Below are 259,442 nucleotides of genomic sequence, written 5' to 3' on the forward strand. Positions count from 1 at the left end.
ATCGGTGACTGCACTCAAAATTTTCGAAAATACATGGATTGAGTTCTGAAAATATCGATATCCATTCATTTAACTTTCTTTCGGCTAATAAATGCTATACTACGTTCACTTCTAGAAAATAACATATTTTACCCAACGAAAAGTTGAAGATTACAATGTCCCATACGATCCGTTGAAAAATATTTTTCCGCTTCGAAAAAGTTGGTGAAATTTCTCTGTTTCAAAGCGATTACGCCGCTTTTTTTCTGATTCGAAAACCAAACGTATAAAGCTGTGTAACTTGCCAGTATTTAGCTTCTCCGAAGTACCATCTGAAAGCAAAAGTGTGCGTGAAAGCTAAAGTCATTCTGTACTTATGTTGGGATAGTAGCGGTAGCACTCAGCAGCATACTTGGTTTGTTGCTGCTGCGCCTTTGCACTTATGCTTCTACGAGCGCGCTCTCATTTCTCTATCGTTCGTGCTCACTCTATTTTGTTTCTTGTTCTGTGTGAACAGTGACTGCCTGGTGGATGATCGATGGTTAGATTCTCTCGGCAGCTCACAACCACTGCCGTCGAGACGAGCCGAATCGTGCCCGAGAGGTTCTACGTTGCGATTGCCTATGTTTTACGTCCAGTCCGCCTTGAACCTCCGAAGGGACGATATCGTGTTCGTCGGTTAGTGCGCGTGTGTGTTATTCTCTTTGAGGAAGTACATCAGTTATTTCGTTTAGGGTGGAAGAAAACAGTCTGGTTTGGCTCACCGGAATTGCGATCAATGAAGTGAAGGAAAGAAAAAAACAAAACGCAAGAGTTGTGTTCTATTCCATGTGCTTATTTATGTGTAGAATAAAGTAACGCTCTCTGTGTGTCTTCTCTAGTGCTCAGGAAGACTGATTAGAAGATAGAATATCGATAGTAATTAAATCCGCGCCCTCTTCCTAAGCTAGTTAGAGCTAACAGAAAGGGGGGATAGGTCCGATGTGTGTACACACAACTTGAATCAAACACCACTGTGTGGGGGTGATTGTGGTGTCGGGGGCCAAAGCTTCCTACGATAGAAATTTTCACTTCAAGAGAAGTGCGTGTGTATGTGTGTGTTTTTATGTTGCTGCCCTCGTCTGCAGCATATCAGCCTCTCTATGGCTATTATATAAGCGAGAAAGAAGAGCATAAGTAGGGTTGTTCCGAAGGGGTTTGGGTAGGAGCAGAACGGGCGCGGGGTGTTCCCCGAGGGAAAACATCATCGACGGTGCGCGCGAGAGCTAGCTTGGAAGAAGACAGTGTGCGTGCGGCGTGCGCGGTGTGGCAGGCCTGTCTGTGAAGCAATCCACAGAGAGGGTACGTAGGACGCGAAGGGCGCCATTGCCAACCAGTGCCCGTGGTTTCGGGTGTATTGGTGTGCGGGATATCGGTACTGCTTTTGCTTCCCATTGACAAGGGGCCCGCGTGTGTCCCGCTGTGCGCCCGTGTGATCCGTGTACCAGGAAGCATACGTGTGCGCGCGCGTCCATCCGCGTGCTTGTGTACGTGTGCAACGGAGCCAGCCAGGAGAGGAGTCCAGGAAAAGAAGAAGCGACCCCGAGAAGGAAGAAAATTTCATGCTGGTTCAGGCGAGCATTAAAAATATGTTTTTCCATCGCGGTAAAATTTCGGGTCTTTCGGGCAGATTCTGACGGTTTCTGGGCAGATTCTGAAGCGTTTGCTCTGCGATTTACACTTCCGGCGGGTCCGGTTCGATATTCAACGGAAGTGAGCCGCGTGTGTAGAATGTGCGATTTGGTGGAAAGTGCCATTTCCAGAATGTAGAAAAGTGAAAAGGGTAGCTCACACAGGCAGCCACTAGGATTACCGAGAAAATTACAAATTCTGTGCGTGAAAACTGAATTTATCAACATTCTGGGTGTGTGTGTTCCCTGCCATCGAGAACCGAATAAGTTATATTTATATCCCCACCGACGTTTGTCATCTATGGATTATCTCCGGAAGCTGTAGAAGAACGGAAGTCTCGCATCGATCTCATCCAACCGAAGGTAATTATCCTGTCTGTGTCACCATTTGTTCTGTGCAAAGCACAACGAAGTAAATCAAACCAAGATCTGTGGAATGTGAACGGGCCGCGGGTCGCTATCGAAAGGGAGGAAGGCTGAGTTCTTGGAAACTAACATAAAATGTCGAACATGCGGACATTTTCTCCTGTGGTTAGTATGCTGCTGAGCATCAACATCATCGTCATCATCGCCATCGGCACCATCATCATTCCGTAGAGCCAAAGTCCCGTCCGACGACGGTGCAAAAGCAAAACATCCATCGGTCGCGGAAGAACCCCACAGAGCGACTGCTCACCACGGGAGTGAACGGGACAGAGAAAGAGTCGAATGGTCGAAAGAACGACCAACGAAGAAACCAACAGCACTAACAACAATAACAACAACAACAACCATCTTCCTCTAACACAGAAAATAATATGCTCCGTAGGACCAACCTATCCGTACCTGAATACGGCAACGACGACGGATGGTTTCAGGTTCGTTCGGTTGCTGCTGTTGCCTCTGATGATAATGATGATGATGATGATGATAGCGATGGTGGTGGTGGTGGTTCGCGAGTATATCTACCTTTCTTTGGCAAAAAAAACGAGCTAAACCAAACTGAGCTGCAGGTTTTGTCTGTCGCGAGCCTCTTCGAAACGGTAAAAGTTTTGGCTGGTGGCAGAAGGGTTTTCGACCATTTTTGAAATGTGCTAATTTATATATTTATCATATAACATCACTCAGTTCGGGATGGTAGAAGCCAATTGTAGCCAAGGGAAACAATTTTCTCGGATAGAAGGTCTATCCACTTAGTTGATTAATAGGACAAGAGTCCGGTGGCAGGTGCGATCAACCAATTGTGAGCCGGAAATGTCTCCTTTCGTAATTAAATCTTTTCTTTATAGAATTAGATATGGTTTGTGAAACAACAGAACTACGGAAAATTTGCAATAGTGAGTTCAATAATGAAGGCTCCGAATCTACTTGGTTTAAAATGCTTTGATCATGGAATTTTCCGAAGGTATACAATTTAGTCCCGAGATAGTAAATCTAATCAAACAAATTAAATTGAATAGATTGTACAATGAAGGATGATTTGTCAATCAATCAATTTCAGTAAGATAAGTCAAAATATCTGCGAATAATATTTGATTTCATTATTATAAATAATTGAATCATTAGGAATTCGTTCGAAAATTAAAAGCTTTAGAAAACCGTTTGCAGACTTTTCGATATGTCTAGATCTCTCAGTTTATGACGTTCTGAAACATTGACTAGACCGTGTCAGTTTCGACGGAGTCGTAAAACTGAACGGCATTTTCAAAATTTATCGCATCAATAGTACTTTTTCCGTCTGCTGTAGCTAATACACCATAAATTCATTAGTAAAAAACAACAGCAAAAGCTTAAGGTTTGAGTGATAATTAAGTACTCTATTGGTTGGAACTGTTGAGTAATCAAAATTTTGACGTAGGACTACTGTTTGCTTTCCCCTCCCCACCTTGTAGACAAACGTAGGTTTTTGCTTTAGCCAGTACTGTTTTTAATGACATTGAAAATTGAAATGATCTTAAACAGCACCTCCCATCAGCAATAAACTAATAGGTCCTTTTCTAGGCATCCAAATTTTCCAAAGAACTATTTTCAAAAATATATTTCATATCAATACACCCGGGTTGGCGGTACCAAAAGTCATCTCATTAGTAGAGTCTTCACGCTACTTTTCGAGTAACTCGATTTACATTCTATGAATTGTGATGAATTGTGACGCCAAAATTCGAAACCGTCGCCCCAATATTCTTCCTATTATTTGAGTCATTGCAATGGGTTTTACTTTAACTAATGATTTCAACATATGATGAGATGGATGGTGGATCTGCAGTACCGTACCGTTACCCAATGTGTGGAACACAAATTAAACTGCTGCCCAAATATTCGTAGCAAAATTTCAAAAACTGTAATTCTGACAATAGCTTTCTAGTCCTACGTGAACAGTTGTAATTGTAAATTCAATCCTCAACAGTTCATTTTTTCTGTTGGGGATTATAACTAATAGTTCATTTGAATTTTTATAACATAGATAAAAATTTCAGTTTCCTGAGAAAAGAGAAAAAATTACATGTATACGTAATATAAAAATGTTTCGAAGAATTTTTAGATTAGAATATAATAATAGCTTTAAAATTTCATGCACAGTAGATGAACTCCAATTATTTTTTATTCTGGAGCAGGGAAAGCCAGCTGGTTCCCTAAGTCCAATTTTTCTATAATAACTGATGTTAATTGGATAGCAACCTAAGAAACAATTACAAATGATAACATTACATGATATTCCAACACCTTCCGAGTGACCATTTCTGTACATGATAGCAAAGGATTCGTTTTATATATGTTATTAATGCTAGCATTGTGAATCCGAATAAAAGACCAATCTGTTGAAATTTCTTTAATTTATTGAATTATCCAATTGCTCCTGAAAAAAACTCCGTGTCAGCTGTGGGATTAATGACATGAAACAGTTTGATACTTATCAGAATACTACTGTCCGTTGGCGACCAGAAAGCCGTCACTAAGAAATACTTTCTATAGGCACTTCAGTTAAGACCTGTCATTCCGGTACAAAAAGTGTTTTGTAAATAGCATCACCTTTACGCTTGTTTAACAGTTCATGTTGAATCGTAAGGTGGCATTAGTCGTTCAGCATAAACTGCTAATGCATTGATTATTCTAAGGTGACACATAAAAATAAGAACATTTTTATTTTTTCCAATAATATAATTTCGAACTTAAACTTAAAACCAACAATTGATATCAAGGCTATCAGCTTCTTCTATGATTAAAACCACTTGTAGTCTTTTGCAAAAATTTCAAATTGTTATAAAAAATAGTCATTTGAACGCTGGTAAACGATTCTACTTTGCTCCTCGAAGTAGTCGTTTTCGGTTGAATTGCGCCATTTGAACTAGGTAAACATGTTTGAATTTTCTTCTTCAGCTTAATAATCATAAGTTTCAATCAGTATATAACGTAAAAAACAACAGATTGAAAAAACACAACGAGTGAAACAGCAGAACTGAAAGTTTGTGAGAATATTGCCGAAGAGACTGGACTCGAGTTCGATTTTTTTGTTATCTAGGAATATTGTTTTGACTATCAAACTTTTATGCATGTGAATCATATGCAAGAGAATCGAGCAGCTGTGCTCGGGCGCCATGCAGTTCAATTAATAGTTATATCAATCCCGTTAGAGAATAGTCCATCATCAGCCTTATTCAACCACTGCTTCTGTTACACTCTTATTTTGAGATATGCCTTTCTCATATAGCAAAGTTATTCAGTCAATGTAAAACCCGGTTTTTGAACCAAGGATCGAAGGGCCGAATATCATATACCATTCGATTCAGTTCGTCTAGTACGCAAAATGTCTGTGTGTATGTAACGTTTGTGTGTACTAACTTTTCTCATAGATGACTGAACCAATTTTCACAAACTTAAATTCAAATAAAAAGTCTTCTAGTTCCATTAAGAATTCCTGAATTTTAACCGGATCCGGCTTTCGGTTCCAGAGCTATGGGGTCAAGTGTGCCAAAAAATGGAATAAAATACTATTTTTTCTAGGAGATTTTTTTTTTTCATAAATACGTTTATTTCTTAAGGCAGTTTACATAAGTTTTTCTTCGCCGTAGCATCACTTTTACATAATATTCTTATCCTAATTTAATTCTAACATAGTCACAACGTTTTGCATTTATTAAAACATATTCTCTTATTACTTAAATATCATCTTAGGTAACTCGTCATTAATTATGAAATCTACTCGGAAATATTATTTGAACCAAACGATTAACTTCTATAAATTATAAAATAAGCTGTTATTTTCAGACATTTTGTTAATAATTTCATAAACTGTTTCGAGTTTGTTTGTATCATTACATTATTTTTATTCTAATTTAGCTATTGGTTGAACTCATGGACGCAGCTGGGATCAGAATTTTTTTTTTTTTTCTAGGAGATGGCTGAATCGATTTTCACAAGCTTAGATTTAAATGAAAGGTTTTAAAGTTCCATAGAAAATTCCTGAATTTTATTTTGTTTATCTTTCAAATTCCAAAATTACAGTGTGATGAGTGTAAAATTTTAGATTTCGATCAAACTTTGGTTCAAATAAAAGGTATTATGATCCCCTGAATTTCATTAGGAACCGACTTACGGTTCCAAAATTACAGTATGAATAGTGTTAAAAATTTATAACATTCTGTGAAGTGGTGATGAAGAACGCGGATCTTTTTTTCAAAACTGAACTCAAATCAATTACAATCGACCGGTTGTTCTAGTTGACGGCTAAAAGAACCGACTTTGGCTATATTGATTTCCCGGCTTCCGGTTCCGGAAGCATCGGAAATAGTGATCACAAACTCTGATGTGGAACTTCGCTCAGCGATGGTTTGATTTATTTTCACAAACTTATGCTAAAATTTCAAGCCATCGTTAAGAGCGAAAAATTCTTCTTAATTGGGCTCTAAACTATTTCAATTTGTAAGATATATTTGTTGCTGGTTATTCGAATCGTCTTTGGTTTGAGCGGCCTTTGAAAATGGAGTTTCGGAAGTACCGGAAATATTGATCAATAACTGCTGAAAGGATCTCACTCACTTTTCATCGGGACGGCTTATTCGATTTTCAAAAGCTTAGGCCCAAGTGAAAAGTTGTATTTCTTGAACTTTATTCGGATCCGACTGCCGGTTCCGGAATTACAGGGAATTTCGAATTCTTAGTTAAGCTAGTTTATACCTGAATAAAGCTATTTGTTTCTATTCAATGAACAGTTTTCTAGCACGTGCAATATGAGAAAGTTATAATAACTAGGTGGAATACAACGAATTTTAATACTCTCTTTCGCTGGCTTGTCTTTCATTTGTCAGTCCTTTTCCAATCGATTTTTCTCGTTGGGTTCTGATAAAAACTTAAAACAAGTTCAAGACGCGTCGTTATTTTAACAAAACTGAACAGAAACTTTAATGGATATATATTTTAGTGTTTTAATAGCTTGTTGCGAAGGTAACTAAAAACTGTTTAGGCTGACAATTTTTCGCTTAGTAAATACACTAATCACATAATACCAAGTGTTGGTTTTATGGTTTAGTTAAGAAAAAATATTTTTAAATTTTTTTAACAAGTGTTTTTATTTGATTCTGTTTTTTTCTGTTAGCTTTCTAATATTTAAAAAAAAACATTCAACTGTATTTTTCGGTTCATAGCTTTTTTTCTGTACAAAATAAATGGTTTGCCAAGACCCATGTAAAGTTCTATCTAAATCGGAGCATGCTTTATTTCGAGTCCTGTTTCCGCCACATTTTATACTTAATTTCAGCAATTGCTAGGCACTTACTATGCAATTGGTCGCTACATGATTTATCAATTTGCTTTATTCATGCAGATCGTAAGTTTTGCTGGAATTTTCTAATAAATGAAAAAAGCTCCCCAGCGCTAATGGGGATCAATAGAATACGCTAACTCTAATCAATAGAATACGATGCAAGCTCACCTGAGGCCTCTGGCAAAAAATTATGAGACAACGGGTGCGATAAGACAACAAATGCAAATCTCCCGAAAGGCAAGGCTGAAGAGACAACAGACGTGGGTCTGGACGTCCGACGACAATCCAAAATAATTGTAAATTATCATTATTAAAGCTATCTCGCGACCTTCCTTGGCAGCGTCTCTCGTGACGCGACCAGGTCGAAGCTGGCAATGGGGAGAAACCAGGAGCAAAGCAGCAGCAGCAGCAAAAAAAGGACAGACTGTTGTTGTAAATAAATAAATTTACTGCTGCCCCGGAGAAGTGGCGGTCGATGGGATGTTATTAATATTTATGACCTCGGCCTGCTGAAGACTAGTGGATGAAGCGGTAATAATTGTAATTATCGTACATTCGGAGCACATTTCACTTATATTTCACACAATTTTAATGGACTGTTGATGAAAAAGGGTTGGAGGGAATGTTTTTATCCTGTTTTTTTTACTCGACTAAATGCTCGATTATATAAATTAAGACGTAAAAAAAGAGTGATTATTCCCACCGTGTTTATTAGTTTCCAATTCAACAGGTGAAATGAAAGGTGTTAATGGAAATTTATGGAACCCGTTGATTTCTGACAGAGTTACCACATTTTTGAATTACGCTCTCGCACGGAGCATTTCTAGACAAACAAAATTCTCCCCGGTTTTGGCTTTGTGACAGCGCCCACCCCCTCTTTGACCGGACGCCGGAAAGGGAGGCGGAAACAAATGAGTGCAATTAAAAGCCAGAGATCAAACCCCCCTTTCTGCAAATCGAAACTGAAAGGAAAGTTAATTTCGGTCGAACAAAAACGCGGACCCGCCGAACGATATGAATCTAACATCTGTCTGCCTAAATATGCGCCGGCTGAAGAGGCAGCTTCATCAAATTGATCTTCTCGCACCCTCCCCCCCACACTATCGCCAGGAATCGCTGTTCACCCTCGGGAACGGAGAAAAGCTATAGATAGAAGAGAAAAAAATCAACCTCCTCGTAAAGCTGGACCAACAAATGTAGCACCTCAGGGAGCCAGCCTGCCAGTCGAACAGTGGAATAGCACAAAATCCCACATTTCAAGTTCAAACTCAGAACGAGTTAAAGTTTTGTCCGGTTCTAACCCATAGTGCGACCGTGTGGGAGTCGGCGGAAGTGAGCTGTGCTCGTTCTCGTTCTGCTGAATGAGGGGACATATCGACTGCCGACAAGCATCGAGAATCAACGACAACGGTCGTGACCCGGTGTTGAGGGTGGGTGCGAGGAATCCAAATCTAGATAAATAATAAGAGGGTATTAAATTACCACTTACAAACGAACACGGAGGCATGATTTGTAATAGATTTTCTTCTCCGATGGCTCAAACTGGTTTCCTGAAGACTTGGGGAGGATAATTAATTTTCGCCTACTTCCAAGTCTGGTCGCAGGGCACTTAAAGATTGACCGAAAAGGTTAGACTACAAGGCATATTCGAGCAGTGAGGGCCATTCGCTTATATTACAAAATCGATAAGACGTTACACGCTCGTGCACTAGTCGTACAACTATTTCAGACACTGGTTTAATTCAGTAGCCAGTTGATTGTCTGTGCGTACAGCAAACAATGTTCGCGCTGTAATTTTTTGGGCGAAAAAGAACTTCCAACTACTGTTATCAATCGAGATTCATGCTTAGCTCATGGACCAATTTTGTTTCCGGTAAAAATCTGTTTCGATCCTTGCGAAATCATCCTCTTTTATAAGACTATCGCAGATGATTCTCAATAAACAACATCACATACATTGATTTTAGTGAACATATTTCAAGTTTTGAACTTTCTACATGTGATTATATTAATCCGTACATCCGGAACCCGAATTTGCATTCATTTGTGAAACTTTCGAAATGACACCAAGCTCAGTATAAGGAGTGTATCGAAAAGTAGTTAGCAACATTGAATATTGAATAAAAAAGCGAAAAAAACATATTTTGACATCAGTTTTCGATATATTGTAGAAAAATTACATTTTTATGCATTTCACTGATTATATTGAAGAAAATTCTAGTTTCTGTGAAACGCTCGCACTTTGGACTGGACATTCTTCATTAAATTCTGCACAGTTACTTTTGTGACTTTCCTGGTAGCAGCTGTCCAGTTTTTTTAACTCCTGCATGTTTTGGCACACTGTATCTTCCTTCCGAAAGTGACGCTTGACAATTGCCCAATACCTTTCAATTGGCCGAAGATCCGGGCAGTTCGGTGGGTTGATATCCTTTTCCACGAATTGTACATTATTTTTTGACATCCACTGTAGAACGATGCTGGCGTAGTGGACTGAAGCCAAATCCAGCCAGAAGAGAGTAGGAGCCTTATGCTTTCTGTTCAGTGGCAGCATTCTCTTCTTCAAACATTCTTCCTCGTACACCTTGGCATTAATTGTGCCCTTCGTGAAGAAAATCGACGACCGCAAACCACAGGTACAAATTGCTTGCCAGACCAACACCTTCTGCCCAAACTTTTCCATCGCCACCGTGGTGTCAGCGTCGTCCAGGTCCTGGTACACCGATTTCGAGTAATATTGCGGTCCGAGCAGCGCTTGAGAGTCTTCCTTGGCGTAGGTTTCGTCGTCGATCAGGATGCATCCGTCTTTATTCTGTAGAATCCGGTTTTACAGTTTTCCCGCTTTTGTTTTGGCCTGAACTTGCTGTACCAGGGACTTTTTTCGGCACCTTCTGTTTCTTGTACGTTTTCAGGGAGTTCCGAACTTTGATCAGTTGAATCATCCCGATGCTGGTGTTGAACTGCTCGGCCAAATCCCGCGTCGATGCCGATGGGTTTTTCCTGAAGTACTCAACCACTTTTAAGTCCCGGCCGGACTGGCTGGGACCGGTTTTCCTACCGAATCGGGGCAAATCCTTCATTGAAAAGGTCTCACCGAACTTCTCGATAGTATTTTTGACACTGGTGTGGTGAACTTTCACCCGTTTTACAATTTCGTTGTACGTGACACCACTTTCTGAGCACCAAGTGTGCAGAATTTTCTTTCGCGTTTCCGGATCAATTCGACTCATCATTGAATCGATAAACCGTACCGAAACCAATCGATTGCGCAGCTGTTATTGACATGTAAACAAACATGTCACCGCAAAACACGCTGCAAAAAATTATGCCATTTCAGAGTAATAACTGTTTGAATGTTGCTAACTACTTATCGATACACTCCTTAGTGAAAAAAGACCAACTTTAAACCTGCAGTTTGATCACTAAAATTTATAAAATTATTATAATTTTTTTCAAAAATCTGAACTTCTGATCTGGCAGGCGATTTGTATTTGTCTTAGCTTATATTTAATGAATTGCAAAGCTACCAAATACTGCGGGTTTCTTGATTTTGTTTTTTTTTTTCAATAATTCGTCTGCGTACTGGTCTTTGATCCGGATAAGTGTCTGTTCATCTGCGCCTCATCGAATTCTGCACCCAAACTATCAATGTTGAATTTTTTTATACATTTACACTACTATATTTGTTCGATTAACCTCGGTCTTAACTTTTTAGATAATTAAACGAGTAAGAGTTAAAACAATATTGCTTTTGCTTTAAATTATAGGTATTTAGGGCGTAATAATCATCATACTTTTATAAAAACACTTTAAATACAGGTATTTTTTTTCGTTTCCTACTAAATATTCCTGCTTGGTCCTCATCGCATGTCCATTCTCTACACATAGCTTTCTTGTTCGATCTTTTTGAAACATCCACAGACGCACAAATTCATACACCGATCCGCGGAGCACGTCTGAGACGAAAAAGAGGCTGATGAACTTCCGATCGACCGCAACAGGTAGCACAAGGCAGTCTCCCCGCTCGAACCTCTAAAACCGGTCCTCGCGCAGCTTGTTGTCGCTTACTCTGGCTGTTATCAAGCAGCCTGGGGTGGGTTGCTAATGATGGTGATGATGATGATGATGAAGATGATGGGAAGGATGACGGTTCGTTTTTTTTTGTTTTCGGTAAAGACGGTTTGTGGTAAACCACGTAAATGTGTTTTTTTTTGTTGGAATTAAACTACTGCCGAACAGCTGGCAAACGGAGAAGGATCATGTTTTTATCTTTTCCGTACCTGCAATTATTTATATACAAAATTTGGGACATTATTAACAGTTGTTTAGTTCGTGCCTCGAAGGTTTTGCTAGTGGGGAAAAACAGAAGTCAGTTGTTGGACAATTTGTGGGTTCGACTAAAATGTTCCTAATAACTACCCTCAAACACTTGTACCTAAAATCGTTCGCTGTAGAGGACAATGACCTTCATTATGTCGCAGCTAACATCTATTTTCCTGAGTAATAATATTGGACTGATGTGACAGTATCTGTTTCCGAAATAGTAATAGAAACATAACCCAGAGAGATTTTTTTTAAACAAACTCAAATTTTACTTATTTGAGGGTTTCCTTGCTTCGTCGAAAAGTGATGATTAAAATACCTCTGATTCGTGGTAAGCTTTGACGAATTTCTGCTCAGTTATCCTGTTAAGCCTGGAAGTGAAGTATGATTAAATTACACACCAGTCTTGCTTCGAACTTCACAGCTCACTTTATTCCTCTTCCCACACCCTTCGCAAATGATTTGATTTTATTACTAATTACTTTGGCTTCGAATATGGAGGTTTTCTTCGTCGCTGGGGTTTTAGTCCTACCCCGGATTGCTAGTCACCGATAACCGTGGCAACCTAGCTAGCTTTGCGTAACCCTGCACCGCCCAGCAATGTTCACCATCAGCATAAAATATGCTATAGGAAAATTGAAGATTTTTCTTGAAGCTTGAAGAATTTAAAGATTCATGGAATTCAATTACCGTTTCCTTAATATTATTTCCAATTGAATCAGACTGAAGTTCCGTCGAACGGTGGGACTGGATAAGGATGCTATCGGGAAACCGAAGCGATTGTATCGAAGTTTCACAGAAAAAAAAACAACTCGCTATTAGTGCTACCGACAGTAGGTGTAATCTTTCCGATAAGTTTCTCCCACGAGACACAGGAGGCGCCCTTTTTGTCGTGGTCGTTCTAATGTTTGAACGATAACTGCGACTAGATTTCTCTTTCCAGTGAGTGTTTCTTATTTTTTTTGTAAATGCGTCATTCTTCTTCAACTCGTTGTTTTTTTTTGTCTTGGGTTCTCTTCGTCGAAGAAGTTTAACTTTGAGCTTCTCCTCTTTTTCTTTGCTTCTCTACTTTCTGGCTTCGATCCGTCTTCGAAGCGGGATTTCGTTTGAGTGCAAAATTAAAGTAACTAGCTGCAGGCTAAATCTGCACTGTGAATGTTCTTCAAAAAGCGAACAAAGGAAATGCATCATCAGTGCTTTCAGTTGGTGGTGTTTTTTTTTTGTGACGGGTGTTTGATTGAATTGGGTTCGACTAGAAATTGATTGAATCTCAGTTCGATGATTTATTACTGATTAGCAATCGTTCTCTTGAAACTTAAAGCATTATTCTCTTATTAATTTGAAGGCCGAAAGAGATGTTAAAAAGGAAATGAATCCGTTACCAGTTTTAAAGTTTTGTTATATCCAACGAATGTACCTCTCTATGGTAGATAACTTTAGCATAGAAACCCGTGTTTGCAAATTTTCCAGTATTCAAAATGACAGAAACAGTTCACAAAATAATGTTTGGTAGCTCCTTGTCGGGAGCTAAACATTACCTGTCAGCCACAAACAAATCCCCTTTGTTTTATCAGACAAATTCCTGACAAAGTCAATATCAGTTTCATTGTGAATGTTAAATTAAAATTTTATTTCTGCTACTCGGGCTAATTTTATGAGCCCACATATCGTTCTAAGCACAAATTGCTATGAAATATATTTCAGATGAAAAAAATAAACTTAAGGTTTGTTCGCGTTTCGAATAAAACAAATTTGCTGTTAGTTCAACCCAAGACGCCTTCTTTATTTTTAGGATTATGCATTATTAGTCATCTTAAGAATATTTACAATTACTTAAATGAGCTGCACGAAGAAACTATGAACTTTTGAGTTTATTTCAGCCATTAGGGGCTGTGCATACTTCTCTGTAACCGATTTGGCTGCTTTTGTCCAAGATTTTCAAAACATTTCTGTGGTTGCACCGTGTTGTTTATATTGAGAGAGTTCTCTCTTCATGAGAGCCCAATACCGCTCGATAGGTCGCAGTTAGCTGATTTCGCCTCTTTCGGTACAACATGGACTCCATTAGCTTTATATCATTCCAAAACATATTTGGCGTAGTGACAAGATGCCAAATCAACCATAATAGTGAGAAAGCGTGTTGGCTGCGTAGGAAGGTTAAAAATAGTTTCTTTCGATATTCTTCGTGGTGTATTTCATTGTGTATCGTTCTTGTAGTGATGAAGCTTCGGTTTGCTCGCTCACAGCAGCATATTGCCTATACCAAACCAAATATTTTTGGGAAACTTATCTTTGCGTTCTGAAATGCTTCTTTACGCCGTTCCGTTGCATGTCAGTATAAAAACAGACATTCCGGGAAGCTGCTAAAAGTCTTCCAGCAAGTAAGTTTCATCGTCACACAAAAAAAATCATCAAATATTCCGAGATCCGTTTTTGTACGGCTTCCAACCTTTCTAGCCATTGTCAAAAGTGTATCGAAATATTTAAGGACATTATGGACAGAGCTTAAAATTGTCACGCATTCTCTATGAATGAAACCATTCCAACAGTCTCATTTTCAATGTTTTACTGTCTCATTCGTAAATGACCGACACCAGAACAAACGAAGAGAGACGAAGCATTTCGTTTCTCATCGAAAAAATGAGAGAGCACAATTGCCAACGTCACTCTTTCCTCTGTGACAAGACGAAACCAAACTAACGTCTTCAGATAGCAACAGCAGAATTTCAATTCTCATTCTTTCATCGATGTATTGAAAATCTGTGACGGTTGGCTATAAAAACTGACTAAAATATGCCAAATCGAAGTAATTTAATCCCAGAACTTCTTTGGAAACCAAAACTACTACAAATTCGAGCAACAAAACCAACTTATTGTGAAACCTTTTTTTGTCGTTTTCAATTCTCACAGCTTTGGTTGAATATCCACACTGCAAACTAAGGGATTTTCACTGAAAACTGCAAATGACTGAAAGGGTAAATGAAAGAAAAAACACAATTTTGAAACTACTGTCCCGCTTATGTCATTGACTGAACATGGATTTCGTTCTCATAGTTTGCAAGCGAAGCTGAGAGTGACAGTGATTTCTTGTCATTTTCGTCTGTTTTTTCAGTCAATGAAAATGATTCTTATTAGCAATGCTTGCAGGAAAACTAAGCTTTATTTCAAATTTTCTCACTGACAGATTCAGATTTGTATTACAGCCGTACACAATTGCTTTTCGCACTTGCTCTTCTTTCGACGTCATCTTCGATCTAAAAGCTTGTAGTATCACTAAAAATTGGTTTTACACAATGAACAGACATACGTTCATCAGCCTGCGAAATATTTTTCGGGGCTGCCCAGATTTCGTCGCGAACAAGCCTTATTATGAAAAAAGAATTCCTCAGGGTCCTACGAAGGAATTAAAGGGTATAAATTTTAGGAAATTTTTTTTTGACTGGCAATCAGGATATGAGCATTTGTATATAAAACAGTTACAAGCACCATTTTTTTACATAGCACTGCGTCTTTCTTTTTTATATAGGGCTTGAAATTATTTATACGCATAGATTCGAGTAAAGAAAAGTGTTACATATTTTTAAGTAATCAGTTGGCGATTCACTCAATCAGTAGCGTCTCGTGACAAAATTTACAGATTGTGCATTAATTATGTTGTATGATATCAGATGTAAGTGCAAATTAAAGATTGAGATATTTCGTTTCATCGATACAATAAAAGAAAAAATTGAATTTCTGCACGTTAAGCAAATCTGTCAACAACTTCATCAATAAAACCGCTCCGACATTACAACTGAGACAGCAATTTGTTTTCAAATGCCATAAGCATAAGCCGCTGAAGACTCTTATGAAGGTGTGCATACAAGTTCTCAGAGCCAAATGTGACAGAGAGAACAGAAAATCTCAGAGCTGAGCAGAATAATTTCTTCTCTTCTTGGCTCTGTGCAGTAACTCATGTGTACGGAAAAGACACTAACACAACGACTTGATACTTGAAATTTTTAGTTGGATGTATGTGAGATGTGTGTAAATACACGCAAATTATGATGAATTGTGCATATTGTGATGTGAACAAAATGGCTCATTATTTTATATTTGGTACCATCCGACCTACTTTCATCGAATAAATAGAGAATCCAAAAAATAATTGAATTTGAACGGAGATGCAGTTCCTAATTCCTTCAATGTGACCGGTTGTGCAGTGCACGAGGTGCACATGAGGATGAGACGCCACTGTATTTAATAATAAATAATATCTAAATTTTCCCGTTTTTCAAGCCATTATCATACTTTTCCCTAACAGAGACGACAATTTCATATGCATAAGTTTGAATATCGCATTTATTTTGTGTGCTGCTCGCCTCGCAACTAGAGGCAATCGTTTTCATCGGAATTGAATTGAATTAAATAATTCTTGTCAGTCGACGATAATGTCATCGCCTTGTCATCGAGTGCTGGATCATCTTAATCAGCACGGCTCATCACCAACACCAACAAACTAAGCGGCACTTTTCAGGGCATTCAAAATTCACAAGTACACTGAGGTCTTTTTTTATGCGGTTTTTTATGCGAGTTTTCAGAGTTATGCGGTTTTTTTATGCGAAATTTCAAAGTTATGCAGTTTTTTATGCGAATTTTCAGAGTTATGCAGTTTTTTATGCAAAGTTTCAGAGTTATGCGTTTTTTTATATACGAAGTTTCAGAGTTATGCGGTTTTTTATGCGAATTTTCAGAGTTATGCGGTTTCCCTTCTGCGGTTTTTTTTTATGCGAAGTTTCAGAGTTGTGCGGTTTTTTTATGCGGATTTTCAGATATATGCGGTTTTTTTTATGTGGTACGTAAACTCGCATAAAAAAGACTTCAGTGTATTTGTTTTCAAAAGTATATCTCGTGTAGTTACAAATAAGTACACAGATAAAAATATTTTGTGAATTTACATCTATTTTCATGCACATATTTGAAGCAGGTAATTAAACATAAAATTACTTTACAATTCTGTACGTTTCAATATAATTCAATCGCAAAATAAGCATAATTTGAAAGATACAGTTATATTAATTGAAAATTCAATGCAATTCAATTTAGTTTTGTATCGATGAAGGTTTTCAATCAAAATTTCGATTCAACCCATGTCTATTCCATGTTACTATTGATTTACATCTCGTGTAAATTTCATTATTTCTTTCTGTGTATATCGGGAACACAAGAACTACTGTCTTACTATTTAAACATATTAACAAAGATTTTGAAAATAATTCTGTAGTCCTACGTTAACTGTTCGAATAACCCTATAGGGTTTTCCGTTGTCAATTTAAAAATGGGTAGATTTTTAAAAATTATTGGAATGTTTTTATAAATCGAGGCCAAGCAGACGGCGTGAAAAGCATCGACTTCTCATCACGCTATAGCTGCCCCGGAGAATCAACAGTGACAAAATATACCTTTTCACTCACTTCAAAGTTGTTGAGAATAAACATTTTGATTGTTTTTGTTTTGAATTATAATTGTTTCTGAAAGTGCAATACTGTTTTCGCATGTCGCTAGCACTATCTGATATTGGGCCAGGATCGAATGCAGGAATTAGATGGGTCCAATCTGATCGTTTCTCGACAAGTTCATTCTGCAAGTAATCCTTAGAGCACAAACCGTCGATAATCTCTATTACTGTGTATAAATGGCGGAGCGTCGGAATATCGACTATTGCACAGTTTTATTTTACGTCCTATTTAAGGAAAATATGTGGAAAATTATCTCGGCACTGGAAAGGTTAGCTTTTGAAATATAAAAAACTGACTTTGCATTTTGCATTTTTTCGACCAAATCTGGTTAATTCGATCACAAGTCTTTGCTCTCCAATTAATGCCACCGTGTAATTTTTTTTTGTTTTTTTTTTCTACTTACAGGTATGTGTAACCAGTGAAACTATCTAATCCCAATCAGAAAATGAAGTATGTTGAAAACTAACGTTCAAGACGTTAGAACAGATATTGAGTTTCGGGGCAATTATCGAAATCGTGGCAAACTATTTCGTTCGCTAAGTGGTTCATTATGACTCAATATGAACTGCTATAGCACGTTTAGTATTAATGAAAACTTCGAATAGTATCATTTTGAGCTATGGAGTGTCAAGTGGCAACGCGATAATGAAACTATGGTAAGTTTGTAACAGAGAGCACTTTCTAAAATAAGTTTTCATACAAGTTCGTTCTCGTTGATAGTTAACGTAACATGTTTTCTAACAAGTATCAAAAACAGATACAGTATGGATAATTTTTTCTTGGATCTACTGATCGGGACTCGCTAAATCTCAAATGTCTTTGCAGGGTGAACGATTGAGAAAAATATACATTGAGATCAGTGTTGGTGATTGCCGATAATTTTTCAGAAGCTGCTCGACATTTCTCTATGTTGTATACAACGTTTTCAATCCGGTAGAAGATGCTAGAAGAATTCGTGACTCTCAATGCATGCATGAGAGAGTTTTTCTACATTTCTTCGCTTCACTTCATACTCTGAGTATTTCACGCCCCTTAAAAAAATTACAGTTTGGTAATGATCGGTGCTGTGCGGAATTTACCAAGAGAGAATCGCAAGTTGACAATTATCGCTGAAAATCGAATCGATGATTCGACTTGATGATTCTCATACTAAGTTGCAATATTTCAAAATCCTTGTGTGGAACATTCACATACATTTGCATAGACGCAACTTTTACAAAGGTTATATGCACATAGTTAGAATAAAAGCCTGTTCGTACTATACCGGGGCGACTGGGACGGGACCATCCGGGATTATCCGGGACGTTGATGACTGAGCTGCCGACGTGTGTATGTATTGGAATCCCGGATGCGGAATAAAATCCATTTGGTTGCCACCGATATTCCTCGCCGAGTTTTTTCCAGCGCCGACGGTGCGAAAGTCCTGGATGGTCCCGTCCCGATCGTCCCGGTATAGTGCGAACAGGCTTTAAGCGGTAATAGTAAAATGATTCTATCGCAATTATCAACTGTCCGTATAGAATCGGATCGCGAAACGAGAATAAGCGACCGTTCGTCGTTTCAGAGAGAATCTCCATAGCCGCGTGCTAACTCGTGATGATCAGATAGGTCATCGAGAGAAATTCTCTCTCGCGCTGGTGTCCATTCAATGTTAAATGAACCATGTCGGTTTTTTGTTGCTGAGGTGATATCCGTCTCTCTTTGATGGCACTGATTAAATCGTGTAAAGAGTTGGAAAGAAGCGATCTTTGGTGCGATAGAAGCCATCCTTGATTGAGATCGTGTATTGGTTGTGGATAATTACTCGTGGGTCTTACACCGAGTTAAGCTAAAATAAAATAACATCTTCCGAGCACAGTGTACATGTACGGTGCTCTGTTTCAATTTCGAAATGCGTTTTTTTGCATTTCCAAAGTAGCTCCAACGGTTGAGCTGTTTTCAGAAAATATAAACTGTATACATTTGGTTTTAAAATTTCAAAAATAAATTATGTATGGCGACTTTTGAGAACCCTTCGCCATGCATTATCAGAATCTATGTGGTTTATGATTGACCTCTATGCAATATTCAATATAATTTTATTTTTAATTTAAACAGCAAAATTGATAGGCTACTTGTACACATTAGGAATGTATTTTTCAAGTCCCTAATATTTCTGTATATTCCTATATATAAAAAGGAGGCATATTATTATTCATCCTGGAGTCGAACAAGTACTTTTCAATCGTGTCGATTTCGACCAACCTGGCTGTTCCGCTCATGCTTCCCTTTTTCCATCCTGCCTACATTTCTAGCTCACCGACCCACAGATTACTGAATGTTGCTAGATAATACCTACTGCAACCCAACAGTCATCATAAGATGATTCAATATGTACCTAATAAATACAAAATTTATTGCGACGGCAGCTGTTTTGCCCTGCTCGCCGACATCGGTCGGTCGGTCGCTCGGTCGTCGTAGTTTCATTCGTCCTTCCGCTCTGAAAAGTGTGAACTTCGGATAGCAAAGCACAGGCCGGCTGAGGTAAACCTGTTATTTCCATCTGCCGTCCATAGCTCAGAAATCCTCGCTCCGTTGAACGGGCTGCGCTGTTGAACGAGACAACACAGTAGCCGTTGTTGTCTGCGCTGGTGATGCTGTTGTTGTTATGGTTGTCAAGGAATGTTAACCAGTCGCCATGGATCGGACCCAAAAACCATACAGAAAGGTAACCCATAACAACCGACATCCCTGTGTGTTCGGTAGCAGCGCAGCCGTTTCAGACGTGACTAGAATACTGTACTACAGGTCGCTCTTTTTTCGGTTGCTTCCGTTCGTCTCATCCGGTCCTGCCGCGGTGCATTGCTTTCTATTTAGTTGTTTTCTGTTGATCCTGGAAATATAACATCACAACAGATGTAAGCATGTGTCACTTCTGGGTTAATTTTAGGTAGCCTTAAAAAGTTATTTTCAATTTATTCTATATCGCTTGCTTTGGCGTTTTTTCATACTAGAAATAAATATAAAATATAAACACATACTTCAACAGTATGTAATTTCGAATGCATTTTAAGGATGAATCGGTCAACCGGTTTAAAATTAATCAACCAAAATATCAACTTACAAGAAGTGATTATCATACACGGTGCATAAAAACAGACAACTGGAACAAGTTTAACCATGAAAGCTGGATTATGTAACTTGACATTGTGATTAATATTCAAATGGGTCATAACATTCTTCCTTAATTAAGGCCATCGTCCAAGTACCATGCGCGCGGGTGGTTTTAGGAAATTTTCGACGGAAATTCCGAAAAATTTGACAAAACCAAAAACATACAGACCTTTGAAATACTTTTATCTCTCTACAGGGTGAAAATGGCAGGAAAATTCGGAGGATTTTAAGAGTCTTATCAAAAATAGCGCTGAAAAAATGAGCTTTTTTTGTAATTTTTCACAATTATTTGAAAAAATAATTCGATGGAATGAAATTTTTTTTTAAAAAAAAACCTCATGCTGGCAACAAGGATCACATTCGAAAACATTTTTGGAAAACCTTTTCACGCTTTTCATGGAAAATCAACGAATTTCATATAACCGATTTCGTGGAAATTTTTGAAATTCGTGGATTTTCTATGAAAAGCGTGAAAAGGTTTTCCAAAAATGTGTCCGAATGTAATCTGTGTATCCATAATAAAGTTTATTTGAAAAAAAAAGTTTATGTCATCGCTTTATTTTTCCAGATAATTGTGAAAGATCACAAAAACACTCATTTTTCAGAGCTATTTTTGATAAGACTCGGAAAATCCTCCGAATTTTCCAGCCATTTTCACCCTGTAGATAGATAAATGTATTTCAAAGGTCTGTATGTTTTTGGTTTTGGCAAATTTTTCGAAATTTCCATCGAAAATTTCCTAAAACCACCCGCGCGCATGGTACTTGGACGATGGCCTTAAATGTTCAAGAAATATTCCAGTAGTATGAGTTTATATCAACGGACTTTAGTGTTTATTTTATTTTTAAATCAGTTCCAATGCCATATTTATATAATTGTTCGTTTTAACGGAATGACATTCAGCGGAAAGACATTCGGCAAAATTGCTAAAGTACTCTGACCCGAGCGAAATCGGTACTGTTTCTCAACCAGACACGCTTCCCAAAGCAAAGTCTTGGTATTACATTCCTTTCGTGGAATTTGGCTTTTCTGGTTCAACACACTTCGCAGCCGATTCTTAGCGTACAGAATCATTGCATGGCTAGTACTACGATCCTACTGACACTATGAATCCTTCCAGGTCGGGGCCCGAACATATGACAACTGGCTTGTAAGACCAGCGCCGTATGCATTGAACCGCCAACCCGGGTTGACACGCTTTTCTCACTCTGAATCAAAAAGACCTTTCATCGATGAAAAATGTTTTCAATCGATCGTGATTTTTATGCCCTTTTCATTCAGCTCAGGTGATTCTCCATATGGGTTGTGCTAAGCAGAAATTTTCCGCTCGCAGGGCGTAGTTTTGCTTCTTTTAAACGTCGCCTAGTGGTGTTGATGCTGACATGAATTCCCTTTCTTGCAAGTTTAATCTTAGCTTCACGCAGTAGGCGCAACGTAGAGTTATTCCCAAACATCTACTATATCATTATGTAGTATTGTGGTACGTCGATCTTGATTTTTCACGTTCTGGGAACTCATACACATATTTTCGGTATCTTTGTAACTTTTTCCTCCTTTTCAATGTTCACATGTCAATTACCAAACACTTAACAATGAGTTAAAGCATAAATCAAATAAACATAGATTTCCCACTGTACGATGACACTAACAGCACCTCTAGTGAGAAACGGCTGTACTTTTTTCCATTAGCTACTGTGATTGCGTTAAATGCGCAGGCAACTTTATGCATGCATTTTAGAAACATTTGCGCACCCATTCTCTACCAGACGGCGCTTTCCTGTGATCACCGATGCAATCGAATGATATAGTTTAGAGTCGAACAGTTTTTGAGCTTTTTAAAATGCATGCTTTGTGTGAAGTTGTTTCAAAGCTGTTTATTTTCTCACTACACCAATTTAATATGGGACGGTGGTCTTAGCTCGTCACTGTTGGCTGAGTCGTGACCCCTGAGTTTCTCAGAGATGGCGTGGGTGTTAGCTCTACAATTTTGTAGGAGAGCAGGTTGAGAGTCATGAACGTAATTTAACCTAAAAATTATCATAAGGGTTTCTGTTCTACAGCATCAGTTGAAATTAATTTTTAATGAATCGATTACTTTACTTGTTTCACAGAGACAAGAAGGTCAATATATGTTCGTAAAATGGAAATAATTGGAACATTACTCGTCGTAATACTAGCGAAGCAATGGTCGCCTGCATGGTCTGTAGAAATAGAATTATCCAATTCCACCAAATGAATGTAATGCCAAGACTTTGCTTTACTTGAGCACCGTAATGTGTTGTTTTTGTATATTTATATAAATGACAAAAATTCGAACTCTGTTCATGTTATGGAATACGTTCTAGTTATTTTATCATTGCTTTCCATGCTACGGTACTTTGAATAATTATCCAACCATTTTGATCAAAATTGCAGATATAATTACAGATCTATACATATAAACTTGCATAGATGAATACACACAGGGAGCGGGTCATATCGCCGAAAGCCATTTCGCCGAAAGTCGTTTCGCCGAATGCCATTTCGCCGAAAGTCGTTTCGCCGAATAGGTCATTACGCCGAAAGTCGTTTCGCCGAAAGGGTAATTTCGCCGAAAGGGTCATCTCGCCGAAAGGGTCATTTCGCCGTAAGGGTCATATCTCCTGCATGTTATGTCTCCTGTATAACTCCGCAGCCACATAACCGGAGCCAAGATGGCTCGGTGGCACAAAGTCGTCGGAAGCGGCGGCCTCTTGCATACAAACCTGTAACCGCCTCGTTTGCCCGGTCTACTCAAAGCTAGGTTTCTTTGCTTTAGTTAGGTCCGAACGAGCGGTGGCGAGGTCGGACAGCACATGAACCAAACGATGTGGCGTAGCCGCATTAGTATTTTTTCATTTTCACTTAATAAACGGAAAATACCACCTACATTTGCCTAGTAGATACACCTATGCAATTGCTTTGATGCTTACTAGCTAATAGTCAACAAGTTTTCTTGGGAACTACTTTCTGAGTTTCATGAATCAATCTTTATTCAAGAGTAGAACAATCAATCATTATTCAAGAAGTACAATGGTAGGTTAACAAAACGGGCGTTAACGCTATCATCTTTCGTTTGTCTTGAATTTAAATCAATTCTAATTACGATTTTAGGGCGATTTCGGGATTCGGCGAAATGACCCTTTCGGCGAAGTGACCCATTCGGCGAAATGTCATTCGGCGAAATAACCCTTTCGGCAAAATTACTTTCGGCGAAATGGCTTTCGGCGAAATGACCCTGATCCATACACACATACGTGCATCCATATACACTTGGATACATTCATGCATACCTATCTGTACAAATTCAAACACGCTTTTCCAGCACACAGCCACATCTACAGACATCCACATAAACCAACATAAAATATGCCAATCTAATTCGACCGATTCACGTAGTCAAACTTCTAACCGAAAATACCAAAACTTTCTTGGTCACCCGAGTCACATCGAGAGTCAATTTACAATTATGCAAGAGAGCACTTATGGAGTGAAATATAATGTGTACATCACTTCTAAGTTTACGTCTGCCTAGCGGTTTATGTTGAACCGTCAGGTAACGAAAGCAGTTCAACGCAAACTGCTACGCACTAATAAGTTAAAGACGACACGTAAAATCGAGCTAAAAATGATTACGTGCACCAAGCATAAACTCGGGGGTAAAAAATAACATTTTTTGCGTTTCTCTATAGAAGACCCATAGTTTTATATACCATTGGACTCAGTTCGACGAGATCGGAAAATGTGTGTGTTTGTGTGTGTGTGTGTGTGTGTGTGTGAGAGAGAGAGAGAGAGTGTGTGTGTGTGAGAGAGAGTGTGTGTGTGTGTGTGTGTGTGTGTTGTGTGTGTATGTGTGTGTATGTGTGTGTATGTGTGTGTACTTTTCGAATATATTTTAACGCGCTCAATTTTCTCAGAGATGGCTGAACCGATTTTTACAAACTTAGGCTCGTCTAAAAGCTACTGTCGGGCCATTGATCAAGTGCAAAGATCAAATGGCTGTGACTTGTTGTTCCAGAGATATGATTGTATAAGTGACGTACCCGACAAAATACGTTGATTTTTACCGCTTCGAAATCGGATCATATCTGAAAATATTTGAGATTACATTTAAAATTCTTAGGAAAACCACCACTGCTGAAAGACACAGAAGCATCTTTTTTCAATATTTGAAAAAAAAATAAAACATACATGAAGTGGCCCGTCCCATTCTTACGGACTTATCGCTTCCGATTTGTCTTATTTTTGTTTGCTCTTAAACAATCTACGGTAAGTGACAAGATTGATTTGACAAATCGGACGTAGATAACGACAACGGACGAATAAAATAAGCAAGCTTCCTTCCTGGATCGCCTGTCTGTCGGTGCACTTCACCGGTGTGTAGAGTGGCAGAGGGTGAGCTCTGAATTAATTATGATAAATGAAACATTACCAGGCCTTAGGACGTGTGGGAAGTGAGAAGGGTTGCCTTGCAGAGTCCCCACACCTGTTTCGAATAGATACGCATACGAGTTTGGGCTCAATAACAGAAAATGGATCCATAGATGTTTCAAGTTGTGTGTCGATCGGGATTGCCTTAATGGAAGTGCAAAGTGAAGGTAATTGTTTTGCTTCATGCATTTATTTATTTATACGTCAAGTTGTCGAAGACTTTATACATTACGAAAAAAAAACCTACTGTCGAATAGTGACATCAAACAAGGCTTGTACTTAACTCATTCGGTGTGTCAAATTAAATATTCTTTTACCGAGAAAAAGCCTTTGTTTGCAGTATCTTATTATAGCTTAGACCAACAATTTCAATCATTGAAACAAGTCAATTGCATTTTACAAGTTCCGGTTAAGGACCTCCAACGGTTGTTCCCCATCCCTTTCAAGTTCGGTTGACCCTTCCTCATATGTGTTCGTAGTTCATTGCAAGACCGATAAAAGAAGAGAAAAAGTATACAATCGTAAAGCTTTTTTCTCATTCCAGGTAACCATTACCGCTTCTTCAACGCGACTAATGGAACCGACACGGAAGAATGCTGACTTATTCATGTTCATATCCCGTCGGTGTGTTTGGTTTGGAGTCGGTGCAACTTTGCTAGCACAAGCTTCGGCCTCCGGGTACTTCGGAAGGGTCCGCGGTCGCTCGGTCGGTGTGACTGTCAAGCAATAGCAACTGGCCAACTCCCCCCGGCAGACCCTTGTGTTGTGGCACACACAATGCACACTCTCGCTCGAACTCGGATGTGTCAAACAAGAGCGGGGATGCGTTTATACGAATGCGAACGAGGATGAAGCTGCAATTATCGTTTGCATGCTAATAATTGTGTACACGTTCGAGCGAACGGTGGATCGGTGGATCGCCTTTCGTTCGCCTGTGCCGGAGGGATTGGTCGTCATTGGCCGTAGAAGGGATAATAGTAGTGATAGTCTTTTTTTTTGTCCGTTCAAAACTATTGGGAGCAATTTACTTGGAAATAACTATATTTTTGTCGTTCCCTAGTCCAATGCTCTTATGGTTTGCGGTTTTTTCAAATTGTAGATCGTTGATATCTCTGACATTGTTTAGAACTCTACTACTATCACTTGACTTTTGGTTTAGTATCCACTAAAGTGCCCTTTAAGTGATTGGGTTTGATATCTTCACTGGGTTCCGAATGATAAGCCTATGGACAGCTACTCTCAAATGGGAAATTCAGAGGAGAGTCAATTTATATTTCCTAGAATTGTTTGCAAGTTTGAACTTAATCAGACCACAACGAGATCACTCGTTTGGCATTTCGAATTCGATTCTGACTTTGGTATAGCAGTCGATCGCATTCGAGTCGGAAACTATGATACATTCCAATCTTATAACAGAACTTATAACAGACAATTAGTCGTTGGGTGCGGTTCGGATGAATATCATACTACAGTATTCATCTTAAAGTTGAGTTGATTTCGTTCGAGTTTACTTGTGGGCGAAGTAGCCTAGTTCGTCTGATACGAAATATATGTATCCCAGAAGCCTTCTCCTTCGGTGATAAGAAATAGAACACAAATATTGTCATTTGTCTTTTCAATACATCCTTTAATCAAAATACTTAAAATCTTCACATATTTCCTGTTATAACTATGAGTTGTTAACTATTAACTGTTAATTGAAATATTCCATTTAAGAAGCATAGGCATATTTTAACTCAGAGTGCGTGTTTGCAGTCGTATAGTTGTTTCCGTTGATCTGTAACGTAAATTACACATGTTTTGTAAGCAGTGAATGAAAAAGCAAAACATTTTATAATGCAAATAATGAAACCTTAATGTTTTATTATAATTGCGTAATATCTTGCTTTTATATTACCTTGATCAAAAAGCTACCGGAATTCAGTTAGATCAAAAATACAAGATTATTCATCAAAATCGATATTGTCCCTTCCAAATTACTCCCCATCGACCGCAACAAACTTATGCCTTCGCTTGATTCAATCCTGGAAACATTTTTCAAATTCAGTTTTCGGTATAACCATCCGAGCCATCTGCGATTTTTCCATAATCTCATTTCGGGTCGCGTTACACGGAGCGGTTTCTTGAGTCGACCGAATAGGAAAAAGTCGCAGGAAGCCAAATCAGGTGAACTCGGTGGTTGTTGAATGGTATTCGTCTCGTTTTTAGCCAATAGTTCACGGATCACGATGACATTGTGTGACTGTGCGTTATCGTGGTGCAAGATCCACAAATCTGGTCTTTTTCGGCGAATTGCTTTTCGCAAACGTCTCATAATGTCCAAATAATACTCCTTATAGTCATTTTGCGGTCTACGGTAATCCATTCTTTGATTTTGTTGATGTTTTCGTCGGTTTTCGATGTCGGTGGCATTCCGCTTCTCTCATCATCATTCATAGACTCACGGCCACTTCTGAAACTTTCGTGCCACTGATGAACGACTGTTTTCTTCAGAGTATCGTTGCCTAACATTTGCAATGTCACCACACCATTGAAACACTTTTTAACACAAGATTCAATGCAAATTCTATTCAATTTTGAAAATTGTACAAAACCAAGGACACGCACAATCGCAGATGTACTCAATACTTTTACAAATGTCAATTTGATATAATATTAATGACAGATGTGGCAACCTAAAAATAATCTAATGGGGTAATGAGAGCGCCACACGGTGAACTTTTTGATCAAGGTAGTACCTCGTCCAAGGCGGTCTATAGAATAAACCACTTACGGTCGGAACAAAAACAACAATACAGTATGTCAACAATAAGACGGTTTCGTGATGAGTGAATCAATCGAACAAAGATGTCGCCATCGCTGTTGACATTAAACGGATTCATTTCCCATGAACGGAAAGCTCTTTCTTCTTCCATTCCTTGAGCTCATGGAAAACGTAAGCTCCGCAACACTGGCACTTTCTTTACGTTTCGTCTTAGACTCGTCAATGCAGAGCAGTTTAGATTGAACTGCTTAATGCAAAACTCGGCAGTTGAACGGCCAAGCAGACGTAAAGTTAACGCTATTTGCGAAACACTTTTCTTAATTGCGCCGTAGCGCAGTGTCTAATCTGACGTCTTGACGTTTTGTCTTTCACATATAGAAAGGCTATGCAATCGCTGTGAAAACCGTTTTTACAACCGAGGGCCGAGTGTCATATACCATTCGACTCAATTCGTCGAGATCACAAAATGTATGTGTGTGTGTGTGTATGTATGTAACAGGTGATTTTTTAAGAGCTTGAGAACTTTTTTAAACAATAAAACGCATAAAATTTGCAAAATCTCATCGGTTCTTTATTTTAAACGTTAGATTGGTACATGACATTTACTTTTTGAAGATAATTTCATTTAAATGTTGACCGCGGCTGCGTCTTAGGTGGTCCATTCGGAAAGTCCAATTTTGGGCAACTTTTTCGAGCATTTCGGCCGGAATAGCCCGAATTTCTTCGGAAATGTTGTCTTCCAAAGCTGGATTAGTTACTGGCTTATTTCTGTAGACTTTAGACTTGACGTAGCCCCACAAAAAATAGTCTAAAGGCGTCAAATCGCATGATCTTGGTGGCCAACTTACCGGTCCATTTCTTGAGATGAATTGTTCTCCGAAGTTTTACCTCAAAATGGCCATAGAATCGCGAGCTGTGTGGCATGTAGCGCCATCTTGTTGAAACCACATGTCAACCAAGTTCAGTTCTTCCATTTTTGGCAACAAAAAGTTTGTTAGCATCGAACGATAGCGATCGCCATTCACTGTAACGTTGCGTCCAACAGCATCTTTGAAAAAATACGGTCCAATGATTCCACCAGCGTACAAACCACACCAAACAGTGCATTTTTCGGGATGCATGGGCAGTTCTTGAACGGCTTCTGGTTGCTCTTCACTCCAAATGCGGCAATTTTGCTTATTTACGTAGCCATTCAACCAGAAATGAGCCTCATCGCTGAACAAAATTTGTCGATAAAAAAGCGGACTTTCCGAATGGACCACCTAAGACGCAGCCGCGGTCAACATTTAAATGAAATTATCTTCAAAAAGTAAATGTCATGTACCAATCTAACGTTTAAAATAAAGAACCGATGAGATTTTGCAAATTTTATGCGTTTTATTGTTTAAAAAAGTTCTCAAGCTCTTAAAAAATCACCCTGTATGTATGTGTGTATGTGACAAATAATAGCACTCAATTTTCTCGGAGATGGCTGAACCGATTTTCACAAACTTAGATTCAAATGAAAGGTCTTAAGGTCCCATACAAAGTTGCTAAGTTTCATTTGGATCCGACTTCCGGTTACGGAATTACAGGGTGATATTCACAAAAAAAGGAAAAAAATCACATTCGTTTCTCAGAGATGACGAGACCGATTTTCACGAACTTAGATTCAAATGAAAGGTCTTATGGCCCCATACAAAGTTCATTCAGATCCGACTTCCGGTTCCGAAATAACAAGGAAATGTGTGTAAATTTATCAAAAAATGCGCACTCAATTTTCTCGGAACTTTCTTAACCAACTTTTATGAACTAAGAAGCAAACAAAAGATCTTGAAATTATTTAAAAAGTCCTCGAAAAAAATTAAAAAAAAAGTCCTCGAAAAAAATTTCATGAGTATTTTTTCACAAGCGATGGCGAAACGAGGTGCACATTTATATCAAACTTACTGCTAATTTCAATATTAAGGTGATTCTTTTATTCAATTTGTACCTACGGAGCAAACGCTTTTCTATAAAAGTACACTTATTGCCTTTCTCATATAGAAAGTTTATGCAATCTCTTGAAAAATTGACTAGTGAGAATTGGCCCAAAGGGCTAAGTGTTCTATATCATTCGACACAGTTCATCAAGCTGAGCCATGTATGTGTCTGTGCGTGTATGTATGTGAGTATGTGTCAAATAATATCACTCATAAAATAAAAAATCTCATAGTCTCAAAGCACAGTGGTTCGAATCGTCAAAAACGTGAACTTAATTCTTTAGCTGCTAAACCGTTGATCCAATATACATAGTTCCTTTGGAGAACTCATTCACAAAAATATACCTCGTGATGTGCAAAGCCTACTACGATAAAAGTTCATTTCAACAACTTTTTTCTCTTAAGAGATAGAGAAACGATGTCTTTTATAAAGTTTTAGGGCAAAAAAGTGCTCTATATTTTGTAGTCTCATTCACACAATTTAAAAAGGCCACGGTATGCACTTCGTATCTTAATATTACTTGATTTAAGCTTTCCAAAAAGTATATGTGCCTTTTTGTCTGCGACCCTGCATCCTATTAGTAGTTAAAATTAGTGTACATAAAAGTTTAAATGTTAAATAACTTTTCAGGGAAAAGGCCAAACCGTGCACAGTCTTCAACAAAAATGTGTAATTTTACGGTTTTAGTAATTGTCTCGCACATAGTAGACACTGAAAATAATTGCGAAAAAAGTTATGCACAAAAAATTGATTTTAAGTGGTTTCAAACGAAAATGCTTCATATATCAGAAACTATATGCGTTAGATCTTAAGCTTCTTCGGCAAAGTTTTTTCTCGTTAGAAGCTCTAAAACTTTGTAGAAGACATCGTTTCTCTATCTCTTAAGAGAAAAAAGTTGTTGAAATGATCTTTTATCGTAGTAGGCTTTGCACATTTTTTTATTGTGATCAAATGACGAGGTATATTTTTGTGAATGAGTTCTCCAAGGGAACTATGAATTGTGGATCAACGGTTTAGCAGCTAGAGAATTAAGTTCACGTTTTTGTCGATTCAAACCACTGTGCAAAGGTTGCTATTAAATTTCATCATACTTTCATATGGTAAAGTGTGTTTAAAATTGCACACCGTCATTTAGAGAGACGATTCAAAAAAGGGTAAAATTCTTCTAGATTTGGCTCAAAATTGATTCAATTTGTAGGCTATATTAGTTACTTACTAAACAAGCCGACTTCGGCTATACTGGTTCCAAGTAATGTAAATAGTGGTCAAAAACTCTAGGACGAGATTCACTCAATTTTCTCAGAGATAATTTGATCGATTCCCACAAACTTAGGCTCAAGTAAAAGTTCCTATCGTCTTATAGGTTGCTGTTTAATTTCATCCTGGTCCGACTTCTAGATCTATAGGGCGAAGTGTGTTCAATAATTTAGTGCGACGATGCAAAATAAAGTAAAATTCTAATTAACTTGACATAACTGTTTACAAATTGAAAAGGTTATGTTAGTTTATATCCAAAGGGAGATTCTTATTTTATTCAAGATAGAAAAAAAATTCTTGACAGAATCTTCCAGTGAAATTTTTCGAAATATAATTAATATGAGAAAGGCATCATTACACCATTAGGTGGATTAAGACAGGTTTTTTTTAAGTTTCTTTCGGCAAGTCATTTTAATGACTAAATTATAATTATTTGAACAAAAAGCTAAAATACACCGAAATCTCCATTTATAAACTAAACGAAGTTTTTTTTTGTTTCAATTATAGAGGTTTCAACCTTAATGTCATTCGCCTCTTCGGAACAGAAAAGCTTTCTGATCCTATGTGCGGGGTTGAGAATCGAACCAAGGTGGGCTGCGTGAAAGACATCGACTAACCCATCACGCTATACCCGACCCCCAAAACGGAGGTTCGTCAATGGAGTTATTTGGATTTTACTTCGTAAAAAAAAACTTACGAAGTGAATGTTTTAAAATCTAATTATATGGATATTTTCGGAATGGATTTGATTTGTAAAAACCGAAAAGCGATGTTTGGTGTCGTTCTAAAATCCAAGATGGCGACTTCCGATTTATTCACATCCCTTGAAAACTCTTATAATATGGGTATTTTCTGAACGGATTTGAAAATCAGAATGTCGGAAAGCTATGTTTGAGGTCGATCAGAAATTCAAGATAGACACTTCTGGTTTATTGCGATTCCTCAAAAACCCTTACAATATGAGTATTTTCGATGAGTTCAACAAAATCGGCTGTTTCTTTCAGAATAATAGAATTATATGTACATTAGAGACAGTTAATTAAAATGTTAATCTTTCTCTCTGTAAGATTCTCGAACTTTCCGTGGTATACCTGCCATTAGGCATCTGCAGATACACCCGCGGTGACGATTATCCATCTTTTCTTGAAATCATCGGTAGCATTTATTTGCTTCGTTGCGTATAGTCTTCGCTCAACGAGAGCCCTGGATAGTCTGGATAGTACGGTAGATTGGCTTTTTTGGCACATATTTGACCTCTAGTACCATATGCCATTCCAGAGCGGATTTCACATAGTAACATATCAGGCCAATACAGAGGCTTCTGATGAACGGCGGTAACCGCTTTTGCAGACATTATTGATAGTGCCGGTAGAAACGAAACTTCTAACCACAACAGCATATAGCCTGCCAAATAACTACTTTTTTTTGGAATTTGGACACCTTCAAACGCAAACGCTCGGCAACGGCGTTCCTCCACATTGCGGTGTGCCAAACCTGAAAGCTGTTTAACGTCTTCGAGCACATATGTTTCGTCCTCCTTTGTGGTACTAAATTTTTTTTTGACATTTTGCAGTGAAACGTTGCTTGTCATCACTGTTGGTTTATTTTTCCATTTTGCTTCACTTTTTATGCGTATGATTTTTACTTCAAAATTTTGCGTGCCACATTCCACACAGAAAGATTGCGATATATTTCAATAATGACTATCACCCTCTTGTCTATTTGTCGGAAGCATACTTTTCGATTTGCTCCACTTCCGAACCAAGGTCAAGCGCTGGTCAAATGATTTGCAAATACAGAACACGATACTTTTCGTCAGTTTTAGTTTCTCGGCAAGATCGCGTACCGATGAATTCGGGTTCTGCTGTCGTTCTTAAAAAGCGGATTCGCCCGATTCGACTCCATTTTACTAAATGTAACAAGAATGTTAATATGTTCTTATAAAGTGGAAAGCTACAATTGTCATATAAGTGAAATGTTTCAGCGATCTGTGAAATAATTCATAATCTACACTGAACGAAAAGTGTCCGACATTTAACGTGAACAGATTGTACTATGTTCACTATATTTCATTGTTTCTTGGTTCTGTCGTCTCGACCGTAAGCAGTTTTCGTTTTCGAGATGAATGAGTTGAAAAGCTACGAATTCTTTAGAACTAATCGAAAATGTATGCAACTTTGTTGATCTTGTTAGTTAATGTCCGAATATATTACAGAATCCGGAAGCAGTGATAAAAAAACATAAAAAATGGATCAAGCAATTTTTTTTTGTTAGCTTTAAAATGATTTTTGAGTAGCGCATTCATTTATTTCTACTATAAAAAGTAAACGAATATTTCAGAATGTATTCAACAGAATCGATGAAGCACGAATACTATTTCAGCAGCATGGCAGATGCAGATGCTGGTGGAATTAATCAATATCGTTATTCAAAGTAAGCCCAAAGCGATAATCGTTCGTCCTAACCGAACTGAACGTAACAGCTGGCGATTCCAAAAACATATGCTCTAAGAAAACATGGAAGGCAAAAGTGCCAAAGCCATCTATCAGTCACCGTTGTATCGCTTAAAGGCGGCTAAACACTTGACAGGAAGAAGTAAGCAAAAAAAAAACGCATGAAACAGATCGCCGCACGCAAAAATCGTACACTGAAATATGTTATGAATAATAAAACTGGCACGCGACCAAATTTATCATCGTCGACACCCGACCAGAGTCGTGCGTTGCCGTCGTCGCCACCACCACCGTCACCAAAGACGACGACTCATCGGGAAGATACGCCTTTTGCAATAAACAATAAAATGTGTAAACTGTCGCGGAATATATGCTGCGTGCACTTGACTTGACTCGGTGAAGCAAAAGAAGAGATATGGCGCACAATTATGTGTGCCCATTAACAAAAATTACCAATACGACTGTGTGACGAATTCATGTTGTTATTAAATGTCAATGATTGCGTCGATTGTTGTCAGTTTAAAACAGTTGCAATGCGCAGCACAAAGAAAAATTCTTCTGTTAACTAAAGCAACAAGCAAAATTCGTTGGCAGAACGTTTGTGAAAAAACATTTGCCCCAAAGCTAGAACCGTCAAACCTGCCATACGTATTGTTTACTGTCGTCTCATGACGACTGAAGGGGATTGTAGCAGGAGCAGTAGTTTCACAATTCGTGCGAGGATCATTGAGCCACCAGGCAGCAGTAAATATAATCCGAAACCGGTACAAAAACAGATGCCCAACGGCTGGACTGGCCGCCGATGGTTTGAAGCCGCCAAATTTATCGATTTCGGAAACGTGTTTCTGTCTGTCTTCGGATAAAAGTCACGACTGAGACAGAGAAAAGGTTCCCCTGATTAACGTCTCGCAATTAAATGGTTCGAACCGATATCACGCAGCAGGTATTGCGGTTGCCTCGGTTACACTGAACGCAGAGTTACGTCCATTTTTAAGTTGAATGTAATCCTATTTTAGTGTTGTATATAAAGATTGTTTTTGGATCATTCATTGATTTGAAGATCATCAAAATAGGCTAATTTTCAAGACTTCAACGGATTTGACTCGACACCACTAACATGGATGCGCAATTTCAGATCATTATTTTTGATTCAGTGCACTGAAATATTTTCTCGAACGTTCCTACGAACGCAGCTGCGTTGGGCACGCGAGGATAAAATTACTCGGCATGCGTAAAAAACGAGCGATAAATTGTTGAAAACTTGCACCCAAGAAAAACAGCAACAACAGCAAAACCACAACTGCTGATTAGTTCTTCCTCGTCGGCAAAATATGGCAGGATCAGGAAGGACACCGGTCTGCGGGATTCCGGTTCCCGTCGGCGCAAACGTTTTCGATCAGCTGTGCATGACGCGGTTGGATGGATCATTATGTGTCGTTGGGAAGGGCGCTCGCCGTGGCCTAATTGAAGTAATATTTTTCGATCGTTCATTGGCGGTTGATATGGATGACTAATGAAGGGGAGCCCACCGTTTTCGGTGCGATTGGCTGAAGCATGTTTGCCTTCTTTTTTTGATGGATCAACACAACACCTGTGCGGTTATTGCAGCTGCCGAATGATAAGTGATCATGGGCCCTAATTGGTGCCTTAATTAGATTAATGCAGCTCGAAATAAATGGTACCGCAAACAGCCGTCTGTGTTTGTGTCAAATGTTTTGATACAAAAAAAAATGTTTGTTTCGATAGGGTACAGAACAAAACGATTGATTTAATAATAAATGCTGAGTTGTTCGAAGTAAAAAAAGACAAAGTTATTAGCAAAAAAAAGAGAATGAGACATGTTTTCCAACTAATTGGACAAAATATTTATATGAAATCAAAAGAAATGTGAAAAATTGCTTTACGAAATGCATGTAAAAAACTAAAATTGATCGAAAATGATGGTGCTAAAAATAGTAAAACTAGAATTAGCCAAAACGTCAAGAATCAACCGAAAATAATTGAAATAGGTGACAACTAACAGATGAAGAAGAAATACTAGATCAAGCCATGTCTTTGTGGCATACATACAAAGCAAGCGTGGAACTTTGATTATCAACTCTAGTATGGTGGTCTTTACATTGAACAACATTGTTTCTAAAGCTGGATAAAATTTTCTTCAATTTAGATACTATCTTTCACAAGTTCCTATCTCATGCCTTCCTTTGAGTCCATAGAACGAACTGTTGGTGCACACAACGACGTAAACTAGACGCTATCGCATTCTGCGACAGTGTCTCACAGATCATTGAAAATCCATTAGGAACCATCTAAAATCCTTACTTTTAGAAAAACTATCAAATTTAAGACAAGTGTGTGTAACAAATAGGTCTTTTGAAACACTCATAGCAAGATCAGTTTTGCATTAAGACTTTACTCGAATAAATGCAATCGACCAAAATTATCACCAATTTCTTTATAAAGGATTTTTTTTATTCAGGTCTATTTACGTACAAGCTTTACGTGGCCGATTGAGCTGAGTTTTTAGCTAAAAATTTTTTGTATAGGATCTCGTTGTCACCCTTTTTCTAGAGGGAGAGGAGCTTCCATTTCCCTCCTGCGAGGATTGAGGGGCAGTTTGTTCATAGTTCGGCACGTCATCCATTGCCGTGGTATTGTTGTTGATTTCGTTGCTAGTTGCTGTAGAACATTGTTTGCAGTTGCTGGTTGGTTGAATGATAGGTTGTTAACTGCAGCTGGTGTACTTTGTTCTATAGGGGTTGTGTTGGATGGTTTCGTTGAAGGAGATACTTCACTGTTGTTGGTGATTGCCACAGGTGTACTGGGGTTGCTTGGGGTTGATGTGAAGGAAGCACCGTTGTCCTTTGGGCAATATTGACATGTGGTCATCTGATTGTCATAGGTAACAAGTGATTTGCACGGGATTCTTGTATCCTGACCGAAAGTCACATAAGAAGGTATAGGCCTCTTCAAGCGCATGCGTAACAAACGTACGCCATTTAGAATACCGGAGAAAAAGTTTTTCCACTTTTCTTTTTCGATAGAGAGAATTTCTCCGTATTGGGACATAGTTTTACGAATATAAGGATCGATGATGCTTGAGGGAAGATCATACACACGCACTTCTATAGCACTATCTTCCATATATACTGGAATGTTGGACCTAATGTTTTCGTGCTCCACAAAGTGTACATTATTATTGTCTTTTGCGAATTGAATTGCATCCAACTTTTTATAAAACTGGATGTAAACAACATTATTTGTCTTATTGCATTGAAGTAAATGCACACGTTTAATGTCAAGATGCATTTGCTCCTTAAGCAAATCTTCAAGTTCTCGTATCGAAGGTCGAATTTTGCACTGCCTGAAGTCAACAACAATTGTATTCTTTCGTGTCGGCGGTGGCTTTTGTTCGTTTGGTTCACTCATTTTCAAGGTCGTTCTATTATTCACTACACAATACTGTACGTGGTTTCTTTCGTCCCGAACGTAAGCGGTTTTGTTTTATCGACTGACTTGGATGAGATGTGAAAGCGAACTGATCACCAAAAATTCATTATAAGTCGGATATTGTAGAAACTCTCAGGGACAAGAAAAAATAAACACATATTAGCTATTTTTTTTACAAAATTTCCAGTATTTCCGGAGGCGGAATCCAGGGACCAGTATAACCGAAAACGATTCGTATGGCTATCAACTGACATTGTCACAATTTGGAATAGTTATGAGCCCAAGTTTGAATATTTTTGTAGTTTCAATTGTCTTTTTGTTCTATGACAGTTTGGAATTGTGCTCACCCTGTAATTAGTTTATGAAATACGGGTTTTTCGTCTTGGATAAAACGGAGTAAAGTCCATTTTCGGAATTCACTACTCATCACAAGTTCACTCATGGAAAAATACTTATGAAATGGATATTTTTGCACCAATCTCCCTATTTATTCGGTAGCGGATATACAGGTCCTGATTTAAAATCGGAAAAATCTTATAGGATCTTAAGACCTTCCATTTGAATCTATGATAGCGGAAATCGGTGAAGCCATCTACGAGAAAAGTGAGTTACATTATATTTAATTTTTAACGCATATCATCCTGTATCTCCAGAATCGGAGGTCGGATCTGATTAAAAATCGGGAATTTGAATCTAAGATGGGGAAATTATATATGGCACTCGGCTCTCGGATTAAAAGTTGGTTTTCGCAGTGGTAGTATAACATTTTTTTCATAACAGAGGCAACATGGTAAAAACCGTGCAAAAAATCGTTAAATACAGAATTTGATGTAAGAAATTCTGTTCTTCTAGAAATTATTGCTGTAATTAGTTTAATTATAAAAGTTATTTTTTAATTTGAAAATACGGCCATCTTTAGAATTCAAACGAATATTCGAATATTTTGTTACCAATGACGAGCCGTGCAGAAATCGAAACCTGGCAAAATGTCGTGAAAAAAAAGTGCTGCACACAGTCGTTTAAGTACTGTTCTAGTTTGCTTTCTACCATCGCTTTATGGTGTAGTGCTCAAAACCCTGACTATTGAGATAAGGCCGAAAAGTCGCTTTCACAAAAATATCCATATATCCATTAAAAGCGGATGGAATTCAACCAACTTTCGTTTGTTCAATAGATATTATCATGAGGTATAGAAGTTTTCAAAGATATTTTGTTTTCAAGAATAATTGTTATCGAAATCGACCCAGGCATATCTTTTTATTACTAACTTTTCGATGGTGGAGTCGTTGAACCAAGGAGATAGCCACTTCGGAGATAGCTGGGCCGATTTTAACAAGCTCCGGTTCATCCGAGAGATACTATTGAGTCGTGGATCATGTTCAAAAATCAAATTGGCTGTCACATTCGATCCGAGCATATAATGGTATAAGTGACGTAACCAACAAAACGCACTTTTTGTCTTGGCCCAATTATCTCGTACGTAACTGAGCTAATTTCATCAAACTTAGGGTTATTTGGAAACTACTACTGGTTCCTTAAACAGGATTGAAGTTCTAGTGTCTGTCACTTACGATTCCGGTAATATAATTATATAAGTGACGTAACCGACAAAACTCATTTCCGCTTAATTTTCTGGTATATGAACAAACCGATTTCCAGAATTTTAGTCTCGTGGGAGACTAATATTTGGTTATGGATCGAGTTTGAAGATAATATGGCTGACACTTGTAACTGTGTAATATCACACCACTAGGTGGATTCAGAAAAGATTGTTTATGTCTAACAGAGTGTAGACATTTAAAATCACATCGATCAGACCGATTTCAGATCATTCTTCTCTTATTAGTTATATCTTAGCTTTATACGACATGATGAACCTAATCGAAGTCAAATAGTACATTTTTTCAATCACTTTTAGAAGTGGCAGGTACTATTATTATAGTACTTGCATCTAACGAATCATCATGATCCAATACGAGAACGAATCGCGAAGCGAATTAGAACTTTTATACCATCCCGAATGAACGGCTCAATTGAAAACTAAAAATAGAAATTCAAATTAGTCGTATGAATAAAATGTAGCAGGCTCAAGTTACAGTAGTAAGTGCTACATGTTTGCCAAACTTTTTTACCGAAAATCAAGCTTATTTCGGCTCCTTTAACTTGGCCCATTCTGTCATTAACAATGTTGTCTTGGACGTTTCGGCGCATTCCGGTATATCTTCTCCAGGGTTACTAATAATAATAATAATAATATATAGTTCTTGAATAGCCAAAAGCAGCTGAAAATTACGTTCAACCCGGGTTGGCGGTTCAATGCATACGGTACTGGTCTTACAAGCTAGTTGTCATATGTTCGAGCCCCGACCTGAAAGGATTTATAGTGTCAGTAGGATCGTAGTACTAGCCATGTAATGATTCTGTACGCTAGGAATCGTCTGCGAAGTCTGTTGAAACACAAAAGCCAAATTCCACAAAAGGATTGTAAAGCCAAGACTTTGCTTTGCTTTGCTAGATAAAAATTGCTACTTACAATACTACAACGTATTCTAATCGTTCTCTTTCTCTCTATGTTTCAGGTGAACATCCTCCAACCAGAATATGAATATAATTCCACATTCATAAGGTTAGTGAAATCATGGCCAACCTCATAACGATAAAACGTCACAGCCAACCTGTTGGGCGTCTTTCAGTTGCCTCATTCACCATCCTTCCCAGCTGAATTTGATTCTCACAAAGCAATCAACTCAATTATGTATGTAGCACCTAAAGAACATGACACCACAAACCGACCCCTTTTGCTGTAACAAGAATCGCCCTAATTTCTATTCAAAAATACCCTTCCGCCCAACTGTTCCAGTAAACGTTCGAAAAAGTGTCTGCGGCCAACATCTTCTGCACTGACGAGGAGAATGACAACGACAACAAGGGCAACAACAAACTTCCAACTGTCAACAGTGCGTGAAACATTCTCACACGCTTGACTGCCTTGCAGAAAGAAATCTGCGAAGAGGCTGCAGAGACACCGTGTTTCCCTCGTTTTCTTCTAATTTCTTGAACTTCATTTATGGAATTAGGCCAGTGTGTAATTTTTAAAGGGACGACGCAAGTACTCACACGCAAACAATACGTGCACGCACATTGACGTACATATGTAGAAAAAGAAGCCAGGTCCTTGCCAGGGAAGGAAAATGCTTCCTCGGGTGAAGGATAGATAGCCGTTCGGTTCATCAGATTTAAAGTCCTACCCTCGGTCGGGTAGGCTAAAAAGTGAGTCCGTTAAATTTATCGCCCTTGAGCGAGCAATATTTTTTCGGTTACACTCACACTTATTCGGATGGCCAATTCTTAACGCCGGCTCGGGGTATCGATTCTATTCACCGGAGAAATGTTCGTGTGAGCGAAGAATGCGCGCCTTTTTCTCTTTTGACTACGCGATCCCGGGATTGAAATTTTGGTGATTCGTGCAGTGATGGTGTTAGTGTGATACTAATTCGCCCCTTTCGCTATTAGGTGCCTTCTGGAAGGGGGAGTTTGAAGCCCTTTAAATGTTTGTTCTAAAGTGTCGTTGTTTAATTTGAGTGTAAATATTTATTTTGCCGTTTGGTGTTAGTCAGTTCCATATTGAGGTAAAATTTGATTAAATTTTAGCCATTTGTACCATTTTTTTGGTTGCAGAATGATTCGTTTGTAATCTATCAAGTTATCAAGGTTTGCCTTGATCTATTCGTAAAGCTGAAAATGGAAATGGCTTTTTTTATGATCCAAATACATTAAAACAGGACAAAATTAGGTAATATGTTGTCAATGATTTTTTTGTACTCAGCTAAAATTTTCAAACGAAAATCGCTACAACCGCCAAATAAAATATCATGTCTTAGGGTCCACATCGATTCATTTATGTGTTTGACGTACGGTATTGAACGACTTCCGTTGTCTCAGAAGGCATTTTTTAAGAGACAAAACGCAAGATAAATAATAAATATAATGGGACTTATGCTTCTTCGGATCACACTGTAAAATGTAGGTTTCGATTGTTTTATGGTGGCCGAATGCAGTTACACAGGACAATGTCAAAAACATACAGAAAATTGTGTTGGTCAACCAGAATGTGAAACTGGGCGAGGTAGCAGATTTTGCAATGTGCACTCGTACATTTCGGAGGTGATAATATCTATGTAAAAAAATATCCTGCCGCGCATGCGGACGCCAGACCAGAAACACGAAGGTGAGCGCACTTCAGAAGCGAGTAAGGCCATGCTCGACGTTGGTCGTTGATTGGTCAATATTGATGAAACCAGGAAATGTACTTTATGGAGCTGGAATATGTGTGTGTGAGTTGAAAAAACTGTTTCCTTAGATTTTATAGACAATAATCTTTAAATGCGTTTCTCTCAAAAGCAAGTTTTTATAGTCCGTGCCCATCGGCATTTTAAAACAAACATTTAAAACTTTTTTAAATTACTTCATCAATTCTTTTCAAATTAATAGTCTTCCAGCATGAGGCATAAGCATAGAACGTGTAAGCACTTAACTATCTCATCTTTTGGCGACTAATTGTGGGTTGAATTCAGTGTTTCGAATATCTAAACTTTTTTGTTATTGATTCTTACTCGCATTTGGGTTAGTAACAAGATAGAATACTAAAACTAAAAGTTATAAGACGAACTTCGCGCTGTCTCGAACAAATATTGGTAGAACCCTCACATATTTCAATGAAACTTTCTGGATATGTTGACTTTGTCACAAAATGCCTCTTTGCATCCATTTTCATAGTCGAAAAATGACAAATCTTACAAAAATGTGTTGTACAAGTGATTTCTTTCAAAATCAGTCAAATTTTGAATAGAAATGCTGAATATATTCCAAATATTCTACACTGAAAAAAAAGATGTAAGAAATTTTAAGTCTATTTACATAAACACAGCATTTTCAGTTTTGATTACTGGTAGACGGATATAGTGAGATGGGTAAGTCGATGCCTTCCACACATCCCACCTGGGTTCGATTCCCAACTGCCGTACATAGGAACAAAAAGTTTTTCTGGCCCGAAGAGAGGCGAATGGCCTTAAGTTTAAAACCTGTATAATCGAAACAAATTTTTTTTTTTATACTGAGCCTTCTGAGATTTTACGTATGCATGCTGTGCAAATTATTATTAACAATGCAACGGAGTCCCGGTGGAAACGATTTCATTTTGGAGGGATCCTCAAATTCCTGCAAAGGCGTATGAACGATTGGTCCAAAGCAAAGTCCTGGCAAAATTTCCTGACCCTATGTGCGGAGGTGGGACAAGAAAGGCTGCATTAAAGGCAACGACTAACCCATCACGTTACATCCGTCCCCCAAAATTAAATTTGTTTTTCTAGTATCGGAACAAGCCGGATTATGATGGTGACAACGAAGTCAAAATAATGTTACGAATTCTCACCTTATCATACTATACTACAATAAGCTCCAACGTGACTTTTTGGTAGCCTAATTCTCACGATATGTTCGCATTGACAGTTTTTGCTTGCCAACTGGTCACCGCAATGAAATGTGGTAATGAAAAAGTAACACACTACAAAACAAAGCTATGTAAACATTTCATATCGATTGCCGTATTCGTTGTGATTCAAAAAAGAAAAACACATACAGTGTCGATTGAAAGTTTCCTTATATTTTCTTAGACGTGGACGTTTGCAAATGGCTGCCATTTGCATTCTGAATACATTTCGACTTATTGGTTTGCACTGCACGTTGAATTTTTGTGCAAAACAAGTAGCAGAAACTTTACGTCTGCTTAGCGGTTTATGCTGAACTGCTAGGTGGCATAGCAGTCTAACATAAACTGTTATGCACCGATGAGTCTAAGACGAAACGTAAACAAAATAAAAAAAAAATTGAAAATAATAATCATTCAATCATTCAAATTTTTCGAATTATTAAATTTATTTGAAAAAAAATGGAGAAAAAAGTTTGACCCTTTTCAAACGACAATCCAGATAAATTTTGGCAAACAACAAAGTATTCAAGGTGGCTTTTCGGGACAAAGGCTACATGTCCAAAAGAAATTCATTAAAATCGGGGAGAGAGTGTTGGCTAACCCGAATTAGATTCGGCGTGAAATTCTATAGAATATGGGACAATTATGCGTAGAGCGGCAGTCCTGTCACAAAATCAATCCAAATCTGCATAGTGGTAAAAATTCAAGTCAATTTTCAATCTGTTCAAACAATAAAAAATGGATGAAAATCAGATAAAAATATAAAAGAACCTCGATGCTGCAATTTGGTTAAAATACGCATGACACATGAGACATGAGTAGCAGATTTCGCCCTTTGTACGTACCCTTCCCCAAACCAGAACGTTATCCCTTTTGTGCGACCATTTTCCATCCACACACTTCAAAGTGAACGATTTTCGTGACAATAATTTCATAATTGCTACCGAGAACCGTGTGACAAGCGGGCAACCGGTTCTCCCATGTTCCACGGCACAGTTCAGATCGCGCACGCAAGAGTGACACGTCCGTAACAACTTATTAAAATCATCAAAGTAGTCGACACAGAATCCATATTTTGAACACGTGCTCTCGCTCCGCACGCTCGCAGCACGCGTTCCCATTTTAATCCTTTTCTGTTTTTTTTTTGCGTTCACTGAGTGGCTTCCGTCTCATCCTTGTTGACGTTTCCGCCAAAGCGGAATAGCGCTTTGCAATTAGGGTCAGTCTCTGCTGTACATTATGACAACGGACGAGATGCATCTATCGCTACTATGAGCGGCGGGAGGCGCGGGAAGCTCTTTTTACTTTAGATCTTCATCTCGTTCGAGTGCACATATGGCGAACTGGCATTGGACGGCTGGGTGGAAGGATCCCTTTAGGGGCTTCGGCGTCGAACCACACTTTTAAATTGGTTGCACTGGGAGTCTAACAACAAGGGTTCAAAGCTGTTTCCACGGATGGGATGAGCTGAGGCTCGGTGTGCCGGCAGCGAAGGACAAAGCATTTTCATAACAATCATTTACATAACGAAACGGATGAGATGGAAAGGGACTCGCGTGCAGTGGATGTTAGATAAAATCGCGGGAGCAACGTTTGTTTGCAACTTGGGAACCGGAGCTAGCTGCGTGCACCGCCGGAGGGCTCTGGGGAGAGGGAATAAAGGGCGAAATGATTTGCATATTAATGCAAATTTCCATCTCGGCGTGTGACTACTGTTTTTGTAAGAACACCACGACGCATAAATATGTTGTTCAGCAACAGAGCGTTTGGCGTTTGTTCGGTAGACTTAGACAGAAAACCGGCTCCGGAGAAGTGGACAATAAATTTCATTCGCGATGGGGTCGGATAACGTTAGACAGCGTATGCACTTTAACTGGCACAGATCAGGGTGGTCCACGATTGGATTGATACGGACAACTTTCAACTGAAGTCTGAGTCCCACCGGATTAACAACGTTGCGCTGTTTTCTGCCTGGTTTTACTAAAAGTTTGTAACATTTGTGCGTCTTTCAGTAACAAGGGAATCGCAGCAAATGTCTGTGTCTGTCCGGAATAGCCCTACGATGAAGTAGCGTTGCAGCAGAAACAATTTGAGGTTCTTTTCAGTGTAACCGCGGCAACAGAACAAAGTGGATTCGCAGAAGATTCAATGGCACACACAAAAAACTTATGATTTATGAGCTAAACAGTACAGTTAATTCTGGTAATGTTCACAGAAGTCTGCAGGGAGACAGCGTCAATTGAGCGCATTCATCCGGTTTTGTTTCGTATTATGATTATGAAAATCTCGAACGCCACTAACGTCCAGCAACAATAAAATCTTCAAGCATACGACAAAAAGTCGAATGGTTTATATGCCCGGGTTCACATCGTTCAGCGTCATATAGTTTATGCTAAATGTTCTTCAAACCAAATGGCGTGTAATTAATATTGCTTTTTGTAGTGTCTGTAACAATTGATACACAATGCAAAAAAAAATGTTCCGATATTTGTGAGCTACGATCTTTGAAAACAGAAACAGTCCTGGGATTAAGTTTTGGGTTTTTGTTATGACAAAAAGTCGTCATCAACTCACATATCAGAGAAATAAAATTAAAATAATGCTGCAGTTTGTCCGAGTTGACGGCTCAATGCATATGGCGCTGGTCTTACAAATAAGTTGTTGTGTGTTCGAGTGCCGACCTAGAACGACTTTTAGCTACAGCCATGCAATGGTTCCGTACGCTCAATATCAGCTTCGAAGTCTGCTGGAACAAAATGGTCAAATTTCACGAAAGGAATATGATACCAATACTATGCTTTGATTGAGTCCTACACTCTTAGAAAAAAATGAAATTTACGCTTCATGTAAATTCAAGCATGCCGGCGATGACACAATATAAATTTTGCGTCTGTATCGATGTAATCTTCAGCTAAATTAGCTGTGAAGTTAGTGATATGACTTATCTTTACATGCTTTGAATTGTGAATGTAAGTATATCGCGACGCTCCTTTCATGTGCATCGATTTAGATGTAAATTTATCTCTTTCGCTTAAATTTTTTTTATCAATATTGCAGAACAATTTCATTTGAAATCGAAGGCCGATTTCGTTTTGTTTTTTTTTAACTTGACCTGTGTTTCCTTCATAACCAAAAATAACTATTTTCATCATCAGTTTGCCATTGTAACTTTAGCGTTACTTTTGAGAAGGGCTGAAATTCCTTGAAAATTCCAAAATTTTATATCTCATAGACGGTTCGTTAGATAGATTTAGGACTGTATGAAGAAAGGATACACTGTACAAAAAATGTGTTTGTATTTTGTTCGGAGAATAGAACTTGAAAATCAATTGTCTTTAAACAGGTATCTAAATTTTTTTGGCGTGAATAGGACTTTCTTTACTTTGAGGTGTCTTTTAAAAATTTACCCTCTAAGAGAGTAATAAGTTTTTGATAGTTAATATCTCTTGTTGTATTTACCGTATGAACATAAACATAAAAGTAAAGCAAGTGTATCATTCCATTTGGTTCAGATCCAGAGCTCAATTCCAGTTCTAGTATCAAGAATTCAGTTCAGTGTTGAATCAATTGCGGGTCGTTCGCAGAGCCAGTTTCTCTTCAACGAATTCGTTTGCGTCATCCAGCTGCTGGTTGTTTGCATTGGAGCAAAATACATCGAAAAGTGGACAACGATGGGGAACATTATGCAAAATCAACCTTTATAATGGCTCCAAATGTTATCTGAAGAACTATAAAGATTACTGATTTGCAAATCGGAGATAAAAATCAAAATCAAGATCCAAATTCTGCATGTTTATGCTATTTTTGTGGCCGTGGGGATTTGTGGGAAATCTACAAACGAAAGCATGTAAAATGAAATCTCTTAACCAAAATTGGTTCAGTATGGAATCAATCGGCACTGTGAACAGTTCTGCTGAGGAACGTCCACTGAGTCAGTTTCGCTTCAAACAAGAGCAATTGCGTCATCCTACTGCTGGTCGTTTGCATTGGAGCAAAATACAACGAAAAGTTTACAACAATGGGGAACATTATGCATCATCATATGCAAATCAGAAATGAATATACTCAGTTTAGTGAAGTTTTACAGTCTGATAGATTCTAATTAGAAAATTTTCGCATTGTTGTCTCGGCTCTTTTTCAATTGGATTTTGTGCGCATTGGTTTGAATGCGTTTTGTTGACTTCAGAGTGTGCAAGTGGTGTCAGATATTATATTCGTATTCGAGTCATCCAGTTATGTCTCTAACTTTACCCACTCGTATTTTTTAGTATTTAGTCAAGACATAGCGAATTTGAATTAGCGATTACTGGAAATCTTTAACTTTCGGCCGTTTTAGAATATTGCTTGAATCTTGGTAACTGAGAAGCATTTTTTCTGAAAAAGTAGATCACTTCTATGCTTGTAGTGATTGTAAGAAATTGCATAAGTTATTGAATAGATGTATGGTAAGTATGGTGTAGCGCATAACTTGTACTACTTTTTACATAGTGGATCAAAAAGCAATATATGAAAAAAGAACAAAAAAAAACAAAAATTATGTTCAATCAATTGATTTTTAAGTTTTATTGTAGAACCTAATAAATACACAAATTTTTTACAGTGTATACCTTCTCCATATAGTCCCTACAGTTTCCAACAGAATAGCCGAAAATATTTAATCTTTCTAACAAACTGTTTATGAGATATAGCTTTAAGAAAAATTTCAACATTCTAACTGAAGATGCAAATCATCCTTTTTGATCGGAAAGAATATTTATGCAAAATTTGAGCCACATAAAAAAATAAGAAAAGTAATTTAAGAAAATTCGGTGAAACTTCTCTACAGTTGGTCATATTCAAAACAATAAATACGAACATGAAAATTAACGCAAAAGGTTTGCCCAGTGGCAAAACTCTACCATGCAATATGGGGTGTCATTTCACCGATAGTCGCCTTGCCGAAAGCCATTTCTCCGAAAAGGTCTTTCCGCAGAATCATGAAATTGTCATACCATTCTATGAAAATCTGTTAAAAGTAAAGAAAATGTTAGATGTTAGTGTTCAAGCCCGTTTTGTTAACCCAAAAATTGAAATGATTTGTAAACAAGACGACAGCCTGGAAGACCGAGTGTCATACGCCTTTCGACTCAGCTCGTTGTGTTCGCAAAATGTCTGTGTGTAGCAAAATATTCACTTACTTTTCTCGAAGATGGCTAAACCGATATTTACTGAACCAAGATTCGAGGCCATATGGTCCCGATAGAACGATATTGAATTTCATTCGGGTCCGACATCCGGTTTCAAGACTACAGGGTGATATGCTTCAACAAAATTGAAAAAAGTTTACCCCCTCAGAGATGATTAAATCGATTTTCACCATCTCAAGTTTTAAATGATTGGTCTTAATGTCGCATAGCCTGGTATTGAAATCATAGAAATCTGACTTCTGGTTTCAGAGTTACAGGGTTATAAGGGCATTAATATGAACTTCATTTTCTCAGAGCTGGTTGGATCGATTCTCACCAATTTAGATTCAAATGAAAGGTTATGTATTTCTATGGTGTTAAATTTCCAAAAAAAATTTGTTCGATTTTTCAGCGATGGATGAATCGAATTTTACAACATTTGTATTAAAGGTTTCATGATCTCATAGGCTTTGGTGTAATTTTATTCGTATCCGATTTCCGGTACAGATGTTACAGGGTGATGAGTTGAAAAAAAATCAAATCGTCATATAAAGTGACGATCCAAAACACGAGTTCAAGAGATGTCGATCCAAATCACGAGTTCAGGAGAGGTCTGGTTAGTTGATTTCGATTTCGACAATACCGGTTCGGGAATACTGGAAACAGTAGCCGAATACTTCAAAATAGAAATTATATCCAATTCTCAACTCTCAACTCTTTCGACGATATGACCCATTCGGCAGCATTGACGAAATGAAACGCACGGCAAAACACCTTTCGCCGAAATAACCCTTTCGGTAAAACAGCTTCCGGAGAAACGGCATTCAGCGAAATTACTCGTTTCCATCCTTATCACTATGTGGATCTGCTCTGTTGTTGAGCTACCTTTTCTATATGACAAAGATTCCAGAAATTTTATTTCTGATTGAGCTGCTTTGAAATATCTGGAATTTAGTGTAACATTAATTGCCCGAAACTCATTGAACAAGAAAAAATCAGTCAAATACACGACTTTTCAAGCTTCAACCCATCAGCTTAAAAAAAACAACTTCTTAGTCTGATTCGATGTCCGCTCGAAAATATTAACATCCGTCCACTTGCGTCGTTTTGCCGACGTATTTTGCGTTGTTTTCGTTGAACCAACAATTCTTGACGGAAGAGGCGTAAGCTATTTGTAACTGCATTGTGGCACTAAAACAGTAATTTTTGGGAAAATACTGACGGTACCGCCAGACAGCACGTGCTCATCTTTCCGGTCGGTTGTTTTGGTGTGCGTGTATGTGCGTGGGGGAAAGATGAAAGGGGTATGTCCCACGAAACATAATAATGACCACACGGCGTCGAATGTGTTTTGTTTATACCGTGTCGCCGCCACACAATGCAGGGCCAATTAAACCACTCAAATTTATTGCCTTTAATGAGTATAATAAGTGGCTAGGTTTTTGAATTAAGTTTTGTGGGAAAGGAGCACCGAATTAAATTTCCTATTATTGTTTTTTTTACTATCTTAATTCGTGACGTGACATAATACTTAGCTTACCTAGCAGCCATTTAATCAATAAATTTAATTGTTCTTTCAAACTTCCGGAATGTTCACTTACCGATAACTTGACATAGTTTTAGAAAAAATAAAATGGAACAATTTGAAATATCGATGCAAGGAGCGTTCAAAATCATTCAGACTGTTTCAAATAATAACTGACTTCGGCTGTACCTGTATTGTACTCTGGTTCCAGAAATAACGTAAATATTGATCCAGTTTTCTGAAACGGATCATGCGTCTATTTCTTATAAAAACAATTACGAGAAATTCACTAGTGTACCACTATTTATTTATATATTTATTTACATATTAGGAGCAGGAAAAAATTGGAGATGAAATTTTCTAAACTCTTTTCCCAGCAGACAGTTGTCTTATTTTTTTATACCAAAAGACTAACAATATCCAAATGGTATATAAAAAGCTGATGAAAAATTACAATATTAACTTGAAATATTGTTTCATCTGTTTACAAATTGACTGTAATTATATAACTTAATTGATATAGAATCCCGAAACAATAGTTGAGGAGTTGAGATAAAGTAAAAATATAAATAGTGCTTGATGACTTCCTTGAGGTACTCAACAGCTGACATCAAATGGAACTGTTATGTAATTTCTGTTTTCGACATCTCACTACCAGTAAAATATGAAGGCATCCCAGTCAGTGAAGTATCACTAAAACCAGGTATGTCATGATTAGAAACTGTTATTTGATAGTTTATTTTATCAAATGTCGCCTAGACGCGATTGTAGAGATCGTATGTTCAATATGTTATGATAAAAAATTAGACAAACCAGAATGTGTGTAAATCAGTCTAACTTCTAATTGAAAGATCAAATGAAGTTCGATTGGCTTTTCCTATATAATTTTGTTCCCTTTCCTCGCCGCAGACGCCCGTTCCTCTTGATTTGCATCTCGCAACTGTCTTTCGCAGCTTCCAGAGGTTTCGCTTAACGATGGCACAACTTTTTTCTGTTGGTTAGAGCTCTTTCGTGTTGCGAAGGATTTTGTTTTTTAGCAGCTCCTAAACATTTCTCGTGTCATATCACTCCATGCTATTTTTCCGTAATGGTAAGATGCTAAATCCAGTCAAAAAAGGACGGAAAATTATGTTGCTTAAGGAAAGACAATGAACGTTTTTCCAAGCACTACTATACACAAATTGCCTGGTTGTTGGTTCCGATTGCATTTTGCTTTCAAGCTACGATGTTTTTTAGGGAATTTTGAAACTTTGATGTTACCTTTCCTCTAACAGGGGCCATATGATATTCATGTTCAGTGAGCGTTACACAATTAGATTACAGACGTTAGACATTTTTGATGTAGAACGACTTGTTTTGCTTATCTTCACGATTTGGAGCCAGCACCATCCGGTAAGTCGGTCCGGATCACTGTTTCGCTCAATACACGGTTGTAGACAACGCTTCCAGCTTACTTGCGACATGGAAAACTTTAAGTCCGCTTGATCAGTCTGACTACTCTTTTTCGATGTTTTATCAGTCTCAGTTTTATCTTGTTTTGCAACCGATTCGTACGCGTACAGGAGAATTACATCGCTAGTGTTATCTACCCCACAGTTTTGCTTGTTTAGAAAAGATTCGCTGGAATATATTTGGGATTAACTACCTTATTTTGCCTACTACGCCTTAAATGTTTCATAACTGAATATAGATCTTAGAAAAATTAAACAGTTTCAAGCGATTAAACCATCAAAAGACAGTTGTTATGAATCCAGTTAATTTATTTGAAAGCAATCAAACTATTGGGCGAAATTGTAATTTTTCATCAGGATAACGCTCGGCAATAAGTTGTAGCATCAACATTAAGTGTTAAGAAAAAAGAATAAAGAATAACGAATGTGTCAATATAGTACTACAATAGCATGTTATTCGATTTATATTGAGTCAATCTAATCTTTAAATATATGATTGTATCTTGTTATCAGAGATGTCCATCTCCTCTGTGTGACGAAGAGCAAGCACTGACAACTTCAACGAGAGCTCTTCTCTTTCACACCATTTTTGTATAAAGTAAGCACGCATCATGAGTGCGTTTGTTTATTTCCTTTTACCTCTTCTACTGAATCGCACCAAAGTGCTAGAGCATTAGCTAATAAATTCTTTGAGGTGGATGCAGATACTTTCACAGAGGTGTACACGCCGGTGAGCACTCTGGTGTATGGTTTGCGTAGAAGAAGCGTGGGGAACGCAAAATCAGCAAAACAAAACAATTTATCGTTAAATTTTCAGTTTTCATTGCAAATTTTTCATAGCAAGACCAGATCTACTCTCTATTAATTGAAGTTCACAGAAGTGTTCGCTCACCATCACGCGCCAGTGATCACTTGGGTGTATTTAGGCGAGAGCACGTGAGAGTGATTCGTGCGAAGAGAATGTTATTCTCTCGCACCAGCTTCTTTCAACACAAGCACGCACTCAAAGTCTGTCTATCTGTACACTGAGAAGAAGTGCGCTTTCCTCTTTGTGTGGAGCGTGGCAAATGTATCCGCAGTGTATAATTGAAACCTACGCGCTGGTGTATCACTCTAGTGAAATGCCATCTCTGCTTGTTATCACGCATCAGTTTTGCTAAGAAAATCCATCGTCTGGTCAGATGCTTGTGATGGCCTTTACAAAAGTAGTACTGTAATCTAGCATTGCCTTTCCGTTTCTTACGAAGAAACTCGTCTAGCCAATCGAAAAGAAAACATGAGCTGATCACATTTATTCAATGAAAAAGTCGAAAAAAGTAGAAGGCCTATGGGATTGTTTGAAATATTTAGGTAGCAGTTTTGTGTTTTGTTCCATATAAACTTATCTGTATATATGCGGAATACACTTTCGAAAATAATTCTGTAATAATTTCGGATACCCTGAAAAGGATCATTTAGTTTGTCGAATGCGAAGAAACAACACTTTATTACAGCTACAGATATATTTCTTCCGCATTGAAGTTCTGGTTCCTGAGATACAATTTTTTGACTTTTAACAGCGATACAAAGCCAGAACAGCAATATGAACCTCTCCATCAATGCACGGGCAAAGTCAAATGTGAAATCGATCAAAGTGTACAGTTAATTTACATTCACATTTACAGGTTTACGTTTCTCTAATAGCATTGATCTCTGGCTCTTGACGGCCCTGACGGACTTCAGAACTGATTAGGTCGATTTTTTAAATAGAAATCAACGGACTTCGCCTAGATTTTCAGAACTTGCTGAACCAAAGTCATTATGACAAATACAGTTTCCTCACAGGTTGGCATTAAAACTTTTTTTAATCCGAGTTCCGATTCTGGAGTTCCAGATTGATAAATCCTGACGGTTAAAAATTGGAAAATGTATCAACAGTTGAAGGATACGTTTGACATAAATTTTGTGCTTTAAATCGAATATACCTAATTCAACTCAAAAGATTGTGATAGTACTTTTCAAGCATCATAAATTCGAAGAATATTATGAACACCTTTGTCCACTTCATATAGCAAGCATTCGCTGGTCATGTTTGTACACGTTTCCCGGAAACATTCGTTTACATTACGCGCATCCGGTGGAGCACCGGTTACATATGACTGCGACTTGCATCGACTCGATGCATGCTTCTTGCTTTCTTGTTGTACGATTTCGGGCCCCAGACCTCGGTCGATACGTTTATTTATACTACCGCACCTTAATCTAGCCCCACCCGCCCCATTCCAACCTTCTCAGCCATAAAACGACCATCAAAGTGCACCAAAATATTTAAATTGTACGATACAAATTAACATAACAACCGGCCACGGCGAAACACCCCCACATACACATTCGAAACAATCAAACGAGTTGTTTCCAACCATGTTACTTCGCTTCTCGGCTCTAGTTTTTTTTTTCTAGGTTAAGTCAATGTTTACACCCCGTTGCGGCTTGTTCCCATGAATGAATTGGACAACGTTTTTTTTCTTTCTCTCACTTCTCGCGTTTTCTATCTTTTCTCGATTGTTGCTAATTTTTTCGCGGTGGTGCTATTTGTGCAATTTTCCCCACCAAATTCGGCGCCCGGCTACTGCTTAGAAGGCGGTGTGCGTGTTGCGTGCAGTAGCAGCAAAACACGGAACTCGCTTGTTTGTTTATTTTGTGTAGCTTACTTTGATCGTACAATGGATGAATGGAGCAACGGAGGATCGTTTACAACCAGTACCGTTTCATCGTTTTGGTTGTCATCCAAAACACCACACACAATTGCTCCCGTTTGTTTTTGTTTGCCCCAAACAAAAGAATTCGGTTTGCGGTCGTTCAGTTCAGAACCTCTCGGTTCAAGGTCGGTTGATCACGACCGTAAACCGTTGGACTCATAAGCTGGTGATCGCATGTTTGAACCACGGAATTAAGAAGGATTATTAGTAATTGTTTTGGAAATTTTTTTAATGCAAATTATTTGTTTAAAATTATAGATTCAAGATTGGGTGTTCAGTCACAAGTGGTTACTTTTTAGCTTTATTATGTACATGGTTTGGTTGTACCAATAAAGTAACTTGTACAACTGTGTGATTTTTGTTCCGCAGTTCTGTGATTTTTATTGGTAAAACCGTAAACGTAATTGTAATCTGTAGCGGGAAAGAAATTTATAGATTAACTTATGGACTAATACAAACAGCGATTCGATTCAATTGAAGATGGAATCGATTTTTGTCAAAATTCGCTTATAACACTATGTGACATTACATCTATTAGTTCAATATTTTTGAGTCTGTGCCACTCATTTGTATGAAACCAGGAAGGACGATTCAGAATCATTTTCAGAATTTTATTTGGAATCATTTGAAGCGTTTTCTTCCTGATGGAACAGAATAGCAATATGTCCGAAACGGTACTGCATAAAGCATATTTGGACTGAATACATGTGTTTAAATTATTAAGATATTCTTAAGTCTTAAATTATCATACATTAAACCTAAATATTTCGCTTTGTTGTTGTCAATGTTTTTGCTGCTGTTGGTGAAATTTTCCATTTTGTTTGTTTTTTCCATTCTAAAATCACAGATATGTTTAAAGCTTCTTTGTAGGTGACTATATAGATCACTCGAAGATTTATACCTATGTTCAACAATTTGTTTCGTCTCAGAATAAAGATTTCTGATAACTAAGGGGTAGATTTAGAAGATCAGAGGTCGAAACATGATGCAGTTCTAATGAATGACTTTGCTATTTAACCTTTGTGTTAAACGCAGTCCAATGCTTTTTCTACGTCTAGAACAGTAAATTCAGTGCAGAAACCAGAAGATTTATTTGCTTTTATTATGTTTGTTGCTCTGACATGATAATGATGATGATGAATGCTGAAGACGAAAGCCAAATTTTTTCGGTAGAAAATAATAATAATAACTCTTTTACATTATTCCTACTACACCCAAACATTCGTTAACGTATTCTTTTTTATATTACTTCTTTTCACGTAACTATTTTTGCAAACTAAATCCCAAATAATATAAACTTTTTTTACGAACCTATCAATAAAAGATGTTTTTGCATAAAATGAAAACGAGGTCCGGGTAATTGATGTTCCATGAAAACAACTACTATATTGGTATTTCTGGAACGGGTTTAAAAAGTAAAGACTGTATCAGAAAGTATGGACGCAACCAAAAACCGCTGCCATTTCACAATGGTTCAGAATCTATCAATTTTTTATGGCTGCGTCCTGTTGTTCACACTCTTCTCTAACCACTTGTGCAGTTGTTTATTCGTTTTCATTTGTTTGTTTCGAAATGCGTGGACTTTCAGCAGAACAACGTCGAAAAATTGTGTACAAATGGTACACAGAACGCGGACTGTCACTGAGAAAGATAGCAAAAATGGAAGGAGTAAGTGAAAAAACCGTGCGAAATGCAATCAGGAAGTTCGGTAAGGATAACACTTTTGAAGATAAACCAAAAACGAGTCGAAAAAAAGTCCTGCTAACCCTCACTTGGATAAACGTATACTGATGGCGTTCGAGCAAAAGATAGATGTTTCAGTTCGGGATGTGGCCAAAAAAGTGGGCACTTCGAAGTCAAATGTTCTTCGTGCTAAAGAACGTTTGAATCTTCGAACCTATAAGCAGCAGAAACAACCAAAACGTAGTCCGAAACAAGAAGCATCGATCAGGCCGAGGGTTCGAAAGCTGTACAATACGATTCTTGCAGGAAATTTGAACTACATAATCATGGACGACGAACCCTACGTGAAACTCGATTACAAATCCTTGCCGGAACCACAATATTATACGGTGCGAGAAGGGCAAGTGTAAACCAGTCCGAGACATCGGTGAAAGTCGAAAAATTTGGTAAGAAAGCTATGGTTTGCCAAGCAATTTGTAGCTGCGGTAAGATTTCGAAACCCTTCATCACCAGCGAAATATACATCAAGGAATGTTTACAAAAACGACTTCTACCCATGATTCGAAGCCACAAGGATCCTGCTGTCTTCTGTCCAGATCTTGCTTCTTGCCATTACTCGAAATCAACGGTAGAATGGTATACTACCAAAAATTAACCTTTCGTCCCAAAAGACTAAATGAAATCCACCAAATTGCCCTTAACTCCGACTAATTGAGGAATTTTGGGCATTAACGAAGGCACATCTTAGGAAACATGCCTCGGCATTCGAAACCATTCAACAGTTCGAAAAAAAAGTGTCAAAACTTGTCGCCAAGAAGTCTGTACGGAATTCAATGAGGAACGTTCGCAAGAAGGTGCGCCAGCTAGTCTAAAATAGCTAAGTAGCAAATGTTGAGAATACTATTCTGTTGTTGTAGTTGTTGTAGTCTGTTATCAGTATAGAGAAAAAAATTTAAATATCTAACACTTGTGAATTATTTACAGCGAAATCAAAGTGCGTCCATGCTTTCTGGGACAGTCTTTAGATTCCGGAAAAAGATGTTTGAGGTCGAACTGAAATCTAGGATGGCGCCTTCTTTTGTATTCCTTCAAAACCCCCTACAATATTTAGATTTTCGGAACGGGTTTGAAGAGTAGATTCCGCAAAACTATTTTTGAAGTCGTTCATAAATACAAGATGGCGACTTCTGGTTTTTGGTATTCTTTGGAAATCCTTACAATATGGGTATTCTCTGAACGGAGCTGGTTAGAAAGAGTCGGGAAATTATGTTTGGGATAGTTTCGAAATCCAAGATGGCGACATCCGGTGTATGTATATTCATTAAAAACTCTTATAATTAGGATACTTTTGAATCAGATTTGAAGATTAGATGCAAGAAAATAATGTTTAAGGTTGTTCCAATTCAATAGGGCGATTTCCGGAAGTCCCCATATTGGATTTCGGATTGACTTCAAACATTGTTTTCCGGCTCTTACTCATCAAATCCATTCCGAAAATATCCATATGATTAGGTTTTAGAACATTTACTTCGCAAACTTTTTTTCCCGAACCAAATCCCAAATAACGTAAACTTTTTTTACGAACCTCCATTTAGTAAATGGAAGTTTCGGTGTAATATATATTTTTTTTCAAAAAGTGTTTTTCCATATCTTAGGAAAGTAGGGTAAAGCAAAACACCTGTTGAATGTTTTCACCAAAAGTCTCACTTGTCACAATCATTGTTCAAATTTGTATCATAACATTGTTTTTAAATTGCCACTCATCCAACTTGAAATACTTCGATTTTCTGTAAGAACAGCTACATTTGAAATAGCTGTTCTTACAAAAAATTATTTTACTTGCCTTTATGTTGCCAAAGTCAATGTCGTCAATAGAGCTTGCTTCAGATAGAGTTGGAACAGCCTGTAGTTCAGTTCTTTATTATTGACTTCAAGATCTTTTTTTATACAAATGTAGCGTTTCCTTCATAGTTTTAAGAAAAAATACGGATAAAACTATTCGTCACGGTTTCCAAGGAATTCTCGAATTTTTTTAGCTATCTTATTCCACCAAGTCGTCGTCTGATTGATGTCTTTGACAACCTTTCCCTTTGCCTTGAGTCTCCTCTTCATGATTGCCCAGTATTTCTCAATAGGGCGGAACTGGGGGAAGTTGGGTGGGTTAAGGTTTTTCGGAACTAACTGGACCCCTTTCTCTGCATACCATTCTTGAACGACTTTACTGTAATGACAGCTTGCCAAATCTGGCCAAAACATTACGGGATCCGTTTTTGGAGACACTCTTTTTGGTACAGTTCCGATGTCATTGTCTTATTTGTAACGGAAACTTTCGTTTTTATTGCCACAGCTGCAAATGCCCAGCCAAATCATAAATTTTCTTGCAAATTTATCGTCAAAAACAAATTTAAATTTGGCTGGAACATCCCCCCGAGCCGTTGCCAAGTAAAATTTTTGACCTGGAATTTGCCCGAAGTCAGCCTTGACATAGGTTTCATCGTTCATCAGAAGACACCCATCGAACTTGGTCAGCACCTGGTCATATAGTTTCCGAGCATGAATTTTGACCACTTTTATGGTTCGATTTGGCTGTTTGCTAGCTCGATACGACTTGATTCCATCCCGGAGTCGAGTTCTCCTCACGGTACTATGGGCAGCACCGAATTTTCTGGCCAAATCACGGTCCGACAGATTAGGATTCCTCTTAATCGTCTTCAAAATCTTACCACGCAGTTTCTGGTCGACAGTTTCACTCCGACGATTGGCTTAAGGCTTCCGAATCGTCGTCAATGTTTCTTTATACCGTTTGATAACGCGCCATACGGTATTTCTGGACAATTTCAGCTGTTTAGCTAGCCTAGATGCAGACCACAATGGATTTTCCAAATAACTGTGCACAATTTTTTCCCTTCTTTCGGCTTCCATGTTGATTGTTTACAAAGTACAGTCGATTTGCGGAATGTCAATAATCATACGTGAAGCTGACAAAATTACCGACACCAAATTACCAAGAACTTCCAAATCCGTCCACCAGGAGCGCCACAATATGAGCAAAAGTTTGTTCCAATTCTAAATGAACAAGCTTTAGAAGTGAATGACAAACCAAGTTTCGTTCGAGTCCCGGCCTGGAAGAATTTTTAGTATTCTTAGAATCGCAGCACTAGCGCTGCGAAATCTGTTGAAACAGAAGGATCCAATTCCACGAAAGGAATATAATACCAAGACTTTGCATTGATTCGTAGCGTACAGAATTCTTCCACAATAGGATTGTAGCGACACATTTCCAGTGACTGTGAATATGTTCGACTTTTAAGCTTTCCGTTATGAAATTTCCACGTTCCTTTAGGATCGATCGAAGAGAAGAATTTCTAGTATTAGTTGATAAATTTGAAGATCACAAACGTACTCTTCAGTATTTATCTGTGAAGTTTCATTTTTTTTTTGGGGAGTACAATCCAAAGGTTTATAAAATGGTGGAAAAAGTAGGGGAGACTAGGGCAACAAGGTAATTTTTTTTGCTTTTTTCGGGTACAAATTCGTATAATTATATTCATTATATTCATCAACACAAATAAATATAATTATATTCATTCTGTAGGGTATTCTCTTTTTTACGATTGTCAATAATTGTAAATTAGTCTTGAAATAAATTCCTAGTTTGAATAAGTCTTGAAAAAGACTGATTTTTAGATAGCCTTTGAAAAAATCGATTTTGTGGCAGCCTTGAAAAATACAATTTTATTAGAAAAATCATTCTTCGGATAGTTAGCAATGAAAAATAATGATTTACTATTTGTCATGAAAACTGCTGATTAGCTCAGAATATAATTCTTTAGATAAAAAAAAACCCTAAAAATTCGTATTAATTACTAATCTTCAAAAAGACTGTTAGTGTTTCCGGTAGTGTTGAAACAGACTGTTAAAATCGTTGCACTCCAGGTGACCAGAATTTTTTTCCGAAATCAACAGCTATGAATTTGATCTACGAAACGTAGTCCATAAGGACTAAATTCTTTGTTAATCATCAATTGATTGCATTAGTTTATTTCAGTATACAAATACTGCAAACAGCATAACTGGATCAGTAGTTCCAATCAGTTACGGTAAAACGTTCACCCTCTGTTTGGCTAGCAACAAAATCTCCCGCTCAAAGAAAGGGTCTAACAGTCCTAATCTTTTTCTCTCACACACACACACTCACACACACACACACACACATGCGCCCACCCAAGAGCTATAGTTCACGGTCCTTGGCACGGAGTTGTTCGAAATGATGAAATAATGAACTGTGGCCCATGTATAAGATGAGCGTTTCGGTACTAACCCCGTAAGCTGCTGCAGTTTCGTAAACTTTGCCCAACGTCAATCCCCAGTCGGATGTGGACTGCAAGAAATTTACAATATGCAAACAAGGACCTAATCTACCGGGAATTTGCACAAATGCATTCTCAACCCCTCCGAGTTTGCGTCCGGGATTATGAATGATGTTTCGTCTCCCCTGTCTGTTTATTCACCGAACGGAACATGGTTGGTCGGGCGAGTGAGGGAGGAATTTTAATAACACATTTCATCTGCAGATGCTAGGGATGCTGCCGCCACCGACTGTGCGTTTGTGTGCTGTCCAGTTCCATCCGGGCGTCATGCGGGGACGATAATGGGCACTTCTATTCAGCGACCATTAATTAGGAAGATGTCCGAGAGGGGCCGAATAATCCTAATGGATGTGTGTTGGACAGCTCGGTCCGATTCCCCGGTGACCAATATATCGTTAGTCTGTTGTTTGGTCTATCGGCTATTGCATTCATCAGTAAGTGAGTACAAATTGCGGACTAAAGCGGTCCTCGGATAAATTTTGCCTAATTCATCAGATACGCATTACGCACATGAGCTGGGCAATTTATGTACCGCATTCTAGGGATTTAATAAATTAGATTCTAAGTCTTTGCCCGGAGTGGCTTTTTTTTTGTTTCAATTATAGAGGCTTTAACATCTTCGGTCATTTGCCTCTTCGGACCAGAAAATCTTTCTGACCCTATGTGCGGGGGTTGGGAATCGAACCCAGGCGGGCTGCGTGAGGAGTGGCTTTGCTGGTTTGACAAAAAACGAAACAGAAACAAAATCATTTAATTGTAATTTTTCCATATTACTTTCTTTCTCTTATATTATCTTTTATATTATTCTTACCAAACATTGGATTTCTATATTTTTCTATATATTTTATGTCGAAATCGGTTAAACCATGATCGAGAGAATTGTACGGATATAGAAGATTCCTTTTTTTCGTTTCGACACCTATTTTGGCTTACAAACGAGTCTGAATTCACTGAACCATACGCATTGTCGGTTAAGTCACTTTTACGATTATTCTTTCCGAAACGAGCTTTTTCTACGTGATCTGTGATCACACCGCTACATTCAAACAAACCCACGGTTATCGAAATGGGTTGATACATTTCTGGCGAAATAGTACGTATTTTTGCCGCTAATTTAAAACCTTTTCTGGTCGTCGTATGATAATTAATAGAATCAATTACTTTCTTTCATCTACAGGGTGATTTTTTAAGAGCTTGAGAACTTTTTTAAACAATAAAACGCATAAAATTTGCAAAATCTCATCGGTTCTTTATTTTAAACGTTAGATTGGTACATGACATTTACTTTTTGAAGATAATTTCATTTAAATGTTGACCGCGGCTGCGTCTTAGGTGGTCCATTCGGAAAGTCCGCTTTTTTATCGACAAATTTTGTTCAGCGATGAGGCTCATTTCTGGTTGAATGGCTACGTAAATAAGCAAAATTGCCGCATTTGGAGTGAAGAGCAACCAGAAGCCGTTCAAGAACTGCCCATGCATCCCGAAAAATGCACTGTTTGGTGTGGTTTGTACGCTGGTGGAATCATTGGACCGTATTTTTTCAAAGATGCTGTTGGACGCAACGTTACAGTGAATGGCGATCGCTATCGTTCGATGCTAACAAACTTTTTGTTGCCAAAAATGGAAGAACTGAACTTGGTTGACATGTGGTTTCAACAAGATGGCGCTACATGCCACACAGCTCGCGATTCTATGGCCATTTTGAGGGAAAACTTCGGAGAACAATTCATCTCAAGAAATGGACCGGTAAGTTGGCCACCAAGATCATGCGATTTGACGCCTTTAGACTATTTTTTGTGGGGCTACGTCAAGTCTAAAGTCTACAGAAATAAGCCAGTAACTATTCCAGCTTTGGAAGACAACATTTCCGAAGAAATTCGGGCTATTCCGGCCGAAATGCTCGAAAAAGTTGCCCAAAATTGGACTTTCCGCGGTCAACATTTAAATGAAATTATCTTCAAAAAGTAAATGTCATGTACCAATCTAACGTTTAAAATAAAGAACCGATGAGATTTTGCAAATTTTATGCGTTTTATTGTTTAAAAAAGTTCTCAAGCTCTTAAAAAATCACCCTGTATAAACAAAAGCAAATAATTTCTTTGATCTACAATTTTTTCGAAGCTATCATTCAGTGAAAAACGACCTCCGGTTATTGTTCGATTGTCGCTCCTGCATAGAAGTTTCAACTAGTCTGCACTGGTTCAGATCTACCGTTAGGCTTTTAGATCTCGGCCTTTGCGTAATCCAACAGATGTTGTTTATATTGATTGTTCCCAATTGTCTTCTTGTTGTTTTTATAAATATTCGAAAATTATAAACTTCCACGGCAAGCGACTCATAGTAGTTAAAGCCGGGGCTAAATAGATAGACATAACATAATTATAAACTGGCCCAATAGCCTTTTCGTATCAGTTCTATTGCTTCCAAACTAAGTACCCAACGTATAGCAAATCTGGAGAAAATAAAAAAAAATCGCGAAAGTTCAAATTTGCGTTAAAGTTCCCTACTTGACACTTTTTTCAAGCCATAAACATGCTTTATCGAGGAATGTAAGGAAATCACATTCCTCATAACAACTAAATGTTTCATTAAGTTGTTCTGAGGAATGTGAGTGCACCGCACATGTACGCTGTGTACTATCAGTGAATTCACATATGAGTAATTAACTAATAGAGTTGATAAGAAACTGAACTGTTCAGCGGAACTATTTTCCATCTTATAATTAACTCAATTATATTTCCTCGGCGAATTAAGAAGAAGGATGCTTCGATCAGTATGCATAGCTGTCAATGTTAAGTACCATGTGGAGTAGAGAATGGGGTAGGGATACAGATATTTGAACCCGTAATCCGACCTGAACCCGTTCAGGTATAAAAAAAATGTTTCGGGTTCCGGAACGGACTTAATATTTTCAAACGGGTTCAAATAATGTGTTGTATATTTTTTTGTTAGGTTCGGGTTTAATAATTTACATACTCGATCATCTTTAATCTGGAAGCCAGCAGAAATTTAAAGACATAAGCGAAAACATACATTCAATCGATATTTAAATACCGTCTTCAACCTAGCTTGTATATTTTTTTAAGATTTGACTGTTATTGTGCTAGAATTTAAATTAAACGATAAGGTGTGGAAACTAGTTTCTACTTTTCATTTTACGTTTCGTCTTCGACTCATCAGTTTATGTTGAACTGTTGATGATACCTCACGGTTCAACATAACATAGACATTGCACTTCGGGGCAAACTAACGATTTGCAAAAAGTATTTACTACACATGTATTTATGTTGAATCGTGAGGTGTCATTAGCAGTTCACCATAAACTGCTAATGTACTGATGAGTTGAAGAAGAAACGAAATACCTTGAAATACCAAAATACCTAGACGACTATGTTTCCATCGTTTTACAAATAATGCAGCCAGCAAGTCTCGGACAAAAAAGCGCTCATAAGATGTTTTGGCAACTTTGCATTCCTACTGGCGCACAGTGGTCCAAAACTGGAAAAAGACGGTCAAAAGTCTGTGCTGACTTTCTCTGATTTTTGAGAGTTAACGTGTCTTCGAAGAAGTTTTACAAGATTATATCACGCTTCTTTTGAAAGTGACACCTTAATTTTTGTTAAGGGAGTAGTACCAAATTCGAATAAAATTTTTTTTTCACAAAAAATTTTTTTTTTTCTATCTCATTTTGAAGAAAAAAACATTTGAAGTATTTTTGCTGAAGATATAAATAATGAAAAAAAAAATTTTTTTGAGATATATTTTAAAAACAATTTTTTTTATTTATCTACGTCTTCCTCTATTACCTAAGTATCTACTACAAAGTGCGCGTAAACACGCGAAAACAAGCAAGCTCATGCTTCCACGCGCAACTTAAGCAAAATGTAGTAATTTTTGTTTTGTTTACTTTTTGACAATTAACAATATTAGAAAAAGTCTAAGTGGGAACTCGATGCAATTTTTAGGCCTTTTCAAAGTTAGTTTTAAATATTGAAAATCCAAAATCAATTATCAAAAGTTCAATACATATTAAAAAAATGGAAAAATGTTTTCCAAACAAAATATGAAAATATATTGTAAAAGTACAAACCTTTACGAAGAGATTTCATTTTTAAACGTGTAAATAAATTGAGTTATTGCAAAGCAACACGTTTTTTAAGACGATATGTTGATCGTGCGACCACAAACGAATTTCCAGACATGACAGTCACGATATTTTTTTGGCGCACATCTACGGTCCTCCGTGAAACTGGCACCAATGGTGATAAATTGGTTGCACTGCTGAGTTCCCATCATACATTCATAATGCAAATGTCAAACCGTGATAACCCTTTCGATTCGGTAGCTCATTTGTATATATTGAGATTTTATGACACACTTTGATTGAAATGATAACAATGCCATTAATCTCGCGCTCCACCAAGCGGTGAGTGCGGTCATTTCAGAAGGTACCGGGAACGAACCACATTTTTTTAAAATATTTATAAGCACGTACATGTCTTTATTATTTATCTTTGGTGCGACGCTCACCTCACTGCAAAACTGAGTTACAGAAATAGCAGACTCGTGACGCCCTCCGTTTCTTAACCATTCATGGTTTAAGCATGGCCATAGTGAAAATGAATCACACGAATAGTACTCAGGATATTCTCATTGGAAAATAAATTAGATTAGGAATATATTTTCCTATAAGAATTGTAAAAGTTTGCTGCATTAAGTTGCATATTTCGCTTCGGTACAAGGTTCCCTAGGTAAAAATAGGTAAAATGATGTATAACTTTTCCAGAAAAGAATAGACCTATGCATTACCTTCTACAAAATTATGGGATTTTATATTATCTACAACTATTCCAAACAAAGTAAGGATTAAAAAAAAACCTGAAACAAGTTATGATTAGAAAACTAGTTTTAAGGGAGTTGTCATAATTTAATAACAAAAACTAACTTTGAAAAGGCGTAAAAAAAAGTTCCATCGAGTTCCACTTAGATTTTTTTTATAGTATTGGGCATATCTTTTCCTATAAATTTTGTAAAAATCAACTGCATAAAGTTGCATATTTCGCTTCGGTGTAAGGTTTTATGATAGGTAAAAAAAAGGTAAAATGTTGTATAACTTTGCTAGGAAACAACAAAACCTATGCACTATCTTCAACAAAAATATGGGATTTTTTATTTTCTTCAATTATTCCAAAGAAAGTATGCATAAAAAAATTACTCGAAACAAGTTATAAATAAAAAACTGATTTTAAGGGGGTTTCCATAAAAACGCTTTGTATATCCGAAACGGTGCGACCTAGACTTTTGGTATATTTGACAAAGTAAATTATTTTCAATAGTTCTAAAACTTTGTAGAAGAAAAAAAATTCTATCTCTTCAGAAAAATAGTTATGGTTATATTTTTTGTCAAAGTAGGCCATGAACAATTAGGGATAGAATCAAATTACGCGGTATATATTTGTAAACAATTTCTTAAAAGCAACTATATGCAATAAAAGAACGGTTTGGCAGCTACTGATTTATGTCCACGTTTTTATTGATTCGAACCACTGTGTGGCGTAGAGAAATTCTCGAGCATAAATTTTTTACGATGAAGGGTGTCGTATGCTACGAAAGGGTTTCTAGTGTTCAAACTAACAAATGATAATTGTATCGAATTCTACTGTTTCGTTTGAAATGGATTTTAGAGGAAAATTATCAATATATGAAACCATAATTTTACATCATGACAACAAACGGCCACATGAGACAGTTCCAACCTAAAATTGTTTAAATAATATTGGTTGGAATATTCTGCCTCACCCGCTTTACTTTGCAGGCATACCATACCATAAAATCTTGTACATTGCTTTATTAAATGCAATCTCCTACGGTTTCTTGTGAGATTCTCCAAATTTAGGCAGATTTTTTATGCGAATATTGTTCATTCGTCTCATTTACATGCGGTGCGTATTTTCTGCATAATAAAAGTTCATCTGCACATCTGTTTTGGTAATTTTTTAGTTATGTACGATTTTGGAGAACGCGGTTTTTTTAGTGTGGATTTAGTTTTGTTTTATTTTGTAGCAAGGAAAACTCAGTGAAGCTGAAATCTCATAGTCTCTGCATCAGACATAAAACGTGCTCATCATTTCTCTTAATAAGCTACAATAATTTAACAAACATGTCTAAATATTAGTTCTTACTACACGTTTACAACTGTTTCACGCGAATTTTCAAAGCTATGCAAAGGTTTTCATGGGAATTTTCTCTGTTATGCGAATTTTCAAAGTAATGCGGATTTTTTCTGAAGCGAATTTTCAAACTAATGCGGTTTTCTTGTTTCTTTTTAAAAGTGCGCGAAACGTCGAGGTCTAGCGTCATTTTGAAAAAAAAATTAACCTGATTCTGACTTTCTAAAACATTAGACATCAAACAAATTTCGATTTCGAAAATATAAAAATTTTCGGTATCTAAAAAAATCCGAGGTAACACTACATGTTGTCATTTCGTGAATTTTTGAAACGTCTAGCAACAAATAACTTTTTGACTTCTTTTCGAATCTGTTCGTAAGTGAATTTTCGATGTTATGCTGGTTTCCGAAGTTATGTGTTATTTTATGCGATTATTTTATGCAGTACCCACCTAACCTTCGAATGCATATTTTGAGATCTATCATATTTCCTCGGAAACGGAAATTTTCTTTTCGAAAATTCAATCCCATCAGTGTGTGAGAGAAGTGAGATTGTTTGAATATTTTAATCGTTTATGACCCTCAATGCAACAGAATGTTATGATAATTTATCCATTACTTAACAGTTCGATAAACAGTAGGACAGTACGGGAATCAATTTACGTTGGGCAATAAAACTCTCCCACCCGCCAACTGTTGAGCGATTCATCGTTTCCTATCGGTGCGGTCCTCCTCTAAGTTCACAGTTCGGTTTGTAACACGAATCCTTTTCGAAGTACCATTGGACATTCAAGGCAGAACACATTACCGTAATTTATTAAGGAAGTTTTGTGCCTTCCTCATCCCGTGCAGTCACTGAATTGAAGTACTACTAGTCCAGAGCGGTGTCTGTTTTGCCGTCTCCCTTTCTCTTGTTCACGCATTCACGTCGGCACCCGATACCAGCCCAGGCGAAAGGAAGCCCAACAAGGTGCAATAAAACAAACTGCATATTAAAGTGAGGATAATAAAATTTGTAAGCGACTCTTTCGCCGGAATTGATAATGAGTTCCCGGCGGTATTCAGTCCCGTCTGCGGTGTGTTCGAGAGAATTCAGTTTATTGCGATGACTGCCGCGATAAGACTGCGGATTCCGCTATCGTCCTGAAGGGCTTGAGGGATTTGGTTGTGATTTGTCTTTAGTTTGCCGCAGAACGGTTTGGTTGAACCAGTTGGTGAGGTGAATTCCTAGAAGCAGAGTGCCTCTGCGAATTCGACGATGATAAATGAACAATGCTCGAGAAAATTATAGGAAATGGAATGGAAGAACAACGAAACTAATCTACAAATGATGAGAGGTTCGGAACTAATACAAAAATTGTACCCATTCATTTTTCATCCCTTCAAACTTCGGGCAACTTTTGACAGCCGGCGAAGCGTGATACGTTTCCCCTGCGGAAATTATCTGTGCCGCGTTTCCACACGAATTTCGATTGGAATCCTGTGAAAGTCCTAATGCTTCCCGCCCGTTTCCTGCTTCCATTTTTCATCTTCCGCCCGACAACCCTATTCCGAACGAACATTTTTTTCTGGCTTCTCCCTAAGGGAATAGAATAGTTAGAACAAGGGGAAGAGGGTGCGCTAAGAAATCAATTAAAAGTTCATCCATGGCCGACCAACCGCGATGATGCTACGATGGTGACGACTGAACCTGCCGCCGGCACGGTTCTCGCTTTGGATTTTTGTTCCAGCAACTGTCACCCGCGGCGACCCGACCCGGTAGCAGTTGGAAACTAAATCTCGTTTAATTAAATTTGTAGAATTCTCTCTCCCTCATTTCTGTTTGGCGATGCTGTCACGGCTGTTGGGATAGTTTTGCACTCCAAACTGATTATTGGTTGTATGCCATTAATGAAGATCACAATAATTGTGATATTCGTGTGGTTCCCTGCGGTGCTAGACAGAGGGAGTGTGCTCGTAATCGGTTTTATCCCGATAAGTAAAAGTTTATTTGATTGACAGTTCTAAGAATGAAAAGATTACGCTTGTCAAATGGATGACTTACCTATGGAGCGGTAAATTGTTGGAAAAATTAGGAAAAACTACCTAAACCGGTACAACCGAAGGTCGGCAAATTTATCCGGATTTAACGCACTGTCATTTAAAATCAACATTTCAATGAATATGTTAATCTGTTTGTTTTGCATAAGCATGAAGGGGAAAAGAGCTTACTATTTTACCCCCAAATTTAAACTAAGTGCATATACCCGTTTTTAAATTTGATTTTACATTTCGTCTTTGGCTCATGAGTGCGCAGCAGTTTATGTTGAATTGCTAGCGCAATCTGGCGGTTCAACCAAAACCGCTAGGCAAATGCAAAGTTAATGCTATTTGCAAAACACTTTTTCCTATTACACCGGAGTGTAATGTCTAAACCAGAGCTTAAAATTGTCACACATTCTCAATGAACGAGTCCAATCTAACGGCCTCATATTCGTTTTTTTCAGTCTCAATGTAGAGTATAAATGTTACCGTCCCTCGTTCTTCTATGCCAAGACGAAACCAAACTAACGTCTGAAGGGAGAATCAAAAGAATTTCAGTTCTCATCCTTTCATCGATATCATTCCCTCGGCGAAAGACCATATGATTTAAGTCGAAGTGAAATAAACTTACAATAATAATTTCATCGATATAATGAAAATCTGTGTTGGTTGGCTGTAAAAAATGACTACAATATGATAAATCGAAGTAACAACACCAAGAAATTCTTTGGAAACCGAAACTACTACTACGAGTACCAACAGGTAAAAGTCACTGTGCAACCTTTTTCTGTCATTTTCGATTCTCAAAGCTTCGGTGGAATATCGACACTGCTTACTAGTGGAATTGCACTGAAAACCGCACATGACTGGAAGGGCAAATGAAAGAAAGAACACAATTTTGAAACTACTGTTCCGCTTATGTCATTGACTGGATATGGATCTCGTTCTCATAATTTGCAAGCACAGCTGAGAGTGACATACATTTCTCGTCATTTTCGTACATTTTGAATCAATGAAAATAACGTGTCAGACGAAACAGATTTCGGCTTGCTAGCCGTACAGATTTCAAATCACCAAAATCTGTACGGCTAGCTAGCCAAATTGTGTTTCGTCCGAGACGTGAGTTCAGACATTACACTTCGGTGTAATGGAGAAGATTCTTTTTAAGTATTGCGTCTTTACACTCTACAGTCAATAAGGCAGGACTAACGAGCAGACGTTTCCACAGAACACAGGTGAATCTTTTCCTCAAATGCGAAGTTTCGTCTGCTTCTGATTATTGCTTGGAACTGCGCTTCAAGATGACGCATATGTATGAAATGGTTCTCTTTAAATATTGTGCCATTACACTCTACAGTCAATAAGGCGGGACTAACGAGAGCAGAAAGCCTTTAAAGAATCAGTTGAGTTATGCTGGATACAATTTTCAATTATCACAGTACCCATATTTCACTCCCAGTACGATTATCCCTGATGGGTCATAATGCAGCTACTCCTGCTAGCGATCAACGGTGTGAAACCGCTGGTCTTTTTTCGTCTAACATAATAATAAATGCATAAAGAATAAATTATAGAATTTAGATCATGGTTTTCCTCTTATACTTGTAAAAGTGAACAGAGGGACTGATATGTGTCTGGCTGAGCCGCCAAAGCCGTCGTCCGTCGTGTGCCAGAAAGACAAGCAAGCGTGGTGAGTTTTTCACCTTAATTATGATTATCTCGAGCTGCTGAAAATTTAATCATAAGTTGCTGATTATAATTCAGGTTGCTAAGATAAAGTACCATGTTGTTCTCGTTGGTAAAACTCGAGGTATACGCGATTAAATGGTGAATTTTGGAACTTTTTCTCCCCCATGATAAACTGTGAAAATGTGCCCCACAGTAAAGTAAGACGTATTTAGACGTCAAAACTAGAATTTCAAAAAGATTTACATTGGTAAAAATCACATACGCATTTTCGCTAACCAAATTTAAATCGATTATTGGATTTTCTTGAAGTAAAGAAAAACTACTAATAAGTTATGCAATGAGCCTTCCTTTTCACTTCACCCATCAAATTTTGTACTACCGATTTTCCCAGTTTTAATCTAACTTTGCGAAGTACCGCCTTCACAATTGCTCAAAAATTTGCATTTTGCTGAAGTTCCTCTGAATTTGATGGGTTCATATTTTTTCACACAAAATTTGCTCCGCTGGATTCGTAGTGGCAAGGTACTAAATTAGACCGGAATATAGTTGATCTTTTGTGTTTCCTCATGAATGACAAAACACGCATCTTAAGGCACTCTTGCTGTTAAATCGCACCCTTTATTGCTCCGGAAGCGATACAGGGAGCGCTTATTTCACCACGCTCGCAAACCGCCTGTAAGATTAAAAACTTTTTTTTTGCGAATTTTTGATAAATTCTTCTATCGAACATCGACTAAGATTTGGAAGTTGTTGGAAGTAGGCCTTGACATAATTCTCGTCATCCATCACGATGCAATACGATTTGGTAAGCAAATCCGTGTTAGGTTTCCGGGTACCGGTTGTTTTTTTTTGCATTCCGGTTAAATGACGTTCCGATTTAGCGATATTTTATTTTGCATTCCGCAGGTTGCAAAATAAAACATCACTTACATTTGCCAGTTTTTTGCACCTTGTAAACAATTAACCCAGCTCAATTCATAGATTTCTGCACAAAACTCGCTGTGACCTTGGTCTTTTCAGTGATATCTCGAGTTGACATGTTTCGACGATTCTTTAATTGTTTCACCACTTTCCTGGCAATTTTACTGTTCAATGGACCACTTTTGCGACCTCTTCCTTTCTTTATTCGGATACTTAGACGCTAAATGAAGGATTTCATCACATAAGACACAGTTGTATTTGCAATTTCTAGCTTTTTAGCGACCCATCAGTGGGATACGTGAGGATTTTGATTGTAAGTGAACATTTTTTTTACGTACAAATTCTTGTTTCGACGAAATAACTGGAATATGAACAGTTATGAAACTTGATTACAATACACCGTGAATAGTATTTACACAAATTGTACGGTTTAATACTCATACTGCTAGAGAATTACAGAAGATTTTCGGTGTGCCATTTTTATCGAACACACCCTGTGTCGGCGAAATTTGAAATTTGTAAGGGAGAGTGAATGGAAAGCTAAAGTCCCTAGCTAACAACTAATTAAGAAACTAATTAAATAACTTTCCGATTGATACTTTTCAATTTATGATACTATAAAAAAATCAAAAAAAAACTTTTGTGTTGATTCGCGCAATTAAAATTTGTTTTGAACGCAGCAAAAAGTACAAGCGTCTGTTTGCTTCGGTATTCGGCACAAATAGAACGTACTGCTATTACACACATGACGTTTGTCGAAATGAAGCTATCTGCTTTCTGTCAAAAACTACGGTGGGGTGCCGGTAACCGAACACTGCCGGCAATCGAACATCTTCCCCTACTTTTCAACATACACTTCTTACAATGCAAACAAATCCATCATCCATCAATTAGACCGGAAACGATTGTTTTTAATACTTTATGTTTTCTGACATTTGACTTGCGAAATTGCATTGGCTTATAGGGCTCGAAACGAACATATAGTCATTAAGGAGTTGGCCTATTTTGTTGCTGGGGTACAGAACCTTTTTATTAAATTGCGTCTTCAACTCTTCAGTGCATAACAATTCTGAGCTAGATGGCATAAAAGTTCAACATAAACTGTTATGCACTGATCAGTCGAAGACGAAACGTACAGACAAACATAAAAGAATAATAGCAATACAAATATGCAAACCAGAACGAAAATAAAAGTGCTAGTTATCAACCGAACCTTTCCACGTGACCAAACCAAGTACATTTCTAGCATAAAAACTATCATTTCGATGATGGCCTCGCTTCTTCAATGCAAAAGTTTGAATGGGTAAAATATATCAACCTACAAACTCATTCCTATCGGTCATAGTGGACTAATGAAGATTTACAACCCAAACAAAAAACTTGGAATCATGAGCTTTTACTATACCTTCATCATACCAAACAGCTTATCCCGCCCCGGCCCCATCGGTGAATCTTTCTGAATTAAGACGAACATTCATCGCAAGGGAAGAAGCAAATTTGCGTTATTAAATAATTTTTAATTATCTACAAAACGGATTCTTTCGAAGTGCGCTACCTGGACAAAGGCCAGCGGCATGAAGGAAGGCCGGGAAATGAAAAGATTCAACCACTCAGAAAATAAATGTTTCAAAACCTCCAGATACAAGCTAAAAAGGCTGAAAAAAATGAGCAAAAAAACGAGGTTTAATCTGTTTTTTTTGTTACCTCTTCCGGATATGTTCGCTTCCGGAAACTCAGAGTACAGTACAGACAGTGGTAAGCGAAAGTGAGTCTGTGCCGTGTTGCCGCCGGTGAAGACCGGAAGTGGTTGCTCTGTTCGCTGGAAGTTCTCAGGTAGAAATTCCTCAGTCATTACCCGGACGGTACTTAGAGTTTTGCGATGCTTTCGAGATGCCTCCGGAAACAGTTTTACACAATGTTCTACAATTAAAGTTGGGATTAGTCGTTTCTTGGTGGCTTCACTGATTCTGTATGTTGAACAAGAACTATTACATTTGTCATAAAACTCACCAACTGATCCACCAATAAAAACTTTATCGTTCCATTCCTCCATTGTTCATTGTTTTCTTCTCTTCATTTCTCATTGCAGGTACGCTTTCAAACAACCATGAAGATTGCTAACAAACAGAAGAAAAGGTACAATCCATCACTCGTCAGTGGCGGTGTTCATAGAATATTCTCTTCCCCTGCCTGACCCTTCTTCCAGTGCAAAAGGAATGTGCCATAAGAGCATAAATACACGAAAAGATCACAGGCAAACAAATAATCCTATTTAGGAACCATCATCATCCCAGGCGGTGTGATGGTCCGATGATACATACATTCCTACACTGCAAACAGACGGGTCCTTCACCATATGGACAGGTAGAAAGAGGACGGCAGTCTTCCTGGTTTGGGTTTATGGATTCGGTCTGTTCGTTCGTCCATACTTCCATACTATCAAATGAACCCGCATCTCTTGCACCAACACCGACCAGCAACCCAAATAGAGGAAGGTTCTCGAGAAATCAACATGCATACTCATATGTCTGGAATGTGAGGCTCCACACCGGGATTCCGTACCGGGTAGGAAAGAAAGGGTGACTGTGTCGAAGAACCACTAAATTTCTCCAGCTCTGAATCATCTTCCGCAACGGGCGACGTGGTCCGAATGGGATGAGTACTCCACATTGGAATCTTGCGTTATGAACAATTTAAGATCACGGGTTCAGGGTGGTTAACACCTTTACATCACCGAATAATTGTATTGATTGCCTTCGTTTTTTTTCCTAGTATGGTTCAGATGATCGATAATCAATCAGAAAGCATGCTTGATTTAAGCATAAACCATTATAGTGTTCAAATTGTTATTACTCAGACCTATCAACTTGAAATGTACACAAATAAAAGAAGTACAATATGCTTGAGACGAAATCACGGCACGCAGCTTTAACCCCGGCAGCCGGAACGTTCAATCACTTCTATTCAGCTTGATGGTGCTTACCGGTTTTTTTTTCGTTAAAACCAGCACGATTCCGAAGTTCTGAATGGAGGAAGAAAAAAAAATCAGCATATTGCAGTGTCAAGTGTTTGCAAGCGACAGACAATTTAGCAAGAGAATTTAGTTTAATAAACGTAGAATTTTAAGGGGGCGGTTCTATGCATAGGGCGTTGGTCTTACAAGCCAGTTGTCGTATGCTCGAGCCCCGACCTGGAAGGATTCTTAGTGTCAGTAGAATCGTAGTACTAGCCACGCAATGATTCTGTACGCTTTTCTTAATACTCCAAGCAATGTAATCTTACCAGAATTATAGGTTTGTATACAAAACACGACCATTTGTTCAAACTGTAGATTTACAAAACGTCAACCACAATGTACAATACGACCATGCTTTTTTCAATGGAAGTAAAATATTTTAAAATGTATGTAATACACTTTAGAGAGTTAAATGTTATCTCTAACTATTTTATTCTTCATAACTTGATAGGCATTTATTTTTCATAACTTGGTCTTAAAGTAAGTTTACAGGATTACTTTTTTCAAAATTTACGGACGTAAATACGTGACGTCTTACTTTACTATGGGGCGCCTTTTTAAAATTGACTAGGGTAGAACTTAATCGTGAATATCTTGAGTTTTTTTATAATTTTTTTATTCAGGCCAATTTGCGTACAAGCTTTACGTGGCCGATTGAGCCATGTTTTTATTAGAAAAAATAGTCTGTTTACCATTGGATCTCGTTGTCACCTTTTTTCTAGGGGGAGAGCAGTTTCCATTTTTATCTTGCGATGATTGAGGGGCACTTTGCTCGGGGCTCGTCTCGTCATCCATTGCCGCATCGGTGGTATCGCTGTTGGTTTCCGTTTTTTCTTCGTATCGCTGTTGGTTTCCGTTTTTTCTTCGTTTTTCTTGTCATTCGCAGTCTTGGGTTCGTTGTTAGTTGCTGTAGACGCGCCTTGTTGTGCATTAATTGCAGTTGCTGGTTGCTTTGATGGTGCTACAGAAGTACTGCACTCACTAGTTTCCGTTGTTGAGCGGTTGTCCTTGTTTTTGTTTGAAGATGTCCTTTTCGCAGTTTCAGTGCAAGGTTTGCCGTAGTGTACAGGTTGTTCACAAAACTGACATGTAACCAGTTGATTTTCATACGTAATCAGCGTTTTACACGGATGTATCCCGTCTTGATCACAAATGATGTGAGATGGAATTGTCTTACGTAGTTGCATACGTACCACTCGCACGCCATTTCGGATACCCGGAAAAAAATTCCGCCATACTTCCCTTCCGATGGAAAGAACTTCACCGTACTGCGACATAATTTCCCATGCACGCGTACTTCTATGGCATTGTCCACCAAGTACACAGGGATTTTATATTTAACATTATCATGCTCAACGCTGTGCACGCCGTTATTAACCGAAGCAAATGCAATTGAATCTCTTTCACGTTTGAACATAATGTACACACAGTTAGACGCCTTGTTGAATTGAATCTCACTTACATCATTAACGTTTAGATGCATTCGTTTCTTAAGCAAGATTTCAATTTCGGTTGCTGCTGGTCTAACTTTGCAGCGCTTGAAATCAATACAAAGTGAATTTGTCCTTGTAGGCCAAGTTTTAGGCTTTGTCAAATCGTATTTGCCCATTTCGTACACTCTATTGTTCACTACACTGTATTGTCTTTGTTTCTATCGTCTCGACCGTAAGCAATATTCGACTGTGTCGGATGAGATGCGAGCACGAACTGCCCCAATATCTCGAGTTGTACCATACGCAACAACATAAATTTTTTCTTCATGCAATCATCAATATGATCAGCAATTTATAATTGTATTTTCAGCAGTGTGAGAAAACAGCTACTTTCTTAAAAAATTAGGCTTTTTTAACTTTTGGGAACAACGAGGAAAACGCATCACGCTTGCTTGCTTTTCTCATACCAGTTTCGACGGTTTCGTGGTAGTCAAGTAATGCACATATCAATCCCGATGTCCAACTAGACGAGTATAAAAGATAAATTATAATCGAAGATCGACATTCTGATCCATTATGAACTTAATTTAAGGTTGAGAATTTAGTTTCAGGATTCAATTACAGAATCGAGTTCCAGAACATAGGTTTCAAATCTAAAGTAATACTCTGGAACTATTTCTGGATTCTGCAACTAGATTTTTGAAGCTGGATTATGGAACTGAAAGTAGTGAATTTCGAAATAAAATCCGGAATTTTAATTCAGGAATTCAACTTATGAGCTGAATTTATTTGCCCAATTCAGAATCAACAAGCTGGAATTAAATTTGGAGTTTGAATTCTGGAACTAAATTTTGAAACTGAATTCAGTAAATATTGCAAAATTCACATAATCAATCAACTAATACAAACGGTTATTGGTATTTATAAGCAGAGATGTTTATCTCCTCTGTGTGATGAAGAGCTAGCAAAATTTCTCCCCTCGCACTGACAACTTCAACGAGAGCTCTTCTCTTTCACATTTATACACCACTGTTGTGTAAGTGTGCACGCATCATGAGTGCGTTTGTTTATTTCCTTTTACCTCTTCCACTGAATCGCACCAAAGTGCTAGAGCATTAGCTAATAATTTCTCCGAGGTGGATGCAGATACTTTCACAGAGGTGTACACGCCGGTGAGCACTCTGCTGTATGGTTTTCGTAGATGAAGCGTGGACACGCAAAATCAGCAAAATAAAACAATTTATCGTAAAATTTTCGGTTTTCCTTGCAAATTTTTCATAGCAAGGCCAGATCTACTCTCTATTAATTGAAGTTCACAGAAGTATTCGCTCACCATCACGCGCCAGTGGTCACTTGGGTGTATTTGGACGAGAGCGCGTGTGAGCGATTCATGCGAAGAGAATGTGTTTCACTCGCGCCAGCTGCTTTAACCACAAGCACACACTCAAATACTGTCTATTCGACACTGAGAAGAAGTGCGCTTTCCTCTTTGTGCGGTGCTTCGTTTTTTTCATCCTCGGTGTGGCAAAAATCTGACTCTAGCGTGTATCACTCTGGTGAAATGCCATCTCTGTTTATAAGTGAGAAAGAAAAATGCCAGTTTTATTCCTGAACCCAGTTCTGTCTCTGACAATACCCACCCGTCTTTTGTATCAATTGTATTGTCGTTGCGAAAACACATTTATCATCTTGCTTGCTATCTACAAATGCTGAACAGAAAAGAAATCCACAGTTTAAAACCGAAAGATTGAATCTAGCCAATTGTGATTTTTTTCAACAGAGCTGAAGCGTGTTGTATTGTACAAGTTAAAGTCTTCTAGTTACAACGACTTAAAGAATGCGCATGCATGGCATACTTTCGCCTTTTTTGCCTTTCTCATACACGGAAAGACTGAAATCAGCATTTTGTGCGAATAAAATAGTTGATTTTCTGACTTTAGTTACTTATTTTTTGAGACAACTAAAAAAATCTTACTTTAGCTAATTCAAATTTTTTAATTCTAATTCCCTTAATAATAATAAAATATTTGTTAAAATGGCTATTTTTTTTTGTTGAATTCACCAATTAAACGTGCTGTCATTTCTTAGCTAAGGCACACTTCATTTCCATTCAACTAATTTTTTAGTTGAATTAGAGAAATAAAACGTTGTTTTCAACCAACATGAATATCTGCAATGTGCAGATATATGGCGCTATGTCACCGAGAAAATGGTAACACCGTAATGACTACTAGCCACTAGATGGCACACTACTACCGAAAAAAATTTCATCGCTGTTTTCTTCATTCGACTTCGCGAAATCGACTTTTTCACTGAAAACTTTGAGCACTCGGAAAACAAAAACCGAATACAAGTAGCACATCGGATTTCGTAGCCCGGAAGGTTGGAAGATAAAAAAACATCATTTGACATATACAATACAATACTGTTCCGCGTAAAAACGTTATTACGAACAATCGCTTCAAATGCGCACAAATTCTAAATAAATACACTTTCCACTAAGAGTTTACGTCATTTTTACAAATCGGTTTAGAAATTCATATATGGATATAGCGTCACACATGCGAAAAACATCTAAACAATTTGCAAGCAGTTTCAATAAGACTGTCCTTTTTAGCTTTTTAATTGATTGTTTTGCTTGAACACTTCTCATTAGTTTTTGGCTAATAAACTTGTTAATAAAAACCATATTATTTTTGTTTTCTTTGTGCTGCCCTTCAGTAATGATGGTGATAGATAAATAGATACAAATTTTCTAATTTTAATAACAAAATTAGTTGTCAATGAGAATTTCGCGTTGGATTGAAATATTGCTGGTTTGTCCAGGATATTCGCCAACTAAACACATTCTCTTAAAATAAGAGTTTTTTTCAGCAAAGATTATTCTCAATTTTAACTAATTTAATAGTTATTTTGGAAATTTTGTTGTTAAAATCAACTAATTGAAAAACAGTAATACGAATTAGGCGCAGAGCTAATTTCGGTCGTTCCGTGTATAGAAAAGTTATGAAATCACTATGAAAATCGACTTTGCAACCAAGGGCCGAGTATCATATACCATTCGAAGCAGTTCTTCGAGATCAGAAAATGTATGTGTGTATGTATGTATGTATGTATAAAATGCAATGTATAAACCGATTTCGGTAAATTTGAATTGAAATGAAAGATCTCGCAATTGCATTTTATTCGGATCCAACTTTCTCTTACTGTATAACGGGTTAAATATATTTAACAATAAAGTGAAAGTTTTTATAGTTACCTAACCTGCTTATGTCCAAATCCGATTTTCGCTTCCGGAGTATTGGGGGTGGCTCATCTATGAAAACAAATAGTAGTCAGTCTGGTAAATACGACGGGTGAGGTAGCAGCTCCCAGCTAAGTTTTTTGGTTATACCCTTTCTGATCCCACCAAACACAGGACATTGCCTCCTTGTCATGGTTATTTTGGATTAACCCATGTTTTTTTCCGTTCAGGATTCTCAAAATAAATCCATTTATCATCACCAGCAACCATTCGTTGAAAAACTGATTTTGTTCGTGCCATTGAAGCAAAATTTTATAAGGGTTTTAAGGTTTTCCATCATCAAGTGGCCTTTTCCAATGATCAAGTAAGCCGGGGTAAAATAAATGATATAAAAAAAAAAACAATGATCAAGTGGCAAACATATTCATCAACGTAGAAGAAAATAAATCAAATCGTTTCTTTTAATAACTAGCGAAACGATTTCAAATAGCTATTTGATATTTTCTTTCATCTAAAACAGAAAATCAAATCTGTTTGTGTTTTTTTTTGTTTCTGTCATTAGCTTCGCACATTTGGATGCAAACGTGTGATGACGTAACATCAGTATTAGTTTAATTCGCATAGTATTAGCTTAACTTGCACTGTGTGCAATTCTGCGGCCGGGCAATTTTCGTACATTCGCCAGACACCCAGACACGAGAGGATCCATTGGTAGAGTTGTTTTGTGCGCCATTCACAAATTTGCACACAGTTGACAATTATTTCTCACGACATTCTGCAGCAGAAGCTTCGCATTCAATGAAAATAGACTCAACTTTGGTTTACATCGGAGAAGTTCAACAATTCAGTCCTTTTAAGGGGAAATAAATCGATCCTCAAAAACCGTTTACGATATTTTCTTCAATTGAAATGAATTAGAGGAAACATGTCAAACTACGAATAAGTTACGTCAATTACGGTAATATCCCCGACATTTTCTTATATTATTTAGAACTACTTGTCTCTTACTACTCAAAATCTTAAATCTGCTGGTATATCCTTTTAAATGCATAGAACTGAACCGAAACGGCACCCTGTACTGAACTGTTTTGTTGTCCAAAGTACATTATAAGTGCGCTCATTCCTAATTTAAACGCAGTGTTTAAAAATTATCTTCTCACTATGCATGAACTATGAGAACCATACACGGAAGAAACACACATTGTTTTCATAAGTGGGAATAGAGAATTTGTCTCAGTAAAATTGTGTAGCTTTTGCTTGATACCGAACCAGCTTGCTCCGTAAGTGCTGTTAAACTTATCACTTGTTTCAAACAACGTCGTACTTAGTTTTGACGACATCGAACTGCAATCCGGATCAGTTTCGAACCTGATTCCCATATCGAGTTCGCTCACACCACCGCTGCTTATTGCGATTTAGTTCCAGGTTATTGATGTGTGTCGAGAAGATGATAAAATACGCTTTCGTCGGCGAAGGTGAAGTTTTCCAGAATGCATGACTTAGCCTGCTTGGTTTGAAGAACGCAAGAATATCATTTTTTTACATTTTTCTGCTTGATGACATACTTTATGACATACAGAGAAACAATGTTTGGTCAAAATATTGGTTCGTGAATGAGAAATCATACCAAAAGGACACTCAATAGACTCTACTTTCTTTTCTAATTTTAGTTTCATAATATTTTACAGGTAATAAATGAAAATTGAATCTATTTAAAGTCCAACGAACTTATATAAAACCCACGATAATGGAATATAAAACTTATCGTATAAAAGTCGTACAGAATCGCTAAAATATATATGATGTTCAATAATAGCCATTCATTATTCAGTGTCTGGAAATAAACCCGCACTTGATGTTCCTAAAGCCATAAAATACTCCTCTTCGCGGGACTTAATTGTCCGGTACCTGGCAACGGCACACATACGATGCTGTCTTCTTTAGTCTCCCCTAATCGAATAAGAAACCGTCAATCCACGGAACCGAAAACGTGCTGAGCAGAGTAAACAATCAGTTCTCATTCCAAGCATGTCGAATATTTACCCCAACGAATGCAGGAGCGGAAAAAAAATCAATTGTCTACTCATTACTTTTCTGTAACTATAAGCATTATACGGCGTTTTTTTTTCCTCTGGCAGCAAAAGTCTATTCCCGAGGTCTAACGGTTAACTGGGCGAACCCTCTCGAAGACCCCACGAACGCATTCCTCGTGTTTACGCGAGTCTGATAAATTTTGTAATGCTGCAGATGCGAACTGGTTTGTTGCTCTTGCTTGCTACTCAAGTTCTCTCCAGTTCAGTCAGAGTCAGGCGGAGAGAAAAAGAAAAAAAAAGCCTTTCTCTGAAGGAGGTCTAGTCTACGGCGAGGCTCTTTACGACCTCTTGATGGCTGCGGTAACACAAACTGCTCGTCGCCTTCAAGTTACTTGAAATCACATTATTACTCTAACCTAGCGATGGCACACTCATCATTTCTAACCGTATGTCGACCCTTACATGATCGACCATTTGTCCATATTTATACCTTATTAACATTTTACCATAGAGTAAGTAAAAATGATTAAAAGGAAAGGACCATATCATAATTTTTGTGAATTATATTCACCACGGTCTAAGTGCCCTTTGAAGAATTTTCCGATCAGAAAACAACAAAAGCACAAAAGCCAACGTCCGACTTTGTTCAGCAATGTCAACGAATAAATTATTCAAAAACGAGTGGAAAATACAGAAAGTATCAAAATGGCTCAATCAATATTTTGAATTCGTTAACGAATGGATTCTGCGATCGATCAAAACAAGTAATAGTCGGATGGTGCCAAATTAGGAACATAGGACGGATGAACTTACCTTCCACTACAATGCAAATAGTTACTTACCAAAGCCGCAATATGCGGACCAGCGCTGTTGTGGAGAGAAATTACGTATTGTTAGAGGTACCATATTATAACAATGTTCCGTTCAAGGGCCAAGTGTCTTATATTATTCGGCTCAGTTCGTCGAATCCACAAAATGCATGTGTGTGTATGTGTGTGTATGCAACAAAAATATGCACACGATTTTCTCAGAGATGGCTCTTTATATCCCATAGTCGGCTATGGAATTAATCTGGATCAAACTTCTGCTTCGAGAGTAACGAGGTAAAATGTGGAAAATAATTTTAAAAAAGTGCACTCGATTTTCTCGGAAACCGCTCAACCGATTTTCCCAAACATTAATTCAAATGAGATTTTTTGATCCCATAACCTGCTATTGAATGTAATTCGTAATCTTATAAAACCGTATCGAATTTTATCCGGATACGATTTTCTGTTTCAGAGTTACAGGTTAAAAAGCATAAAAATTTCAATTTTTTTCTAAATTTGGCTCACAACAAACCGGTTTCAGCTTTAATGCTTCCCAGTTCCGGAAGAAGTGGAAATAAAGAGTCGAGTTTCACAAACTTAGACTGAATTGGAAGGTCTCACGTTTTCATAGACTGCTATTGACCGCTGTTCGGATCCGACTACCGGTTCCGGAACAATACGGTGAAGCGTATTCAAAATTTCAATTGAATATAATTTTGAGAAAATCGATTAAACTATCTCTGAGGAATTGGAATGAGTTCCGTTTTGAAGTTTTTGTTCACTATTTTCGTTACTTCTGGTATTACCGATTGGTTTGGTCATTAACACTTCGAATCACTAATTGCAGAAATTCAAATAGATTATTATTTGTTTATGCTTTGCTTGTATAACGTTTTCTTCATTTATTAGTGATTCAATCAAAACAACAGGACACCAAACTCGAGTAAGAATCAGCCACATCAAAACCGAAAGCTTATCATGTAAAACTCAGTTTGATCCCTTGAATCCGTAATTGACTTGCTCTGAGACATTCGCACTGCATGTCCAGCCCATAGCTTTTTAGTTAGGTACTGATAACAGTGTATGTGCCTGAAGTTAAGAAATTCGAAACTTGTTTATTGGAATTTTTAATAATTGGATTCATGGGACTCTTGTTCGATGATGGTGAGAAATGTGGGGATTTCTGAACGAATCTTGAGGCGAAGAACAACTGGCCCTTCTCGGATGTCTTCAAGTTTATCCACTCACCAGCCACGATCATGAAAAGTCACTAGTGGTCATTGGTTCGATTGAACGACTCCCACACCGATCTTGAACGGAATCCAGTGGGCCAATGCACTGCTCTTTTATTTACGAATGCTCCGTACTTCCTCTAGTGTTCTCCTCATTCGAGCCGGGGGTAATAAAAAGTAAGAAAAATACCCTGAACACATTTTTCAATCTTAACCTAGATTAACGCTGTCACTGATGGTCGCACTCCACTGCGACGGTATTGTCCATGTGTGCGTGAATGTTTATGTGTGCGTTAATTTCAATGTAAATAAAAACAAAAAAAAATTCTCGTTTGCTTTCTGTTGTTCTGTCGTAATCCGATTCTTACCGTCGGAAAGTTAGGAGGTAAAGAGAAGTCGGCAACTGCAATAACAATAAAAATAGTATCAATCATTAGGAATTAAACCTGAACCGAACGGTGACAGCCGGTCGATGTGTTTGTGTGCTTGGTGTGTGTGTGTGTCATTATCGGACCAAGTGCACCACTGACACATTCGCCGTCGGTACAATGGTGCACATTATGTTTCTACGAACGAAGAAAAAAAACTGGTCTGGTGGAGGCAATTTATTTTCCAACAGTTTACGATCGGAGTCCTCGGTTGGAAAGACCAATGGACTGCATTTCAGACGATCATTTTTTTTTTATTTCATTCTTCTGTTTGTTTGCTTCTCCTCTATCGTGAGCAAGAAATACACAAAAAGCAAACTAACCTCCACAGAGACGACGGAGGTAGTCAACTTCTATATCTGTTCGGTATAGGCCAAAGGCTGGCAGAGTAAAAACCGTAAAAATAATTTTAAAGAATGACTTTTCAGAAAAAAAAACAGTGCAGCGCATACGCGAAGACCTGAATTCGAATACAGCTTCAGTGGAGTTCGATTCGATGAACACGGGAAGAAAAAGACAAAAACGGATTGAACCGAACGGTTTCGAAGAATGCTGAGTGGGGGTATGAAGATTTGAACGGTGTCTCTGTCATGGTCCCGATATTTCTGACACTAATGGAACGAACAACTGAGAGTAGGTGACAAATGCCCAGGCATGTTCGTTTCGAGCAACAAGAGATAATAAAGAACGATTAATCGTAATCTCGATGCTTTCGAACTGGTTCCTGACGGAAACACTGGAGATAAGGTTCAACAGCTGGATGCATGTTTGGTATCATTGTAAATTATAGCCAGCTTACCAGAGAGACTTTAAAAATTCTAAGAAGACCTGACCTCTTTCAAAAATTACTCTTCATCAGGAACAAACAGAATGAGTAGCAAAGCTAATGCTCAACTCGATTGATCACTGCTCTGTGAATGATTTTAGTCTCGGTCTTAAAATTCTTAAACAAACGGTTTTGTATAGTTCAATATATACGAAAATTATCGACGATGACGGCTCTGGGAGAGCAAAGAACTAGGAAGGTCCAATTTCTCGCATGAAATGGTGGAACGAATTGTTTTATGACCAGACACACCACTATCATGCTGCTTCTTTCTGACCGCGAGAAAATTAAATTGAGTTGTGAGGCTAGGAGATTTAATAACAACTTATTGACAAAATGAGTAATCAAGACATTAAAAAAATCTTTACTGAACGATTCGATTAGCGATGATTTATTTATGTAAAATACAATTAACTACCCTAGTATGAGAACACTATCGAATTACAGCAAATATACTTACCGACATACACTGCGGATTGAACACTTTTATTCTAAAATAGATTACCATGTCAACAGTGCTAATCTTGTTTTTTTCGAAAACCCTGGTAACACACGAAAACAAGTGTTCAATGAAGCAATGAAAGCTCTCGCAAACTAACTCTAGGAAAGGACCTCTAGGTTGCTACTAAAAAGCGAGCGTCGTTTAATTCGCATCGCATCAAAATGCTTCGCTTCGCAAATGGCGCTCACTCTAACAGCAACCTTACTTCGCCCTTCCCATCGCTCCTTAGCATTGTTTTACTTAGTAAATGGAGTCACAGAGGTACGAGTTTATGACCTTGCCCCAAACTCTTACAAACATTACATTTGCAAATGCATGTTTCAGAACGGGAAAACTTTCCGGATTAGAAGGTGCGGAAAATATGGTCACCCGATATCCGGACCGATTTTTACGAAGAAATCATTGGAGGCTAAATCCGGGCTTTATGGTGGATGGTCCATAAATCAGATGCTTTGGACGTAAAAAAAAACCCTTCATAAACCACCTAGTGGTGTGATAATGACTTTCTCTTACCAATTCAACAGTCTTATTTATACATTTATAAGATTCTATTCTTGGCCATATTGCGAGCTTATCGAATAACCTAATAGTAGTTTTAAATCAAGTCTAAGTCTTTCGTAATCTTCGAGTAATTTTAGTGTAACCCGTTTTGTAGATTACGTCACTTATAGCATCATATCTCCGGAAGCAACAGTGGCAACCATTTGATCTTCGAAATTGGTCAATGGCCAAAAGGTAGCTTTGAAACGAGCCCAAGGTTGTTAAAATCGGTTCAGCCAATTCTAGGCAAATTGAGCGGTAATAAATCAACGCGTTTTGTCGGTTACGTCACTTATACCATTATATCTCCGAAAACAGAAGTAACAACCGTTTGATTTTGATCAATGGTCAAAAAGTAGCTTCAAAACGAGCCTGAGTTTGTAAGAATCGGTTCTGCCATCTCTGAAAATTGAGTGGTAAAAAAAAACAATGCGTTTTGTCGGTTACATCACTTATAACATTATATCCAACCATAACAGTTCGGCTGAAAAGTTCGTATCGTTTAATAGAAACACACATTTTTTTGCCAAAATTCGTTTTTATTATTCAACATAACTGCCATCAGAGGCGATACAGCGATTATAGCGATCTTCCAACTTTTCGATACCATTTTTGTAGTACGATTTGTCCTTTGCCTCAAAATAGGCCTCTGTTTCAGATTACCTCTTCATTGCTTCTAAATTTTTTACCAGCGAGCATTCTCTTGAGGTCTGAGAACAGGAAAAAGTCACTGGGGGCCAAACTTGGAGAATACGGTGGATGAGGGAGCAATTCGAATCCCAATGTGTTCAATTTCAGCATGGTTTTTCGTTGTTGTTTTTGATCGATTGTGAGGTCACGCGGCACCCATTTTGCACAAAGCTTTTTCATATTCAAATAGTCGTGAATAATATGTCCAGAATCAGAACAAATTGGCTCAAATGGCACGTTCCCCTTTATATTTCGAGATTTGTGCCGATTGATTTCGCTGTAAATAATACACAAGTGTTAGATATTCAAATTTTATTCGATATACTGATAATATTAGACTACAACAACAGAATATTATTCTCAACATTTGCTACTTAGCCATTGTAGACTAGCTGGCGCACCTTCTTGCGAACGCTCCTCATTAAATTCCGTACAGACTTCTTGGCGACAAGTTTTGACACTTTCTTCCAATATTTTTCGAACTGTTGAATGGTTTCGGCTGTCGAGACATGTTTCCTAAGATGTGCCTTTGTTAATGCCCAAAATTCCTCAATTGGTCGAAGTTGTGGGCAATTTGGTGGATTCATGTCTTTTGGGACGAAAGTGACATTTTTGGTAGTATACCATTCTACCGTTGATTTCGAGTAGTGGCAAGAAGCAAGATCTGGCCAGAAGTCAACAGGATCCTTGTGGCTTCGAATCATGGGTAGAAGTCGTTTTTGTAAACATTTCTTGATGCATACTGTGCTGTTCATTGAAGCAGTGGTGATGAAGTGTTTCGAAATCTTACCACAGCTACAAATTGCTTGTCAGACCATAGCTTTCTTACCAAATTTTTCGACTTGCCCTTCTCGCACCGTTTAATATTTTGGTTCCGGCAAGGATTTGTAATCGAGTTTCACGTAGGTTTCGTCGTCCATGATTATGCAGTTCGAAACAAACTAATGAAAACGAATAAACAACTGCACAAGTGGTTAGAGAATAGTGTAAACAACAAGACGCAGCCATAAAAATAGACAGATTCTGAACCATTGCGAAATGGCAGCGGTTTTTGGTTGAGTCCATACTTTCTGGTACAGTCTTTAGGCTGATTTTTTGTTAAATGGTGGATGTATTTTTGCGCACACTTTCTTCAAATCGTTGTTACTCGGAAGCTGTAAATTGTACAAGAATAGAATTCAAAATAAAGTTGTAAGAATCGACTTGGTATTCTAAAAAAATTATACACAAACAAACCAGAATGCATTATTTTTAATTATAAAACTGATCGAAAGAATACAATAAAAAGGCAGGCGATTTGGAGAAAAACGACACAATTAATTCCTTTTAAAAAACCAATCTGATCTCTCTATGCGTGCAAGACAAACGGACTGAGGATGTTTGCATTCAAATTGGAGCAAGTTGCCGGTTAGCAGTTTCCGCTTTCGGAAATACCGGAAGTAGTGATCGAACATTACAAAATATTCTCATCGATCTTTCAGAGATGGCTGAACTGGCATTCTCAAGTTTAGATTGAGCAAACGCTCATATGATTCCATTCTTAAGATTCAATCCGGATGTCAATTCCGGGACAATACCGGAACCATACGCATTATTTTGTGCAAGTGTGAAGTCTCCACGTTTGAAAATAGTTACTCGTAATAGTAATTACTGATTCTAGCTGAAGATTCCTATTAGAATAAAATATGCAGTGTATTATTAAAATTACTAGTCCAGAAAACAAACTCGATCAAAATTACTGTGCGAATCAGCATTTCCGGAAACGTTTTCTTCTTAAACTACACTAAATAATTCAAAGTACTTGCTTTGCAAACAATCTGTGGCAAACGATGAAGCAACTTCATCGAACGTGCGATTCTGTTTAAACCAGAGAGGGGAGAAGTAGAACAATTACAGCCATAAATTTGCAAATTACCAAATAAGCAACGATAAACATCTCACCTATGATGATGGGAGGAGGGTCGACTCCGACAATGCTGTCAAGAGTCAAGGGAACTCGAAAGTTCGAGACGGAGGGAGTCAATGCGAAAAAGAAGAAGGAAACGAGCGAAAAATAAAGTCTAAGTTGTAATTGCATTGACAAATTACTTGTAAATGTGAGTGTTTTTCGTGCGAATTCTTGCTTCGACTTGATGTTCGTCGAGCGAAATGAAGTAAATTGATTGTTTTAGAGTTCTGAACAAGTTATACTGAAACCAATCGGTTGGTATGTAGATTGATTTCAAGTATTTCAGAGGAACACTTCTGTCGATTGCACGTCTTAGTCGTAGTCGTTGTTTTCGTCATCGTTTTGGCTAATTTGGAGACGTAAAAATAAACAAAACCAAACAAAATAAACATAAGGGGAGAGTTTCGGTATGCGGGAACTTGCAGGATTGTTAAAGTTGAAAATAATTTTCTCAAATATGGGCAGTTCCATGTTGTATGGATTGGGTTGTGTTTGCAATTTCCACTACAAAATACGACTGAAATATGTCATGAAGAGTGATCATGACGGCACAGACGAAATTTTCGATTCGCTGATTCGATATCGTTTTCAACCAGTTTGATGAGAAAATTGGATCACAAAAAAATATTCCACAAAATTTACCCATTCTACATAACTTCAAACTTTCAGGAAATCACATCATACATTTTATTTAAGTTTTGCCACGTATACCATTTTTCTACACATCTTTCTCCGATTTTACTTCCTTAGGATGTTCGTGAGGCGTCTGCTTCATGATGATCCAATACTTCTCAATTTACCTCAGTTCCGGTTCGGTCGGAGAATTAAAGACCTTTGGTACGAAATTGATCACATTAGGCTTGTACTTGAGACTAAATCCTACGTAATGGCACAAAACCCAATCCTAGGACCATTGTGTAGCCTTAGAAATAGAAGTAGATGCTTCAGGAGATTTTCCTTTATGTACATCTGCCCGTTGATCGTCCTGTTGAAGTGTTCAGTTTTCCACATGAGCAAATTGCTTGCCAAATCAGTTTTTTTGTAAACTTCGACTATTACTTTCTAATGTTGTCATGCATATGAAATTGACGATGAGCATTAAAAAATTGGAGTCCCAGAAATCTACTTTGAAGAACGTTTCGTCATCCAGAATGAGACAATGCGGTTTGTCAATATCTCAATGTAGGGATTTTGTGCACATGATAGTCCCACCGTATTCTGTTTTTCATATCCTTCCGGTACCTTTTGAACTTTGTTGTCCGACACGTTAATTCGAATCTTGCACGAAAGTTTTACTCAACAGCAGTTTTTTCGCTTCATCTCTTACAGAACTGTTTAGATTTGTTTTGAAAGCATGAATTACCGGCTTGTGATTTTTTTTCTCCATGCAATGATCCATTTTGACCACTTTTTTTTCGATCAGTATATCTTCATTGTACCGATTTAAAACACGAGATACCGTAGATTGTAAAATTCTAAGCTTCCTGCCGATTGCACGATGCGAGAGATCCGGATTTTCAAGTACGCAAACTTAGTTTACGCCGCAACTATTCTTCCGAATCCATCTTCGCTTCGATTGCAAAACTACTACTGTCACTTAATAGTGTAAACATTACACATTGAATTAGTTTCACCAGAAATTTAAACTGAAAATACACCCCATGCATGAAAAGTCACAGCCATTTAAAAGTGATGCAATTTGATTTCGTACACTCTTTAGTATAAAAATAATGCACTCTACTTTTTACTTGTTTAACGTATCCTAAGCTTCACGGCCTGACTTGGGTTTACATAATAAATGATTCCATGTGCTTCATTTACACATGCAAATAACTCTAAACGCGAACTCGAATAGAAGGCTAGCTCTATAGAATTTCGACCTATTTCGCATACGAAGCTAATCATGTTCCAAGGTCATCGTTCCATCGAACAACCCCGCCTTAATGCAATGTTTACATCAAATGGATAACATAGCTAATTACATTTGTTGATCTTACCAATACTCCAGTTTGCATCCAGTGTCTTCTTTCTTACCAATTGAATCCAAACCTGTATCCGACAAAACCAGCTGATTGTAATTTCGGGAATGTTAGTTAAATTATTTAGTTGAATAACTGATAATATAAATGAAACTGATATTTTTACTCGTATGACGTATTCTGTAGTGTTTTCAGATGTAGATTTTTCTAAAAATAGGGTAATAATAAGTAATACTTGTTGGATCTTCTATACCTACTACAAGGAATGTTTCAGATGGTTCATATGAACAAAAAAAATCAACTCGAACTAAATCCATTACATTCGCGATACATCGTTTTATATATATTTTTAAATATCAGGAATAGGTCGGCAAGTCGAACTACTTGACCTATTTGAAATAACTTTAATAAATTTCAAATATCGAAGTATTTAAAAAAAAACAAACCAATTCGCATCCTCTCACTCTTCATCTAACGCAAAAGGTGAAAATATCCAGTCGACTAGTTCTACGATCCTACTAACACTAAGAATCTTTCTAGACCGGGGCCCCAACATACGACAACTGGTTTGTAAGACCAGCGCCCTGTGCATTGAACCGTCAAACCAACCATGAAAGCAACTATCTATAAATTAACAGAACAAGTACCCAAGGTTATACGGCAAAATTCTTTGAGCGCAGCAAATATGCTTTCAAAACATGTTTAACGTTTGCAGTAAATATAAACATGCACTGCATTGACAAATTCGCCCAAGGCTCATGAGTTTGAATCATTAACTTACATTAAAAAAATTTCCTCTAATTATTTCCAGATAATTAACGCATATAAAGTATCTGTATGTTATTTGTTTAACACAATTGTTTCGAACTGCACAGGTCCGAATTGAGTCCACGGTTCTTAAAATTCAGTTTCTTAATTTTGATTACAGTTGAAAGGTTAATACCTTTCGGGTCGTACATCGAATCTCTCCAATCATATGCACAGCGTTGGGATTCGAACTCAGGTAGGCTGCTTGGAAGTACCGCTTCGCACTCCACGATTGAGAATCCCCGCAAATCGACTAACAGAGATCTAATTTCACTTATTTTGTCCTTCTCGAATGAGTTTATTTGATGTTTTCAACCGGAGCAGGGCCAGCGATTGACCTCCGCCAAGATGATTCAACCAAAACCGGCGGTTGGCATGGAAGGAAGACGAGTGCGATTTTCTAGTTTTAGGTCGGATATAATTGGATGGCCTCCCAGGGCGGCCCCGGGTGAAGAACCGTTTGATGAGGGTTTCGGCAATGTCGCATTGAATTAGTTTCAGCTTTTTTTTTTTGGTTTGATTATTTTTCTCCGTTTGGAACCGGTTGCAAAGTACACCACCGGCGGCGAAGACCTGTCAATCTCGTCGTGCTAAAAATCGCGGGTGATCTGAAATTCTTTTCCATCTCGACAGAAACACATCAATTAAAATCATGTTTCGTTTAATTGCTGGTTGCGGTAAGGTTTCTGCAGATGAACATCCAAATGAAAGGCAAAAAGTGGTTTACTGCATATAAATTTGTTTCCTTAATTGGTCGTCCTTTGTCTGGCGGAGGGCGAACCTGTTTTTTTGCAGTATGCACAGCAATGGTACGACGAGCTTTTAAATCAAGGATGACAAATTTGGATGTGAATTTATTTTTCAATGCCTTGCATTTTTCGAAGCAACCACACACGTTGGATTCTTAATGAATGTGACACATTCCCTACACACTTTCTGAGATTATACGGTGGCGTGGTAACTATGTACAAATGAGAAGGCTTTTAATGCGTTTGTAAATCCAATATGTGTGTGTTCACCCTATCAAAAAGCTGGCAGTAGATCACCGATGAAAATATCTCAATTTCTTGTAAGGAATATTCGAATGTTATCGTTTATCCAGTCAATTTCGTCTAAATGCAATGTTATCCTCAAAGGGGTCTCAAACATGGCGTAAGAATAGAAATTCCAGAGCAATTAGTGGAATTAGCTGGTTATTTCTTAGCTCTTCTCGCAACGATTGTGAAATTGGAAAAGCGCACTTTGTTTGTATGGTGCGCAACAAGTTTCTTGTTTAATATGTTTCACTGCAGTAATATTTGTTATGAGAAAGCCGGAAATATAACTGTTCAAATGAACATAGTGTACAGTCAGTTAATAAAACCGAGGTAGAACATAATCCTTACAGATTTTTGAGTCGAAATCGAACTTTGTTTATCTTATAATCAGCACTCATCCAAAAACAGACTGTGAAAAGACTGATGTATGAAAAAGCAGAAATAAAAATTTGTGAAAAACAACATTATTCGGAGATGTAACTCGAATCCGCAATTCATACTTTCTTTGTCTTGCTTTACTCGCAATACACGGTTGAAATAATGGGGTACTTAAAAGTAACACTTGTTCCCATATTCGACTTTAATTTGAGCTGTCCATAGATCAAGCTGTCAAAGACGTTACGAAGTATTACATGCGTTACACGTTTGTATGTTATAGGCGTTACGAAGCGTTACACGCGTTACATTTTTTTTATTTAAAGGCATTATAAAGCATTACATGCCATTATTTTTATATGTTATAGACGTTACATTTTTGTATGTTATAGGCGTTGCGAATTACGTTACGAAATGCGTGATTTTTGTATATGTTATAGGCGTTACATGCGTTACCTTTTTTTATATAACAGACGTTACGAAGCGTTACATGCGTTATTTTTTGTATGTTACAAACGCTACGAAGCGTTACACGCGTCACTTTTTTATATGTTATAGGCGCTAAATTTTCTCGGAGGTTTCGAAGATTTCAAACGCAAGAATCTGTTATTCGGATCGTTTTAAGCTTAATCCTACATTCCGATTCACTTTAGTTTAAAATAAATTAACTAACGTTCAGCGAGAATTAACAGACAAAAGAACACCATAATTATCAGTCAATGTTGATAGTTTTGTTATGTTTTTTGAACATAATTGAAACAATACACATAACCTAAAACACTCATGTTGAAAATTTGCTCGGAACATTGTTTAATGAGACTTTTTGAATGACAAGTTAAATACATTATCACACCACTAGATGGATTCAGAAGAGTTTTTTTTTCAAACGATTAAGAATATAAAAAAACGTTTTGTTACTAATGAATACGATAATAGAACAAAAAGATCTAATATTTCTACCCGAACATCATTGGAGAGCCACTTTTGAAAGTCATTTTGTTCATACCGAAGTAGAAGTAATACCGTACGGATTCGGAGCGAACTGTAACTTTTATACCCCTAATTAACAGTGTCTGAGTGTTTAGTAGAATATTTATGATCAAATAAAAAATTTTTACACCTTGTTAACAAAAGGCGCATGTGATCTATCGCTCAGCTTTTCCATATTGTCATTCCAGAGTAGTGATGGGCAAGGGATCAGGGTCATTTCGCCGAAAAGGTTATTTTACCGAATCCTGAAATCGTCTTAAAATCGTAATTAGAATTGGTTTAAAATAAAGACAAATGAAAGATGAAAGCGTTAACGCCCGTTTTGTTGACCTACAATTGAACTTCTTGAATAAAGATTGATTCATGAACCTCAGCACGGAATTCCCAAGAAAACTTGCTGACTATTAGCTAATACTAAGCATCAAAGCAATTGCATAGGTGTAGGCAAATGTATGTGGTATTTTCCGTTTATTAAGTGAAAGTGAAAATGAAAAAAATATCTAATGCGGCTACGCCACATCGTTTTGGTTTATGTCCTGTCCGACCTCGCTACCGCTCGTTCGGACCTAACTAAAGCAAGGAAACCTAGCTTTGAGTAGACCGGGCAAACGAGACGGTTACAGGTTTGTATGCAAGAGGCCGCCGCTTCCGACGGCGGGTCGGCGGCCGACTCAGCTTGGCTTCGGTTATGTGGCTGCGCCACATCAATTATACAGTAGACATAACATACAGGAGACATAGCCCTTTCGGCGAAATTACCCTTTCGGCGAGATGACCTATTTGGCGAAATGACCCGCTCCCATGGGCGAGCGCTCACAAGCCGTACATTTGATCCGACTCGTAGCAATGAGCGAACGAACCACGGCTCTTTAAAATTGAACCGCGACTCTCAAGGAGAGCCTTGGCTCTCAACATTAAAAAAATAGCTAAACTACGAGTCTGATCTAGTTGAGCTAGTGGTGGGCGAACGCTCATAGAACCGCGGCTCTCAAAATATTGGTCTTCTAACGACAGTTCGACAGGTTGCGTTGTTGTTCAAACGATGATGTTTTCTAATGAAGCTGTCAAAAATACATAGGAACATTTATTCTTCAGTGAATTTTGGCTCTCTTACTCACTCTCTCGAACCGCTTCTTCACATTGACGTTTATTGAGAAAGAGCCAATGAACCGCTCAATTAAGTCGACTCTTACGATAGAGCGTTCGGTGCAGAGTCGCTCGTTGATATGAGCCATATTGCCCATCACTATTCCAGAGTACAAGTCCCATTTTATCACGTTTAACGTCTCGGTACCTATTATTGGTATGTTATAACTTATCGTATGTATGTTGTGGGTGTTACAAAGCGTTACATGCGTTACTATTTATATATTATAAGCGTTACATACGTTACTTTTGTGTATGTTATAGGCGTTACGAAGCGTTACATGCGTTAAATTTTTATATATTATAGACGTTACGAAGCGTTACATGCGTTAAATTTTTGTATGTTATATGCGCTACGAAGCGTTACATGCGTTACTATTTATATATAATAAGTGTTATATACGTTACTTCTGTGTATGTTATAGGCGTTATGAAGCGTTACATGCGTTATATTTTTATATGTTATAGGTGTTACGAAGCGTTACATGCGTTATATTTTTGTATGTTATAGGCGTTACAAAGCGTTACATGTTTGATCACTGTTGTGAGAAAATGAAAAGACTCAACACGAAAATACTTTTGAATATTGTTTTCTTAGATCACAAACTTACATTCAAATACATTAATAGCAAGTCCAATCCCCTTCAGCATTAATAATGGCTTGACACCTTCGAGGCATACTTTGAGCGAGACTTTCTGGTGCGAGCACAAAAAACTGCCTTGAAGGGCGAAGCGGATTTCGGAAAAATGCTGAGATCGAACTGTAAACAATAGTCAGCTGATTTATTCTAGCATTGCATGAAGGACACTACTGCCCTCTGTGTTAAAAAAATCACACCATTCCACTTTACCGATCGCAAGTAATCGTGACCACGCTCTTATGTAACAGACTGTAATTGAAAATTTACATCTTTGAAAATTATAAAATAGTATGATTTGTCCGTCCGAATCGATGATTAAAAATATAATATAGGAGATAAAATAAGGAACGTTTTAATAAACAGAACACGTGTCTAATATTAGCTATTTCTGCATAAACGATTGAAGAGTAAAGATGCTGAGTAATAAAGCGAGATCTTTTCAAATTTATGAGAATGTCGAGATCATTGATGGTTAAAATAAACTTTAGCGGTCTCAAATGGCTTCCTTGTGTAACACCAGTTGACATTTTCTGTCAGCGGAATCAATGGACCACCATGTAGAAAACGAAGATGTGTCTCTCATCACAGTTTATGTGCATCTTAGAACGACAACGCGTAGTTCGCTTCAAAATACTGTCTCTTCTCTGATCAGATGCTACACAAAAGAAAAACACTGGCTATCTCCATTCGAGTACCAACTACCATGTACTTAGATTTTTCCTGTTGGGGTGGTAGAAATTCTACCGTTTTCCCGTCAACGAACCCTCTTACACACAGAGCATTCAGTTCTCGGCCTGCCACGATTGTCAGCGTGATGTCTTTCCCTCTTCACGTTACTTCTCTTGCGACGTTTCTGTTTTATTTATTTTTTGTGCTCACCGTGCAAGTGACAGCTCCCCGGAGTGTAATCAACTGACAAGCTGAACCAGCACATTTCGCACAAAACAATAAGCGAAAAAAGTATTGCTTCGCAAGCATTCCCGTTCGGCGGAGGCAAAGCCGTAGCCGGCAGAAAAATATTAATAAACGGAGAATACAGCGAGGCGCAGAATTACATAAATATACAATATGTATTTGTATGCGCACACGACCTACGGTAACAATAAATTTCAATGTTCAAAAACACGACCAGCGACGACGACCAGGGCGACGACGGCGATGATAGCGACGACGCGAGGCGCGCGACACTCAACGTTGTCTTTCTTTCATGCTCGCACCACCACCCAGCCGGTTTACATGACTTACTCATTGTTTCAATCTCGCTGAGATTCGCTCGCAATTCACTGATTTTGTGTTTTTTTTTGCTTTTCCGCGTGCTGTCACAACAGATCACAGCAAGATTGTGATGGTGTAGTGGTAAAAATAGAGACCTTCTTCTACTGACCGAAGACGGATTCGGTATTCTTCCCTGGTGTGAGTACGTGCGAATACTACCGTCGATTGGCGTGTAGAGTACGCGAACGAATCGTAGGATTTAATTAGTATGTTTGATCAATTCGTTGTGGCGCGTGAATGGTCGCCAGCAAAAATAACTATTCTGTCGAGAAGTTTTCGACGACGTTGTGCCACTGTTTTGTTTGTTTGTTTTGTTGTGATTGCGCCAGTAGTCAAGTAGACGAATGTTTGGAGACAGCTTATTGTTTGGGGATGAACTTTACTAGGTTTTGTTCGCTAATACGACGGTGATTGCTTACTAGTAGTTTAATAACTTTTAGATATTTTACTGAAAATTACAAGTAGAACTTCTTTGTAAACTTACTAAACATTTGAAGTAAAAAATGCCTTCTCTGTTTCATTTCAGGTATGTAACTATTTCATTTCTCTTACGCTGAGCTGGGTATCTTTCCTCAATCCTAAACGTAAGTTTCATTTTGCGAGATATAAAAAATGCCGATTTTAGAACTGGATACAGCACGACTGACGCTGTATAAAAGGAATCACAGTATGTTAAGTTAAAGAAGTAATGGCTACCAGTTTAGGGCATTTTAATGAATCGCAATGATAATTGTGTTTTAAACGCTAATCAATTTGCTAACTACATTGCGACCTCTTATATTTAACACTTATGTTCGGCGCATTTGAACTATCAGATATCTCATACGTCGAGTAAGCACATTGGACTCGGGTGGCACTGTAATCGGAATCGTAATCTGAATAGATGCATCTTTAATTCTGCTATAGTAATACCATAGCAATGTATTCTATCACGTATAACTTTTAATTTCATCCTACCATCCGTTTGGAATGGAACCGGAAAATCTGGAAATCTGGAAATGACTGATCTCACTATAACCAAAGACATCATATTAACAAGATATCTAGCTCTCACATTTCCCGAACAAATCATTGGCAACATCCTTTCTTGCGAGCATGGCGCCCTCAGGTGAGTCCGCATTGAAACTCGTACATTGAAGTAGGAGAGAGGAATGTCAAATCCGTGTGCGCCAAATCAGCAGCACTACGCACCCATACAATTGACATGATATGTTGAATGTGATGCCGTGGGATGGCGTTGCTGAACTGAAAATTGATTTCGCTCCAAGCTGACAGGGTCTGCTATAACCTAGCTAACCAATGACCATCGATTGTGGTAGGCAACTTTACTTTGAGGAATGCAATAAAATGAAGCTCTTATCTATTGAAAATCAATCAGTAGTAATAATCTATGATTCGAAGACCGCATTCACCATATTCAGCAGACTTAGCTCCCAGTGACTGTTTTCTGTTCTCAAATTTAAAACAGCTGGAACAGATGCTGGAAAGAGACATGTCTTGAATGAAGAGGTCATCACTGAGATTTTTGGAGGTTAAGGAGAAATCGTGGTATACAAATGGTGTAGTATAATGTTAAGTCGCCATTAAAACAATCCTTTTCCTCTTCAGCGAGAATATATTGATGAATAAAATCGAAATTTGCAAATAAAAAGTTGTTTCTTTGTCAAACCAAGGGTTTTTGACCGACGTGCTAGATATCCTTGAGAGCGGCTAAGTCGGGTGTTTATGGGATTGATTGTGTAACTGAGTTGAATACGCCATACTTATCATTCTAATGATGATGCAATGAAATGAATAACATTAAAAACGGTATTTTAGACAAGCGATGATTATTCATGTGAAATTTTAGCATTAAACGCAAAAAATGGGTGGGTAGTAGGTTGGGACAAAATATTGAATTCAACTCCACCAAACTTTTTGTGTTCCTTTTGGGTCCCATAACCACCATGCAAAATTTTAGCTCAATCGGTGAAACTATATTTTCGCGCCCGAGGCTTACAGTTTGTTTTTAGTATGGAGAAATTCACTTTTTACAAAAAGGCGGGTGGGTAATGTCAGAGACATAACTGGATGTCGTGAATACGAAAACAACGGACATGTTCCTAAACACTTCCGAATATCAATTAGTTGATCTATTGTATGAATTATGCAAGCATTCCCCTTTTCCTCATTTTTCGCAAAAACAAAGAAGGCTTCACTAGATCTAAATTACTGTGAATTTCACACAGCAAAAAGTGCAAAAATCAAATCAAACAGTTCTAGATTTGCACTAAACTGAGGATATTTCTCTTCGATTTGCGAGCAAGAAATCCTAATAGTTCTTTAGAAAACTTTTAGAGCCATTAGAACTGCTGATTTGGTGTAATGCTCTCCACCGTTGCTTTTTCACCAATGCAAATGACGCAGTTGTGACGTAATCGCTCTTGTCGGAAGCGAAACTAGCTTTGCAAACTACACAAAATACATCTGCTCGCAGTGGCGATAGAATCCAAACTGATCCAATTTTTGTTGAGAGGCTTGTTTTTACCAGATTTCGTTTGTAGCTTTTTCACTAATCGGCGGTCCTAACGGCTATAAAAATAGTCGCATACAGAATTTTAATGTCGATTGTTTCATTTCGGATTTGCATAATTTATTGAAAGAAACTTATAATATGGTGTAGGGATTTGTTTCTAGCATTCAGAAGGACCAAATTGAGGAACTCACTGCAATATTCAACAATTTTCGGAACATTTTTCTCGAACGATTTGTTGTACAGCAGCAGATATTTTGTTTTCTTCCTCAGAACGCGTTCTGATTGGCTGGTGTTGACATGGGTCAAATGAGACAGGGTTTTTCAATAGTGTACTATTGAAATACTTCAACGCTTTTGCTATACACGTTTAAGTTGAAAAATTTCGATTCTATTGATAGTTAGATTAAATAAATCCTTTCACAGATCACTGAGCTATGAGCTTTAAAAATACGAGCAAGTCAAACGCGCCTTATGGATTATCCCCTTTGATACTCGTTTATACCAAACATTTCAGAAAAGTTTAATTTTGAATTATTTGAAATTATGTCACACAACTGAAAATTTTATCATAAAATTGTGATCATATTTCCGATGGGGTGTATGGGTGTAGCATTGTGTTGATTCGTTAGATACAACATAAGATATTCACTATCAAAAACTTATCACTCTCTCAGAGGGTAAATTTTGAAAAGGCACCCCATAGTAAAGTAAGTCGTATTCACGACAAAAAAAAATCGGCTAGAGGTCAACCAATGAACTCTAAAAATCAGCGCATGTGTCATTTTTGTAGGAAATTTAACGAGGAAGAAAAGCTGCGATGTGACAAACCATGCTCCAAATCTTACTGTAAAGACACAAGAAGTCATGTAAATTATGTTTTTGTTTACATAAAATAACATCGTCTGTATCTTCTAAATTATAAGAGATAGAGAATTATATATCTTCAGCAAAGTTATTGGATTGAGGTTTTTCTAAAATATTGTGAACGGTTCCAAAAACCTATTTCTTTAAATTAAAAAGTTAGACTTTTTTGTGTCTTCAACGTTAGGAACATGGCTTGTCATATTAAAAAAAAAACCTTCATGCTAAGTTGAGTAAATTTTGTGAAGACATCAAACAACTCAGATCAACCGTTATAGCATAATAAAAGAAATCGTTTTGTATCCGATCCGACATTTGGAGAAAAAGTTATTAAAGGAAAACCAACACAAAGTCCGAACAATGGCGCATTCCTTAATATATCTAGCACCACTGCTGCTAGTGGTGATAATATGAAAATTAAATTCCCTACAAAAACGACACATGCACTGATTTTTAGAGTTCATAGGTTGACCTCTAGCCGATTTTTTTTTGTAAAAGTGAATTTCTCCATACTAAATCCCATACAAACTTTAAACCTCGGGCGCGAAAATACAGTTTCACCGATCGAGCTAAAATTTTGCATTGTTCTTATGGGACTCAAAACTTTTTCCCATACAACCTTGTGGGCAGTGTTAGAGCACTGACTATTATCAGTAGAAGCTTTCAGTAACAGTAGGGACAAAATTAAATTACCAAAAATATATAATTATTCAAATTCTCGTACAAATTATGGAGAAGGAAATTAAAATAAGGATGAAGTACAATTTTCCTGCATGACAACGGTCGTCCTCATGTCGCCAAATCGTGGAAAAGTATTTAGAAACGTTCAAGTGGGATGTTTTCCCGCACCCGCCGTATTCTCCTGACATTGCTCCTTCTGATTACTAGTTGTTCCAATGGATGCAGCACGATCTGCCAGGTGATTGGTTTACTTCTTTCGCAGAAATCGAAAACTGGTTTCAAACTTAGAGAACCTCAAAAGACGAGAAATTTTTTCGAGATGGAATTCGAAAATTGCCTAAGAAATGGGAAAAAGAAGTAACTGGCGATGGACTATACTTTGATTTATCTTAAAATTCTTTCTATTTTAAAATAAATTTAGACCCCATCGCTTCCTCATCCACCGTATAGTTCAGATTTGGCCCCCAGTGACAACTGACTATCCGTTGAGACTCAAAAAAGTGCTCGCCGGTAAGAAATCCAACTCAAATGAAGAGGTAATTGCTGAATGTGAAGACTATTTTGAGACAAATGCTTCTACAAGCGCGACATCGAGAAGTTAGAGAAACATTAAAATGAATGTATTGCTTTTGAAGGAGATTACATTGATGAAAAAATCGATTATTGGCAGAAAAATGTGTTTGTCTTAGTAACTTGTTGAGTGATGTGTTACTATTGGAAATTGTCTGAATCTAAACAAATGTTCTGGCACTACTGTACATTGGAATGCGGGATACGTTAGATTCAGTGGTTATATCTAAGCTGATAAGTCACTGGTGCAACTGAAGATGGACTCGAAAATTTTTATATTCAACTAATAAACGTGCATTTTCCCGGATTTGAAAAAGCGGAAATTCGCTGTCCACAAAAAAAAATCTAGGATTATGACTGGATAAAGTGTCTAAAATTTAGAATGCATGAAACTAAATAAACTCAGCAAAATTCATTTTTTCAAAAATATAAATATTTCAAATGCGACACAAAAAGAGTTGAGGAAACTCGTATTTTTTTTGCAAAGCTGACATTTAATGGATTTTAATATTACCGGGAGAATTTCGATCCCCTGTAGATAGTTATTATAGTAACGTTCGTTTGTTTAGCATTCAAACAAAGTCTTGGTACCGCATTCCTTTCGTTGAATTTTGCCTTCTGTTTCAACAGACTTGGCAGTCGATGCTTAGCGTACAAAATTATTGCAGCTATAGGATTCTATTGACACTAAAAATCCTCTCTGGTCGAAACTTGACAAACACAGACACGAATTTAAGAAAGCACTTCTAAATCGGTCGAGTGTCACACTTTTTGAAAGATTCAATAATTTCCAGATTGATTCGGACTGAAAAACCCATTATTGTATAAAAGTTTTTCTTAATTTGTTCTACTACTACTGCTCTACTGTTTTTAACCTGCTTCAACTTCCAGCTAGTCCGATTCCCGCAAACGAGAGGCCACCGATTCGCACCATTTGTTTTACCACCTTTCTTGAACTACTTGGCAACTCACCAGAAAACAAAAACTGTCATTTCCTCCCCCATTTTCATCATCGTACAACTTCACAGAAGAGCACTTAAAAAGTCATAACCCCTACCACCACTACCGGGGATACCATCGGGCCCACTCCACTTTCCCCGAGGGAATCGTTTTGCTATCGGAAAACCGTGTACGGCACACCAACATCGTCCATGACGATAACAGGAAGATAGGGCTCTGTTTTCCGCTTCCGGTTTCGTGTCGCTCAACATACAACACAGCACGCGATAGTCCCGAAATCGGCCCGAATCAGTGTGCTGGTGTCATCACTGCATGAGCGTCCCGACGAGTACCATAGCCGTACGAGACAGGTTTGGAGGAAAGGGGGCCACGGGCAGTAGTCTGCTGTGCGCATGCGCTATCTTTTCCCGTTGGGGGGATCCTCTGCGTTTGTTTCCGGTTGCTTTGATGGTTGCCTCATCAGAATGGTGGCAGGCGGAAGGCTGATCCCATACCCGTATACCACCCGGTAAAGCTCGGGATGGGGTGAAAGTTCGATAAACTCGTGCTGAAATTGGATGAACGTGACAAAAGTCAAGCGAGATGCGGTGGTTGTGGATATAGGTGGTACGCGAATTAATGGAAACTTTCAACTGAGGAACTTTGCTACATTTCGAATCATGTAACAGAAATGTTCAGAGATTGATTAGTTCCAAATGCATGCATTTTTCGAATCAGTCGATGTATTTATCCATTAGGTTCGAATAAAAACACCAGAAATATAATTGAATGTCATACGTCATGATCAAAGAGCAATTTTAACCAAGTTCTCATCGTCCGGCGAAGCCTCCAGTACACCTATCTCTATTAGTTTCTGCACTACATCGTTCAGGTTGTCGTCATTGACTTGGCAGTACCGTTCTCCCCGCAACTCAGCTTGCATCAGATTCTGTAGGAATTCGCCGATTTGTTCGGTCCTACCGCTGAAGGCTTGTTCGACGGTAGCCTGCAGTTTTTCGTTGCACAGCTCTAGCGTTTTCACCAGTTCCCCCTGCAATTTCTTGTAGTCGTCGCCACTATCTTCCTCCATCAAATGCACTAGCTGACGAAGCGATTGTTCCGCTAGCAAGAGATCCTGTTCCACTGTCGGTTCCTCCGTCTCAGAGTCCTGTACCGTTGGATAAGGCACCGGTATCGTTTGTTCACTGTCGGTCATCTCTTTATCTTGCTCTGGGTGAAATTCGCGACTGTCCGACATCTTTGGTGACTGTTTTCCGTTCTGTAACCAAAGTTAATACCGTGCGAATGTCACGGTTGCTGGGATCGATTTGAATTTTCCGATTTTACTTGAAGCCAAATCTAATAAAGTTCAATCGACGACACGACCAGCCACTTCGAACAAAAATTAGAATTAAAAGTGTTCGTCAACGATTTACTACCAGTTACCGTAAATTGCGTGACCCCTTACTAATGATAAAAAATATCTTCTCGAGCAACACTGTTCTTTTTGCTACGAACTAGTTTTCAACGAATCATCAAAATAAATAAACATTTAATTCTTTTCATAAACATCTGCAATTATTACTTTCAAACTAAATAATTTCAAGTATTTTGTGTTACAAAATTTTTGTGCATCTTCAGATAAATATCTTTTGTTTTTCTCTCGGATCATATAAAACCAAGTTAGCAATCAACTAAATGACATCAGTCCCCAATAGCAATGATCTCATATGCAGAATTCATTGTCCCTAATCATGTCAAACCAGAAAAAAAAGAGATCCCTCCAAGTTCTTTTCATTGCGAATAATTTCGGAATCGATTGATCAGTGAATAATTCATCTTTCTCGAATGCCTAATTTTGCGGGTGTGGAGATTCATATTCAGGAGTCCGTTGAGTCGATAGGAAACTATGGCAGATATTGTGAAAAAGAAAAACTACATAAATTCGAAAAATATTAGTTCAATGCAAATTTGTATCAGTCTCCTAAGAATATTGTCTCATTGAATCACTTAATAAATTATCCGGACTACTCTTTCAAGTCAGGTTTGAGGCATAGATGCCATTACTTCTAACGCGATTCCTTTGAGTGGCGAAACATTCAAAATTTATGTATCGTGAGTGCTACTTAAGGTAACATTATTTTATTCGGGAACCATTAAGTTTTACGTGATTACGTCACAAACGAACTCGAAATGAATAGTTCATGTTTGACATGTATTAGTGGTATGTTTACATTTTATGTCAAATGATGTTCACTTTGCGAATTTTGTGAGGCTATGTATTGTTCGTATGAAACCTATTTGGAAAATTGTATTTGAAGATGAAGATGAATATTCATTCTAAAGTTTAACTAGTCTAACTATAATACATCTGGCAATGAACATGAGATGCTGCTATATATTCAAGAAAAACTACTAAGGCTACTAATAAATTCCTCCTACGACTCGTGACATCTGAATTGAGCGTTGTTTAAAGATTGGAATTTTTCCCAAATTATATGTGGTACCAGAATAGAAGGGTTTATTGCAGGGATCAAAATCAAGTATCGAAATAGCCCAAGTGGCATCTATAAAAGCAACGTCTTGGCATTACATTCCTTCTATGAAATTCGGCCGGAAATACCGAAAACAGTGGTCAGAAACTCAAAAATGATAACGAAGCTCATTCTCAGGGATAGATAAACCGGTTTTCGCAAGCTTAATACAAAATCGAAGATTTTAAAGTCCCATAGGTTACTAAGAAATTGTAGATGGATTCGACTTTTGGTTCCGGAATTATAGGGTGAAGAGTATTAATAAATTCAAGCCTTAGTTCGAACAAAGATAAGGAAATAATGTTTCCAAATAATCCATAGTTTAGTTTCTGGCCAGACAAACTTACTTGGCCATTGGAAATAGTTTTCAACTTACTGGTAATGAGAAAAACGCCATTGCACCATTGCGTGGATCAAATAGAATATATTAGACAAAAGCTTAGACTTAATAACCGAAGATAATCATCTATGCTGTTAAACAGAGAATATCGATGGAAACAACAATGGAATTGGATGACTAGTGGGATGATGAATTTGTTCGGGATTCGGGAGATTGGCCAAAAAAGTGGGCACTTCGAAGTCAAATGTTCTTCGTGCTAAATAACGTTTGAAACTTCGAACCTATAAGAAGCAGAAACAACCAAAACGTAGTCCGAAACAAGAAGCATCGATCAGGCCGAGGGTTTGAAAGCTGTACAATACGAGTCTTGCTGGAAATTTGAACTGCATAATCATGGACGACGAAACCTACGTGAAACTCGATTACAAATCCTTGCCGGGACCACAATATTATACGGTGCAAGAAGGGCAAGTGTTAAACCAGTCCGAAACATCGATTGAAGTCGAAAATTTTTTTAAGAAAGCTATGGTCTGGCAAGCAATTTGTAGCTGCGGTAAGATTTCGAAACCCTTCATCACCACTGCTTCAATGAACAGCGAAATATACATCAAGGAATGTTTACAAAAACGACTTCTACCCATGATTCGAAGCCACAAGGATCCTGTTGTCTTCCGGTCAGATCTTGCTTCTTGCCACCACTCGAAATCAACAGTAGAATGGTATACTACCAAAAATGTCACTTTCGTCCCAAAAGACATGAATCCACTAAATTGCCCACAACATCGACCAATTGAGGAATTTTGGGCATTAACGAAGGCACATCTTAGGAAACATGTCTCGGCAGCCGAGACCATTCAACAGTTCGAAAAAGATTGGAAAAAAGTGTCCAAACTTGTCGCCAAGAAGTCTGTACGGAATTTAATGAGAAACGTTCGCAAGAAGGTACGCCAGCTAGTCTACAATGGCTAAGTAGCAAATGTTGAGAATAATATTCTGTTGTTGTAGTCTAATATTATCAGTATATCGAATAAAATTTGAATTATTTACAGTGCAATCAAAGTGCGTCTATACTTTCTGGGACAGTCTTTAGAAAAAAAAATATACAATACAGTATAGTAAACAATAAGACTACCTCGTGGTGGACAAGCCTAAAGAACCAAAAGTACGGGTTGAACGGTCAAGGTCAATTGTTATTGACCTCAGAAAGAGCTGTATTATATTTTCGGTAAACGAAATCGATACCTTGTTACAGGAAAAATGTGCCTTGACATAAACATGGTATATAAGCTGCAATTGAGTAAATCGAAAAATGCAATGTACATACATTTTCTGAAGGAACACAAAGCGGAAGTGGTCGAATTCGCAGTGGAAAATAAAGTCAACGTTGAGCATAACGATGTCAAATATTACATACAATTTAATAAGGACAACACCATTTGATATTCGTGTGTATGACCTTTCCCCGAATTTAAATGATACCTATATTCCAAAACACATAGCAGTATTGAGAGGTTGTTTTCATTAAGAGAGAAGGTTTGTAGTGACTTTTTTCCGGCGTACGGAATGATATTCGTGCATTACGTATGCGTTTGAAGAGGTCGTTTTCTTCTGACTTGGTTATTGAAGGCAGAAGATATAAATTCAAATAGCTGATCACTAACGAGAATGAACTGATCGAACCTAAAGGCTATGGGTATCTGAAAGACCTAGCCAGAAATATTTCTTCGGGTGACTTCGTTTAAGCCTTTCAAATCAGTGTTCAACATAATCCATCTAGAAGTACTATTAAAATCTTGTATTTCATAATGTTGCCATTTTTTCGTTTTTTTAACTTCCTCGTTAAATGTCCTACAAATATAATACGTACGCCTATTTTTAAAGTGTATAGGTTGATTTCTATTCTTTAATGTGACAAAAGTGCAGCTAAGACCTATCATTTGCTCTTGGAAACTTGGGGGAATTCATTTGGAATAAATAAAAAAAATTTGTAGACAATTTGTGGTTCAAAAGGTTCAACAGTAGTTATTTTGAGCTCTAAAATAAAATGTACTCTGGAATACCTGTATTATTTGAAGACTGCCGAATGAGGATAGAGGTCAGACATAGAAAGTAACCATCACACTCGAAACCATTTAAGCAAAGTCTTGGCATTACATTCCTTTTGTGGAATTTGGCCTTTCTGTTTCAACAGACTTTGCAGCCGATTCTTAGTGTACAGAATCATTGCATGGCTAGTGCACTGAGGTCTTTTTTTATGCGGTCTTTTTTTATGCGGTTTTTTTTTACGCGACTTTTTTTATGCGAATTTTCAGAGTTATGCGGTTTTTTTTTATGCGAAGTTTCAGAGTTATGCGGTTTTTTTTTTGCGAATTTTCAGAGTTATGCGGTTTGCCCTTCTGCGGTCTTTTTTATGCGAAGTTTCAGAGTTATGCGGTTTTTTTTATGCGAATTTTCAGAGTTATGCGGTTTTTTTTATGCGAATTTTCAGAGTTATGCGGTTTTTTTATGCGGTACGTAAATTCGCATAAAAAAAGACTTCAGTGTACTATGGATCCTACTTACACTAAGAATCCTTACAGGTCGGGGCTCAAAACCATTTAACTATGTCTAAATGCATTGGGGTTCGTTCGAAAGTTTTGAAGTTGGATACCGCACGTCATCCTGTCATCCCACCTTTTTTGACACTCTTGTATTTAACCACATTGGACAATCTTCCACCGTAGACTTCATTGACACTCTCTCTAATTCTTCGTTCAACATAGTACTTTGAAGTGGGACGGAATTTGAACCTTTAAAAAACCATCTTAAAAGTATTCGTTAAGAAATTTTATCGAACTGTTTTGTTGATTATAATAGTAGGTTATTATTGTAAATTGTCAAAACAAAATTTCGGAATGCAATTTGGAGCGCATCCAATTTATCGGCTTTCCTCTCAATTATATAAATCAAACGATTAATATCCGTGTTGCATGATTCAACAGCCCACTTTTATCAAATATCAATTGTAATCACAATGCCGGAAATGTTGCTGCTGCGTACTTCACATATCCCACAAATTGGATGAAATAACGACGAATCACTTCAATATGAGACGTCGAAATTCAGGACTCCCAACTGGTAATTTCGAGGTTATTCGCTTATTCATTCATTCATTTTCGCATGTTTTCATTACCCCTCGCCACTGTCTACCTACCTTCTAGTTCCGAACAAGGACTATAGGGCAGCGGTCACTAGCAGACGGTGAGCCACAGACCCCCCCTTCAATCACAGACCCTGCCCTTTCGGGGGCCATGGCCGTGTTGGTCAAGGTGGCACACACGGCTCAGGTTACGATGGATTTCGCCGCTGCGTCACTGAAATTGAAGGCCAATGACCTGCACTGCACTGCTTTTGCCGAGCACCCACCAATACTCGCTCGTACGGTCAGCCAAACTTGCATGGCTTTTTTGTTCGCTCGCACCATCAGCACTCGGCTGTTGGTGTCGGACAGCAGCGGCAGTGTGTTTGTGTGATTTCAGATCTGGTCCGTTGTTTTTTTTATGGTGCCCCTCAGTGGATGCACTTTTTTGCGTTGTTTGTTTTTATTTTTATTTTTCGCGAATTCGTACGCTTCTCTGCAGCAGCGGCGGAGTGCTGCTGTTCTGTTTGTTTTGTTGTGTTCGTTTTTCGCCAGCCGTTTTTGTGTCATCGATGCTTTGCACTTCCTTCGTGTCTTCTTCGGTTGTTTTTTGCTACGTTTGTCTGGGTTCCTCTGCAAGGTCTTGGCTTCATTTTGCTATTTGCTTACCATGCGAGGCAACCAGGCGTGTTTTATTTATTACGACGCGTTGACGATTCATAGCAAAAAGTGAATTCGATTACAGATTATGTGGAGTAATAAATCTCATCAACGACATGTTTTGACGCTTTTAGCGGCTTCCGGGACGGCGAGATGTCACATGCTGTTTGAATCTATATCTGTTTTACAGTTGTTTTGTAAAGCTTATTCGTAAATAGTACCCCGTGCTCATCAAACAACCAGAAACAAGTTTAGACAACAATTTCAATTTTGAATATCTCATCCTGTAATGTCGAAAGCATTGCGTCCGACAATGATTCAGAACAGAGCTTTTAGTACGGAATCTGGCGTAAGTAGTAAGCTCACATGCCGTATTAAAACTTCCATACTAAAAAAAAAAACAAAATACTTCAGCGAAGAAACTCTTTGAAAATGTTCCAGGATAAATGTTGTCGGATCATAGGAAACTCTGAAAGAAGACCAAATACCACGACGACGAATCTAGACGAATCAGATTAATAGTAAAAAAAACCTTATACAAAACGAAAACAATTTCGCATTAGCTCGAATATGGACACAGACCATTGTTCGAGTGCACCTTGTCCCATATAATGGAACTGTTTTTTTATCGCTTGCTTTGTTTGAATGATGCGCCGTTGTCACTCATTCTCGGTTGCTAGTATGGGAAAGTGTTCGTCACCCACATTCAGGACTATAAAAGTAGAAGACACTATTTTTATTTTCATGGGTTGAATGAACCATTGCAAAAGCAAACAAATTCGAGTTTTGAAGCTATTTAAAATAATTGAGAATCCAGCTTTGTTTTTCTCATATAGAAAGACTATGAAATCACAGTGATAGCCAAGTTTCATATATCATTCGACTCAGTTCATCAGAGATTGCAAAACGATAACGGTTAACGATCTCATGAGTCCATATAATAACGAATTTCACCCGAATCTGAGTTCCAGTTCCGGAATTACGAGATGATATGAGCTGCAAACAGAAAAAAACCTCTCATGTTTCTCTGAAATGGAAGAATTTAGCACAACCAAAGATAAATAATAAAGACATGTACGTGCTTATAAATATTTTTAAAAAATGTGGTTCGTTCCCGGTACCTTCTGAAATGACCGCACTCACCGCTTGGTGGAGCGCGAGATTAATTGCATTGTTATCATTTCAACCAAAGTGTGCCATGAAATCTCAATATGTACAAATGAGCTACCGAATCGAAATGGTTCTCACGGTTTGACATTTGCATTATGAATGTATGATGGGAACTCAGCAGAGAAACCAATGTATCACCATTGGTGCCAGTTTCACGGAGGACCGTAGATGTGCGCCAAAAGAAGATCGTGACTGTCATGTCTGGAAATTCGTTTGTGGTACAACAAAATAAGTAACAGATCATTTCGTGCCTACGTCATTTTGACGTGAATACGTCTTACTCTACACACCAAAAAAATTTGAATTTTACAGGTGACTTAATCCCTCATACGATGTAATTTATAAAGACCTAATTTAATAAAGACTTAATGTTAGATGAGCTTGAATTTTACTGGTTTCACCTGCAACTTGCGTTCTGCTAGCAGGTGCGACTGTATGAATTCAAATGCAACTTCTACCAGCCAAGCAGATGCATGCTTCTGTGGCTCGGTCGATTAACAGATGTACTTGTGCTCCAATGATTCTCGGTTCAAGTCGCGCGACGGTTGCTCTCAGTATTCTTTTTATTTTATTTCAATGAATTTCATGTATGGAGTTTTAGACACAATATTAAATGTTCTTCCACGTAAATTTGTGTGAGCTGCGACGCTCCATTTATGTGCATCTAATAAGATGTAAAATCACAGGGTTTTTTTAGTGTGTACTATGGGGTGCCTTTTCAAAATAAGGGCTGTGGAAGAGTAACAATTTTTGATCTTGAATATCACTTGTTGCATTCGACGTTACAACATTAATTCTGGTCAATTGGTATTGGTCAGAAACGTGTTCGGCAATTTATGATAAATGTTTCAGTTTTATGGGATAGCAACAAACAACTCAATATTAAAGTTTCCTAAGGTTTTTTGAAGCATAAAAGAAAAAACTCGTATCGCGTGCTTGTTATTCTCCTCTGAATCGTAAATTCGGTTTCATAATCCAGGTGCAAAATCCAGTTGCAGAATTCCGTTCCACAATTCAGTTTCGGAATCCAGCTCCGAAATTCATGTCCAGAATTCAGTTCCAAAATTTAGTTTCCGAATCCAGGTCAATAGTTAATAATTTAAATCCGAAATTCGATCCCAGAATCATTCAGAAGTTTCAAATTTAGAATTCCGACTTAGAATTCCGGTTCAGAATCCAGCTCCAAAATTCAGTTCCAGAATCCAGTTGTAAACTTCAGTTACAAAATTGAGTCTCAGAATCCAGCTCAATAATTCTCTCCTAGAATCTAGAATCTGAATTCAGTTTCAGATTTCAGTTCTACAATTCCGTTTCTAAATCCAGCTCCAAAGTTCAGTGACAGAATCCAAGACCCGAATTCAGTTCCAGAATTCCAATTAATTCAAAACTAAATCCAAAAAATAAATCTCAAAATTCCCCGAGTTCCCCGATTCAGCTCCTGAATACACCTCCAAATTCCAGTAGTAGACCAGGTTCAGAATACAATTCCAGAATATCCAGAATTCAGCTGTAGAATTCAGTTCCTCAATCCATTTCCAAAACTCAGTTACAGAGACAGGGCCTAGGATTCAAACCCGGAACTCAGTCCCAGAATCCAGTTCCAAAATCAGTTTTTCGAAAGCTCCAGAATTCTAATTCAGAATTCTGGTTCAAAATCATGGTCCAAAATTCAGTTGCCGATCCTGAATTCAGATCTGATTTTTTATTTTGAAACTGGATTCTGGAACTGAATTGTGGATCTTGATTCTGGGATTTAACTTTTGAACCTAGTTTTAAATCGTGATTATGGAACTGAATTCTAGACAAGGATTTTGCAACTGGAAATTTGTTCTGAACTTGAGTTCTGGACATGATTTTGGAGTATCCGGAAACTTAGAAGAGGAATTTTCGATCTGGATTCATGGGTCTGAATTTTTGAATTCTAGACCTGGATTATGAAACTGGATTTTGAAACTGGTTTCAGGAACTGTATTCTGGATCTGGACTCTGGAGCTTTCGGGAACTTAGTTCTGGAAATGAATTGTTGAACTGCATTTTGAAATAGGATTTAGGAAATGAAATCAGGATCTAAATTCTGAAGCTGGATCTGATTACTAGAACTGAATTTTGAAATTTATTTCTGAAACTGAATTCAGGGCATGGCTTCTGAGACTGAACTTTGGAACCGGGATTCTGGTACTGTATTCTGGAACTGAACATCAACTTCAATAGTTCTGAAAAAAAAATAAACAAGAAAGTCTTACAATAATGCTTTCGACAACGGAAATCGTCGAAACATAGACGAAGACGTGATATGTGAACAGACTATTCATCAATCCTTGATTTTCGATGTGTAGAGCAAATAGAAAAAAAAACAATTGTTAATTTATTTGATCGGTTTTATCGTGCCCTACAAGCGTGTAAACCGGACATTGAAACAAAATCGTATGACCAATACACGAGCTCGAATGTTGTATAGATATGCTCTTGGTAGCTTCCCAGGCGAACGATTCTTATTACCACGACTCTAGCAGATGTCCCCAACAAATAAGCATTCGTTTATGTTGTAAAGTTCGATAGGAAATTTTTGATTTGGTAAGCGATTTGCAGCTGTGAATGAAAAAAAAATCAATTTTTCTTAACAATTATGTCTACGAACTCGTCATTATACAAGGAAATGCACCTGGAACACGAGTACTATCATTCATCAATGCACAAAGCAAAGCATTGTAAGATTTAAACGACTGCAACTCAGCTGCTTCCCTTCATCAGAGAAATCCCAATTAGAGTTTATTTCTTACGTCTGTATTAGCGTGCTTTTTTCAAAAATGTTCACAATCTCTATAATGTAGTTACAAAAACGCATTACTTGAATGCTTCAACAAGAACCTAAATACTGCACGATGATTTTTTTTCTAACCAGCAATGCTTCCATAGTAGCAATCGATTCGCTCACGTCACCCTCGCTGCCCACATTATTCAAGAAGGAAGCAGGACTTCCAGCACAAATCCACACACCCTTGAACCGGCCAGTCAAGAACGGAGTGGGTTGTTATTTTATTTTTTACTTTCTGCAAACTCATCCAAGCGCTGCGGAAATTAAAATGCAATTTGAAGAGTGCTGCTGATGCAGTCCGCATTATTTAACCGAACTCGGTCGGTCGAGGGCGACCGGATTGATGATGGTCTTGGACGCGGGAAAGATATGGCGAAATTCCAGTACCCCAACGTCAACCAACCGTCGGTGTGCCTGCATCTATGGCATGCGAGCATGAGGTGGTAATTTTTGTGCCTCCGCAGGTTGAATAAAGTGTGCACGATTTTGTGCTGTGATTGCAATTAATTTGCTCGGGTAAGAAAGGGAAAAAAAATGCAGCACAGCCGGATATTCGAGCGTGTGATTCGATTCCTGTAGCGCTCGCAGCACCAACTAGTGAACATGTCTCTCTGAGTGTGTGTGTGCGTGCTTCGAAAAGCTTTGGAATCGCGGTTAGAAGCATGCCTTCAAGGTAGTTCGGTGAGGATTGGTATGCAATTAGTTCGCCCAGTTGCTGAAGAACCTCTGGCAGAAGCAAAGATGACGTTCCAGTTTGTTGGTAGAATTATAATGATTTTGAAAACTAGTAAAAATGCAATCCTAATGAACAGAAGGATTCAAACATTGCTGGATTCGACCTAGAGCTGACATTTTTGCTAATCAAAATACAATACAATCGATTTAAAGTAGGTCAAAGTATGCCAACTAAACAAAATTAACTGCACAATATTGGTTTAGTGCTAACCTAAGCTCGAACCAGTTTTATTCGCTGCCGAAAATTATAAGGAGCATAGTGTCAAACATAAAGGCGTTGTTCGTAGTTTTTATCTTTCTAATAAAGAAAGTTGTGCTTATTTCTTCCGAAATAGTTAAACCGACTTTCAGAAGACTTCCGGTTCCGGAACTACATAATAAAATGCATCAAAAATTAAGGAAACATGCACTCAATTTCCTCAGAGATGGAAAAAAACTTAGTTTGAAAAAATATGTTTTAGTTTTATTCAGTTCCGAATTACGGTTGTAGAGTGATGAATGAAAAAATCAGGTCAGTAAGTTCTTTGTATTCACATGTCCTTGTTAAAAGATGACCACACAATTTCACGTTGGTTATACTGAGCCCATAGTTTCCGATTCCAAAAGCATCGGAAATAGTCGGTAGTCGATTTTATAGACTGATAAAACGATTTTTACAAACTTATTGTTGCATAGGTTCCAATTGAACTTAATACGGATCGGTTCCCAAAAATAGTAGCAATAATTTTCATCGATATTCGCTGACTCGTAACATTCGAGAAAAATTCACTCGACATTTTTTAGAACCGAAAAATTTGAATAATTTGGTTCTTTTTAGTACCAGAAAATTAATCATGAGAACCGTATTTCCGTCTATTGAAAAAAGACATTGTAAAATTCTACTCGTTTTATGATCGCTTGCGTTTTCGATCAGAAAACCATTTCAGAATTATATTAAAATATTCTTTTTGATATTCATTACAAAAGGACATATAATTAAGATATATAGTTTCCCAGTTCATGAATAATTTTATTTAAATTAAATCAGTATTTGATTTGTTAATGGTGGTATTCATTTACACTTATGATTGTGTTTTCAACATTATAGTGAAATTATAATTGTTTTTCTCATACTTGAAAAAATCGCATGAAACAAAATCAACGAAACACAATTTTAAACCAATTAAGAAACAATAAAAATATTTCACATAAAAATACTCTTGGATATAATCCGATTCAATCTATACAAATGTTTACTATAAAATTTATCCATAGTGAATTTATATCAAATTCAGATAAGTTTGGTGTAATTTATAATATTATAATCTGATACAATGTTGACATCTGATCGGATCAGCTTCACCTTTGTGGTTGTAATTGTGTAGTGACACAAATATTTATACAGATTCCTTTCAAACACTGACAAAATGCTGTAAATTTCCCCCAAAACTGATCCCAAGTAGCAATCTGCAACTAGTTCCGATACGACTAAGTGCAAACTATGCTGCAACAAGAGCACGAATATGTTTTTTGTGTTATAAATACGAAATAGTTATTTAGGTTTCAAATCACCACATCTTTTTGTCATATTGAATTAATTATAAATTATAAGCTATCGTTCCTTAATCCAAACATATCTTTAATAACGACTAAGCTTCTAGCTACTAGTTGAAAATAAGTTTATTTGACTACAATATTAGCAACCCGTAACTAGTTCTGATATCACTTGGCCCAACTATGTTGCAACAAGAGCACGAACATGTTTTTATGTTATACTGGTTAAAACAAGGTGACGACAGTGTTTCTTTATAACATAAACATTGAACTAGCTATCATTTGTAAGTTATCGTTACTTGATTCTAACATATCTTTAATCACAGCTATGGTTTTAGCTACTAGTTGAAAAAAGGTTGCGAACCCATTATAAATACGTAAGCGTATATGTAAATCGTTACAGTTAATTTATGTAGCAATAACTTAGATATTATAAGATTATAACATACAATTTCTGCATTGATTCAGATAGCTATCAGTAGGTTTTCCCAACGTAATGATAACGGAAATCCTAAACCTAAAAAACTTTTGTTGGCTTGAATATGGCGATCACACTATGGAGTCGCAAGAAGTGTATAAAACATAAATAAAACCAGGATATTACTTTTTTTCAAACTACTTTTTGACGAAAATGATGCAGCCTTTCAGTCCTTTAGTTAGTCCTTTTTGTTCTATGCATTCGAAGAAAACAATATAGGGATTAAACATCGATTGTGATATTACAATTTAAACAGATTTTGATTGAAGGCGCATAAAAAACAGTTTATTAAAATTATAGTTTTAAAATCGTTGTGAAATTTGTACCTTGTATCGAATTTGTAATTTCAAGTACTATACTGTCTTTTTATTGTTGATAGGAAAACATTATTGATTCATTCAATGTTTATAATTTCGATGGCAGCAAAGTTTCAACTAGTTTACTTGAAATAGGTTATTTTCAAGTTATGGAAAATAAGCTATTTCAGTATGGCATTACAACGTAACGACTACTTATTTTTAACCGACATGGAAACTAGTAGACACTGCGCTTTTTGAGTCATGCATGCAAGTGGTTAGATGTTAGTAACAATAACTCAAATTTCTGGTTGCAAACTAGTCACAAATAAGCTAGCATAACAAAAATTGTTAATTTGGATACTCTGGCTAGGAATTTAACTTCTATAAATAATCGAAATCCCTAAATAAAGAAATTCATTACTCTGCACATACACTAGTCTGCATGATTTCTATCATCTTAGACTCATTTGAGAGCTACTATAGGCTCAAATTTGAGCGACAATTGCCGGAAACTTCCTGCTTTGAAGATATAACCGTATAAGTGACGTAACTGACAAAACGCGTTGTTTTTTATATCCGCTTAATTTTCTCAGGTAAAGCTTAAGCCATTTCAACAATCTCAGGTTCGTTTGAAAGCTACTGTTTAATCATTGATCAATTTCGAAGGACGAATAAGAAAAACTTCATACTCGAGGCTAAAAAGGTATAAGTGACGTAACCGTTAAATCGCACATATTGAAATATCCGCCCAATTTAGTCCGAGATGACTGAACGGAGTTAACTATTTTAACGTGACCGACGATTCGCATATATATTTTCTATCTGCTTAATTTTGTCGGAGATAACAAAACCGATTTAGACAATCTTAAGCTCGTTGGATAGCTACTATTAGATTATCGATGAAGTTCGAAGATTCAATGGCAGATACTTTTGGTTCCGGAGATATAATGGTAAAAATGTCGTAACCGACAGATTATACTTATTTTTATACCCCATTATTTTTTCGTAGATGGCTAAACTGGTTTCATTAATCTTAGACTCGTTTGAGCGTTTTTGCTCAAGTTCTTTGACCAAATGGCGGATACTTTCGGCTCCGAAAGTAACGTGGTATAAGCGACGTAACCGACATTTCCCATATATTTTAAATTCGCTGATATTTTTCGAAAATTTAGAACTGATTTAGACAATCTGTGATATATACTGTAGAGTTTTACTATTCATTGCGTTAATTATCGAATGTTTTTTTGTTTGTTAGATTGGCTTTAATCTAAAAATAGACATTTTTCTTGGAAAAAATCTACTATTCCTACTATTTAAAGGAGCTGAAATATCAAACCTGATATGATGTATGTTTAATTTTGTACAGCACTGTGCAATTAGGATATGTTATTTAACTTCATGTATTATATACGACACCCTCCTAAAATAGAATTTTTCTTTCTTTTTTCAGGTATGGATCCCATAGGTCTCATAATTACCGAAGAATTGAGCTTTCACCGCATAGAAGCATTTTTGAACCCACACAGCACATGAACATCGTGTAATTATCGCATTACGCCTGGATACGAATACAAACGAGTTGAAAGTACAACCTCTAATCTTCATTTTACCTCACAATGATGTTAATGAGCTAGGTGCACGCTAGAATTGCAACTTAACTCTGTATTTCTTCGCAGTAGTAGTCATCGTCGTCGTCATGGACACTTAGCGGTCCAATATCTGCGCTTATCTCTCTTTCTGTTTGCTTCCTCCGGTTCCGCCGACCATCCATGGATTTTGATTTCCTACAAGGGTGCCCGTCATTAGTGCGGTTTCAAAGAAAAAGAGTTTTGATGACCAGCTTTTAGGCTGGGCGGTTGGCAGCACTGTCACACTTAGATGAAATTACACGAACTTAACCACCGAAGGGTTTCGTGTCCCTCTCTTGCGGTGTTCTGTGCTAACCAACGCCAAACTCACAACCGACCAACACAACAAACCGAGAAGTTTTCCGAGCGGAACCAAACCTGTCTTCCCACATTAGCGTGTAGTGGATGAAGTACGCATATAGATGATATTACCGGAAGCGAACGGGTGCGGGGTTGCGCACACTTGACCTCGAATTGGCAAGTATCTATAGCGGCAGCTGCACAGCGAGTGCATTGATAATCATGCTAGTGTGCTTCAAACCAGAAGAATCCGAGAGAGGAGGAGAAAAAGTTAGCAAACAGCAAAGCAGTGCATCGCATTCGATCGCCCATCGTTTTTTTTTGTTGTACAGTTCTATATTCTATCTAGTGTTTGCGGTAGGATCGAAATATCGACTGCCAGAGGTTGTCGTTGGTATCTATTTACGGATTGATAACGTCACGAAAAACGAGGTGCTTTGAGTCGTAACAAGTGCTCTGTTATTTCAGCGATTCGAGGTGTAATCAAGGCCAGCTGAGTTGTATCGAATGGAAACAGGTCCAGGTCGACGCGGTCTGGTTTGACTTTGCAAAACAGCCTTTGAAGAAATTAAGCCTTCAAATCTTCAAGAAACAATCCGGAGATCTCTATAGCAGTTAAGTCTTTATTTCCAGCATTTTGTCTTGGAAACATTCGCAAATTATGCCAAGATTTTAGGGGGGAGGGATTTTTAAATATTGTGAGAACTTTTGTAAGACGGTACATAGCTAAATATAAATAACGTAAGTTTGTTTTGGGTTACTAAAATCTAAATTTATTATTCAAATTGTACGCCTCTGTAGCTTACGCAATATTTTCAATGAATTTCCTTTTCAAAATTGTACCTTTCTTTCATTTATTTGTGATGTTTGCTGTAGTAACCACCTCAATTGGACTATCAGAACGTTCTCCTTCATCAGTGTCTATACGATCATAATTAAAATCAGTAAAACAATAACAAATTGTTATTTCTGATGCTTTTGAGACCGAATGACACATTCGAAGACATTGCTGAGCTTGAGCAGAATATTTTTATTAATCAATAATCAATGATAAAAAATAACACCCGAAATTGTTTGGAATCCTTTGTTTTGAGCTAGCTTCACTTAAATGGCTGTCACTTTTTACTGACTAAGCTAAATGTCTGAACCGGCTTCGGATAGTAACTGGGAAGCGATGTTTACCTTTACTTTCTGACATACCCGAGACTCGGTTGACTTGTATAGATGAGATGCCCACATTTCGAATCCTCCGGTAGAAGGTAAAAGTTTAGCTGTGAGAAGCCTTCTGCTTACTTAAATTACTCTCATTTTATCGCACTTTATCTTCACATCCTTGCTCTTCCAATTTTCAATTCTCTTACAATCTCTAGTTAGTTTGACATCGTTAATAAACCTTTTTCAAAACTTCGATCATTCAATAATAAGATTTACATACAAAGTAGACATACAGCATAAACACTCGTGAATCGAAGACGAAATGTTAAAATAAGAATAAAAATGTGTCTCTGAGAATCAAAATTGCCAATTACTACATCGGTTTTCCAATGCACGAACTCAAAAAGTTCCAGAAGTATCGGCTAGAAGAGTACAAAATGGAACTCAAATTAATTACTTGGAGTAGGTCGGATCGATTTTAACAAACTATTGAATTTTATCAAAGTCCGCCTTACGATTCCGGGTCGGTCAGTAATTCCCTTTTGATTTGCAATGCTAATTACTCTAATTACTGCTAAAAAAAGATGCTAATTACTGGGTGTCTGGTCTGGACTCTATGGTGGATGCGTCAAAATTTCCCTACACTACTCCCGGAGTTTATGACAAGTTCCTATGAACGTATGTGGCCTGGTGTTGTGCTGAAGCTCGACACCATTTCTGTTTGTCAATTCTGAATTTTTTTGTCAATCACTAGTTAGCTAGGACATGACTTGTTATGATAATACACTATATTTTGACTTATATTGATAACGTTCAAGCGTGCCTCAACTTACATTGATGTGTTTAACTTCAGGTCTTTTTTTTCAGTATAAATTCAGGCTCTATTAGTTGAATTAAAATGTGGAATTAAATGGTATAATAAACGTATTTTTCCACGTAGGATTCTTATTTTTTTATTTTAACTAGTTTTCTAAAAGCTTTCGAATAGTCCATTTTTTTCTAAAGATCAATTTCGATGTCAATTGACCTGAATCATTTCAGGCATTAAAATATTGTCTTTTTAATGAACAATGTTTACGTTTGTTACAGCGGGTAACGCATATTGCGACAATGGAGAGCAAGCAGAAGTTACACAATTACTGCAAACATCCATGTTCTACCTGCTTAAAAGTGCAGGTGGAAATTTTTGAGAATTTGAAAGAGCAGAATATACTTCGCGTGAGCTTTTTCACCGCTTGACAAACAGACAATTTTTGACAGCTGGAAGCACAAAACAAGTTCTGCACCAGCTTTCTTGCTGTTTAAAGTACGAATCAGACGATCCGTCACGATCCGCCACCATCCGTCACAGTCAACTTCCATCACCGTCTCCGTCGAAATTAGTTGAATACAATCTTTTTTTTATAAAAGATATTTCTTATTCAGGCCTATTTGCTTTTTGTGGCCGATTGAGCTGAGTTTGTTGCTAATTTTTTTTTGTATTGGATCTCGTTGTCACCCTTTTTCTAGGACGAGAGAAGCTTCCATTTCTCTCCTGCAAGGATTGAGGGGCAGTTTGTTCGTGGTTCGTCTCGTCATCCATTGCCGTGGTATTGTTGTTGATTTCGTTGCTAGTTGCTGTAGATGCGCCTTGTTGTGCAGTTTCTGGTTGGTTGGGTGGTAAGCTGTTAACTGCAGCTGGTGTACTTTGTTCTATAGGGGATACGTTGGATGGTTTCGTTGAAGGGGATACTTCACTGTTGTTGGTACTGGGGTTGCTTGGGGTTGGTGTGAAGGAAGCACCGTTGTCCTTTGGTGTGGTTGTCTCCTTGTCCAGTTTATCACATGGGTTACCGTAGTTAACAGCTTTTTGGCAATATTGACATGTGGCCATCTGAATGTCATAGATAACAAGTGATTTGCACGGGATTCTTGTATCCTGACCGAAAGTTACATAAGAAGGTATAGGCCGATTCAAGTGCATGCGTAACAAACGTACGCCATTTAGAATACCGGGGAAAAAGTTCTTCCACTTTTCTTTTTCGATAGAGAAAATCTCTCCGTATTGGGACATAGTTTTACGAATATAAGTATTCGTGTTCCACATAGTGCACATTGTTATTGTCTTTTGCGAATTGAATTGCATCCAACTCTTTATAAAACTGAATGTAAACAACAATATTTGTCTTATTGCATTGAAGTAAATGCACACATTTAATGTCAAGATGCATTTGCTCCTTAAGCAAACCTTTAAGTTCTCGTATCGAAGGTCGAATTTTGCACTGCCTGAAGTCAACAACATTTGTATTCTTTCGTGTCGGCGGTAGCTTTTGTTCATTTGGTTCACTCATTTTCGAGGTCGTTCTATTGTTCACTACACAATACTGTACTTGGTTTCTTTCGTCCCGAACGTAAGCGGTTTTGTTTTATCGACTGACTTGGATGAGATTTGAAAGCGAACTGGAATACAATCTTATGGAGACATTCACACACAACGTCACCATCACGGAACGTCTTGACGGCTTGCACGTGAGAACGTTTCGGTAAAAAATAGTATTAAACTAATTGTGACGGACGCTGACGTTCCAGTGACGGTGATCGAAGGAGACGTACGATCGTTTGTGACGGCAATCGTCTGAATCGTACTTAAAAGTACGAGTGAAAGTTGCCAAAGTATGATACAGAACAAGTTCCGCGGAACTTTCTCGCTGCATATAAGCTGACTAAAGTATTCTATAAATTGCTTAGAAGTTCGCTTGGTTGCGTCGCGCAATCTATCAAGTGTGGATAATTACTTAAAAAAGAGGTTTGGTTAGAATGCAATTAATGAACTTCGTAAGTTGCTTAAGCCAAATCAGTCACTTGTGTCCGAACTTTTGCTTAGTTAGGATTGCAAATGACTGAAAAATCAAGCTCCTGCGACAAAAAAATAACTAGGCGAAATATGCTAAATAAGTTTTATAAATATTTACTTTTATTTTTGACATTTTGGCAATTTGTTAACTATTGTAATTGTCATACAATCGGACAACGTTTTGAATGTTTACTAACTTTATTCGTCGCATGCATTTCTAGATTAGAGAGTGCAATGAAAACGCGTAAATTCTTTAGCTCCGTTTACGAAACATATTTTGCTATCTAGACCAGAGTTCAATTCTAATGCAATCAGATTTTTCAACTACGTTTAACCACACCCGGATAAAGTGACCACGGGATCGTGAGGTTTCTAATACTAGTCGAAAGCTTTTGGTATTCATCGTTAACAGTTAACTAACCCCACGATTGGGAGAGATTTTACCACGATAGCCGCCGATAGCGTGGAATGTGTTTAATCAAAGAACACAATGCGTTTTCCTCCAAAACCGGAAATGAACGGCAATTGCAGCGAAGGCAGTCTCACTAGACAACGACGACGTCCAATGAACAGACGGAAAATTAAATCATCGCCTGCTACATCGAAGGTCTCTGCCTGTGCTTGCCTGTCCGCCTGCCAGCCTGTCAACGTTTCGGCAAACAATGAAACACACAAATTCAAGGGATGACGACGCGGTAGTCGCGACGCTGACAATGATGACGGTGACGTGCTGCCTCGCAAGTGCATCGAACTCTCTCGCGACGGCGCGGCGAGTGAGCCGCCTGTGTTTGTGTTCGCCGACTATCACGAATCACGCTGAGAGCGAGACGTCTACTGCTTCCTTCGTTCGTGAAAATAATAAAAAATAAACATTACCCATAAAAGCAAACCCGTTCGTGTGATTGTGGTTGGCTTAAGCTCTCACCACTACGAGGGCCGTGCTGTTATGCTGAGTGCATCTAATACCGACTCCCCATCGTCCACGATCCTCGGTTCGATGGCAAAAATGTTCGGACCACATGCGCACGATCGTACTCTCCTCGGTTGTGGAAGAATGAAAAGTGGAAGATCGATTGCATTCAAAATGCTGCTGGTTGGCGTGTGCACGTATGCGTGAGCGCGTCTGTTTATTACCTTCAAATGTAGCCCATAAACATTCCATGACACAAAATTGAATTAAAAGTTGTTTATTGTGTTATTGCTTCTTATTCGCGAGTGCGTGGTTGCTGTTTTTATCGCGCTGCGCTCTGCTCACTCGGTCATAGATTATGACTGTGAAGCTACTGTAATAGGGTTGTCCTACGTAATTGCGTACTGACCGTTTCGAGTAAGATCAACTCTATCTTCTCCCGATCTCAAGCCTCACTCAACATTGCTCGGTGGGATGTTCCATTTCGGCACGGATCGAGATATTGATGTCCATCATGATAATAACGACGAGGCGAGACAACGAAGAGAAAGATCGGTGATGATGATGATGTGTGTTTACGCCAGTGCATACCCAAATAAATAAATAAACATCTTACTCCCGCTGGTTCCTGCGGTTACTGCTGCAACACTGCATTGGTCTCCTCTGATCAGGTCACATGGCATGGTGAAGAGGGGAATAAAGGAAAAAAAATACAACACAAAAAATACGGTCAATACGCGCTCGCTCATTCTGACGACTAGTAAAAACTCTATTGCACACTGATTCAATTCGGCACATATATAATATATAGGGTAACAGAGGTATTTTGGCCCGCTTAAGGATCGATTTTATTTTGGCCCACTTTGTAAAAATATCCACCAAATGTTTTAATATCTTTGAAAAATCCTTCCGCAATAGGTAATTTAATGTGATTAGCTTCAAACTGATGCAACATGGGTATAACATAAGATCGATTGAATCCATATAGTTTGTTAGGTGGGCCAAAATATATGAAGTGGCCAAAATACCTCTGTTACCCTATATTCTCTTTCGATTATAGAGGTTCTCCACTTCGAGGTCATTGGCATCTCGGACCAGAAAAACTTTCTGACTTCTGACCCTATGTGCGGGATTTGGAATCGAACCCAGGTTTTCTGCGTGAAAGGCGTCGACTTACCAACCATACATTCTTCTGTCTCTGGAGAAAACTACGTAAATTTGTCCTCCGGGCTACGACTTTTAGTTCACTGTGCATTGCGGTGCGGTTGGTCGCTTCGTGCGGTGACACATAAGCTGAGCTAACGAGAAGCACCGTACGATAGTAAAGTGGAAGATGCCAGAGTAGTAAAATGCATTTAGTGGTTAGTTGGTATCTGTCTCTCTCTCACACACACACTATCTACCTACCAACCTACGTTTGAAAGAGGAATTAGAAAAGAACAAACGCGACAAAAAAGCTTTTAGCCTCGACTTACTCTTGTGCACACACTTGAGCACATACCCGTTCACCTTCCGCATGCACTGCTGGTGGTGTTATGGCGAATGTACGAGTGAAGTAAATACATAAACAAACCGAAATGAAATGGGAATGAAACAACACAAAAAAAAAACAAATGAAATGAAAAATGGATATGCACAAAGGATCGTTTTACTGTTTTCAATGAACTTTAAAACGACCGCCGTGATGAGTCTTGGTTCCAGGGAGAAAATTCAGAAGTGTTATGGATAAATCCAAGTTGAACTACCTTTACATTCAACAATCACATTTCGAGCAATGTAAGTCAATCAGAAACTTCAACTTTGAAACTCGTATTTAACGATCCTATTATATATCGGTAAATATAGGCTGTTTTTTAATGGTTTAAATCAAGGAATTGTTAGTATGCAATTTTCTTCACTTTCCTTCGATTTCTACACGTTTAGAAAAAAATCGTGTTAATTTATGTCTTCTGAAACCAACATATTATATTCTTTTATTTTTCTATGTCCTTTTTGATATATCTTCAGGCATTTGCTTTAAATCGGCTGATTTTCGTGATTAACACAAATCAGTGTGTAATTTTATTATTTCCTGTAATAATAAATTCGTTAAACATCCAAAATTGCGAAACGGTCGCAGTTCCGCCTATTTGCCTTTCTCATATAGAAAGGTTATGCAATCACTGTGAAAACCGACTTTTTAACCGAGGCCCAGAGGGCCGGATGTCATATACCATTCGACTCAACTCAACGAACTGAGCAAATGTCTGTGTGTGTTTGCATGTGTGTCTGTATGTGTGTGTATGCATGTGTGTATGTAACAAAAATGTGCACTCGATTTTCTCGGAGATGGCTGGACCGATTTTCACAAACTTAGATTCAAATGAAAGGTCTCTTGGACCCATAAGGTACTACTGAGTTTTACTCGGACTTCCGGTTCAGGAGTAACGGGGTTAAATGTGCAAAAGAATGAAGAAAAAGTGCACTCGATTTTCTCAGACATCACTCAACTAAGATTTAAATTGAAGGCCTTGTAGTCGTATAGGTTGCTATTGAATTTCCGACTTCCGGTTCTGGAGTTATAGGGTAAAGAGTGTTAAATATTGTATACCGTCACTTAAACCGGCGAAACAAAAACCGCTGAAATTTTGCACTCGATTTTCTCGGAGATGACCGTACTGATTTTCACTAATCAAGATTCAATTTTATTCGGATCGAACTTTCGGTTTGGGAGTAACAAAGTAAAACGCCAAAAAATAAAAAGAAAGTACACTTGATTTTCTCAGAGACCGCTAAACCGATTCTCTCAACTTCTGTCGTTTTCTCTGGAGAAAACTGTAACTGATCCAGGGTAGTTTCAGTAAACAATCAAACAAAAACGGCTGAACCGATTTTCTATTTTCTAACTAAGCTTCAAGTGAAAATTAATATTTTCCCATAACTTGGTGTAGGATTTTGTCCGGATCCGGCTTCCGGTTCCAGAACTATAAGGTAAGGTCTGTATGAAATCATTTCGAGCCACGATGCAGAAAACGGAAAAATTCTTTCAAATTTGGCTCAAAACTACGGTTCAATTTCAAGATTTTGTTAGTTGCTGGCCAAACGACCTGACTTCAGCTACAATGGTTCCCAGTTCTCAGTTCCCGATTCCGAAAGTCAAAAATCAATTTTCACAAACTTAGACTCAAATGAAAGGTATCGTAAATCTTGACATCATTTCTACGGGACTCGTATCTTACATTTATTTACAGCCCAATGTTCTTCTGTTCAGTATGATATAAAGTATTTTACAGTGCCATTCTGAACGCTTTCTTTTGAATATGACTCCTAACGTTTCTTTATTATTTTTGTGAAAGGACAATTCATTTGTATTTCTTGAAAGAACCTGTTCAAATTCAATCAATTCGAATTGTTTTAGGCATTAAAAATAGTCGATGGAGACGATCGATGATAATTTTGAAACTTTCTTTTTATACGATTATTTTTACGTGCATTCCTTCATTCGGATTCTTAAAAGCACTAATCAAACACTCGTGAAGCCGCTAAAAATATTATCTGCACCACTTGTCGTTTGCTTCCCATTTTGTTTAGTATTGTTTTTGCATCTCTGTAGGATAAAATGTTTACATTTCACATTTACATCTACAAAAAATCACTTCTTATCGGACGACTTTGTAAGGCATCGTCTGTACATTTTTATCATTTCCACTATAATTAAATTCTGCTTTAAAATGCTGCAAGTCACTAAATCATTGCTCTGACACTTTTACCGACAGGGAAAACGAGAGCTTCCGTTTAATAAAATCGATGTTGTTTCCCAACCAGACACGCTTCACTTAAGCTCGAGCCCAAAAAGTTACTTCAGTAGTTAAGTTAAGGTTAAGGAACAGGTGAACTGGCGGATTATTAAATGAAAATGTATTCACGAAAGAAAAGTGCATACAAAATGAGTTCGAATAATATGTTCGTACTAAATGAAATAGGTAAACATAACTTTCTCTTTTTCGTGTAAAATAACTTCTACCTTGTTTTTACGTCTCATAGTCTTCAACTCATCAGTGCATAAGCAGTTTATGTTTAGCTACTAATGCTACCTCGCGAATCAATTAAACAAACTTTTTGTCCGTCAACTAACAGTACTCATTGAGGAGCTATGGTTGCTTATAGGAATCACGATTACTTTTAGTGTGGAGTCAGGGTCCCTAAATGTATATCTGGGATCTCATTGAATTATTGTTAAACTTAATGCAGTAGTGGAATGCCAGATATTCAAAAAGTACTTTAATTGTACTATACGAACTGTGAGGACGGACATAGTGTGATGGGTAAGACAATTGGCTTTCACGCACCCTACATAAGTACAATCTTCCAACTTTCGTTGAACGACCCAACTGATTAAAACTGAGATTAAGTAACACGATTCCTAACTTCACACACACACACAGAACCTTAGTTTTTAGCTAGCCTGAAAGGCGGATGACATGAAGGTTAAGAACGTCTCCAATGGAAAAAAAAAAAACCCGGAATGATAAGATATATATGAGTACACTGATTAAGGGCTAGAGTGTTTTCGTTTTATTTACATGTGGTAAATCTTGTGTCATGTTCACTAAGAATTCTTCGAGGTTTTGATGTCTTTAAAAATATCGAATGAAAAATGATAGACTTTATGTACGACAAAGAAATAGAATATGACAAACCACAACAAAGAAAACCTAGAAAAACATTGCCAATGAAATTGATTGCACAAAAACTAATCGCCACTAAGCGATAACCTTTCAACGTCGTGTTATTCGATAAAAACACAAACGAGGGTAAAAAATGAAGATTGACAGTTGCTGCTACCTACACCGAATTGGAAACTATTTTGTGACGCGTCCAGTCTGTTCTGTCAATTGTAAAAGCTTCAAGGTTCATAGACCTCTGCTGTCCACTGCAGTAGTCGGTACTTGTTGCACTTGCAGCACTTGCCTGGCACGGAATGTGAAGATAAATTTCCCACGAGTATAACAACTGCTCTGCCTTCGTAGCCTTGGTGACAGTCATGAGTGCGGGCTTTAATTATTGTCCAGCTCTATTTGCGAACCGTGCAGGAAACCCTGAACGAACCGCGTCATCCAATTGCGCTCGGGTGTATGTGCGTGTGTTTGTATTTGCGTACAAAGATGCCGCGGATAAATAACCGTATGGAAAAAAGACTCCTCAGGTGGCAGCGGGGTATCAGCAATCATTCTGCCCGAGCGGTAAAATATTATTGATGTTAATGGATTTCACTCTCGGTCTCGGTTGATGCGAAACTGAGATTGAACCGTGAAGCTGATGGTCGTAGTCGTACTGACGGCTCTGAACCAGCGAAATTTGCATAATAGGTTTTTGCGTTCACTGTCGGTTAGTGGCATGCATGAATCAGCCGTCGATCGGAGTTCCGTACCTACCGATACGTTCACTTAGATGCAGTCTACAAAGGAAACTTAATTTCTTGAACAGTCAAGCATTGAATGTAAGAATATTGTCTTCTTGACTGTTGTATTTCATCAAAACTGATGATAGTGCGGCTTTTCACAGAGCCAAGCAGATTTGTTTGGCCTCAGATCTTCATTGCAACATGACAGTAGGACAAGCGTACCGAAATACCGGCAATTCGTGACTGATTTTCTAAGTTTATGACAAGCTTTCCATTACAGTTTGTAATACCGCATATTTACTAGAAATTATTGTTGGTGTGTACCATCGTTTCCATATATGCTGAAATTTCTTCCTCATTAAATTTCCATTGTTACGTCACGGGTTTAGAGTACGAAATCGCGGATTTCAAACCGGGCTCAGAAGAACCGTGTGTCTGAGCTGAAATCGCGATTTTGGAGTCTGTGAAGTAGTAGCATTGTTCTGAAGGGAGACCTTGAGTAAATTCTAACTTCTCAGATATTGCAACTATGTAGATCTTCCCCACAATGTTTCATTTGGTCATTCGAAATATTAATCATTTATGATGGTCAGGGACCGAATCTTATGCAGCGAGAATTCAAGTTCGTTAAAGTCGGTAAACGAATATGTTCAATGATGTATAGTGGTCAGTAAATATACGATATACGTAATGAATCAGAATATATTGGCTAAAATGCACGTTCTCCTAATTATTTGTAACTTCGCACCTTTAGATGTGAGCACTCTGAAATCTCAATATTCCCAATATATTGGTAGGGTTGGTAGGGAACACCAAGGATGGCTTTTATCGTATCAAAGAACGCTCACTAGCAACTCTTCACACGATTGAATCAGTGCCATTAAAGAGAGACGGATATCATCGCAACAACAAAAACCGGGCATGGCTAATTTAACATAGAATAGACACCAGTTCGAGAGCGAATTTCTCTCGATGACATTTCTGAGAATCAAAGGTTAGGTATAAGTTGTGTCTATGAACATGTCTGTGAATGTTCCACACAAGGGTTTTGAAATATTGCAACCTAGTATGAGAATCATCAAGTTGAATCATCGATTCGATTTTCTGCGATAATTGTCAACTTGCGATTCTCTCTTGGGAAATTCCACACAGCAACGATCATTATCAGACTGTACATTTTTTTAAGGGCCGTGAAATACTCAGAGTATGAAGTGGAGCGAAGAAATGTAGAAAAATTCTCTCGCGATTCATACATTGAGAGACTCGAGTTCTTGTAGCATCTTCTACCGGATTGTGAATGTTGTATACAATATAGATAGCAATATAGCAGCTTCTGTCAAATTTTCGGCAATCACCAACACTGGGGAACACAATCATCTATCTTGAGACAGAGTTTTATCAAAATAAGAAATGTTTGACTGATTTTGAGAAAATCACTAGTACAACACTATTTTATTGGATTTTTCATTTCTTCACTATAACTATTTGAAAAAAATGGGTTAGAAGTGTTTGACACTTTTCACTTAGCAATTCGTATGATTGTCACATACGAACAGGGAGTCTTATAGAAGGGAATATAGATTTTACTATGTCATATATCTTTAGAGGGTCAACGATAGGATCGAAAATATATCAAATATTGCGCGTTGTTTATGTATGCTTGTCTGTAAATATCTAAAAACATACGAGTAGAATTAAAAATTTATAGACATCGACCATGGGAAATATAAATGTTAGACGCTCTGTTCAATCGAATTGTCGTCGGAGTTACTTAATCGCATAGCAGGATAATTAAAATGATAGAATAGTGCAGTTTTGCATGTTCGATTCCTGTCTCTGAAGATAACTTTTTCTTTTTTCGCAATCTCATCCTATCATCTAGCGATTCCCAATCTGTCTTTGGATGGGTATTGATTATAAGTTTAAGTAGGTAAATGAATAAAGACTGTACCAGAAAGTATGGACGCACTTTGATTTCGCTATAAATAATTCACAAGTGTTAGATATTCAAATTTTATTCGATATACTGATAATAGTAGACTACAACAACAGAATATTATTCTCAACATTTGCTACTTAGCATTGTAGAATAGCTGGCGCACCTTCTTGCGAACGTTCCTCATTAAATTCCGTACTGACTTCTTGGCGACAAGTTTTAAAACTTTTTTCCAATCTTTTTCGAACTGTTGAATGGTTTCGGCTGTCGAGACATGTTTCCTAAGATGTGCCTTCGTTTATGCCAAAAATTCAACAATTGGTCGAAGTTGCGGTCAATTCGGTGGATTCTTGTCTTTTGGGACGAAAGTGACATTTTTGGTAGTATACCATTCTACCGTTGATTTCGAGTAGTGGCAAGAAGCAAAATCTATCCAGAACACGACAGGATCCTTGTGGCTTCGAATCATGGGTAGAAGTCGTTTTTGTAAACATTCCTTGATGTATATTTCGCTGTTCATTGAATCAGTGGTGATGAAGGGTTTCGAAATCTTACCGCAGCTACAAATTGCTTGCCAGACCATAGCTTTCTTACCAAATTTTTCGACTTCAATCGATGTCTCGGACTGGTTTGACACTTGCCCTTCTCACAACGTATAATATTGTGGTCCCGGCAAGGATTTGTAGTTTCACGTAGGTTTCGTCGTCCATGATTATGCAGTTCAAATTTCCATCAAGAATCGTATTGTACAGCTTTCGAACCCTCGGCCTGATCGATGCTTCTTGTTTCGGACTACGTTTTGGTTGTTTCTGCTTCTTATAGGTTCGAAGATTCAAACGTTCTTTAGCACGAAGAACATTTGACTTCGATGTGCCACTTTTTTGGCCACATCCCGAAATGAAACCTCCTTCTTTTGCTCGAACGCCCTCAGTATACGTTTATCCAACTGAGAGTTAGCAGGACCTTTTTTTCGACCCGTTTTCGGTTTATCCTCAAAGGTGCTATCCTCACCGAACTACCTGATTGCATTTCGCACGGCTTTTTCACTTACTCCTTCCATTTTTGCTATCTTTCTCAGTGACAGTCCGCGTTCTGTGCACCATTTGTACACAATTTTCCGACGTTGTTCTGCTGAAAGTCCACGCATTTCGAAACAAACTAATGAAAACGAATAAACAACTGCATAAGTGGTTAGGAAAGAGTGTAAACAACAGGACGTAGCCATAAAAATTGACAGATTCTGAACCATTGCGAAATGGCAGCGGTTTTTGGTTGCGTCCATACTTTCCGGGACAGTCTTTATTTAAAGTAATAACTAATTAAATCATGAATCTTCAGGAGTCGTCGGTCACGCTGCGGCCCGGCAGAGTTTTTGCAAGTCCGGCAACCCGACAGCTTCTCCTAGGCCCGACACTGCCGGACAAATACCGTGCAGGTAGCACCCCTAATTATTCCTCGCACATCTCAGCCTAGTTAGCGTTGGGAAACCAGTGTAATGATGTTTCAATCTATTTCGACTGTTCCATTTTTTCGTTTGGACAGACTGTGCTAGCTGTCATTGCATAAAAAATGATGATGAAAATCTACCCAATTTTTCTTGATTCTAATCATAAGTGGAAATTGATGGCTAGGAATAGAATGACGAAGAAAAACGCAATAACATTATTCGGAATAAACTAATGATTCCGATTCTTAGGGTAGTATGACAGCTAAAAACCTAAACGTGATTCAGTTGAACTCGGAATGATTCTTCGAAATAATTTGATGCCATTCCTGGACTGTTTCTAGCCTACAAATCACCCAGTTTTATAGTATTTCCACTGAGACATCCAGCTTTATGTTGCAGTAATAAAATGTCCACGGAATTGGTTGAACATTTCGGTCTGCACACAAAAAAACACACACAAACACATTCAGACATTACCGGGCAAACCATTCACTGTTGTAGAACTGGTCGGGCGAATTCCGGTCGTGCTGTTGCATTCAGGTGTATCGTTATTTACGAGCCTCGAATAGTCATGCCAGGGCCTGCAGGCTGTAGCCTCGACCGACCGAAGGCACCGCAAATTCTGTCGCCTTTTGTGTTCCCATTCTACCCACCCGAATGTCGGCGATTGGCAAGTATCAGCAGTGGCGGCGACGGTAGTGGTTTGGGTGGTTCTATGCAAGTGGTATTAGTAATAGTAGTAGCAGTAGTTTTTGTTAGTGGTGGTGGTAGTGGACTGTTTTCAATCTCTGGCCGGATGTTATCGCTGCTGCTGCTGCACCACTTGGCTCGTATGCAGTCGGTTCGTTTCGTGTGCGTTGTCCATGCTGCCCATCATGAGGAGGAATGTATAAAAGATATAATAGTTTTTTAGTTAACATGGTTTCGGTCAGCCATCTAGCGATGGTCAGCGCGTGGATGGTTTGGAAAACGGAAGTTAATTGTACCACATGGTGCCTTACAAGTTCTCCGTCGACCGACTGATGAGAGTAGACACGCGTTTCCGACCGAGGTCACCACCCTTCTTCCGCTCACCAACGTCTGACCTTTAGCTACACACACTTCTGAAAAAGGGATCACCTCACGGAAGGTGGAAGGAGACACGGGTAAACAGCAGCCTACTCGGAACTGACAAGTTGAAGATCATCGCGCATGCGTGTTTTACAGTTGCACTTTATGTTCTACCACCGCTCGGTACGCATCAGGTTTATGTAAAGCATAAACATTCACATGCCTATCATCGTGGGGAAAAACCGGAACCGTGGGGGAGAGGGGTAACCCGATGGAAGGAGGCAACATTTGTTTGCTACAGCATTGTAGCGACGACGATGGGGAAACTTTTCACTTTTAGTCTCGATCTTGACGATGCAAAATATAACAGTTTGTTCAGAGGTGTGTCTGCGTTTAAAATATTCAATGCACCATGAACTAAACACAGCAACATGTGAATGTACAGCTTCACAGGGATCATACGATGGTAATTAGTTGGTGGGATACGATTGTGTAACGTTTTGCTGCCAGTAATTGGCCCATTGGTTAGGCTTTTACTCAAGCATGAAATAAGCACTGGCACGGAAATAATAAATATCAGTCAAACTGATGCGATGATGATACGAAAATTAACATAAAAGTTCATCACTAACAGCGACTTCCTCTGCAAACTAGCAAACCCATTCCATGCCACCTCCGTCCACATCAGCTATCAGATAACCGTTCGAGCGGAGCATGAGGGCCGAACCTTTGAATGTTACATGTAAAGTTGTGTGTTTGTGTGCTCGTTAGTCGTCTCACTCGTACCGATGCAAGTCTCGGCTCCGGCTATTGGCAGCATAGGTTCCACATTACGACAGACGAGGCCGGTACATAAAGTGGGCCACACAACACCAGGCACTACTTGTGGAGCTGTCGAATTACACGAAGCAGAAAGAGAGCGTGGTCTCGGAAACGGGGGAAAAAATATCTTATCATCGTGGCGACAGAAATAACTTTTATGATAATAGTAATATTTTCATTAACACATTCTCGTCGGAGTTCTCGCTATATCCACATAGGCGTTTGACACTTTCCGGTTCGAATTTGACTCAGTCAGGCATACTGTTCGGAGAAACCTTCACCCCAGTACTTTTATTATTATTTATACTATTTACATCAAGCGCAATCAGGTGATAAGCGCGTAATAACTGGATTATGTCATAGGAGTTTCCGCTTTCCATACGAGCTTTACCAATCGAAATGTAGTTTAATTGCACTGTAATCAACTTATTACTCATCAAGCTATAAAATCATAGTCGATCTAACGCGTCCTAGCTCAATTGTAATTCCAGTGAACTGATGAGATTGCATTTCCATTGGTTTTACCTCAGTAGTGCATTAATGATATATCCTCTAAGCACTATTAAATCTGAACCAGTTTATTCATCTGTTAGTCATATGCCTGATACTTTTCTCTGATTCTGCATAAAAATAAGCTATAGTTCGATTCTAAACTGCTGGTCAAAATCAATTTAAGACTTATCGAAGCAAGTTGGCATACCAGCAGCCGAATTCCGGTGGCATAAGAAATTGATCAAAATTTCCTTTGAAAATGAAAATTTTAAAATGTCTATCTTCACAAAACTGTTTTTTCTTCTAAGCGCATTCAGCAGCTGAGTTCCGGTCACAAAATTTCTCGTTAGGAAGAAATTTTTTGACACTTGAGAAGAAACAGCAAGAATAATTTTATCTTCTATGTTTTTGCGAATGAAATTCTGAAAAACAATTTCTTTAGTGATCAAATTCTGCAAAATTATTAAAAACGTATTACGTAGGAGCATTATTCTTGCAAAATTTTCTACAAAAAAATGATACAGCAGGCGAGAGAAAATTAGGCTGCTTCGCTACCGTAGATTTTTGCGGGATATTAGCAATCCGTACGATGTACCGGATGACAGCTACATTGAATGACTAAAGAAAATATATTATAGAGTTGCCCACTCGAAAAAATTTACATATTTCAGGGTTCTCAACAAGTAACAGTCAGGTAATTACTAAGTAATTACTGTAACGACAAGTATTTGTTGCGAGGATTTGAACGCATGTTTCTGTTTTGAGACCAAAATACGGTATTTTTTAATCAAACTTCATTTGTATTCGTATTTGATTTGGTATTTGTGAAAAGAAGAAAATCATAAAATATCTTTCTCTTTACAAAATTGTCTTTTCTGCTCGACGAATTCCGAACAATCGACGAGAAAGAAATGAAATAAGTTTCCAGCAAAGAGAAAATCTGGTTAAATGATTTTCCGCTGGGTTTCCCTTCTCTACATTCTCCTAAAGTTTGGATACTCGAACGTTAGCCGGGCAGCCGGATTTGGAGGCTATCATTTACGAATGAGGCGATAAAAAAAAACAAACATGAGACTTTTGGACTGAATTATTTAATTGAGAGTGCGTAATAATTTTGAAATCTGGTTTTGAGTAGATCGGATTCGCAATAGATTCCTAATTGCAATTCTCAAGGTTGATATCCGGTATTCTGAACGGTTTTTCTAATGTCCCTCAAAAATCGATGGTGGCGAAGCAGTTCAAATTTTTCTTGACGGCAATACCACATTTGCTTTTGCTGATAGAATTGCACAAATAATGTATCCATTGCTTCTATATAATAGCTATTTTATAGTTTAGCTGAATTTTATCACTATAACGACTGTTCTTCAGAATTTATTTCGCAAAAACGTTGAAGAGAATATTATTTTCTTTTTTCTTTTTCAATAGTCAAAAAATGTCTGCTTGTACTTTTTCATTCTCGAGTGTCAAAAAATTGAGAAAATAAGCGAAATCTCTTTTATTTTTTATTTAAAAGATATTTTTATTCAGGCCTATTTGCGTACAAGCTTTACGTGGCCGATTGAGCCGATTTTTTAAATATTTTTTTTTTGAGTTGGATCTCGTTGTCACCCTTTTTCTATGGGGAGAGAAGCTTCCATTTCCCTCCTGCGAGGATTGAGGGGCACTTCGTTCGTGGTTCGTCTCGTCATCCATTGTCGCATCGATGGTATTGTTGTCGATGTCCATCTTCTTTTCATTGCTAGTTGCTGTAGATGCACCTTGTTGTACATTGGTTGCAATTGCTGGTTGGTTGGAGGGTAAGTTGTTAACTGCAGCTGGTGTACTTTGTTCTATAGGGGATGATGATGGATTCGTTGAAGGGGATGCTTCATTGTTGTTGGTGGCTGTCATAGGTGTACTGGGGTTGCTTGGGGTTGGTGTGAAGGAAGCACCGTTGTCCTTTGGTGTAGTTGTCTCCTTGTCCAGTTTATCACATGGCTTACCGTACCGCTTTCTTTCCTTCGTTACCTAATTTGGCGGATTTACCTCCATCGGCAAAAAACCAACATCGTTGGTTTCATACCACTCCAGTTTCACGTGTCGGCATGATGCCAAATCTAACCAAAACATAGTGTCACCTTCTTCTTGGGATCGAAGCAGTGGCAACAGGCATTTCTGGAGGCATTTTCTTTATATATTTGGTCTTTGATGGTACTGATCGTTATGTAATGCTTCCTGAACTTACCGCATCCCCAGATCGCTTGCCACATCAAGTACTATTTGGTCAATTTGTCGACTTCCATAACACTTCGATAACCACTTGACAGGTTGTGAATAGCTGAAGCCATGCGTTTTCTAAAGTATATGGATAATTTTCTATTTATTAGTGCACAGTGCCTTATTTTGTCTGCTAAAAATCTACTGCTTTCTGGCTTTCCCTAACGGAGACGATACTTTTGAGGGAGTAAGACGCTTATCAGAAAAACATCGCTCTGATTGGTCATTCAGAGCAAAAACAAAACTGTGAAAGCACGCGAATCTACAAATATTAGCCATATTAACAGTTCGGCTGAAAAGTTCGTATCGTTTAATAGAAACACACATTTTTTTTGCCAAAATTCGTTTTTATTATTCAACATAATTGCCATCAGAGGCGATACAGCGATTATAGCGATCTTCCAACTTTTCGATACCATTTTTGTAGTAAGATTTGTCCTTTGCCTCAAAATAGGCCTCAGTTTCAGCGATTACCTCTTCATTGCTTCTAAATTTTTTACCAGCGAGCATTCTCTTGAGGTCTGAGAACAGGAAAAAGTCACTGGGGGCCAAATCTGGAGAATACGGTGGATGAAGGAGCAATTCGAAGCCCAATTCGTTCAATTTCAGCATGGTTTTCATCGACTTGTGACACGGTGCATTGTCTTGATGAAACAAAACTTTTTCTTTCTGCTGTTTTTTTGAAATTTCGTCCTTCAAACGCTCTAATAACGCTATATAATAGTCACTGATGATGGTTTTTCTCTTTTCAAGGTAGTCGATGAAAATTATACCATGCGAATCCCAAAATACAGACGCCATAACCTTACCGGCCGATTGTTGAGTCTTTCCATGCTTTGGGTTCGGTTCATCGCGTGCAGTCCACTCAGCTGACTGTCGATTGGACTTCGGAGTGAAGTGATGGAGCCATGTTTCGTCCATTGTTATATATCGACGAAAAAATCGGTTTTATTTCGATACAACAGCTCCAAACACTGCTCAGAATAATCAATTCGTTGTTGTTTTTGATCGATTGTGAGCTCACGCGGCACCCATTTTGCACAAAGCTTTCTCATATCCAAATATTCGTGAATAATATGTCCAACACGTTCCTTTGATATCTTCAGTGTGTCAGCTATCTCGATCAACTTCACTTTACGGTCATAGAAAATCATTTTGTGGATTTTTTTCACGTTTTCATCGGTAACAGCCTCTTTTGGACGTCCACTGCGTTCATCGTCTTCGGTGCTCATATGACCAGTACGAAATTTTGCAAACCACTTACGAATTGTTGCTTCGCCCGGTGCAGAGTCTGGATAACACTCATCAAGCCATTTTTTGGTATCGGCGGCACTTTTTTTCATCAAAAAGTAGTGTTTCATCAACACACGAAATTCCTTTTTTTCCATTTTTTTCACAATAACAAAAGTAGCTTCACTCAAAATGCAATATCTCACAAACTAATAATCAGACAGCTGTCAAATTTATACACGTATCTTTTGAAGGTTGGTACTAACTGAAAATGGTATGGATTTAATTCTAGTGGCACCCTCTCATAGAAACGATACGAACTTTTCAGCCGATCTGTTATTTCTAATGCAGAATGCTTCAGTATCACATTTTCCAGAGACTTCCAAGGTACTTCCAGAGCCGGTATTCAGGAACCAGCATAACCCGAACCGATTCGTATGGCCATATGACGAATAAATTGCAATATTTTTGAGTCCAACTTTAAAGCTTTTCGGGATTGTCATCTTCTATATCGGTTTGAATTTTAAAAATTCATCATCCTGTATTTCCAGAAATGGAAGTCAGAATTGGATAAAATTGAATTTATTTTAATTTGAACTTTTGTTTCTTAAATTCGATTTGGCTTTTTTTGAGAAAACAATTGAGCTTTGAGAAACGATTCGATACTGGAACCGATATTCGAAGTTCGGTGTAGCCGAAGTCAGACAAATTCACCTGAGTAGCTGTATAGTTTACATTTGTTTCAAAATGTTTGAAAATCAATGTAGACATCTTGGAGGAATCGTAGTGCGAATTAATTAAATTTATGGATGCCTTCCGAAACGAAAACTGAATATAAACAAAAATGAAATAAGTTTATTTGGTTATCGACTATCCAAATCTGCTAACCCGATAAACCTGATTAATTTGTGTTAAATAGACATTTTTATTTTTTATAGACATATTTATCCGATACCGGAAGTTGGATCTGACTGAAAAACAAGATGTTTTATGGAATCTTGAAACTTTTCATTTGAATCTTAGATGATTCTTAGATTTCATTTGAACACAGAAAACAGTTGAGTCATACCCGAAAAAAATTGAGTGAAATTATTTGTCACACACGCATTTGCTGATCTCGACGAATTGATTCGAATGTATATGGCTGTTATGTTCTTCCAGCATTTATTGCTGTAAGTAGTTTAAATCAATATAATTATGGAATTGCTTTCAACTCGAAGATTCGAATATCGCATATTCGAACGATTATGTTGCCAAAAACGAACCGTGCTAAAATCAGTCCGAGGCAAAATATCATGCTGTACACAGTTTTTTTTCGTACTTAGAAACAAATGTATGTAGCAGTATGAAAAAACATGTTTCACGTTGCTCCCAAGCATTTCTTTGCCAGACAGTGCTCAAAACTTTTACTGCTGGAATAGGGAAAAAAGTCGCTTACACAAAAATTTCGATATCTCCGTTAAAAATGGACGGATTTTAACAATCTATGGCTTGTGTGACAGATACTGTCAAAAAACTGAAAATTTTGACATAAAACTTCGTATAACTCAAAAAGTAAACATCCTATCTCAAAAACATTCTATAGCGTTCTGGGTGACGGGGAGACCTTTCATTTGCGACTAGTTTGATCAAAATCGGTCCAGCCATCTCTGAGATCTCGACCTCTTAGTTGACAACACACACACGGACATTTGCTCAGTTCGTCGAGCTTTCACTCAAACTGACACTCAAATTTTGACATCGATGATTTCGTGTAAACACAACTAAAATCATGAGTTATTTTAATGAGCTTGTAAGCATAGTATCCTACACATCTTTAAAATGAGGGATGTACGTCAAATTGAAGTTGAACAATTTTTGGTCGTAATAGCCTTTTTTGTATTCCGCTCATCTATACTGGTCAACAATAGACACTTGAAGTGGCGTAAGATAGGAACTCACCTTTTAGCATTTTATACCGCTGTGGTTTCACAGAACTATTATAGAAATAAATTCTTGGTTACGGCTACAAATTTCTTGGCTACTCTTGCTCATATTTTATATTCTAATGACGATTATAGGATGTTGATTAGGCCCTTTACACAATACATAAGTCTATAATATGAGTCGAACATCCCAAAATCAATACACATTCCCAAACAACACATAACAACAATCTTAGCTGTGATTACTTAACTCACCGCCCCGCGCTTTACGACCCCAACCAACCAACCAACCAACCAGAGCTTGAGGTCTGAAACATCAAAACGGAATGGGAGTACCTTCGTGCAAAAAAAAACATGAATCAAATTTATCGAATTGCATTCTTGTCTACTTACTTCGCCTGGATCCAGTTGCCGTACAGTGCTATTTGATGGCCGTCGAAACCTCGACCTACACAAAAGCACACAAACAGACAAGCAAATGTTGCACTCAAAGAAAAAGAGAAGTCCGGAGCCAAACTCACAGAACTGGCTCCCGTCGTCGATTTTTTTTTTGGTTTTGAAAGTGGAAAAACTACTTCCCTGTTGTAATCCGTGGCTCCCCTGAACGGCTCGACGGTGTCATCGAGGTTTTCGACGGAAAAACGCGGGGGTCTGCAGCAACAGCAGTAATTGTATGGAGATTCAATCACGACGGGGCCACACGACGACCCCATTGGCATCCAAATCAACCAACCGGAGCTGAGGAAGCTATGCAATGTGTTATTAAATCTTTTTTTGATGGTAGTTCTTTTTCATGTGAGTGTGTGTTTGCAGGTATTTATTTTGCCGGCGATGACATGAGCCGCATGATGCAACCAGACAATCTGCCAGCTAGTCAGACAGCACCACGAAAGTACCAGCAAAGCTTACATACGTTGTCGAACAGGAAAGTTCCGAAAAAGAGTGCAAGGACAAGGCTATTTGTGTGGTGATGCCACACAACAGCCGGTTGAACTGTATTTTTTATTTTGTTTATTCTGATTGAACAGTTCTTCGTTTGGATTCTAGTTTCTGGTATTTATGAAAGATTCTATTGTTTTTTTAATGAAGCTGACACAAAATAAAAAATTAAAATCGGATAATTTCTTGATTCGAAGATCTCGTTTATTCCCGTACAATTAAGAATTTGTGCAATCGTTCGGCGGACCAATTTTTCCTACTCTAGCATAAGCTCATCAAATAACTATGCCCAAAGCTCAATCGCTAAATATGTTTGCAAATATGCTAAACAAGTTTTGCTCACCAAAACCGAAAACTAACCAGACTCCTTTTCGTTTTCTCTTTTTTTTTCGACGCAGGTAAGAAGAAGGGCCAGCAACCGGTTTGAGCAACCCCGAAAATATTCTCTCCGCTTTCTGCGATGCGAGACTGAGGCTTTCGAAGTAACACACATTTGTTTTTTTTTCTGGAGCCCCGCGATCAATGACCGCCCACGGAATTGGCTTCATCATCGCATCGCAGGTATAGAAAGACGAGTGTGGAAGCAGGAAAAGAATCTCACTTGAAAAATCGACATCGACGCGATGTCGATCGAGTTGAGTTCTGTTCGAGATGTGAGTCAACGTTTCTGAAGAAGAACCAACTCGATCGTATAGAATGTGTTTGGAATGTGTGTTTTCATTGATTCAAGATTAAATTCGGTCCCGATCTTTTGAAGTTAACCGGCTTCCGACTCGACACTCTTCGAGTGCCGTTGGTTCTCCAACGAAAAAAGGGTCAAACACAAATCAAAAATGTTAACTAATTATGTTGTGACGGATCACGTTCAAAGTGAACGATCTTTGACTGTCCAGCGAAACCGAAATATGCTACAAAATACAGTAGCTCAAACTTCTCCGACAGCGGGAGCCAGGGGTTTGGAGGGATTACATTTATTAATTATAGTTTCCAAGCGTGATGTGGGTTGCCACCACGGAGTGAGCGGAAGTGTGGAATGAAGATTCCACGGAATGAAAAGAGTTGTAGGAGAATGTAAATGTTGGTTGGTTTCCCATTAGCATGATGTGGAACGGGGCCTGCACAGAACACGCCACAACAAAAAACCTGCACCCGCATTCGGAAGTGAAGGTAGGCGGCAGATTGGCACGCGGAGGGCTTCAGGAAAGAACCAATTAATGCTGGAGAACGTTTGTATAATGGGTAATTTGGCATCTAACTCGAGTTAATAGAGGAAAACTATTATGGTTGATGTCTATGGAAGTGCTACGGCGGGCAGGAGACGACCGACAGGCCGTCTTCCTCTTTCGGTGTAGACTGACTGATTGGTGGGGGGTTGACGACTCGCAGCTCCAGTGGCCTATGGGAAAAATTGCAGAATGTGGGCGGGAAATAGCAAAAAACTTTTACTTTCGTGTAGAGTATTGCCTGGTTTGAACAGAAATCCAGTAGCAGGTGACTGAAAAAATCGTCTGCTGGAAACATGTTTTTCAGCAATTATAATTGCATTATAAATGAACTTCAATAGTGGTTTTATAAAAAGGGGGGTTGGTAATGTCAGTGACACAACTGGATGACGTGAATACGAAAAAACTGATATGCTGAACACAAAAAAATAATGAAGTTTTCACGGCATGTGAATCAAAAGAAATATTAAATAGACATCAGTTGAATCGAAAACTTAATTGAAAACCATCATCGAAGTAAAACTAAATAGGAGTGCATTGATATTTCAACGAATAAGACTGTATTTTTGAATTAACGCTTAGTATCGCTTAGTATATTGAAAAAAAAACTGTTAATAATTTTATGTTCAATTTCCTACTCTAAATATGTGCATGGAAATTGATGTAAATTCACAAAATATTTTTATCTGGGTTCCGTCACACTTCTGAATATGAAAAATCGTTCTAATTAGTTGATTACTTGTGTGATTTGTACAAGCTTCCACTTCTTCGCTTCCAAAATTGTACCGGTGCCTCTAACACACAATTAAACAAGGCGGGGCACATGAATAAAATAATACTAGCCTCGAAACCCCACACTAGGTGTCCTAAGAAATGGCAATTTAGCACCTAGAAAAATTTCTTATACAAAATCAAACAAAATCTGACATTTCTAAAAGGGTGGGATAAAATTTAGATCCCAGCTCCAGTAAACTTTTTATGTACCATTAGGTCCCATGCTAAATGTTCGATCTGTGAAACACGAAGAAATCGAAACGACAGCTGACTATCGTTTACAATTCGATCTCAGCGTTTTTCCAAAATGAGTACCGCGTACACTTAGCGCTTCGAAGTAGTTTTTTTGTTCTCGCACCAAAAAGGTCCCAAAAAGACCCAAGCTACCATCGTCAATATGTTTCACCTCTTTGAAACGATTCACCCACTTACTAACACACTGTTTTGACTTTTGCACGTATTTTGACAGATGTATGTGCTCGCACCCGGAAGGTCCCAAAAAGACCCAAGGTGCCGTCGTCAACATTTTCACCTCTTTGAAACGATTCACCCACTTACTAACAAACTGTTTTGACTTTTGCACGTATTTTGACAGATGTATGTCTTCAGCAATATTTGAAATACATTTAAATCCAACAATTTTTTCGCAGACATAAACTCTCTATTTCGTATAGTCTAGAAGAAACAGTAACTGATCTTTATCCTGACATGAAGCAATAGTTCTCTTTTACTATTTTCAAAAATATAATTCTCTAACAAATAAACATACACTGAGGACTTCTTCACGCGGTTTTTTTACGCGGCTTTTTGTAGGCGGATACTCGAAGTTACGCGGATTTTGGAACTTTTACGCGGCTTTTAGGCGAATTTCTAAGGTTTTGCGATTTTTTTGTTTTGTTTTGGAAATACATGAAGCGTCAATATTTGGTGTTATCCAAGGGGAGAGTCGCTTAACACAAACTATATTGTGCCTCTAAAAAAATCACGTGATATACTGTGAGTCTAAGTGTGTCACGCTGTTCCCCATGAAACAGCTACTTGTCAAAACTGAGCCCTTTGTGTGCCCCAACTGTGCAACTGTATGAAAACGAAAGTGCCAATATTGATAAATGCACTGTGTTAATGTGTGATTGGCACATTGTGCTATGCGTCCTCCCCTTGGTGTTATCCCGTTTTATTAAGTCGATTTTGGGACAGTTGAAAATTTTCCATATTTAAAAACAAATTCAATTTCGGAAATTTCAGCCTCAAAGTCGATTTTTGTCGATCTGTTGTTAACCAGTTCTCGATGTTTCATGAATTTTAGAAAACATTTGGCAACAAGCAAAAATTCTATATGGTTTTGGTTTGTTTGGTACGTATCCCCTGTGTAAAAAAAAACTTCAGACAATACAATAAACTCATACTTATTGTATGACAATGGAAAAAAATTGTTTTTTTCGTGAATTTTTTAAACAATTAATCAATTGTCATGTTCAAAGCCTTTGAAAAATTGTGAAAAATTACTATAACACAATAAACATTGTAGAATCTAAATCTGTTGAAAATTTTGCGCACCAGTGTTGCAAAGCGAGCATTTCCCATGAGCTCATTTTACTCATGTGTTCTTTTACGAAGTCAGATCCAGCTTGCATTTGAGTAGAAGAATATATCAAAAATGGATCTTTGGGATCGATTATTTGTCCTAAAAAGTATCTCGCTGGATTCTGACAAACACAAGGCCCGGCCGCAGAAATGCACACGATGCTAATAAAATCAATGTTGACACTGATTCAATTCAAAGGCTTGCTTCAAATACTGCTTCAATACATGTTTACTGTCAATAAGGCTGGGCTAACGAAAGTAAAAAAAAACGGTTGCAGAACCGTTGTCACGTTAATAATATTTAAAATCGTTCCAATTTTTGATTCTTGTTTGTTGAGGGCCAAACGAACCGATTTTCGCTATACCGGTTTCACGTTTGAGGCTCCAGAAGTACCAAAAAAGGAGGTCAAAAACTGCAAAATGGAACTCGCATCGGAAAACTAAGATTAAAACGACACTATTTGAATGACGAGAGCAAGGCAATAATACACCATAAGTCGGATTAAGAAGCGGTTTATTGATTATGAAAAACTTGTTTTTGAGTCCATAACTGTAAACTTCTTTGCAGACCCATAATAATGAATCCATAACTGCAAACTTCTGCAGATCATTTTAATATTAGCTTGGATGTGATCCCTTGCTATGGTAACTGTCTGTAGTTATTTCATAAACTCCCAAAAGTGTACGAGAAAATTGGTCATACTGTTCGACAATTTGGCAACTAGCAAACCGCAAGTAGCTTCCGGCATGTTACGATCAAATAAAAGTCAAACAAAAAAGTAAGTAAATCGTCCAAATTTTTTTTAAGGAAAAATTAAACTATTCTTTTCCGTTCAACTCATTTCATAAAGCATTGACCTGCTTCCTGTACAAGAAGCAGTTTAAAATCTGTCTTGCTGTAGGTTTCAGGCAACCAAACTTTGTCAACATCTTCTAGTACAACTTACGTAGAATTTTACTTGTTTTATCGATCGTCACGATTCGGAATCACAACTCGGACGGACAAGTTAGAGTTCCGCTCGAAACAGCGGGTCACGCTGGGCGACGTTTTTTAAGCGGGCTTCTCCATTCGATTTTCCTCCGGTCCAATCTTTCTGTGTGTCAACAAGCGCTTCGCCAACTTGACGTGCGAGTTGTTTGGAGTTTTACAACGTACTACAAATTTCGTAGTATTGCTCATCTTGCGGCGATGCCATTTTTACAACTTTATAAGACTATTACATAATTACGTAGTCTAAAATCAACTGCAAATACCAATAAATGCTACTCCGTATTATCACACCGAAATTGGTTTCTATCAAGTGCAGTATTAATTCAAACGAACATCCTACAAATTCTTTGATTCCATTTAAGTTAGACATCCACTGTCTAGTAAAATGGTAGGAATTCAATTAAAAAAAAAGCAACTGGCTAGCAATTCGGTGGTCATACCGTTCAACCAGCTACACTATGCCGAAAGTTTTACCGCACTATTTAACATTTTACAAGAGAAACAGTGCCAATTAAAAATGGTTCTGTTCCTTGTTGTTGTAATTATTGTTTTTCTATTCTAAAAATACTATAGAAAACTTAAGTATATATTTCAATATAGCTCAAGAAAAACGTTGATTTCTCCCCAATCGACAAGCGCTTCTGGTAGATTAACTTTAAAGAACTTTTACTACATTTCTGCTTAAACCTAGCAGTTTTGATAGTAATTTTTTAGTTTGATACATTTTACTATTAAATATTATGTGAAAAATCTCTTTTTACTCCCATTTCGCTGGGGTTCACATCTACCCCAAAAAGCGTTCTAGTGTGAAATCAACAATCAATATGTTGCTACCGACGTTCATCTTAATCAAAAACATTCGGCTCGCTGAATTGTCACGTTTTAGTACTTTAGTGTCACGTCATCGAAAATGTAAAACCAAAGAACAAAATCGCTGTCTCAATTCGTTTTGAGTAAAAATGAGGAACTTTATTTTAGCGAGCAACCCAACAAAACGAATGATGCACAAAATGAAGAAGACAACAAACCACTCTCTTTTTGCCACTCACCCCGATACGTAAGTCAAGGAAAAAGTGCTGGCGAGAACATAAATAAGCACGTTTAGTGCTTTGCTCGTTTTACGACTAGTCCGAGCAATGTTGGTAGCACGGAGGAGATGAGGTTTCGGAAGAGTAAGAATCACCCTACCAACTCTACCCATACCCAGTAATCCCATAAATACTTCTCATGTAAAAAAAACTCTGAGAAATTCACACTATCCAAGTTTTCGTAAGACGTTGTACTAGTGTGAGTATGGGTATGTGAGAAAGAGAAATATCGCCACCAAGCAAAAAGAGCATGAGTGATTTGCGATAAAATGTGAGATTTCATTTGCATTCATTCAGCTGTGCACGCTTGTATTAGTGAAATGTGAACAACATTTCGCCAGTCGCGTCCCATACCACACAGTGAGAAAAAGATGGAATGGTATGCAAATCATATGACATGGGTGAGTAACTCACGGGTGCTACAGTGGATCTCACCAAAGCAAACAAACAACACCCGTTTTGTATGTCAAACCGAACACATGATTCGGAATCTTAGAGTGAGATCGAAACAGACGGTCGCGCTTTACGAATGGAATTTCGCGGCCAACGATTTTCGCTTTCTTCGTTGATTTCTACTTCGTGCTCGTGTTCCGCGAGTTCGGGTCAAGCTCGTGCTCATTCCAATGTCGTGCGAAGTCGGATGATACGGCACTGCTCTGTGGAGCTTTCAATTTGCGAGGGAGGCATTGCGCCAGTGTCAACGAGTGTCCGAGAGTCCGAACCAGTTATTTGCGATCGCGAGTATCGATTATTACCGACGTTAAGCCGATTTTAACCGATCGGCTGCTTCGGCTATGCTATTCAACTCCGACAGTGTATGCCTTCGTGCAATGGATTTTACTGATCGTGTGTTCATGCGCGTTAAAATTATATCAGCCCGGAATAAGAAACAGTATAGTTTTTATGTATTCAGCATATTAACGGTTCTTTTTCATCCAGAGGTAATTAATCGTTTTGCGACAAGAACAGACCTTGACAGTTTGCTCATAATTATCGGAATATCTGAAATGTGTTTTGGAGGCTCGCACTCGCGAGGCACAAACGAAAGCAAGAAATGTACAGAACAAACCAACGAATGAAAGCCGACTGGCGGTCATTGTACCTAAACAACCAAGGTCACGAAGAGCCGCCAGCGACTTCACCATTGCGTCGTCTCTTCCACCGGTTCTGCTTACCTTAGTGGATTGAGTCAGGTTGATATGACTTACTTCTTTCACCTTTGCATGTTTTTCCTGCATTTCTTCGTTCTACGTTTTTTCTTTGTGCCAATATTGTGTTGTTGTTGACATATTATCAATTTTATCTTTATGATGTTTAATTTTTTCTTAATATTTGGCGAGAAACGTTTAGCAATATACGGATAAAAAAATTAATATATTCATCTTGATGTCGACCGAAGTTGATTGATCGTCTGAATCGTGTTCAATGCATGCGTTTCCTGATGAAAACAAGCCAATCTCATTTGCAAGCGTGTATACAACGCGTTAACTTTTCAAAATCGTCCTCGCAATTTAGGTATTCACAAACAAACGGGGTTCAATTATTTTGCCTAGTCTTTGACTAATCAATGCCAAGTAGAACAACTATTGCCACCTAGCAGTTTAACTCGACCCGCTAGTCCAAGGTAAATTGATTTTTTTTTACTCGAATAAACACGTTATTCGACTTCGACTCAGCAGTGCATTAGAACTTTATCTTCAACTACCAACGCCATCTCGTGGTTCAACGTGAACCGCCAAACAGATGTGAAGTTGATGCTACATACAATGCATTTATTTTGCACCAAATTGTTTACTGACCTGCCACTACATTCTGGTCGTCCACAAACAGTAGTCACTTAGATGTTTGGTACCAATTGGAGAACAGTTGTGTGCTAAGTAATGACGAAATGTAAACCAAAATTAAAAACAATCGTGCACTTAGCACAAAAACGGTTGCCTAAGGGATCAAGAATCAGAACAAATTGGCTCAGATTGCACGTTTCCCTCATTATGTAGAGAAAAAAACTAAAAGGTATCAAGCTCCTGAATGATAAGTTATTCGATTGATTAAGGACATTTCTTTCGCTTTTTTAGTCTTCATCAGTCCAATCTGAGGAGTCCCATATATGGGTAACGAGTCACCAGACATCACATACTGCGATTCGGATGAAACATTGAACACGTCTTCTGAATAGCAAACCATTTGATTTGCGCGAACGAAAAAAGTGTTTAAGAAAAAATTGTAGAAAACCAAATAGGCACTCAAAAATTTTAATCTTTATGATTTGTCGGCCCATCAAATCATAACAGTGCATGTTGAACTGTTATACCACCCAGCAGTTAACATCGATTTGATTCGTGTCTTAAAGTTGAAAGAAGTTGAGGCAGTTATTGATGAAAAATACTCATTCAAATCCTAGATAATGATTCTACATATAATTATCAATAAATTTGCTCATAGCGACGTTTCGTCTAGGAAGCAGCTTTTCTCGAAATATTAGGGCATGGAATACAAAGAACTGCGGTTTTATTAAATGCGTCATCCAAACATACAAAAACAGTTATCCAAATTAAAATATGCAATTACTTATATTCAACAGTAATCGGTTAACAATTTAACAAAAATCTTATGAATAAGCAAATTTATTGCTCTTGAACTGAACTATTCTAGTTTTCAAATGTCTATTTTTTATCAAGATATTTAGTTCTTCTAATGCCTCTAATATTGTTTTAAATTCAATTTCTTCATTTTCAAAAAAGTCACTAATCAAATTAACATTAATTGTTGTATTTAATAACAAGTTTAAATAAAAAAATTGGAATATGTAAGAAGCGTGCAACTTTATGTTCAGTGTATGTTTTTAAAGTTTCCAATCAATTTTATACAACTTCAGTTTTCTAGTAACATCGACTTAAAGAAAAACGGCGTCATTCTAGAAGAAAAGTACGATGAAATTAATTGCTCTTGAACTATATTCTAGTATTATATCTACACAATTAAAAAAAAGGAAATTTACGCTTGACGTAAATTCAGGATCACAATATTACATCTAATAACATGTGTAAAAATTATTTTTGTATCTGTATCGATGTAAACTTCAGCTAAATTAACTGTGAAATTAATGATATCACTTATATTTACATAACTTGAATTTTAGATTTAAGTAAATTACGGCGCTCCTTTTATGTGCGGAAATTTACACGTTTTTTTTCTAAGTGTGTATTTTTCATCAAAAACCTCAAGTTTGGCAAATAATACACTGAAATTTTTTTAGCTGCAATTTCTTCAATTTTCAAAAGCCACTATTCTAATCAACCTAAGACTTTGATTTTTATAACTAGTTGAAAACATAAACATTGCAAATAGCAAAAAGAAGTTTTTACAATTTTCTTTCATCAGTTAATTTTTCAGAGTGCCCTTTTATTTTCCTGCTATTTTCTCGAGGATTTTTTTTGTAAAGTTAAAAATTTCCAAGTTACAAAAAAAATTGCAAAAAGGCATTCAAAAAATACAATCGCCTTGTTTTTCCGTTCTCATATTGAAAGGTTATGCAATCACTGTGAAAACCGACTTTTGAACCGAGGCCCGGAGGGCCGAGTGTCATATACTATTCGACTCAGTTAGTCGAGTACGCAAAATGTCTGTGTGTGTATGTGCATATGTGTGTATGTAACGTTTTTTTGCACAAACTTAGATTCAAATGAAAGGTCTTGTGGTCCCATACAAAATTCCTGAATATTATTTAGATCCGACTTCCGGTTCCCAAATTATGGTATAAAATCTGCAAAAAATTGTGAAAATTAGTGCACCAACTTTTTTGGGAGATGGCTGAAGCGATTTTCACAAACTTAAATTTAAATGAAAGCTCTTTAGGACCCATACTAATTATTTTGAAGAATACCACAGTATTATATATGATATTATGATTGATATGAGAAAGACATCATTACACCACTAGGTGGATTAAAACAGGGTTTTTAAGTTGGCCTTTAGTCGAATTAGTTACGTTACTTTTGGAAAACTAGAATTTCTGGGCAAAAAAATAGTGTGTTGATTAAACATTGTTACAAATATACTGTACAAGCAAACATATGACTTGACAAACATTATCCGGTATTTTGACTTTAAAAGTGGTCTAGAAAACACCGATGATTCATGATGATGGTCGTTCAAAAGAGACAGTAGTTCCGAAAATCGTTCCAAGTTCATCGTTATGGAAAATCGAAAAGTGAAGTTTCACGAGATAGCTGGCATTGTAAATATGTTTGCAAAGTAAGTGCCGCAATGTTTTTTTTTGTTTTTCATCGGGATAAATTCTATGAATTTAAACTCAAATTGCTACCGCATCTACCATATCCGCCATGTTGAGCTCCCAGTGACTATTATCTGTTCTCATATTTAACTGAACTGAACCGTTTTTTTAACAAAGAAGAAATTGTGAAATAAAAGTGGTGTAGAAATGTGGGAACACCGTTGGAACAATTGTATTATTATTTTTTCTCATTTTCCCCGGCTTTGTATTACTATTCAAGGGAATACATTGATAAATAAAATCATAATTTGAGAAAAAAGTGTTATTTTTTGCCCGACCGTATTTATTGCGCATCTACACAGAAGAATCTAAAACAATAGCGATCTTGAAATATGGGTAAATTTTTCATTTGTTTTATTGAAAAATTAACTATTTAAAAACTTCGTCTTTCTTTGAATTCTTCTTCATATCTCTCTGATTAGTTCTGTGTTTCATCGTTTCTAAAATATAAGTAACACAGTAAGAAAATATTTATATCTGAAATACATTTCAGATTGAAATAATTACTTAAATGAACTGAATTTTCGACATTTTTTATTCCACTTTATATTATAATCAACTTAGATTATCCTTCAGTATCCCATGGAACTAGCTGTTTCCATAAATCGCTGCACACGTACACTGTGGAAGGTCGGTCAGATTTTAGCTTGATTCCGCTCCTAGTGGCCCAGTGACAATCATATGCATGATTGATATAATCATTGATCAATATTCTTCTCCCTCACTCACCCAGTAAAGATAGTCGATACCGGACTAATAAAAATGATTTTAGTTTAGATTGGGCTATCTTGCTATCTCGAAAATATGAAAGACGCTAGTTGAAGTAGAGTTTTTCACTTTTGATACTATTATAAACTTTCACTCTTCATTTATATGTATTCTGAAACTAAACTACTACAACATTGAGAGCATCAATAGATAATGAATCATCGAACGAATATTCAAATTCAAAATAAAATGCAACAGTATTTGATGGCGGGTGCAATCGATGTGGAACGTTTTGCCAGACCGTTGCCCTACTGGAAAAAAATCAATAAAACTGTCTGGAACTGGGAGCTGCATGGAACCAGGTTACATACTATTGTTTTCCGTTGTTGCCTTCCTCCTCCGGGTGCTATGAGCCTGAATTGTTTTACTATGCGATTGCGGTGTCGTGACAAGCCCGATAAAACCACGGCATGGTTCAAACAAAACAACAACAAAAAACGGATAATCTTGTTACTTTAGAGCACGCAATCCGGTTATTGCTCTCTCTCTCTCCACCGGTGGGAATAGTTTGGCGGAATGTCACTGGACTCGCTGGCAGAGACGCAAATGTCTGCCCTCGGCAAAAATGCAGCACACGTTCACCGTCGCTATGTCAACATTTTTTAGATTTAGTGGACGCAGACATGCAGATGATGGTTACTGGTCACACCCAGCGTGACGAACATGTAAATTTTATAATTTTCTAAGATCCAACGAGGAATTGTCGAAATACAAAGATTTACGATGTAAAGTATTGTGTTTCCATCTATTCGGGGTAGAAAATTATTCTGAAGAAACAAAGTTGCATTATTTGCAGAAAAATTGTAGCAGCACCTACAACTGACTTTAACTTTCTCCCACTAAAAAGAAGTCAATCAAATTTTGCCAAGTTCCTCTTCGAAGTGTGTTGATCAGATTCTGTGAATTGTGTGGTTTATGGATTGCAATAAATGCTGTAAACAACAGAACAACATCGAAATATTTTTCACAAATGGTGCACGGATCTCAAACTGTCTGAGCATTCGAGCAGAAGTAGTAGGTTACGGGGTCAGATGTGATTATCAAAATTGTATCAAATTTTGATATTATAAATAACACAAAACATTTGTGAATTTGATATAAATTCAATATGGATAGTTGTTAAAATATCAAAATTTTGTATCAAACACTCCTATCGATTATGTCTAAGATTATTTTTATGTAGAATAGATTTGTTGTATTTTAATTGGTTTAAATTTGTGAATCGTCAATTGTATTCGATTTGCCTTTTGCTTTCGAGAAGAAAAAAATAATTATATTTACACCACAATGTCCAAAACTTAAAATTTTTTTATCATAATTTGATGTATAAATATATTCCACTATTTACAAATCAAATTCTAATACAATCTCAACAGAATTAAAGACTGTCCCAGAAAGTATGGACGCAATTTGCTTTCGCCTTAAATAATTCACAAGTGTTAGATATTCAAATTTTATTCGATATGCTGATAATATTAGACTACAACAACAGAATATTATTCTCAACATTTGCTACTTAGCCATTGTAAACTAGCTGGCGCACCTTCTTGCGAACGTTCCTCATTAAAATCCGTACAGACTTCTTGGCGACAAGTTTTGACACTTTTTTCCAATCTTTTTCGAAATGTTGAATGGTTTCGGCTGCCGAGACATGTTTCCTAAGAGGTGCCTTCGTTAATGCCCAAAATTTCTCAATTGGTCGAAGTTGTGGGCAATTTGGTGGATTCATGTCGTTTGGGACGAAAGTGACATTTTTGGTAGTATACCATTCTACCGTTGATTTCGAGTAGTGGCAATAAGCAAGATCTGACCAGAAGACAACAGGATTCTTGTGGCTTCGAATCATGGGTAGAAGTCGTTTTTGTAATCATTCCTTGATGTATATTTCGCTGTTCATTGAAGCAGTGGTGATGAAGGGTTTCGAAATCTTACCGCAGCTACAAATAGTTTCCTAGACCATAGCTTTCTTACCAAATTTTTCGACTTCAATCGATGCCTCGAACTGGTTTAACACTTGCCCTTCTCGCACCGTATAATATTGTGGTCCCGGCAAGGATTTGTAATCGAGTTTCACGTAGGTTTCGTCGTCCATGATTATGCAGTTCAAATTTCCAGCAAGAATCGTTTTGTACAGCTTTCAAACCCTCGGCCTGATTGATGCTTCTTGTTTCGGACTACGTTTTGGTTGTTTCTGCTTCTTATAGGTTCGAAGATTCAAACGTTCTTTAGCACGAAGAACATTTGACTTCGAAGTGCCCACTTTTTTAATCACATCCCGAACTGAAACCTCCTTCTTTTGCTCGAACGCCTTCAGTATACGTTTATCCAACTGAAGGTTAGCAGGACCTTTTTTCGACCCGTTTTCGGTTTATCCTCAAAGGTGTTATCCTCACCGAACTTCCTGATTGTATTTCGCACGGCTTTTTCACTCACTTCTTCCGTTTTTTGCTATCTTTCTCAGTGACAGTCCGGGTTCTGTGCACCATTTGTACACAATTTTTCGACGTTGTTCTACTGAAAGTCCACGCATTTCGAAACAATCTAATAAAAACGAATAAACAACTGCACAAGTGGTTAGATAAGAGTGTAAACAACAGGACGCAGATGACTGAACCGGTTTTCACAAACTTAGATTCAAATGATGTCTTGTGGTCCCATACAAAATTCCTGAATATTATTTGGATCCGACTTCCGGTTCCGGTAAAATGTGCAAAAATTGTGAAAATAAGTGCACCAACTTTTTTGAGAGATGGCTGAACCGATTTCCACAAACTAAGATTCAAATGAAAGCTCTTTAAGTCCCATACTTAATTCCTAAATTTCATTTGGTTCTGATTTCCGGTTCCGAAGTTATGGGGTAAAATGTGCAAAAAATGAAAATACGTGTTCTAACTTTTCTCATAGATTTCGCGACCGACTTTCACAAACTTAGATTCAAATGAAAGCTCTTTAGGTCCCATAGTAATTTCGTTCGGATCCGATTGTAAAGTCTGTTAAAAATTTTATACCATCATTGAAAACGGCAAAAACGTAAAAAAAATCTAAATTGACCTCAAATCTTCTTCAACTGATAGTTTTTGTCAGTAAACTGCCAAACAACTCGATTTAGGTTATTATTTCAAGAACTTAAGAAAATTGTTTTGAAGTATGCCACAGTATTATATATAATAGAATGATTGATATGAGAAAGGCATCATTACACCACTAGGTGGATTAAAACTGGTTTTTGGTATAAATATCAAAACGAGCTTTATTTTAATAATAATTCTAATATGGTTTTCTGATCGGGTACAGTAAGGGATGTGTTGAAGTAGGCAGCAAGTGTTGAGAATAACACGTCGGTCGATAAGTCCCTAGTCTGACAGACAGATGGTGTCGGTAATTAAAAAACCTTCTAGCGTTCTTCTGATGTCATCTGTAAAAATTGCATGACATTCGGTTTATTAAAATGTCGTATGTGATTAAAACACTGTTTTTTTAATGAAAAAATACTGTACAGGCCAAAAAAAGACTCGAGAACCATTATCCGGGCCCTGCTCCAAGCAAATTAACCATTACTGACTGGTATTCTGAATTGAAACGTGGTCGTGCAAATACTGATGATGCACCACGCTTTGGTCATCGAAATGACTGTTGTTTCCGAAATCTTCTCAAAAGTTTATTCCATCGTTATGGAAAATCGAGAAGAGAAGTTGCAGGAGATATCTGGTATCGTGAAGATATAAAAAAGAAGTGTATGAACATTTGTCATGGACACATGAGTATGGAAAAAATTTGTTGGCAAAATGGGCGCCACGTTTTCTTACATCATGCAGAACAACTTATCGGCTAAGTTCTACGAATTAAAAATTTGAATTACTACTGTATCTACCACGATTCTATAACATTTCCTCGAAAACCATTCTCCAGAACATAAAAAACCGAAGCTTTTTCCCCAGGTATTCATTTCCCAGAAAGTACTAATCTCCAGAAATACAAACTCTAGAAAGTAAGATAATCCAGAAAAAAGTTCTCAGAATGTACCAAAGTCCAGAAAACCATACATCCAAAGGCATTAGTCTATAGAATATTATTGGTATAGTACCGTTTGGCATAATAGTTATTTGACATAATAGATCAACATGCTGCTTAATAGAATTTGTTCTAATTTACTGTGATTTTGAAAGGTCTAATGCGGCTACGCCTCATCGTTTTTAATAACCTGCTGTCCGACCTCGCTGCCGCTCGTTAGGACTAAACTGAGAGACAGCCCCTAGCTTTGGGTTATCCGGGCAAACGCCCGCAACTAGACAGATGTGATTTCTGCGGGGGCGCCGTCTCGACCTGAATCATCTATGACGAACGGAATATTGTGTTAGCATTAAATAAGATGCTTATATAAAAGAATAGTGTGCTATTTACTACCCTTTATCACTAGAAGATTCAAAGTAAGACGATAAGTAAATTAAACAATGTATCCAAACAATCTATTGTTAGTACACGTACAATAGATCGAAGTAACGAAGGAAGGTTAGCTTGTTACTATACACTATATGCGAAAAAATACCCAAATGAAAGAAGCTATATTTGAATTTAAATGATTAACTAAATGATTTCATATCCGTTATATAATTTAATTATTTTTTATTAAACTCGTTATTCTTAGAACCCTCTTTTTCAGACTAACAAAGCTTGAAATAAACATAGTTGCCTTGGAAATTACAGTTAATGAGCATTCCCGAAACTTTATGAAAAATTATTTTTGTTGGACTGGTTCAATCTATTCAGGCGCGTACCTAGAAAAAAATTTCAGGGGGTGTTTTCATAATATAGAGGAGACCGGGGCAAAATCGGACACTTTTTAGACATTGTTTTGCTGTGCAGACTTTTGAAAATCTAGGTTTTCGCTGACTTTCGTCAAAATTTACAGACTTTTGAAATTGCCGCGACCTTTGTTTTTTGATCGCCAAGTCAGTTTAACGTATCATACTTTATGGAGAAATAAAGACAACCCTGTCTGAAGATATTTGAATTTTTTCCCTGGCATCTCTGGTTTTTACCCAAATCATCTCTACCGCGTCATCTCCAAGTGCGTTTACAAAGTCAATCTATGAACACAATACAAGTAGGTTTAGAATTTTCCCTACACAAAAATCTCAGAATTGCGGAAGCAAATGATGTCCTCATGGTATCAACCAAATCATATATATAATAGGGCTGAAAAGTCACCACTTGTGGCTGAACACCCAATTTAAATCTTAATAATTTAATTTTAACTCATATTCCAATAAATAGTTATTTTAAAAAAAAGTCAATCTATGAATCGAAATAATAGCAGGTTTATAAGATATTTAAGCTGTCCGGTCTAGCCCTAATAATTTCTTGATTTTTGTGGGGGAAGGGGAGGGTGTACTCGAATCCCAAAAAAAACGTGTATACGCTGGTAAAATATCTGTTCCTATGTTGTTTCTGCATTTTTTTTAATTTTTTTAGAGGAAACAGTTTCTAGGAGATGGCATTCTGGGGAATGGTACATTCTGTTGTGTGTCTTTCTACTAATTAGTACCTTCGTGAATATGGTTTTCTAGAGAACGGTACCTTCTGGGGAAAATACAACCTACCACATTATACAGTTTTAGCCCGGGCGACTATTTTCTTATTTAGGAGTTTTGGTACCGGTTAAGGAGTGTATCGAAAATAAGCTATCCACAAATTTTTCTTTCAAATTATGATAAAAAACGATATTTTATTTAAACTAAAAGTTGATACTTTATTGTTCGAAGTTAAACTTGAGCATAATGAAAACCGAATTTTTGAACTTTTGATCTTGATCGCTCTTCATCAAGTTCCGGACAAGTGTTGCATCGCATTTTTTGGACGCTTGAGCCCAAATTTATTTAACTCCTGCTTGTTCCCAGCTGCCTTACCAGTCTTCTTGAAGACCCTCTTCACGATTGCCCAGTCACGTTCGATGGGTCGAAGCTGAGAGCAATTTGGTGGAAGGATATTTTTCTCAACGAAATTTATACCCTTTTTCGCAAGCCAATTGAGAGTGGTTTTGGCATAGTGAGCCGACGCTAAATCCGGCCAAAACAGTGGAGGTGTACTATGCTTCTTATATAAAGGCAGCAATTTCTTCTGGAAACAATCAGATCGATAGATTTCTGCATTTATAGTTCCGGTAGTGTAAAAAATGGATGACTTCAAACCACAGGAACATATTGCTTGCCATACCAATACCTTTCGACCGAATTTCTCCACTTGAATCGACCTGTCCGCATCGCTCACATTCTCCCCAACGACGACAGTAAAGTATTATGTACCTGGAAGGGTTTTTGAGTTCTCCTTTACATAAGTCTCATCGCCCATCAAAACGCATGCATCCGGACCCTGCAAAAGACGCGAATACAATTTCCGGGCCCTTGTTGCTGCTTGCTTCTTCTGTTTTACACTTTGTTCCGAGATTTTCTGCTTCTTGCAGGTTTTCAGGTGATTTCACCTCTTCATACGCTTGATCATTCCGACACTCGTTCCTGCTTTTTCGGCCAAATCTCGTATCGTATTGACATTGATTTGTTCTTCATAATTAGAGATACCACTTTGGGTTGGAAAAATCGGGTTTTCTGGTTCTTCCTGGTAGCTTATGCAAAGAATAATGTTCTTCAAACTTATTAATGATGGTTTTAACACTGGCATGATGAATTCCAAACCGCTTCGCCAATTTTCGCATAGTAATACCCTTCTCACTTAGCCATGTGTCCAGAACCTTAATTTTCACTTCCTTTTCAATACGCTACATTTTGAAAACGCAGAATTTCAACCGCACAAACAAGTAAACAAACGAAAGCTGACAGCCAAACGCACAGCATGCTGTTATCTGAGCATAAAAAACCATCACAAATACATGCGTACAACACAAATGTATGTGGATAGCTTATATTCGATACACTCCTTATGTGCTAAGTGCAGATAACTATTTTAAATATCTACGTTTCGCTTCATCAGTGCGTCAGCAGTTTATGTTGATCTTCTAACGTTAACCAACGGTTCAACATAAACCGCTGAGCAGTGCTACTCATGCCCCCCAAATAACTATTTTGAAAGAATCATTTTTAAAATAATATCTTACAAAGACACACATAAGTATATATGAAACAAATAAGAAAAAACAGCTACCTTCACTTTTAAAACAAATGTTAGCTGTGATTTTGAACTTAGCTGTTGAGTTCTAAGTCAACTGTTTGAATAACCCCTTAGGGCTGTCTCTTGTAGTGTTTTTTATGTAAAGACATAAGTAGAGCCAAAAACTTGTGTTCGGCCTTCAATCGATAAGATTAATGCCAGAGCTAAGCCAAACGAGGATAAATTCACCGTAGTCAAAAATAAATATCGATTTAATCTACTATACTATGACTGCCAGCGACTAACAAAATAATTGTATCGATTCAGCTATCCTGCCCGGGTCATCAACCGGATGAATTAATCCGCAAAACCACTTCGACGACCTCCCGGACAAAAACAACCGACGTCATCCAAAATATTTCGCTCTGCGCTCAATTTAAATACCTGCCGGCATAGTTTATTGGCTTCATCCACCGCTTCATTGAAAAAATGTTTCTGTGGTCCCATTCGTCATCTATTCGGTCTATCCTTTCCGCTGGCTTCTCTTTCGTCACCCCGAACCGGGCTGATGTGAGTCCAATGCTCCTAAGACCTACTAATGGAACCACGGTCCGCTCACGTCGACTGGAAGAAATCTAGAATGTGGACGTTGGACATCGGGTATAGTTAGAGATGCGACCTCTGCAAAACCGTTTGGACCATGATTAGATCTCACCAACAACTGGAAACCGGTTTTAAAATGATACTTGCTCTTATGTTCTGCTCTGCTCCTCGGATGCCCCCACCAAATCGAGGGAAAGCAGGTGGTGAGCAGGTAAATCGTTCGTTAGTCGTTCTTCACTTTGTGCCGTTTGTCGTCCAGAGGTAAGGAGGTATTTCCTTACCTTCGGCTGTATGATGCTAAAGTTTCGTTTTTGGATGCTGTGGTCCCCGTCTATGAGACTCCTTCTTCGAGCTTGTGCAGAGTTCACTATATAGTGGAAAGAAGTGGGTTATTACGTTATTAGTTTCTTTCGTTCGATTTGTGTTACTCGTTTGCATTTGATGGTAATGATGATGACGGTGATGATGATGATGACGATGACGACGATGATTTTAAAGTCCGTGAATTAATTGGTGATCTTAATGAAGCAACGAAGTAGTAGTTTCATCGTTTTTTTGATGTCACATTTTTTAACGTTTTTTTTTGCAACTAGTTTACATGCGTTGTACTCGCACTATCCAAGACTTCATATAAACATGGCGCATTTATTTGCATTTGTTGAGATATCCGTAACATACTCTCACTGGATAGACCTATCACCGAAACAGCGTATCAAGTTCCCATGGGTTTAGAATAGCTAACCCTCGTTAAACGGCCAAAACAGCATTCACCGACTGTTTTTCTTTCCTCTACAACTTTGAACTAATTTACGACTTTACACTCCCGAAGACATGAATGGTGTCCCACCGATTTACTACATCGCCTAGCACCTATTTTTGCACGCGCTTCCCAGGTTACCGGTCCGGTCCGGTCCACCGACCGTAAATCGCAATCTCGGATCTTAATCAACTCGGGTCGCGGTTTCAACTGGCACCGAATCTACCATCCGATGGGCTAGAAAACAAAGACTTTATTAGGATGCGAGAAATTCGACACCACGAAAGCGGTGAAATATATGGCAGAAAATTAGCATCGAAATTGCTCCACAAAAACTGCTGTCGTACGAGAGTTGGCATGAGATTCGTTCCCCCTGTCGGAAGAATGGGAGGTGTGTAGTCCTAAAAGAGGGGAAACAGATTACGCGTCGTGTTCAAATCAATTTATGTGGTGGAACGTTTCGGAAACTAAGGGGAGCCAATATACTGAAAAACTGTAGTAATATTCTAACTTCCAATCGAGAGGATGGTTTTTAGATCATTCAGTTAAGTACTCGGATGTTTGCCCACTGAAAACGTATTCCTTAAACTGCAAAGCAGCAAATCCTACCAGATCGAGGCTCGAGCATACGGCAATTGGCTTTGAGAAACCAGTACTTTAGACTCTGAACCACTGATCGATTGTGTATAAGTGTAAATATTAATTGCCCGCTCGAGTACTGTTTCTACTTTTTTATAAGTTCCTTTCTCCTTTATATAGTGGATAGTAGAATTGTTAAAATATTTCCATTGCCGGCAGCATTTTAGGATTCTAAAAATTACCAAATCTTCGTGTTCTAATCTCAGGCATAAAACGCCCTTTTCTTTTGTACTAACAGATTACCAATATCCAAATGGTACACGAAAGACTCATCACTTAATAACAATTTAAACTAAAAAATTTACTATGTTTGTGTGATGAATTTAATAGAGATGAAAGTCAAAGTCCTGGGATCAACGACACTTGCCAGATGCCTTGCCAAATCATTAACCTGAGAACAAACTGAAGTGGGTTTAAATCTCAAGGATCTCAAATGAATTCATAAGGGTTTAACATAAGGCAGTTTTTTAATTATTAAAAGAAAAATAGTTCCAGATCTACGATTAAAAACTGAAAAATCTGATCTTTCAATGCTTAACAAAATTTCCGAAGAATATCCGTCAAAACTTGGTATTCATAAGACCCTGTCAGCTTGGAGCGAAATCAATCTTCAGTTCAGCAACGCCATCGCACGGCATCACATTCAACATATCATGTCAATTGTACAGGTTCACAGTGCTGCTATTTTGGCGCGCACGAATTTGACATTTCTCACTCTTACTTCTATGTACGAGATTCGATGAGGACTCGCCTGAGAGCGCCATGCTCGCAAAAAAGGATGTTGCCAATGATTTGTTCGGGAAATGTGAGAGCTTGATATCTTGTTAATATGATGTCTTTGTATTCATGTAATATAACCCATTAGGGGCAGGTTTGAGGATATCAGAGGATTTTAAGTACAGCAGATAACTACTTGATATCAGTTCGCTTTCACATCTCATCCAAGTCAGTCGATAAAACAAAACCGCTTACGTTCGGGACGAAAGAAACCAAGTATTGTGTAGTGAACAATAGAACGACCTTGAAAAAGAGTGAACCAAACGAGCAAAAGCTACCGCCGGTACGAAAGAATACAATTATTGTTGACTTCAGGCAGTGCAAAATTCGACCTTCGATACGAGAACTTGAAGGTTTGCTTAAGGAGCAAATGCATCTTGACATTAAACGTGTGAATTTACTTGAATGCAATAAGACAAATACTGTTGTTTACATCCAGTTTTATAAAGAGTTGGATGCAATTCAATTCGCAAAAGACAATAATAATCTGCATTATGTGGAGCACGAGAACATTAAGTACAACATTCCAGTATATATGGAAGATAGTGCTATAGAAGTGCGGTTGCATGATCTTCCCTCAAGCGTCATCGATTCTTATATTCGTAAAACTATGTCCCAATACGGAGAAATTCTCTCTATCGAAAAAGAAAAGTGGAAGAACTTTTCCCCAGTATTCTAAATGGCGTACGTTTGTTACGCATGCGCTTGAAGAGGCCTATACCTGCTTATGTGACATTCGGTCTGGATACAAGAATACCGTGCAAATCACTTGTTACCTATGACAATCAGATGGCCACATGTCAATATTGCCAAAAAGCTGTTCACTACGGTAAGCCATGTGATAAACTGGACAAGAAGACAACCACACCAAAGGACAACGGTGCTTCCTTCACACCAACCCCAAGCAACCCCAGTACTCCTGTGACAGTCACCAACAACAGTGAAGTATCCCCTTCGACGAAACCATCCAACGTAACCCCTATAGAACAAAGTACACCAGATGCAGTTAACAGCTTACCATCCAACCAACCAGCAACTCCAAACAATGTACAACAAGGCGCATCTACAGCAACTAGCGACGAAAAGAAGACGGAAATCGACAACAATACTATCGATGCGGCAATGGATGACGAGACGAACCACGAACGAAGTGCCCCTCAATCTTCGCAGGAGGGAAATGGAAGCTGCTGTTCCCCTAGAAAAAGGGTGACAACGAGATCCAATACAAAAAAAAGTTTAGCTAAAAACTCAGTTCAATCGGCCACGTAAAGCTTGTACGCAAATAGGCCTGAATAAAAATATCTTTAAACAAATCTATTTGATATCAGTAAATCTGAAATCATTTCGGAAGACTTACGAAGAACTCTAGAAAGAACATTTTGAGAATCTAATTAAATATTAAAAGAACTAGCGGGGACGGGTATAGCGTGATGGGATAGTCGATGCCTTTCACGCAGCCCGCCTGGGTTCGATTCCCAACCCCGCACATAGGGTCAGAAAGATTTTCTGGTCCGAAGAGGCGAATGACCTAAAATGTTAAAGCCTCTAAAAAAAAAAAAAAACTAGCATGGTGACGGAAAATCTGTGAAATTCTCGAATAGTAATACAGAAACCTGCATACCATGCTTCATGTCTTCCCAAATCTCTGATTTGCAAACATCATTATTCATCGCTTAATAAAAAAAACATCTGTTCCGAGTCCATATTTTCGAGAAACATTGATATAGATAAAAAAACGCTCTCCTGAACAAACTTTTCCGAAAATACATTTTCCCAGAGAAACATTTTCAAACGCAGTTTTCCAATACGTACGAAGTTCTATATAATCCGCGACGTAAAGTGCTCTACTTGAGACAAACAAGTTGTTCCAATTGCATTTGAATAACTGCAGATGATAAAAACTGTAATTTGCTGAAAATTAAAAATTAAAATTTATAGAGATTTTGTATATTTACTCTTATATTTATTATTATTATTATTATTATTATTATTATTATTATTATTATTATAATTATTATTATTATTATTATTATTATTATTATTATTATTATTATTATTATTATTATTATTATTATTATTATTATTATTATTATTATTATTATTATTATTATTATTATTATTATTATTATTATGATTATTATTATTATTATTATTATTATTATTATTGAAATTAAAAATTCTTCGAGTGAATTCAAACTTCCTTCTGAGTACTTGGCTTTTTCATCCTAAACCTCAAATGGTTTCAGCACAATTCAAATTAATTTAGAATATTTCGGATGAATTTCAAAAATTTTGGTGTTCTCGGGAAACTAAAACTGATTTTAATACATTGAGAGTATTCCTTAAACTTAACATCAATAGTCATAAAGCAGTTCTCAGATATATCAGCGATTCGATTTCGTTATCATTAAAAATGTTAACCTGTCTTGGAACGACCGATGGGAAGAATATGAAATTAATAGGTCTGTGAACCCGTTCCATTGCCCACGTATTTCCGATGGCCTATTCCTATGCCTAATCTCAATGCTCATCATGACCGTGAGATTCAAATTTAACCATGCTAGGTTTCACGATAAACTATCATATCATCATCATTGCTTTAAAACTAATGAGTTGTTTATTGTTTTCTTTTTTCCAGTTGGTGCCGAAGCTCGAAGTAACTCGAACAGCAAAGCCTACTTGGATGCTGCTGGACGTCACTCACCATTGACGGTAATAATGAATCACATCCACCGGGCTATCTCAGGCTAGAAACAGTATCTAATGCAAAGGCTATCCTTTTGGCAACAATCCTAGAAGCAGTCCGGGCTGGAGTAACGTAAAATATCTAAGGAAAATATCCCTCTGCAGTGCGTTCCTACAACGAATGGCTTCCATCAGTGCAAAAATGGCACCACACACGCAGGCCGCCAATCTAACCATAAAACAGCAATACCAACCTCACCAGTGGCCATGGAGTAACAGCAATACTAGCAATAGCAACGGCATCAATTCCGCCACTAGCAATAACAACAATACACCTGCCGTCAATACTCAGTCGCTGCCACTGCCACCACCACAAGGCGGCGTGTCAGCTGTGACCTCAACGACGGTTGCTTCCGTCACGGTGACGCCGGTAAACAAATTGAAACGCTTGCAACCGGCTCAATCGGAAGCGATCAATGGCGGCACTATAACCAGAAGCAATAGCACCAACACCATTGCCACCGGTGCCAAGCGTATTCGTTCGACCAGTGTGGAAAAAGTTAACAAATCGGTCGGAACCAACACAACTGGTCTTAGCGGACCACCCGGATTAGTGGCTGTTGGATCCGGAATAGCCACAGCAACTTCTAGCACAACCACCAAAAAGCTAACTCAGATGGCAATCGTCGCAGCCAGCAACATTAACCATCATCATCATCAGCAGCAGCAGCAGCAGCAACCACAGATCTCAAACAATACGACCACGACGACCATCACGAAGAACACAAGAAATTTCACTGCCACCAGCGGGAATGCCGATCTGAGTAATTCAAACAAGATAACAGGTTACTTCAAGTCCCAAATGAAAACCACCAACACATTTAATAATCTAAAGAAAAATATTAAAACTATAGCGGGACGAGCCACGACACTGAAGACCACTGCCACTGCATCAGCAACCTCAACGTCGACGGCTACGGCGGAAGCCGAAGCGGAGATCACCACAACCACCGAACTGATGACAACGACTTCAACGGTCCTGCAGCAAAAAAGTATCATCAAAACGGCAACCCCTATCAAGGGCACCGGTGCCAGTCTGGAGAAGTATCTCAATTTGCTCCAACAGCAACAACTTGTGAAAAAGACCGATTTGGATGTGCGTTCAATGACTACATCCATTTCACCAACCAGCTCATTGAAAAAGGTAGAACGGAAAACAGCACGAATTGCGCCAACCGTATCGCTCACCCGCAAAGTAAGCCACTCGACTCAAGGCGGCCTAGCAGTAGGGCAACCTAAAAAACCGATCTCGATTGCTCCAAGAACGGCGGATCCAAAGTCAGGCTTAAATTACAATCAACAGATGATGGCCGCTAGTAGTAGTCAAAGTCAGCACGAACAGATGATGAAATCCCAACAGCCTACCGTTCTACTGACTGCCATCCGGATTCCTCAACAGCAGCAGTCGATACAAACCCAAACTTCGCAACCGCAGCCCAGTCAAACCCAACAGCAGACCCAGCAAAGCCAAGCTCAACAACAGTTCAAACAAGTCGTTCAGCAACAGTCTCCAATCAGCAGTCCTCCGCGAACACCAACCAAACTGGGGTCAACCATGTTCCAGTTTCATCCGCAGACGTCATCTGTAATGCCAAATTTGGTACAGATTCCTAATCTGGTCCCAACTCAAACGGTTTCCTCGGCTAACAAACTGAACGCTGCCTCGGTAGTGACCGCATCGTCGACCAACAGTAGTCCAAGTTCCACAAATCTGCTAATGAGTAACGCCAGCCATGGTCTAACTGCTACCCGCTTGAATAATGGCACTACGCAGCTGTTCATGAACGGAGCTGTCATCAAGCTTCATCAAATCCAGCAGCAACAACAGCAGCAGATAGCAGTATCTTCCGGTCAACAAATGCCAACATCTCAACAAAATCTGACCATGGAAGCAACCACTGTCAACATGAGTCTCAATGGACTACTTTCGAAACCACCCGCCCTCTCGACAGCACTGCCTCTAGCAGCACCTGGTAGCCTTAACCCAAATCAACAGCAGCAATCAGGCAAAACCTTTGCTCTTCATGCGCAGCCTTCTGCCCAGATGTTCCAACAGGCCAACACGGCTGCGGCTGCGGCATTCGCTCCTCAGCAACTTTTCATGACCCCAGCCGGTGGCATCCTCCTGAATGCGTCTGCTTTGCCAACTATGCTAACCTCAGGACTGACCGCCGCCAGTCTTCAGCAAGCTCTCACTCAGGCAGCTCAAGCCAACATACCGGCACTTCATCCACTTCAACCGAGTCAACCTCAGGCAACACAGTTACCAAACATCACTGCCATCATCCAACAACAGCAGCAGCAACAACAACAGCAACAACAATCCCAACAAACACAACCACAGCATAATTTCCACCAATTACTGGCCAATATCCCTCAAGCGGTTCTCCAGAACCTACAAGGCACTGCCAAGTTTGGCCAAGCCCCACAATTCGTTCCTTTCTCATCCCATTTATTCCTCAGCCCACAAACTCCCGCTCTTACCTCATCGGCCTCTCTCACTAGTCCGATTACGATCTCAACGTCAACGATGCCCTCCGGGTCCACAACGGTGACCCAGCCACTATCTCCACCCCCACTGGTAGCCACTGTGCCGACCTTCTGTACCACATCGAAACCAATCATGAATACTTTGAATAACCAAAAGATCATAATCGCTTCGGCCACGACGAACACGACTACGGCCAAACCACCAACAGCGATCAAACCGATTTCATCGACGGAACCACCCAAATTGGTCCCGGTACAGCTAAACAAACCATCGATTTCCATCACTCCTGTGCTTTCGACTACACCGAAACTGCTAGCCCCATCACCGCCCGTACCGAAGCTGGTTCTATCCGCATCGGTTGCAACCAAAGCAACGTCCACTATTTCTCTACCCAAGGAACTACCGAAACCAAATATATCCTTGTCGGAGCCACCTGCACTAGCCCCCGCCTCGATTCCTGGTCCACCAATAAAACTATCTCGACCGACGCCTGGCGCTTCCCCAAGAATCCTTGACAACAAATCTCCCCCGGCGTTGAACCCACTTTCGCTGGATTGTGGAAGTAGCAACGATAGTGGAATCGTCGCTAACTCTAGCGACACCGAAGACAAGTCACTCACCATCGATCTCTGCTCGCCCGGAACGCCTGACTTTTCACCAGAGAAAAAAGAAGAACAAGAACCTCGCAATCCATCGCCAACTTCCCCGCCCCCAGGCTCAGAATCGGAACAAGATTCAAAAGACGACGAGCCATCCGAATGTGACCAACCGCAGCACCCGTCGCACTCATCGCCGCCTCCACTACGTCTGCTTCCGCCAACAATCGACATCTATCAGTTTGACAGCAACTCGCTACCTCCTTGTCAGAAATCACCTAAGAGCCTCGTTCTGGAGCAGATCAAACTCAAACTACCGGAGAAACCCGACGATCAACCACAGGAATCTATGTCCTCCGATCAGGACTCTACCAGCCAAAGTCCCCTCGATGAGCAGCAATCATCTTCGGGCACTCCTTCGGAATCTCATCGCTCAACGACTCCGGCAGACCTGTCACCTCCGAGCATCGAAACGGATCACCTCAACATTCCCGCGGGAGCCGAGTGTGCGAAAAGCCCGATCCTTTCACAACCGAAGACCATTCGCTTCCCAGCTGTGAACGGAGTTCATCATAATTTCGGTCGCAAGGGTTTCCGCCGACTTTCGGACGGACGACTTTTCGGCCTATGCTATTGGAACAACTGTGACGCTCAGTTCGATACCAGCTCGAAGCTGCTCGATCATCTGCAGATCCAGCACGTGAACAGCCAGTCGGGACCATTTGCCTGTCTCTGGGATGGCTGTAAGGTGCATAACAAAGAATCCTGCAGCAGACGATGGCTAGAGCGGCACGTGCTGTCCCATGGCGGTTCCAAGCCGCATAAATGTATCGTCGCTGGGTGCGGTATGCGCTTCGGTTCGCAGGTTCGTATCGATATGGCACTGGAATTGAGGGGCAATCGTTCTAATGTTGTGTTTTGATTTTGCAGTTGGCACTGGAAAAGCACGTCAATAACCACTTCGTCAACACGGACAATGCAAGCTCCAGTAAGCGATCATCAGATCCACCCGTTCCAAAACTTCTCCGAAAGACCGGCAAGAAGCTACGCTACAGACGTCAACCCTGGTCAGGTTAGTGTAGGGGTGTAGAATTGGAATAATCGAATTATCAAACCAACTATGCTTTCTATTGTTGTTCTCACCAGCCCGCCGGTTTGATTTTTTCGACATTGGAGTGATGGAAGGGCTACAGCATAGACTGATCATGGCCGGCAGTGTGGCCAGCGCGCGCCGTGGTACAGTAACGTTCCGTGGACAAGCCGCAGGACGGCGAACGACCAGCACCGGAACTGAAGTCTTCGTTAAGTGGTACCCACGGGAAATGTAAGTAGATTCAGTATGTGTTGTTTGTTTGTTCCCTAACCACTTGGTTGGGGGTTGTGCGTTACGTTACGTTACGATATGCGGAAGGAGCTAGGTTGTGAAAATGTTCCATAAATGATATTAACTGTTTTGGTCAAGCATCGGCAAGAGGGTCCTACTGAAACGGAATTAGTTTCTCGAGCACTGCCATACAGGAATTGACACAAAACAAAGGCGGCATCCAATATTGCATCAGATCTATATCCAATTTGTTCAGTATGTACAAATTATTCTGAATCTGCTTCGAAACCTAGCATTTTCTGCTGTGTATTGAATACTGCGCAGTTGTTGATTGATTAGATTATGTTCGTTCCACGCAACGATATACATTGAGATAAAAATTCATGATCGGATATGAACGGAAGATTTATTTAAAAAAATGTTTTGTTCTGAAAATGGTGCCAACTGGTTAGGTTATCGGGAATACATCGTAATAACAGTCAACCAACAGCAGTCCTGAATGACACTAAATTTAAGAGTCGACCTAGAAGTTCTTACTGAAACAGTCAATAAATCAACAAGTTCGAGTAGTCTGTTTTATTAATAATTGAGATATTAATTTAAATTCGTTTTTGAAGAACTCAACGATTCTTATTTACAAAAATCATTAGCATATACTCGACAGCTTGTGATTTATTTTCCTTATTTTAATGTTTAAAGTTTCTGTCGTTTTTTTCGCACGAACTTTTCAAGCTATCTTATTACGTAGTGAGTTGGATAAATGTAGTAAAGAATTCAATACAAAGGTGAACAAAATAAATTATTGACTTGAATTATATCAAACGTTTATGTTTTGGACGCTGTTCTACAACTACCAGAACTTACGCTTCAAAATTTGCTTCCAGTCTACTCGGTGCACTTCCGACAAACTTTTTGAGTTGTTCTGGATCAATATGTCCATTGCAGCATGAATAGCATGAAGTGAAAAATATGTTGTTGGATTAGGTACAACAAGAGATTTTCACGATTGAGTTGTACCTAGTAAATAAACAGCCTTTTCTCAAGTCTTCTAGTTGTAGCATTTTGAATATGTATTTGTTCAATCATTATTGAATTACATGTATATTTTATAATTTTGCTGAGTTTTATACCCATTTTTTATCAGTTTATTTATTAATTTGTTAGTTTGTGCATTTTTGCTTGCTGTATATTCTTAGGTTTTTTGTCATTTAGCTGATTGACTCGTTTGTCCATTTCTACATATACCCGGAATTCATTAGTTGGAACCTCGCTGATTATACCTGTGACTAATTTTTCGCATATTTGTATATTTTAGGCACATATACATTTTCTTCCTGTTGAATCTTTTTTGTGATTTATTACTTTTGTTATTCTAATCAATTTATTTTGTTTCTTCATCTGTTTATTCGTCAACTTGTTTATTTCTATCATTTTGTATTTTGTATATCGACTCGTTTCTTTATATTGCCAAATTTTTATTATCTCTTTTCATTATAGAGGTTTCAACCTAGTGACTCGCCTCTAAGGTTATAAAAATTACTGAATCTGTATACGGTGTTGAAAATTAAACCTTGGTAGGTTGCGACTGGGTTAGCGGTTTAATGCACAGGGCAGTGGTCTTACAAGCCAGTTGTCGTATGTTCGAGCTCCGACCTGGAAGGATTCTTAGTGTCAGTACAATCGTAGTACTAGCCATGCAATAATTCTGAACGCTAAGAATCAGCTGCGAAGTCTGTTAAATAGAAAGGTCAAATTCCACAAAAGGAATGTAACGCCAAGACTTTGACTTTTTAGGTTGCATGAATAAAAAATCATAGATCAAATCCAGGCAGGGTGGTAGATCGAAAACTATGATCAACGGAAGATTGGAATCTATTGCATAAACAATTTTGAGTTTATCAGGTCGAACATAGTTTTTAATCTGTGTCGAAGCTTGTAATTTTAATGAAGAAATTGTCACCAAAACTTTGAAATTAATTCACTTGGCACCATCCGTTTTCTTGTAAAGTTACTAGAAGCTAAAATTTGCTCAAACATTTATATTCGTTTCGAATACGCTTGTGTAGCTTTTTCGATTGTTACACATGAAATTCTTGAAGTATTTCAGAGTCGTCATGCAATTTATTAATAATTTCAATAAAATTATTATCGATAGAAAAATCTCGAATTTGGATTTCAGCACAAATTAAATTATCTATCTTATTATCAATAAAGGTAACGAACGAGGAGAACAATGCTTTGAATTTTCATAATTCTATAAACTTTTGATGTCTGCAGAAACGAAAACAGCTCACATATTGTTTAATGTTCACTGTTTCTTGTACTGAAGATCACAGTTGTTGGACTCGATGTTGCATTAAGTTTTTTTTGTTCTCCAACTTGAGAATCACTCTGCTGATTCGCTTGCATAAAGAGTCCGGAATGATCATTTTACCTGCTAGGAGCATGTCCAGTAGATCGAAATTTTATTCTGAAGAACTATAATAGAACTAAAACTAAAATAAACCTATCCACAACAAATCGTTTCAGTGTTATTTATTTGAACAATTCTAATGTCAAATATAAAATTTGTATAGGCTGTTGGGGTTGTCAGTTTTGTTTGTTATAATTTTCAGATTCAAATTTTATAAATGTCATAAAATATACATCTATAGAACTAAAACATTGCTGAATATGTGCTTAGTTGCACTGCTCGAGTCAGGTTTGGGAATCGCTTACTTCAAATATATCACCATGGAAACAAAACACACGTAACCATGAATACATCCTCGTGTTATTTTCAGGACTGTTTTACTGGTTTATGTTTAGGAAGGTAGAATCAAAACCGATCGTTTAGAGGGATCAGCAATTTTAAATCAGCTTTACTTGTTCTAAAACAAAAGTCGCATGCTGTATTTTAATGTCAAAATCTTTGGAGTCTCGTTACAAATATTGGATTATTGTCTTCTGTTACCGGAAATTCCAAACAATGGCTTATCGTTAGTGCTAGTAATCAAGTTTCGCCCATGTGGTTGTTTCTTCAATTCCTTTTGTGGTTCAAATCTAATCCGAAACAACAAATATCCGTTTGCTTGTCACACGAAGTGAAGGATCTCAAAAAACGGTATATCCTTTGTATGTGAAACTTGACCACCCGGACTATAGCCTGAAGCATCTGTCATAACCATAATCTCTTTTTTCAGAATCAAACAAAAGCAAACTCAAATGTTAGTTGAAATCAACGATTGCTCTTACTATCTTGTATTATTACTTAACATTTCCTATCCCAAATAAATTTTACATTTTAAATTCGGAGACACATCAGCAATAAAGTTGCTCTAGTATCAAGGGGTTTTACACTTTCCGGCACGAGAAAATTGTGGGCCTTTTTCGATTAATCTGAAGAATGTGAAAATGATTTGGTTTCGAGAAATTACAATGCATCGAATTGTAGATTGTGGTCACCGCAAATGACTGCAAAAAAAAGTCTTTTTTCGGACAGGGGCCGTACAATCTACAATTTTCCACATGTTACGATAAAAAAATTCTACTAACACAACAAAACATGTACCACTAGATGCTTTGTAATTCATTGAAATGATATCATTTTCACGTTTCCTAGATTAATCGAAAAAAGCTCATAATTTTTTCCAGTCGAAAGGTATCTAATCCCTTGAAGCAATTCCAATGAGACACAAACTGATTTATATTTTCCAGTTCTTTACATTGTTGCAAATTTGTCTGGGTTAGGCAATAATCATTTTCTTTGAGAATGTCCCAACAAAAATCAATTCAGAAACAAATAACAATTGCAAATTCGCTAAAAATTTTGATATTTACTTTTACCGGTCTATCCAAAACTGAATTTAGTTTTCTTTGAGACATTCAACAATTGAACGTTGCCAAGATAGCAAAACACTTCTTCCATTCCATCTAATATTTGATTCGGAATTCGTAAAAATATCGAAGCAATAGAAGATGCACCTTGTGGCAGACATGTATGTACCTAAAATTGTATTGATAACCATAAATTTCTTAGACCGCTCAATTGAGGCAAATTAAGTAAAGACACCTTGAATGTCGAAAAAAGACAAATAAAAAACTTCCAATTTTCCTAGTTTGGAAAAACGATCATTCGCCGAAGACAAGTGGTAAGTATTCGGTATCGAAGCTTCGTTTCCTGATACTTCACAACCAATAACAAGTCTGATTTTTTTTTATAATCACTATCATCCGATAATGCTTTCTTATTTCTGTTATCGATGATATCATATTATTCTTTTCTAATTTTTCTAAATACATTAAAAACACTTTCCTAAATCGAAAAGTTCATCATATTATTTAATGGAAAATAAAAACCGAGCCTTAAATCATTACATTTCCCATGTTAATCGCTTTAGTTAAAAAAAATCTACAATACCAGCAGAAACCTTTCACAATTGAGGAAAACCCAAAGCTGGCTAATAGCATCACAACAAAGCTATAACGCCAGTTAGTTTTTGTTCATAGTCCAATGGACTCCACGTCTACTACACTACTGATAAAGTATAACGGTTTCCAACAGCTAATTTACAATCACGGCACCGTCATCACAAAATACCTAACCTCAATCCGAACAAAATAGTTTTGTTCTAATTCTAGATGGCCCCAAATGAAAGAACTCACTCTACGACCGGAGTTATGTAAGCAAAGTCTTGACATTACATTTCTTTTGTGGAATTTGGCCTTTCTGTTTCAACAGACTTCGAAACCGATTCATAGCGTGAAGAATCATTGCATGGCTAGTACTACGATTCTGCGTACAATTCGCAACTGTTCTTCTTGTTGCGTTTTGAGTTTCTCAATCGAATTATGTATTTTTAAAGAAAACGGAATTCCAATTATTGTTATTTACATTTTGGGATACTAGATTCTATTTTGAAGCTTTGAATTATTCCTCAATTCCAATGGAAAAGTTTTTTAAATACGGCATAGTGAAGTTTTGGAACGATTTTGATGTGGAACACATCTTTGTTTTTTATATAGGGGTGCAAATTAGAAATTCAATGCTAAATACAAGTAAAAATGTGGTCAGCTTTTGAATACTTACAACTAAATCAGTTTAGTTGCAATAAGTAATATTATTTCATCAATTGATTGAAAATATTTCTACGTATTGATTTGCTAGACAGCAAGACAAAAAAATGCCATAAAACAATTGAAGCTTTAATTGGTACACGCTTAAAAATAGTTACTCAAAAATGAGTAAGATCCCACTCATCTATAGAAAAAGTGAAACAACTCTAATTTAGAGTAACTCCTTAGTTACTCAAATTTGAGTTCTTCCACTGGAAACAATTTTTGGGTTAAATCTACTCATTTACTGAGTAATGCTTTATTTGCCCATGTGCCAAAAATATAGTAATTAGTTAAATTCTGAATGAAATTTAATTCCACATATACCAAATTGGCGTAAAATTGCTCCTTTTTTTAATTGTATTGTATTAAAATATTAAATAATTGACACGCAATACATAAAATAATCATACTGTGTTTATTTATTATTCCGTTTACAATTGATTTCTGGCTTCGAGATATCATATCAAGAGGCGATCGCTTGGAGTAGTGTGTCAATCGTAGCTTAACACACATGTCAGTACTGCTGAGACACCAATCAAACACTTGTTCCTTATAAATGATACACTTGAGCATATTTGTTTCCATTCTGAAGCACAGTACGGATATCTTCTGGACACAATAACTGCGTCGATGGCACAACCAAGAGGACAGTCCAAAAATTGTGGTTTTTGCAGACACAAAACCGTTTGTGTTAAGCGACTCACTCTTGAAATACGCGATCTCACTAACATAAAATAGAACCTGTTGCTACAAATGGTTATTACAACTTTTAGACTGATTTTGCGAATAGTAACATAAAAACGAGTTTTTGCGTTAAACTCAAATTTAGAGTAAGAGTTACTCATTATTATTGATAGTAACTACTCAATTTTTGAAGTTTCCATGTATCATTTGAAAATGAGTAACTAGTACTCAAACTCTGAGTAACTATTTCTAAGCGTGTATGCTTTGATCTTGTGTCATTTGAATTCGGATGAAACTCCCTGTTATGTCGTTTTCGCCTGAGAAATTTGCAACTATTTTTAGTGTCATTTAGATTAATTATATAAATTATAAGATGAACTCGAAATAAAAAGCTTACCGCTTCAACCGAAATCGCAGATTGATAGTAATTGGAGAGAAACTTAACGCTATAAAAATAACTGCGTACATACTAAACTTGAACACAAGCTTGGCGAAGAGAAGCTTAAATATCGAAATCCATATCGCAAGTATGTACAAAAATATAATTGCCTTCATTTGGGATGTTGAAGTAATTTCGTCAACTACAAAATATATACAAATCAAGACAAACAAAGTCTATATTCTGGGTTCGCGTGCTCGGTGTTGGCTCCTAATAAAGATCAATCTAAGCAGACTCTCGTGCAATTGTAAATTCAAAAGTGTGACGATTGATTGAACTGTTTTATTGTTGATCATTGGAAATTTCGGTCGTATTTCATTTGTATTCCCAATAACGCAAGCAAAATCAAAGGTAGCTAGGATTCGATCGAACCACATTCGATCGAAAAATCAATACGTCGTTATTCAGAATATGGGCGATTACTTTTGTTTTTCGCTCGAAATTTCAGGTGAGCAAATACCCACCTTTTAAAAATTCGAGTGGGTGTTACTACCCACCGTACTCACCTATTTGTTGTTATTATACGTGAAGTAGAAGAATTGTACAGGTTTGTAGTGTTAGTTAAAAAAAAAATAAGTGGAAAAAACTTTAGGAATTCTCCAGTACAACTAGTCCAACGGGGCTCCTCATATTAAAAATGGCTACACAGTGGACCTCTGTCTGCCGGGTTTGTTCAAAATCCTATTGGATCAAACCAAAGACATCGTATTAACAAGATATCCAGCTCTCACATTTTCCGAACAAATCATTGGCAACATCCTTTTTTGCGAGCATGGTGCTCTCAGGCGAGTTCGCATCGAATCTCGTACCTAGAAGTAGGGGATAGAAATGTCAAATTCGTGCGTGCCAAAATAGCAGTACAGCGCACCCATACAATTGACATGATATGTTGAATGTGCTACCATGCGATGGCGTTGCTGAACTTAAGATTGATTTCGCTCCAAGCTGACAGGATCTGATCAAACGCTACTGTTCAGTAGGGTACGATGAAATATGTCGCCATGACAAAGATATGAAAAAAAATAGATGGAAGGTTGAGCATGATTTGAGATTGAGAAGAACGTTTATTTGTAGATAAAAAGTATGTTCGTTGCTCGGTTCAATCGGGTCGCCCTCCAGAAATCTAGGTCGGCTGGCAAAAGGTTGTGTTTTCAGTCTTTGCATTTAAATAATTCCTACTCAATTTATGAACGGACCATTTGTAAAATTTTCAATGTTTTGCTCAGAAACAAAAAAAAATACTGATGATAAATAACGAAAAATGTTATTCTTGAGTGCGTGCAGAGCTAATACAGAACACGTGAGTAAAATTTTATCCAAATTGGAGCAATTCGATCTCGATTTTGTCACATTTTCCATTGTTCACTTATGAGATTGCTCAAATATTTACAGTGGTTTTGAAATGATCAGAAGAAAAGATAAACAAAGAGCAGCTGTCATTTGATTTTATTGACAAGTTTCCATAATGTATATTCAAGTTTCAGGTAAAAAAATTAAAACCAGTTTGAAAAACGAGCAATTGAAGCGAACGCAATCAACGTTCCGTTGATTTATTTAACATTCTCTTATTTATTTTGATGGTCTAATTTAATTTCGAAATTATATATATATATATATATATATATATATATATATATATATATATATATATATATATATATATTAGTATATTTTTTGAAATTTGGTATAAGATTTAAATTTTTCACCTAATCGGCTTTGTAGTTGACGTCTCGAATGAGATCGTGACGAATGGAGCACAAATATCGACCTGACAATAGCCTAAGGTCCTAACTGCAAAAAAGAACTTCTCTTTGCTTACTTTCTATTTCAATCATAACAGAGCCAGTTTAGAAATTTGAACTCCAGTCTCATTTCAATCGAAAAATTCGAATTCGGAATTCAAAAAGTACCAGAGACGATATATGAAAAAAAAAATTTCATGGTAACACCTGATTTTACAGTTGCATTTTCAATTTCAAATTGCATTTCTAAGAATTCAAGAACTCGAGAATTTTCGTGCTTCGAACGCCGAATGGCACCTCTTACCCATTTCTCATTCAAGTCAAATTTTGTGTAGAGACGTTTTTCGAGATATAAAATTATTGAAGCTTGTGGAGTTTATCATATACAGAATTCCGAAATTATGCTATGTTTTGTATGCCAATCTTCGAAGCTATGCGGGTTCATTTTTTTTTTTTTTTAAATAACTATTTATTGGAATATGAGTTAAAATTAAATTATTAAGATTTAAATTGGGTGTTCAGCCACAAGTGGTGACTTTTCAGCCCTGTTATATATATATGATTTGGTTATTACCATGAAGACATCATTTGCTTCCGCAATTCTGAGATTTTTGTGTAGGAAAAATTCTAAACCTACTTGTATTGTGTAATGGGGAAAAGGAACTTATATACTAACTAATACAGAGAGCGAATCGATTCAATTGAAGATTGCATCGATTTTTGTCGGAATTTGCTTATAATATTATGTGACATTACATCTAATGGTTCTATATTTGTGAGTCTGTGTAACTCATTTGTACTAAACCAGGGAGGACGCTTCAGAATCATTTTCAGAATTTTATTCTGAATCCTTTGAAGCGTTTTCTTCCTGGTGGAACAACAGCTTGACCAAATTGGTACCGCATAAAGCATGGCTGGTCTGAAAATTTGTTTATAAATTAACAATTTGTTTTTTAGACAGAGCTTAGAATTTCTGTTTATAAGAGGATATAAACATTTAATATATTTATTACACTTTGCCTGGATTCCTTCAATGTGATCCTTGAAAGTGAGTTTTTTGTCATACGTTAAACCTAAGTATTTAGCTTGATCAGACCATGTCAATTCCAAACCATTCAATTTGAGAATGTGATTATTGTATGGTTTAAGAAAAGAAGCTCTTGGCTTGTGAGGAAAGATAATTAATTGCGTTTTTGCTGCATTTGGTTTAATTTTCCATTTTGACAGATAATCACTGAAAATATTTAAACTTCTTTGTAGGCGACTGCAGATCACTCTTAGATTTCTACCTGTGGCTAACAGACTTGTGTCGTCACAGAATAGCGATTTCTGACAACCAACGGGTAGATTTGGAAGATCAGAAGTGAAAATATTATACAAGATTGGAGCTACACTCGAACCCTGCGGAACACCGGCTCGTACGGGTAGCAATTCAGATTTACAATTCTGATAGCTAACCTGAAGAGTACGATCAGTTAAATAATTTTGAATCATTTTGATCAAATAAATAGGAAACTGGAAATCAGACATTTTTGCTATTAAACCTTTGTGCCAAACACTGTCGAATGCTTTTTCTATGTCTAGAAAAGCAACTCCAGTGGATAACCCAGAAGATTTATTTGATTTTATCATGTTCGTTACTCTGACAAGTTGATGAGTACTTGAATGTTCATGACGAAATCCAAACTGCTCTGGTAAAAAAATTGAATTCTCATTTATATGAGTCATCATTCTTAACAAGATAATTTTTTCAAAAAGTTTACTGATAGAAGAAAGTAAGCTAATTGGGCGATAACTTGATGTTTCTGCTGGGTTTTTATCAGGTTTTAGGATAGGAATTACTTTAGCGTTTTTCCATCTTTTTGGGAAGTAAGCTAATGAAAAACACTTGTTGAAAATTTTAACCAGGAGTCTCAAGGCAACATCGGGAAGATTTTTAATAAGAATATTAAAAATTCCATCATTACCAGGAGCCTTCATGTTTTTGAGTTTCCTAATAATTGATTTAATTTCATCAAAATTCGTCTCAATAATGTCATCGTGTGATAACACTTGGGTTGAAATATGATCATACTTCAGTGAGACTTCATTTTCAATAGGACTCACAACGTTTAAATTAAAATTGTGGACACTCTCGAACTGCTGAGCTAGCTTTTGAGCTTTTTCACCATTTGTAAGAAGTATTTGATTTCCTTCCTTGAGAGCAGGAATTGGTTTCTGAGGTTTCTTAAGAACCTTAGAAAGTTTCCAGAAAGGTTTAGAATATGGTTTAATTTGTTCAACTTCTTTAGCGAAATTTTCATTTCGCAAAAGAGTAAATCTATGTTTAATTTCTTTTTGTAAATCCTTAACTATGTTTTTCATAGCAGGATCACGAGAACGTTGATATTGTCGTCGACGAACATTCTTCAACCGAATGAGCAGTTGAAGATTGTCATCGATGATAGGAGAATTTAATTTAGTTTGAGCTTTGGGAACTGAAAGATTTCTAGCTTCGATAATATAATGATTCAAATTATCAATTGCTGTGTCGATGTCCGCAGAATTTTCTAAAATAGTTTCATCATCCACATGATTTTCAATGTGAGATCTGTAATCCAACCAATTAGCTCTATGATAGTTGAAAATATAACTAATTGGATTAATTATGGCTTCGTTGGAAAGTCTGAATGTTACAGGAAGATGATCTGAGTCAAAGTCAGCATGAGTAATCGGTTCACTACAAATGTGACTTTGATCTGTTAGAACCAGATCAATTGTAGACGGGTTTTTCACGGAAGAGAAACAAGTAGGATTACTGGGATGAAGAACTGTGAAGTAACCAGCTGAGAGTTGATTATGAAGTATTTTACCATTACTGTTATTTTGCCTACAATTCCACTGGACATGCTTAGCATTTAAGTCCCCTATTACGAAAAATTTCGATCGATATCTTGTAAGTTTTTGCAAATCGCCTTTAAAGAAATTTAATTGTTCGCCGGTGCATTGGAATGGCAAATATGCTCCAGCGATGAAATAAATTCCATGAATGGTTTCAACTTCGATTCCCAAGCTTTCAATAACTTTAGTATTGAAAGAAGGTAAAATTCGATGTTTAATTTGCCGTTGGACAAAAATGGCAACTCCACCACCCATTCCAGTAAACCTGTCAAATCGATGAACCACATAATGTGGATTACTTTTCAATTTTACATTTGGTTTAAGAAAAGTTTCTGTCACAATGGCAATATGAATTTTGTGAACTTTGAGAAAATTATAAAATTCATCTTCACTCGATTTCAAAGATCGAGCATTCCAATTTAAAATATTCAAATAATTATTTAACATCACTGTTAAATTTTAAATTCATTATAATATTATTTGCAAATTTCCATCCGATTTGAAATGCTTCAAAAAGTGATGAAGTCGAATTCATTTGGATGATCATTTGAAAAAGTTGATCTTGTAGGTAGATCATTTTATTTTCAGTTATATCGCCTAAATCGACTTCATTTAAAGAAGCGAATGGTATTGAAGGAATATTTGTAGGTAGACTGCCATTAGAAGAAGATGATTTGGCCGGTCTACCTATTAATAAATTGTTTTCGTTAGAAGAAGAACTGCAAGGCGGTCCTGTGTTTTGATTATTTACATTAGAAGAAATAGGTGATAGATTTCTACCTAATATACCAGCATAACTGACATTAGAAGAAGATGATGACGAGGTCGATCTACCTGTCAATAAATTGTTTTCGTTAGAAGACGAATTGGCAGGCGTACCTGTTTTTTGTTTAGAAGAAATCAGTGCCTTAAAAGAATTAGGCGTGGCACCTGTAACGGTTTTCTGATTTTCAGGTATGTTCTGTAAATTTAAGGTCGTTGATTTGACTTGTTGTCGAAGCGAACGAGCGTTTAAAATTTTTTCCCTGACAGGACATTTCAAAAAATTGGATTTATGATTTCCATTGCAATTTGAACATGAAAATTCATCAGGGGTTTCATTCATTGGACAAACGTCTTTCGAATGCGATTTACCACAATTCAAACTCCGTATATCCATATGACAATTTTTGGTTCCATGACCGAAGCCTTGGCAACGACGACATTGCGTTAAGTTTGCAATACGATTATGCCGTTTATAATGTTCCTAATGAATTTTAATGTGGGAAATGAAACGTACTTTTTCTAAAATTTTCAAATTGTTTACATCACTTCGATTGAAGTGTATTAGGTAAAGTTCATGGGAAATTCCAGAGCGTGGTTTAGAAGTACCATTCGCTCTTTTTTTCATAAGTATTACTTGGGAAGGGGCAAAACCAAGCAGTTCTTTTAGTTCATTTTTAATTTCATCAATACTTTGATCATTTGATAATCCTTTCAAGACAGCCTTGAAGGGTCTGTCTGATTTTATATCATATGAATAAAATTTATGAAGTTTCTCAGACAAATATCGAATAAGACGTTCGTAATCTTCCAATCCATCCACCAAGACTCGACATTCTCCTCTTCGTCCGATTTGAAATGAGACTTTTACTTCCGGGAGAAAAGTAGAAAGCTCAGTACGGAATGCTTTGAAGTCGGAAATCATCACCGTCACTGGTGGCATAGATTGATGTTTCTTCCCAGAACGACAAGCGTCCATTTTGGGAATTTTTGAAGAACTTTCTTCTATGTCGCTACAATCGGATTCAGGAAGAATCTCGTAAATATTGTTAGACGGCATAGGATCAACGGAAGGGAAATCCGTCCGTTGTCTTTTATTTTTACATTCAGATTCTATAAGATCGTGAATGTTATTAGATAAATGTTGAAAAACGGATTGTGATTTATTCCGTATTGAATTATTTTTAGCCTTAGGCTTGTTGCCTTTCCGGTTGGACGCAGGCATTTTTGAAATTTTAAATTAAATTAACTAGGCTAAATTAGTCTTCGATTAGACCCCTAGCTAGCCTTAAAAAAGGCTGATTAATTTCTTAGTCACTCTAATATCACTCTTTGTATCACTTAGTCACTCTAATATCACTCTTTGTATCACTTAGTTAGTGATTCAGGTAGCCTTGAAAAAGACTGAAGCCTTGAATCAATGAAACTCTAGGTAGCCAGAAAAAAAAAATTCCAGGAGCCAAGAGCTATACGCGTGCGGTGCGAACGACTGTTCAACACCGACTGGCGGGTTCATTTATGCGATGCGTATTCACTACATAAAAAATATAGAGGGATAGAGGAAAGAGAAATTTACAGCAACGACAACTAAACAACTTATTTTACCACCTGTGCAACATGTGGGCGAGAATTGCAATTTCTTTGTCGTGTCTATCGGTATATTGTGGCCATTTTTCTTGCATTGTTCGGCTCAAACGCATCAATTGTCGTTGATCTTTTCACTCGGTTGTCACCAAATCTGGCTTATAATTTCATAGTAGAATTATATATTTTAATCATTTGCTAATAAAATAATTGTTTTTTCGTATTTTGTAAGTTATGTACTACACAAATTTTGTACTTGATCATAATTCATTAAACACATGTCTTGCGATTCAATTGCGTGACGATCTGAAACAGTGAATAATGAGTACATTTTATACGCAGAAAACATTCGATCTCTATTCGCTATGCAGGAGCACATAAAATTGAAGTGTTTTATATAATTCGATTAAGATTTTTCAGTATGTAATGGGTATTAAAATAAAAAATTGGCCTACAAAAATATTAGTAAATCTGTCAAAGTTTTTATTTCTAAACCAATGCATGTTACTTCTACTGCATGAAACAGCGTTTATTTCGCGAACAAGTAGTAAACATTGTTCTCTTTAAGACATGCATTCAGCTGGAACTAGTAGTTCAAGATGTGATTGATGTGCGGAACACAATCTAGAGGTTTTTCCTTTTGAACTCCGCCGTAGAAAAAAAACAAAATTGAATTGTGTTTCAGTTTCGTATTTTTGGAGCACAGAATTCGCGTAATGCCAATTGGTTATGCAAATAAGTTGTTGAGAATTGGGTTCGTAGAGCCATTTAGTAAACTCACTAAATGGTACATTCGCTTATAAATTATACTTCTGCTTGGTACACACTTAGAAAATTTCGCAGAATTCGGTTATTTTTTACCGAATTTTCAACAGCTGAACGTTCGGTAATCAGTTCGGTAATTGAATTGATTACCGATCGCACGGTAATTGCTGAACTGTCAAACAACTACCGTAAACTGTAAACCAAATGGATCCAACTGATTGTTCTGTAATTTTTTGTTTGTTTATTTTCCTTTGGTTCAAGTTCAAAATGGTTTTATTTTCGGATCTCAAATGGTTTTATTTTCGGATTTTAAAAAACTACACACAATCACAAAAACGAATGAAGAAAATTCCAACATGTTGTGGCTATGGTTTTATTTCACGAAAAAAAGGGTCAAATGTTCCGGTTTACCGGAATTATGCGCACCTTCCAGAATACTGCACAATCCGCCGAGTCCATCAGAAATTACCCTCGAACGATTTGTGTAGGCAGCAAGAGGACAAGTGATACTTAATTATTTTCTGCCTTTAGCACCTCAATTAACTCGATGAACTCTACAAGATTTTTTTCGTTTTGTTAATGAAAAAACACTTACTGAAAATTTTATCAACTGTTTGACAGTTAGTATTTACAGAAGTTCGGTTATTGGAAGATTATTTTACCATACGGACGGTATGGGTTTTACCGTACTCGGCAACTATTCAGATTTACCGTATGGATTGTATATCTATTTACATAATTCTGTAATGAAAACTGATCGTCCGGTAAAAATATGCATAATTTTTGTAAAATGACGTTCATGTACCGAAATATCGGTAATTTCCATTGATTACCGAATGTTTTCGTCAAAAAAATTACCGAACAACGGAATTGAATCTTAGTGTGTACTAATATTAGATCTGAAAGTATAATAAAAACTTCATAACTGTCGATAAAATCAATAAGAAATTATTTACCCTAAAATCACTGTGATAAATACCGTAGAAGGGTCAAAAGGGATTTGGCCTATGTTGTTTGTTCTAGGTTTTTCAACTGACGCCATATTGCGAGCACAAAATGAACATGACAAAATTAATTCAAGTAAGTGCGCGACACATAAAATATATGTGACAACAGCAATAATTCGGACATATGGTTCATTTCATATTCAATCATGATCCGCTGGTTGTTAATAAGATCACGTAAACTCCGATGACAAAACCATTTTTGGAATCTACGTGTTTTTTCACATAAGGTTAACGTGTGGATTTTTTTTAGTGTACAGATTGATAATATTGACCATACTTGTTGACACCGCTCTGAAATAATTGATCTGGCCGTTTTTTCCACCCAGAAGTTGTTTATACCTTTAATTTCGATTACGACATAACCTCACTTAGCATCAATATCTAAATTTAGTTTAGTAGTTTAGAAATCAAAGGTTTACTTTTTATCCATTTCGTTTGTTTGAACCGAAGCCGGTTTCTTCAAGGAAAAATTACTACGTTAGTAACTATTTCCGCATTTCTTGGTCTATAAAGTGAAACATAGAAGGCGCAGAGTTTATTTGAATTTTGCGTTTGAAAGCCAATAATGCAATAAGCTGAAATTTCTAAGCCGTTTTCAGAAAGTCGTTCGAATTGGCGCTGACTAGTAAAGCGAAACAAAAATCATGAATGGCACTGTTTCCAAATCAAAACATAATTTGTTTCAAAAACTAGAAACTTAGAACGGACAAAATCAAATCAAAATGCAACATCTTAATTCAGGTTTTCCAAGCCATTAGACCAGTAAAGAAGCTGCCAACAAATTATTGATAGGATAAATTAAAATGCAGTGGAAAACTTTGTTGAAATTTATCAAATTCCGTTTTTTATATTCATCTTTACCTAGCGAAAAAAAAACAGAAAAAAGTATAGGTGGACGAAACAGCGAAAGAATGAAAATTCGCGAAAAAGTATCGATCAGAGGGTAGTACACGAACCTACAACAGTCTCCTAACCGTAAAGTTACTCTCACACAGAAAAATCCTGATTGTTTAAAACAACAAACGATTAGTTTCCTATCAAACCAAACAAAAGTAATTTCAAACAAGCACATCGTAGATTCAAACCAGAATATGGTTGTTTTAAACTAGAACTTGATTGTTCCAAACAAATATTGGTTGCTTCAAAATAAAACCAGAATAAGTTATTGTTCCATTTGCTCAGAATTAAATTATATTTACAATTTTTTTCTGTGTGTCCCACTGAGCTACTCGATCCGCTTGTGAGGAATTGTGGCAGCCTGGCTGGTATCCGACAACTGTCAAAATAGCGTAGGTAGAATTGTGTTATTCTCGTGTTGGACATGTTTTGCAAACTCGTAGTTCCTCATTACATCTATGAAACGTAAGTAAGGAGAAAACCTCAGACCAGGTAAATATATCTCTTCAAGATGATGGTTGGGTATTTAAATTTCAAAAGATGAAGATGTATGAATCCTGCTTACTAGTGCAAAAGATTGCAACTTCTCATCACAAAACAGATAAAATGCAGCGGACATGTCAAACCGATTCGAAACGGTTCTGGCAGTCTGGTATGGCAACAATCCGATTGAAACAGAACCGTTAATCGGGCAACATTCTTTGCCGGTAACAATAGTTGCATTGTTTCAAAACTCTTTAGCAAAATGCCGGCAGGGGGGGATGCTTTTCAACAATGCCTTTTTTTTTTCAAGATTGTAAGTAGAACCAAATGTATTATATATCAATATTGATCACTCCAGGGAATCCACAACAAATTGAAAAAGTTCGATCGACATCACAGTTATACCATCTCGTGACGGAAAAGGTTACTAATGCAATATTGTTTGATAGTTAGCGTTTAGTATGCACGAAAATCTGAATCGTCAAAACTAATGGTGCACACTTAGAGGTGGGAATTTTTCTACATTTAAAGTGATGTTTTTTTTTGATAAAATAAAATATCGTATATAAACAATATGACAATCGAAATAACAGACCGTACAAAGTTCTATGCAGAATCAGAATTGAAATTATCGTTTTCACATTCAGAATTGATGAAGTGGTGTTCAACTTTTCTGAAAATAAAACGATCTGATATCTATCAGTGGAATCGAAAATCATCATCATCATAAACCAGAATACAAGTGGATTGATTACTAAAATCGAGAATTCTGGATTTGGCATTATGATGCACCGCAAAAAAAAAGATTTGTAACAATCTAGATATTATGTCGTAATCGCTGCACATCAGTAGTGAGTAGTGATGGGCAGCAATTTTGATGTATGTTAATATCACAAATGTGTTGGTGCTGTTCTAAATGTTGTAGTATTACACGAAAAGATTCATAAATTCCTATCAGAATCGTCTAAGTAATCAGTAAAGCTGATGTAATCTACTCAATACATTGTTTCGATGTAATAACGTGAGATTTATTTGCAATATTTCTCGAAAACATAAAATTATTGCATTTGATTTATTCTCAATTATTCTCATCAAGATTGTTACAATTCTTTTTTTTTGCCGTGTGAATTCGTTTCGTTCTGTTAATTCGTTAATATTTAGAGTTTTACATAGATTGAAAATAAATTTCACATACACTTATATCAAAAGAAATTTTTGATTTAACAATGTATTCTTGTATTCTTGAATAGTAAAGGATTGTATTTAAAGCCGTATTTAAAACATTTTTTTCGTACAGCTTATATGGAGAAATATTTGGGGTCGCTTGATTCGGTGTACTGATTGGAAAAGCTGTCATATGTGTATCAATTTTTTTAGTGTATTAGCAACCTTTTTTACCACCGCAATGTGATGTCCCTCGTGAATAGGAAGAGTGATCCATATTGATATAAAGTATAAAATTTTCGATTTTTTTTTTCAAAAAATTTTTTCTCGAGATTGCGCCAGATCTCGACGTTTCATGCATTTCTAAGATATTTGGCATTAAAAAAAAATTCTTTCGATTTGTTTGAATTTGTTGAGATTACACCAGATGCGTTTTTTACGCAGTTTTTTTTTGTGCGGTATCCCCTGCGTAAAAAAATGCTTAGTGTATGCATGTATTAAACTACAATGTTGTTTTTTCAAACAAATTTTGGTTGTTTAAAAACATTACCTCATCAAACATCAAACCAGAATTGTTATTGTCACTATGTCAACAAAAGAATTACTCGGAATTAATTTTTTTCAATTTTTTTTCTGCGTGTACCATATTAGTTACACTACAAAATGATGAGTTAATCACACGTAGGATAATTCAATAGCAAAACATTTCATTATTTTTTACATCCTTTTTTTTATTAGTGTTGATAATGATTGCAGCAAGCAATCCGACGAAATAGTACGGCGAATCACTTTTGGTATTTGGGTTTGCTCTTTAAGCTCTCACTCACTTTTAATAAATGTACAATAATTATTTTAGTAAATACTAGTTCAACGCAGGAGTGAAAGATATAATGATGCATGCACGGAAAACTCTAAGATCACAAAATTACAATATTATTATTGTTACTTCTTCCCCTGGCAGTTTGCAACTAGTAAGAGAAAATTGTTGGTTTTCCAATGCTGTCAGTAGCCTAAGAATACAAATAAACCGAAAGACAAAAATCTTTTCAATGCAAGATAAGAATTGTTCGTGTGACAGTGTAAAACAATGCAAATGAAAACCTAAACAGTTAAAAACAACTACTCAAAATTGCTGCCGGTATAAAATAATTTTATTATTTTAAAGCAACACCAGCATTCGATTCATCTGCGACCAACTGGGGTACAAGTTGACAGCTCACATTGTTCTTCAACGTAATCAAAATTTTTGGTTTCTTGATTCAGTGGAATGATTTTATTTCACTGTAACAATTCGAAAAGGCATTGTTGTTCTTCGAATGAACATATATTTTTGTTTATGAAAATTTTAACAAAGTTATTTATGCATTTAGAAACAAAATCAGTGTCGCTTCTTGTTTCTGCACTCACAGAATGTATAGTGTGTTGGTAGAATTGATCATTTCAGTAGAATTACCAAGTTGCTTTTTCAATGGGTCACATGTCAAGTTGCACTCCGGTTGTCTGTGACAAACTGAAAATGAAACTAGAAATGCTTGTTCTGCTAAATTCACTATCGGACAGTGATGGGTGTCATTGCGTTTCTGTGTTGCGTTCTTTCAAGGATATAACTACAAAATTTAGTTGCTTTGTGATCGGGAGCTTATCCGTGTGCATTCACTATTTTCTTTCGATCGAGACATGCATCTTTGTTCCTCTTCTAGGTCCATAGAGAGCGTTCTATCATGGTCTTTGTTTTCTATGTATTCATGACCAGCCCGATCCGACATGTTGTGGGCTTCAGTCTGGTTTATGCTTCCGACGTCATCGTCTTAAAGCTACGAGTCACAACAACAATCTCGGTACCGGATCCAAACATTCATTTTTTTGTGGCTTTCAATGTTTCATATCGTATAAATCTGCAGAATAAACTATTTCGCCACAATGTGATATCGCCGTTTTGTCGGTCTAACTTTCAGAAAACGGCCTAATTGTCTATTACCTTATACATATGAACTACGACAGTTTGTCAGTACTTACCACTAACAAGTTATCATTTCTGTTCACAGCATTTCCGACGATTGGATTCCGATTGAGCAGATAACCCTTACGAAAGAGATCTCAATCAACGAGCTGAACCCGGACCAGCGGTTCGAGCTTGAGGCCCAACTGAAGACCAACCGGAAGGCCAACGCCGAGCTTCTCTCGTGTCTCCACGAGCTGAACCTGAAACTGCAAGCGGAATCTGGCGTCGTTTGTAGTGGTGGCAGTGGCCGCGGTGGTAGTGGTGGTGGTGGTAGTGGCAGCAGCAGCAGTTGCAGTAGTAGCAGCAGTAGTCGAAGCAGTAGTTGCTTCAGCTCCACTACCTCTTCCAGTGGGTTCAGCAGTATGAGCACACCGATCCCGTTCAACTCCCGAACGGAACCAAAAAAGCTTAGGAAACCTCCGAAGCAATCCTACTCCTCAACACCGTCACCGCTCTCGTCGGTGCTGTCGTCCTCCTCGTCGTCACTGCTTTCGAGTGGCAGTTGTAGCAGTAGCAGTGTTGGAGTTGGTTGCAGCAGTAACAGCAATAACAGCGGAAACAGTAGTAGCTGTTCATCTTCTGTGTCTTCCTGACCTGCAGTGGTGAAGCTTGGTCTGCAGGCGCTCGCCCAGAAACAAACACGGAAGGCAATCAACTGCATTCGGCGTCGACGAGCATCGGCCATGAAGACATCCGGTCAACAGAACAGAAAGCTAGATTGTTAGGGCAATCCTTTTCTCAGTCCTTCTAAACATCAACGGCTTAGTGCCGGGTCATCAGGTCTACGTAAACTGGTAATAGTAGATCAAACAACCAACATCGGGATCGGGCTTAATTGTACATTATATTTACTATAACTGTGTGCAAAGTTATAGATATTTGCCCACCAATGCTAGATTTATATGCCAATATTAAGGGATACGCCAACCGCCATCAATCGATTTCGATCCTTCCGTTTATTTTCTAGATTCCTTTTTTTTACTACAGTAGTAGTCGTACCGATGGCAAATACAACTATTTGTTTAGGGAAATTTTTGAGTCTGCATAAATTTAATTGGAAGCGTACAAATCGTACGCTTGCACACGAAACAAGGAAGATTATTTAAATATTTAGTTTTAGTAGTTCTATTTTTCTGCTAGTTGCAACACGGCGCCCGACGTTACACTAGATAGTGTGCGGACGAAGATACGCGCGTGCTTGTTTTAATCGGTGTAATAATGTGAAAGTTTTTTAGAATAATTTTTATTTTCTACGGTCGGTCGAGAGCCGTTTTCGTGTACAAGAAAGCAAGGTATAGAATTAGTTATGAAGAGAAATATTGAATTGAAAAGTGAGCGATTCGTTGATCTCAATAAGTAAAAAAATTAAGGAAAATAATCAAATGTTATTATTTTCCTTGAAGTTAATTAGTGGTTGGTCAGATCTTTTGCACTTTCTAGATTTGTGTCGAACGGAATAACGGTGAGCTTCGGTAAATTCTTCATTTAAGGGGAATGTGCTTATTAATTCTCGTGGGAGCATTGTTGTTAGAAAACCTAGAACAAGCAGGGCGTGGGCAAATACATTATATTACCAAGATATTCAGCTATCCGTTTTTAGAAACAAGTTCTAAGCGACATTGATCTTTTCAAGCACGATGCCCCAAGTCGAGTCCGAACATTGGGACTGATTTTGCTCCAACCTGACTGGGTCTGGAATTAGAGTACACTAAACACTTATGATTGTCGTCTCTTTCAAAGTTGGCCCTTTGTCTCTACATTTCACAAACATTGCCTTTCGATTAGCTGAGCTCCAGAAATATTTAGTCGCACTACCAAAACATTCTTCTCTGGGAGCATTTCTTCGGCTCTATATCAAACTATAGTATTCCAGGGGCATTTCTAGATTTAGGTGCTTTGGGTGATTTTAGACATTTCGAGCAGAGTTTTCACCAGCTGTTCTATGTATTTGTTTTCATTTTGTTTAAAATTAAAGCCCTTGAAGAAGATCAAAAAACAGTGTTTCAATTTAGTTCAGTATTGGTTAAGAAAACAAATCTTTTGAAGAGTGGACTGTTGAACTTTCCGATCCTATGTACAAGTTTAGGAAATGAAGCTCAGTCCCTGATGAAAATTATACTGTGGTGCACATCCTTCTGCAAACATTAAAACAACACGGATACAAATCCATTAAGAAATCATGTAAATCGTTAATGAAAAAGAATGGCTAGTAAAAAAATTAGATATTACTAAGGCTGTGAACCATTTCGCGATTATTTTTAACTTTTGGTTAAAATCTGAAACTTGAGTGGTTATTTTGTGTCGAGTAGTTAAATTTAACTAAAACTGCGGCCCATTTCAAAGTTTGACGGATGGAAAGTTAGTTGGGTTTATTTTCCACTGGAAATAATGTTGACTCAGTTTCGGAAAATAACCATCGATCTGTCAAAAATAACCATGTTTTCGAGCAGAGTTATTTTTGACAACATCAAAATAACCGCTCGAGTGTCAAATTTCAACCAAAAGTTAAAATTAACCACGAAACGGTTCACAGCCTAACTCCCACAAATTAGGGATCAGACTATCATCAATACGACAAAGAAATTAAGACTCCACTCGATTTACATTGTTCGATTTTGGTTTACCAATTTTACAGCGCTCTGATTGCTCACCGAATGCCCGAGATGTTGGCTACGATAGCACTTGCTAGAATGCCTTATCCTTGTCACTAGCCTCTCTGCAAGCGATTCTATTTTGTTGGTCGTTTGTTGAACGACATACTGCACGAAATATTCGTTCAGTTTGCTGGATCGGTTTGTTGTTGTTTTTCTCTTGCAAAAAGAGTGTCAAAATTAGGTGTTACCTTCATATAGAAGGAAAATTTGTTATTTTTCTATGTAAAGGTGAAGTATTGTACAGGTATGTAGTGTTAGTTTGAAAAAATAAGTAGAAAAAACTTCAGGAATTCTCCAGTAAAACTAGTCCAACGGGGCTCCAACTTCTCATATTAAAAATGGTTCAACAATGGACCGCTGTCTGCCGTGTTTGTTGAACGAAAAAAATGGCATTCGGTTCAACGGTCGGTTTCATAATCGGCAAACGAAGGTCCCGTGTTGGCCTTCCGTTGAACGATTAATTGGACGTTCATTGGACCAACGATCCAACGTATTGGACCAACGGAGGACCATCGTTGAGCGTTTATTTTTCTAAGAGGGTAGGCTGAGCAGACATTTCAAAAGTTTTTCGTCGATCTGAGTCGAAACGGAGTCAAGTGCAATAACCGATAATGACTAGAAATCGGTTGTCGCACTTGAAACGAAATCCATCTAGGCATTTTTATGATCATAATCTCGAATTTCGGACGATTTAAATGGGTCCAATTCCTTTTCGATTCAGATTGACGAAAAACTGTCCTACAAACGGAACGAGGATGGAGGACTTTTGAAGCCAGTTTCGAATATAGTTGTAACGCAATTGAACTGAAATTCGAGTCAGTTTTGAACCTAATTCTTTTATAGGGTTTGCTCGCTCCCCCATTATTACCCACATTATGGAAATAACGGGTTATGGGATTCTCCCCGCTCGCAACGTTTTTAGGGGGCGGAAAACCAATCCTTGGGACCTTGGTTTATGATCGTTCAATACATCTTTCCGGAGATGGAGTTCAGCATTTTTTGCTCACTAAACCAGCGCCAAATTCTCTCGGTACACTACTGACCTCCATATAATATGCTAGTTACTGAAATTCGGATATGCACTTTAGTTGATTTGGGTTAAGAGTGTAGCTTCATACGACCAGATTGACAGTAGTAAGAATGGAAACCGGGTAAAGTTTGGTATCAGGCGGACAAAACACGACATACTTTACTTCACTAACTTGCTTTCAGAAGTGGTCGCGTCTACTGAAGCCAAGAGTTCCATTAGTAGTTTCATTATACAAATTGCACATATATTCAACATTCAGTTTTGAACTGAAGCAAAAAGGCTACTATGATGATTTACCGAATTTCGGTATAGACAGACTTACTTTCGGGAAGACAAATTCACCCAATACTCAATTTTGGGTAAGCTTAGTTTTTGTCATCCCGGGTTGGCGGTTCAATGCATAGGGCACTGGTCTCACAAACCAGCTGTCGTATGTTCGAGCCCCGACTGGGAAGGATTCGTAGTGTCAGTAGAATCGTAGCACCAGTCATACAATGGTTCTCTCTGAATCGGCTGCGCGGTCTGTTGAAACAGAAGGTCAAATAGCACTACAGGAATGTAATACCAGGCTTTTTTCAAGTTTTTGTCAGAACAGAATAGTTTCAATTTCGAATTGAGTACATAATTCTGATTTTGTCAAGCTAAATTTTAACAATTTTTTAAAGTGAAAATACTTTTTTTTCGTGATTCCCATTGTATACCCCTTGTTTTGTTCATGCTAGTTTTTGAAGACACAACAGTGCTCATCGTGGTCTTAATAACTGCTGCGTATCCCGAACAGAGAAATTTTTACCTACATTTATCAAAAGCTCAATACTCGTCCAGGACTCATCGTGAACCCTTTTCTAATCTATCCCAAAAAATGCGGCTTCCACATTAGACCGAATCTACGTTGGTATTGCCACTGTACATAACCAAACTGTGTCTAAATGGAGAATTCAAAATCGGATAATCTATATTAGATACAATCCCAAATTGTAAATACCTACGAAAACTTTATCCAATGCAAGAGGAAGTAACAAGAAAACATCGCAAACACGTCGAATGGTATCGCTTCAAGCACTGTACAAAGGAAACAAACAAACGAAATGAAAAATTAAACAATGCTACCCCCAAAAAAGACAGTGGTATCCACGTGCAAAAACCAAAAATCGTAGCAGTGAGAACATAACGTGTAACCAAATTTTCTGTTGTAAAATGATATGGGCGAAACTATGTACAGTCACAGAAAACAGATGTTCCAAGTTTCCAATGTGTGGAGGAAATTTAACTGGTCTTTTGAAAAGTGAATACCAAATAGTCTATGAAGACGCTTCGAGTGGTCCATCAAACTCACGGTTATTTGAACTCAATTTTCACTTTACCGTTTTTTAGAAATTTTCATCTAGCTTGGATGTTTGTTCTCTGTGGTAGGATTGCATATATACCAACGTTAACCAAAATCTGTCATATGATGGTTAACCTCCAGGTGATGAATGAGCCCCCAAAACGAGCTGTTTCTTTCCCTCCATTTTTATCTATGCTCAAGAACGCAGTGTTTAATCAGTGTCTCCGTTCTTTTATCTTTGTTCTATAATAGAAATAGTCGTAGATCGAAGTCCCAAGAATGTCTTTCCATGCAGACAAGTCTGCATTTCAAGCTATTTATCCGTCGTGTATTTAGTTTGTTATTTTAATCAATCACTTAAATAGATTTTAAGCTGTATAAAGTGCAGTCGCAGCCTGTTAACGAGCGAAGAATTTTGCATGGAGCATCTTCTTCTTGAAACACAAACATAAACACACACACACACACGCGGCTCGAAAACATCAATAAGAAACAAAGGAACAAAAAGTAATAGGTGTCTATGTGTAATAAATAGTGTTACGATACTAGAAGTTAGTGCAGCGATAGGGAATAAAAAAAATAAGAACTAAATGAAAACCACAATAAGAAAGTTATTTCCTCCAATCACTTGTGTAATTTTTTAGTGGGAAAAGTGAGATTTAGCCTAAAAAATCATACAAACACACACTCACAAATATGAAGGATGAAATCATTAGTGTAGCATTTTTTGTTGTGACTAAATTAACCGAAAACGATTATGTGTTAGGAAACAAAAATAATACGGAAGAATAAGTTTTCTGTCGAAAAAGATCACTGCCAAAACAAACGACTGATTAAGTGATTAAAAACTACCAACAAGGGTAAAAAGAAGACAAACAACACAATAATGGCGATGAGAACCACCATACACGAAGATTTCTCAGATCAAACTGTCGCCTTGACCGATAGACAGACCTACAGACTTTCTAGCTTGATTACACAATTTTAACTCGATTTTCGTTGTACCGATAAATGAATGATATGCAAGCGATTTCAAGTTGAGGAAAAAAATATCCAATCAATCGTTCATCTACTCATCTAGTGCAGTATTTTTCTGTGAAGCAAACGCCGTCTCCCTATTTTAAATTCGTAACAGTAGGCAACTGCGTCGTATGACCAATCAAGTGTACTCATTTTGAGCTGTAATCAATGATTTTGACACTGCCATAAATTTACAAAAAATATGAAGATAGATTAAGTCAATGATTCAAAACAAACGGAAAGAAGCGAAATAAGTTTCCACCGGAATTGGTGCAAGTGACGCCCACGAACCCCACCATACACACATTCACACACAAAAACAGACACAGACACAAACACAAACGATGCAATTTGGTTTCAGTGAAACCGCCCAACAAAACAAAAGCAAACAAACTGCCATCAAAAATGCATTATTTTTTTTCTTCTTTCGAATAAGCGATTCAACCTGCACGGGTGCTGGTCACTCGTTAGATCACAAGTTGGGGAACGTTGTAGTTGGTCTTGTGTTGCATACACACACGGATCCGTGTGAGGAAAGCAAAAAGATCGTATTCTGTTCAAATTCAACAACAAAACAAAACAAATACACGCAAAAAGCACTAATTTTAATTCGCTTACTTTTGGACTGAGCAAAATTTTTATTAAATAAAAATTTAACTGAAAATCTGAATTAAATTAATTTTTATTATCAAGTGTATTGCTACTTTTTTAAAGTAAGTTCGTATTTCACACACGTAGCGCAATAAGCGCATCGGAAGCAGACTTTTAGATTATTATATTTTCGCAGTAAGCAATTCAACGTTCTTCGAATAGAAGCGAATATTTAGATATTTTCATCCCACCCACTACTAGAAAAAAGTAGAAAAAATTATGAGTGAACAAAACACAGTTAGTATAAATTTTTTTCCCCTAAAAGTGTAGGAAAAATGGCGCAAAACAAAGTACGCATCTACGAAGGTTGCAAAATGAGAAAAATCCAAAAAGTCACCTGTACAATAGACACACGTACGTGTAAACACTTATTTTCCTAGCACAAGTTGTGTTTTAATGCGTTCGATTGTGCTTTTTTCTTACTTTTAAGTTTGTTTTACTCTATATAGTTCGTAATATTCCTAGCTGTATCTTTAGTGTAAAATATTTTAGTTTCGATAAAGCTCCTTATCAGTTTTGTAGTAAATATTAAATTGTAATTAAATTCTAAACATGATACTACTTTTAACTCTGGTATACAACAATATTAATATTAATGATAATAATAATAATTATAGTGATGAAAATATTCGATATAAACTTGGTTGTATTTTGGTTTATTTGATTTTTCACAAATCCCAGTTTTCTTTTGCCGTCTTATTCTTCATCCAACCTATCGTATTCGTGTGTTGAGAATTAGCTTTATGATATTCGAAAACAAAGTATTTCCTTCAAATGGAATAATGTTTCATATATTGTTGTGGTTGTTTTTCTAATAGAGCAAAATGACTATTTATTGCTTTTCAAAACCGCTTTGTTGTCTACTCAGAATAAGGAACTCGGAATGTACATTTTTACAAATATGATTTTATTGATTTATTTTTAAAATTGCGTTATGACTAAAGCCGTCATCAATTTAGTTGTTATTTTTCTCACTACCTACGTTAAGCAACAAAACCGAAAAAAGGGTAGATGGATGGAACTGAGAAAAATTTAAATTTGTGGAACAGTATCCTCCAGAGGAATCGAACCTACAACCATCTCCTACACGCAGAAATCACCCGATTATTCAAAGCAACGATTAGTTGCCCATCAAACCAAAAAGTTTGTTGTTCATTTGAAGATGGATATGACAGACTCAAACAAAATAATCCAATTTCTAACTAGAATATAGTTGTTCCAAACAAATGTTGGTTGTTAAAAAAAAACACTGGTTCAATTTGTCATTGTCATTATATCAACAAAGAAATTCGTTCAAATTACTCAGAACTTATTTATTGTTACAATTATTTTTTCTGCGTGTATCCATGCTTCCCCCGATTGACAGTGACGCCATTTTGTTACAATGTGATAAAAACAGGTAGTGCAGATTTGCTTGCGTTGGTAACCAAATCTTTGTAAACAATTCGATATGACGACATACATGTAAAAAAACATGCTTAGATTCAATACCAACTAGTTCGAACGGTTTGACGAAAGCAAGCACATGGTTTTTAGTTTTCCTTGGCTTACTGAAGTTAATTTCACTACCACAAAAAAGCCCCACATGTTTCTACCTCATTGGTTTTATCACACTCAAGCTTGACGAATGGACAATGCATTAAGAAAGAACTAATCTTTAACTAGTTGTATATTTTTCGGAAATTTTTTTAGTTTCAGATTTGCATATTTTATATAACTAAATTTTTATTCCAAATGTTATCTTTCATATAAATATGCAAATTCGAAATTATATGATCAGTTTAGTGCACCGTTCGCGATTTGAACTTCGCTCCAAGCAAGTGCAAATAATACTAAAATTCAGCTTTGAGAAAAATTTCATAAATCGCCCTTTCTTGGGGTTCATAAGCCCCGAGTTGGCATTGCTATACAATACAATGGTATGTTCACGCCTTGACCTGGACCTTAGTTAGTCAAATAATTGAACAGTGAATCACGATATCTAATCAGTATCGTTGGACATTACACAAAACATTGGATGGATGTAAATAATTATTTTATTCAGCATGTTACATTTTATAAGTTGCCAATATGTTATTAAAGGTTCTGTTCCAGCCGGATGCTATGAATACAAAGCTGGCTGAGCCTTTCTGAATCGGATTGGCTTTTTCAGTGTCGTTTTCGCTTCTTTTTTTTTGCTTTTTTATAATAAGAGGTCATCATGAAGAGAAACTGTACGGCTTTTGCATTTCCAAGTAGGAAACGCTCAACTTCATCTCTCTCAATTCGGATTTAGTTTACAAAAATTGATTTCTCAAAGCTAAGCTATTAGAGTAACGGAGATATTTTGGCCACTCTAATATATTTTGGTCCGGCGTACATATCTCTGGACGCAATCGAAATTAAGTACATCGTGTAGCAGAATCAACTATTAGAGTAGCCAAAACACCTCCGCTACCCTAATATGTTAAAAGCTTTCCAGTTATAATGAAACATAAAGTTGAGTAATAATCACCTAGTCACTTATTTCTATTCATGCTCATAGATGCACGATTGGAAAACCAATCACAAATAATGAAAATATAATAAAGCCAAACAGAAGAAGATTAAAAATTTGCTTGTGTTATTTATTTATTTGTTATCAGCCTAGTTGAACGGAAGCTTGATAATTCTTGGTTAATTTTTTAAATGGCCGTATGAGCAAGTGACAGTTTCTCTTTCGATTATTGTGACGTGATTATAAAGTTTTGCTTGGATTTTACAATTCTGTTTGAAAGTCGAAGATTTCGGGTATCATTTTATACAAAGAGTTGAGTGATAAACGTGAAAACCGTTTGGTTATTAATAGAAAGCAATCAAAGAGAAATTGTCACTTGCTCTTAAAGCAAATTCAGATGTTGCAAGATTCATATGGGTGGTCTATAATATAACTGAAACTGAAACAAACGTATCCCCAGCAAGCCGTTTTAGTTTTATTTATTTCTACTGCCAAATTTAGAACTGGTATACGCTGTCATTCTATTTTCTTTATTTTTGAAACACAGATAAAACGCCTGCCTGCGGGCTGCCAGTTTATTTTGTTATAATTTCTAGATTTAAATTTTAAAACTGACATAAATTATGCTTATAGAACTAGAACACTCCTGAACATACCCTTACGGCCTTTTGAAAAATCAACCGAGAATTCCCACATTATTGAAATGACGGAATGCGTAATGAATTCTTACTCGACTACATGATTTTTCAGTGCTCGATCAGTTCAGTGCTAGAATTTTCGCCTGAGTTGGCTGCTCGATCAACCCGATTGACAGTGACATTATAAATGTCATTGAATATTCGCTCATTTTATGAATGTGTTAGTGTAAAATTTAGGCGCCTTAAGCCATTTCACTACACTCCAGCTAGAGGAATGGATGATGCTGACTAAGGTAGGCCGTTTTGTTAATTTCCAGCGAATTTAAACAGTTTATGTTGGAATTCTAAGGCTGTGAACCATTTCGCGGTTAATTTTAACTTTTGGTTAAAATCTGACACTTGAGTGGTTATTTGGTGTCGAGTAGTTAAATTTGACTTAAACTGTGGCCCATTTCAAAATTTGACGGACGAAAAGTTATTTGGGTTTATTTTCCACTGGAAATAATTTCAACTAAAGAATTAGTATTAGAATTTTCATTGCAACATTTTTTTCAGTATTGGAAAATAACTATCGATCTGTCAAAAATAACCATGCTCTCGAGCAGGGTTATTTTTGACAACATCAAATTAACCACTCGTGTGTCAGATTTTAAGAGTGTCAGATTTTTAATTCTTTAGTTGAAATTATTTCCAGTGGAAAATAAACCCGAATAACTTTCCGTCCGTCAAATTTTGAAATGGGCCACAGTTTTAGTTAAATTTAACTACTCGACACAAAATAACCACTCAACTGTCAGATTTTAAACAAAAGTTAAAATTAACCACGAAATGGTTCACAGCCTAAGAAGAACTGGTTATTTACTAGTTATGTATATCCGAAAAACATGAAGATTTAAATTTGTAATGTTTTCATTTAAAAATAAACTGAAAATTAGCACGAAAACGTGCAAAATCGGAAAAGAAGAAGAAGGCGAATTGACAATTCAGTCCTCGCACGCTTAAAAATAGTTACTCAAAAATGAGTAAGATCTCACTCATCTACAGAAAAAGTGGAACAACTCTTATTTAGAGTAACTCCGAAGTTACTCAAATTTGAGTTCTTTCACTGGAAAAAAAACTGGGTAAAATCTACTCATTTACTGAGTAATACTTTATTTGTACATGTGCCAAAAAATAGAGTAACTATCACTCAAATTTTGAGTGAAATTTTATTTCACATATACCAAATTTGCAAAAAAAAACTCCTTTTCTGAGTGTATTGTATTAAAATATTAAGTAATTGAACTCAATACTATATCAAGTGGTGGTCGCTAGGAGTAGTGTGTCAATCGCAAATTAACATACATGTTAGTTATGCTCAGGCACCAATCAGACACTTATTCCTCATAAATGACATTTGAGCATATTCGTTTCCAGTCTAAAGCACAGCACGGAGTTTATCATTCCGGTTTTTGCAGACACAACACCGTTTGTGTTGAGCGACTCACCCTCGAAAAACGCGATCTCATTAACAAAAAATACAACCTGTTGCTACAAATGGTTATTACAACTTTTAGACTGATCTTGCGAATAGTAACAAAAAAACGAGTTCTTGCGTTAAACTCAAACTTAGAGTAGGAGTTACTCAATATCATTGATGATAACTACTCAATTTTTGACGTTTCCATGTATCATTTGAAAATGAGTAACTAGTACTCAAACTTTGAGTAAATTTTTCTAAGCGTGCGTCTTCTCACTTCCCTCTCAGCAGGCCGTTCAACTTTGTTGATTTTTGAGCGCTTGTTGAACGATATATTGCACGAAATATTCGTCCAATTTGCTGGAACGGTTTGTTGTTGTTTTTTCTCTTGCAAAAATAGTGTGAAAATTAAGTCTTACCTTTCCATAGAAAGAAAATCTGTTGTTATTCTACGTGAAGTAGAAGTATTGTGCAGGTATGTATTGTTAGTTTGAACAAATAAGTGGATAAAACTTCAGAAATTCTGCAGTAAAACTAGTCCAACGGGGCTCCAACTCCTCATGTTAAAAATGGCTCAACAATGGACCTCTGTCTGCCGGATTTGTTGAACGAAAAAAATGGCATTCGGTTCAACGATCTGTTTCAAAATCGGCAAACGAAGGTCCCGTGTTGGCCTCCCGTTGAACGATTGATTGGACTTTCATTGGACCAATGATCCAACGTATTGGACCAATGAAGGACCACCGTTGAACGTTTTTTTTCTAAGTGGGTTTTCATTTGGAACCGGTTGCCGCACTGGAGTTGAAATTGATTCGGAACTCCACATGATTTCCACAGGGAATTCCGAATGAAAATTTTTCGCCAATTCGGAATCCATTCGGATCTGATAATGTGGGTTGTTGAATTTTTATGCACGGAACTGAGAAACTACCTAATTTTGAGGACTTTCCATCTAAATTGACTCAGTTTCGGGTTGAATGTGGTTTACTAAATGTTAGCTTATTGACTGAAACTCATGCTGTTAGATGGTTTAGCTTTTTTTGTGTTTTAGGCAGAGATGGCATTTCACCAGAGAGATACACGCTAGAGTCAGATTTTTGCCACACCGAGGATGAAAAAAACGAAGCACCGCACAAAGAGGAAAGCGCACTTCTTCTCAGTGTCGAATAAACAGCATTTGAGTGTGTGCTTGTGGTTAAAGCAGCTGGCGCGAGTGAAACACATTCTCTTCGCATGAATCGCTCACACGCGCTCTCGTCTAAATACACCCAAGTGACCACAGGCGCGTGATGGAGAGCGAACACTTCTGTGAACTTCAATTAATAGAGAGTAGATCTGGCCTTGCTATGAAAAATTTGCAAGGAAAACCGAAAATTTTACGATAAATTGTTTCATTTTGCTGATTTTGCGTGTCCACGCTTCATCTACGAAAACCATACAGCAGAGTGCTCACCGGCGTGTACACCTCTGTGAAAGTATCTGCATCCACCTCAGAGAATTTATTAGCTAATGCTCTAGCACTTTGGTGCGATTCAGTGGAAGAGGTAAAAGGAAATAAACAAACGCACTCATGATGCGTGCACACTTACACAACAGTGGTGTATAAATGTGAAAGAGAAGAGCTCTCGTTGAAGTTGTCAGTGCGAGGGGAGAAATTTTGCTTGCTCTTCGTCACACAGAGGAGATAGACATCTCTGGTTTTAGGAACAATGGAGAGAGCGAAAGGAACAAAAACATCTCAAAATTGAATAAAAAGAAATCAAATAAAAATATATATTCAGTGTGGGTCCCGTGTAGGTTTGCGCAAAACAAATAATTCTTACGTAAGATTAAAAATTAGCTAAATTTCTGCTTCAAACGAAAACGATTTTAAGTTATTACGAATCGCATCACACTGGTTGCCATCATGACACGTGTGACATTGGATGAAACCGGGCGGCAATGGTTAAACGTCATTAGATAAGTAGAGAAGATAGCGAAAGAAATATCAGGTTGAACGGAAATCAAAACGATGTGAAAGAAAATTCACGAAATTAGACATCAGACAAGACACATCTTTGTTGAACACTTAGAAATAACACAAGGAGGTGATTCAATAACTATTAGACAGAGAAAAATGACTAAAATATCGAGAATATGCCTATAAATACTTATCAAAAGTGTATGGGTGTAAAAAAGAGGTAAAATAAACATAAAATATATAGATTTCATCCGACACTCGGTACGGTATATTTGTGGGGAGACGATTAAGTTTTGTAATGATACTAATATACTTGAGATATGAGCGAATGGAATAAGAATCAACCATTTGGACGATAAAGTGCACGTGTCCATGAATTTTATCGATAGGATGAACTACCAAATAATATATTTTTCATAACATTTAGAAGATACGCCAGTTCTTACGAATCTTATGGAGACTATTTATTGCAGGGAGCAACATTTCTAAACGATTTGGAAATAAGACGACATAAATCAGTTGAACAGTGCCTACTTTGTGTCCGATATGTGGACACAAATCTGGAATTGTATCTACAAACGATGACGGAATGGAATGACATGTATAAAATAGTCTTAACCACCATCGGTATCGCTTGTTGGGGGTCAAAAACAGTAAAATATCGCGGAATGGTGAGGATAATTTTAATAAGATGGATTCAGTAGAGAATCTTCGAAGTATGAGTAAATTGAATGTAGATTCATTTGTGGTTTAACTGATAATGCAAAACACATTTTAAGTGAACTCTTATAACACCCACTTATCAAATCGTACTTAGTGTTAATTATTCTGAAATTCAAGCCAACTTTAATTGCGATTACCGATATTAGAAATTGCAGGGAATGGATTCGAGCAATGAATAAGAAATGAAATCGCAAGTAAAACTTGTACGGTATACTTATCTTCGGTGGAATTAGTTGAATTAATCACCACGTCATGCGGGAAATTAATGAAAATTTAACGAAAAATTTAAAAGAAAGTTATATAGCTTAATGTAATTGAATCTCGTATCATCTGTGTTCCCATGGCGAAGGTGTAGATCTTTTGTAAATAGCCCTGATGGCATCAGAGAGATCTAGACCTGAGGAATCGGAGTCATACCACAGACTAACAGACAGGACACTCAAATTAGATTCTTCAATCATTTTAACGGTCTTTTCGAATATTCCTTTAGTTGGGACAGTACTCGCATATGGCATGATGGCGCCATGTTACCCTATCATAAACATCTTGTCTGTCATCTAGACTGTGTTTATTTTTTTCATTTACCAACAGAGTTGCCATCCATACAGAATTACCTGTAGTGTATTGATTTGTATACGTCAATGCGAATTTCATGCAGGATACAGATTTAATACATATTGTCAAAACTATATACAAAATTGTGCCTACTTCTCATCCTTCATCGCAATACAAAATCGAACCCGTTTTGTTACAATATCTACTTACTTCTGGTCCGCCGCCACTTAGTTTCGGGTGAAAATTACCAACACAATCAATAATAGTCTAGATGAAAAACGTTGAGAAAACTAAATGGTTACCTTCCAACATCGCTAAAAATGTTAATTATATTATCAACCTAATCCAATAATTTATTGTGACGATTCATTTTCAAATATTATGATGAAATCAGGCATCCCTGTAAGCAGCTGATCGGTGTTGACAAACGAGGGGGAATCAACTAGTAAAAAAAACTTTTACATAACACAAGGGGTGTACCGATAGTAAATAGTTCGCGCAGTACAATATAGGTGGAACTAGTGCATCACCAAAAATTATTTTTATAAGAATTTACTCATACTGTCATGTCTGTTAGTCTGTGGTCATACCATCGAAATGGAACTTTTCTCGTAGTAGGTGTTGTTTCGTACATAAGGCTTAGAAAAGAGAACAGAAATAGTATGGCAATTACCAATCTAGCCATATTGTAGTACATACTGGATCGTAATTCTAATATCGCTCTGCTTAGATTTTCTTGTAAACTTCTCAGTAATGGAAGGTAAATAAAACTTGAGTTAAACTTTTTTTTTACATTGTTTATTTTGATTGAGAAAACTCATACGGAAAGTATTACGAACCCGCGCCAAATATTGACCCTCGCAAAGAAGGAAGCTAATAAAAAAGGAAAAGGAAAAGAGGACCACGCTTTGGAAAGTTAACTCAATACAATTTCAAACCAAAAGAAAACAAAAATAACCATCAAACGAAAAAAAAATAAAACAAACGTTTCTACGAACAATTATACTTATTCAAAAAAAAACCCAGACGCAAACATTTTGAACAAATAACTACCTCATTAATTTTAAAACAGCAGTCAAACCACAGTCAGGAAATAGAATGGCAACAAAAGCGGTATCAGTCTAACGTTGAGAGGCAAGGCAGCCCAAATGCGTACTGGTAACCGAAAATAAGCAAACGTCATGAAAAAATCGTATATTTGGGTATTTTGTATGGAAAAACGAAGAAAAGAAATAGCGAAAACAAACCAATAAAGCGCAATATTGGGGATTTGAAATGTCCGACAACAGCAGTCAAATTGTAATCAAAAATCAAAAAACAAAATAAAGTCGACATTCCCTGTTTCCCTTTTTGTGATCTGTCTTTAATGAATTGTCTTGATTTGTTTGTAACCCGAGAAAAAAAACTATCCTATATATGTATTAGTTTATATTTATCTTTGTTCCGTAAAACTCAACAGCAGGACTTTTCCTTCGCGAGTTTACGCGAATATTACGATTGTATCTAGTTTAAACTGTTACTTGTGAGTAATTCAAACGAAATCATTTATTTGAAAATTAAAAATACATTGAATACCGAATAGAGAGTAAACAGAAATCAACTGATGATGCTTATTAGAGTATAACATAAAAAGGCGTAATTAAGAACAAAAAAAAACAAACTGTATCACTATGTTTAACAATGATAAACACGGAAAATATATTACAGTAACAAAATCTACTGTTTTTTTTTCATTACCCACGATGTATCAGACAGTAAGTTCATTCGTTCTGTACTTGTTTATTTTTAAGCCGAAAATTTAAGGTTAAATCTCGAATACTGAATAATGAGTGAAGCAATTTTAAACAAGAGACAATAGAGTCCCTTGTCCTAGCACTCTCCGAGATTCGAAGGGTCTCGAGAGTATCTCAGGTACTGGAACGAAACACATCACTCTATCCTTGGTTGCTTTGACCAATCAGTTTATCCGGAAACCCGTATTTGTACATAATCTATCATAGCTGTTGTCGATCGATTGCGTTGTATGCTGTTTTGAAGTCAACGAATAGGTGATGTGTGGGTACGTTGTATTGACGACATTTCGATTCTAATCAGCAGCCCATGATTTCCGTAGCCTGAGGTTTTCTTTTAAACAGAAGGCACGTTCGAAAAGAAAGAGCCGTTTGCATATATTTCAAAACAACACGTCGTAACCCATATGAACTTGCACATCGGTGCGTGCATATCTTGTGTAGTTATGTCAGATGTTTCTGGATTCAGGAATCATTTGCCTATCTGTCTGTACAATGAACAATGTCCGCGTTAATCGTAGTTCATGAACTTTCCGAAATCGAAAATTTGTATTATTCGATGTCTAAATTTTTGTAGATAAAAGAAAAAAATCTTGGATTATATCGCAATTTTCGCTTATATATATATATATATATATATATATATATATATATATATATATATATATATATATATATATATATATATATATATATATATATATATATATATATATATATATATATATATGTGTGTGTGTATATATATGTGTGTGTGTGATCAAAATTTTAGACCAGGACTCATGGAGTGTACAGTTTGTCTGACATCATAGAAAGCACTATGATGTCAGACAAACTGTAGATTCCGAATCAGACTGAATCAGTGATATTGGCAACAATGAAGACATTTTAAAATTTAAAACAAAAGACATATGCATACAATCAAAAATCATTGAATAAAACATTCGTTACAAAAGTCATTGTTGTATCTATAATTAATATTTAACATGGAACGAAAATACTGAATCAATGAATCAAAAAATTTGCTTGTTTTTAACTCCACTGGTTTCTTGAGGCCAGTGTACAAACACAGTCGTCCTTTGGGTGTAATTGACTTCTTGTTCAGTTTTTCACAAGTGAAAAACCATTGTGAAATCTTCTTCTTCTCCTTCGATGTGACAGCTGTCACATCTGTTTTTGGCACAGACCATTGTGAAATAGTGGTAATGTACATAAAATTTGTATGTCCTGACCACATAAGAAGATATACACACTTAGAAAAAATTACATCTTTTTAAATGCATATAAAAGGAGCGTCGTGATTCACTTACCCTCTTGTGACGAAATCTGGCAACCGTCAGAAGGCTGGCTGCATTCCGGCTGCTGTCAAAATTGTCCAGGCGAAATCACGTCATTATATCGCCGTACGTGTCTTGTTTATTTCTCTCTTCCTTCTTTTTTTATTCGACTTCGTTTGGTATTCGTCAATCCCGCACATACAAAAAAACGAATCTTGAGACGAGGTAAATGAGATTGAAATATGGGTATGTTTGGTAGTGAGAAAACAATGTTATTGGCAAAAACATTTTCAATAATTAGTATGTATGAAGGGCAATAACTTATTGCCTTTTATATGTAATTTTTCTGAAAAAAATAAAAACAAGACGCGGAACATGTAGAACCGATTCAAAACGGTTGTGCCAATCTTGTATAGCAAGAATCATACAGAAACAGAACCATTAATAACCTCTAGGCGAAATTCTCTGCCGGAAACAGTTGTTGCATTGTTGTCAGACTTTTGCCGGAATTCTAGCAGAATTCCGGCAAAAACGGCTGGCAGACATAGCCAGCCGTCTGGGGGGAAATCTGCCCGCCGCGAACAAGTGGGAAGCGGCCGGAGTATTTATTCACGCCCTCTCAGCAGGCCGTTCAATTTTATTTGTTTTTGAGCGCTTGTTGAACAACATTGCACGAAACATTCGTTCAATTTGCAGGAACGGTTTGTTGTTGTTTTTGTCTTGCAAAATAGTGTGAAAATTAAGTGTTACCTTTACATTGAAAGAAAATTTGTTGTTATTCTACATTAAGTAGAAGTATTGTTCAGGTATGTATTGTTAGTTTAAAAAAATAAGTGGAAAAATTTCAGAAATTCTGCAGTAAAACTAGTCCAACGGGGCTCCAACTCCTCATGTTAAAAATGGCTCAACAATGGACCTCTGTCTGCCGGGTTTGTTGAACGAAAAAAATGGCATTAGGTTCAACGGTCTGTTTCAAAATCGGCAAACGAAGGTCCCGTGTTGGCCTCCCGTTGAACGATTGATTTGACTTTCATTGGACCAATGATCCAACGTATTGGACCAATGAAGGACCACCGTTGAACGTTTTTTTTCTAAGTGGGCGATAACTGCCGGAATGCCGTAAGGTTCAGGTGATGTTGAAATCATAATTGACCTATTGACCGTTCATACTGAATCAGAATTATATGTCAATGAAATCAAGTGTTTCTAATGTAAATAATGCTTGTTAATGAAATTAAGTGCATCCAAAAGGCCTTGAGATTTTATTGAAGCCTTCATTCGTTTGAACCCGAATCGTTCGATGACGAAGCTCACTGCTTTGATATGCAGCGTTGACGTCATCAATGTCGTTCCTCAGAATATTTAGGCTGTGAACCATTTCGCGGTTAATTTTATTTTTTGGTTGAAATCGTTCAACGGGAGGCCACACGGAACCTTCGTTTGCCGATTTTGAAACAGACCGTTGAACTGAATGCCATTTTTTTCGTTCAAAATTGCCCATTGCCAAATCGGTGGTTTCGTTGTTGGTTTTCGTTTTTTCTTCGTTTTCCTTGTAATTCGCAATCTTGGGCTCGTTGTTAGTTGCTGTAGAACCGCCTTCTTGTACATTAATTGCGATTGCTGATTGAGAATCGATTGTTTATTTGTCACTATTAGGACTTTAGTAGATGAACAACTTAACAAGAAAAGAAAAGTAACAGTCGTCTGAACTTTCTACCGTTACTCATTGATAGTATTCAGTAAAAATGAACTGAGCAGTCATCTATTTACTGTTGAAAAATTACGTCAAAATGGATTCCCTTATTGTTTAACAAATTTGATATTTTTCGATTCTCACGGATTACGGACCCACTCGTCCCGGGCGCAACGTTTTTAGGAGGGCGGTAAACCGATCCTTGGGACCTTTTTTTTGCTCGTCCAAGTCAACTTTCCAAAGATGAAGTTCAGCTTTTTTTTTTGCTCACTAAACCAACGATGGGGCGGCAAATCTTATTTTACCCAGGGCTCCAAATTTTCTCGGTACGCCACTATGGGTAGTTGTATCCACTCGGAAATTTCCGATTAAATGAAATACCCACTCGGAATCCTAAAGAAAACGCGAAAAATGCGAGCGCGTTTTGTATACTTTGTATACTGTCGAGCCGTTGTTGTTGTAAAATGTTGCAAGATCGGCCCATTAACGTTGCTATTTTACATGTCTATCGCGACATAACCGACCAACTCGATTAAGATTGTTAGACGAGAATATTTTGCAAAATTCAAAGCCAAACTCTGTGTTTGCGTTGGGCAAATGTTTTTTTATATATTTTAATGATCTTTTACACACTGTGGTAAATCTGTAGTAAATCATGAATAATAGAAATGCAACCGACGAGTTTTTTTTTTTTTTTGAGGGAGCAAACTACCCACTCGGTACAAACATGCACCCTTATTCTGAATAACGACGTATTGATTTTTCGATCGAATGTGGTTCGATCGAATCATAGCTACTTTTGATTTTGCTAGCGTTATGGGGAATACAAATGAAATACGAGGGAAAAAACGATACGACGTTATTCAGAATAAGGGCGATGATCTACCGGGCCCATTATTGTATGCTAAGGGCATATTCAGTAGCATTCTAGTTCTAGATGCATAATTTATGTCAGTTACAAAATTTAAATCTGAATTTTATAACAAGAAAAACTGGCAGCCCCAGCAGTGTTTTACTCGTGTTTCAAATATACAAAAAATTGAACGGCATCGTAGACCAGTTTTAAATTTGACAGTAGAATTGGTTGAATAAATTAAACTAGAATGGCTTGCTGGGGATACGTTTGTTCCAGTTTCTATTATATTATAGATCTTCCATATAGAACTTCTAGCTGCTGAATTTGCTCTAATGGTTTATGAATTTTCCACATCCTTACAAACGTTGGAAATTACACTACGCTACAAATGTACATTGAACAAATCATAGATTGGTGTGACAGCACTGATATGAGTGTGAATGTTAAAAAACTTAATACTATGACTTTCAAGTCGTAATTATTCAGTAAGGTACGCTTCACCGAAGTCTGTGGTTACTGCAAAAGCTTACTCAAGTTTACGTTTCGTCTTCGACTCATCAGTGCGTCAGCCGATTATGTTGAACTGCTGACGCAAACCCCCGGATCAACAAAATCCACTGAGCAGCGAGTGCTCAGCAGTTCTGCTGACGCACTGATGAGTCGAAGACGAAACGTAAACTTGAGTAAAAATGGTTATGTGCACCTAACATAAATTTGGGGGTAAATGCAAAAGCTTGTCGAACCAGAATCTTCGCATCAATTGCACACAGTTTTAGCGAGAATTCTCGTGAACGTCCCGAGAAGATTATTGCGAAGAACGTGCATTTTTACAAGATCAGATTATCGTAGATGCAGACCCTGTCAGCTTGGAGCGAAATCAATCTTCCGATTCTTAGTGTACAGAATCATTGCATGGCTAGTACTATGGATCCTACTGACACTAAGAATCCTTCCACGTCGGGGCTCGAACAGACGACAACTGGTTTGTAAGACCAGTGCCCTACGAATTGAACCGCCAACCCGGGACTACGGTGTTATAATGCCTTTCTCATATTATTTTTTATCTCCTATATGTTACAGAAAGATTAATAAAAAAAACTACAAATCAAGCAAGTTTAAAGCCCAGCTTTGCAGAATAATACTACTTCATTTAAATACTATATTTGAATTTAAGTTAGTGAAAATCATTCCAATCATATTTGAAAAACTAAAGTGAGCTCCATTTTAAAGATTTTGACCACTAACTAACGACCGAAATCTGGATACCGGTATAGCGAAATTCGGATCATTAAACCATCAGATAATATGAACTACAAAATGAAACAGTTTTGTACCGCATTTTAAAAAATTTTCAAAACATTGCTGAATTCTCGATTTAAATCTCACCAAAAGCAGCTCGTATTGCCATAATCTAACATGGCCTACAAATTGGAACAGTTTCGAGCACAACTTTTAAGATATTTTAGATTTTCTATGACATTTTGAAATATTGAAAACTTATCACTTTGTAATGTTGAAGCCAGAAATCGGACTTGAATATTTTTATAGGTGTGGTACCGAGTACGGCCCTGTCTCGGCAGTGCAGCGGGCAGAGAGAGAGTGAATGGAGAAAGAGTTGGTATGGAAAAACACGCGGCGAAATAAATAGAAACATACGTTATTGAACACATCTTAATAATATTAAATATCACATTATCCCCTCGATTACCACATTGGCGACGAGGTAAATCGGAAGAGGTAAGTAACTAGGTAAAGAATAATATAAAAGAAATGGTTTTGTAAAATGAGTTTTGGGAAGATAAAATTGAGGTTATATTTACATGAGTCTGTTTTAATAGGCTATTTTTCTCAGCCTGCCGGTGAGCAGAAACCAAAAATCGTCGCTGGAAGCGATAGGCTACATGGTAGCGACTGCTTAGAAAGCAGTGGTTCAAACATTGTCGCTGGAAGCGATAGGCTACAGGGTAGCGACTGCAAAATAGCAGTGGTTCAAATATATTCGCTGGAAGCGGAAAAAAAAGAGAGGCTGTTTACTTCACCAGAGTTGGTGGACTGCTTTCGTAACAAAGTTACGTCTGGTAGCTGTAAGCAGAAAATTCCTTGGTAAGGATAAAGCATACTTGGTAGTATTGAACATATATATAATATAGCCTATGTTGTTTAGGATCAACCAGTTTCACAATGGAAAAATGGGAAATTCAACCATTCAAATTTAGGTCATTTCCCCGCAATATCGTCCGTAATGAATGGATTAAATACAAGCGCAATTTCGACTATATAACGGGTGATTTTTTAAGAGCTTGAGAACTTTTTTAAACAATAAAACGCATAAAATTTGCAAAATCTCATCGGTTCTTTATTTTAAACGTTAGATTGGTACATGACATTTACTTTTTGAAGATAATTTCATTTAAATGTTGACCGCGGCTGCGTCTTAGGTGGTCCATTCGGAAAGTCCAATTTTGGGCAACTTTTTCGAGCATTTCGGCCGGAATAGCCCGAATTTCTTCGGAAATGTTGTCTTCCAAAGCTGGAATAGTTACTGGCTTATTTCTGTAGACTTTAGACTTGACGTAGCCCCACAAAAAATAGTCTAAAGGCGTCAAATCGCATGATCTTGGTGGCCAACTTACCGGTCCATTTCTTGAGATGAATTGTTCTCCGAAGTTTTCCCTCAAAATGGCCATAGAATCGCGAGCTGTGTGGCATGTAGCGCCATCTTGTTGAAACCACATGTCAACCAAGTTCAGTTCTTCCATTTTTGGCAACAAAAAGTTTGTTAGCATCGAACGATAGCGATCGCCATTCACTGTAACGTTGCGTCCAACAGCATCTTTGAAAAAATACGGTCCAATGATTCCACCAGCGTACAAACCACACCAAACAGTGCATTTTTCGGGATGCATGGGCAGTTCTTGAACGGCTTCTGGTTGCTCTTCACTCCAAATGCGGCATTTTTGCTTATTTACGTAGCCATTCAACCAGAAATGAGCCTCATCGCTGAACAAAATTTGTCGATAAAAAAGCGGATTTTCTGCCAACTTTTCTAGGGCCCATTCACTGAAAATTCGACGTTGTGGCAGATCGTTCGGCTTCATGATGAAATGTCAGAGCATACTGAGCAAATAATAATGCATGAAAATCATAACCTCAAAAAATCTGAGCAAATACTAATGCATGAAAATCCTAACCTCAAAAAAATCACCTTTTAGTAGCAGCATCTGGAGAGAAAGATAAAACACGCATTAAAAATCTATTTCTGGCTCGAGCTGGACCGGAACTGCAGGAGGTTTTCGCTTCTATTCCCGGTGCGGATGTGGGAGAAGATAAGGAAAAAGGCGTCGATCCATATTCTGTTGCGATACAAAAACTAGACACTTACTTTTCTCCTAAACAGCATGAAACGTTCGAACGGAACGTTTTCTGGACACTCAGGCCAAGCCAAGACGAGACATTGGAAAAGTTTATGCTACGTAGTCAGGACCAGGCCAGTAAGTGCAACTTTGGCAGGACAGCACAAGAAAGCAGGGCAATAAGCGTAATCGATAAAGTGATTTTATTCGCCCCGAGTGACCTGAAGGAGCAACTTTTACAGAAGGATTCTTTTGATATTGACGAAGTCGCAAAAATCGTAAGCTCATACGAATCAGTGAAACACCAAGCACAAATGATGAATCGACCATCTCTTGGAGGGACAGAGCCATCCGATCCTAGCATTATTGAAAGAAGCATCAATAAAATTTGGAACGATCCTCGCAATGAATGTATGAGATGCGGGAAAAGGGACCATTTCGCGAATGATCCCAAATGCCCTGCACGTGGGAAAGAGTGCATCAAGTGCAAACGAATCGGTCATTTCGCTGCTCGGTGCCGAACGTCAGCTGTAAAGCGAAAATATACGGAGGAACATAGACCAGGACATAGCAAAGATTTTAAAAGGCATCGGGTACACGAAATTGAGACAGCGGCTGAAAGAAAAGATCAAAGTTTTATATTCAGTGTGAACGATGGAGGTGAATTTTTGTGGCTGAAGCTTGGTGGAGTGACGTTGCAACTTCTAATCGACTCTGGCTGCAAGAGAAATATAATCAACGAGAAGGCGTGGGAGTACATGAAGAACAATGGTGTGCAAGTTTGGAACGAGGAAAAGCATTGTGATGAAGTTTTTCTGCCTTACGGTAAAGAGGCAAAGCCATTATCCGTTCTTGGAAAATTTGATGCGAAAATTTCGGTCGAAGATAATGGAAAGATCATTGAACAGGTAGCTACATTCTACGTCGTTATCGGAGGCCAACAATGTTTATTGGGCCGCACCACAGCTATGAGTTTGGGTGTTCTGGTAATTGGGCTTCCGAGTACACATGGAATCAGCATGATCGAATCTACATGTAAACGTCCATTCCCTAAAATTAAGGGTATTCAGGTAGAAATTCCTATTGATAAGAGTGTGGTTCCAGTATGTCAACATCCTCGTCGTCCTCCAATCGCACTGTTGTCTAGAATAGAGAATAAATTGATGTCTTTGCTTAATAGCGACATAATAGAACCTGTCGTGGGCGGTTGTCAGTGGGTCTCGCCATTGGTAACGGTGGTGAAGGATAACGGAGATCTTCGTCTTTGTGTTGACATGCGTCGTGCAAATGCAGCAATTTTGCGCGAGCGCCATATTATGCCCACAATTGAGGACTTTCTGCCACGTTTTACATCGGCTAAATATTTCAGTCGGCTGGATGTTAAAGAGGCCTTCCATCAGGTGGAATTGAAGGAACATAGTCGTTACATAACAACTTTCATAACGCATAAGGGTCTTTTCCGATACAAGCGACTGATGTATGGTATCGTCATCGCTCCAGAATTATTCCAGCGCATTATGGAACAGATTTTGAGTCGATGTGAGAATACTGTCAATTTCATCGACGACATCCTTGTTTTCGGCAGCACTGAAGATGGGCATGATAAGGCTTTAAAGCTAGTCCTATCAGTTTTGAACGAACACGGTATTCTTCTAAATCAAGAGAAATGTTTATTCAAAGTAAACAACCTTGACTTCCTGGGACATACTATTTCTCCAGATGGTATAAAGCCCTCGAACAGTAAAGTAGAAGCATTACAGCAATTTCGTATCCCAAATACAGCAGAAGAAGTCCGGAGTTTTCTTGGTCTCGTTACCTACGTAGGGCGATTCCTTCCAAATCTGGCGACAATTACATCTCCTCTTCGTGAACTGATTCGATCCGGCAGTAAGTTCTACTGGGATAAGGAACAACAAGAGTCTTTTGCAAAATCAAAGGACTTAATTAGTAATGTTCAGCACCTGTATTTTTTCGATAATAATCTCCGAACAAGACTAATAGCTGACGCATCGCCGGTAGCCCTGGGAGCTGTACTGGTTCAATTTAAAGGACCAACGGATTTCCAGCCTCGCCCATCGCTTATGCAAGTAAAAGTCTGACAGCCACCGAGCGGAGATATTGCCAAACCGAAAAAGAGGCGTTAGCTTTGGTATGGGCAGTAGAACGGTTTGCGATATATCTGTATGGAAGAACTTTTGAATTGGAGACGGATCATAAACCGTTAGAAGCAATTTTTCAACCAACATCTCGACCTTGTGCTCGAGTTGAAAGATGGGTGTTACGCCTTCAATCTTTCTCTTTTGTCATTAAATACCGCAAAGGATTATCTAACGTGGCTGACCCCTTATCTCGGTTGGCAGTAAACCCACTGCCCGAAACCTTCGATGCGGAAAATAAATTCATGGTGTTAGCGGTAATGGAATCCGCTGCAATTGACGTGCAAGAACTTGAAAACGCGACTAACTCGGATGTAAACTTACGCATTGTTAAACAATGCTTGCGTTCCGGTAACTGGGATAAAAATGAAGCTAAATCGTACTTGCCCTTCAAGAATGAACTTGGATTCGTTGGCGATATACTGGTTCGAGGTAATAAGCTCGTCGTGCCTACAGCGTTGAAAGCGAGGATGCTTGATATTGCCCATGAAGGACATCCGGGCGAGTCTATAATGAAGCGGCGACTTCGCGATCGAGTATGGTGGCCCGGCAAGGATAGTGATGCAGTGGCTCGCGTGAAAGCATGTGAAGGTTGTCGTTTGGTTGGGTTACCTACCAGACCTGAACCGATGAGTCGTCGCCCGCTACCGTCTGGACCATGGATTGATACTGCAATGGATTTCCTCGGTCCATTACCTTGTGGTTCGTACCTTTTTGTCATCATCGATTACTATAGTCGCTATAAGGAGGTGGAAATAATGTCCAAAATAACGGCCAGGGACACAATCTGTAAACTTGACAGAATTTTCACTCGCCTGGGGTATCCTCGGACAATAACGCTCGACAATGCCAAGCAGTTCGTAAGTACAGAGTTAGATTTATACAGCAAGCTTCACGGAATCACATTGAACCATTCAACACCATATTGGCCGCAAGAAAATGGTCTCGTCGAACGGCAAAACAGATCGCTCGTAAAACGGTTACAGATCAGCGCTGCTCTAGGCAGAGATTGGAAAAAAGATCTACATGATTATCTCATTATGTATTATACAACACCACACTCGACTACCGGAAAAACGCCTACCGAGCTTATGTATGGCTACACGATTCGATCAAAGCTACCAGCTATAGGAGATATCGAGACCGCTCCACAAAACACAGATTTTCGTGACCGTGACCAATCATTGAAAGAGAAAGGAAAAGAGATAGAGGATACACGCCGTCGAGCTACTCGATATTCAATTGATTTAGGTGACACTGTGCTTATGCTGAACCTAGTGCCAAGCTCTAAGCTGTCCACAACTTTTAACCCGAGGCGATACACAGTGGTTTCGCGATCTGGTCCTCGTGTAACGATTGAAGACCCTCAGACGGGAAAATCCTACGACAGAAATGTCGCTCACCTCAAGAAGATTATCGAGCTCGAGCAATTATCGACTAAAGTAACTGACGATAGCTCTGAAGATCAAGAGCTGCCCCGAGCATCATCAGACGAAGATTTTCATGGGTTTGAGCTGGAAGATGATAACACAGAACGGATCCCGATCTTGCCAGATCGTCAACGCAGAACGGTGAAGAAACCAGCCTGGCTCAACGATTATCACCTTTAACATCTTCAATTTAAACAAAGGGAGATGTGGTACCGAGTACGGCCCTGTCTCGGCAGTGCAGCGGGCAGAGAGAGAGAGTGAATGGAGAAAGAGTTGGTATGGAAAAACACGCGGCGAAATAAATAGAAACATACGTTATTGAACACATCTTAATAATATTAAATATCACATTATCCCCTCGATTACCACAATAGGACTGTTCAGATCTGTTAATTTGAGTTTGATTTCATATCACCCTGTAATTCTGGAACCGGAAGTCGGATCCAAATTAAATTCAGGAACTTTATATAGGACTATGAGACCTTTCATTTGAATATAAGTTTACATCGGATAATCCATCAGATCATTAATCTTACTTATTTTGTGAAAATCGGTGAGTAACAATATTAGTCACACATATAGATTTGAGATTAAATTAACATAAAACTTATAAAACCGATACACTGAAGAAGGATGCAAATAGCATTCCGAAATACGTATCTGTATTATAACGTTTGATACACTTTCGGAAAAATAGTGACTGTGAAAATAGTGACTTTGTGAGAGTGTAATGACGTGATATAGTGGAATTCAACGGTACAACAACAGTACTATTAGTGAGATTTGAGATGTTCGTGGAGCTGAATCGAATGGGCCTCGGTTGAAAAGTCAGTTTTCACAGCGATTGCTTAGCCTTTCTATATGAGAAAGGTAAAACATGTGTGGATAGAAAAAAATGCGATTGGTCGGTTACGTCTCATACATATCGTCGGGACCGAAAGAACTTGATCAATGACGAAATAGTAGCTTTCAAACAAGCCTATGTAAGTACCATGTCTCTTATAGCATTATATCTCCGGAACCGACAGTGACAGCCGGACAGTATCTAACTTGGTTTTACAGCTTTCGGAATTGCAGATATTAAAAAAGGATTTTACCAAACTATGCGTCATTCTTATTATACAAACATTATTTTTTATGAAAACCGATACTCACTCGTCCACGGTTCGCATTGACCGCTTGCCAACAAGTACATGTAAAAGTTTTTCGGTTCATAATATCTGTATAAATGATTCCATTCAAGTGATTCATCTCGTGCTGAGCTATACGTGCGTTCCATCCTTTCAGCGACAATTCTTTTTGGAAACCATTTTCATCAAGTCCTCGAAGCAGAACTCCCGAATACCTCGGCACTTCCGCACTGTAACCTCGCACACTTTGACATGCCTCTGGAAAGATCTTCTTTTCAAAGTTTGTTACTTTTAGTTCGGGATTGATGAAAACCTAAAAAGCATATACTATCATTTATTTTGAAAACTCGGTTAATATTAAATGTACCGTTAGAGGCAAGGTATTCATTTCCCTAGTTTTGTACTCTATACTCGTATACTCATCTCGCAGCTTTTCTTTGAATTCCATCACCAAAATTCTTAGTGAAATTCCTATCTGTGGTGCGGCCAATCCAACGCAATCGTATTTTCGCATTACATCCGTCATAAGTTTCACGAGCAAGCGAACTTCGGGAGACGTAACAGCTTCCGGTGGTACTAAACTCGATTTTTGTCTCAGTACAGGATCACCGATTTGAGTTACATGATTATACGGCGGTTCGTTTAGCGGACCTTTTTCCCAGAGCCCGCGGTACCAGCGAGCAAAGGATGTCAGCTGACTGGTTGTAGTAAAACCACGTCGTTGGATGGAATGAAGAAGCATTTCTGGAATTCTGTAGAAGAGAATGGAATTGCGAATGATTACTAGTATGAATGCGTTTAACATATTTTTTCGAAATACTCGAAATCTGTGTCTATCACCTCCAACAGCTGATGCCCTGATGTATGCATTCACAGCTGTGAGATTAGTGAAACCAGTGAGTTCATTCCATTCTCGCAAGACATTTTCTCTCTGAGAGCATCGAAAACGCATGGAGAACTGTCATAATCGCTGCATAACATAAACACGAGGTACCATAATTATTGATAGCGTGTTGAAAATGAGTGCATCTCGAATTTTGCAGCTCCAAAAGTTATCCAAATTAATTCCAACCAATCGGAGATTAGTCATCAGTGGGTTTAATTTCAATAACAAATCGGTGAACGATAAATACGGTCTCAGAAGTAAGTAAATTCTGCTCACACATTAAATCCCGGCAAAACAGTAATTCTTACGCAATCTTTTTATTTTTTGTTTGACTAGCTCCAGTATGGCATCAGGCACCGTCGATTCGTTGTCTGAGCACTCAAGCGGCTCAAGAAAAGAGTGGTTTTAATTCGATTATACGTGACTCGGAAAAAACCGTTGGTCCTAGTGACAAGCATGAGTTCCAGGCAGAAACGCGAATGTTGCTGGACATCGTAGCAAGGTCGCTGTACTCAGATAAGGAAGTTTTTGTACGAGAGCTAATTTCCAATGCAAGCGATGCTCTGGAAAAGTTTCGCTATACGATTCACACGGCTGGCGAAGGGGAGAAAGATTTTTCCGAACCGGACCGATCACTGGAGATTCATATTGGTACCAACAAACAGGACCGTGTTTTCACTCTTCAAGACACGGGTATTGGAATGACGAAGGAAGAATTAATATCCAACCTGGGAACTATTGCTCGATCTGGTTCGAAACACTTCATGGAGCAGATTAAAGAGAAAGGCTCAAGCGCCGAGAATGCTCAAAATATCATTGGTCAGTTTGGTGTTGGTTTCTATTCTGCATTTATGGTGGCAGAACGAGTTGATGTCTTTACCAGATCTTCCAAGGTTGGTTCTATTGGTTACAAGTGGACGTCCGATGGAACGGGCAATTTCGAAATTCAAGAGGCAGAAAATGTTCAGCCTGGAACAAAAATCGTTGTGCATCTGAAGGCTGATTGTCGTGAGTTTGCGGATGAGGATCGTATCCGGGAAGTTATCCGAAAGTACAGCAATTTTGTTGGAAGCCCAATCTATCTCAATGGGAAACAAGCCAATCAAATTCAACCGATTTGGCTGATGGAACCCAAGGAAGTGTCGCAGGATCAACACAATGAATTTTATCGATTTGTGGGAAACACTTTTGATATTCCCAGGTTTACGTTGCATTACAAAACCGATGTACCACTAAGCATACGGGCACTTCTTTACTTTCCGGAAGGGAAACCTGGTCTTTTTGAGATGTCTCGCGACTCCGACATTGGAGTAGCTCTTTACACACGTAAAGTTCTTATCCAATCAAAAACTGAAAACCTGTTGCCGAAATGGCTTCGTTTCGTAAAGGGTGTCGTTGATTCGGAGGACATACCCCTAAACCTTAGTCGAGAGTTACTTCAAAATAGTGCATTGATTCGTAAACTGCGAACAGTACTAACTAATCGCGTTCTCCGATTTTTACAAGATCGTGCCACGAAGGAACCGGATAATTACGACAAATTTTATGTAGACTATGGTCTTTTCCTAAAAGAAGGGATTGTTACTAGTACCGAACCCCAGGAGAAGGAGGAAATCGCCAAATTACTCCGTTTTGAAACTAGCAAGGAGGCAGGAAAAAAAGTCAGCCTTCCCGAATACTGTAACCAACAATTGGAAGGGCAAAAAGATATTTACTATTTGGCAGCACCCAATCGAACCCTTGCCGAAGCATCTCCTTACTATGAGTCGCTCAAAAAGAAGGGTATAGAAGTTCTTTTCTGCTATGAGGCCTACGATGAGCTAGTATTGATGCAACTTGGACAATTTCTCGGAAAAAATTTAGTATCAGTGGAAAAAGAAATGCGACGATCGGAGAAATCGGATGACGCAACTGATCAGATGATCGAAGGTTCGTTACTTAAAACGCAGGTGGATGAATTACTTCCATGGATTAAACAGAAGTTAGCCGGAAAGGTGGCCAACGTGAAAACAACCAACAAGCTCGATACCCATCCGTGCGTGATAACGGTAGAGGAGATGGCTGCTGCGCGTCACTTTGTAAAAACTCAAACTCACAACATGAGTGAAGAGAATCGATATGCTTTGCTACAACCACAGTTGGAAGTGAATGCTAAGTAAGTATCTCTTGGAACCCCTAAGTATATTAAATAGTAATGGTTTTGTCTATAGACATCCGATCATCAAAAAGTTACACAAACTGGTATCATCCGATCCGGAATTAGCAGAGCTTCTAGCCAAGCAGTTATTTTCAAATGCCATGGTCGGAGCAGGCCTCGTAGAAGATCCTCGAATGCTACTCACGAGTATGAACGAGCTGCTGGAGAAAGTGTTGGATAAACATTAGACGAATTGGTTTTATGTATGCTTGGGACTAAATGAATATAGGAAATACTATAAAACGAAAATTAGAATGTAAACAAAATTCCGTTGTCCATGTAAATCAGGTAGTTTCTAACTATATTGGGCTGAGCCCATAACCGAAGTACTTGAAAAATCCTATTACTAAAGTTTACCTAATCAGGCTCCACATCCATGTTTCAATATTGCGAAGCAATCAAAACTTCTAGATAGCCGAAGTTGTACTTTGTTTATTTTGTACTTGTCTTTCCAGGCTGGCTAAAAGGCTGATCGCATTAGGCCGATCCGACCGATCCGAGCTCTCCGGCGTCTCCTTTTTTTCTGCTTCGGCTATGACTGAACTGCACATGTAGCTGTGTGCATGTGCAGCTCAGCCATAGTCGAAGCAGAGAAAAAGTCAACGCCAGAGAGCTCGGATCGGTCGGATCGGCATAATGCGGATAGCCTTTAAGACCCTGGTAGATTCACCACGCGGGATGCTCGCCTGTTAGGTTTTTTACCGTCACTGCTAACCTCAATCGGATGAACACATTTTGACAGTCCAGCAGTACTGTTTGTAAACAGAAATTTCTTTTGTTTGTTTATTGACAAATTGAATCAGACCATTTACGGTCCGTATCACCTAAATAAAGTTTTAAAACATTTGTTCACGATTGAATACGATTCGTTTTTGATATTTATTAAATAAAAGTGACTAGTTGCAAAGTGTAAAGATGATTGTTTTAGATGCGCTCTTCGATTTTTGTTTAAGCTTGTTTGTAAACAGTACCGCTGATCTGTCAAGGATGAATACTTGTTCATTTGTGTCGTCACGATAAAAAACCTAGTAGGGATGGTAATTAGGTTTTGCACAATGACGACAAAAATGAACTGTCGATGAATCAAATTCATCTTTGAGATTTGTCGAGGTCACATCACACAACTCACATAGTAAGGCCCAGAATTTCATCCAAGCTCGCATGAATCATATACCGTTTTCGTTTTAGAACCTACACGCGGGCAACTCTGAATCCGAGTAAAACGAACACGTGTTACGCGCCCTAGACAACAACTCATATAAAAAATAAAAAATAAACAAACTCGGCTGGATGCGTGGTGCGACCCGAGAAAATTTTCAGAGCGAAACTACGCGATTGGAGTCCGATCTAGAGCGACACCAGGTTGCTAAAACAAACTCATCAAAAGTTGTTTTGGCGACTCTGGGTCAGCTCTCGGGCTGCTCTGATCAATAAACGAAAACGGTAATAGTCACGCGCGTGTGATTTAATCATTTAATGCAATTGATCAAAGCAAACAAGTTAGGGAATGATCACAAGTGTTCTAGTTCTAGATGCATAATTTATGTCAGTTTTTTTAATTTAAATCTATAATTTATAAGAAAATAAACTGGCAGCCTCAGCAGCGTTTTATCTGTGTTTCTAAAGGGTGATTTTTTAAGAGCTTGAGAACTTTTTTAAACAATAAAACGCATAAAATTTGCAAAATCTCATCGGTTCTTTATTTTAAACGTTAGATTGGTACATGACATTTACTTTTTGAAGATAATTTTATTTAAATGTTGACCGCGGCTGCGTCTTAGGTGGTCCATTCGGAAAATCCGCTTTTTTATCGACAAATTTTGTTCAGCGATGAGGCTCATTTCTGGTTGAATGGCTACGTAAATAAGCAAAATTGCCGCATTTGGAGTGAAGAGCAACCAGAAGCCGTTCAAGAACTGCCCATGCATCCCGAAAAATGCACTGTTTGGTGTGGTTTGTACGCTGGTGGAATCATTGGACCGTATTTTTTCAAAGATGCTGTTGGACGCAACGTTACAGTGAATGGCGATCGCTATCGTTCGATGCTAACAAACTTTTTGTTGCCAAAAATGGAAGAACTGAACTTGGTAGACATGTGGTTTCAACAAGATGGCGCTACATGCCACACAGCTCGCGATTCTATGGCCATTTTGAGGGAAAACTTCGGAGAACAATTCATCTCAAGAAATGGACCGGTAAGTTGGCCACCAAGATCATGCGATTTGACGCCTTTAGACTATTTTTTGTGGGGCTACGTCAAGTCTAAAGTCTACAGAAATAAGCCAGTAACTATTCCAGCTTTGGAAGACAACATTTCCGAAGAAATTCGGGCTATTCCGGCCGAAATGCTCGAAAAAGTTGCCCAAAATTGGACTTTCCGAATGGACCACCTAAGACGCAGCCGCGGTCAACATTTAAATGAAATTATCTTCAAAAAGTAAATGTCATGTACCAATCTAACGTTTAAAATAAAGAACCGATGAGATTTTGCAAATTTTATGCGTTTTATTGTTTAAAAAAGTTCTCAAGCTCTTAAAAAATCACCCTTTAATATAGAAAAAATAGAACGACAGCGTATACCAGTTTTAAATTTGACAGTAGAACTGTTCGAGTAAATAAAACTAAAACGGCTGGCTTGTTTCAGTTATATTATAGACCACCCATATGAATCTTGCAGCTGCTGAATTCGCTAAGAGCTTCAAATCGTTTTATAACGTTTTGGGTGATGCTTGCGTCTGACATGTTTCATGACAGACTTAAGTTTTGGAAATAGTTTCGCTTATATTCTTTGGTTTCAATTATAGAGGGTTTAACCTTAAGCAAAGACATCATATTAACAAGATATCCAGCTCTCACATTTCCCGAACAAATCATTGGCAACATCCTTTTTTGTGAGCATGGTGCCCTCAGACGAGTCCGCATCGAATCTCGTACATAGAAGTAGGGGAGAGAAATGTCAAATTCGTGCGCGAAGAAAGAGCAGCACTTCGCCATACAATTGACATGATATGTTGAATGTGATGCCGTGTGATGGCGTTGCTGAACTATGCTATTTTGGCGCGCACGAATTTGACATTTCTCTCCCCTACTTCTATGTACGAGATTCGATGCGGACTCGCCTGAGGGTGCCATGCTCGCAAAAAAGGATGTTGCCAACGATTTGTTCGGGAAATGTGAGAGCTGGATATCTTGTTACTATGATGTCTGCTTAAGGTCGACCCGGGTTGGTGGTTCAATGCATAGGGCGCTGGTCTTACGAGCCAGTTGTCGTATGTTCGAGCCCCGACCTGGAAGGATTCTTAGTGTCAGTAGGATCCATAGTACTAGCCATGCAATGATTCTGTACACTAAGGCTGTGAACCAAATCTGACACTTGAGTGGTTATTTGGTGTCGAGTAGTTAAATTTGACTAAAACTGTGGCCCATTTCAAAATTTGACGGACGGAAAGTTATTTGGGTTTATTTTCCACTGGAAATAATTTCAACTAAAGAATTAGTATTAGAATTTTCATTGCGAGATTTTTTTCAGTGTTGGAAAATAACTATCGATCTGTCAAAAATAACCATGCTCTCGAGCAGGGTTATTTTTGACAACATCAAATTAACCACTCGAGTGTCAGATTTTAACCAAAAGTTAAAATTAACTGCGAAATGGTTCACAGCCTAAGAATCGGCTGCGAAGTCTGTTGAAACAGAAAGGCCAAATTCCACAAAAGGAATGTAAAGCCAGGACTTTGCTTTGCTTAAGGTCATCACCTCTTCAGGCCAGAAAAACTCTCTTCTGACCCTATGTGCAGAGTTGGGAACCGAACCCAGGTGGTAGGGATGGGTATCGAGCGTATCGAGAGTTAAAGTATCGATACTTGGTATCGCGATACCGTTTTGTCTTTTCAGGTATCGGTATCGATACTATAGGAAAAAGTATCGATACTTAGTATCGGTATCGGTATCGATCGAAAATACAAGCTAGGCCGATTTTGATTAAACTAGTCTTGAAATAAACACATCCCCAAAGAGCCAAAACGCTGCTAATTGGTTTTGAGATCCTTTGTTCACCTTTTGAGTTACAGACAGTTTGTTATTTGAAAATATCTTTTGCAATTGAACAAGAACTTTTTTATATTTCAATACCTTTCCAACGAGCTATAGATGAGTGTTATCAAACAAGTTTGCGCTTGCGGAGTTTTTAAAAATGGTATCATCTCACTTCTTGGTTGATTAAGTCTGTTTCTTCTATGAATACCAAAATTCGTTATCCAAACTGGATCGTTGAAAGTGTTCAGACGTCAAACGACAACTTTTGTCGCACATTATCCTACTGGCTAATGAAAATAGGCGTTCGGATGGTACTCAGGTCCCCAATACTGCAAATTTTTTTTACTAATTGATACTAATGAGGAAACTGATGCAAATCGATTCCTATGTATGTAGAGGGTTGCAAGTTCTTGGTACCGGGTTTCTATTAAAAAAAAACCATCATTCAAATTATCACCGATTCTGCTTCAATTATTGATTGAATTGTAGAAGAGAAAAGCAATATTATTGATCTTACTTCTAATGGGAACATTCAATACACTCAAATAAAAAAAAGAAAAATCACGTAAAATGGTTCCAAATGTCAAATTGAATATTTTACGTGACGAAAATGAATGTTATACGAACATCCCCTAAAATGAATAGAGTCATCACATAAGGTTCACGTGAATTGACCAAACGTCAAACAAACTACGTGAATCTTCGATGTGAAAAACTCGATTTTGAAAATTGCGAACTGTGGCCTCCAAAGTTGTAAGTAGTGTAAATAATTGCGAGAAATGTTATTTAATAACAATTTTTACTACATCGACCGGACCTATCCAGTATGAAAGTTTCCATGTGTTTGACTGGACCCTGTGCCTGCGTGAGTCCGAAAGTGTGCCCGCTTCTGCCGGATACTTCAAACAGGCCAGTGGTCCACCGAAAAACGGGTTCAAAATCGGTATGAAGCTAGAGACACTGGACCCATGTAATGCAACCTCAACCTGCATCGGTTGTGTTGTGGAAGTTCTCTGATCTCGACTTCGGCTTCGGTTGGATGGCAGTGACAACAAAAATGATTTCTGGCGCCTTGTCGATTCGAGCTCCCACGACGTTATCAGTTGCTTTTTGTTTTCAGCCATTGCAATTCCATGCTAATTTTCTGAAATAAATGTTTTATTTTTCATAGTATTTTTCATTCCATAGATTTATATAAAAATCTGAAATATGTCCCTTTCGACTTCAACCAATATAAAAAATTTTAATTCTCTGGTATCTAAAATTGATATGAACTGATAGGTAAATGTGATATGAAACACGTAACTCTTACTGGATTATGCATTAAACAGCTTCTATATGCCAGTCCATTAAAACCTACGTGGAAAGTAGTACTTTTCACGTAACTATAACTTGCACACTTATTTTCGGATTTCAGTTTTTAACGGATCGTTCGGTAAATATTAACGAATCCAATTATCTGCACGCCATATTGATTTTTAGTTGAATTTGATCAAATTGAGTAAAATGGAGTCAATCCTAAACAAAATGCGATTATCTTCGAGTTAATTATGGATTGTAAGTATAAGTTGAGCACAATGATGATTAAAGTGATTAAAATTATGGTTCTTTCCCGCAGGCGTCGTTCTACGTTCTATAAAAATATGGTAGCACAGGCTTTAGTTAGCGAAGCTCCTCAAGCACTTTGGTTCCATGCAAATGCAAGCCACCTTGCAGATAAAATGTTTTATTTGTTCATGATAAATACAATATTTGGAATCGGAACGCTAACTACAACTGGGTAAAGCTTACGACGAATTTTGGAATTCCAATAAAAACAACATATATAATTTAAATTAAATAGTAAAATGCATTCGAAGCTCAATTATTTTGTTTTTGGTTTTCTGAAATCTCAAACAACTAAATTAAATTTAAAATTTATTTCAAATTGTACTGCACTATAGAAATTACTGAATTCATCGGTTGCTTTAGAATCTTCCCGTGCTGGCCATACAGTATAATATTTACCGGATCCTCATCACTAATTACTGATAGTATGGTTAAAATGACAGCTCGAACAAACTTCAGCTTCGTCAATAAATGAATTACTGAACTGATTGCAGGACGTTCAGCTGTGTAAAAGTCGGTAAAAATATTACTGAGCTCGGTAAAGGAAATTAAGTGTGTGATTATTATTTTGAGTGTTCTGTAGTACTTACACGTTCTTTGAACATAACTCATGGTTTGAGTTGCGATTACTCAAATTCATAAACTGGTACAATATGTCAAAATTTGAGTAAAGTAAACTCATTGCCATGGGTTCTCTCGCATTTAGTCATACATTACTGTAAGCGTTGAGGTTTTAAACATTTGAGTGAAAAAAATACTTCTTGCAGTTCAGAGCGTTTTCATTCTCGGAATTTTCTATTCGAAATAAAAAATGCGAGAATACGTCGTTTTCCATTGCCGTTTTTAGATCCGGTTTTGAAAACATGAATCAACGTCAATCATCGATGTTTTGTGGTTTCAATTATGCTTAGTGAAAAGCCCAACAGAAGAATATCAAAATAATTCAATTTTGACTCCAACCCGTTCAAAAGGAAACGGTTTTGAATCACTATTTTGCGCATTCAAAAGAAAGAAGAAAAGTACGGGTGTGTAATGTCAGAGATATAGCTGGATGTCGTGAATATGAATAAAACTGACACGATTTCTTAACATTTTCGAATTCGAATTGATAGTTGATCGATTGTGTGAATTGCGAAACTTTCCCCCTTTTCACTACTAAAATTTTCAACGATTTTTGACGTCGATTTTCTCATTTCGGATTAGCATATTTCATTGAAAGAAACTATCAAGATGCTGTACAGGATTCATTTCTGCCTTTTAGAAGGACCAAATTGTGGAATATTCTACGATATTTAGCACAGTTCGGAACATTTATCTCGAAAGATTTTCGCACAGCGAAAAGTGCACGAAGCAAATCAAATTATTTTGGATTTTCACTAAACTGATGATTTCGACCTTCGATTTGCAAAGAAGTAATCTTAATTTAGATAACATTTAGAGCCCTTAGAACGGCTGATTTTATATAATGTTATCCACTTTTCGTTTTTTGTTTTCTTTCTCTCCAATGCAAACCACCAGCAGCTGATGCAATCGTTCTTGCTTGAATTGAAACTAGCTTTGCGTACAAACCGACACATCCGCTCCCGAATAAAAAATATTGTTGAAAAACAATACGATTTGTTGTTACAAAACCTGCAATTTTGCTTTGACCATTGAAAAATATTCGATCAACTGTGGAAATGCTTTTTACAATAGAATGTATAGGTTGTTAAGTATCGTAACAATTCAAATCATGAAGTTTTCTCATACATGTTTTCTTGGGAAACAATAATATGTATAGTTTGCATATTGTTTGAAACACCACGTGTACAATAAATTCAATTGTAGAATCGTAGGAACAATATATTGAATCGTTGGAAATGAAAAAAAATCTTGTCAAGATACAATAAAATGTATTGTAACTCATATATCTAATTGTGAATCAATTGTTTATTTTTTTACGTTTATTTTTTTACGGGCTCGCAGTGCCAAATGAAGCGAAACTGCCCTCTCAGCAGGCCGTTCAATTTTGTTGGTTTGTTGAACGACATATTGCACGAAATATTCGTTCAATTTGCTGGAACGGTTTGTTGTTGTTTTTTCTCTTGCAAAAATAGTGTGAAAATTAAGTGTTACCTTTACATAGAAAGAAAATTTGTTGTTATTCTACGTGAAGTAGAAGTATTGTGTAGGTATGTATTGTTAGTTTAAACAAATAAGTGGAGAAAACTTCAGAAATTCTGCAGTAAAACTAGTCCAACGGGGCTCCAACTCCTCATGTTAAAAATGGCTCAACAATGGACCTCTGTCTGCCGGGTTTGTTGAACAAAAAAAATGGCATTCGGTTCAACGGTCTGTTTCAAAATCGGCAAACGAAGGTCCCGTGTTGGCCTCCCGTTGAACGATTGATTGGACTAATGATCCAACGTATTGGACCAATGAAGGACCACCGTTGAACGTTTTTTTCTAAGTGGGTGGTTTAATGCGTCTTCTCGCCTTGACGACCGGAAGGCAAATAAGAACTACGACCTGAGCGTTTGAGGTTTTTAACCACGCAGGAGGTGCGCACTCCGATGCCGCTGTTTGAATACGTCTTCTCGACCCGACGTCTGCTTCCATCCAACGCACAAGAAGAAATAATCGATTTTCGACCACGGTTCCCCTTTTATAACGTTCAGTTGAAGATATGTGCCTGACTACCTCAAAATTGTCGTCCTTGCGCGAAAAACCCAAGCAAAAGTAAAGAGTTTTCCGCGTTGTTTTAAAATTTTCAGAAAACTTAATTTTTGAGTTGTTTGTGGTTATCTCACACTGTTCAAAATATTATCCTAAATTCCTGATCATATTTTTGATAAAATAGTCAAAGAATTATGTTGCTGCCATTAATACAAGTCGAGATATTTACGATTAAGTTCTGCCCATTCTTCCATATGACTAATTTTGAAAAGGCGCTCCATGGTAAAGTAAGTCGTATTCACGACAACAACTTTGTATATGAAAATAACGAAGAAAAGTTTCTTCATTTTCAGAACTCAAATTTTGAATTGAACTTACTCAAATTTTTAACAAAATATTTTTTTCTTATTTTGAGTAAAAATTACTCAACTTTTCACAATTTCGTCCCTTAACTCAAAACTGAGTAGATAGGTGGTAACTCAAGTTTATAATACGTGCTCTTTTTATAGCTGCCCCTACACGTGACAATAATATTGTCAATCCAAAGTATTGTCAATACCATCAATCCAATTGGTTTGATAACTAGAGTCCGAGATTTTCGAGAAATTTAAGTGTTTGGTGCTTTAAATATTGCAAATGAATATTAAAATATTGAGAGAAGAGGCCATTGCACATATTTAACAGTTTCTTTCTGGAGAGAAAGTATTGTCGGATTGATGGGCAGTTTTGATTTTTTGACAATATTTTCGTCAATCCAATGAAGTTTCCATTACACGATCAAAAGTATTGTCAATACTCCTTGTATTGACAATAATATTGTCTCGTCTAAGGGCTGCTTATGAATTTGAGTGATGTGTCACTGAATTTATAGTTATGTTCAATGAGAGTGTATACGAGTGCCGACTTAACCATACACGCTCATTCATTGTTATTCTCAAGTGAGTAATTTGTACTCACTTTTGCTTATTTAATTCAAGTGTCAAAAAGTGAGTAATATTGATTTAGAAGACTGAGTAACTTCTGCTCAGTTTTTAAATTGACAACAAGTTTTACTCACAGTGCTTTGAAAACGTTGTGTGAAAATTTACGTTCACTGATTTTTGTGTATCTATTGAAAGGCAGCTTTTCCCTTTGTCGGAGGCGGAACCAAATACAAATTATAATACGGAGTACTCCGGCAAATTTTTGAGGACACGTTTTGCGTTATGCGGTACACTATCAGAGTGCACTGTCAGAGTGACAAAGAACTTTAGTGAATTTTCTGTATAACTGGCAATGCTGAACGTTGAAAATCAGTTCGCCATAGTAACTGTTTATTATTATTATAAATAAAAAGGAAAATGTTCAATTCATATCGAAGATGAGAAATTCTATTGTGATTTGATTCCTATTTCAATTTAATCTAACAATAATTCGCTAAGTTTTCATTGCTTAATTAACCAATATCATAATTATTTTTTTTGATTATGTATTTTTGCAGGAAATTCACAGCTAAAATGCGGTTTAAGATCGAACTTTTTCTATTGAAACATCCTCGGTGGTTTTTGAATAGTTTATGCTAAAAATTACAGAATTATGCTAAAAATATATTGGTATTAGGTAAACATTGCGGACAAAATATACGGAAACTGAAGCCCACAATAGTGACAATGGAACAAAGAATACAGCTGAATTATGACACGGTAGATATTGGTGCAAAATAAATAAAATTAACATTAGATGTCTACAAAAGATACAATAGTTTCGATTCTTCTGCAGATTTTAATATCCTACAATTTTTGTGATCGAATTTTAGTCCGCTGAACGAAAATACCATTCCATTTCTTAGATCTAATGAAAATATTTAGTACCGCATAGTCCATTGATCTATTGTTCGTGTCAAACAACATTCTTATCAATTTTGATCAATTAGTTGGTTAAGCACTGCTTCGTATGACGAATACAAAATTGATCACATTTTACCTGATTTCACTATAGCTTTTGAATTCAAGTCAACAGTTTTGAAAAATAATGTTTAAGGCCTATTCAAACCTTTCCGGACTGGTTCAGTGCCAGCACAGTTCCGTGCATGAAAGCTAATATTCTCCCAAACGTTTAAATGCGTGTATTCACACTTGTCCGGTACCGTTTTGTGTCGGTACTAAGCCGGATAATTGTGAATACACGTAGTGAAACGTGTGAAAAAATATTTCCGTTCGTAAACAGAACTGTACCAGCACTGAACCGGATCAGAAAGGTTTGAATAGACCTTTAGTTAGACCGACGACACGACCTGCCACTCGTCTATAAAAACTGTATCGCAAATTTAACTACCCCTCAGTAACTGGTAATGTCAAAACTAAGTCGTTTGAAAAAATACTGAAACTGGCAACAAGTGCTAAAAATTATTGATTTAGAATAACAGAACCACACTCAGAAAAATATTATGGTAACAGTTAGTAAGTATAGAGGGCCAACCTGACCATGCGAGTATAGTGGTTTTCAGCCGACTATTAAATCAGATGATTTCAACAATAGTCAAGTTCATGTTTACTATAAATGGTATCGGCTCTAGAATAGTAATATTGAACAGTAGGGTAACAGAGGTATTTTGGCCACTTCATACATTTTAGCCCATCTAACAAACTTTTTGGATTTAGTCGATGTTAAGTAACCCATGTTGCATCAATTTGAAGCTCATCACATTAAATTACCTATTGCCGAAGGGTTTTTCAAGAATATTACAATATTTGGTGGACATTCTAACAAAGTGGGTCAAAATAAAATTAATCCTAAAGAGGGCCAAAATACCTCTGTTACCCTATATTGTATGAATAACTAATACGATTGAGATGGTTAGGCTAACCATGACCGAATCTTTATTTACATTGTAGTTTTTGCTATAACCAGAGCCATGGTATTTTTAACATTTCATTTCTAGTTATTTCGAAACTAAAGGCAGTGTTTGATTCAACAATGCTGAAGATCAGCAGAACATGAGCTAATGTTAAAAAGTTTTATGAATTTGAATTCTAGAACAAGAACAACAAAATAGTTTCATGGAATTTTATTTTATTTTCACATCATATTAAATGATGACATGCCTAGTGAAATGTTGAATAGCAACGTGGACACTGAGGAGCATTGTTTGGTAGTTGATCAAAGGCTCTGATGTCCGGTGGATTTTTTCCTGAAGCAGGAATGAGCAGCATGAAAGAAATTAATAGCCAAGTCCAGATGTTAACCTCGTTACCCACCTGCGATATGTTGGATGTTATTTCTACAGCGACCGATAATGAATAATAAATCGTATACGAGACGTTGATTTCACTGGAAAACGTAACCGTTGCCGGGAAAATGGTTGAAAAATTGAATTTCAATGACGGAAACTATTAAGGCTACAAACTTTACTCACCTGCAAGACCTACCAAATTACACAAAGTCATCATATAAAATATTTTTTTCATATCAATCACTGATGTGTTACCCACGTACAAAATTTTCTGTTATATTGTAACTTTATGTGACAATAACATAGAACATTCGTTTATTGACAATTTGTATAGTCAGCACAAATGAAATACATAGTCGGTTAAAAAACAAAAAATACACGATAATGTGATTACTACATAAATTCTGTTGATATGGACTACATGAATAGTGTTTTCAAACTTCATAATCGTCTATCAAACCATGTATCTATTTATGGTAACATTATTATACTGTGAACATATTCACATGGTAGCAATAACTATTTCGCTTCTCATATATCAAGGCTCAAGAGCAATTTCACCTTACTAGAAATTGTGAGTTTAACTATTTGTTCTTATATTTGAGATGACTACCATTGTCAGTATGACCATGCCAGAAAAGTCATAAATACAAATAGTTTAGTCAAGTCGTAGTCTTTGTTGTCTAGTAATTTATACAATACAGATGGTGAATAGTCATATATCATGCTCTTTGCTACTATTTTAGCGTATAGTAGAAATGACAATGAAAAACAGTTTGCGGTTACTATGGTTGTTTTCTCAGTGCATAGTTACCAATGTTGTTCTGTTGAAAAATAGATAAATGACTTTATCAGAAATGTTCCAGGTAAGGTATTAATGAAATATGCATTGCCGACAGCTTTTTAAAATCATTATTTATTTTTCAACTTACCCGTTCGGAAGTCGAACATCATGTTCGTAGCAACTAAACAGTGTTGCTCGATAAGATTGTTTTTTTTTATTAATAACGAGAGATCGCTCAATTTCAAGCCGAATATTCTGGTGTCTGATCGTGTCGTCTAATACGATGATGCCCACAATCAACCACCATATAGTCAAATAAATTCCTGAAATAACATCACCGATCATTAAATCGGATCGACTGTTGCGAATAGATTCTATAATAAAAATGAAAATAAACATTTACGCGTGTTCTGCAAAGAACATAACTTTTCTTTTTCACTTCATTTGTTTTATTATAGTATTTGAAATCTATTCGAGAAAAAGTACACTTCTGAGCCACCTGCTTTGGCAAAATTATGCAATTCATGTCATGTCTTGGGATCAATCCTCAATTTATAAATTTTAAGTTGATTTTTTCTCATATGTGTTTATTCAGCATCAGATATAACTTTTCGTCCGCATCAAAGTGCAGGATAAAGTTATTTTTTTCTAGCTATTGTCCAAAGTTTACTCTTGATGAAACTGAAAATACGAACATGTCATGAGAAGCGAAGCTCTTAATAAATACTTACTTGTACATCAAGAATGCGATCGATTGACTAGATAACAGATATATTTTGTTTGATCTGTTTATAATCCGCATTCATAAATTATCTACAGTGGTAATTGATAATAATAATACGAACAATTCCGCACACTTTTTTCAAACTGTTTGTTTATTAATGTTGGGGTTACTTGATAACTAGTTCGTAACAACTTAAACAGTGTTGCACGAGAAGATTATTTTTTTCATTATCTAGGGGTCACTATATTTGTGGTAACTGGGAGTAAATCTTTAACGTACAATTTTAATACCGATTTTTCTTCGGAGTGTCTGGTCGTGTCGTCGGTTAGACCTTCCAGGAGTGATACTCCACATTATCTTGTATGGCCGAAGAATGACTCTTCAAACGAGACGGAAGCGAGTCTCAGACGAATATTCAATGTTAATTAAGACAAGTGTTTGGTTATTTTGGTGAGTTTATAATTCAAATAATAATTTTAAATGTAGTATCATCGCTTATAGTGTGTTGAATCGCATGTTTGCTAACGTAAGATTCAGATAATCGTCAGTAAATTCATACGAATGTAAGATTATTCGCAGATCTCTACACCAATTACAACTATCTTCCATTTCTCTGGAAATATACAATCATGTGTTAGCTCACGGCAAACATCGTATTGTGACAAAATCAAGTCACTAGTCGGAAAAAATTCTAATAAAAATAAATTCTCTGGCCACTAGAAACTTCATGCAATCGTTCGTGGTTTGTCCGCGCTACGAGTAATAGTAGTAGATGCCTTCCTTTATGCGTTTTTAGGACCGATGAACATAAAGTACATATGTGTTGACCTTCTATATTAGCTTTCGCTCAATCTGAGGGGGTTCTGTAGATATCACTAGTTTTTAATGATTCTCGGCTCATAAGATGATGGTATTGTTCAAAACTAAACTAAAAAAATGTAGTTCATATCAGGTGAAGAGGTGCTGTAGAATGACACTTAATACTTAAATGTTCAATTTTTTAGATTATACGGAAAGCAGAATCGGCCTCACGTTCACAGCACAGTAAGAAAAACAAACTAATCTTGTTTCTTAGCAACTTCGATGGTGCGTTGCCAGATAATTCCCTTTTGAACATGTTCAAACTATCGTGTCAAAACAGAAGAATGGACTAGGCCAACTAGTTTATTTGGTGAACCAAGAAAAAGTGATCCTTTTATATGCGACATAGGGGTATTATTATTTGTATTTGGCGGAACCACATTATATGGGTACATTATCGAAATGCTTACTATACACCTCAAAGCAATTTGCGCAGGTTGAAGACGGTAAGAAAGTGTTCAGTCATATAGCAAGTATTTTGTTTATTTTTTCTTTATAAAAGTACATCAGAGCATTTCTACGAATGCTGTACAAAATGCCAGTACGTGGACAACGTAAAAAGGCAGACGGATCCTTTCCAATGACCATTGAACAGGCAGCGGCTCCCTTCATTCGTTGGATAGAAGTAAGTCAGTATTTGTTTAAACCAAAGAATTAAATAGATTATTCGAATGATATTGAGTAATATTTACTCACTCGAGCTAATTTTCCTATTTCTAGCACTGAGTAAATGTTACTCAGAGTATGACAAATACCATATTTACTCAAAAGTGAGTAAACAAGCTTTACGCACTATAGAGTAGTTCTACTTTTAACGAAAGTGAGTGAAATTGTACTCATTTTAGAGTAACATTGAACGAACGTGTAAGCATTAAGCGATGGCACTAAACTGACAGGAAAATAACAATGATACGATATTGATGTCGTTTTGTAACGTCAACATGGTGTTTAGGCTATATATTTGAGATTCATATGCATGAATGTACTGTTGTTACGTAGTATCATAGATAGAAGTTAAGCTGTAAATACTCATTTAGTGCCATTATCGACCAAGTATAATTTTCGTTTCTCGTATTCAGCCATCCATGTTTTGCGAAGTGTACTGATGCAACTTTACTCAATGTAAGATACTTTTTGTGAAGCGTGCAGCTACACAGAATTCAGTTGTTCATGTTGACCAGAGTTGCCAGGTTATTTTTCCAAAAATCTGTCAAAACTCAAAAATTTATCTGGATTTGTCTGGGTCTACTATTGAGGTTTCTATGCCCGGTGAAAAATGAACGGTGGCTCTACTGAAAAATGGGTGGCCAACACGTTTCCTGATGAAAACAAAAAAATATGTAAAAGCGCTTCACACGCAGCATCAAGCGGCTATCACCTGAATGGAACGATTACGGAACAACAACATTAATTGTAAGCAATTCATTTGAAAAGGCACTACGTCAAGTTCACGGAAATTTTTAACGTTGGATACGGATACGATACGTCGGAGCAATATTCGGCTAAATAAAATTAATAAACCAATCTGGACGTCGACCGAAGTTGATTGATCGTATGAACTGTGTTTAATGCATTCGTTTCCTGATGAAAACAAACCAATCTCATTTGCATTTGTGGTTGTAAGTGAGCTGTCAGAGAGCCTAATAGGGTAACGGAGATATTTTGGCCCATTTTGGGATTCATTTTATTTTGGCCCACTTTATAAAAATATCCACCAAATATTGTAATATCTTTAAAAAACCCTTTCGCAATAGGTAATTTAATGTGATTAGCTTCAAATTGATGCAAAATGAGTTACTTAACATCGATAAAATCCGATGAAATCGATAAAGTTTGTTAGGTGGGCCAAAATATATGAAGTGGCCAAAATACCTCTGTTACCCTATACAAGGGAATTTTTGCCGTGTTTCATTTTCAGTGAACAAAAAAAAGGTCTCCCCACCTATCGTATGGAGGCCAAAATCGTAAAGATCTAGCAAGATCTGACAAAATCTAGGAAAATTTGGAAAATCGGGGAAAATTTCGAAAATCTGGCAAAAGATCTGGTTAGTTTGAGTGTCTGGCGATGCGAGAAAAATCTGGCATTTACCAGACAAATCTGGCAACCTGGCAACGCTGATGTTGACTGTGTGCTGTGCTTCTCCAATATTTTTGAAATATTTTCTTGCATGAATGGGAATACAGAAGCATGGATATCGATAAAATTTGTCGTCTTTGCTGCAAAACTAAGTGCAAACTGTACTCAATTCATGAAGCGTATGGTGATTATTCGCTGAAGGAACTATTTAGTGATATTCTACGAATAGAGGTAAACAAATTATTGTCTAAAAATATTAATTCGGTTATTGTATAGAGCCAGACAATTTCCTTTACATGGAGATACTGATATTTCGAACCGGAAACCTTATTCTGAAAAATTAATATCGGATACTCAGCCTATAGAAAAAATACATATACCTAATTCGAGTTTGCCGGTTTAATGCATCTTATAAGTCAGTTGCCATATGTCCAATAGGATCGTAGTATGCCTTCGGCATCTCAGAGCTTAAGCAGTGTGCTTATATTGTTAAACTCCGTTCGAAAGTCTGTTTTTCCAGCAATTCTAATACCTTTCTATAGAGAAAGGCAAAAAAGGATTGTAGTACACTGCAGGCAATGAATTTGTATGCCAAGAATCGGCTGCGAAGTCTGTTGAAACAGAATGGTCGAATTCCACAGAAGGAATGTAATGCCAAAACTTTGTTTTTTTAGGTCGCGTCCGACGATGAGTTACCGCAAAATATTTGTAGATTATGTCAATCTACATTGACTAAAATGCACGAAACAATTGAAGCTTTCCGTGAAAACGATCGAATGCTACGATTACAGAATATTGGAGGTATGATAGAGGTGGACATTAAGGAAGAGATTATTGATATCGATGAAATAGAACAAAATAACATCGCCCAAGAACTGTTAGTATACATAAAGTTTTTGGAACGATCAACATTGTATATTTTGTTGTTTCTGTAGGCAAGTTGACGTTATCGAAGAGGAAATAATGTCCATCGAAGAGAACGTAAAATATGAGGTCGAAGCATGTAATTTACCACTATACGATGAAAATATTGAAGAATGGCTTCATTCAGATTGTGAGAATGAGCCTGAAATCGACAGGATTGCCGAAACACATCCCACGGAAAAAAGCCGTTCAAAGAAAACAAGAAAAAGGACAGTGTTCTCCCAGAAACGAATTCGCTCGCAGCAATCACAAAAAGGCACTACAAATATTCCCAGAAGGCGTAATCGGGGTCACCGCCGGTTGCCCGAATTTAAATGTTACATCTGTCAGAGTGACTCACTGGGCACAGCGGAGGCTTTGCTTGCACATCTCAATGCTCACATAGATAAAGTACCATACACTTGTACTGAATGCGTCATGGAAACTGTTGTCATAAGCAAGGTAACGACACTAAACATTCATTTGCGGATGCATAAGAACCCATATAAGTGTCCGCACTGTGATCGAAGATATCACAGCGAGCATGCTATCGACACCCATGTACAGATGTACCACCTGGGCGACAATGCTCCCTGTCCATCGCCTTGTGAGCAATGTGGTAAGATTTGTGCATCGAAATTATCTCTTAAACGACACCAGAGATTGCACACAAGTGGAGCTACTTGCGAATTGTGTGGTAAACTGTTTATAGGTAGGAATAAACTTCAGCGGCATATCGAACGAAAACATCAAAAACTAAAGAAATATGAATGTCATTTATGTAAAAAGAAATTGTGCTCCTTAGACTCGGTTCAAGTACATATCAAAACGATGCATTCAACAATGGAAGTAAAATGCGATTACTGCGGCAAGAGGTTTGCTTTTTCCCTGCTCATGTCAATATACGTCTGCATATGTTCTTGTTTTTTTTAGTTACCCCTCGGAAAATTCTCTTCGATATCATCTGAACAAACATGAGAAGGATCCGAATAGCAAGTTTTCATATGATTGGAAAGAATACTATACATATGTTGAAGCTGAAGTAGGTTCGAAACCGGAGAGTAGATTAAAAAAATGCAATTTATGCGGAACTGTCGTCAAGGCCATTTCCCCTCATATGCTCACGGTGCACTTCCCCAAAGAATATCGGTGCGAGTTGTGCGATGCAGTTTTCAAACGAAAAACTTTATTTAATATTCATATGTTCGAACATGAACATGGCAAAGCTTATAAATGCCCAATTTGTGGCAAAGAATATTCTGAGAAAAAAAATTTGCTATCGCATTTGAAAACCAAAAAACACCGGGATCATCCATTAGCTAAATCTCTTGACTGGCTGGACGCAAAACGAGCACCGAACACTAAAGTTCAAGTCATAAGAAACGATTTGGAAAGTTAAGAGTATGCATGGGATAACTCGATGTCAACAGATAACTATTGAGTGGTCACCGATGTGAACACTAATGTTATGTAGCGTTAACTATACATTTAATAAAATTTAACTGCTAAACGTTTCAATGAATAAACAAAAGCTTCATCGTTATTGAGAAAATAAAAAATCAATAGTTACGTATTTAAACATATGAATGCGCGGAATAGCAAATAGTATAAATATAATAAATTTGTTGAACTTTTGCAATCTCAATGAAGCAAAATTTCCCATTGTTTTTTTCATTTGAATATAGAAAAATATTCAAAAATTCAGGTGAAAATGTTAAATTTTGGTTGGTACATGCATGCTTTCTTTTTCGAGCAGCATGGATAGCCATTCGGTGTAGGTAATAAGTTCCAACTGGCTACGGTCCGCCTGTTACGGTGGTATATGTCTAAAAAGTAGGTAAGCCATGCGGCATCTGTCGGGACTATTGCCTTTCTCTATAGAGAGGTAATACAATTGTTGAAAAAAACCGACTTTTGAACGGAGCTTTGGAGACCCATTGTGTTATATATTATTCGACTCAGTTCGACGAGATCGGAAATGGTATGTGTATATGTGTGTGTAATTTTCAACTTTTTCTAACGCTCAATTTTCTCAGAGATGGTTGAACCGATTTTGACAAGCCTAGGCTTGTTTGAAAACTACTATTGAACCATTGATCAAGTTAAAAGACCAAATTAATGACTCACTTCCGGTTCCGAAGATATGATAGTATGGAAAACGTAACCGACTAACCGCATATTTTGTATCAGCCGAATTTTCTCGAGGATTACTCAACGAATTTCCTGCATCTGAGTGAGCTCAACAAGCTGAGCCGAGCTTGGTGCTGACCAAAACGGTAAACGCAGCAAAACCAGGGCTTGCAAATTGAAGCAACGAGTATTAACAAAAGAGTAGCACAGAGGGTGACTTTTCACCCACATTCGTATGTCGGGATAGATTCACAGCGCAACCCAAGCAAAAAGAGCTGCTTCGTTCGTTCATTAGTTTATGAATATGTGCGCCAGCTAATGACTATGCTTCATGAGGTTGACGTTTGATGAATGGTTCTCATATTGAATCTATGAGAAAACTAGATTTATAACTTTTAGCTCCGATGAATATTAATTTAAAGAACATTGCTTTTAGTCATTTAGGGGTTAGCCTTATTTTGTGCTAACAATTAACATAATATCACACATAATCAATTTCACTATCTTTACGTTTCGTCTTAGACTCGTCAGTGCAGAGCAGTTCTAATTGAACTGCTTACTGCGAACTTAAACAGTTCTGGACCGAGTGCCTGCGTGAGTTCGGAAGTTTGCCCGCTCCTGCTGAATGCTTCAAATGCCGTTAGTCCACCGAAAAACGAGTTAAAAATCGGCATGAAGCTAGAGACACTGGAACCATGTAATACGACATCAAACTGCATCGGTAGTGTTGGGGGAGCTCTCGGATCTCGACTTCGGCTTCGATTGGTGGATGGCAGTGACAACAAAAACGATTTCTGGAGGCTTGTCGATTTGAGATACCACGACTTGTCGATTCCTGACGACGACTGGCGGGGCGATGACCAGGGTGTCAAGACGATACAGTAAATCGGCCTATTTGTAACGGAGGACTGCGTTTCACAAAAAAAATCGAAGAGTAGTACTACGTGCACTTTGACTATCAATTTCAATTCAATTATTGTATTTCCGTGACATTAAAATCTAATTCATTAGTCACGTACATTTTGACTATCGCGAGTGTCTAACACGAAGTCGAGTGGGATTTTAAATTGGTCGGTCATTCATACCAAACCCTGCCGAAACGTGGGTAGTTGTGTCATAATTGACGTCTTTGGTTTTGCCAACACTGCCCGTCTATTGCACTCACGGCGTAACAGAAACTAACGTTCGTGTGGATCTTCTGAACAGCTTAAGAGCCCTTTGGACAAATCCTGTCAGCATGAAGCGAAATCAAGGAAATCAATCTTCAATTCAGTAACGCCGTCGCACGGCATCACATTCAACATATCATGTCAATTGTATGGGTGCGCAGTGCTGCTATTTTGGTGCACACTAATTTGACATTTCTCTCCCCTACTTCTATGTACGAGATTTGATGCGGACTCGCCTGAGGACACCATGCTTGCAAAAAAGGATGTTGCCAATGATTTGTTCGGGAAATATGAGAGCTGTATATCTTGTTAATATGATGTCTTTGATTTAATATAAAATACAGCATGTTTGTCCACGATGTAAAATACCCTGGTGATCACGTTTTTCTATGTGTTAGTGCGGTTGTCATTTTATTTTGGAATAACAGAGAGACGTGAAGAAGAAAAAACATAAACAAATGACGTTCCGGGAGTTGCTTTTATCAAAATATTTAGAGTTGGTTCTGTTTGCGAAAATATTGACAGTGAAATGCGGTGTTTTGTTCCGGGATGTTTCAATAGTTTTCATCACCTGCATTTGAAATGCCACCCACAGCACAATCACTCCGTTATCCATAATAACTGTAATAGATACAACAGTGCGATCCGCCAAATCCTTCCTCCAACACCAACGGAATGAACAGAATCGGATGTGTGTAAAATTTTCTATATTTCGACGTTACCTTACAAGCCCTTGAAGAAAAAATGTCCAGATTTTCAATTAGTGCCAAAGATTCGCCAGGCTGCGCGACAACTGGAGTAACTTAGAAGTGAAATCCCGATCTGAACTGGTCGTTTGTTTATGTTTACATGCTTGAATCCCGGCGCGCCATACTTAATTTCGTGAGAAAATTACCAACACAACCAAAACTGTCTTATCACGCCACCAGTGTATTTTACGTCGTGATGTTTGTCCATGGTATATTTTACATAAAGTACCTAATAGATGTAGAATTTGATGCGTAAAAACTTGGAACCGCGCATATATTCGATGGCTCGAAAATAAACTGCATTTTACTATACTGCTATGCTTTCTAAATGTTTTCGGCAAAACACAAATTTATGATTTGATTAAAAATCACCTTTAGATTCGAAAATAAATTTGTTGGAAATCGGTTAGACTTTTTTCAATGTGTTCGATCGATTGATTCGCAACATAAAACTGACGAATCGAAACCACGGAATTTTGTCTATTCGTCCGTAAACGAGAATGGGACTTTTCGTTCGTACGAATGATTTCGAATCGTTTGAAGCTAAACTGGCATACATTCTAGTGTTTTGCATATGGTTAATCACAATAATTGGACTGATTTCATCAAGGCTTAGCATTTATTTGAAGAGGTTTACTGATATTTAAATATTTTGTGGCAAACGAGTAGCGTTCAAATTCATTCGAGTGAAAACAAGAATGGCTTATTCGTATTCGTTCGAAAGTACCCGTTCGTCGTATTGCCGATACGGACGTAAACAAGAATGATGGTGCTTCTATAAATTATACGTTCATATGAATATAAATAAGATTTTTATTTCAGTGATAGCATACACCTTGCATATCGTAATATCGGATATAACAACACCCTGTTTCAATCCATCTTATGGTGTAATAATGTATAATATATAATTAGGGTATTTAAAAAATACATCTCTTTGACTCTTGAACAAAAGTCGCGCCGTAACTATATAAATCAGAAACACCTACAAAATTGGAATTATACGATTTGTAGAGTTTTCCACGTATGATGAAAAAAAAAAAACATAATAAAAAATACAACATACGATGTGTAATTCATTGAAATAAAATCATTTCCTAGATTATTCGAAGGATATCTTCTTTTTTCTATAACGGAAAGTATCCAAACGCTGTGTACTGGATTTGACAGGTCATTTGCATATTTGGTATGCCGCTGACAAGAAATGAACAACTTTAGTCACTTTCCTTAATGTCACTCTAACAATAAAAGACAATAACATTTGTTTTTTTTTGTTTGTACAATGAGTGCATATTGATGCAGTTCAAGTTGAACTACCATCTCCAACAGCCAGGGCTGGCAAAATCACGATCAAAAAATCATCAAATCACGATCACTACTGATCATGAATCACTTGTGATCTTTCCTTTAAAGATCACTACTGATCTGATCTTTTTACGATCAGTTGATCAGTCATCTCCAAATCACATCTAGGACGATCGGCAATGATCTTCCGTTACACAAAATCACTGCTGATTTTGAAACACAGCTGATCTAGATTTTTGTAAGATCAATCATTGGATGATTTGATCTGTTTTGAGCATTGTGACAAAAATCAAACGTGATCGTGATCAGACATGAATGCAAATTGATTTACTTTTTAAATCGTTGATGTTGTGTTTCATCTGGTGAGGGGTGCGAAAATTGATGACAATAGAAAATTATGCATCCAACAAAAGATTAGCGGTACGTAATAGGGCGTGTCAATGGGACTTCAAAATCAATAAATTTTGATGTTTCGAATGCGTGGAGGTGTTCAAATCGGAGAAAATTTTCTATTTTGTAGCTTTTGGGAATCTAATGATGGGTGAAAGAGCGTGTCAATGGGGTTTGAAAATCAATAAGTTTTGATGTTTCGAATGCGTGGAGGTGTTCAAATCGGAGAAAATTTTCTGTTTTGTCGCTTTTGGGAATCTAATGATGGGTGAAAGAGCGTGTCAATGGGGTTTAAAAATCAATAAGTTTTGATGTTTCGAATGCGTGGAGGTGTTCAAATCGGAGAAAATATTCTGTTTTGTCGCTTTTGGGAATCTAATGATGGGTGAAAGAGCGTGTCAATGGGGTTTAAAAATCAATAAGTTTTGATGTTTCGAATGCGTGGAGGTGTTCAAATCGGAGAAAATTTTCTGTTTTGTCGCTTTTGGGAATCTAATGATGGGTGAAAGAGCGTGTCAATGGGGCTTCAAAATCAATAAGTTTTGATGTTTCGAATGCGCGGAGGTGTTCAAATCGGAGAAAATTTTCTGTTTTGTCGCTTTTGGGAATCTAATGATGGGTGAAAGAGCGTGTCAATGGGGTTTAAAAATCAATAAGTTTTGATGTTTCGAATGCGTGGAGGTGTTCAAATCGGAGAAAATATTCTGTTTTGTCGCTTTTGGGAATCTAATGATGGGTGAAAGAGCGTGTCAATGGGGTTTAAAAATCAATAAGTTTTGATGTTTCGAATGCGTGGAGGTGTTCAAATCGGAGAAAATTTTCTGTTTTGTCGCTTTTGGGAATCTAATGATGGGTGAAAGAGCGTGTCAATGGGGCTTCAAAATCAATAAGTTTTGATGTTTCGAATGCGTGGAGGTGTTCAAATCGGAGAAAATTTTCTGTTTTGTCGCTTTTGGGAATCTAATGATGGGTGAAAGAGCGTGTCAATGGGGCTTCAAAATCAATAAGTTTTGATGTTTCGAATGCGTGGAGGTGTTCAAATCGGAGAAAATTTTCTGTTTTGTCGCTTTTGGGAATCTAATGATGGGTGAAAGAGCGTGTCAATGGGGCTTCAAAATCAATAAATTTTGATGTTTCGAATGCGTGGAGGTGTTCAAATCGGAGAAAATTTTCTATTTTGTAGCTTTTGGGAATCTAATGATGGGTGAAAGAGCGTGTCAATGGGGTTTGAAAATCAATAAGTTTTGATGTTTCGAATGCGTGGAGGTGTTCAAATCGGAGAAAATTTTCTGTTTTGTCGCTTTTGGGAATCTAATGATGGGTGAAAGAGCGTGTCAATGGGGTTTAAAAATCAATAAGTTTTGATGTTTCGAATGCGTGGAGGTGTTCAAATCGGAGAAAATATTCTGTTTTGTCGCTTTTGGGAATCTAATGATGGGTGAAAGAGCGTGTCAATGGGGTTTAAAAATCAATAAGTTTTGATGTTTCGAATGCGTGGAGGTGTTCAAATCGGAGAAAATTTTCTGTTTTGTCGCTTTTGGGAATCTAATGATGGGTGAAAGAGCGTGTCAATGGGGCTTCAAAATCAATAAGTTTTGATGTTTCGAATGCGCGGAGGTGTTCAAATCGGAGAAAATTTTCTGTTTTGTCGCTTTTGGGAATCTAATGATGGGTGAAAGAGCGTGTCAATGGGGCTTCAAAATCAATAAGTTTTGATGTTTCGAATGCGTGGAGGTGTTCAAATCGGAGAAAATTTTCTGTTTTGTCGCTTTTGGGAATCTAATGATGGGTGAAAGAGCGTGTCAATGGGGCTTCAAAATCAATAAATTTTGATGTTTCGAATGCGTGGAGGTGTTCAAATCGGAGAAAATTTTCTATTTTGTAGCTTTTGGGAATCTAATGATGGGTGAAAGAGCGTGTCAATGGGGTTTGAAAATCAATAAGTTTTGATGTTTCTAATGCGTGGAGGTGTTCAAATCGGAGAAAATTTTCTGTTTTGTCGCTTTTGGGAATCTAATGATGGGTGAAAGAGCGTGTCAATGGGGTTTAAAAATCAATAAGTTTTGATGTTTCGAATGCGTGGAGGTGTTCAAATCGGAGAAAATATTCTGTTTTGTCGCTTTTGGGAATCTAATGATGGGTGAAAGAGCGTGTCAATGGGGTTTAAAAATCAATAAGTTTTGATGTTTCGAATGCGTGGAGGTGTTCAAATCGGAGAAAATTTTCTGTTTTGTCGCTTTTGGGAATCTAATGATGGGTGAAAGAGCGTGTCAATGGGGTTTAAAAATCAATAAGTTTTGATGTTTCGAATGCGTGGAGGTGTTCAAATCGGAGAAAATTTTCTGTTTTGTCGCTTTTGGGAATCTAATGATGGGTGAAAGAGCGTGTCAATGGGGCTTCAAAATCAATAAGTTTTGATGTTTCGAATGCGTGGAGGTGTTCAAATCGGAGAAAATTTTCTGTTTTGTCGCTTTTGGGAATCTAATGATGGGTGAAAGAGCGTGTCAATGGGGCTTCAAAATCAATAAGTTTTGATGTTTCGAATGCGTGGAGGTGTTCAAATCGGAGAAAATTTTCTGTTTTGTCGCTTTTGGGAATCTAATGATGGGTGAAAGAGCGTGTCAATGGGGCTTCAAAATCAATAAATTTTGATGTTTCGAATGCGTGGAGGTGTTCAAATCGGAGAAAATTTTCTATTTTGTAGCTTTTGGGAATCTAATGATGGGTGAAAGAGCGTGTCAATGGGGTTTGAAAATCAATAAGTTTTGATGTTTCGAATGCGTGGAGGTGTTCAAATCGGAGAAAATTTTCTGTTTTGTCGCTTTTGGGAATCTAATGATGGGTGAAAGAGCGTGTCAATGGGGTTTAAAAATCAATAAGTTTTGATGTTTCGAATGCGTGGAGGTGTTCAAATCGGAGAAAATATTCTGTTTTGTCGCTTTTGGGAATCTAATGATGGGTGAAAGAGCGTGTCAATGGGGTTTAAAAATCAATAAGTTTTGATGTTTCGAATGCGTGGAGGTGTTCAAATCGGAGAAAATTTTCTGTTTTGTCGCTTTTGGGAATCTAATGATGGGTGAAAGAGCGTGTCAATGGGGCTTCAAAATCAATAAGTTTTGATGTTTCGAATGCGCGGAGGTGTTCAAATCGGAGAAAATTTTCTGTTTTGTCGCTTTTGGGAATCTAATGATGGGTGAAAGAGCGTGTCAATGGGGTTTAAAAATCAATAAGTTTTGATGTTTCGAATGCGTGGAGGTGTTCAAATCGGAGAAAATATTCTGTTTTGTCGCTTTTGGGAATCTAATGATGGGTGAAAGAGCGTGTCAATGGGGTTTAAAAATCAATAAGTTTTGATGTTTCGAATGCGTGGAGGTGTTCAAATCGGAGAAAATTTTCTGTTTTGTCGCTTTTGGGAATCTAATGATGGGTGAAAGAGCGTGTCAATGGGGCTTCAAAATCAATAAGTTTTGATGTTTCGAATGCGTGGAGGTGTTCAAATCGGAGAAAATTTTCTGTTTTGTCGCTTTTGGGAATCTAATGATGGGTGAAAGAGCGTGTCAATGGGGCTTCAAAATCAATAAGTTTTGATGTTTCGAATGCGTGGAGGTGTTCAAATCGGAGAAAATTTTCTGTTTTGTCGCTTTTGGGAATCTAATGATGGGTGAAAGAGCGTGTCAATGGGGCTTCAAAATCAATAAATTTTGATGTTTCGAATGCGTGGAGGTGTTCAAATCGGAGAAAATTTTCTATTTTGTAGCTTTTGGGAATCTAATGATGGGTGAAAGAGCGTGTCAATGGGGTTTGAAAATCAATAAGTTTTGATGTTTCGAATGCGTGGAGGTGTTCAAATCGGAGAAAATTTTCTGTTTTGTCGCTTTTGGGAATCTAATGATGGGTGAAAGAGCGTGTCAATGGGGTTTAAAAATCAATAAGTTTTGATGTTTCGAATGCGTGGAGGTGTTCAAATCGGAGAAAATATTCTGTTTTGTCGCTTTTGGGAATCTAATGATGGGTGAAAGATCGTGTCAATGGGGTTTAAAAATCAATAAGTTTTGATGTTTCGAATGCGTGGAGGTGTTCAAATCGGAGAAAATTTTCTGTTTTGTCGCTTTTGGGAATCTAATGATGGGTGAAAGAGCGTGTCAATGGGGCTTCAAAATCAATAAGTTTTGATGTTTCGAATGCGTGGAGGTGTTCAAATCGGAGAAAATTTTCAGTTTTGTCGCTTTTGGGAATCTAATGATGGGTGAAAGAGCGTGTCAATGGGGCTTCAAAATCAATAAGTTTTGATGTTTCGAATGCGTGGAGGTGTTCAAATCGGAGAAAATTTTCTGTTTTGTCGCTTTTGGGAATCTAATGATGGGTGAAAGAGCGTGTCAATGGGACTTCAAAATCAATAAATTTTGATGTTTCGAATGCGTGGAGGTGTTCAAATCGGAGAAAATTTTCTATTTTGTAGCTTTTGGGAATCTAATGATGGGTGAAAGAGCGTGTCAATGGGGTTTGAAAATCAATAAGTTTTGATGTTTCGAATGCGTGGAGGTGTTCAAATCGGAGAAAATTTTCTGTTTTGTCGCTTTTGGGAATCTAATGATGGGTGAAAGAGCGTGTCAATGGGGTTTAAAAATCAATAAGTTTTGATGTTTCGAATGCGTGGAGGTGTTCAAATCGGAGAAAATATTCTGTTTTGTCGCTTTTGGGAATCTAATGATGGGTGAAAGAGCGTGTCAATGGGGTTTAAAAATCAATAAGTTTTGATGTTTCGAATGCGTGGAGGTGTTCAAATCGGAGAAAATTTTCTGTTTTGTCGCTTTTGGGAATCTAATGATGGGTGAAAGAGCGTGTCAATGGGGTTTAAAAATCAATAAGTTTTGATGTTTCGAATGCGTGGAGGTGTTCAAATCGGAGAAAATTTTCTGTTTTGTCGCTTTTGGGAATCTAATGATGGGTGAAAGAGCGTGTCAATGGGGCTTCAAAATCAATAAGTTTTGATGTTTCGAATGCGTGGAGGTGTTCAAATCGGAGAAAATTTTCTGTTTTGTCGCTTTTGGGAATCTAATGATGGGTGAAAGAGCGTGTCAATGGGGCTTCAAAATCAATAAGTTTTGATGTTTCGAATGCGTGGAGGTGTTCAAATCGGAGAAAATTTTCTGTTTTGTCGCTTTTGGGAATCTAATGATGGGTGAAAGAGCGTGTCAATGGGGCTTCAAAATCAATAAATTTTGATGTTTCGAATGCGTGGAGGTGTTCAAATCGGAGAAAATTTTCTATTTTGTAGCTTTTGGGAATCTAATGATGGGTGAAAGAGCGTGTCAATGGGGTTTGAAAATCAATAAGTTTTGATGTTTCGAATGCGTGGAGGTGTTCAAATCGGAGAAAATTTTCTGTTTTGTCGCTTTTGGGAATCTAATGATGGGTGAAAGAGCGTGTCAATGGGGTTTGAAAATCAATAAGTTTTGATGTTTCGAATGCGTGGAGGTGTTCAAATCGGAGAAAATATTCTGTTTTGTCGCTTTTGGGAATCTAATGATGGGTGAAAGAGCGTGTCAATGGGGTTTAAAAATCAATAAGTTTTGATGTTTCGAATGCGTGGAGGTGTTCAAATCGGAGAAAATTTTCTGTTTTGTCGCTTTTGGGAATCTAATGATGGGTGAAAGAGCGTGTCAATGGGGCTTCAAAATCAATAAGTTTTGATGTTTCGAATGCGCGGAGGTGTTCAAATCGGAGAAAATTTTCTGTTTTGTCGCTTTTGGGAATCTAATGATGGGTGAAAGAGCGTGTCAATGGGGTTTAAAAATCAATAAGTTTTGATGTTTCGAATGCGTGGAGGTGTTCAAATCGGAGAAAATATTCTGTTTTGTCGCTTTTGGGAATCTAATGATGGGTGAAAGATCGTGTCAATGGGGTTTAAAAATCAATAAGTTTTGATGTTTCGAATGCGTGGAGGTGTTCAAATCGGAGAAAATTTTCTGTTTTGTCGCTTTTGGGAATCTAATGATGGGTGAAAGAGCGTGTCAATGGGGCTTCAAAATCAATAAGTTTTGATGTTTCGAATGCGTGGAGGTGTTCAAATCGGAGAAAATTTTCAGTTTTGTCGCTTTTGGGAATCTAATGATGGGTGAAAGAGCGTGTCAATGGGGCTTCAAAATCAATAAGTTTTGATGTTTCGAATGCGTGGAGGTGTTCAAATCGGAGAAAATTTTCTGTTTTGTCGCTTTTGGGAATCTAATGATGGGTGAAAGAGCGTGTCAATGGGGTTTAAAAATCAATAAGTTTTGATGTTTCGAATGCGTGGAGGTGTTCAAATCGGAGAAAATATTCTGTTTTGTCGCTTTTGGGAATCTAATGATGGGTGAAAGAGCGTGTCAATGGGGTTTAAAAATCAATAAGTTTTGATGTTTCGAATGCGTGGAGGTGTTCAAATCGGAGAAAATTTTCTGTTTTGTCGCTTTTGGGAATCTAATGATGGGTGAAAGAGCGTGTCAATGGGGCTTCAAAATCAATAAGTTTTGATGTTTCGAATGCGTGGAGGTGTTCAAATCGGAGAAAATTTTCAGTTTTGTCGCTTTTGGGAATCTAATGATGGGTGAAAGAGCGTGTCAATGGGGCTTCAAAATCAATAAGTTTTGATGTTTCGAATGCGTGGAGGTGTTCAAATCGGAGAAAATTTTCAGTTTTGTCGCTTTTGGGAATCTAATGATGGGTGAAAGAGCGTGTCAATGGGGCTTCAAAATCAATAAGTTTTGATGTTTCGAATGCGTGGAGGTGTTCAAATCGGAGAAAATTTTCTATTTTGTAGCTTTTGGGAATCTAATGATGGGTGAAAGAGCGTGTCAATGGGGTTTGAAAATCAATAAGTTTTGATGTTTCGAATGCGTGGAGGTGTTCAAATCGGAGAAAATTTTCTGTTTTGTCGCTTTTGGGAATCTAATGATGGGTGAAAGAGCGTGTCAATGGGGTTTAAAAATCAATAAGTTTTGATGTTTCGAATGCGTGGAGGTGTTCAAATCGGAGAAAATTTTCTGTTTTGTCGCTTTTGGGAATCTAATGATGGGTGAAAGAGCGTGTCAATGGGGCTTCAAAATCAATAAGTTTTGATGTTTCGAATGCGCGGAGGTGTTCAAATCGGAGAAAATTTTCTGTTTTGTCGCTTTTGGGAATCTAATGATGGGTGAAAGAGCGTGTCAATGGGGTTTAAAAATCAATAAGTTTTGATGTTTCGAATGCGTGGAGGTGTTCAAATCGGAGAAAATTTTCTGTTTTGTCGCTTTTGGGAATCTAATGATGGGTGAAAGAGTGTGTCAATGGGGTTTGAAAATCAATAAGTTTTGATGTTTCGAATGCGTGGAGGTGTTCAAATCGGAGAAAATTTTCTGTTTTGTCGCTTTTGGGAATCTAATGATGGGTGAAAGAGCGTGTCAATGGGGTTTAAAAATCAATAAGTTTTGATGTTTCGAATGCGTGGAGGTGTTCAAATCGGAGAAAATTTTCTGTTTTGTCGCTTTTGGGAATCTAATGATGGGTGAAAGAGCGTGTCAATGGGGCTTCAAAATCAATAAGTTTTGATGTTTCGAATGCGTGGAGGTGTTCAAATCGGAGAAAATTTTCTGTTTTGTCGCTTTTGGGAATCTAATGATGGGTGAAAGAGCGTGTCAATGGGGCTTCAAAATCAATAAGTTTTGATGTTTCGAATGCGTGGAGGTGTTCAAATCGGAGAAAATTTTCTGTTTTGTCGCTTTTGGGAATCTAATGATGGGTGAAAGAGCGTGTCAATGGGGCTTCAAAATCAATAAGTTTTGATGTTTCGAATGCGTGGAGGTGTTCAAATCGGAGAAAATTTTCTGTTTTGTCGCTTTTGGGAATCTAATGATGGGTGAAAGAGCGTGTCAATGGGGCTTCAAAATCAATAAGTTTTGATGTTTCGAATGCGTGGAGGTGTTCAAATCGGAGAAAATTTTCTGTTTTGTCGCTTTTGGGAATCTAATGATGGGTGAAAGAGCGTGTCAATGGGGCTTCAAAATCAATAAGTTTTGATGTTTCGAATGCGTGGAGGTGTTCAAATCGGAGAAAATTTTCTGTTTTGTCGCTTTTGGGAATCTAATGATGGGTGAAAGAGCGTGTCAATGGGGCTTCAAAATCAATAAGTTTTGATGTTTCGAATGCGTGGAGGTGTTCAAATCGGAGAAAATTTTCTGTTTTGTCGCTTTTGGGAATCTAATGATGGGTGAAAGAGCGTGTCAATGGGGCTTCAAAATCAATAAGTTTTGATGTTTCGAATGCGTGGAGGTGTTCAAATCGGAGAAAATTTTCTGTTTTGTCGCTTTTGGGAATCTAATGATGGGTGAAAGAGCGTGTCAATGGGGCTTCAAAATCAATAAGTTTTGATGTTTCGAATGCGTGGAGGTGTTCAAATCGGAGAAAATTTTCTGTTTTGTCGCTTTTGGGAATCTAATGATGGGTGAAAGAGTGTGTCAATGGGGTTTGAAAATCAATAAGTTTTGATGTTTCGAATGCGTGGAGGTGTTCAAATCGGAGAAAATTTTCTGTTTTGTCGCTTTTGGGAATCTAATGATGGGTGAAAGAGCGTGTCAATGGGGCTTCAAAATCAATAAGTTTTGATGTTTCGAATGCGCGGAGGTGTTCAAATCGGAGAAAATTTTCTGTTTTGTCGCTTTTGGGAATCTAATGATGGGTGAAAGAGCGTGTCAATGGGGCTTCAAAATCAATAAGTTTTGATGTTTCGAATGCGTGGAGGTGTTCAAATCGGAGAAAATTTTCTGTTTTGTCGCTTTTGGGAATCTAATGATGGGTGAAAGAGTGTGTCAATGGGGTTTGAAAATCAATAAGTTTTGATGTTTCGAATGCGTGGAGGTGTTCAAATCGGAGAAAATTTTCTGTTTTGTCGATTTTGGGAATCTAATGATGGGTGGAAGAGCGTGTCAATGGGGCTTCAAAATCAATAAGTTTTGATGTTTCGAATGCGTGGAGGTGTTCAAATCGGAGAAAATTTTCTGTTTTGTCGCTTTTGGGAATCTAATGATGGGTGAAAGAGCGTGTCAATGGGGCTTCAAAATCAATAAGTTTTGATGTTTCGAATGCGTGGAGGTGTTCAAATCGGAGAAAATATTCTGTTTTGTCGCTTTTGGGAATCTAATGATGGGTGATAGAGCCTGTCAATAGGATTATCAATCAAAAATCAAATCGAATCAAACGAGGTTTCTAAGGTTTCTTTTTTTTAATTTCGTGATACTACTTTTAAACTTGTCAAGCGATATTCAATTTTTTCTCGCACTTTCGATTACCATATGTTTGTAATGTTCGAAAATAAGCCGTGTAGAATTAATTCATATTCATTATGATTCTAAATTCTACAATAACGACCATGTTTATGTTAATGTAATCGAATTTTGAATACATTTATAGTGTAATGCTTGCAAGGTTATGCTCAGAATAAAAATTATTGTTTATCCATTGTTGGTGTTAGAACGTGTGTTGAAAATAAAGCATTTTTTTGGTTCCAACAATAGTAAATACATTTTCATACATATACATATACATTTGATGTAACGTTCAAGCCATTTAGCATATATATATTATTCGATGGCAAACGATTTTGTTATCAATAGTCACATAAATTATGTTATGGCAATACTTAGTATGCTATATGTTTGATGTTACATATTTTCAACCAAAGCAACAAAAACTGTTTACGCTCCTAAGTTAACATAAGCCTGACTTTTTAAGAATTTCTATTTGCTGCAAGGGTAGCCTAGTATTGTAATGATGACTTTTTAATGGACATATTTAAGAAAACAATATAAGTTTCATTTAGAAGATTTTTGACAACTATTACCGAAAACCGGATTATAGTGACTTTGTTTTGCCATCAACTAAAAACACTTACAAATTGAAATATTTTTTGCGACAGTTTTGAAGTTTTCGCACCTTTTTTGCGCCGTCACTAATACGACCATTGCAACACTCCCCAGGTTTCCAATCTGGACAGCATAATATCACTAATTGGCATTATAGTCGCTCTAGAGACTGCTTTAATACCGGCTTTAGCAAAATACATACAAAAGATACAAATTAGAGTTCTAAATTTAAATTTTATAACTGCATTACAATTCATGTTATTACATTTCATAAAGTAGAAATCTATATTCAGTTTCATAATTATTTTCTATCAAATATATAAATTTGTTTGATTTTGATTTGATTTTGATTTGATTTTGATTTGATTTTGATTTGATTTTGATTTGATTTTGATTTGATTTTGATTTGATTTTGATTTGATTTTGATTTGATTTTGATTTGATTTTGATTTGATTTTGATTTGATTTTGATTTGATTTTGATTTGATTTTGATTTGATTTTGATTTGATTTTGATTTGATTTTGATTTGATTTTGATTTGATTTTGATTTGATTTTGATTTGATTTTGATTTGATTTTGATTTGATTTTGATTTGATTTTGATTTGATTTTGATTTGATTTTGATTTGATTTTGATTTGATTTTGATTTGATTTTGATTTGATTTTGATTTGATTTTGATTTGATTTTGATTTGATTTTGATTTGATTTTGATTTGATTTTGATTTGATTTTGATTTGATTTTGATTTGATTTTGATTTGATTTTGATTTGATTTTGATTTGATTTTGATTTGATTTTGATTTGATTTTGATTTGATTTTGATTTGATTTTGATTTGATTTTGATTTGATTTTGATTTGATTTTGATTTGATTTTGATTTGATTTTGATTTGATTTTGATTTGATTTTGATTTGATTTTGATTTGATTTTGATTTGATTTTGATTTGATTTTGATTTGATTTTGATTTGATTTTGATTTGATTTTGATTTGATTTTGATTTGATTTTGATTTGATTTTGATTTGATTTTGATTTGATTTTGATTTGATTTTGATTTGATTTTGATTTGATTTTGATTTGATTTTGATTTGATTTTGATTTGATTTTGATTTGACACGCTCTTTCACCCATCATTAGATTCCCAAAAGCGACAAAATAGAAAATTTTCTCCGATTTGAACACCTCCACGCATTCGAAACATCAAAACTTATTGATTTTGAAGCCCCATTGACACGCTCTTTCGCCCATCATTAGATTCCCAAAAGCGACAAAACAGAAAATTTTCTCCGATTTGAACACCTCCACGCATTCGAAACATCAAAACTTATTGATTTTCAAACCCCATTGACACGCTCTTTCACCCATCATTAGATTCCCAAAAGCGACAAAACAGAAAATTTTCTCCGATTTGAACACCTCCACGCATTCGAAACATCAAAACTTATTGATTTTGAAGCCCCATTGACACGCTCTTTCACCCATCATTAGATTCCCAAAAGCGACAAAACTGAAAATTTTCTCCGATTTGAACACCTCCACGCATTCGAATCATCAAAACTTATTGATTTTGAAGCCCCATCGACACGCTCTTTCACCCATCATTAGATTCCCAAAAGCGACAAAACAGAAAATTTTCTCCGATTTGAACACCTCCACGCATTCGAAACATCAAAACTTATTGATTTTGAAGCCCCATTGACACGCTATTTCACCCATCATTAGATTCCCAAAAGCGACAAAACAGAAAATTTTCTCCGATTTGGACACCTCCACGCATTCGAAACATCAAAACTTATTGATTTTGAAGCCCCATTGACACGCTCTTTCACCCATCATTAGATTCCCAAAAGCGACAAAACAGAAAATTTTCTCCGATTTGAACACCTCCACGCATTCGAAACATCAAAACTTATTGATTTTGAAGCCCCATTGACACGCTCTTTCACCCATCATTAGATTCCCAAAAGCGACAAAACAGAAAATTTTCACTGATTTGAACACTCGCACGCATATCACCTGCATTATGCAAAATTTATACAATTGTATCATTTGCTCACCCCTTTGTACAATTTTTGCTGATCCTCATCAAAAACGATTTTCTGCTCAAATCATTTCTGATCGCATCAGTAGTGATTTTTTGGAATTAAAATCTTCTCTGATTTCCTAATTCCATAATCATGATCTTACACGAAATCAAATCACATAAGGATCAGATGAGTGCGATTATGTAACGACGATTTTTCTTTAGGCTAGGATCAGTAGTGATCAAATCAGTAGTGATTTTTTAAAGTTCAAGATCAGTGATCTTAAGATCAGCAGTGATCGTCGATCACTGGTGATTTTTGATTTTTGGTGATTTTTCCAGCCCTGCCAACAGCACTCGTTTACGCCCGAGACGTCAGATAGGATATGGCACCTCGTGAAACATCCTTAAAGTGTCACATAAGTTGTGTGCAATTTGCGTCTGCTTAGCGGTTTAAATTAAACTGCTAAGCGGATATTGCAGTTCAATTTGAGCTGCTTTGCACCGTGGTACAAAAATCTAATTTCAGTATCTTCAGCAAAGTTGCTCAGAATGATAGGCGCCTTCTTTTAAAGATTTGATGCATGTGATTGATCCACTGATAAGCCGGAGGCGAGACGCGAAAAAATCGAAAAGACATTAGATTTATGAGAACTACATTTTTATTTAATTTTGTTAGATAAAATGCAACGTTCTTTCTGAGCTCAGAAAAAAACGAAGGTATATTTGCATTCCACACATGTTGACACCGTTTTACACAAAAGATGGGGCATGCATAGAATAATTACAGCACCTTGTACCGTGATTTATTGATAACGTGATGCGACAGAGCTTGTAGTTTCAATAGTTCCTCCTTGATAAGCCGTGTTATTTCGCGCTTGGCCTTCGTTACTGCTAACTCCGAACAGCTTTCAATAGCCAAATACAGTTTTCGTTCTCCTTCAGGTGGTGTTTTACCCGTTGGAACGTAAGTGCCACGGACTGTGAGACCTGCTTCGGAATATTCGGAAATTTGAGCAAGAGCTTCCTACAAATTTAATTTAAGAGTAATTAGAGTAATAAATGAGAAATAGCTAATAACTAAAAAATACCTTTGAAGTGACCTTCCATCGAGCTTGCTGTGGAAAATCATTGATTTCCAATTCTTCTTCGTACTTTCGAAAAACAGTCTCGTTTGATTCCACGGGTGTTTCATCTTCATCCTTGGGTTGATAATTGAGTTTGGTGTTGAGTTTGGCAGCCAATTGTTCGGCCACAGTTTTCGCCGTAATTAGCTGTTGTGTACTTCCTCCTTTGAAAATAGCCTCTGCCGTCTGCTGTGTGGCAACTTTAGCTTCAAAGCCCAGATTTTTCTGTAGATTAATACGGGATGCAAGACGTTTGGCTAATTCTAATTTGTCAGAATTAGGATTCGCTGCTACAGGAGCCGTAACAGCTTGCGTTTGAATGACAGGGGCTTCTACTTCTTTTACAATTCGTTTGGTTGCAAACATACTTTCTATATGTTGATCTATGTCTTGCTCAAGATCGTCATCATCGTCAGAGTCTTGCAAACCAAGAGCAGCCTTCTGAGCCTTTTTACGTTCGTTTACAGCGGCTGCCTCCTGTTCGTCAAATTTAAATCCCTTTCCACTAAAACCACCACCAGTATGTACTTTCTTTCCTTCCGCTTCCTGCACTGCCTTGTATGTTTCCCACAAACTACGAAGATCATCCGGCACTGTTCCGCCAGACAATTCTAAAGCCCTTATGATCTCTCCTGCGTACCGACCCTGCTCGTGGGTTAGGAATGTCCAGGCAAAGCCTTTGTTCCCCGCTCGACCCGTTCGACCACACCTAAAAAGTAGACTATGTTTGTATTTCAGTTCACCAATATCTTTCATGAATATGTTACCTATGAACGTAATCTTCGTAATGATTAGGACAGTCGTAGTTCACAACTAGTATTAACTGTTTGACATCCAAACCCCTAGCCGCGACGGACGTCGCGATGAGCAACTTAACACGACCCTGCTTAAAATCTACGATCGTTGAATCACGATCAAACTGGTCAATGCCACCATGTAAACTCATACAAGGATAGGAAGCTTTCATTAAGTCCTTCAACAGAATATCGGCGTTCTCCTGTTTATCGACAAATACAATAATACTTCCTAGTTCCTGATATAGTCCCAACAGTTCTAACAGTTTGAAGAATTTTGCATCATCTTCCAAAACAACCACGTGTTGTTCTACTTCTTTGCAGACAACCGATCGACCACCAACTTGAATTTCAACTGGTTTCGCCAAAATGCGTCTCGCAAGAGCTTCCATTTGCCTGGGAAAAGTGGCACTAAACATAACTGTTTGCCGATCGGGTCGAATATTATCAATGATTCGCATGACTTGTGGTTCAAAGCCCATATCAAACATACGATCCGCTTCATCCAATACAACATATGTTACCCGACGCAGATTCGTCACGCGTCCCGAATTGGCTGCTAGCATGTCAATCATTCGACCCGGAGTACACACGATGATTTCAGCACCTCGTTTCAATTCCGCAATTTGCTCAGAAATACCAGTTCCACCATACACACAAACTGCACGCAAGTTTAGAGATTTAGCAAATTTTCGTATATCTTTTCCTATTTGCATACAAAGCTCTCGAGTTGGTGACATTATTATAGCAATGGGACCATCTCCATCTTCCAACGGTGGCTGATCTAGAATGTGTCTGAACATCGGAAGAATGAAGGCTAACGTTTTGCCACTTCCTGTTTTGGCAATACCGATCAAGTCTCGACCGGACATAATTGCAGGAATGGCCTGACATTGAATCGGGGTTGGCTTTTCGAAGCCTAACTTACGGAGCACGTCAAATTCTTTCCTAGAAACTCCGCAATGGGACCACGTTCTAATCGGTTTAGGACAGCCTTTGCCCTTGACACTAATGCCTTCCAATTCCGTTTTGTATGCGTCTACTTCAGTTTGCTTCATGTTTGCTATTTCCGGTACTTCAACGTAGAATGCTTTTCGGAACGGTAAATAGTTAATTTCCGAATGATCAATCTTAGCCAGCTCTTTTTTCTGCTTGTTAGCCAAATTTGCTGCCGTATCCTTAATATCTTCTTGCTCTTCCTCGGAGGAATATTCGAGACCATCTTGGTTCTGTTCAATTAGTTCTCCTTTTTTGATAGAATCTGTGTTTTTCTTTGCTACACCAGTAATAATAGTTACGCCAGATGACGACGTAGACTTTCCATCTGTTTTAGGAGCCGAATTAGGAAGTTTGTTGACCTTTCGAACTTCATCATTCACTTCTTTCATAAAAGCGTCCAACGGATCAACATCGTCTTCTCCATCATTATCTTTTCCTGCTTTATCCTTGTCGTCATCCTCATCGTCTTCTTCGTCATCTTCTAAGCTCCACTTTTTAGGAATATCAACTCCACTTGAAACCAACGGCTTTTTGATTTCAATCTCCTTTCTTTTCCGCTCCGCACGCCAACGTTCAATCCGTTCTCTGCGTCTCGTCATTTCTTGTTCTAACCTGCGTTGTTCTTCTTCCTTATCCATTGGAACTGATAAATCGAATGTGTCCTCCTTTTCTTTCGGTTCTTCCTTCGGTGGTTTTTTGGGAACATCTTTCTCCGCAAAACCTGGTGGTTTTTGGTCAAACTTAGATTGTCGGAAACCGCTGCTACTACTGACACTTTGAGCGCTGAAACAAAATAATATTAAATACTCCAGAAAACAACAACACAATTGTTTTACTATTTTGTAGCATGTTCTCTGAGCTTCTCCCTTTCCTTCTCTCGCTCACGTTTCCTTTCAGCTTCTCTATTGCGTTCCTTTTCCAGTTCCTTATCCCGTTCTCGATCTCTCTGTTCCCGTTCACGATCACGTTCCCTATCTCGATCGCGTCGATTAAAGTCTTTGAATCGGAACGAAGTTTTGGTACGATCTCTTTCACGATCCCGTTCGCGACTTCGTGAACGGCGCTTTTTTCTATCCTGTTCATACGACCGGCTACGAGATCTTCGTCGATTTCTATTTTGATGACGGATATAAAGAAAATAACCATTAACTTAAATAATCAAAAATAACTTATCAAACTTACCCATTTTCACCAGGCCTTGTCATAGTCGTGAAAGCGAATTTGGTTATTACGTAAAAGATGAATAGATGATCAAATTTCACCTGATTGAAAGTCTTTTTTACACAAATTACAGCTTAGAGAAACAAACCAAACTAAAACGTTTTTCAAAAGTAGAGGTAGAAAATTGCTATTAAATGACGTTCATTTTAGTACAAGCAAAGATGATAGATAAGCAGGTGTACACGCTTAGAAAAAGTTACTCAAAGTTTGAGTACTAGTTACTCATTTTCAAATGATACATGGAAACGTCAAAAATTGAGTAGTTATCATCAATGATATTGAGTAACTCCTACTCTAAATTTGAGTTTAACGCAAAATCTCGTTTTATTGTTACTATTCGCATTCGCGATAAGTCTAAAAGTTGTAATAACCATTTGTAGCAACAGGTTGTATTTTTTGTTAGTGAGACGCGTATTTCGAGGGTGAGTCGATCAACACAAACGGTGTTGTGTCTGCAAAAACCGGAATGATCAGCTTCGTGTTGTTCTTTAGAATGGAAACGAATATGCTCAAATGTCATTAATGAGGAATAAGTGTATGATTGGTGCCTGAGCATAACACACTACTCCAAGCGACCACCACTTGATATAGTATTGAGTTCAATTATTTAACAATACAATACACTCAGAAAAGGAGCAATTTTTTTTTGCAAATTTGGTATATGTGAAATAAAATTTCACACAAAATTTGAGTGATAGTTACTCTATTTTTGGTACATGTACGAATAAAGTATTACTCAGTAAATGAGTAGATTTTACCCAAATATCGTTTCCAGTGGAAGAACTCAAATTTGAGTAACTTCGGAGTTACTCTAAATTAGAGTTGTTCCACTTTTTCTATAGATGAGTGAGATCTTACTCATTTTTGAGTAACTATTTTTAAGCGTGTACAGTTCTGAAAATAAATAAAACGGTGATTTGTTTCAGTGTATGGCTGCTTATTTCAACTGCAGAATATTACCTCGATAATGTGTATTCCTCGTTAGTAGTGTAATGGCACAAACACATATATTCATTGATACGTATCTATACGGGATGGTGGTGGATTGTAGGCTAACGAGTTGCGGGTTTGGAGTGCTTTGTTTTCGGTTTTGAACAACGGACGTGAGGTGGATGAGTTTTTACTGCGGAACGACCAAAGATAAATAATAAAGACACGTACGTGCTTATAAATATTAAAAAAAAAGTGGTTCATTCCCGGTACCTTCTGAAATGACCGCACTCACCACTTGGTGGAGCGCGAGATTAATTGCATTGTTATCATTTCAACCAAAGTGTGCCATAGAATCTCAATATATACAAATGAGCTACCGAATCGAAAGGGTTCTCACGGTTTGACATTTGCATTATGAATGTATGATGGGAACTCAGCAGTGCAACCAATTTATCACCATTGGTGCCAGTTTCACGGAGGACCGTAGATGTGCGCCAAAAAAAGATCGTGACTGTCATGTCTGGAAATTCGTTTGTGGAACGACCACGACTGGACTCGACAGCAGGCATACGGAATATTTATACGTATACACTGAACACCAAAAAAAAAAGGCGGGTGAGTAATATCACAGACATAACTGAAGGACGTGAATACGAAGAAAAATGATAATCAGTTTCTTATATTCAGAATGGCCAATTGTAGCATTCTCAACGATATTAAACACTGTTGCGAATTTTGCACTGCGAAAATTGCACAAAGCTAAAAAAATTATCCTAGATTGGCACTACACTGATAGTTTTTATCTCCGATTTGCAAAGAAGTAATCTTTCTAGTTCTTTAGATGATATTTGGAACCATTAGAAGGGGTGATTTTGCCATTAGAAGGGATGATTTTGCACCATTAGAAGGGATGATTTTGCACCCATTCTCGTCCATTCTTCGTTGTAATACTGAAATTTTAAAAACATATTCTAGATAATTAGTTTTTCTATTGATTCGTATATAAATTGTGCCTGATAAACGTTTTTAGCTTTTCCTTATTCTTTCACACACTCACACTTTTGCATTTGATGGGGTCCGAACGGGAGTACCCGTTGAAAAATTCAAATTTATAATGATTGTTTATTGTCACTCTCAAAGTGACCTTCATAAAAGAATGCGTTCAATGCCATTATCTGTGTTGCTAGTTTCGATTTTTGACAACTCGATATGATATCGTACTTTATATGCCAGATATCATGCCAAAATGGTGATAAGCGTTGACATCAAATTGTATGGGACATGAAGTGATAACTCACATTCAAATCTCGAAAAATCTTTTCATGTCTTGTATAATTCGATTTAAATAAATAAATTAATAGCTGACCCCCCTTAAACACAGAAGAACATGTCAGCTGTTTTTCAAAGATGGGCGAATCTTACAAAAGTAAACAAATCGAGTTTTTCTCACCTACCAGTACAAGTTTCAAAATCCTACAATTTTGCCTAAAAATTTGGATTCTTCAAAAATCTCGATATTTGTAATACAAAGAACTATAAAGGGCGAAACTGTCATTCCATTTGTTTACGTAAGTTTCGCCCTCTGTGTTCCATGCCAACAAACAGGGCGATACTTCAATCGCTAGTAAGGAAGGGCGAAACTATTTATTTTCTTTATTTCAGATGATCTCCGAACCTTTTACTACTGGAAATAGTAAATGGGACGATAAAATTACTCGCTGATTTATATACGAAAATTTCTGAGAATATACGAAAATTTCTAAATAGGATTTGAAACCAAAGTCGAAACATTTATCGACGTTTTTCTCCATATGCTGTCAATGTTAGATTCGCCCTTCTTTGAAAAACAGCTGATGTCTTTTTTCGTATAGTGTAACTTAGAGTGCCTATAACCAGAGTGACGACATCTCATCCGTAATGTTGGCAACAATTCAAAACATTCCATTAGCTTTACATTGAATTGACAGGTCGTTTGTTCGTTTGGAACTGGTAGCTGTCATTCCAAACGAACAGCTGTCGCCACTCTGATTATAGTCACTCTAGTGTAACTGTTCTAAAAATATGTACTAAAGTTATGTTCATCACAGCGCTGCCAACTATACCGATTTCTCGGTATTTATACCGATTTTTGGACTCGATACAGGAATACTGATATGCGCTCTCAAAATACCGATATTTCATTTTTCATACAGATAAATACCGATTTTAAGTTTTTGTGTTGGATTCCATAGGGGTAAGCCAGTTCGAGCGACCTTTTTTTTATCGCAAAATCAGTTTCCGCTCTAAATGGATGTTTGATTTTTCGAGAAAGATGTTGTACAGATAGATTTTTCCGTCAAATACAGATTTTTGGAAAAAAAACAGTTGACAGCACTGGTTCATCACTTCGTAACCGTTGAGTAGTTAGTGATGTCTGATTTTTTGTATTAATCGATTATTAGCTATTCGATTAATAATAGAGGAGTCGATTAGTGTAATCGATTACTATTAAGCATTAATCGATTAGTGCAATTAATCGATCAAATTATTCTAAACAGAATCAGAGCTACCAAATGAAAATCTGTGTTGGTGCTGACCAAAGTAGGAAACGTACTTACAGCAAAACAGAGGGACCCTGCCAGAGTTGAGCCGATTTCTCACTAGTACTCTAAAAGAGTCCTTTTGATTAACTACTAGTATCATTCTCGCTTTTGATTTGCCAATGTTAGTCACCAGCTTGGCTTCGCTTCTCGCGCCCACTATGTCGGCAGCCTAAGGCTAAACGTTATCTCTAAGGCTGTGAACCATTTCGCTTTTAACTTTAACTTTTGGTTGATATATTTCAGTGTCGGAAAATAGCCATCGATCTGTCAAAAATAACCATGCTCTCGAACAGAGTTATTTTTGACAACATCAAAATAACCACTCAAGTGTCAGATTTCAA

General features: G+C 37.5%; 6 protein-coding genes and 2 long non-coding RNA genes across 12 annotated transcripts; 5 read left to right on the forward strand and 3 right to left on the reverse strand.

Annotated features, from left to right (window-relative positions):
• Positions 1 to 627: 627 nt before the first annotated feature.
• Positions 628 to 191,855, forward strand: LOC131437858 (zinc finger protein jing homolog). 4 transcript variants are annotated; one of them, XM_058607480.1, is made up of 6 exons: positions 628 to 2,012; positions 39,275 to 39,321; positions 161,662 to 165,720; positions 165,786 to 165,927; positions 166,002 to 166,179; positions 185,729 to 191,855. In XM_058607480.1, the coding sequence occupies exons 3-6, from the start codon at positions 161,890 to 161,892 to the stop codon at positions 186,276 to 186,278; spliced, it is 4,701 nt and encodes a 1,566-aa protein (XP_058463463.1). In that variant the 5' UTR covers positions 628 to 2,012; positions 39,275 to 39,321; positions 161,662 to 161,889; the 3' UTR covers positions 186,279 to 191,855. The 4 variants fall into 4 exon arrangements, with proteins under 4 accessions (XP_058463463.1, XP_058463464.1, XP_058463465.1 ...); XM_058607481.1 differs by lacking the exon at positions 39,275 to 39,321 and adding an exon at positions 138,823 to 138,985; XM_058607482.1 differs by lacking the exon at positions 39,275 to 39,321 and having other exon boundaries at positions 161,662 to 162,553; positions 162,623 to 165,720.
• A 15,532-nt stretch (positions 191,856 to 207,387) lies between these two features.
• Positions 207,388 to 208,137, forward strand: LOC131436834 (uncharacterized). The gene is made up of 3 exons (XR_009230671.1): positions 207,388 to 207,531; positions 207,633 to 207,897; positions 207,959 to 208,137. It is a non-coding gene; the product is annotated as an uncharacterized LOC131436834 (long non-coding RNA).
• A 3,426-nt stretch (positions 208,138 to 211,563) lies between these two features.
• On the forward strand, positions 211,564 to 212,913 carry LOC131433806 (uncharacterized protein K02A2.6-like). Its single transcript, XM_058600408.1, has one exon. It carries the CDS (start codon positions 211,564 to 211,566, stop codon positions 212,911 to 212,913), a length of 1,350 nt encoding a protein of 449 aa, XP_058456391.1.
• A 930-nt stretch (positions 212,914 to 213,843) lies between these two features.
• Positions 213,844 to 214,742, reverse strand: LOC131435962 (peptide deformylase, mitochondrial-like). 2 transcript variants are annotated; one of them, XM_058604273.1, is made up of 3 exons: positions 214,684 to 214,742; positions 214,231 to 214,615; positions 213,844 to 214,176 (listed from the first exon to the last, which is right to left on the reverse strand). In XM_058604273.1, the coding sequence occupies exons 1-3, from the start codon at positions 214,731 to 214,733 to the stop codon at positions 213,862 to 213,864; spliced, it is 750 nt and encodes a 249-aa protein (XP_058460256.1). In that variant the 5' UTR covers positions 214,734 to 214,742; the 3' UTR covers positions 213,844 to 213,861. The 2 variants fall into 2 exon arrangements, with proteins under 2 accessions (XP_058460256.1, XP_058460258.1); XM_058604275.1 differs by having other exon boundaries at positions 214,704 to 214,725.
• A 69-nt stretch (positions 214,743 to 214,811) lies between these two features.
• LOC131435961 (heat shock protein 75 kDa, mitochondrial) lies at positions 214,812 to 218,563 on the forward strand. The gene is made up of 3 exons (XM_058604272.1): positions 214,812 to 215,006; positions 215,086 to 216,904; positions 216,960 to 218,563. Exons 1-3 carry the CDS (start codon positions 214,883 to 214,885, stop codon positions 217,132 to 217,134), a joined length of 2,118 nt encoding a protein of 705 aa, XP_058460255.1. The 5' UTR covers positions 214,812 to 214,882; the 3' UTR covers positions 217,135 to 218,563.
• Positions 218,564 to 228,376: 9,813 nt separating this feature from the next.
• Positions 228,377 to 228,883, reverse strand: LOC131438340 (uncharacterized). Its single transcript, XR_009230926.1, has 3 exons — positions 228,639 to 228,883; positions 228,481 to 228,553; positions 228,377 to 228,413 (listed from the first exon to the last, which is right to left on the reverse strand). It is a non-coding gene; the product is annotated as an uncharacterized LOC131438340 (long non-coding RNA).
• A 4,066-nt stretch (positions 228,884 to 232,949) lies between these two features.
• On the forward strand, positions 232,950 to 235,332 carry LOC131438493 (zinc finger protein 836-like). Its single transcript, XM_058608569.1, has 4 exons — positions 232,950 to 233,132; positions 233,576 to 233,778; positions 233,837 to 234,679; positions 234,738 to 235,332. The coding sequence occupies exons 1-4, from the start codon at positions 233,013 to 233,015 to the stop codon at positions 235,201 to 235,203; spliced, it is 1,632 nt and encodes a 543-aa protein (XP_058464552.1). The 5' UTR covers positions 232,950 to 233,012; the 3' UTR covers positions 235,204 to 235,332.
• Positions 235,333 to 252,100: 16,768 nt separating this feature from the next.
• Positions 252,101 to 255,718, reverse strand: LOC131438874 (probable ATP-dependent RNA helicase DDX46). Its single transcript, XM_058609250.1, has 5 exons — positions 255,548 to 255,718; positions 255,202 to 255,477; positions 253,340 to 255,148; positions 252,537 to 253,281; positions 252,101 to 252,472 (listed from the first exon to the last, which is right to left on the reverse strand). The coding sequence occupies exons 1-5, from the start codon at positions 255,568 to 255,570 to the stop codon at positions 252,230 to 252,232; spliced, it is 3,096 nt and encodes a 1,031-aa protein (XP_058465233.1). The 5' UTR covers positions 255,571 to 255,718; the 3' UTR covers positions 252,101 to 252,229.
• Positions 255,719 to 259,442: the final 3,724 nt, after the last annotated feature.

Source organism: Malaya genurostris, chromosome 3 (assembly GCF_030247185.1).
Source record: "Malaya genurostris strain Urasoe2022 chromosome 3, Malgen_1.1, whole genome shotgun sequence".
Lineage (NCBI taxonomy): Eukaryota > Metazoa > Arthropoda > Insecta > Diptera > Culicidae > Malaya > Malaya genurostris.

Coding starts and splice junctions, on each gene's coding strand:
- LOC131437858 (XM_058607480.1), top strand. CDS start 161,890: ATGGCTTCCATCAGTGCAAAAATGGCACCACACACGCAGGCCGCCAAT. Junction 165,721..165,785: donor GTATGCGCTTCGGTTCGCAG/GTTCGTATCGAT, acceptor TTGATTTTGCAG/TTGGCACTGGAAAAGCACGT. Junction 166,180..185,728: donor AAGTGGTACCCACGGGAAAT/GTAAGTAGATTC, acceptor TTCTGTTCACAG/CATTTCCGACGATTGGATTC.
- LOC131433806 (XM_058600408.1), top strand. CDS start 211,564: ATGGAATCCGCTGCAATTGACGTGCAAGAACTTGAAAACGCGACTAAC.
- LOC131435962 (XM_058604273.1), bottom strand. CDS start 214,733: ATGCATACATCAGGGCATCAGCTGTTGGAGGTGATAGACACAGATTTC. Junction 214,616..214,683: donor GTGATAGACACAGATTTCGA/GTATTTCGAAAA, acceptor TCTCTTCTACAG/AATTCCAGAAATGCTTCTTC. Junction 214,177..214,230: donor TGAATACCTTGCCTCTAACG/GTACATTTAATA, acceptor TATGCTTTTTAG/GTTTTCATCAATCCCGAACT.
- LOC131435961 (XM_058604272.1), top strand. CDS start 214,883: ATGAGTGCATCTCGAATTTTGCAGCTCCAAAAGTTATCCAAATTAATT. Junction 215,007..215,085: donor CGATAAATACGGTCTCAGAA/GTAAGTAAATTC, acceptor TTGTTTGACTAG/CTCCAGTATGGCATCAGGCA. Junction 216,905..216,959: donor CAGTTGGAAGTGAATGCTAA/GTAAGTATCTCT, acceptor TTTTGTCTATAG/ACATCCGATCATCAAAAAGT.
- LOC131438493 (XM_058608569.1), top strand. CDS start 233,013: ATGGATATCGATAAAATTTGTCGTCTTTGCTGCAAAACTAAGTGCAAA. Junction 233,779..233,836: donor AATAACATCGCCCAAGAACT/GTTAGTATACAT, acceptor TTGTTTCTGTAG/GCAAGTTGACGTTATCGAAG. Junction 234,680..234,737: donor TGCGATTACTGCGGCAAGAG/GTTTGCTTTTTC, acceptor TGTTTTTTTTAG/TTACCCCTCGGAAAATTCTC.
- LOC131438874 (XM_058609250.1), bottom strand. CDS start 255,570: ATGACAAGGCCTGGTGAAAATGG. Junction 255,149..255,201: donor AGAGAACATGCTACAAAATA/GTAAAACAATTG, acceptor ATTTTGTTTCAG/CGCTCAAAGTGTCAGTAGTA. Junction 252,473..252,536: donor GATGGAAGGTCACTTCAAAG/GTATTTTTTAGT, acceptor TTAAATTTGTAG/GAAGCTCTTGCTCAAATTTC.